The 219,184-nt window shown below is 44.6% G+C and overlaps 3 protein-coding genes across 7 annotated transcripts; all 3 read left to right on the top strand.

The window, feature by feature from the left end:
* The first annotated feature begins 2,673 nt into the window (after window positions 1–2,673).
* On the top strand, window positions 2,674–93,427 carry lsm14ab (LSM14A mRNA processing body assembly factor b). Of its 2 annotated transcripts, XM_078544690.1 has the most exons (10): window positions 2,674–2,916; window positions 48,683–48,846; window positions 58,896–59,028; window positions 68,269–68,391; window positions 71,529–71,696; window positions 72,660–72,740; window positions 75,756–75,926; window positions 85,979–86,156; window positions 87,091–87,337; window positions 91,426–93,427. In XM_078544690.1, the coding sequence occupies exons 1-10, from the start codon at window positions 2,796–2,798 to the stop codon at window positions 91,447–91,449; spliced, it is 1,410 nt and encodes a 469-aa protein (XP_078400816.1). In that variant the 5' UTR covers window positions 2,674–2,795; the 3' UTR covers window positions 91,450–93,427. The 2 variants fall into 2 exon arrangements, with proteins under 2 accessions (XP_078400816.1, XP_078400817.1); XM_078544691.1 differs by lacking the exon at window positions 75,756–75,926 and having other exon boundaries at window positions 2,684–2,916.
* A 12,230-nt stretch (window positions 93,428–105,657) lies between these two features.
* Window positions 105,658–151,503, top strand: ss18l2 (ss18, like 2). Of its 4 annotated transcripts, none has more exons than XM_078544688.1 (9): window positions 105,658–105,836; window positions 110,726–110,802; window positions 130,237–130,321; window positions 136,164–136,281; window positions 137,395–137,607; window positions 140,505–140,606; window positions 142,262–142,381; window positions 145,116–145,243; window positions 149,969–151,503. In XM_078544688.1, exons 1-9 carry the CDS (start codon window positions 105,768–105,770, stop codon window positions 149,993–149,995), a joined length of 939 nt encoding a protein of 312 aa, XP_078400814.1. In that variant the 5' UTR covers window positions 105,658–105,767; the 3' UTR covers window positions 149,996–151,503. The 4 variants fall into 4 exon arrangements, with proteins under 4 accessions (XP_078400814.1, XP_078400815.1, XP_078400813.1 ...); XM_078544689.1 differs by having other exon boundaries at window positions 105,701–105,836; window positions 142,265–142,381; XM_078544687.1 differs by having other exon boundaries at window positions 105,701–105,836; window positions 137,395–137,637; window positions 142,265–142,381.
* A 3,854-nt stretch (window positions 151,504–155,357) lies between these two features.
* uba2 (ubiquitin-like modifier activating enzyme 2) lies at window positions 155,358–202,301 on the top strand. Its single transcript, XM_078544685.1, has 17 exons — window positions 155,358–155,562; window positions 158,488–158,571; window positions 160,916–160,986; window positions 162,631–162,695; window positions 165,015–165,115; window positions 165,896–166,017; window positions 168,368–168,435; window positions 171,066–171,187; window positions 175,342–175,441; window positions 179,276–179,439; window positions 184,548–184,641; window positions 193,176–193,288; window positions 194,646–194,801; window positions 196,415–196,511; window positions 196,941–197,046; window positions 197,558–197,694; window positions 201,083–202,301. The coding sequence occupies exons 1-17, from the start codon at window positions 155,425–155,427 to the stop codon at window positions 201,268–201,270; spliced, it is 1,926 nt and encodes a 641-aa protein (XP_078400811.1). The 5' UTR covers window positions 155,358–155,424; the 3' UTR covers window positions 201,271–202,301.
* The last annotated feature ends 16,883 nt before the right edge of the window (window positions 202,302–219,184 follow it).

Below are 219,184 nucleotides of genomic sequence, written 5' to 3'. Positions count from 1 at the left end.
TAGATGGGAACACCACCACCTGGAAGTTCCCCTCCAAGTCACTCACCATCCTGACTTGGAAATATATCGCCGTTCCTTCACTGTCGCTGGGTCAAAACCCTGGAACTCCCTCCCAAACAGCACTGTGGGTGTACCTATACCACATGGACTGCAGCTGTTGAAGAAGGCAGCTCACCACCTTCTCAAGGGCAATTAGAGATGGGCAATAAGTGATGGCCCAGCCAGTGAAACCCACATCCTGTGGATGAATAAAAAAAAAAATCAGTTAAGGAATCAAGGGTTATGGGAAAAGGGAGGAAAGTGGCGTTGAGGATTATCAGATCAGCCATAGTGTCATTGAATGGCAGAGCAGACTCGATGGGCTGAATGGCCTACTTCTGCTCCTCTGCCTATAGCACTTTTCAAGATGTTAGGATGTCCCATCGTGCTTTGCAGCCAACTTTTCAAACATAGTCACTGGTGTAATATGGGCAAGTATGTCAGCCAATTTGTGCATAGCAAGCTCCCACAACCAGCCATGAGATAATAACCAGGTGATCTATAGTGGCATAAATTGGGGGATAGATATTGGTCTGGAAAGATGGACACCCCTGTCCCTATGTCCCCACCCACCACCTTCCCTCCCCCACCAAAACTGTTCACCAGGCTCTCCTTTGATGGTGCCATGAGCTGTTTTACTCCCAGTTGAGAGGGTATATAGGGCCTTATTTTAATGCTTCATCTGAGAAGTGGCTTTCCCAACAGTGCAACGCTCCCTCAATATGTCACTGAAATGTCAGCCCAGATTTTGTGCTTAATCTCACTTAAGGCCATTTTTTTCATTTACGTGTAAAGGCTAAAGTGGCAGAAATTCGGCCGGGAAACATCATCCTGCCTCTTTCAATGACATCATAGCAGAAGGAGAGGGGGATGGGGGTGAACTGCATTTCCAGTGCAGGACAACAAGCAAGGACCAGAAACACTGCAAGCCACAAAAGCAATGGCACAGCAAAATGAGCATTCAACGAACAACTCTCCCTGCGTTGCCAGAAGCCTAGGAGACCAATTGCTCATCCTTGGAACTCCTGGATGACTCTGGTAGAATTTCCTGTTACTCATTCAAAAATTACTTTTCACCAATTTGCGCTTATGTCCACTCACGCAACTTAATTAATGATATGCCCTTAATTAACTCTGTGGACGCAGTACAGCGAAGGTTCACTAAATTGGTCCCTGGGATGAGGGGGTTGTCCTATGATGAGAGGCTAAGTAAATTGGGTTTATGTTCTCTCGAGTTTAGAAGAATGAGAGGTGATCTCATCAAAACCTATAAAATTCTGAAGGGTTTTGATCGGGTGGACGCTGAGAGATAGTTTCCATTGGCCGGGGAATCGAAAACACAGGGTCACAGTCTCAGGAAAAGGGGCCAATCATTTAGGACTGAGATGAGGAGAAATTTCTTCACCTAAAGGTTTGTGAATCTTTGGAATTCTCCACCCCAGAGGGTTGTGGATGCATCATTGAATATACTTAAGGCTGGGATCGACAGATTTTTGGTCTCTCAGGGAATTAAGGGTTCAGGGAGTGGGCAGGAAAATTGAGATGAAGCCCAAGATCAGCCATGATCATGTTTAGTGGCAGAGCAGGCTTGATGGCCTGTGAGGTCTACTCCTGCTTCTATGTTCTTTTAACCATCTGATAGCATTCTCAATCTCCTTATTTTCAGGAATTTAAAAAGTCAGATAATTCAGTGAAAAAGGGAGACAAAGCTCTACCGCAATGGCTCCAAACTCATTTTCACGCAACACCTCACTTTAACTCCTTGCTTCTATCTTCCCAACAAGCTTGAGTCAAGCATGATTACCTGGAAAAACTCAGCAGGTCTGGCAGCATCGGCGGAGAATTTCTTCTCCGCCGATGCTGCCAGACCTGCTGAGTTTTTCCAGGTAATTCTGTTTTTGTTTTGGATTTCCAGCATCCGCAGTAGCTTTTAGCTTTTTGTTTTTATCTTTGAGTCAAGCATGTGTGTTTCTATGTGTTTGGTCTATTCTAAGTTGGGTATTTTACATCTAAATGAATTTCCAAATGCATTTTGGAAATCCAACTTTTAGTTGTGCAAAAATTCAATTATGGTTGAATAGACCCTAATGAAAATTTTCAAATTGTTCGCAATAAATGATTGTTTTAATTGGGGGAAAAAAAAACAAGGTTTCTCAAGTTGCTCTGGGGGAAAAAAAAAGTCAAAAATAAAACGTGCAGATAAAAGGACAATCCTCCAAAATAAATTGTAAAATAACTTTTCGCACCGACGTTTATCCGGTCTTTCCTCGGGCACGCAAACATCAGAATTTTTTTTGATTCAAGGTTCTTGAGTAATGTTTTTTGAGTTGATGTTGGAGAATTCAGTGGTAGAACTTTCCCAAAAGCTTGGAAAAACAGAGTTTTTTTTCCAGGTATTTCTGTTTCTGTTTTTTGTTTTGGATTTCCAGCATCCGCAGTTTTTTTTGTTTTTATTTTTGTGTTTATTGCCCAAAAAGCTTGTTGTGTGTTTGTTTTATTGTCTACAGTGGTGTTGGTGCTGCTGCCTGTTGTGAGTGAGTGAGTGGGTGAGTGAGTGGGTGGGGGAAGGGCCTGCTCACTGGAATATGAAGGCCGCCATGTTAACTGCTGCCTGAGCTAACGTCACGGGATAGGGGGAGAGAGAGAGAGAGAGAGAGAAAGGCCGCAGCGGGACGGGCAAGAGACGCCGACTCAATCCGCGTCCATCCGCCGCCTCAGCGGGCTCGCAGAGTGCTGGGCACCGTCCGGCTGGCATCATGAGCGGGGGTACTCCTTACATCGGCAGTAAAATCAGCCTTATTTCCAAGGCGGAGATCCGGTACGAGGGGATTTTGTACACCATCGACACCGAGAACTCCACCGTCGCTTTAGCCAAAGGTAAATGGCGCAGAGCGGCAGGAGGGCGCCGGGCCTAGGCACAACGGACCCGGCGCCTGCCCTGAATAAACCCCACTTTAAAATAACCCTCGGCCTTTCGGTAGTCTTGCCGCAGAAAGGCTTTAGCTCTGTTATTTCAGCCTCGGGTGCTTTATCCCATTTAAAAACGATTTAAAATGGCGGGGTTTGTCAACAAGAGCTTCTGCTCTCTCAAGTGGATTTAATTGTATTTCGGTCTGATTTTTAAAAAAAAATGTGATTGTTTCCTCACTTTTTTTTATTTGAAACAAATGTGAAATTTGCCAAATTGAAGAGAAAGTGGATGTTCTGATTTGGATATGTCAAGAAGTTGGGTGGTGGGTGGAGGGGTTTTTGGTGGCTTTAGAGACAACCTGCTATCCACATCATCACAAATAAAAAAAAAACAATTGGTTTCGCTTTACTCTTTCTTCATCTAACTATCAGTTTTAAGTTTCAGTTTCTGAACCAACCCGTTTTGTCTGTAAAAATCCGAATGCACCGTTACTCTCTGCAGTTCATTGTCCCAAGGGGTCCTCTCTACTTTGATGTTTTCATCCGTTATTTATTTTTTTTTGCCACATAAACATTGCTGACTCCCCTTCAAAACAAAATTGTATGCGGAGATTTCTGTGCGTAAAGTTCTGTGAAGTGTTAATTTACAGTAACTTTGTTTTATCTGGTGACAATGCAGCTACGTCCCAGGGACTATTTAAGAGTTGGTTGTCTCTGGATTACTTTGAAGTTGTAATCTACATGTAGAAGGGATTTTTATGTTTCAAGTTATTTCTGTCTCGTTATTGGCAAGTCTCTCTCTTTCTCCACTTTTCCCCCTGTTTTCACATAAAGAATAATACCTCAAACAATTACACTTGAACTTAATCTGTGCACATGTTAAATTGTGAAGGCAGTTTCTTGAGCAGTGTTTTAGTTTGGGGGAAAAAAAATAGCTTCAACTATGATAATGGATTGATGCAATTAGAGTGCACTATTTGCTTACTTGGGTTAAATAGCCATCTGTTTTTATGTTGAGGATTTAGTCCAATATTGACAAGCTTCCAATATACTAACTAGGGAAGCAATAATATGTTTAGGATGGGCAATAAATGTTGGCCTAGCCAGTGATGCCCACCTCCCTTGAACAAATATAACACACAGTTTTCATACTGGGACTCCTAAAATGGTGTCTTTTTAACTGCTTTCTCAACCAAATTACATAAAATTGACAATGCAGAAATAGACCCATTTGTCCCAACGAGTTTCATGTTGGCCAGAATTGAAATCCCACATCAATCTCCTCCCACTCTACTTCATCTTGCCCTGTCAGCATATCCTTCTATTATTCCTCTCTCCCTCGTGTACTTATCTAGCTTCCCCTTAAATACATATTGAGGAAAGATATATTGCCTCGAAGGTGGTACAGCAAAGGTTCACTAGATTGGTTCTTGGGATGAAGTGGTTGTCCTATGATGAGTAAATTAGACCTATATTCTCTGGTGTTTAGAAGAATGAAAGGTGTTTTCATTTAAACGGAAAAGATTGAGCAGGGGCTTCAAAGAGCAGACACTTAGAGGTTGTTTCCCCACTCTGTGGAACCGAGAACATGAGGGAATTGCCTCAGGATGCGAGGTTCAAACATTTAGGACTGAGATGAGTAATTTCATCACTCAAAGGGATGTGAACCTTTGGACTTGTCTGACCAGAGGTTTGTGGATGCATAATCACTGAATATATTTAAGACTGAGATCGGTAGATTTTTAATCCCTCAAGGAATGAACGGATGTGGGAGTAGACGGGAAAGTGGAGTTAATGCAGAAGATCAGCCATGATCTTGTTTAATTTATGGAACAGGCTCGAGGGACCACCGAGTCTACTGCTATTTCTTGTGTTCTTATTCACCACATCTACACCTTGTGGTATTGAGTTCCAAATTCTCACCACTCTGGGTAAAGAAGTTTCTCCTGTATTCACTATTGGATTTATTAGTGACAATCTTATATTTATGGCCCCTAGTTTTGGACTCCCCAAAAGGTGAGAACATCTCATGTTTAACTTGTCAAACCTCATCGTAATGTTAAATCAAGTCACCCCATGGTCACTTTTTAAAAATCTAGACTTGCTAAGATTGACACTCTTGAGGTGCACCTTGTCCCAAAACCTGAAAGACAGTGTTGGCTACCCCAGCAGCAAACAGTGCTGTCGTCACCAGAAAATTTTTATTAAATAAATCATATGAGAGAAATAATATATTTGGCTATCAAACACATCCTGACCATCTGCGTGCAGTGTGAGCAGATATAAACAGACAGAGGTCTGAACTTGCAGCCCACTTGTGAAGGCCACTGGTAAACTCAGTTTTGAAAACTTGCCCACAATTGTTGGATGAAAACTACCTTAGTGATTTACTTAAAATAGCTTGTCTGACAACTTTCTGTTGATTTTTGTAGTTCATAAATCTTTACAATAAGTTAAGCCCTTGGACTTGGAGTGTTGGTATGATAGTTTTTGACCTCTTGTTTTTGATGCTGGGAAGGCAAAGGGAAACTTCCCACCTGATGATTTTACTCAGATAGCCTTGGCTGAGATCAGGAAGCTGCATTTCCTCTGTCTGCCTTTTGACTATTGAGCAGCCAGTCAGCAGCAAATGCTCGGTGTGTGGGCTGAATTTTTGATTTGGGGTAAGTACTAGTCTTTCTGGTATTTGTGGTGTATTACAAAATAATTCCCACTAATGAATTACACATAAAGAGCTTTGAGAATACACCTGATTTTTTTTTTTTGTGTATAGTTTTGGTCTCCTTGCTTAAGAAAGGATATACTTGGCTTCAGGGAGCTGCAGCCCAGGTCACCATGGGGACATAACATAAATAGAGGCAGGAAGAGGCCATTTGGTCCCTCGAGCCTGCTCCGCCATTCAATAAGATCATGGTTGATGTGATTGTGGCTTTAATTGCACTTTCCTGTCTATCTCCAATAATCTTTGACTTCCTTGTTGATTAGAAATCTGTCTAACTCAGCCTTGAATATATTCAATGACCCAGCCTCCAGTGCTCTCTCAGGAGTGAATTCCAAAGATTAATGGCCCTCTGAAAAGACATTTCTCCTTAACTTTGTCTTAAATGGGAGACCCCTTATTTTTAAACTGTGCCCCCTAATCTAGATTCTGCCATGAGGGGAAACATCCTCTCAACATCGATCCTATCAAGTCCTCTCAGGATCTGTTATGTTTCAATAAGATCGCCTCTCATTATTCTAAACCCCAATGAGTATGGGTCCATCCTGTTCAATGTTTCCTCATAAGACAACCCCTTCATCCCAGAAATCAACATACTGAACCTTCTCTGAGCTGCTTCCAATGCAAGTCTATCCCTCCTTAAATTAGGTGACCAAAACTGTTCACTGTATTCTTAATGTTTGGTCTCAGCAATGACCTGTATGGCTGTAACAAGACTTCCCTACTTGTATTCTCCATCTCCCTTGCAATGAAGTCCAATGTTCCATGTGACTTCCTAACTACTTGCTGTATTTGCATGTTTTCATGTACAAAGTTACCCAGATCCCTTTGTGCTACTGCATTCTGCAGTCTCTCCATTTAAATACAGTAAACTCGTGCCATTCACAGGGTTACGTTCCCACGAATTCTCGCAAAGGGCAAAATTGCGAATGGCTAGCATATTTTATAATCGGAGTTCCAGCCATCCCAAAATATGAATGTGAATTGGGTTTTTTCTGAGATTTTTCTGTAAGGAAGGCACCAGTGATCCTTTTGCCGTTATAAGTTGTTCACGGTCTGATCCAGTTCTCCACTCCCCTTCTTATTTATTTTCTTGTTTGTTTTTTCATGGCAGAAAGTCGAAAGCAAAAAGCATGGTCTGAGCCAATTCCTTTCACTCCACCAAGTTATTGACAACATCACATTATTGTCCAGTATGGAGACAGCTCACCGCCTGTAATCCCGGCATGTAAGCCCCTTACTGCTCCTCTCACCAATATTTAACTATGACCAAGTGCTGGGCTCCTGTCCGTCCAGCGATCCTTTTAAAGATGCACTCTCACTCGCTCCCCCATTGGGTGCTTTGTTAACGCCACATTGAGCCAGGGTGAGAGAAGTTGTATGTTTAAAATGTCGCTGCTTGTTGTTCTGTTGCTGATTGTTATGCACGTGACAATCAGGAGGATTGAAAGAGAAGCTCCTGCTGCTGTACTCCCCCTCTGTCATGTTTGGACGAGGGCGAGAAGCTGCCACTGCAATAGGGACCCTCATTGGTTGCCAGGCCTGAGCATGAGCCAAGAGCAGCCAAAGAGACGGACTCTAACAACTAGGACCAACATACACTGTCTAACCTCTCACTTATAAAAACATCACAACATAAATGTGTGCGCATGGACAGCTAACCTGCATCTTTTGTTTCCCCCCTGTCGGTGTGTGTGTCTGTGTCTCTCTCTCACTCACTGACCGACCGACCGCCAATCTTCTATCCATGATAGCATATCACCCCCAACACCATGAGCTCTTGTGCAATTCATAGAATCAAAACGCAGTATCAGCCATTGAGTCTGCACCTGCTGTTTTGAAGAACAACCCAGTTTGTTCCATTCCTTGGCTCTATCTCTATATCCCTGCAGTTTCTTCTCCTTAAAATATTTATCCAATTCCCCTTTAGTAATCTTTTTGACAGTTTATCGAATGTCTTTTGGAAATCCAAATATACCACATCTACTGGCTCCCCTTTATCCACTGTACTTGTTATACCCCCAAAGAGCTCCGATAAATTTGTCAAACACGATTTCCCTTTCATACAATCGAGCAAAGTCAGCATGGTTTTAACATATTCTAAATGTCCTGCTTCTTCTTGTGTTCTCTGCCTGAGAGCAGGTCAGACCCCTAGCGCCATGACCTCCACCACGGGTAGGGCAAAGGGGCAGATCCTGAATCCAATCTGATCCATACTGGCCATCCAGCCAACTGCCCCACCCCCACCCAAGACTTCCAAGTTACTGTGCAACATGTACTTGTACATGAATGTTGCAGCCTGGAGTTAGGGATAGTGATGGTGGAGGCTCCAAAGTTCTTGTCGTCACATGGCTGACCAGGAATCTGTCCCCCTCTTATCACCCGCCATTGGCATATATTGGAAGGATTTACAAGTTGATACTTGTGTGGTTGCTTTATGAACGCTCCTTCCTTGGCCATCAAGTCCAGGGGTGGGACTTGAACCCAGAGCTCCTGGCTCAGGGTCAGGGATGTGACCCACTGGGCCATGTTGGCTAACTCCCAAGCCTGGATGTGAAGGATACAAGAAACTCAGATGTTTAGGTAGAGAATGTTTATTGCCCAGTACAGAGCTAACTTCTCCCATCTCACACACCAGAGAGCCAGGGCGCTCATTTGATTAAACTAATTAAACTAAATTAGGAAAAACAAGGGACAAAACAAGATGCAGCCCCTTAAAGGGACACTGCAAACAAAAAGTCAAATATTAAAGGAAACATATCAAACCAGTGCTGGCTGTCTCTTCCTTGTATACAATTGAGTATAATTAACAAATCAACATCCAGCACCTGTTCAGCTTATTACCTTCAAGCACAGGGTATTTAACATTCATTAAACAAAACCTATTAGATGCTAACATACCACATGACAGCCTCGTCCTGGGTGATTTGTATTTTCCCAGTAACAGATGTTAGGCTAACATTCCTATAGTTTCCTGCTTTCTACCTCCTTCCTTTCTTGAATAGAAGTGTGATATTTGTCGTTTTCCGATCTGCCAGACCTTTCCAGAGTCAACGGAATTTTGGAAGATTGCAACCAAGCGTCTACTATCTCTGCAGACACTTCTTTTAGGAACAGAGGAGCAGGAGCTGGCCATTTGGCCCATTGAACCATTTAATTTGATCATGGCTGATCATCGACCTCGATGCCACTTTCCCAAGCTATTCCCATATCCCCTGATGTCATTAGCATCCAGAAATTTATTGATTTCTGCCATGAACATGCTCAGTGATTGAACTTCCACAGCACTCTACGGTAGAGAATTCCAAATATTCACCACCCTCTGAGTGAAGAAAACGCCCTAGGCTGCAGGTGGTCAGGTCTATGGGACTTGTCAGCGCTGAGACCCATAAGTTACGGAGTACGTTTTCTCTAGTCATCATAATTGTTTTAAGTTCTTCCTTCCCTTTTGCCCTCTGATTTTCTGCTATTCTTGGGATGCTTTTTGTGTTTTCCAATGTGAAGGCAGATACAGAATATTATTTTCAAGTCTCTGCCATTTCCTTGTGTCCCGTTATTAATTCCTCAGTCTCATCCTCAAAAGGTTCAACATTTATTTTAGCTACTTTCTTCTTACAATGTCTGTTTTTTATTTTATTATTATTCATGGGATGTGGGCATTGCTGGCTAGGCCAGCATTTATTGCCCATCCCTAATTGCCCTTGAGAAGGAAGTGGTGAGCTGCCGCCTTGAACTGCTGTAGTCCATGTGTTGTAGGAACACCCACAGTGCTGTAAGGGAGGGAGTTTCAGGATTTTGACCCAATGATAGTCAAGGTATGGCAATTATAGTTCCAAATCAGGATGGTGTGTGACTTGAAGGGGAATTTCCTGATGGTGGGGGTCCCATGCATTGGCTGCCATTGTTCTTCTAGGTGGTAGAGGTCGTGGGTTTGGAAGGTGTTATCTAATGAACCTTGGTGAGTTGCTGCAGTGCATCTTGTAGATGGGACACACTGCTGCTGCTGTGAGTTGGTAGTGGAGGGAGTGAATGTTTATTGTGGTGCATGGGGTGCCAATCAAGCAGGCTGCTCTGTCCTGGTTGGTGTTGAGCTTCTTGAGTGTTGTTGAAGCTCGACTCATCCAGGCGAGTGGAGAGTATTCTGTCACACTCCTGCTTTGTAGAGGTGGACAGGTTTTGGGGAGTCTGGAGGTGAGTTACTATCTGCAGAATTCCCAGCCTCTGACTGGCTCTTGCAGCCACAGTATTGACATGGCTAGTCCAGTTCAGTTTCTGGTCAATGGTAACCCCCAGAATGTTGATAGTTGGGGATTTCAGTGCTGGTAATGCCATTGAATGTTAAAGGGAGATAGTTAGTTTCTGACTTGTTGGAGGTGGTCATTGCCTGGCATTTGTGTGGCATGACTGTTACTTGCCACTTATCAGCCCAAGTCTGAATATTGTCCAGCTCTTGCTGTTAAAGGACACTGACTATTTCAGTATCTGAGGAGTCACGAATGATGCTGAACATTGTGCAATCATCAGCGAACATTCCCACTTCTGATCTTATGATGGAAGGAAGGTCATTGATGAAGCAGCTCGAGATGGTTGGGCCTAGGACACTACCCTGAGGAATTTTTGCAGTTATGTTCTGGAACTGAGATGATTGAACTCCAACAGCCACACCTGACTTCTGTTGTGCTGGGTATGACCCCAACCAGTGGAGAGTTTTCCCCCTGATTCCCATTGACTCCAGTTTTGCTAGGGCTCCTTAGATGTCACACTCAGTCAAATGCTGCCTTGATGTCAAGGGCAATCATTCTCACTTCACCTTGGGAGTTCTGCTTTTTTGTCCATGTTTGAACCAAGGTTGTAATGAGGTCAGGAGCTGAGTGACCCTGGCAGAACCCAAACTGGGCGCCAGTGAGTAGGTTATTCCTAAGCAAGTGTCCCTTGATAGCACTGTTGATGACCCCTTCCATCACTTTAGTGATGATCGAGAGTAGACTGAAGGGGCAGTAATTGGCCGGGTTGGATTTATCCTGCTTTTTGTGTACAGGACATACCTGGGCAATTTTCCACATAGCTGGGTAGATGCCAGTGTTGTTACTGTACTAGGATATCTTGGTTAGGGGGCATGGCTAGTTCTGGAGCACAAGTTTTCAGTACTATTGCCAGAACATTGTCAGGACCATAGCCTTTGCAGTATTCATTGATATCACAGGAAATTAATTGAATTGGCTGAAGATTGGCATCTGTGATGCTGGGATCCTCTGGAGGATGCCAAGATGGCTCAGTCACTCGGCACTTGCATATGAATCAGGAGGAGGCCACTCGGCCCCTCCAGCCTGTTCTGCCATTCAATAAGATCATATCTGATCTGATTGTAACCTCAACTCCACGTTCCTGCCTGCCCCTGATAATATATCACCCCATTGCTTATCAAGAATCTATCTACCTTTGCCTTAAAAATCCCCTCAGGATCTTATGTTTCAATCAATTCACCTCTTAACGTTCAGGCTGAAGCTGGCTGCAAATGCTTCAACCTTGCCTTTTGCACTGATGTGCTGGGCTTGCCCATCATAGATCCATAAAAAAGTTACAGTGCTTAAAGAGGCCACTCAGCCCATCATGTCCATGCTGGTCAAAAAAAAGAATAAAAAACAAACTAGCCATTCAATTTAATCCCACTTTCCATCACCTGGTCCGTAGCCTTGCAGGTTATAGCACTTCAGGTGCAGATCCAGGTACCTTTTCAATGAGTTGAGCATTTCAGCCTCAATCACCAATTTAGGCAGTGAATTCCAGATGCCCACCACCCTTTGGGTGAGAAGGTTTCTCTTCATGTCCCCTCTAATCCTTCTACCAATCACATCAAACCTATGCCCCATGGTAATTAACCTCTAAACTAGGTCTTTTCTGTCTACCCTATCTAGGCCCCTCATAATTTTGTACACCTCAATTCAATCACCCCTTGGCCTCCTCTTTTCTAAAGAAAACAACCCTAGCCTATCCAAACTTTCCTCATAACTGCAATTTTCAAGCCCTGGCAACATTCTTGTAAATCTTCTCTGTGTGCTCTCCAAAGCAATTATTTTCTTCCTGTAATGTGACCAGAACTGTACACTAAATTCCAGCTGTGGCCTAACCAGTGTTTTATATAGTTCCATTATTACATCCCTTCTTTTGTATTCTATACCTTGTCCAATGGAGGAAAGCATTACTTCGCACTCTTCCACATTGAATTCTATTTGCCACTTTTCTGCCCACTCCAACAAACCATTAATACAATTCTGGAAACAACAGCTATGCTCTTCACGATCAATTACATGGCCAATTTTTGTGTCATCTGCAAAGTTCCTGATCATACCTCCCACATTTAAGTCCAGATCGTCATGCATAACAACAGCAAGGGCCCAAACACTCAGCCCTGTGGAATGCCACTGGAAACGCGTTCCATTCACAAAAATATCCATCGACAATTACCCTTTGTTTCCTGTTGCTAAGCCAATTTTGGATCCAACTCATGACTTTCCCCTGGGATCTCACCTTTTCTGACCAGTCTGCCATGTGGGACCTTGTCAAATGCCTTACTGAAATCCACATAAATGCACTACCTTCATCAATCCTCCTTGTTACTTCCTCAAAAAATTCTACCAAGTTATTAAGACATGATCTTCCCCTAACAAAACCATGCTGACTGTCCCTGATTAACCTGTGCCTTTCTCAGTGACAATTTATCCTGTGTCTCAGAATTGACTCCAATAATTTGCCCACCACCTAAGTCAGACCGACCAGCCAAAATTTTCTGACCTATCTCCTGCACCCTCTTTAAATAATGGTACAACGTTCCCAGACTTCTAATCCTCTGGCACCTCGCCTGTATCTAGTGAGGATTGGAAAATGATCCTTGGAGCATCTGCTATTTCCTCCCTGGCTTCCTTCAACAGCCTGGGATACAATCCATCCGGCTCTGGTGACTTATCCACCTTCAAGGATGTTGGTCCCTCAAGTGCTTATACTCTTACTATGCTTAATGTATCTAACATTTCACACTCTTTAACTAGAATGTCTGCATCATCTCCCTCCTTGGTGAAGGCTGAGACAATGTACTCATTGAGAACCCTGCCCACACCTTCAGCATCAACGCATAAGTTACCACGTACATCCCTGATGGGCCCTACCCTTTCCTTAGTTATTCTTTTGCTCTTAATGTACTGGCAAAACATCTTTGTGTTTTCTTGATTTTACCTACCCTCTCTTTGCTTTCCTAATTTCCATTTTTACTTCACCCCTTGGCTTTCTACAGTATTAATCTTTTTGTGACTGTCATAAGCTTTATTTTTCTGCTTTATCTTGGCCTGTATGCTTCTGGAAAACCAGGGGGCTCTAGATTTGGCAGTACCGCCCTTTTTCTTTATGGGGACGTGTCTACACCGTGCCTGTAGAATCTTACTTTTGAATGCCTCCCACTGATTTGACACTGCTTTCCTTGTATGATCTGTATCCAGTCCACTTTTGCCAGTACACCTCTCAGCTTTGTAAAATTTGTCTTCCCCTAATTGAGAACTTTTACTCGTATTCTATCTTTGTCCTTTTCCATATTGATGCTAAATCTCACTATCTCCAAAATGGTCCCCCACAGCTACTTCATCCACTTGCCCAGCTTCATTTTCGAAGACTAAATCTAGAATTGCGCCCCCTCTCGTTGAACTTGTCATGTGCTGACTAAACAAGTTCTCTTGAATGCAGTTCAAGAATTTCTTGCCCTTCACACTGTATCCCAATTGATATTAGGGTATTTGAAATTGCCAACTATTACTGGATGGGGATATTTTTGGAGCTTCCTCATCCAGTTGTTTAATTGTTCACCACCATTCATGACTGGATGTGGCAAGACGGTACAGCTTAGGTCTGACCTGTTGGTTGTGGGATTGCTTAGCTCCATCCATCGCATGCTGGTTATACTGTTTGGCATGCAAGTAGTCCTGTGTTGTAGCTTCACCAGGTTGACTTCTCATTTTTAGGTATGCTTGATGCTGCTCCTGGTATGCCCTCCTGAACTCTTCATTGAACCAGGATCGATCCCTGGCTTGATGGTAATGGTTGAGTGGGAGGTATGTTGGGCCATGAGGTTAGACATTGTGGTTGTATACAATTCTGCTGCTGTTGGCGCACAATGCCTCATGGATGCCTGGTTCTGAGTTGCTAGATCTGGTCGAAATCTATTCCATTTAGCACGGCGGTCGTACCACACAACATTATGAAAGGTGGCCTCAATGTGAAGATGAGATTTCATCTCCACAATGACTCTGTGGGCGTCACTCCTACCGATACTGTCATGGACAGATGCATCTGCGACAGGTAGATTGGTGAGGATGAGGTCAGGTATGTTTTTCTCTCTTGTTGGTTCCCTCACCACCTGCCGCAGACCCAGTCTAGTAACTGTGTCCTTTGGGGCTCGGCCAACTCGGCCAGTAGTGGTGCTACCGAGCCACTCTTGGTGATGGACATTGAAGTCCCCCACCCAGAGTACATTCTGTGCCCTTGCCTCCCTCAGTGTTTCCTCCCAAGTGGTGTTCAACATGGAGGAGCACTGATTGGTAACGAGCAAGAGGTTTCTTTGCCCATGTTTGACCTGTTGCCATGAGGCTTCATGGGGTCTGGAGTTGATGTTGAGGACTCCCAGGGCCACTCCCTCCCAACTATACACCACTGTGCTGCCACCTCTGCTGGGTCTGTCCTGCCGGTGGGAGCGGATGGCGTCGTCTGGGACATGGTGTGTAAGGTGAGGTGTAAAATGGGCCTATGTTCTTCTAAACCTGAGAGAATGAGTGGTGATCTCCTTGAAATGTAAATTTCTTCGGGAACTTGATAAGGTAGATGTTGAAGGTTGTTTAGAACTAGGGGTCACAGTCTGAATAAAGGGACTGTCATTTAGAACTGATATGAGGAGAAATTTCTTCACTCAAAGGGTTGTGAACCTTTTGGAATGTTTTTTATTCCTTCATGGGATGTGGGCATCACTGGCCAGGCCAGCATTTATTGTCCATTCCTAATTGCCCTTGAAGGTGGCGGTGAGCTGCCTTCTTGAACCGCTGCAGTCCATGTGTTGTAGGTACACCCACAGTGCTGTTAGGGAGGGAGTTCCAGGATTTTGACCCAGCGACAGTGAAGGAACGGTGATATATTTCCAAGTCAGGATGGTGAGTGGCTTGGAGGGGAACTTCCAGGTGGTGGTGTTCCCATCTATCTGCTGCCCTTGTCCTTCTAGATGGTAGCAGTCATGGGTTTGGAAGGTGTTGTCGAAGGAGCTTTGGTGAGTTTCTGCAGTGCATCTTGTCGAAGGTACACTGCTGCTGTGTGTGGTGGTGGAGGGAGTGAATGTTTAAGGTGCTGGATGGGATGCCAATCAAGTGGGCTGCTTTGTCCTGGATGGTGTCAAGCTTCTTGAGTGTTGTGGGAGCTGCACTCAACCAGCCAAGTGGGGAGTATTCCATCACACTCCTCACATGTACCTTGTGGATGGTGGACAGGCTTTGGGGAGTCAGGAGGTGAGTTACTCGCCACAAGGTTCCTAACCTCTGACCTGCTCTTGTAGCCACAGTGTTTATATGGCTGGTCCAGTTCAGTTTCTGGTCAATGGTAACCCCCAGGATGTTGTTAGTGGGGGATTCAGTGATGGTAATGCCATTGAATGTCAAGGGGCATTCTACCCCAGAGGGTTTTGGATGCTTCATTGTTTAAAATGTTCAAGACAGAGACTGATGTATTTTTGGCACAAAGGGAATTGAGGGATATCGAGTTCGAGCAGGAAAGCCTTGATCTTATTGAATGGCAGAGCAGGCTTGTGTGACCATATAGCCTTTCTCTCTCTTCAGATAGCAAGACCTAAGAGACATTGGCGACCATGGAGTTCCATGGTTATGCTTGGCAAGGTACTTCAGTGGTTTGACATTGTCTTCTGCAGGTTCTAGCTGACCAGGAGATTCTCCTGCTCTTACTACCTGCAGGATTTGCAGGTTGGTAATCAACCTGTTTGGCCATGTTATGAACACCTTCTGTGGCCATCAAGTCCTGGAGTAGGACCTGGAGCTTCTGGCTCAGAGGGAGCTTCTTCCTCTTGTTTGCTGTGTTCTTGCACCTTGCCCTGTGTGTTGTATGTCTGTTCGAAGCTGGGTATTGTTTTTTTTATATCACTTGCTAAATTTGTTTCCTGTTTTTGGAGGTGAAGGGCCTGATCCCCCTGTTGCCTCACAGCTGCAGTTGGTGGACCATGACGCATCCAGGAGCCCTGCACTGGGTTTGATTGTTAGGTGATTTGTTGGAGAGGAGGAGTTGGTGAGAGAAAAAGAGTCGTGAATTCTGGTTAATCAATTTTGAGGGATGGCTGCAAAATTGAAACTCTCTCTCTCTCTCTCTCTCTCTCTCTCTCTCTCTCTCTCTCTCTCTCTCTCTCTTCCCCCCCCCCCCCCCCCCCCCCCCCCCCCACCCCCCCACCCCCCAATTCCCTGTCCTCTCCTGATAATTCTTGTGGAGGTGAAAATTTTGCATTTTTATTGCTGTATTTCTTGAACTTAACGATGCTTCACATATATTTAGTTACTTGGTTCTTATTATGCATATCATACAGTAACACAGGTGTTCTGTGATCAGCAAGGTCCCACAAATGAGGAGATGTGCTAGTTGTTCAGTAGTGTTGGTTGAGAGGGAAATGTTAATCTCGACACTGGAGGAGCACCTCCTTGCGAAGACTACCCTGGAATCTTTAACATTCCTTAAAGCAGGCTTAACATTTCCTCCTGAAGGATAATGCCTCGAACAGTTGAGTACTATTCCAGAATTACAAATCATGGCAACCAGATGATGTGCACCATTTTTGGATACTAGGCCAATTAGTATGTTATCAGTTGAGTCAAGTTGATGTTCAAGTTACAATCAGTGACAATGTTGTACTGGTATCTTTCATGGGCTGAGGAAAATCTGTCAGTGGTTTCACTATAGAGTGCCTCGAGTGCTCAACCTACTGACAATCAAAAGCCTTGGCTGCGACAAGTTGTGTATCAATTACCTACTTTAGTCTATGTCTTCTCAGATGGTACAATTATCAATTTGTTTTGGCTTGCTGTCTGCATATTGAGTTCTCTGAACCTCTTTTAGTTGCAGTTCTATTAGGTAAAGTCAATGATGACCTGGGCCATTATATCTGATCATGATGGCACTTGGGATTTTTGAGTCTGTACCCTCCAATGCACCTGGTTTGCCCCTGAAAAAGTAAGTCCTGGGGAGGGATCTTAAAATTTTAACTGTCATCGACGACACAAAATTTCATTTGCTTTTGATTGTTCCGTAACTTTTTTTATATAACTGCCCTGCCACCTTCTCCCAGCCCTGAACAGGCTTCAAGTGTGCAATGTCATTCCTTGGTCTTGAGGGCTAAATCACAACTTGGTCCCATGCCTTGGTACTCCTGTTCTTCAACTTTGTCAACATAGCCTTCTGCGTGAGGCACTGGTCAACCTTATCTCAATATATTTCCCATCCAAGTGGCACCATTTACAAATTGGAAGCTTGCAGTCAACTCCCAACTTGACTCTTTCTGGTCTACCTCTTTCTTCTGCCCAGGGCAGTGGATGTTCTGGACACTAGTTCAGTTGGCAGTGGCAACATGTGGCATAAGTGGCTAGTGGAAATTTTGAAGCCCAGACAATGAGTGTTGGCATGATATTTGGCCATTGTAGCTGGTATGCCCTTGTTACCATCTGACATCAGCCCTAACTTGACACGAGCACGTCCCAAGGTCAGAAATGTAATTGTTACCTTTTTTGTTCATTCATTCTTGGGTGTGGGTATTATGGGTAGGCTAGCATTTATTGCCTGAGAAGGGGTTGGTAGGCTGCCTTTTTGAAAAACTTCAATGACATTTTATTCATTTTATTGGTTTTGATATAACTAGGCCCTTTACAGGAAAGTTGACGAGTCATGATTGGACTGGGTAGGAATAGCAGGTTTCCTTCCTTCAAGTACCTGAGTGAACCAGTTAGGCTTTTGAGAGAATCTGACAGCTACATTGATTCCAGATTTTTATTTTCAAATTGTTTTAAAAGTAAATTCAAATTATCAGTGTGGCCTGGTGGGAATTGAACTTGCAGTGTCCAGATTATTAGTCAAGAAACAGAGCCGCAACACTGGAACCCTTGGATGTAGAGAGAGGTCAGTTACTGCACCTCTACTGTCACACCCACTTTGCTTTATGTGAGAGTCGAAGTTTAGACCTTTATCATTTAGTGTTAAATCAGTTAGTGCTTTTGCCCGCAGGGTCACCCCAGAACATGACCACCTTATCGTTATGTAACCTGTGGCATTTGGACAATTAAAGTAAAAATACAAGTGCTCTCAAACTTATTAAATCCTGTATGCCTTTGGTGATCTTGATAACTGCACTTTTTGCCAGAAAGCTGTGGTAATAGTATCAAGACTGGGGGTGACCAATGGTGAGATTAGGAGACAAAAGGACAAGATCAGAATCTAATTTGGGGTCTGCCTTCAGTTTTTATTTTTGAACAAGTTATATCTTTGGTGACTTTCAGTACTGTGGAGGGGTACTGAGAGCAGTAGCACACTTGCTTGCAGGAGAAGCAGGTTCCCTATCCTGCCCCACTCTATTGCTCTTCTAGCATTTCCTGCATAATTGTAGACCCTGGTTGTGTCGAAAGAGTCCTTTTTTGGACTCTGTGACATGAGAGTAAAACCTGGTTGTTATAAGTGTGCCACTGATAAATTAAGCATGTCACACAAACTTGAAATTTATTGGTTTGAGTATTACTTTTTTGCTGATTAGTCTATTACTAGTAGTGGTGGCAAGAAAACGGATATGAATTTGAGACTGCATTTGGAATGTCCCTCTTCCAGTGTAGGCTTATGGTGCAAAATGCAAGAAAGGCAAAACTTGGATTGATAAAATGTCTGTTGGACACCCCAAGTGCTTCACAATCAATAGATTACTTCTGATCTGTAGTGGCCTGTGTAATATAATCCAGTGTGATGGGTAAGTTTTGCACAGCAAAGTCTCTCAGGAAATTTATTGCAGTTCTTTTTGATTGTGTTGCATGGTGGGGGTGGGGGATGAAATCTCAGAGCAGAGTCATCAGGGTTAGTACCATTGGATTTTACCTGAGCAGATGAAACCAACCGTGGTTTAGCATCTCATCTGTAGGAACCATATATAGCTTTGAGCTTAATTTTTATTTTGTTTTCGGGTGTTGAGAAAGGTGAAACCTGGTTTTAGTTTCTTATAGGTTTCTGTGAGCTGTGTGCCTGGAGGCCTAGGACCCTGTTTGTGTACATGCATTTTTCATGAGGTTTTACGACTCTCTTGAAATGAAGAAATGGGCTACCAAGGGGTAGGTTAGTGTGTGTATACCAGAGTGCAGGCAGAAGGTCTAATCTGTCCAATAAGAAGTCCTGAAAGCCTGCTGGGGAGCTGAGTTTAGGGAGCTTGTGTTAGCTCTGAAGTTCAAGTAATCCGCGAGTTTCGTTTGTGGTTTTTCGGTGTCTCAGGGAGGGATACTGGTTGAAGAAAAGCATCTAATGAATGCTCAACAGTCTGCTGGGAGAAAACTATTTGAAACTAAGCTAACCCAAGCAAGAAACCTTGGAGTTGAGACGGTGGTAAACCTTCACTGGGGTTTTGTGTCTGTAAGGGTTGCTGGGATAAAAGGAAGAGTGTGAGCTTGAATCATTTTCTGGTATCTGTATTGAAATCTTTCCATCCTTTTTGACTGTGTAATATAGTTCATTTTTCCTTGTTTTAATAAGCATTTTATTCCTTGTTTTAGCACTATACTGGCAGATTCTTGTGAATGTGTTCAGTAACTGACCACCATGGTTTCTTAAAAACAGCTAGGATCTACCAAGCCAGGTTTCACTTTGGATTCTGACTTATTAAAAATTAATTTATGGGACATGGGCATTGCTGGCTAGGCCAGCATTTATTGCCCACCCCTAATTGCTCCTGAGAAGGTGGTGGTGAGCTGCTCTAGTCCCTGTGTTGTAGGTACACCCACAGTGTGGTTAGGGAGGGAGTTCCAGGATTTTGACCCAGCTACAGTATTAACATCAGCTGGGACCATAGCAGTGAAATGTTAGTTTGGATTGTGTTCAAATTGGCAGTGGTGCTTGAGCTCGCAGCCTTCTGCATGATGCTGTAAATTGACTAAAATACTATTACAGCCTGAGGAGGGAAACACTTGCGATGATTTATATTGAATTATGGTGAAAAAAATAAATCTCAATGTAAAATTTTTGGATTCTCATTAAAATCAAAATCGGGCAAATGTGCTTTAATCATCTTCTGTCAGACTTAAATTTCTGTAAATGTCAGCAATCTCTCACTCTTGTGCTTTCTTGGTATGAACTTTAGTGCTTTGTTTAAAAAAAATACAAATACCTGGAAATTGTTCTTTGGAGCTTCAGCTCAAAAATTTCCAAAGTTCAGTCTAGATTATAGGCTGATATTTGTAGCCCACAGTCTTCTGACCCAGGAATGTGTATTGAGGCAACATAATGGGTTTTTAAAATTCATTCACAGGTTGTTGGCTTCGCTGGCTGGGCCAGCATTTTATTGCGCATCCCTAGTTGCCCTTGAGAAGGTGGTGGTGAGCTGCCTTCTTGAACCGCTCCAGTCCATGTGGTGCAGGTGCACCCACAGTGCTGTTAGGAGGGTAGTTCCATGATTTTGACCCAGTCATCTTGTAGATGATACACACAGCTGCTCCTGTGCTTCGTTGGTGGAGGAAGTGAATGTTTGTGGATGTGGTGCCAATCAAGCGGGCTGGTTTGTCCTGGATGGTGTCAAGCTTCTTGAGTCCAGGCAAGTGGAGAGTATTCCATCACACTCCTGACTTGTGCCTTGTAGGTGTTGGACAGCCTTTGCGGAGTCAGGAGGTGAGTTACTCGTTGCAGGATTCCTAGCCTCTGACCTGCTCTTGTAGCCACAGTGTTTATATGGCTAGTCCAGTTCAGTTTCTGGTCAATGGTAATCCCCAGGATGTTAATAGTGGGGGATTCAGTGATGGTAATGCCATTGAATGTCAAGGTGCAATGGTTAGAACCTCTCTTGTTGGAGATGGTCATTGCCTGGCACTTGTGTGACATGAATGTTACTTGCTAGTTGTCAGCTGCATTTGGACACGGACTGCTTCAGTATCTGAGGAGTCGTGAATGTTGCTGAACACTCTGTAATCATCAGCGAATTGGTGAAGCAACTGAAGATGGTTGGGCCGAGGACATAACGGAGCTAAAAGTAAAAGTAGCTTGCAAAGAAATTACTTTTGCTCATTGAAGGAAGATATGTTGTGAATGTTTATCCTTTGGCTTTAAGTATGTCTTTTTGAAAAGAGCTGGATAAACTCCTGTTAAGTGAAATAGTTAATTATTAAAGTGTGGAACTCTGAGGTTTGAAAGAGGAGCCCAGGTGGACAAGTCAACTGTTAGTAGGTAATTTATTAAGAATTTATGATTACAAGAATATTGTCAACAGATGGTACAGTTCAGTTTGATTATTCTATAATTGTTCCTTTTCTTCCATCATTAATGAGAGTGCTGTTATTTTTAAGGGGCTATTCCAGGCCGCCTGTGCCTGCAGACAGCAAAACTTAGTTAACATTCAGGCTTGGCTGATAAGTGGCACGTAACAATTGTGCCAGGTAATGGCATCTCCATCCAGTCAGTGGCATTGCTGTCGCTGATTATCTCACCATCTGCATCCTGACCAGGAACTGAACTGGACCAGCCATATAAATATTGCGGCTACAAGAACAGGTCAGAACTTTGGAATTCTGCAGTGAGTAATCCACTTCTTGACTCCCAAAGCCTGCTCACAAGTCAAGAGTGTGATGGAATACTCTCCACTCGCATGGATGAGTGCAGCTCCAACAACATTCAAAGCTTCACACCATCTAAGACGAAGTAGCCCGCTTAACTGGTAACCTGTCCAGCACCATAAAAATTCATTCCCTCCACCACTGATACACAGTGGCAGCAGTCTACAAGATGTAGTGTAGTATCTTGCCAAGGTGCCTTTGATGGCACCTTCCAAACCTGCAGCCTCTACTGCTTAGAACAAGGGCACCAGACACATGGGAACACTGCCACCTGCAAGTCCCCTTCCAAGCTATTCACCATCTTGCCTGGAAACTGCATTGCTGTTTCTTCACTGTCACTGGGTCAAAATCCTGGAACTCACTAACAGCACTGTGGGTGTACCTAAACCACATGGATGGCATTGGTTAAACATGACGGCTCACCACCACCTTCTCGAGCATTTAAGGATGGACATTAAATACTGGCTGTGATAGCAATGCCCACACCCTTTGAATGAATTGTTTAAAAAAAACTCGGCATGTCATCAGAGTTAGCTTTGTCTTCAGATCTACCAGTCAACAGATTGGTTCTGCTCCACAGCTGCCCATCTATAGAAGTGGAGCAATTCAAAGAACTTCTGCGATGGTAGTCGAAGTGTTTTATGCTGAGGGGGCTTGAAAGAAAATTAAATCACTCTTAAAGTGGCTATTGCTGCAATTTGCAGCTTTTAAGTGCTTAAACTGCAAAATGGTTCCCTGTCGGCTGCCACTATACAGTAAGAGGTTGAGCCCATAGAGTTTGCACGAGTTTGTCTTGATGCTGAGATTATCTGAACTCTGCTGTTCTGTTGTTCTCATTTGCTGGAAGGAGTTAGAACTGGATGGGCCGTCACCTTAAGTTGTTTGAATCGGTCATGGTGCCCTGTTCCATTAACAGTGACTTTAACAGGTCTTTCACCATTGGCTGTATATAGTATCTTTCATGGTCTTGGGTTCTCCCAAAGTATTTTACAGCCAATTAAGTAGTTTTGAACTGGAGCCACTGATGTAATTTAGGGAAACATGGTAGTCACTTTGTGCCCAGCAAGATCTGCAAACAGCTGTTTCTTGGTTAGCTGAGGAATAAGTATTGGCTTTTATGTGTTAGGCATTATATTTTGAAGATTCTTTGGTGACAAGACTCTGCATTTGTATTTTAAGTAAAAATAAGTTGGTTTAGTTCACTAAACACACAGTGAAGGGTTTCTAGGATGACTGTGATTCAACATGTGGTTTGTAGCAGGTCACAAAATACTAAAGGATGAGGAAGGGCATTCAGCCATCTTCATTTATCCATCCAACACTACTATTTTCTACCCCACCCCAATTGCTGAATCTAATTGCTTGTTAAATGTGAGATATCAGGGTTTCCTCCTTTTAATGATCTTTCTCGAGATGCATTCCACATAATGTGCAAAGAATTCCCTTGTACTCAAGTTTAACTGGAAGCAATGTTTCAGGTTGAACCATCACCCCTCAAGTGCCTCCTGGCCAAGCAGAAAACCCAAAATTTTTATCCAGTCTTTGCTCACAATTTAAGACGTTTCTACTCAGGATCAGCCTCTAGGCTCTCCTGCACTGTTCCCAACACCTGAATGTTCTCTTTGTGCCCGCATAATTTGTTGTAGTTGTAGTCATGTACTTGAGGTGTAGTCTGACCATAGCCAGGTACAGGTGGTTGATTTCTTCATCTAACTTATTTAATCAGTTTATTGATTACTCCTTGCTGTTGGAAGATGTCACCATCACCATGCAGCAATTCCTATCTGTCTGCTCTATATGCTCTTGAAAGGGACAATTTGTTTTCTTCTTATGTGTTGATTTCCCATGTGTGTATCGTCCCTCACTGCATGCTCCAGGCCCTCCATTAAGTTGGGAATACTTAACTGGAATGGAGAAACAAATTCAAGTAATGGGATTCATTCTTGTTTTGGAATGAAATGTTTGTCCACTGTCTTGCCCTTCTCTAAATGTTTGTTGATTTTAAACATTGAGGTTTATAAACATCCTGTGTAATTACAGATTTTGAGTGTCCAAATACTAATGTAGCCTTCTGCTTAAATGTGTGTTGCACAAATTGCAAGTTCCATAATCTGACTGTTCAGTATAACTGTAAAATGAGGTCCCTGTGGATTTTACTCACTGTTATTGTCCAGATTTGTTTTTGTTGTAAACTTGCTTTTGGGCTTCAGCCAGTACTGCTTTTTGCTGGGACAATGGATGGTCAGCAGCCTCTCTCTGAGCGGGGTGTAGCAGCTGCACCTGTGAAGTGGGTGAGCACTGTATGTTATACTCCTCGCCACGTGCTGGTGCTTCAGCACATTGTACTTGTTCTTCGAACAAAAATTGTTGCCTCTTGTGGTTTTCACAACACCTGAATGTTCTCCTTGTGCTTGCATAAGTTGTAGTAGTAGCAGTAGTAGTAGAGCAATCCAGTCACTGGAAAGTGTGTTTACAAGCAGCTTTTTCTTATTTTTACTCCCTTTCTCCAAACTAAACTATGACCTTCTTTCAGTTATAGGGTGAGATTATCCCCTTCCCCACCCCCCTCAATTAACTAGAAGTTTTCAGTACAGCATGGCTACCAATGTATTTCCACCATCAGAGGCAAGCATAGATGTTTGTTCTGATACATTCCCACCTAGTTTTGTAAGCTGAGGAGGATGCAAGGAGGTTTTAAGGGACTTGGACAGGCCAAGTGAATGGGCCAGTGCATGGCAGATGGAATCTTATTTGAAGAAGTGTGAAGTTATCCACTTTGGCAGAAATAGAACAGAAAAACAGAGTATTTCTTAAATGGTGAGAGTTGGGAAGTGTTCATGTCCGTAGGGACCTGGGTGTCCTTGTTCATGAGTCACTGAAAGCTAACATGCAGGTGTAGCGAGCAATTACAAAGGCAAATGATTTGTTGGCCTTCATCGCAAGGGAATTTGAGTACAGGAATAAAGATGTCTTTATGCACTTGTCTCGAGCCTTGGTGAGACTGCACCTGGAATAATGTGTACAGTTTTGGTCCCCTGATCTAAGGAAGGATTATTTGCCATAGAAGGAGTGCAACGGAGGTTCACCAGACTAATCCCTGGGGCACTGAGTTTGTCTTATGAGGATAGATTGAGGAGACTGCGCCTGTATTCCCTAGAGTTTTGAAGAATGAGAGGTGATCTCATTGAAACGTACAAAATTCTTACAGGGTGTGACAGGGTGGATGTGGATAAGAGGTTTTCCTTGGCTGATGAGTCTAGAACCAGGGGACACAGTCTCAGGATAAGGGTTAGGCCATTTAAGATTGAGATGAGGAATTTCTTCACTCAGGTGGTGAATCTTAGGAATTCTCTATCCCAGAGGGCTGTGGAATCTCCATCATTGAGCACGTTCAAGACAGAGAGTGATAGATTTTTTGGATCCTAATGACATCAAGGGATATGGGGATAGTGGGGGAAAGTGGCATTGAGGTAGATGATCGGCCATGATCTAATTGAATGTGGAGCATGCTCAAGGGGCTGAATGGTCTATTTCTTTTCCTGTGTTCCAATCTTGTTTCAAGATTGGCAGTGCACTGATAGGAAGGTGTGAACTGGATGGGTGAAATCCAGTCTGGTACAAAGGAGCCGGTGGGGTGGGAGGTTCGGGTAGAATCCATCCAGTCTGTAGAGAATTCTGCATTGTCAGAGTTCTTGTCCTAAGGCAAATAGCAAATCCTGTCAGTTACCATGATTCAGCTGGAGCAAACTGTTCAGCCATTTTAGTTCTCTTGATATTTTACTGTGCAGAGTTGCTGCTAGGTTTTCAGAAATAAAACCCTGCAACTCATTGTTTCCATTTGTGAAATGCTTTGATATATTGCTCAGTTTTCTACATATTGGAAGTAAAGCTTTTAATTTACTCTGATTTATTTTGACTCTATCTTTCTCATTTTATCTAATGATGTTTATATTATGATGTGCATTCAATATCCTGTATAGTGCCTGTCACACTGCAGATATGTGAGCTGCTTCAGTCGCTTCCCACACTTCATCCACCCATGCTTGGTGTCAGTGTTGCCTACTCTTCGAGTGGACAGGCTGGTATAAAGTTATATCCTTGTTGTATGTATTGGAGCTGCATGATGATTATTCATGTCAGCAGAGGCATAAAATTGTGGGGTTTTTTAAAAAATGCCTCAAATTTTTATTGAGGCATATATTAAGGGATGAGGAAGTACTTGGAAACAAAACAAGTTTTTCTGGACTTTGCCTCATTCAAGAGAGATCAGATTTAGTTCTTGCAGTTTGCATCATAGAGTCATAACAGCACAGAAGCAGGCCATTTGGCCCATTAAGTCCATGCTGACTCACCGTAGAGCAATCCAGTCAGTTCTTTTTCCTGCTCTGTCCTCGTAGCCCTACAAGTTCATTTACCTCGTGCCCAACTAATTTCCTTTTCAAAATCATTGACCCATCTCTGCCTCCACTACCCTCGTGGGCAGTGAGTCCCAGGTTGATCCCCTGGCTTGATGGTGGGTGTTATAGAGTCAGAGGTCGACAGCACAGAAAAAGGCCCTTCGGCCCATTGAGTCTGCGCCGGCCAAACAAGTACCTATTTGAATCCCATTTTCCAGCACTAGGCCCATAGCCTTGTATGCCATGGCATCGCAAGTGCACATCCTAATATTTCTTAAATGTTATGAAGGTTTCTGCCTCTATCACCCTGGCAGTGAGTTCCAGATTCCCACCACCCTCTGGGTGAAAGCATTCTTCCTCACATCCCCTCTAAACTCCTGCCCCATAACTTTAAAACTCTGCCCCCTGGTTATTGATCCCTCCACCAAGGGGAAAAGTTCCTTCCTGTCTACCTTATCTAAGCCCCTCATAATTTTATACACCTCAATCATGTCCCCCCTCAATCTCCTCTGCTCCAAGGAAAATATCCCCAATCTATCCAACCTCTCCTCATAACTAAAACTCTCCAGCCCAGGCAACACCCTAGTAAATCTCCTCTGCACTCTCTCTAGTGCAATCACATCCTTCCTATAATGCAGATTCCAGAACTGCACGCAATACTCTAGCTGTGGCCTAACCAGCGTTGTATACAGTTCTAGCATAACCTCCCTGCTCTTATATTTGGTGCATTGGCTAATAAAGGCAAGTATCCCACATGCGTTCTTAACCACCTTATCTACCTGTCCCGCTACCTTAAGGGACCGGTGGACGTACCCACCAAGGCCCCCTCTGATCCTCGATACTTCCCAGGGTCCTACCATTCATCGTGTATTCCCGTGCCTTGTTTGTCCTGCCCAAATGCATCACCTCACCCCATTAATCAACCCATCTGACCAGTCCGTCTATATCCTCCTGTAATCTAAGGCTATCCTCCTCACTATTTACCACCCCACCAATTTTCGCAAGGGACCCAACACCGATTCCTGTGGAACCCCACTGGACACAGGCATCCAGTCACAAAAACAACCCATGACCATCACCCTCCGCTTCCTGCCACTCAACCAATTCTGGATCCAATTTGCCAAATTGCCTTGGATCCCATGGGCTTTTACCTGCGTTATCAGTCTCCCATGCGGGACCTTATCAAAAGCCTTGCTGAAGTCCAAGTAGACTATGTCAAATGCATTGCCCTCATCTACACACCTGGTCACCTTTGAAAAGTTCAATCAAATTGGTCAGACATGACCTCCCCTTAACAAAACCATGCTGACTGTCCTTGATTAATCACTGCCTCTCCAAGTGTAGATTAATTCTGTCCCTTAGAATTGCTTCCAATAGTTTCCCCACCACCGAGGTTAGACTGACTGGCCTGTAGTTCCCTGGTTTATCCCTTCCTCCCTTCGTGAATAAAGGTACCACATTGGGTGTCCTCCAGTCCTCTGGCACCTCTCCTGTGGCCAGAGAGGTATTGAAAATTATTGCCAGCGCCCCTGCTATCTCCTCCCTTGCCTCACTCAACAGCCTGGGATACATTTCATCCGGGCCTGGAGATTTATCTACTTTTAAGCCTGCCAGACCAATTAGAATCTCCTCCCTTTCTATGCTAATTTATTTAATTATATCACAGTCCTTCTGCCTGATTTCCATATCCACGTTGTCCCTCTCACTTGTGAACACCGACGCAAAGTAATCATTTAGAACCTTACCTACGTCTTCCGACTCCACACACACATTACCACTATGGGCCCTTAATGGGCCCTACTCTTTCCCTAGTTATCCTCTTACTCTTAATGTACTTGTAAAATAACTTTGGCAGGTAAAATAAAGGAAAATCCAATGTTTTTTCATGCCCCCTTTTTGCTCTCCTAATTTCCTTTTTAAGTCCCCCGTCTCCTCCACCCCCACACACACACACATTCTCTACTCCTCTAGGGCTTCTGCTGTTTTGAGTCCTCGGCATCTGTCATGAGCCTCCCTTTTTCTCTTTATCCAATGCTGTATACCCCTCAACATCAAGGGTTCCCTGGATTTGTTGGTCCCACCCTTTGTCTTTACTGGAATATGTTGGCCCTGTACTCTCCCTATTTCCTCCTTGAGTGAGTCCCACTGCTTTGATGCAGATTTACCTAAAAGTAGCTGCTCCCAATCCACTCTGGCCAAATCATATCTGATCTTATTAAAATCAGCCTTCCCCCCAATTTAGAACTCTGATTTCTGGCCCATCCTTATCATTTTCCATAACTTGTGACTTCATGGCAAGGTTGTTATGGTTGAGTACAATTCTGCTGCTGCTGATGGCCCACAGCACCTCATGGTTGCCCAGTCTTGCTGCGAGGTCTGTTTGAAATCTATCCCACTTAGCACGGTGGTAGTGCCGCACAACACGACGGTGGGTATCCTCAATGTGAAGATGGGATTTCCTCTCCACAAGCACTGTGCAGTGGTCACTCTTGATGTTAGGGAATAGAGAGAGTTTAAGTAAGTTGTATGTGTGTTTGGGTGTTAAGAATAAGGTACATCTTTAAGTTCAATTTATATTTTTTCTATTTGTGGCTTAAAAGGTGAAACCTGGGATCTAGTTTCATTTTTGAGTGGAGACAACAGGTTTAAAGCTCCAAAACAAAAACAGAATTACCTGGAAATTACCTGGTTTAAACCAGCTTATATTTCACCCCTCTCCTAATATTACTCAGTTCTGTTGAAGGGTCATTTTCTTCTCCACCGATGCTGCCAGACCTGCTGAGTTTTTCCAGGTAATTCTGTTTTTGTTTTGGATTTCCAGCATCCGCAGTAGTTTTTTGTTTTTATCTCAGGTTTAAAGCTCTTTGTATACCCGCGTTTAATGAGATCTTTACAACTGTTGGAGAGTTAAAGCCAACAGAGTGGTGAAAAAAAAAATCGTGCTGTTGCCTAGCAACAGGGGTCCAGAGAGGGAGGCCCCACCCACACGCACACAAAGGAAACTAAAGAAAAGCATTGAGTTCAGTTGGAGGCAGTCGCAGCACAGGAGGGATAGATAGCAAGTCCCAAACCAAAGCTCAGCTGAAGCCAGGATTCCAGAGAGACTGGACAACAGACGACAGATAGCAAGTCCCAAACTAAAGTTAAGGCCAGCTGCAAAGAGAGGCTGGACATGAGAGGAAACTGCAGAAGCAGGCTCCAGAACCTAAAGAAGAAAATCCCCAAATACATTGGAGTGGAACAGGAAAGGTCTAAAGAAGATAGTCGAGTCAAAGGACAAAGACAGGAATCTGATAAAGGTCCTGTTCTGTGAAAGTGAGGAACAGAGCGTAAGGTCCAAGGAGTCAGCTAATGGCTTGTAACTCCTTACTATGGACATATGAAGCAGTTGTGTCCTGTTGACATGCCTGAGTCGGTGAGAGAGTGTGTGGAAGGAAGTTTGAATGCACGTGGTGATCCAGGGGAGAGGAACATCGGAAGGTGAGTTCAAAACCCTGGAGGTGGACGCTTGTGGAAGGCATCTGAGAGAAAGCGTCGGTTTGGGAGAAGATTCCAAAGCGAGTTTTTCGAGCGTGAAGATTGGGAACCCTCATACGAAAGATGGAGTTCAGTGAGCCCGGTTGGTTCACAGTATGATAAGTGTCTGGGGGTAGTAAAGGAGAGATCCGTAGCATCTGTCTGGGGTAGCATTTGTCACTTGGTTTCAGAGTGTGGTGTGTCTGACCACAGGTCACCTATTGGTTTACGTGGACTGTGAACGCGGGAGTTTAAGATAGCTTTTGTAACTTGTGTTATCCTTCCAAATCTGTATATATCTGAGAGGTAAAGTTGTGGGTGAAGGAATATTGTAATACAGTTCATCTTTGTTCAATAAATGTTTTATTCTTTTGTTAAAAGTTCATCAGCTGACTCCTGACTCTGTCCAGTAGCGCCACTCCATGTATCTAAAACAAAAAAATAAAAGTTAGGACCTATCAAGCCGGGTTCCACCCTGGGGTCAGGCTTGCCCAGTCGTAACATCAGCTGGGATCATAATTCTGACCAATATCATCATGGACAGACACATCTGCAGCAGGCAAGTTGGTGAGGATGAGGTGAAGTACATTTTTCCCTGTTGTTGGTTTTCTCACCACCTGTGTGGACCCAGTCTAGCAGCGATGTCCTTTTTGGACTGGGTCAGGTCAGCTCAGTCAGTAGTGGTACAACTGAGCCACTTTTGGTGATGTACATTTGAAGTCCCCCACCCAGACTCCCCTAGTCCTTGTACCATTGGCTTTTGCAAACAACTTTTCTTTGTCTGCTTTGCTTACCTTATCCAAACCAGTCAGAATCTTGTACCCCTCGATCAGATATCCTGTTCACTTCCTTTGCTTCAAAGAGAACAATGCAGCTTTTCTGACCTTACCTTAAATAAGAAGGTAAAATCCCTCATGCCTAGAACCATTCTGATAAACCTCCCCTGCACCTTCTCAACGATCCTTACATCTTTCCTAAAATGTGGTAACCAGAACTACATGCAGCTGTGGCCTAACAAGAACTTTATAAAGGGTCAACATAACTTTCCTACTTTTGTACTCAATACCTCTATGAATCCCAAGATTCCGTATGCTTTGCACTCTTATCAGCCACCTTCAGACATCTTGCACAGGATCCCCCAGGTCCCTCTGTCCTTCCACATTCTTTACAACTCTTTAGTTTATATTGTCCCTTCCTATTCCTTCTGCCAAAATGATCACCTCAAACTTCTCTTTTGTATATTCCATTTGCCACTTGTCTGCCCATTTTGCTAACTATCTATGTCCCTTTGCAGTTGTTTGTCATCATTCTTACTATCTGCCACACCTCCAAGTTTGGAAACACTAGCAAACTTTGAAATATTATTCTGTACATCCAGTAACCATAGGTGAAGATATTAGCTTAATAATTAATGAAGGCAGTGTGTGGATTTCCAGTGAGGACAGCATCAGGCCTGCAAGAGTTTGAATAGCTTGTTCGTAGCATAATAGCCCATACTGACCATTTGGGCCAAAGGTTTTAAATGTGGAACTCGGAAGCTATTAGGCGCACAGTATACAGAGATCCTTTTAAAGATATACTGGAACATCATCTTGGGGAATTATTATTTAACAGCAAGTTTTCATATATGTTTAGCCTAATTTTTCTGCAATTTCTGCCACTCCTGTTCCTGTGCAGTACACTTGATATTATGTGCTCCTGCCCTGCCCCATATGTGAAGAATGGCCACTTGGAAGCAGCATCAGTGGAAGTTCAAACCCAGCAAAAGTCATGGGAAGTCATTTTAATCTAACTTGCTGAGTTGGAATCTGACTGCATCTGATCAAACGCCCGTTTAACACTTGGCCCACTGGGTGAAGTCAGATCGGGCAAAAGCAGGTGGCTGATCCAATCCTAGCTGTTTCCTGCCAGGCAGGTTTCATTAAAATTCCCTCCATGATCAGTGGGGAAGCATGGGAAGAGCCATAAATGATCTGAAAAGAAGAAATTGGGTCTGTTCTGTCAGCTTTGCTTTTGGGCTGTCATTTATTTCCAAAACCCTTAATTTTTAAAGAAATTGTCTGAAGATGACTCTTGAGTTACTTATTGAGTTTAGTGGCAGGGCATCAAGCTTAAGATGGTTAAAATTATTTTAAAGAAAGGCAGCCATTTCACAGCACCTGTAAACCCTGCTCACCAAGATAGGAACCAACTTTCTATTGACCTAAAAATAGTCTTATTTTCAATTAGTTTGGTGTGGGCAGTATAGTCTGTTGGGGTAAAAGCAAAATAATCCAGATGCTGGAAATCTGAAACAAAAACAGAAAATGCTGGAAAATCTCAGGTCTGACAGCATCTGTGCAGAGACAAAAAATCAAAGTTACCGTTTCGAGTCCATATGATCCTTCTTCAGAATATGTTGGGAGTGCCTTGTTCAGGCTGTGGCCTATGTGATGGCATCTGCTTGTGATGCACCGCTCAAGTTGACCATCATTTAGCTTGTGAAAAGCAGTTTGCTGTCGTCCTTGTGAGATACTTTTTCTATTTCCAGTGTCCCCAATTTATAAAAGCGTTTGAAACACTTGCACCGGAGTGAAGCCAGTACATTAGTGAAGGGTAAAAGCAAAGAACTGCGGATGCTGGAAATCCAAAACAAAAACAAAAATACCTGGAAAAACTCAGCACGTCTGGCAGCATCTGCGGAGAGGGACACAGTTTACGTTTCGAGTCCGAATGACCCTTCGACAGGTCATTCGGACTCGAAACGTAAACTGTGTCCCTCTCCGCAGATGTTGCCAGACCTGCTGAGTTTTTCCAGGTATTTTTGTTTTACATTAGTGAAGGGTCTCTGTCCTGGAAGAAGTGGTTAGGTAAAGTAGTAAATGCAGTCACTTGCTGACAATCTTGTCAAATGTGCAGAAAGGTTCATTGCATGCAGAGTATCTGCAGCTTGCAACGCACGTCAGTGTATAAAATAATAGACCGAGTACGTGTTCTCATTGTCTTATGATTTAACTGCTGGAGAACGGAATGCTTTTTATTTTGGGTATCTGGTGTTGGCACTCATAGAATTATGCAGCACAGAAAGAGGCTGTATCTATTTGGCCCATTTCACCCTTGGAAAGTGCCATACAATTAGTCCCAATCTCTCTGCTCTTTCCCCATAGTCCTGTATATGATCTTTTTCAAATATTTATTCCATTCCCTTTCAAAAGTTACTGTTGAGTCTGCCACCACAACTTTCAGACAGTGCATTCCAGATCACAAGTCAAGTGTGCATTTAAAAAAAAATCTTCTGATCTTCCCTCATGGATTAAATTGGTTCCCTGTATTCTACTGTAACTCTGCTTCTGTCCCAACCACAGAAGAATGCACTTTCTGTATCCTCAACACCAGCAGTCGATCTCTGACTAGGACAAACTAGATTGAAAACGGCCCAAATTCTTTTAATTCATCATAGGATGTGGGTGTTGCTGGGAAGGCTAGTGTTTATTGCCTGTTCCTAATCACCTTTGAGGAGAATGGGATGGTGAGCTGCCATTTTGAACCACTGCAGTTCATCTGCTTTATGTCCATCCACAGTGCTTTTGAGGGGGTGGGGCGTTCCAGGATTTTTACAACTCTTTCAGTCAGTGGAGGAGCAGTCGAATTTCTGGGTTGAATTTGAGTCCACGTACCAGAGATGAATGTCTAGGGTCCAGTCTCGATGTTTTAGCAAGTTCCTAGTTCAGGAACTTCAGTTCGCAATTATGCCAAAAGAGAGACAAACCTTGATGTGGTGCTATGTGTTAAGATAAAATGCAACAATTGCAAACAGAAGTTGGACTGTTGAGGATCTTCTGGATGCAGTTATTGGTAGCAGGTGATATCTTGGATGTGAGTTTAAAGGATTTGGCATCTATGAAGCTTTTAGATGCATTTCTGTTTGAAGCTAAATCCAACATTTTTAAACCAGATTCAGATTTTTGTCCATTGAAGGTTGGGCAATTACTTGGAAATTATCCCACTGTATAATCTTTTTACGGGAATTTGTGGAACCTCAGTCCCATGGTTGACAGTGTGTGGTAGAGGAAGCATCTAGTTCCTGTTGTCCTGTTATTCAAATATTCAGAATCTTGAAAATATTTGCTTGGCTTTTCTTAACTCGAATTTGTAACCAACATTGCTTATTTCACAATGGGCTAATGAAGGTGTGGTTCAGTTTATTATCTTCAAGGAATTTTTTGGCCATTCCTGGACAAGTTGTGAATAAGTGAAACTGCTATTCGCATTGTAAACTGGCATCAACATGTTACCAACTAAATGGGCTTTGACATGTTGATGAAAGTTAGATTTCGTATAGAACATTACAGCAGTATTTATCAATCTGTCAGATGTCTTCAGTGTTGCACAAATTATGCATTATTTCGAAGTCCAATACTTTGTATACGGCAAAATCATCTGTGTGGAGATGAATAAACGGTTCATCTGTTTGCTTTAGTTGTGTTTGTGGAGGGTGGAACTGCTTATTGCAGGGGCTGTGCCATGGCATTTTGAATATCAGCCTGAGCCAATGGGAGATGAGGCCTTGCAATTCATTTTTCTGAAATGTTAGTGTCACCTTAGGTTTGCAAAGCTTGTGACCCAGAGGTTTTTTAAGTTCTTAAGATCATAAAATAGTCTAGTTGTGTATTTGCATTTGGATAAATGGCACCATGGGAGCAGTTTTAAAACATTTTGTGACCTTTTTTTCTGTGCTTGAGGAATGTGGAGGAAGGAAAATAATCTGTCATTTTGGGCTAATGGAGGCTGTTGAGGTGGTCTGACTCCTTTTTGTTGTATCAGGCTTAAATTTGAGGAGTGCAAGTTCAGGCTTGATGTTTGTGCACTTTTTGACATGTCTTGAATGGCAGGTGTGATTTGTGGCACTTGTGATCAAGGCCACAGGAGCTTGCCTCAGCCGCTTGTTTATTATCAGAGACAGCTGTTGAACGTTAACTTGGAAATGAAAGTTATCCGGCTCCTTCAAGTCCTGCACCTGTAACTATTAACTTGGTTTGTCAGTGCTGAAGTGTAAATTAAGTCCTGCCATTATTTTCACTTCACTGGTTTAAAACTGACAATCTGTGTGTCAGATTTGTTTCATGTTTCTTGTAACATTTAAAACTGAGACTCTTGGGAGGAGCATAAGACGGGTACAGAGAGGGCTAGATGGAAAGTAAAGCTCCATCAACCAACAACTTCTACGTGCACTTATATAGTACCTTTTTAACTACTTCAAGAAGCAGACCCAGGTAAGGTACAGTATGTGTCGGGTACTAGTCAACCCAATAGTCAGCCTGGCTCGACCTGAGTGTGGATTTAAGCCTCATTCCAGGACTTTAAATGTGTAACCTTAGCAGATACTCCACTGCAGTACTGAGGGGCTGCTGTATTGTTGAACATGTTGTCCTTCAAATCAACTGTTCAAACTGAAAAGGCAAATGGGATAGTTTGACATGAGATCCTGTGGTTCTGTGAAAATTTTCATTTGTGTCCTGTCCAACATTCCTCCCTTATCCAAAACTACAAAAAACAGTAGCTGGTTAATTACCTCATTGCAGTTTGCTGAATCTTGCTGTGTACAATGGCTCAGATATGCCAATGTACTTCTAATTCATTTTATGTGATCAGTTTTAATATATAAATGCAACGTCTTTTTGCGTTTATACTATTGCAACAATTTCCTATTTCCTTGAGTATTGGAGTCATTTTGTGCAATAGAAGATGAGCTTGGGAAGAAAAATGACATCCTCTGAATTAAACATCGCTGGAACGAGAGAAGGGTACAGATGGATGTTGGACTGTTGGCCATATGACAGTGGCAGTGTCTGAGAACCTGGGAAACGGTGAAGTTACGAAATCACTACCTTGTGTCAGAGATACTTGAGTTGAGGGGAATGAAGGAAGAGCAGAGCAGCGAAAGGTGACACTTCAGTCAAGTATTACTTGGAAAATTATCTAAATGGGTTAAAGGAGCAAAGGAATCTGGAAGTACAAATGCTGCTATGCAATTCACTGAGTTGCAACACAGGTCAATAAGGCCATAACACACAAACCAAGCAGCAAGGTTTATTTCTAGAGGGATAGATTTGAAATGTAACAAGTTATGCTAAACTAACAATGAACCTTGGTTAAGCCATCAGTATTTCATTAAGCTGTGTGCATGTGCGGCCTTGCAGCTGCCTGGAAAGTATCATGCAAACCCTGTTCAGTGTTAAACACTGGGCGTGCCATGAACAATATTGAAGGGTACCGTGCAATGAATAAACTGACCACGCGTGGCAATGCAGGTTTACAGGGAACATTGGACCCGGGTTGGCAATTTTTTAACCTGTAGAGTCTTTTTTAATAACTTAGCAAAGCATCACTTTTTCTACTTGGAATAAAACATCAGTAACAAATTTACTTATAAAAATGCTTTATAATGAATGTGATCATTTGTATTCTTTTCAAATTTATTAGTGAAGTCACCTTAACAGGATTATTGCTCAATGTTCAGATCAAGGACAATTTTCCAGCCCTTAGATTCTCATGATACAAAAATTGCTTATAATAGCATTCAGAAGAATTTGTTTTCAGTTATAATGGAGACATTAATATCAAAACTATAAACCCTGATCCTTGAACCCAAGGATGTGTTTATAACCAGCGGGTAGACATATAGCCCAAACAGTTCAAACGTGATCCTGTTTTCTGTGAAGAGATAATTTGAAACCATGAAATGTGTCTTTAATAATTTTCATGTGAAAATCTAAGATTGTGTTAGCTTTTAGTTCTTTGAATTGACAGTCTTTCAATATTTGTGTTTTTTCATGAAACTGAGAACAGGCTGATAAAGATTATAAAACAAAAATAAAAATACCTGGAAAAACTCAGCAGGTCTGGCAGCATCTGCAGAGAGGAACATAGTTAACGTTTTGAGTCCGTATGACTCTTAAACAGAACTAAATAAAATTAGAAAAGAGGTGAAATATAAGCTGGTTTAAGGGGGGAGGGGTGAGACAGGTAGAGCTGGATAGAGGGCCAGTGATAGGTGGAGATAGCCAAAAGATGTCACAGGCAAAAGAACAAAGAGGTGTTGAAGGTGGTGATATTATCTAAGGAATGTGCTAATAGGTGACATTAAGGGTAGAAAGCAGGACAAGCAAGGTACAGATAGTCCTCGTGGGGGTGGGGTGGGGTGAAGGGAAGGGATCGAAATAGTCCAAAAGGTGGAGATAAAACAATGGATGGAGATACATTTAAAAATAATGGAAATAGATGGGAAAAGAAAAATCTTTATAATTATTGGGGGGAAAAAAGGGGGATCGTAAAGGGGGTGGGAATGGAGGAGAGAGTTCATGATCTAAAATTGTTGAACTCAATATTCAGTCTGGAATGCTGTAAAGTGCATAGTCGGAAGATGAGGTGGTGTACCTCCAGTTTGCGTTGAGCTTCACTGGAACAATGCAGCAAGCCAAGGACGGACATGTGGACATGAGAGCAGGGTGGAGTGTTGAAATGGCAAACGACAGGGAGGTCTGGGTAATGCTTGCGGACAGGCCGAAGGTGTTCTGCAAAGCGGTCACCCAGTCTGTGTTTGGTGTCTCCAATGTAGAGGAAACCGCATTGGGAGCAACGAATGCAGTAGACTAAGTTGAGGGAAGTGCAAGTGAAATGCTGCTTCACTTGAAAGGAGTGTTTGGGTCCTTGGACGGTGAGGAGAGAGGAAGTAAAGGGGCAGGTGTTGCACCTTCTGCGATTGCATGGAAAGGTGCTGTGGGAGGGGGTTGAGGTGTAGGGGGTGATGGAGGAGTGGACCAGGGTGTCCCGGAGGGAACGATCCCTGCGGAATGCCGCCGGGGGGAGGGGGGAGAAGTGTTTGGTGGTGGCATCATGCTGGAGTTGGCGGAAATGGAGGAGGATGATCCTTTGAATGCGGAGGCTGGTGGGCTGATAAGTGAGGACAAGGGGTACCCTATCATGGTTCTGGGAGGGAGAGGAAGGTGTGAGGGCGGATTCGCGGGAGATGGGCCGGACACGGTTGAGGGCCCTGTCAACCACCGTGGGTGGAAAACCTGAGTTAAGGAAGAAGGAAGGCATGTCAGGGGAACTGTTTTTGAAAGTGGCATCATCAGAACAGATGCAACGGAGGCGAAGGGACTGAGAGAATGGGATTGAGTCTTTACAGGAAGCGTGTTGTGAGGAGCTGTAGTCGAGGTAGCTGTGGGAGTCAGTAGGCTTGTAATTTATATGGTGGATAGTCTGTCACCAGAAATTGAGACAGAGAGGTCAAGGAAGGGAAGGGAAGTGTCAGAGATGGACCATGTGAAAATGATGGAGGGGTGGAAAATGGAAGCAAAATTAATAAATTTTTCCAGGTCCAGACGAGAGCATGAAGCAGAGCCGAAGCAATCATTGATGTACCGGAGAAAGAGTTGTGGGAGGGAGCCTGAGTAGGACTGGAACAAGGAATGTTCCACATACCCCATAAAGAGACGGGCATAGCTGGGGCCCATGTGGGCACCCATAGCCACACCTTTTATTTGGAGGAAGTGAGAGGAGTTTAGAGAGAAATTGTTCAGTGTGAGAACAAGTTCAGCCAGACGGAGGAGAGTAGTGGTGGATTGGGATTGTTCGAGGAAGAAGTGGAGAGCTTTCAGACCATCCTGGTGGGGGATGGAGGTGTAGAGGCATTGGACGTCCATGGTGAAGAGGAGGCGGTTGGGGCCAGGGAACTGGAAATTGTTGATATGATGTAGGGTGTCAGAGGAATCATGGATGTAGGTGAGAAGGGACTGGACAAGGGGAGAGAGAATGGAGTCAAAATAGCAAGAAATGAGTTCCGTGCGGCAGGAACAGGCTGACACGATCGGTCTTCCGGGCCAGTCCTGTTTGTGGATTTTGGGTAGGAGGTAGAAGCGGGCCGTCCGAGGTTGGGAGTCTATCAGGTTGGAAGCTGTGGAAGGAAGATCTCCAGAGGAGATGAGGTCAGTAACAGTCCTGGAAACAATGGCTTGATGTTCAAGTGGTGGGGTCATGGTCCAGGAGGAGGTAGGAGGAAGTGTCTGCGAGTTGACGCTCAGCCTCTGCGAGGTAGAGGTCAGTGCACCAGACAACAACAGCACCACCCTTGTCAGCATGATGCCACCACCAAACACATCCCCCCCCGGCAGGGATCGTTCCATCCAGGACACCCTGGTCCACTCCTCCATCACCCCCTACACCTCAACCCCCTCCCACGGCACCTTCCCATGCAACCGCAGAAGGTGCAACACCTGCCCCTTTACTTCCCCTCTCCTCACTGTCCAAGGACCCAAACACTTCTTTCAAGTGAAGCAGCATTTCACTTGCACTTCCCCCAATTTAGTCTACTGCATTCGTTGCTCCCAATGCGGTTTCTTCTACATTGGAGAGACCAAACCAGACTGGATGACTGCTTTGCAGAATACCTTCGGTCTGTCCGCAAGCATTACCCAGACCTCCCTGTCGTTTGCCATTTCAACACTCCACCCTGCTCTCATGCCCACATGTCCTTCCTTGGCTTGCTGCATTGTTCCAGTGAAGCTCAACGCAAACTGGAGGAACAGCACCTCATCTTCCGACTATGCACTTTACAGCCTTCCGGACTAAATATTGAGTTCAACAATTTTAGATCTTGAACACTCTCCTCCATTCCCACCCCCTTTCCGATTTTCCCCCTCCTTTTTGTTTTTTCCAATAATTTATATAGATTTTTCTTTTCCCACCTATTTCCATTATTTTTAAATGTATTTCCATCCATTGCTTTATCTCTACCTTTTAGCCTATTTCGATCCCTTCCCCCCCCCCCCACCCACCCCTACTAGGGCTATCTGTACCTTGCTCGTCCTGCTTTCTACCCTTAATTAGCACATTTCTTAGCTCATATCACCACCTTCAACACCTCTTTGTCCTTTTGTCTTTGACATCTTTTGGCTATCTCCACCTATCACTGGCCCTCTATCCAGCTCCACCTGTCCCACCTCCCCCCACCCTCCCCCAAACCAGCTTATATTTCAGCTCTTTTCTAGTTTTACTTAGTTCTATTGAAGAGTCATATGGACTCGAAACATTAACTGTGTTCCTCTCCGCAGATGCTGCCAGACCTGCTGAGTTTTTCCAGGTATTTTTATTTTTGTTTTGGATTTCCAGCGCAGTTTTTTGCTTTTATCTTAGTGATGAAGGTTATAGTTGCAAATGAGGCGTCAAGAAGCCTAATGTGGCTCCGAAGCAGCCAGTTACTGACCCCTTTTGTAGACTGCACTGGGAGTACTATTTAGAGTTCTGGTTGCCTTTATAAGAAGGATATAGAGGCACTCGGGAAGATGCAAGAAAGATTTACCCCTCATGATTTTGAACACTTCTATCAAATCTCTGTCTTCTCTCAGGAAAAGAACCCCAGCTCCTCCAGTCTGTCCAATTAAATGGTTCCAGTGCTGAGGAATTTAATTCTTGTAAAACTTTTCTGCACCCTCTCTAAAGCCTTCACCTCATTCCTAAAGTGTGGTGCCCAGAATTGGATACACCTACTCCAGTTGAGGCTGAGCCAGTATTTTATAAAGGTTCATCCTAACTTATTAGTTTTGTTCACCATGCCTCTAATTATAAAACCCAGAACCCTGTTTAATTTTTTAACCACTTTCTCAGCCTGTTCTGTTCTCACCAACAATTTGTGCACGTAGACCCCCAGGTCTTAATTGAGAAGTTTAAAATTGATGTGTTGCTAGACCAGGATCCTAAGTAGGTCAACGAGCACTGGAGTAATGGGATGAATGGGACTTACTGCAAGTTAGGACATGGGTATCATAGTTTTGGATGACTTCAAGCTTGCAGAGGGTAGAATGTGGGAACTAGAAGGAAAATGTTGGAATAATCAAGTCTAGAGGCAGCCAGCTAGCAACCAGCTCTTCACGGACTGGGAATCGAATCTGAAATCCTCCTCCTTTGAGGCTCCGATGCACATTGACTGAACTGGCCTTTTGGTCCCTATAATTGCATATTTTCTTGCCAAATGAAAATGACTTCAGCAAATATCTACCCAGCATCATCTCTGCTGTGGCTTGCAACCAAGATTGTGGTTATCTGTTCACTTGAATCAGTCAATGCAATGTGGGAGAGTGCTCAAAGTCGGGCAGCTATCAATGGTACATTTGCCAAATTAAGAAATTGAAGTGCCAGAAATCCAGCATTGATGTGAAGGCTTGGGTGAACAAGAAGTAGGACGTTGAATAAACCTGGTGAAGGCTAAACAGGCACTTGCACACCCAGCCATATAATAGTCCTCTTGATGTTCAATGACATAACTTGACAGCAATGCTGGTTCTCAAATTGTTGCTTGATAGTACAGAACTTGTGTACTGCTGAAAAAAAGAGTAATGCAGTCGAAACCTTTTGTCTTGAACTCAGGAGAGGCACAAGAATGCCAAATCTCAAAGGGAACAACAATTTATACTGCATGAGAAAAGGGTTGTTGGTTGGTTGCCATGGCGAATGCACCAGGGAACAGTTGTCCCCCAAGCTTTTGTTTGATTGAAAAAGGTGCAATGCCTGGACGTGTTCTTTTTGTTTGCAGAGGATAGGGCCCTGCGTATGAATATATGCAGCTCCTAGAAAGCGTAAATGAACCACATTGTGATCCTGACAACCTTAAATTTGTTATTAGTGGAATTCTTAGCACATTCTGTATTATTCAGTTGGTGTCGTCCAATTGTGGTATTGCATTCAACTTTGGACACTCTCTTCTGCGTTTTGCAAACGCAGGCTGGTTGAGTGTGGTTAGTAGTTTGCCTGTTGCAAACAGCTGATTCCGTGGTTGGACAGTGCTTTCAGGCTTGGGCTGATGTGTGACACAAATGTTACTTGCCAGTTAAGTGCCAGGCAATTACCATCTCCAACAAGATCGAATCTAACCAACTCCCCATGACATTCAATGGCATTACCATCACTGAATCCCCCACTATCAACATCCTGGGAGTCACCATTGACCAGAAACAGAACTGGCCGGGCCAGATAAACACTGGCTGCAAGAGCAAGCCAGAAGCTGGGAATTCTGTGGTGAGTAACTTACCACTTGGCTCCTCAAAGTCTGTTCACCATCTACAAGGCACAAGTCAGGAGTGTGATGGAATACTGTTCGCTTGTCTGGATGAGTGCAGCTCCAACAGCACTCAAGAAGCTTGACACCTCCAGGACAAAGCAGCCCACTTGATTTGGCACCCCATCCACTACCTTCAACATTCACTCCCTCAAACTGATGCACAGTGGCAGCAGTGTGTGTACCATCGACAAGATGCACTGCAGCAACTCACCAAGGCTCCTTCGGCAGCACCTTCTAAACCTGTGACCCCTACCACCTAGAAGGACAAGGGCAGCACTACCACCTTGAAGTTACCATTGAAGCCACAGTATTCTGACTTGGAACTCTATCACTGTTCCTTCACTGTAGCTGGGTCAAAATCCTAGAGCTCCCTTCCTAACAGCACTGTGGGTGTACCTACACCACATGGACTGCAGCGGTTCAAGAAGGCAGCTCACCACCACCTTCTCGAGGGCAATTAGGGATGGGCATTAAGTGCTGACCCAGCCAGCGAGGCCCACGTCCTGTTGAAGAATGGAAAAAACATCATGACTGTATCTGTTACTCAGAATCAACAATAAGTCAAATTATATTAACCTTGCACTGCTTAGCAGCCGTGGAATATTGTAATGGCTACTGCAAAAATGGCTTGGGCCGTGGGTCATTTTGGTTCAACTTATAACCTGTACGGGGCCTAGTTCCAAGTGACTAAGTGTTGATTCCCATCCTTAGGTGCAATGTGGACCACTATTTAAGTGTCTCTTAAGGTTTCAGTTATGGCTCGCTGAATAATAAGGTCCTGCTCCACAGACTTGAGTGCAAAACCTAGGCTGTTTAGGAAAAACTTGGTTTGGTTCCAAACAGCAACCTTGGCTGACTGACACTGGAGTGCGGTACTGAGGGAATGTGGCATTTTCGGAACTGAGGCAATGTCTGTGTGTGTGTCCCCCCCCCCCCGCCTCGGGCGATGGATGGAGAATGTTTCATGACACTATTCTAAGAGGAGGAGGGGACTTCTCACTGGCCTCTGGATTCAGCCCTCAACCAAATTAAAACAGTTTAAGTGATTATTTATTTCATTGTTGTTTGGAACCTTGCTGTGCACAAATTAAGTACCTTTTTTTACTTTTTTACCATATTACAAATGTCTACAAATCATTAACTGGCTATGTAGTGCTTTGGGGTATCTTGAGGTTGTGATAAGCACAATATAAATGCAATTTTTCTTTATAATTGACATTCGTATGGAGTAGTTCTGAACTATGAACCTCTTCACAATGTGTTGCTGATCTGATGAAGATCAACATTAGATCCATACTTGCGTTTTGATATATCTTTGGCAATACAGCAACTTTGGCCACATATTATTCAAAGAGTTGAAGTTAATGAGAGTGAGAACCAGGCACAAAGTAAATATGTGTAAATCTTTGTTTAATTTATAAACAGCGCCACCTGCTGCCTGCCTTTTAAACAGGAAATGGTTTAATCAGAGATCTCGCAGAAAGGTACTTTTGGATTTTTTTACATTTCATGGAATGTTAGCATTGCTGACATGGCCAGCATAGAAGGTTGTGGTGAGCCACCTTCTTGAACTGCTGTAGTCCATGTGCACATCTGCAGTGCTGTTTCGAAGGGAGTTTCAGGATTTTGACTCAGTGACACGAGAGGAACTATGATCTATTTCTAAGTCAGAATGGTGTGTGACTTGGAGGGGAGCTTGCAGTGGTGATGATTACCCCATTCATCTGCTGCCTTTGTCCTAAGTGATAGAGGTGGCAGGTTCCTTCACCATTGCTTGGCCAAAATCCTGGAACTCCCTTCCTCGCAGCACTGAGGTGTACCTGCACCAAATGGACTGCAGTGGTTCAAGAAGTCAGCTCACCACCACCTTCTCGAGGGCAATTGAGGATGGATGATGACACCTACATCCCGTGAATGAATTTTTAAAAAAAATAATTTGAGAAATGCTGTCGAATTAGTCTTAGTGAGCTATTGCAGTGCATCTTGTACACACTGCTGCCATTGTGCGTCAATGGTGGAGGGAGTGAATGTTTGTGGATGGGGTGCCAATCAAGCGGGCTGCTTTGCCCTGGACGGTGTCAAGCTTCTTGAGTGTTGTGGGAGCTGTACTCACCCAGGCAAACGGAGAGTATTCCATCACACTCCTGACTTGTGTCTTGTAGATTGTGGACAGGCTTTGGGGAGTCAGGAGATAAGTTACTTGCTGCTGGATTCCTAGCCTCTGATCTGCTCTTGTAGCCACAGTATTTATTTGGCTGGTCCAGTTCAGCTTCTGGTCAATGGTAATGCCCAGGATGTTAATAGTGGGGGACTCAGTGATGGTAATGCCATTGAACCTCAAGGGGAGATGGTTGGATTCTCTCTTGATGGAGATGGTCATTGCCTGTCACGTGTGGTGCAAATGTTACTTGCCACTTGTAGCTCAAGCCGAGATATTGTTAGGTCTTGCTTCAGTATCTGAGGAGCTGTGAATAGAACTTAACACTGTGTAGTCATCAGTGAACATCCCCACTTCTGATCTTATGATGGAAGGAAGGTCATTGATGGAGCAGCTGAAGGTGATTGGGCCGAGGACACAACCCTGAGGAACCCCTGCAGTGATGTCCTGGGACTGAGACGATTGACCTTCAACAACCACAACCATCTTCCTTTGTGCTAGGTATGACTCCAACCAGTGGAGCATTCTCCCCTGAATCCCATTGACCTCAGTTTTGCTCGGGCTCCTTAATGTCAAGGGCAGTCACACTTGCCTCACCTTTTGGAGTTCAACTCTTCTGCCCTGGACCAAGGCTGTAATGAGTTCAGGAGGCATATGACCTTGGCAGAACCCAAACTGACCATCAGTGAGCAGGTTATTGCTGAGTAAGTGTTGGGATCCATAGTCAATGTTGAGGACTCCCATGGCAATTCCCTTCTGACTGTATACCACTGTATTGTCACGTCTGGGTGTGTCTGTCCTGCTGGTTGAACAGGACATGTCCAAGGAAGCTGCCTAGGACTTTGACTGTAAGGTATGATTCTGGGAGTATCAGTATGGCAGGCTATTGCTTTAATAGTCTTTGGGAAGGCTCTCCTAATTTGTGCGCAGATGTTCGTAAGGAATACTTTACAGGATTGACCTGGAAAGCTATGCATTGTCGTTTCTGGTGTCTGGGTAGAGGTCAAATGGCTTGTCAGGTTTTATTCTTTTTCAACTTTTCAGCCATGGTTTGGTACAACTCAATGGCTTGCCATTTAAGAGTCAATCATGTTGCTGTCACATGTAAGCCAGATTGTGTAAGGACAGCAAATTTCTTTTTCTAAAGGACATTAGTGAACCAGATGGATTTTTATGACAATTGGATAGTTTCATGGTCACCATTGCTAATGGGATGAGTTGATTGTGACTGCCTTGATATCAAGGCAGCCCAAGTGTGACATCAATTAAAACTGGAGTCAATGAGAATCAAGGGGGGAAAACTCACTGCTGATTGGAGTCATACCTAGGGAGATGGTTGTGGATGTTGGAGGTCAGTCATCTCAGTTCCAGGACATCACTGCAGCAGTTCCTCGGCCCAACCATCTTCAGCTGCTTCATCCATGACCTTTCCTCCTGAACCCTCCACTATCATTATGTTGGGGGTTAGCAAGGCTAGCCATATAAAGACTGTGGCAACAAGGGCAGCTGAGGCTAGAAATCCTGCAGTGAGTAACTCCGCTCTTGACTCCCCAAAGCCTGTCCACCATCTACAAGGCACAAATTAGGAGTGTGATAGAATGCTCTCCACTTGCCTGGATGAGTGCAGCTTCCACAACACTCAAGAAGCTGGACACCATCCAGGACAAAGCAGCCCACTTGATTGGCACCACATCCACAAACATTCACTCCCTCCACCATCGACCCACAATGGCAGCAGTGGGTACCATCTACAAGATGCGCTATCAAGACTCCTCAGATGGCACATTCCAAACCCATGACAACTACCAGCTAGATGGACAAGGGAAGCTGACACATGGGAACACCACCACAGGGAACTTCCCCTCCAAGCCACTCACCATCCTGACTTTAAACTGTATCGCCATCATTCAGTGTCGCTGTGTCAAAATCCTGGGATTCTCTCCCAACCAGCAATGTGGGTGTACCTACACCACATGGACTGCAGCGGTTCAAGAAGGCAGCTCACCACCACCTTCTCAGGGGTAATTAAGGATGGGCAATAAATGCCGGCCTAGCCAGCGACACCCACTTCCCATGAATTAATTTTGTTTTAAAACTTGCCTTTTAATTTCAAATTTATTAGTTAGTTGAGTTTAAATTCTGTCAGCTGCCATAGTGAGGTTTGAACTTGTGCCCGGGCCATTCACCTGGGCCTGGATTACCAGTCGAGGGACATTACCACTACAACACTGTTCCCTTATAGAATCATAGAATGGTTAACAGCACAGAAGGCGGCCATTCAGCCCATTGAGTCTGAAAAAGCCATTTGTCCTGTCCCAATCCAAGGCCCTCTAGCCCTGCAATTTTAGTTTCTTGTCAGATGTTTATCCAATTCCCTTTTGAAAGCCATGAATGAATCTGCCTCCACCAGCCTCTCAAGCAGAGCATTCCAGATCCTAACCACCCACTTGAAAAGAAGAATTTCCCTCATGTCCTTGTTGGTTGTTTTGCCGGTCACTTTAAACTGTGTGCTCTGGTTCTCGAACCTTCTACCAGGAGCATTTTCTCTGTCCAGACCCCTCATGAATTTGAACGTCACGATGAAATCTCCTCTTAACCTTGATACAAGCGAACGAGTTCATTATAACGAAAGGTCATAAACTTGAAACGCTAACTCTGTTTCCCTCTCCCACAGAAGCTGCAAAACCTGTTAAGTATTTCCGGCATTTTCTCTCTTTACTCCCCTCATTCTTTTCCAAGGAATACAACCCCAACTTCTCCAATCTAGCCATATAAATTAAGTCCTCAACCCTTTATTTTATTTTAAATTGCCATTATTTATTCTTCCTAACAAAATGTATCACTTCACAGTTTGCTGCATTAAGTTTCTTCTTGTGCACCTGGCCCACCCATTCCACTGCCCTGTCTGTGTCCTCCTTGAAGTCTGTCACTATCCTCAGTTCACAATGTTTTGTCATCTCATTTTTAATAGATTTTTGTATCTCACACTTGCACCCTCCACCCAGACAGACATTTCACCAGATGCTGGGTAAAACTTAGCAACTCCATCGGGATCACTTGCAACTGAGGTCTTTTGCTGATTTTTAACATGGATTGAATGCAAGATTAATTCTCTCGAAACCGAGTGGTTTGCTGAAGTCACGTATCAACTCACACTGAGTAAAAGCAGCAGCTATCCTCCTCTGAAGGAAATTAGAGAAGCAGCTGGATTTTAGACCAATCTACAGCTTCATTGTTTGATGAAATCTAGATTTTTTTTGTCAATGTGTGTTTTGTGTGGAGCCATGGTAATTTCGCACCTATGGGGTGACCTCTGGTTGACTGGAGATTGTAACGTTTAAGGCACAGAACGTACCCAGCCTGGATATATCAAATTCTGATAGGGACAGGGGGGAAACCCTGTTGAGAGATATTAATATATCTCAATCAGTTCAAGGGTCAGTCAGTTGAGATCGGGTGAAGAGGAAGGTCGGCTCTGCGCAGCTCAAGTGCTGCTGTTAGCCCTGAGCTCCTGAGGAGGGCTGTGGCTCAGAGAAGCCCGGGAGGCGTTGGTAGCTTGATGCTGCTGAGCGTTGGGCTCAGGGAGGCCCGGGGCAGTGGTGCTTTGCCCTGAGCTGCTGATGTGCTATGACCGTGTTGGTGATTCGTTGATAGCCCTGTGAAGTTGGCTGTTGGGGCATAGACGAGCCTGTCAGTTGCTTGTATCTGTAAGCAGTGATATCTGCCAGAGAGGTAGCATCGTGATGGTGATTAGATACTAGAGTGCAGCCTTACAAATCCAACGGGACACAGTCTCTGGAGAAGAGATTGAGCAACTGGGAGGTGAGCAGTCATTGGGGGCAGTCTGAGTTGGAGTTGCTGTTGAGGGAAATCACTGGCTAGATCCTTGAAAAATAGGAGTTGTATTCCCTCATGAGGAAGCCCGAGTTTTAAAACATTTTTGTGTGACACAGTAATAACTGACTTCTGGGTGGGTAGCTGAGAAAATTTGTGGGGTCTGTCATTTTGTATGCAGTTTGTGAGGTGTTTGACCACAGTTTTCCTGTCAATTCAAGTTTACCTCATGTTCAATCTGTATGCTAGAGTATAAGATAGTATGGACTGTTTGCTTTGTTGACTCGAATGGAAAAAATTCTCTTGGAATCTTGTGGCTTTATCCTCTTAGTAACTGGGATATCAAATCTTGACCACTTCAACAAAGAAAAGTGTACAAGTCCCTAATCGGATTGTAATGAAATTTGGGAGCCTTGTCCAGGATCATATCAAAATTTGAATGCCTGGCCTGGGATTTTAACAGTGGTCACTTTTACTGACACCAATACAAATTTATTTCTAGATTTTTCAAACCTCGTGCTCTGTGTTATTGGTTTAATAGCTTAACCAACACATGATGTAACCATTACATCAAAACACCTTTTGAAATTGGAGATTTTGGGTTCCCTTCCTTTCCTGCAAGTACTGGGGCACATTTCATGAACTCTGTTCGAGTAGCTATTGGTCATGCAAGAGCCTCTTGGCAGAGTGTTTAACTCTGAGGCATCACAGTCATGCTGATAGCACACTGTCCTCTTCCTGGGGTCCAAGTATGCCTTTCCAGCAGTGATTAAAATTAAAAGTGAGCACACGCTGTCTTGAACCACTAGGTGCACCGAAGATCACATGCACAGCCTTGAGTGTCGTTGCAACATAATTTTGACAAAATTTGTCTGAACACTGGGAACGAAGCATAACGTGTGGATGAGAAACAGAGTTAACATTTCAGGTGGATAACCTTTCATCAGAATTGAGTTCTCAGAGCTCAAATACACATGCTGTGTATTTCCACGATTTTCTGTTTTTTATTTTAGATTTCCAGTCTAAACACTTTTGCTTTTGTGTTATCAGGAAACTAAGCAGATTTATTCAAGAGTTAATTTGATTTGTGCACTGTAAATGGTGCGAGCAGCTTTGCTGTAATGGAGGTGCCATTGTCTTGTCTTGCAGTTCGTTCTTTTGGTACTGAGGATAGGCCTACAGATAGACCAATACCACCGCGTGATGAAGTGTTTGAGTACATCATATTCCGGGGCAGTGATATCAAAGACCTCACAGTGTGTGAGCCGCCAAAGCCTCAGTGTTCTCTGCCCCAGGATCCTGCTATTGTTCAGGTGAGTGAAGTGACTTGTTGGGGCGATGCAGCTGCTGTGTTCCAGACTGAGATCAATGACTTCTGGTGGGTGGTTACTGTTTTCTTGGGTTCCTGTTCCCACTGGCTGTGTACTTGCTCCCACTAAAACGTGAGAGCCAGCAGCTGAGGACTAAATTGGGCAAATAAACCCACTAACACCCACATGAAAATGGTCCTGTTGGGAGAGAAATTCTCACGGTCTACCCCAGCAAGGAGCCAGTGGCTTTAGGATTAGTAGGCAGTACCAGCCCTCTTTGTTCTTGAGGTGAGTCTGTGCAGTGAGTGCTGGCAGGCTCTTTCGTCAGATGGTGCATTATAGGCAAGTCCATCCCTTTACCGCTTTACAGTCACTGCAGGAGCATTAACTTGCCCCATCACATAGAGCAAGCAACCAGCTTTCACCAGTTCCTACACCATGCTTTAGATTGGAATCCAAGTGAAGTCTGGAGCATTTTTTTAGGCAGTGTGGAAACTGCACTGGTGTGCTTCTGGTAGATGTCACTGGACAGTGAGAAGTAGGTTACTCTGTTCTCCTCTACTCCTTCCCCCTCCATCCCACTTCTCTCAGCCAACTGAGGCTATTTATCAGAGTTTAAAATGTTAGGAAAGCCTTGTTGAGATATTTCAGGCTGTCGGTCATGATTGTGTCCATGATGACAGCTATATGCCATTTAGTAATATGAAGAAACTTTTTTTGGTGCAAGGACCAAATGTAGTTTGAGATCCACCACTTAAAATACTGCATTCCAATACAAGCCCACAAGTATATGAGGTCAGTACTCGTTATATTTGGGGTAATGGTTGTTTAGTTTGTGGGATGCATAAGTTTTTTTAAAAGTGTATGGTAATCCATGAGTGGAGGCAGTAAAAATACATATGGCAAAAGTCATCACAAACTGGCCTGGCATACTTGAGGCCAGATATACCATCTACTGTACCACCCTGGCTCGAGTCAGCAAAAGTAGTAATGGGTTTGAGATTGAATTTTGGTCCTTCCTCGCCTCTGTAGCTCAGTTTCACAGTGGGGATTATATTACTCTGATTTTTAACTTCCACATCTCTGTGAAATGTTGGTTATACAGATCAGCAACTGCATCAGTGCCATCTTGAGGCATCACTGGATGCAGCATCAATGCAGGAGCCAAATTCAGGGACAAATATCTTTGTTTTTGTTGCTTTAAATTTAGTGAATTTGATATATCTAATGGAAACCCATTAAATTTGTGCCTTTCATATTTATTCCTTAATTGATGTTGAATGCAGTGGAAGAAACAAAATGTGGAAACACACTAGATCTCAAGTTATTTCAGCAGAGTACTTTTATAGATTTGTCCCCCTCTAACTTAGCTCATCTGTGAATTTTTAAGTGGTGAGTTTTCTGTTTCGTTTGAGACTGATACGGGGTTGGAGGGGTGCTGTGCCTTCATTATAACTTAAATAACTCTGTTGAATCTCACCTTCGTGTTGGGTCATGATTGCATTAAGGGTTCTCAGCCTGAAGTTAGAACTGGTCCAGACTAAAGGGATGACTGGTGGTTTCTCGGAGGGTCACTGATTTAAGATTTGCATGAAAAAAAGGTTCCAATTCTAGACAATGATTTCCAAAAAAACTGGTTAGAAAAGTCCTAGAATCTCATCGGAACACATTAGAGTTTTTGATATATTCACTTACATTAGCACAGTGGCCCTATTCAGAGTTTGTGAAAATGGGAGATTTGGGTTAAAACGTGGCTTTCTTTCCTCTTCATCTCCCATTCATTCTCTTTCGCCCTCTCACTCTAACAGAACAACTTCTCTGCAATATAGTTTGATAGACATCAGTCGGCATCCAGTAGCTCTTCGTAGGAGCCATTCATAGAATTATGTAGAATACGCAGCAACAGGTCACTCAACCCAGCAGGTCCATTATCCACACAAGTATCCTCCCATCCCACCCTGCCCCCTCATCTCAACCCATCAACTTAACCTATTCCATTCTCCCTCGTGCGTTTACTTAGCTTCCCCTTAAACGCTTCTTTGCCTCAACCACGCCAAATGGCAACACACAAGTTTCACTTTCTGGATTAAGAAATTTTATCTTGAGTTCCTTAACTGATTTAATAGTGACTTATATTAATAATCCCTAGTTTTGGTTTCTCCCATAGGGTAGATGTATCAAATCACATCATAATCTTAAAAATCTGTTATTTCACTCCTCAGTCTTTTTTCCTAGACAAGCATTGTGCTTCAGATTTTTTTGCTGTACCTCCTGGGTGTTCAATAATTTTAGTTAAGATTTGTGTGGTGACTGACCTCAGCTAGGGTTGTGGCAAGTATGCTAACATAGAAACAGAAAATTTGTGGCACAGAAGGAGGCCAATTGGCCCATTATCAATATAGTAACCAAAAAAATCCAACAGTAAATTCAGAAGAAACTTCTTCAACCAGAGTGGTAAGAATGTGGGACTCATTAAACAGGCAGTGCTTGAAGACCATAATACATAGGAGCGGAAGTAGGCCATTTGGCCCATTGATCTGCTCTGCCATTCGAAGAGATCATGGCTGATCTGATAACCCTCAAACTGACTTCCCTGCCTTTTTCCCCATAGCCCTTGATTCCCTTACTAATTAAAAACCTGTCTATCTCAGCCTTGAATATGCCTAACAACCCAGCCTCTATAGCCCTCTGCGGTAAAGAATTCCACAGATTCGCTACTCTCAGGAGAAGAAATTCCTCCTCATCTCTGTTTTAAATGGGTGCCCCCTTACTCTGAGATTATGCCCTCTGGTCCTGGACTCTCCCACAAGGGGAAGCAACCTCTCAGCATCTACCCTGTCAAGCCCCCTAACAATCTTATATGTTTCAATAAGCTCATTCTTCTAAACTCCAGTGAGTACAGGCCCAACCTAAACGACCTCTCCTCATAAGAAAATCCTTCCATACCCAGGATCAACCTAGTGAACCTTCTCTGGATTGCCCCCAATGCTGGTATATCTTTCCTTAGATAGGGGGACCAAAACTGTTCACAGTATTCTAGGTGTGGTCTAACTAGTGCCTTGTATAGCTTTAGCAAGACTTCCCTATTTTTATACTCCATTCCCTTTGAAATAAAGGCCAACATTCCATTTGCCTTCCCTATTACCTGCTGAACTTGTATGCTAGCTTTTTGGGATTCATGCATGAGGACTCCTAAATCCCTTTGTGCTGCAGCTTTCTGCAGTCTTTCTCCATTTAAATAATATTCAGCTCCTCTATTCTTCCTGCCAAAGTGCATAACCTCACGTTTTTCCCACATTTTATTCCATCTGCCAAGCTTTTGCCCACTCACTTAACTTGTCTATATCCTTCTGTAAACTCTGTGTCATCCTCACCACTTGCCTTTCCACCTATTTTTGTGTCATGTGTAAACTTGGCGATAGTACATTCATTTCCCTCATCCAAGTCATTAATATATATTGTAAATAATTGTGGCCCAGCACTGATCTCTGTGGCACTCACTACTTACAGGTTGCCATCCTGAAAATGTCCCCCTTATCCCGACTCTGTCTTCTATTAGTTATCCAATCCTGTATCCATGTTAATATACTACCCCCAACACCATGGGCTCTTGTCTATTGTGCGGTACCTTATTGAATGCTTTTTGGAAATCCAAATACATTACATCTACTGGTTCCCCTTTATCTATCCTACTCGTTACCTCCTCAAAGAATTCTAATAAATTTGTTTGGCATAAATTCCCCTTCATGAAGCCATGTTGACTCTGCTTGATTATATTATGTATATCTAAATGCTCTGCTATTACACCCTTTTATATTAGAATAGTATAGGTACATTTAAGGGGAAACGAGACAAGCTTATGAGGGAGAAGGAAATAAATGGCTACAAAGGTAGATTTAGATGAGAAATGATTGGGAGGAAGCTCGAATGTAGCATAAACAACCAGCACAAATTGGTTAAGCTGTCTCTGTGCCGTATATCCCGTGTAATCCTATGCGTGGCTGATAAAGAACTATCCAGCCCTATCCCACTTTCAAGTCTTGCTCCATGGCTATGTGGGTTATTGTATATCCAAGTATTTTTTACTTCTGTAAATGAAGGTGTGTAGAGATGATGTTTTTGTTCCTGTTACACTGTTTGTCTGTAAACAGCAGCCCATAACTTCTGGGCTCCCCACTATCGGATTTGGGGGGTATCCCAACGATGCGATCCCTCTGGCAAGTTCCCAGGTAAGGGCTTGCATGGCAATTGCCCCGAAGTGCAAACTTCCTCTGGACAGTTGCGCTGGGAACCATCTAAAAATGCAATTTAAATCACAAACTTCGGATGATTCCGCTGGGGTTATACCAATAGTTACCCAGAAAAAGTTAGAAGAATTAAAACCTCTTCTAACTTCTGGGTAACTATTGTAAAGGTCCAGGCTGACCCACGGGACTCCCACACACCCATGGGAGTCCCCCCTCCCCACCACCGACCCTGGACCCACCCCTGGCTTTGGGAAAACCCACCCCAACCCGCCGGATTTCAATTAAACTTGGTGCTCAGAGTATAACCCAAGGAAAAACTGATTAGTTTTTGGATCCAGGAACTTTTTTGAAGGATCTGTTAACATTGGTTTTAGGGTGAATTGCCTTTTTTTTTAGAATGTTGCTAGTTGCTTGATTTTGAATGTTATGGATTGTCTCAGCTGCTGTGGTGGAATTTTTCACAGCTGTCAAAATGTGAGCAGGGTTTTCGGAGCAGGTTGTTGGACATGGATTGGCTTGAAGCCGCCTCCATGAGATGGAGGCTCTTATTGGAAAGATTTCTTTTTTCAGATTTGTAGGTAACAGAGTACCAATCAGACAGGGTAAAGCCTGAAGGAAGAGCTACATAATTGTAGTAATGAGTTAACACAGCATGGCAGAGGTATATGCCCCACTGCATGCCCTCTTCTCTTATTTTAAATGCAATGAGGGTTTTGGCCTCTACCATCCTTTTTCAGGTGGTGAGCTCCAGGCCCCCCCCACCCCTTATGGGCGTAAAAGTTTCCCCTGAGCTCACCTTTAATCCTTCTCAAAATTACTTAAAAACTATGCCCCCTGATTATTGACTGTTAAACTTCTGACAGCTGGTAGGTGAAGGCGGAGACCAAAAGTCAATTTATACTCAATTTTAGATTTATTCATAAAGTGAAACATAACAAATGTATAGCTCCTAACTCTCCAGCCCACCATCTGAACATACTCTTTGAGTACAACAGTTAAACAAATAAACTAATGAACCACCCCTTAAAGGGACACAAATAAAAATACAGAACCTTTCAGGGAAACTTGACAAATTAAATTAGAGTAACGTTTTGGGGGCGCAGGCAATGCATCCCAGCCCCTGCAGCACCCCAAGGTTGTGGAAGGCTTCAAGCATTCCAGTGGACACTGCAAGTTCCCTCTCCAAGGACACCCAAGCACAGAGGTAGCCACGAAAGAGACCCTGACGACCCTTTCAACTGCCCGCTGCCTGGACTTATTAATGGCCACCAAGGCCAGGCGCAGGAGCAGGCTAGCTAGGAGGTCTTCTGATCTGCTCATCCCTCTCTGCACCAAGTGGCCAAGATAAGGAGCGTGGAGCTGAAGTGCAAACAAAACTTGAGGAGCAGCCCCCTTAGATGATGAAATGGGGGCTGCAACCTTGCATATCTTTTGAAAATATGGAACACTGACTCCTCCAGGCTGCAGAAATTACAGGTGACCTGGGAGTCCATAAACCATCTTCATCTCGTGATGCACGGGACTGCTGCATGCAATGCCCTCCATGCCAAATCCCCAGAGGACTTGCATGTAGAGATCTTCCCACTGGGGTTCCTAGCCACCTCTGGATGGCAAGACTGCCACAGTGTGTTCAGGTGATTGACGAAGGCAAGGAAGTGGAGGATGTACAGCAGCAGCCCATACAGGAAGCTGCACTGGGCAGAATGGAATGGTACACAGGGAATTTCCGCGAGATGGCTCAAATTGTCAGGCTGGGGTTCTCGAGTGACGTTTCGGGACCTGGGGCCAATGTGAAATTCCCGTTTCGACGACACAAGTGCAGTTGGAGCGGAGTACCACGTTTTTAAGGTTGTGGATGGCTTTGACTGTGAGCTGGATGTTTATAGACGCATGACACAAATTCTTATGGTAGCACTAAAATAACAAACAGAAACTGCTGCATCTTCTCAATTTTGGCAGCATCTGTGGAGAGCAAAACAGATTTAATATTTCAATGTCCAAAGGTGTTTATGCAGAATAAAGGGCAGTTTAGTTGGAAAGCAAAAACGAGATACGGACCGGCACATGGCAATAAAAAAATCAAAATGGAGGACAGAATTCCTGGTCTGAATTTGTTGAACTCAATGTTGAGTCCAGAAGGCTGTCAGGTACCTAATTGGTAGATGAGGTGCTGTTCCTCCAGCTTGCATTGTGCTTCACTGGAATATTGCAGCAGGCCAAGGACAGAAAGGTGAACGTGAGAGCAAGATGGTGAATTGAAATTGAAAGCAACCAGAAGGTCAGGGTCATGCTTGTAGACTGATCGGAGGTGTTCCGTGAGGCAGTCACCCAGTCTGCATTTGGTCTCCGCAATATAGAGAAGACTGCGTTGTGAGCAGTGAACACAGTGGACCAAATTGAGAAGTACAAGTAAATTGGTGCTTCACCTGGCAGGAGTGTTTTGAGACCTAGACAGTGAGGAGAGAGATGGTAAAGAGGGATGAGGTGTTGGGCGTGATGGAGGAGTGGACCATGGTGTCAGAGAGGGAACGGCCCCTTCGAAATGCTGAATGGCGAGGGGACGGGAGTTTGTGTTTGGTGGTGGTGTCATGCAGGTGGTGGTGGAAAAGGCAGAGGATGATCCTTTGAATACGGAGGTTGTTGGGGTGGAAAGTGAGGATAATAGGAACCTTGTTGTGGTTCTGGGAGGGGAAGGGGTGCGGGCATAAGTACGGGAAATGGGTTGGACACGGTTGAGGCCCCTGTCAACCACACAATAAAAGCCAAATACTGCGGATACTGGAGATCTGAAATAAAAATGAGAACTGTCAGCATTACATTGGCTGTCTGAATTTCTCTGCTCCCCTCATCCATTCTAACCTGCCTCCCTCTAAACTTGCTGCACTCCATTCTCTCTGGTCTAACCCTGACTTTATCAAATCTGCTGACAAGGATGGTGCTGTTGTTGCCATACCAACCTCTACCTTGCAGTGACTGAGTGCCAACTCTCAGAAACTACTACTTGTCTCTCCATGACCCCACCACTGAGCATCAAGCTGTTGCTTCCAGGATTGTCACTGACCTCATCCCCTTCTGGAGATCTTCCATCCTCAGCCTCCAAGCTGATAGTCCCCCAAACGCTGCACAGCCTGCTTCTACCTCCTTCCCAAAATCCACTAACAGGACAGCCTGTTGCTGCCCCACTGAATTTATTTCTTTCTATGGGGGCCTCACTCACAGATCTTCCAGTACATTGATGACTTAATTGGTGCCACTTTCTGCTCTTGTACAGAACTGGAAAAAAGCATTAGTTTTGCTTCCAATCTCCACCCTTCCCTCTCAATCTCGTGGTCCAGCTCCAACACTTCCCTTCCTTGACTCCATTTCTGAGGATAGACTGTCCGCTAATATTTGTTACAAGCCCACTGACTCCCACAGCTATCTTGACGATTCCCTGCTTCCTGTAAGGGCTCCATTTCCATTCTCCCAGTTTCTCGGTCTCATCTGTTCTAATGATGCTGCTTTCTACAACAGCGCTTCTGTATGTCTTCCTTTTCCTTAACTGAGGATCTCTCCCTCCACCCCCCCCAACCCCATTATGGTTCACAGACTCCTCAACTGTGCCTGACTCATTTCCTGTGCTGTTGCCCTCACCTCTCCCCTCCCTCCCCGAACCATAATAGGGTTCCCCTTATCCTCACTTTACACCCCACCAGTCTCCGTTTTCAAAGGATCATCCTTCACCATAACTGCCAGCTTCAGCATGATGCCGCCACCTTGCACATCTTTCCCTCCCCTCCCCTATCAGTATCCTGAAGGGACCGTTCCCTCCATGATGCCTGGTCCACTTCTCTATCACCTTCCAATACCTCATCCCCTTCCTATGGCACCTTCCCTGACAATCGCAGGAGGTGTAATACCTCCCCTGTCCTCACTGTCCAGGTCCAGCGTAAAACCATCACGTGTCTACGACTCTCCACTTCGGAAATAGTCACATTGGACTTTAAACATTAACTCTGTTTCTCTCTCCACAGGGACCACCAGTACTTATGGGTATCCTTATGGCAGCATCCAGCCTGCTCCTCCGCCATCCAGCTCATCCCTGACTCTGATCACCCCAGCAGCCTGATCCCCCTCTTTCATCAGCCACATGAACCTGTACTGATGGAGGTGTGCGGATTCCTGAGCAGCATCTCTCTGACGATAGCCGCTACTCCTGACAGGAGAGAGCTCTCCTGGGAGGCACCCTTGTTCCAGACTTTGATCAGCTCCTGTTAAAAGACAGGAAACTCCTGCAAGGAAGCACGGAGATATCCCAGGTCTATATGTAGGAGTTACAGGTCATAATTGAGGCTGTTACCTGGCAGGAGAAATATGTTGCCAGCGCACGCCATCTGGGAGTGGGCTCGATGTAAAGATATCACTGCAGGATCTGAAGGCACAAAGTCACCACCTGCATGCAAAGGCACACCCATGCCTGACTGCCCTCCCGAGCCAGGAGACTCAGCCCCTCAGCAGCAACCCAGTGCAAACTTATGTCCCAGAAGAAGTGGATGAACAACTTCTTCTGCACCTTCATGACAAGCTCCCAGGGAGGGATCAAAGTGACCAACCAGTATCTCAACATTATGGCCGTGAGTTGGTTACATGTTATTATCCAATGAGTGCCCAACTTGTATAAATTTAACATGAATTTATACAATTAACATTGACCCCTTTGCTAAGTGAAATAGGTCCATCCTATCTGCTTTATCTAGGTGTCTCAATTTTATACACCTCAATTAAATCTCCCCTCAGTTTCCCCTGTTCTATAGAAAGCAATCCAAGTGACATAGTTCCAGGGATGGATATTTTGGTTAAGTCTCCTCCGGATCCTTTCCTTCCTGTAATGTGGTGACCAGAACTGCACACAGTACTGTAGCTGAGGTGTGACTTTTGTGTTTTTTATAGTTCCAGCATAACCTCCTTTTTCCTATACTCTAGGCCTCAGCTAATAAAGGAGGGAATCCTGTATGTCACCCTCACTACCTTGTCTACTTTTGCTAATTTCAGGGATTGTGAACAGGCAATTCAAGGCTACTCTGTTCCTCTGCACTGCTCAGATTCATACCATTTATTATGTATTCCCTTGCTTTGTTTGCCTTCCCAATTGAATTCAGATTGAATTATGTTTGTTTCTTTTCTGCCCACCTGACCAGCCCATTAATTATCTTCCTGCAGTTTACAGTTTTCTTTCTCACTATCAATCACACACTAATTTTTGTATTGTTTGCAAACTTCTTGATCACATCCCCTATCTATGTCTAAATCATTGATATATGCCACAATCAGCATAGGGCCTAGTATTGAAACTTGGGGACCCCCACTAGAAACAACCTTGCAGTTACATAAACACCCTTTGTCCATTACCCTTTGCTTCCTACCACTGAACCAGTTTTGGATCCACTTTGCCTCCCATGAGCTTTTCTGACCAGTTTGCCATGTGGGGCCTTGTCAAAAGCCTTGCTAAAATCCATGTGGACTACATTAAATGCAGTACCCTCATCAAGCCTCTTTGTTATCGCCTCCAAAGATTCAGTTATTCAGACACAACTGCTCCCTAACAACTTGATGCCAACTGTCCTTGATTAATCAGTGCCTTTTTTAAATGACAGTTGGTGCTGTTCTTCAGAACTTTATCCAATAATTTTCCCACCAAGGTAACTACTTGACTGTGAAATTATTGAATGTCAAGGAAGAGGAGAGTGGAGCTTGCAAGCTGCAGATTGATTCTTTGGCACTCTATGGCTGGATCATCAACATTTTTTTTCTTTTTTCCCTCCACAGTCTTCACTTGGCTCGTCCTCGAGCTCTTCTTTCCAATCGGTGGGTTCCTATCCACCATTCAGCAGAATGCCAGCATACAGCCAGTTTGGGCCAAGCCCGCTAGTGACGCAACAGTACAATGCCGTGGGTGTCGGTGAGTTTTTGATTATTTTTTGTATCAAGTTAGTAAAATGAAAAAATTGTCCACATTAGAAGTGATTCTGCCCACTGCTGCTGCTTCCTTCAGTGTGGCACAAAGGAAATGCTGCACTGTCAAAGCCATCATTCTTCATTACATTATTAAACCTGAGCAGTATGTCTGCTCAGGTGGATCTGCAGGATCCCATGGCAGGATTTGAAGAGCTGAGGTGTTCTTCTGATGTTATACCTTGGTCAACACCACCAAAAATGGATTTACTAATCACGTATTTCATTATTGTTAGACAATCTGCACACACGATCCCACTGAAATAGGCATGACCACACTTGGACAAATAATTAATTGGCTGTGGAACATTTGAATACACCCCAGGATATGAAAGTTGCTTTATAAATGCCAGCTCAGATGGGTTTTTTTGCAGAAAGCATTGTGACTGCAAATGTACAGATCCCAGATTATGTCTGGTGAAATTTTGCTTTGGTTTTGCTTATCTCACTACGTTGAAGGAATGGTTCTATTTAAATTGTGGAGCGAGTTGAGATGGGATATATTGGGAGTTGTTGAGGGTGGGGTTTGGTTGAGTGAGATTGATTGGTTTCTGTGTCAGTCTTTGAAAATTTGTTGTGTTCCGTTCGGTTTGGAAAGCAAACCTTTTGTTTAAGAAGACTAGATTAGTATGTAGACTGTGTATTCATTCATTCTTTATCATTGTTTCATGTGATGTGGCTAAGGCCAGCATTTGTTGCACATCCTTAACTGCCATTGAATTGAGTGGCTTGCTCGGCCATTTCAGAGGGCAATTAAGAGTCAAGTGCTTTGTCCCCAGTGCACTAGATTCGGCCTCTGGATTACTAAACCACTACACCACCGTCTCCCTCTAAATTAATTTGCAACCTAAACAAAGCAATTTGATTTAAGATCAGGTATCTAAGCGGAAGAATGAATGTATTTTTACATCATAGTGCCACTTCTGTAACACATACGAAATAGGCCCATCCAATATGTGCTTATTACCTTCAGGATATCCAGAGAGGAGCCCCAGGCTTCAATGTTTATGGGTGCTCCATTTTTGAAGTACTGTAAGAATAGCCTCACTGTCCCTTGTTATTGGTACTATTCAGGCCACTTCAGCCCTTTGACTCTGTTGAAGACTTTGTTAGAAGAATGCTCCGAGTTTGCTGAAGTAGTGTTGACTGAGATGTTGTTCTTGTTCATCTGGCACTATATTGGTTGTTGTTGCAATAGTTGTAATATGAGACTACAACACCAAATGCTCAGCAGCTTCCTCAAGTGTCTTTCAGTATTTTTCTCATTGCAAATAATCTTGACCCTTGAGTGGGATTTGAGATTAAGTAAATGGATGCCAGGTGAAAACCCAATGGAGTTTGACTGTGACGCCTCCACTTGAATAGCCTGCTTGCTTTCACCATTCCAGCTCGCACTTAAACATTTAAAGTTAAGTATTCAAGTATTGAAACAAAGAGCAAAGTGTTCTCTTGTGCTGCAGCCATCTCTCACCTTGGTGGCAGCTCTCCAATGATACTCAGTATGGGTCTTGCATTTCGAAGGCATGTCATAGCTGTAGTGTCATTATGGCACAGAAGGAGGCCATTCAGCCTATTGGGTCCATGCCATTGGCTCCATACTCACTTTGCAGAAAAATCCAGTCAGTCCCATTCCCCGGCTCTATTCTCATAGCACTTCAAGTGCCTATCTAGTTTCCTTTTGGAATTATTCATTGTCTCTGTTTCCACCCAGACCATTACCACTTGCTGTATAAAAAGAAAAAAGTTCTTCCTGCTATTCCCCTGCATCTCTTGCTCAAGACCTTATATCTGTGTCCCCTAGCGCTTGTATCATCAGCTAACAGGAACAGTTTTTTTCTTTGCCTGCCTTGTCTGCCATATCCAAAACTGTCATAATCTTGTGCATCTCCATCAAATCTCCCCTCAATCTCCTTTGCTCCAAGGAGAACAACCCCAGTTTCTCCGACCTAACCTTGTAGCTAAAATCCCTCATCCCTGGAACCATTCTGGTAAATCTCTTCTGCCCCCTCTCAAGGACCCTCACATCCTTCCTAAAGTGTGGTGACTAGAACTGGATGAAATACTCGAGTTGTGGCCTAACCAGAGCTTTCTAAAGGTTCAGCATAACTTCCCTGCTTTTGTGCTCAATGCCTCTATTGATGAAGCCCAAGATCCCAAATGCTTTGCTAACCACTCTCTCAATATATACTGTCACCTTCAAAGATCGATGCATATGAACCCCTCGGTCCCTGCACACTCTTGGAATTGTGGCATTAGGTGTGCATTGCCTCTACCTGTCCCTACTGCCAAAATGTACCACCTCTCACTTCCCCGCAGTAAATTCCATCTGCCACTTGTTTGCTGTTCTGCTAGCCTGTTTGTTTCCTATTGAAGTCTATTGGTATCATCCTCACTGTTTGCTACACCTCCAGGTTTGGTATCATTGGCAAATTTTAAAATTTTACTCTGTTCAAATATCCATATGAGATATATATTTGATATATATTTAGATATCAATAAAATGAACAGACTGGAATTGAAGCAAGGTCAATGTACATTGAGCTTGGTTTAAAGCCGAGATTTAGGAGTTGGTAGAATCTTACAAAGACAGTGCAAGTTACTCATGCTTTATACGGTTGCTGCTTGGAGTTACTCAAGAACAGACACAATCAACTCTGCCATTCTTTTGCAAGATTGCTGCTAAACCCCATGCTTCGAGATAGATCTAAAGCAGCTATCAGCTACGAAACTCAGAACACCGAAATGAATTAAGATATAAAACAACAAGATTTAATAATCCAATACCGTATCTCATCCACACAATCAATAAACTCTAACTGAAAAGCAGAATGCTGCACATGCTGGAAATCTGAAATGAAAACAGAAAACGCTGGAAATCCTCAGCAGATCATAGCAACACCTGTGGAGAGAAACTCCAATGATGGTTAAACTTTGGATCCTTTAATGTATAGACCCTACCAAATCTAATCGGTACCAGTATGCTATTTTACTCTAAGATAAAAGCAAAATACTGCGGATGCTGGAAATCTAGAACAAAAACAAAAATACCTGGAAAAATTCAGCAGGTCTGACAGCATCTGCAGAGAGGAACACAGTTAACGTTTCCAGTCTGAATGACTCTTCATCAGAATTAAGGAAAAATAGAAAAGAGGTGAAATATAAGCTGGTTTAAGGGGGGAGGGGTGGGACAGCTAGAGCTGGATAGAGGGCCAGTGATAGGTGGAGTTAGCCAAAAGATGTCATAGGCAAAAGGACAAAGGTGTTGAAAGTGGTGATATCATCTAAGGAATGTGCTAATGGGGACATTAAGAGTGGAAAGCAGGACGAGCAAGGGACAGATAGCCCTGGTGGGGGTGGGGTGGGGGGAAATTGAAATAGGCTAAAAGGTAAAGATAAAACAATGCATGGAAATACACTTAAAAATAATGGAAATATGTGGGAAAAGAAAAATATATATAAATTATTGGGAACAGGGGGATCTGAAAGGGGGTGGGGATGGAGGAATGATCTAAAGTTGAACTCTCTCCTCCTTCCCCATCCCTTGAGAAGCTCACCCACCTGGTCATTGTTTGTATTGAAACCAGGGTAGTGAATGGTTACTTGATCTTTCAGGGCATCACAGCCAAACCCATTCCAGTTAGAGGTTTCAGTCTATATTATGGGCATTCTAGAATCACCTGGTTGAGCTATTTCTTCCTCTCCTTCCGCAAGCTACCAGGCACATATTGCTGCTCTGGATGAAATTGACTAACTTTGGAACAGAAACTGTGATGCTATGGTCTGTGTGACTTGTTGCCTCACTTGTGCAGATTAATGAGGCTATCAGAATTGTAGGTTTGAGCTAATCCACAGATGTCAACCATAGCAATCGTCCACCATCTCTTAAACATAATAAGAAATAGGAGCAGGAGTAGGCCATTCTGCCCCTCAAGCCTGCCCTGCCATACAATAAGATCATGGCTGACCTGTCCCAGGCCTTAACTCTTCTTTTGTGCCAGCTCCTCATAGCTCTCAACTCCCCGAAATTTCTAAAATCTATCTACCTGCTCTTTAAATACTTTGTGATCTAGCCTCCAAAACTCTCTGGGGTAGAGAATTTCAGACATTCACTACCTTCTGAGAGAAGAAATTCCTTCACATCTCAGTTTTAAATGAGCGCCCCCTTATTCTATAACTACATCCCCCTAATTTGAGATTCCCCCCACTAGTGGAAACATCTTCTCAACATCTATCTTGTCAAGCCCCCTCAGAATCTTGTATGTTTCAATAAGATCACCCTTCATTCTTCTAAGCTCTAATAAATAAAGGCCCAATCTGTTTAGCTGTTCTTGATAAGTTAACCCCTTCATCCCAGGAATCAGCCTAGTGAATTTCTTTTGAACTGCCTCCAATGCTAGTATTTTCTTTCTTAAATACGGGGACCAACACTGTACACGGTACCCCAGGTGCAGCCTCACCAACACCCTGTACAGTTGTAACAAGACTTCCCTATTTTTAAACTCCAACCCTCTAGCAATACAGGCCAAAATTCCATTTGTCACTTAATTATTGCTGCACCTGCATGCTAACTTTTTGTGTTTCTTGCACAAGAACACCCAGGTCCCTCTGTGCTGCACTTTTTTGGAGTCTCTCTCTATTTAAATAATAGTCTGCCTTTTGATTCTTCCTACCAAAGTGCATGACCTCACACTTTCCTACATTAAACTCCATTTGCCAAGTTTTTGTCCACTCATTCAACCTGTCTAAATCTCCTTGCAGATTCCTTATGTCCTCATCACAACATGCCCTCCCACCTATTTTTGTATTGTTAGCGCTCTGCCCCGTCCTTCAAGTCATTAATATAGATAGTAAATAATTGAGGCCCTAGGAGTGAACCTTGTGGCACTCCACTAGTTACGTCTTTCCAACCTGAAAAAGACCCATTAATCCCGACTGTCTTCTGTGTGTTAACCAATCTTCAATGCATACTAATACATTAACCCCAATACCTTGAGCTCCTATCTTGTTCAATAGCCTTTTATCTGGCATCTTATCAAATGCCTTCTGGAAATCCAAATACACTACATTTACTGGTTCCTCTTTATCAACTCTACTTGTTATATCCTCAAAGAGCTGGACATAACTTGAAATTTGTCAAACGTGATCTCCCTTTCACAAAACTGTGTTGACTCTGTTTGATTGAGTTAAGTTTTTCTACTGCTGCTGCTGCTTTAATGATGGATCTAGAATTTTCCCAATGACAGATGTTAGGCTGACTGGCCTATAGTTTCCTGCTTTTTGTCTCCCCCCCTTCTTGAACAGGGGTGTCACATTAGCGGTTTTCCAATCTGCTGGGACCCTCCTGGAATCCAGTGAGTTCTGGGATATTTCGAACAATGCCTCCCTATCTCTGCAGCCACTTCGTTGAAAACCCTTGGATGCAGGCCATCAGATCCTGGCGACTTGTCTGCCTTTAGTCCTATGAGTTTGTCAAATACTTTGTCCCTTGTGATAGAGACTGTTACAAGATCTTTCCTTCCATTAGCTCCTTGCTTATCTGATATCTTTGGGATGTTTATAGTGTCCTCCACCCTGAAGACCAGTGCAAAATATTGGTTTAAATAACCTGCCATTTCCCTGTTCCCCGTTATCAATTCTCCAGTCACATCCTTCAAGGGTCCCACGCTCACTTTAGCCCCTCTCTTTTCATGTACCAGTAGAAGCTCTTCCTGTTTGTTTTTATATTTCTTGCCAATTTACTTTCATAATCAATTTTCTCCCTCTTCATCAGCTTTTTAGTCATCCACTGCTGGTTCCTAAAAAAATTTCCAATCCTCTGGCCTACCACTAGTTTTTTGCCACTTGTATGCCTTAGTTTTTGATTGGATACTCTCCTTGACCATGTTTGTTAACCACGGGTAGTTCACCTTTTTCATCGAGTCCTTTTTGACCGGGATAAATTTTTGCTGAGTGCTATGACATATCTGTTTAAATGTCTGCCACTGCTCAACCATTGACCTTCCCCTTGGTCAATTTTCCCAGCCCGCTTTAGACAACTCTTTCTTCATACCCCTGTAATTGCCCTTAGTTAAGTTGGGGACACTGGTTTGAGACCCGAATTGCTCACCCTCAAAACTGAATTTGAAATTCTACCATGTTGTGATCGTACTCCCTAGAGGATCCTTAACTACGATATCTCTTATTAACCCCACCTCATTACACATTACTGGACTTGAAATAGCCTGTTCCCAGGTAGGTTCTACAACGTATTGCCCTAAGAAACCATCCCTGATGCACTCTACAAATTTGTTTTCCATGTTACCCCTGCCAATCTGATTTGTCCAGTCAATATGCAGATTAAAATCACCCATGACAATTGCATGCCTCCATTATTTCCCGATTTATACTTTGTCCTACAGTGAGGCAACTCTTTGGGGGCCTATAGACGACTCCCACCTGTGACGATTTCCCCTTGCTATTCCTTATTTCCAACCAAACTGATCACGATCTATCGCACCTATATCACTACTCACCACCGCACTGATGCCTTTATTAACAAAGCTACCCCACCTCCTTTTCCCTTTTTGCCTATTTTCGGAACGTCGAATACCCTTAAATATTGAGTTCCCAGTCTTGGTCACCCTGCAACCAGGTCTCTGTAATAACTATCAAGTCATATTCATTTATTTCGATTTGTGTGGTCAACTCATCTACCTTGTTACAAATACTGCATGCATTCAGACAAAGAGCCTTAAGCTTTGACTTTTTACCATTATTACTCATTCTGGTTCTGATTTCTGCCCTACTCATCTTATATTTTCTGCCCCTTCCTGTCACACTTTGATCATCAGTCGCCTCTTCACTACCCTGCACCTCTGCTCTCTTGTTTCTTTTTGATTTTTTAAACTTTCCTTTAATTGAACCCCCCCAATTAGTTAAAAATCCTACCTACAACCCAAGTTATATGATTTGCCAGGACACTGGTCCCAGCATGGTTCAAATTAAGTCTGTCCCAATGGAACAGCTCTCTTCTTCCAAAGTGCTGGTGTCAGTGCCCCATGAATCGGAACCCGTTTCTCCCACACCAATCTTTGAGCCACACATTTACCCCTCTAATCTTATTTACTCTACGCCAATTTGCATGTGGCTCAGGTAGTAATCGGAGATTATTACCTTTGTGGCTCTGCTCAATTTAGCCCTGAGCTGTTCGTAGTCCCTCAGCAGAACCTCTTCCCTAGTCCTCCCTATATTGTTGGTACCTACGTGGACCATGACTGGATCCTTCCCCTCCCGCTCCAAGTTCCTCTCCAGCTCTGAAGAGATGTCCTTAACCTTGGCACCAGATAGGCAACACAGCCTTCGGGACTCTCTGCCTTTGCTGCAGAGAACAGTATCTATTCCCCTAACTATGCTATCCCCTATTACTACAACATTTCTCTTTTTTTCCCTGACTTGAATGGTGCTCTGTACCATGGTGCTGGGGTCAGATCTCTCATCCTCCCTGCAATTTGTGCCCTCGTCCACACCAGGAGCAAGAACCTTGTACCTGTTGGACAAGGGCACTGGCTGAGGCTGCTCCAGATTTGGACCCCCATACCTGCCTCACTCACAGTTGCACCCTCCTGTCCCTGACCACGGTCCAAATTTGAAATAATTAATCTCAGGGGTGGGACTGTCTCCTGAAACAGTGTCCAGGCAACTCTTCCCCCTCCCTGATGTGTCGCAGTGCCTGTAGCTCGGACTCCAGCTCATCAACTCTGAGCCAAAGTTCCTCGAACAGCTAACACTTGCTGCAGATGTGGTCACCGTGGATCGCACCTGTGTCCACCATCCCCCGCATATTCCAGCTGCAACACATCGCCTGCCCAGCCATCTCTTTTCTATTTAATTAATGTTGATGTTAAAAAGTGAATTTCTTAATTCTAATCTTCAGCTGTAACAACGTCTCCTGATTTAAACCACTTGGCCAATCAAAAGAGAAGTGGAAGAGATACCCACCAAGCATCTACCTGTTTTCCTTTGACGCCACACTTTGGCTGTGATGGGTAGAAACAGGTGGTCCTCTCACTCTCCTCTAGGTGCTGCTGACTGCCTGTCCCAGGGTCCTCCTCTCGCACTTCCCTCTTTGAGCAGTGATTTCTTTGTGAACAAGGCTATTTGACATGCCTTCATACCTTCGTTGCGCATGGATGGAGCTGTCTTTGACCTCCAGTTCCTACTGGGCTATATTTGAAGATTAACTCCACAGAAGTTGGCATTTTCTCTTTGGAAATGACGAGTGGAATGGATTCTTTGAGCAGGGACGAAATGATTTGCATGTGTTTTAGATTCTGCAGCTTTCTCCAAGGCCATCTATCAAGAAGGGCGATCTGAAAAGCCTCTTAAGTAAATCTTACGGTAAACAGGATTTACTTTTTGGTGTTTAAAAAGAACCAGAAAATGCTGGAAAAATTCAGCAGGTCTGGTAGCATCAGAGCTGTTCTGTATCACTCTTCTTCAGAGCCCTGATGCTGCCAGACTGCTGATTTTTCCAGCATTTTCTGTTCTTATTTGTTTTCCAGCATCCGAAGTATTTTGCTTTCTATTTTTTGATGCACCTCTTCTGAATTCAAGTGTTCCTTCTGAATTTCCATATTATTCGGGGACTTGTTATCGAAGAAATCGAGACACCCGACTTAGAGCATCATCTTTTACAATTTAAGCAGCCTCAGCATGCCACATATTTGGCCCAGCTGACCTCTGGCCTTTTTGGAGAAGTCTGTTACATGTAGATTTGATGTCGAAGTGTGTAATAGATTGTTTGAAGAATTTTTATTTGGTTTTATGATGTTGAGGGAGGAATAGAATTTGATCTGTGATAACGCGACAATCATCAAATCTCATAATCAGGTCGTGGTTGTGATTCTCCCCAAAGTAACCTGACTACTACCTGCATATTGTGTGGGGGATATTTCAAAGGTTCCAAACATTATTGATGCATATCTGACAGTTGAGGGTTAGTTAATATCCCTTGAATCTGGATGTGACCTTTGCAAGCAGCTTTTTTACAGTTTCACAAGTAATTTGCAAGAAAGCTTGGGGAAGGGGTGTGTTTTGCTTTGTACTGTCTGTATTGATAGATTCTTATGTGCCAGTGATGGCAAGATCATTGTAACCTTTCATCCTTCTTTTTTGAATTCTTCCCGGTTTTGGTACTGAACACGAACAGGAGGTCCCTCGTCATCTTTCAACAGCAACAAAACCAGCTTCGCATCACTTACACAGACCAGCTCACTGGGTTCGACCGTCAAACCCGATATGGGCTCACTGAAATTGCAGTTAGCTTTTCAGGGTAAAGTCTTTAACGTATTAAAATTTTTTTTAAATGTGAACTTATGCAATTAAAAGTTTCCATTTAAGAGTTGAGAGAGAGGGCACTTATGAAAGTTTGCTGTATATTTTCAGTTGTGTACAGTCTCCCTTGCACTGTCTGAATTGAGCATTATGAAAATGCATCAGGGCCCTCTAAAGATCTGTGCCACTCTAAAGTGAACAGTATCTTTCAACCACTTAACTTACTCATAGCCTTTTTCTAGCTGGGGTTTCAAGGGCTAAGCATTCTTGACTGTCCTACCCAATTGTTTGTTTGTTCTCGTGCATGACAAAGCACTGAGTGTCATCAGGCACTTCACTCCAGAGGGACGTTGGAGCCGAGCCTGATTTTGTCCTCATCCTGTGTCCTGACTTTTATTACTGGGATCAATAGATTTAAATTGGGAATGAGAATCCTGCTTTGACTTGTTTTCCACTCTTACCTAACCTCTCAACCTGAAGGCCAACTGCAAAGTCCGACTGAAATTAATTAATTAACTCAGTACAGACACAAGAACAAACCTGGGAGCTTCTAGGTTTGTAAAACCAGAGTAATGCTCGAACCAGTGCACTTAACCAACTGACCCATTCCAGGAAGCATCTGTATCCTTTTTTTAGTAAAGAGCAAGGTTAGTTTATTGCAGGTGTTGAAGATGGCTTGTCCCTTGACTAAGATTCCAAATCGAACTGAGTCTCTGTAACAGTAACTAACTGTGTAATTGTTTTATTATTGATGAGAGTTACACTTCATTAACTTCCGATTTGGGCGGTTAGCTGAGAAGATCAACTGGACAATGGAACTTGGAAATTGAAACAAAATTTGAGCCTTTTGTAATGTTCCAAAATGTGTATATATAAATATAGATATACACAACAGGACTTCTGTGCAGAGTGTAACTCTCATATCAGTGCAGCCCTGAAGGGGTGTAGGGGATGGGTCTCATGGAAGAGACTGGATTAAGGACTGAGGTAAGGGAGGTAGGAAGATATTTGGCTGGGGAGGAAAATGGCAACTTCCTGGAAGTAGTGTATGATGTTCGATTGAGACAGTGCTCCAGGCATCACACTTGCTATCCTGTGGCTTTCACCTAAGTGAAAAATGCCATTCCTTATCTTTATTTTCTTTTCTTTGGCTTTAAAGGAGTCATTAATTAGGATGATACTTTTGTAAAGAATTAAGAGAAATTATTCTTATGTCCATCCTTCACCTTTCAAATCTGCCTCCTTCACCCATTCTTCAAAGAAACTCACCTTTGACCCATCTGTTCTTTCAATTTAGCGCCCCATCTCCAACTTTCCTTTCCTCTCAAGTCCTCAAATGTGTTGTGCTCTCCTGTATCCATGCTCATTTTTCCTGCAACTCTCATGTCTGAACTTCTCCACTCTGGGTCCTGTCCCTGCCACAGCATTTAAACAGTGCTTATTAAAGCCACAAACGATATCCTTTGTGACTGTGATTCTAATAAACAATCCCTCCTCTTCTCTGCCTATCTGCAACCTTTGACATAGTTGGCCACACCACCTTCCTTCAACACCACTCCTCATAGACTCAGACATCTACAGAACAGGAGGAGGCCATTCGGCCCATTGCGTGCACGCTGGTCAACAAAGATTGGATTACACTAATCCCATTTTCCAGCGCTTGCCCATAGCCCTGGAGGCTGTGGCAGTGCAAGTGAATATCGAAATACTTAAATGTTACGAGAGTTTCTGACTCAGGCACCATTTCAGGCAGTGAGGTCCAGACTCCCACCACTCTCTGGGTGAAAAAATTTCTCCTCACTCCACTCTTCGCCTTCTACCTCTCAACTTAAATCTATGCCCCCTGGTTATTGACCCCTCTACTAATGGAAAAAGTGCCTTCCTATCCACCCTTTCTATGCCCCTCCTAATCTTATACACCTCTATCAGGTCCCCTCTCAACCTTCGCTGCTCCAAGGAAAACAATCCCAGCCTATCCAATCTTTCCTCATAGCTCAGACCCTCCAGCCCAGGCAGCATCCTGGTAAATCCCCTCAGCACCCTCTCCAGTGCAATCACATCCTTCCTATAATGTGGTGACCAGAACTGCACACAGTAATCCAGCCTAACCTGGGTTTTATACAGTTCCAGCATAACCTCCCTACTCTTGTATTCTATGCCTCGGCTAATAAAGGCAAGTATCCCATATGCCTTCATGATCACCTTATCAACCTGTCCTGCTACCTTCAGGGATCTGTGGACACGCATACAAAGGTCCCTCTGATGTTCAGTACTTTCCAGGGTCCTACCATTCAAAGTGTAATCCCTTGCCTTGTTAGCCCTCGCCAAGTGCATTACCTCACACTTTTCCGGGTTGAATTCCATTTGCCAGTGCTCTGCCCACCTGACCAGTCCATTGATATCCTCCTGCAATTTACGGCTATCCTCCTCACTATTTACAACCTACCAGTTTTCATGTGATCTGCGAACTTCTTGATCATACTCCCTACATTTATGTCCAAATCATTTATGTGCACCACAAACAGCAAGGGCCCCAGCACTGAGCCATGTGGAACCCCACTGGAAACAGACTTCCAGACACAGAAACATCCCTCTGCCATCACCCTCTGCTTCCTGCCTCTCAGCCAAGATCTCCTCCAGATTCCACATCTACTTCTAAAAGTGCAAACAACTGAGTCAAGAGAACACTGTAACTTTGCAGTTGATAAGTATCTTTGAATTGTTCCTCTAGGTTGTCTTGATCTTCCCCTTACTATTCCCTTCAATTAACTATGCTAAAAATAGTAGTTTATAGTAGTTACACAATATAAGCAGAGGGAAAGGTTGGATAGGGATTCTTGGGGAGAGGGAGTGAGAATCTTCACGATGCGCTTTGGACAATTGATACATTTGCTACTCACTGGTTAGGGACATTGGCAGCAGCTTGAGAAGCTTTCTGCCCACCTCAGGTCAGTGAGCAAGGGGAGAAGCCATGAAGGCGGATGAAACTGTGTGTTATAGTTTTGGAAGTCATTGTCATTCTGAAACCTTGCATATTAAGCTCTGGTTAGCCAACATCTATTTTAGCTACAGGTGTTTACAATATACAGCCCATATGAGTGACCAATTGAATGCAGTTGGTGCATTCTTTTTCAGGCCGATCAAGCCCAAAGCTGGACTCCATGAGGAAAAGTCCGACAATGGAACAGGCGGTGCAGACCAATACTTCTCAGGCCCCTGTAGGCAGGAGGAGTCCTGTCCCACCCAGACCTCTGCCATCAGTTCACCACCACAAACCAGCAGATTCTCATGACGCAAGAAAAGGTAAGAATCGAGTTCATGTCCAATTCAGAGTTGCGCTTGGAATCAAACAAGCTTATCCCAATTCTCGCTTGTGCTCGAGTGTATGCTGGTGTTGTTTGTCTGTTCGGAAATGCGTGTAAACATTGTACCCTAGTGCTGTAATACAGGTTATGTGAGGGTTCAACTGCTGTGAGGTGCATCGCATTAACCGAGCAGTGCAAATTCACTGTTCGATAGCAGTGTACGATTAACAGATGGACTGGTTTCTGTGCCTGTTCGAGGGTTTCAAGCCGGTGCTTTTGTTTCTGGCCAATGATAGATCTTCAACAGTGACTAGGGAGGGTTTGTGCAAATGTGTTTTGAATTTTTTCTATGCAATATGTACTAACACACAGTTTAGATTAGACAATTTAAGAAGCATTAAAGGATATATGAGAGAAATTGTGACCCAGTTTAGAGATGGCATGTCTAAGTTACTGATGCTTGAGGGAGCATATGTTTAGAACTGGTGAAAGGCTACCTTGGCTTCTATAGATTAGAAAATGAGAACTTCTACATTCCAGTGACAATGGCAAAGGACACATGAGGATCACATGGTATCTCAGCTGTCTAGGAACCTATTAATTCTATATTTACTTCCCAGGATAAAAGTTTGCAGTTGATGAGTATACTACTTGTGAATATAAAGACCTCGTTATTTCTGTCTAGTAATTAACCAGCAAGTTAATTTATCTCTGGCATCCAAAGCCATATAAATTGGATTGATCCTATTTAACATTGATCTGAATCTGTTTCCAATGTTGTCTGTTCTACCAGTTTTGAGGTTTTTTTCTCCAGTTCTATTGCTGTAACCCTCTTGAATTGTATTTTGAAATATCAATACTTAGTTGCTTCAGTATTGAAATATTGGTCCCAAGAAAGACTTTGAAAAATAACGCTGGCCTGTTGTTTATTATTACTGTTGCATTTTTTTTATTTAATTAGTTTTTGAATCACAGAAAGGCCTTCGGCCAGAGAATGATCACTTTAAGAATGAAAATCGGGAACCAAACAGGAGGCCATCGGGTACGTGACTTGCTTACCATCCAAATATGACCGTTTCTTTGTTCGTTGCACCTAAGTCACTGCTGGGAAAATTTATCGAAGTGAGATGATTAGTCTGGCTACAATGGGGAGCTGTGCAGTAAATGGAGAAGCAGTGGTACCAGGCTCAACTTCCTAGGGTTGTGGGGGTGCATGGGGAGGTGGTTTGCCCTTTAGTTTGGGGAGGGTGGTATTAGTATAATGTAACAGCTAAGATATTGAATCAGTGCTGCACTGCACATTGTACATCCTGGCATTCCAGCCCAGTTACCAATCTCTGTCACCCATGAAATGTTAATGTGTCCCAGAATGTTAATGTGTCCCATTGAGATTTGAATCTAGCGTCAGCTTGTTTTTAAATAACACAACTTAATGTTTTTTTTTTGCAATACGGGATTACAAGTATGGATATCAGGAAACATAAACTTAGCCAAGAAAGGAGAGTTCAGGAGGGATAATGACCTTCACTAAAGAGATGGATTTTGAGGAAGTTTTTTTGGGAGGTTTTCTAGCTGAAGGATTCTCACTCCAGCTATTCCAGTTGGAAGCTTCACAAGTAGCTCACTTTATATATGGTACGAAACCATTTCTCAATAATGTCGGTAAAATGTCAGTGGTTACGCAGGGATCAGCATTTTGATGCTAACTGACTGGCAGAAGAGCTAGTGCCATTAATCCTACTCTGAGTTGTGCTAGTTACAATCATTCCCACATGTTGATGTCCAAAAGGAATTCCACTTTTCCTTTAGTCTCCATGATCTGTTTCTCTTCCATCGCAGTCAGAACCTGTAGTGACTAATGACTTGTCTCGAAAATCTACTTTTGAGCCCAGAACAATGTAAGCGTTGTTTTTGTTAAATGTGTTTTTTCAAGACTTTTTTTTGCATAAAAATTTGTTGCATAAATGTAATTGACACTTAAAAGTTGACTGGAAATCGGTCTTTTCAAGAAGATACTATTAGGAATGAGGAACTAGCTGATGGGATAAGTAAGAAGTGAGGTGCCAAGAACAGAAAGCTAAAGCAAGCAATGACTGAAGTTAGGGAAAATACCAACTGATTGAGATTACTCATAAGCTGGCAAAAGAGTTTTCCAGTCAGAGTAACCTTGGAACTGCAGGATTGTTTATAGCTGTTGTTGGCCTCATGGCCTCTTGATCAGTTATCCAAATGTAGCATTTGGTTGCTTGCGCAGGAAAGGAGTGGTTTTAATTTTAGTAAAAACCACTGGTGCTTGATGTGTTTTCCCTGTTTAATTTTCATAAGCTGCCTAAAAGTAACTTTGGAGGGGGGGAGAAGGGGGTGGGGGAAGTTTCACCATTGTGCCCTGAGTTTAAATGCTAACTTCATGGATGAGGTATTTTACAAACCTCGGAATCATTTTTGTTGTCTTAGGCCTTATTTAAGTTAGTTGTTTTAGTTGTTGCTGAAAGTATTTTTTTGTGACTTTTCAAAATATGAACAACTTTATTTTAAGCATCTCCTTTCTATTCCTGGATATCTAATGGGATATTGAGTATTCAGGTGCTGCTGGTGTATGATTTATGTCATGTGTTGTCGTGGCTTACTGCTAAGTCCCATTCTGACCTCATCCCATATTGACAAGTGAATATTTGTAGCAGGAGCCACTGTGCTGTCATAAGGAGTCTGGCATTTTTAAAAAATTTAACTTCCAGTGGTCACCCTCCACATAAACTTCCCTTAGCCAGTCAGTGACAGAGACATCAGCTTGTGTGCCCTTGAGTGGTTGCATGTTTTGACATCAAGTTTAACTAATTAGTTGTGTTTGGGTTGAATGCATTGTACAGCTGCTGTTCACCTGTCCCTTTTGAAACCTGCAGCTGTTCCATCATCGCATTATAAAACTTGGCTCCTTTATGAAGCTGAGAGATCACTGCCTCAAAATTGTACAACCCTTTGTTGTATAAACTGTAAACTCATCTTTCTCATGTCTTCTTGTCTTGCTGATAACAGATCTCACTTGGTACAAGTACGTAAAGTTGCACCTCTGCAGTTGTAAGAAGTAGTATTCATGTTGCTTAAACCCTGAGAATGTATTTGAGTACAGTAAAAAATTCCTCTTCACTACAGTTAGCAGCGACAGTCTGTCCAGACAGTCCTGATTTGACCAATATACAGTTCGCTTGTTTGTGAACAAAGTGAGCCTTGGGGATGATCTGGGATGTTATCTCCAATAATTGCATATAAGGGATGAATGAGTCTGAAGCTGGTCCTTTACCTCAAGCAGGTTTATTCTTCAGCCAGCTCAACAGAGTGACAGACTCCCAGTTCCTTTTCTCACTGGAGTGTTAGAGCTGTACCCGTTTATGGGTGAGCCAATGCTCATCACCTGTCTTAACAATGCAATTGTCTTAACAATGTCATTGCTATACAATATAATTGCCAGTCAAGAGGTGTCAGCTGTGGCTCAGTTCATAGCACCCTCGCCTTTGAATCAGAGGGTTGTGGGTTCATGTCCCACTCCCGGAAACCAAGAACTGTGATTGTACTCGAAAGAGTTGCAATCTGTGACTGTTGGTAACTCGAAAGAGTTTCCTTGCAAATTTCTATAATTGCCAGTCAACAAGATGATTGTTATTGAACCTTGACAATGTGGTTGCTGATACATTGGCTTGGGAATCAAGGATGCAGTTTAATCTTAGTAATAGTTTCAGTTTGCTGCTGCGGTTGATTTCAGGCTGCCTGAAGGGGTTGTGTGAGGCGGTGTAATGGATAAGGAAAGTTTTCCTCTTGATTAGCATGTCCATCCACTGGTACATGTTGGCTTTGTTTATTTATTGCTTTATTTGTAGTTGGAATGCCCTATAGTTGAGGTAGCGGGATGTTGCAAGTATCTCCCAAAGAAGACCATGCCTTTGTTGCAATCTTCAGTGCTGTAACTGTGGGTGCCACAGATTGTAATGCTGACCATCTTGCTGCTGTTCCCTGTTCTGAATTGGCTTCTTGGTGCACTAACATTCTCTCTACTTGTCATCAGGGGGCCAGGCTGTCAGGCGAGGACGTGGTGGGAGCCGAGGAAGGGGAAGATTTGCTGTAAGAAGAGACGGCCCAATGAAATTTGAGAAAGACTTTGACTTTGAGAGTGCGAATGCACAGTTTAACAAAGAGGAGATAGATAGAGAGTTCCAGAATAAGCTGAAATTGAAAGGTAACATTGTTTTCCTGACTCTTGCTCTTTGAGGCCACAGTTTCCATGCAGTAACATTCACAGCTGAGGGCATGGGAGCATCTCCTGATACTTGCATTTACTGCATGTACATGTTGCCATTAATTATCCTATGATGTAGTTTGGAAAGAGCAACTCTGGTGCTTTTCCTTCTGGACCTGCTATTATTACTTTTGTTGCACTCTGTCCTAATTTCATGATCTCTTTATCTTCTTAAACAATGACTAGAAAACTGCAATCGTGATGAACCTTCAAATTAGTCCTGTGCGACTTAACTGATTTTGAGTGTTTAAGGCACGACCTGGAAGGACATTGGGGTGCACTGCTTGAAAGGGTGGTGGAAATGGGTTCACTAATTATTTTCAATCAGAAACTCAATATAGACTTGAAAGTGAGAAGTTTTCAAAACTGTGGGGAAGTGCAGGGTAATGAGACTAATCGAATGGCTCTCAGAGTTGGCACAGGTATGATGGGCCTTTGCTGTACAAACCTATAATTTAACCCATGGAGCAGAACAAATGAAGCCCTTGATATAAGAGGCTGTGTGAGAGCTGACAAAATTCTTCTAACTGCAGTAAGGGAGTGGAGTTTGCTTGGCTTAGTTAGGAGCATTTCTGATGTGGAATCAAAATGCAGTTGGTTCAAGGCGAATGCCAGGACCCGAGCATATATCATGCATTAACACCGAGAGCAGTACCGAAGGAGAATTCCATTGCAGTCCTTCAGATGTAATGTTAAAATGAAGCTGACTCCTGCATGTTGTGGTAATTCAGGTAAACATTAAAGGTGCTTAGAATAAGTAGGTTCCTACTATAAAGAAAAATTCTAAAGGGAGGACCCCCTTCCATGGTTAACTAAAGAAGTAGGCAAAGCATCAAACTTAAGGAAAATGCATATAACTGCGCAAAGGTGAGTAGCAGGTCAGACGATTGGTCAGAATATAAACAACCGAGAATGACTAAAAGGCTAATCAGGAGTAAGAAATTAAACTATGAGAGGACGCTAGCTATAAATGTAAAAGCGAATAGCAAGAGTTTTTACAGGTATTTAAAAAGGAAAAGAGAGTGAAGTGATTGGTCATCTGGAGAGTGAGAATGGTGTGTTAATTGTAGATAATGACACGGCAGAAGAAATGAACAAATATTTTGCCATCTGCCTTCACTATATGGAGAATATAAAAAAACATTTCAGCAATAGATGTAAGTCAGGAGGTGGAGGGAAGAGGGGAACGTGGTGAAATTACAATCATTAGCAAACTGATGGAGCTGTGGGCTGACAAGCCTCCGGTCCAAATGGACTTCACCCTAGGGCCTTAAAAGAGGTAGCTAATGAGGTAGTAGGCATGTTGGTGTTAATTTACCAAATTCGCTAGATTCTGGAAAGGTTCCATCAGATTGGAGAGTAGCAATTATAACCCCTCTATTCAAGAGGGGAGGGAGGCAGGAAACAGGAAAGTATAGGCCAGCTAGTTTGACATCTGTCATGAGGAAGTGTTAGAGTCATTCATTAAACATGTTATAGCTGGGCACTTCGAAAAACCAAGGTTATTGGCAAGAGTTTGTGAAAAGGAAATCATGTTTGACCAATTTATTGGAGTTCTTTAAAGGAGTAACGTGCTGTGGATAAAGGGGAGCCTGAAGATGTACGGTACTTAATTTCCAGAAAGCATTTGATAAGGTGCCACATGAAAGATTATTATGTAAGATAAAAGCTCATAGTATAGGGAGAGGGTAATTTGTTAGCCTAGATGGAGGATTAGCTGGCTGGCAGAAAACAATATGCATAAATGGGTAAAAGCAAAATACTGCGGGTGTTGGAAATCTGAAATAAAAACAGAAAATGCTGGAAAAACTCCGGTCTGACAATCTGTGGAGAGAGAAACAGAGTTAACGTTTCGAGTTTGTACGACTCTTCAGAGCTGAATGCATAAGTCTTTGTCTGATTGGCAGGATGTGATGAGTGGAGTCCTGTGTCTGTACTGGGGCCCCAACTTTTTATAATTTATATCAATGATTTAGATGAGGAGAGCGAAGGCGATGAGGAGCGATGACACAAAGATAGCTAGGAAAATATGTTGTGAAGAGGACAATAATGTGTTTGCAGACAGATATAGATAAGTTGAGTGAGTGGGCAAAAATCTGTCAGATGGGAAATAATGTGGGAAAATGTGAAGTTGTTCACTTTGGCAGGAAGAATAAAAAAGATTATTACATAAACGGAGAACAACTGCAGAATTCTGAGGTGCAGAGGGATCTAGGAGTTCTATTGCATGAGTCAGAAAAAGTTAGTATGCAGGTACAGCAAGCAATTAAGAAGGCAAATGGAATGCTATCCTTAATTCGAGAGGAATTAAATGTAAAAGTAAGGATGTTATGCTTCAGTTATACAGGGCGTTGGTGAGACCACACCTTGAATACTGTATGCACGTTTGGCTGCCTTAAGCAAGGATGTAAATGTGTTAGAGGCGGTTCAGAGGAGGTATACTAGAATGATACCTGGAATGAGCAGGTTGTCTTATGAGGATAGGTTAGACAGGTGGGTTTGTTTCTGCTTGAATTTAGAAGAGTGAGGGGTCACTTGATTGAAGTATATAAGATCCTGAACGGCCTTGACAAGGTGGATGTGGAAAGGATGTTTCCTCTTGTGGGTTAGTCCAGAACTAGGGGACACGGTCCTAAAAGGGCCACCCCTAATTTAAAACAGAGATAATGAGAATTTTTTTCTGAGGGTTGTGCGACTCTGGAACTCTCTGCCTCAGAAGGTGGTGGAAGCAGGGTCACTGAATATTTTTAAGGCAGAGGTAGATAGATTTGTGTTTGGCAAGGGAACCAAAGGCTATTGGGGCTAGATGGGAATGTGGAACTCGAACCACAAACAGACCAGCCATGATCTTATTGAATGGCAGAGCAGGCCTCTGGGGCCGAATGGCCTACTTCTGCTCCTATTTTGTACGTTCGTATGCCTTGAGATTCCTCTCTTAATCCACACCATGTAAAAGACATTCACTGCATGTTTGTCTCTGCTCTTTGTAGTGTGGTAACTTTGTATAACTAACAGATTTTGCACACAGTAAGAATCGACATAGTAATTCATGTATAAAGTGTTTCAAGATGTCTGAGGTATAAAGCACTGGTACAAAAGTATCTCATTCCTCCCCTTTCACCACTTGCTGGTTCAAACCTGTTCATTCAATAGAAGACAATGCCCTTGTACAGTTGGGAGCGATGTAAACAAGACAGAGAGACTTGGAAAAGAAACAAACGAAAAATTCCAGCCAGAGGACACTGAAATGTATAAAAATACAGAAAATGCACAGGACAAGTCAGCCTCTGGAGAGAAGAAAGGACTTCCATTTCTACAACACATTCCATGAATGCAGACAGCCCAAAGCATTTTACAACCAATAAAATACTTTTTGAAGTATAGTAATTGTTGCATAGTAAGTGTAGGAAATGTGACAACCAATATGTACTCAGCAAGATCCAACAAACTCCAATGTAACACATTTAATGTATTGAAATGTCCCAAGGTGCTTTAGAGCAGCATAATAAAACAGACTATGACACTGAGCCACATAAGATATTATTTCAGATGACCAAAAGCTTGGTCAAAGAGAGAGGTTTTAGGGAGTGTTTTAAACAAGGAAAGCATGGCAGAGGGGTGTCAGGAAGGCATTCCAGAGCTTGGGGCCCAGGCAACTGAAGGCATGGCCACCAGTGGTGGAGCAATTAAAATTGGGGTGCACCAGAAGCTAGAATTAGAGGAGTGCAGATATCTTGGAGGGTTATGGGGCTGGAGGAGACTACAGTCGTAGTGGGGCGGGTAAGGCCATGGAGGGATTTGCAAACAAGGATGAGAATTTTGACATTAAGATGTTGCTTGACTGGGAACCAATAAAGTTCAGGGAGCACAGGGATGATAGAGGAATGTGACTTGCTGTGAGTTTAGACGAGGAGAGTTGTGGATGATCTCCAGTTTACTGTGGGTAGAATGTGGGAGACCAGCCAAATGTGCTTTGGAATAATCGAGTCCAGAGGCATGGATGAGGATTCAGCAGCTGATGAGCTGAGACAGGGGCAAATTCACGGGGGTGGAAATAGACAGTCTAAGTGATGGCATGCATATGAGGTCTGAAACTCATCTCGCCTTCAAATGTGATACCAAGGTTGTAAACATACTGGCTTAATCTCAGACAGTTTCCAGGGAGAGGGATAGAGTTGGCAGATTAGGGAATGGAGTTTGGAGCGGGGATCGAAAACAATGGCTTTAGTCTTCCCAGTATTTAATTGGAGGAAATTTCTGCTCGCCCATTACTGGATGTCAGATATGCAGTCTGATAATTTAACAGGAGTGGAGAGAGGTGGTGGTGAGGTTGAGCTGGCTGTTATCTGCGTACATGTGAAAACTAAGACCATGTTTTCGGATGATGTCACAGAGGGGCAGCAAGTAGATGAGAAATAGGGTACTAAGAATAGATCCTTGGGAGATGTCAGAAGTAGAACTGTGGGATCAGGAAGAGAAGCCAATGCAGGTGATTCTCTTAACTACTATTAGATAGAGAAGAAAGGAACCAGGTGAGAGTAGTCTCACCCAGCCAGATGACAGTGGGGAGGTGTTGGAGGAGGGATGGTATGGTCAAAGTTTCAGGTATTTCAAGAAAGGCACAAAGGGAAAGTTTCCCACGTCGCAGCGTTACAGGATGTCATTTGTGATCTTGATAGAAGCTGCTTTGGTAATTGACCAGATAATCTGTTCTTGTGATGTTTGTTGAGGGCTAGATATTGACTAGGACGTCTGGGAGAAGCCCTCTGCTCTTCACTTAACAGTGCCCGCCCAGAAGGGCAGACAGGGTCTTGGTTTAAAGTATCATCTCGAAGATGGCACCTCTGACGGTGCAGCACTCCTCCCTCAGAAATGCACTGGTGTCTCCGCCTAGATTTTGTGCTCAGGTCTCTGGAGTGGAACCGATAACCCGACTCTGAGGCAAAATTGCTACCCACTGAGGGTGTGGCTTGTAGCATTGAATATTCTGGGTGTAAACCATCTGTGTGATCAGGACTGGACAAGTTGCCTTTGGGAATTGATTAGGGGGTCGTGAGTAATTTGGTGCAGTGCACAATCCTGTGATTTTCTACATTTACCAAGTGTGTGATTTGCTGTGAGGACCTCAATCTTAGAATATGACCTCTGGAACCAGTGAAAATGCTGATACCAAAGCAATAACAAACCACTTGGAATCATAGAGCGTTCCAGCACACAAACTAGCCATTTGATCCATCAGGTCAGCGACATTGTTCATTCCGCTTTGATCCACCCAATCCCTTTAACATTGCACTCAGTCTAATCTCCCACCCCTGCTTACTCCTGATACCTTTTAACATTTTTCTTTTACAAGCAGTTAGTCCTAGACTCAGACGTCTGCAGCACAGAAGGAGGCCTTTCGGCCCATTGCGTCTGTGCCGGTCAGCAAACATCTTGCTACACTAATCCCACTTTCCAGCGTTTGGCCCATAGCCCTGGAGGCTATGGCAACACAAGTGAATATCTAAATACTTCTTAAAAGTTACGATAGTTTCTGACTCAACCACCCTTTCAGGCAGTGAGTTCCAGACTCCCACCACCCTCTGGGTGAAAGGATTTCTCAAATCCCCTCTTGGCCTTCTACCTCTTACCTCCAATCCATGCCTCCTGGTTATTGACCCCTTTACTAATGGAAAAAGTGCCTTCCTATCCACCCTTTCTATGCCCCTCATAATCTTACACATCATGTCCCCTCTCAACCTTTGTTGCTCCAAGGAAAACAACTCCAGCCTATCCGATCTTTCCTCGTTGCTCAGACCCTCCAGCCCAGGCAGCATCCTGGTAAATCTCTGCATCCTCTCCAGTGCAATCACAGCCTTCCTATAATGTGGTGACCAGAACTGCAGGCAGTAGTCCAGTTGTGGCCTAACCAGCGTTTTATACAGTTCCATAACCTCCCTGCTTTTGCCTTTATTAGTCGAGGCATAGAATACAAGTATCCCATATGCCTTTTTAACCACCTTATCTACCTGCTCTGCTACCTTCAGGGATGTGTGGATATGCACACCAAGGTCCGGCTGATCTTCAGTACTTTCCAGGGTCGTACCACTCATAGTGTAATCCCTTGCCTTGTTAGCCCTCCCCAACTGCATTTCCTCACACTTCTCCGTGTTGAATTACATTTGCTGCTGCTCCGCCCCCCTGACCAGTCCACTGGCATCCTCCTGCAGTTTACAGCTATCCTGCTCACTATTTACCACCCTACCAATTTTTGTGTCATCTGTGTACTTGATCATACCCCCTATATTTAAGCCCAAATCATTTATGTACACCACAAACAGCAAGCGCCCCAGCATCAAGCCCTGCGAAACCCCACTGGAAAATGACTTCCAGTCACACAAGCATCTCTCTACTATCACCCTCTGCTTCCTGCCCCTCAAACAGTTTTGGATCCAATCTGCCACTTGCCTTAGATCCCATGGACTCTTGCTTTCTTGACCAGTCTGCCATGAGGGACCTTATCAAAAGCCTTGCTAAAGTCCATGTAGACCACATCAAATGCATTACCCTCATCAACACTCCTGGTTACCGCCTCAAAAAATTCGATCAAATTTGTCAAACACGACCTTCCCTTAATAAACCCATACTGACTATCCCTGATTAATCCATGTCTCTCCAAGTGCAGATATATTCTGTCCCTCAGAATTCTGTCTAGTAACCTCCCACCACTGAGGTTAGACTGACTGGCCTGTAATTTCCTGGCCTATCCCTTCCCTTTTTTAAGAATGGGACAACGTTAGCACTCCTCTGGCATCTCCCCTGTGGACAGGGAGGATTTGAAAATTACTGCCAGGGCCCTTGATATCTCTTCCCTTGCCTCCCTTAACAGCCTGGGCTACATCTCATCCAGGCCTGCGGATTTATCCACTTTTAAGGCCGCTAAACCTGCTAGTACCTCCTCTCTCTCTTAATTTCTTCTAATATTTCGTCGTCCTCCGCACTGATGTTTATATCTGCGTTATACTTTTCCATTGTGAAGACCAACGCAAAGTATTCATTGAGGATTGCATTCACATCTTCCGGGTCCACACACAGACGACCTCTCTAATCCCTAATTAGCTCTACTCTTTCCCTAGTTATTCTCTTGCTCTTTATTCTACCCACAAATGCTTTCTCATGCACTCTCTTAGCTTTCCTAATTTCCTTTTTATTTTCCCCTCTGCACTTTTTATACTCCTCTAAGGACTCTGCCATATTGAGACCTTGGTATCTGCCATAAGCTTCTCTTTTTTCTTGATCCTAATCTTCATGTCCCTTGACATCCAGGGTTCTCCAGACTTGGTTCCCCCCCCCCTTTCTCTTTACGGGAACATATTTGCCCTGTACTCTTGCTATTTCCTTCTTGAATGCCTCCCACTGCTCTGACACAGTTTTATCTGCAAGTAGCTGCTCCCAGTCCAATTGGACCAAATTGCATCTCATTTTAGTAAAATAGCCTTTCCCCAGTTTAGAACTTTTATTCCCAGCCCAACCTTTGTCCTTTTCCATAACTATGCTAAATCTGAGTTATGGTCACTATCTCCAAATGCTCCCCTGCTGATATGCCTTCCACCTGCACGAGCTCATTTCCAAATATTAGATTCAGAACTGCCCCCTCCCTTGTTGGGCTTTCTATGTACTGGCTAAAAAGTTCTCCTTTGCTCTCTCCCTACCTTGCACACTAAAGCTATCCCAGTTAATATTTGGGTAGTTAAAATCCCCTACTATTACTGCCTTCTTATTCTTACACTTCTTTGAAATTTGATTACATATTTGATCCTCTATCTCTCCCTGAATGTTTGGGGCCTATAGTACACACCCAACAGTGTGTTTGCCTCTTTTGTGTTCTTTACTTCTACCCATATGGCTTCATTTGATAATCCTTCCAAGTTATCATCCCATCTCACTGCTATAATTGATTTCTTGATATTGCAAGCCCCCCTTCTCTTCTATCCCCCTCTCTATCTCATCTGAATATCCTATAACCAGGAATGTTGAGCTGCCAATCCTGCTCTTTTAGCCAAGTCTCGGTCATAGCTATGATGTCATACTCCCATGTGCCTATCTGTGCCCTCAGCTTGTTGTCTTATTCCTCAGTCTCCTTGCATTAAAATGTATTCCATTTAGCCTTGCTACACTCTCACTTCTTTCTTATCTAGCCTATGTTTGCCCTGCTAGTGTTTTAACTTCTAATTCCATCTCAGCTTCTCTCCCCTCTGAACTACTTTTCAGGATCCCATCCCCCTGCCAATTTTTTTTAAATCTGCCCCAGCAGCATTAGCAAACCTCCCCACGAGGATGTTGGTCCCGTTCCTGTTCAGATGTAACCCGTCCAACTTGTACAGGTCCCACCTCCCCCAGAAACTGTCTCAATGCCCCAGAAATCTAAAGCCCTCCCTCCTGCACCATCTCTTCACCCACACATTCATCTGCTCTATCCTTCAGTTCCTATACTCACTACTGCGTGGCACCGGGAGTAATCTAGAGATTACTACCTTTTGAAATCCAGCTTTTCAATTTCCTACCTAACTCCCTAAAGTCTGCTTGCAGGACCTCATTTCTCTTTCTTCCTATGTCATTGGTCCCAACATGGACCACGACCTCTGGCTGTTCACCCTTCCCCTTCAGAATGTCCTGCAGCTGCTCCATAACATCCTTGAACCTGGCATCCTGGAGGCAACATACCATCCTGGAGTCACGTGTACGGCCACAGTAGCGCCTGTCTACTCCTGTCACTAACGAATCCCCTACCACTATTGCCCTTCCACACTACTACTTCCCGTCCTGAGCAGCTGGACCACCCACAGTGCCATGGCCTTTGCTCTGGTTGGCCACCACAGAGGAACCGTCACTCTCACTGTTTTCCAAGGCCGCAAAACGATTTGCGGTCGAGATGCACTCTGGAGATTCCTTCACTCCCTGCCTGGTCCCCTTCTTCTGTCTGGTGGTCACCCATTCCCTCTCTGCTTGCACTTAGTTCAGCTGTGGGATGACCACATCCTGAAACGTGCTATCCACGAACCTCTCAACCTCATGAATGCACTGTAGTGCCCCCAGCTGCCGCTCAAGTTCCAAAACCCAGAGCTCAAGTTGCTCCAGTTGGAGGCACCTCCTGCACACACACGGGTCATCCAGACTGCCAGGAGTGTCTAGGATTTCCCACATAGCGCAGGATGTGCAAATCACAGGACTGAGCTCCCCAGATATTTTAATTAAATATAATATGGACCCTTGCTGTTAGTTTACCCTTACTCCTACTTGAATGGAGACTTGACAGTAGATCCTTCTCTTGCACTCTCCCAGATGCTGCTGACAGCCTGTCCCAGGGTCCTCCTCTGGCACACTCCTGTGTTTAAAGCATTTATGGGCTCTGCTTCAACAGTTGTTTGTGTCAGAGAAATCCAAATTCTGTCACTTGCTCCACTGATGTGTTGATGTGTTTCCTATAGCCTTGTATTTAGTCAAACAAACCTGGTTCAACAAGTGATGTCTCCTTCTGTGTTTTAATTACTACTTTCAAGAGACAGAATACCACAGATACAAGTATGATCATTGCATTTGGGAAACCTCATCAGTTGAAATGTTACATTTGGGTCCTGTTTGTTCTGTCAGCTGGATAGAAAAGATCCTATGGAACTATTTTGAAGAGCAGGGGAGCTAAACCCGATGCCCTGACAAATATTTATCTCTCAACCAACATCAGTAAAACAGATTATCTGGTCGTTATCACATTGCCATTTGTGGGAGCTTGCTGTGTGCGAATTGGCTGCCATGTTTCCTACGTTGGAGGAATAACTACACGAGAAAGCACCTCATTGGCTTGAAAGCACTTGGAAATCCTGAGGTTGTGAAAGATCTACAGAAATGCTTATTCATCACTTGATTTGCAAATATGTATTTTTTATAGAATTTAATGATTTACACTTCTCTTAATTTATCAATAAACCTTGGGTGTTCTTTTTGTTTCTTGGCAGATGACAAGCAGCCTGATAAAACAGAGAAAACTGTAAATGGTGAAGATAAAGGTGACTCAGGGATTGAAACGCAAAACAGTGAAGGAAACGCAGATGAGGAGGACACTTCAGGACCGAAATGTTATTACGACAAAACCAAATCCTTTTTTGACAACATTTCCTGTGATAATGAAACCAGGTATTTATTATCTGCCAAAAATGGTAGCTTTACACAACTATCAACACAGCATTTAGATAATTTTTTAACGGAAGGTGGAATTTTCTGTCCCATAAATGTAAATTGCAAATGCAGTTTGAAAGATGTTTTAGTGTGGAGCGTTTTGGAACAATGCCGCTTGTTGGACAGACTTGTCGGAGACCCGCAGTTTGCTCCTGCTCCCAAAAGCGTGCAGTGGTGTGGTTAATAATGCCCTTCTGCTATAATTATCCATCTGCTGGACTGCAGAATAGTACAGATGGTGCCCTGGATTAACTTGCAATGCAAGCTGTGAGTCTTTGTTGGAGATGAGAAGGCTTTAAAGGAGGAATGGTTTGCGCAGACTCAGCGTCAACTTTTCATGGGCAATAAGGGTGGCCCTTACCAGTGACACCCATATCAGGAGTGATTTTTTTTTTAAAAATTGTAATTTGCATTTGAACAAAAGACAGTCATTTTCTGCTGAACTGAAACATAGTTATGGTTATCTTTGGAGACAAAATGCTGTCTCTGTCCTGGCTGTTTACCAGCACTGATAGGATTGACGTCCCATTGACTTGAGATGTGCACCCCATGCTGACCACCTCCCCATTGTGTCACATGGGTCAAATATTTTGGGTTCTTGTGACTGCACTCTTAAATGGCCTAACTTTAATGTTAAATTGTGGAACAGTTTTCACGCAGAGGGTTGTGGATGCTCGGGGGCTCAGTTGGAGCTTTCAAGACTAAGGAAAATGTTGTAAGGGAAGGGTCTCGGAGGGGATATGGTTCCAAGGCAGGTAAATAGAGTTGAGGGACAGACATGATCTAATTGAAAGGCATAGCAGTCTCAAGGGGCTGTATTGCCTCCATCTGTTACTAATGTTATGCAGTTGGTTTACATTTGATGAGCCATGCAATATAACTCTCTCGTCAGCTATTTCTCTTCTAGGGACCGGAGACCCACCTGGGCCGAGGAGAGGCGGATAAATGCAGAAACGTTTGGAATACCACTACGTCCAATGCGTGGCCGCGGGGGCTACAGAGGACGAGGAGGTTATGGATATCGGGGCGGGCGGGGTCGTGGAGGGAGAGGGAACTATGGGCCTCCCCGTGGTGGTTATCGTGGAGGATTCAGAGGAGGCCGTGGAGGAGGCAGAGAGTTCTCAGACTTCGAATACAGGGTAGCTCTATCCTTCATAATTTGTTTTCATATAAAATTGCTCAAGTTTAGAAAACTGAACTGTGCAAATGAGAGATATGGTGTGACAGTCTTACACACTTTGCTGAACTCCTAATTTTTGCCCTTGGTGTTTTACTTAGTTTTGGACTCCTCCATTTTTCTTCTAAGGGCCACAGATAATAAATTCGGGAAAACTTCTTTACCCAGAGTAATTCTTTTTCACAAGGACTGTTGAGGGGAAATAGCATTGGTTCATTTAAGGGGAAGGGGAATTATATTCTGGAGAAAGGAAGAGGAGGATATGTTGATAGGATGCGATGAATTAAGGTGGGAGGAGGTTTGTATGGAGCATAGTAACTAGCATGGACCTGTGGGGCTAAGGTTCTGCGCAAACTATCCAAATTCTCTCTTGATTGAGGTCTGACTACCCATTTCTTTAACTTAGTATTTTTGGAATCTGGTCCAGCCAAGGTTCCAAACTTGTTGGTTTATTCCCTTCCTGTGTTCTCCCCTTTATTCCTTCTCTCCTGAAGGCACTGACTCCTTGCTTAAGATATGGATGTACAAGCAATGGGCATCCACCAGGAACTCACCCCAGCTGCAGTTCCATTCTAAGCCTCGGTGGTGAGTGTTAGCACAATTCGAACAGGGAGATATTGCCAAACCCAATCCTGATGTACTTACAGATGGAGTTACTGGATGGTAATTGAAATCCCTGATAACCAATTTCTTTCCATCTCCATTTCCCCACCCAATTCCCACCTTTCCCCAAGTCAAGAATTTTAAGGACAATTGTCATGTTCCCACTACTGTCCTTGAATTCTTCACAGACCTGGGATTGAACTTCACAGACCTGGGATTGAACTTTAAACCCTCCTGATCTCAATGGCTCAAACACAAAACAAGGGCTTCAGTAATGACCAACTAAACCATCAGGGCAGCCCCACATTTCCTTGTGTCGAATTGGAGGCCTGTTCTAGTGCCCGAAACATTTCTACCTGGAACCTTCTGATCTGCTTGGGTTTGTGGTACACTGGCTGGGTCCTTTACCCATAAGAAGCTGTACTGAACCTTAAGAGATACCAATGGGCTGCTTCTAAGGGGACGAAGCCCTTCATTTCATAGCATGTATGTATACTTCAGAAGGAAGCCACTTGACCTGTCCAGTCTGCTCTTTCCATTAGTATCCAACCTTGCTCTTTTCCCAAATCTTTGCAGTTGTTTTCCCCTTCAAGTATTTGTCCAATTTCTTTTTGAAAGCCACTATTGAACCTATGTGCACCACTCTGACAGTGAATTCTGCACCCTAGCCGCTTGTTGCAAAAAATAAAATCCTCATGTCACCTCTGGTTCCTTTGCTAATTACCCCAAATCTGTGCCCACTTGCTATTGACCCTTTAACCATGAATAATAGTTCCTCATTATTTACTCTATCTAAACCTTTCATGATTTAAAATACCTCTAATAAATGTCCTCTTGGCTTCACTGCTCTAACGACAATAACCCCAACTTCACAAAATGTGTCTCTTCCCAGCAAATTAAGGTTCAGTTTCTCTCTAACTAGTCTGTCTGGACCCCCTCATGATTTTGAACACCTCTATCAAATCTCCTCTAAACCTACTATTTTCAAAGAACAACCACCCCAGATTCTCCAGTCTACCTGCATAACTGAGTCCAACATTCCTGGAACCATTCTCCTAAATCTTTTCTGCATCCTCTCTAAAGCCTAGTGTCCTAGACCAAACAATATTCAGCTGCTTCATCAATGACCTTCCTTCCATCATAAGGTCAGAAGTGGGGATGTTGGCTGATGATTGCACAATGTTCAGCACCATTCATAACTTCTCAGATACTGAAGCAGTCCATGTCCAAACACAGCAGGACCTGGACAATATCCGGGCTTGGGCTGACAAGTGGCAAGTAACGTTCGCACCACACAAATGCCAGGCAATGACCATCTCCAACAGGAGAGAATCTAACCATTGCGCCTTGACATTCAATGGCATTACCATCACTGAATCCCCCACTATCAACATCCTTGAGGGTTACTATTGACCAGAAACTGGACTAGCCATATAAATACCGAACTACAAGAGCAGGTCAGAGGCTAGGAATCCTGTGGCGAGTAACTCACCACCTGACTCCCCAAAGCCTGTCCACCATCTACAAGGCACAAGTCAGGAGTGTGATAGACTACTGTGTATTTGCATGGATGAGTGGAGCTCTAACAACACTCGAAAGCTTGACACCATCCAGGACCAAGAAGTCCGCTTGCTTGGTACCCCTTCCACAAACATTCATTCCTTCCACCACCAACGAACAGTAGCAGCAGTGTGTACCATCTACAAGATGCACTGCAGAAACTCACCAATGCTCCTTAGGCAGCACCTTCCAAACACATGACTGCTATCATTTAGAAGGACAAGGGCAGCAGATACATGGGAACAGCACCACCTGCAAGTTCCCCTCCAAGCTACTCACCATCCTGACTTGGAAATATATCGCCGTTCCTTCAATGTCACTGGGTCAAAAACCTGGGACTCCCTCCCTAACAGCACTGTGGGTGTACCACATGGACTGCAGCGGTTCAAGAAGGCAGCTCACCACCAGCTTCTCAAGGGCAACTAGGGATGGGCAATAAATGCTGGCCTAGCCAGTGATGTCCACGTCCCGCCAATGAATTAAAAAAAACCTTCTTCCTATAGTGTGTTGCCCGGAATTGGGGACACAGTTGAGGATAAACCAGTATTTTATGAAGGTTCATCAGAATTTCCTTGCTTTTACATTCTGTGCCTCAGATCATAAAACCTAGGATCCCATGTGACTTTTAATCACTTACTCAGCCAGCCCTGCACCTTCAGTGATTTTGTGCACATGTACCACAGGTTTCTGCTCCTGCAACCCCTTTAGAATTGTATATTGCCTATCCTCGTTCTTGCAACCCAAATGTATCACTTTACATACCTCTGCATTAAATTTAAATTTGACACCTGTCTGCCCATTCAACCAGCCTCTGTGTCCTCTTGAAGTTTATCACTATCCTCCCCACAGTTCATAATTTCCGAGTTTTGTCTCGTATGCAAATTTTGAAACTGTGCCCTGTGCACCCTTGTCTAGGTGTATATATCAAGAGATGCATTTTTTTTTAAGTCCTTGCATAAAATTTACTCCGGTTTCATTTTACTTCCCAACAGCTTAAGTCATATTTCAGTTTTTCTTTTCACTTAAATTTTAGTTTTAAATTTTTGTTTTTTTTTACGTATTGGCCATGGCCCAGTGAATTGCATTCTCGTCCGATTCAGCAGATCAAGGGTTCAAGTCCCACTCCAGGTACTTGAGCACTTAATCAAGTCTGACTCCCAGTGCAGTACTGAAGGAATGCTGCACTGTCGGAGGTATCATCTTTTGAATGAAACGTCACACTCAGATGGTGCAAAATATCCCGTTGCATGATGCCTAGAAGAGCAGGCGAGTTCTCTATGGTGCCTTGACCATTTATTTATCCCTCATTCACATCGCTAAAACAGATTATTTGTTCATTTAATTTCTGTTTGTAAGTCTCCGCTTTACACAAGTTGGTTGGCATGTTACCCTACATTGCAACAGTGATTACTTCTCAGAAGTACAAAAACAAAATACTGTGGATGCTGGAAATCTGAAATAAAAATTGGAAATGCTCAGTAGGTCTGGCAGCATCTATAAGAGAGAAATATAGTTAACATGTCAGGTCTGATGAAAGATCACAAACCTGAAACATTAACTCTGTTTCTCTCTCCACAGATGCTGCCAGACCTTCTGAGTATTTCCAGAATTTCTGTTTTTACTTCTCGGAAGTAATTCATTGGGAGATCCGGAAGTTGTGAACAATGCTATTGAAATCCAAGATTGTTTCAGAAATGTTTCATAAGTCATTTCAAATAACGTCTTTGTTGTTATTTTAATTTGCTTGATGGCATATCAATTTAGTCAATTGTTAAAAACTTATAACACTGGAAATACAGAAGTCAGTTAACATTTGTGAAGAGGGAAGACAGATTTTAGCCCTGACACACAACATTTATTGATGTGCTTCAATTTTTCTTTTCACAGAAGGACAATAAAGTTGCTGCATAGTACACAAAGCTGGATTTCGCAGAAAAAGGACTTTAGATCTACCCAGTCCAGAGAATTTGTTTAGTTTCAAACTTATTTTTTAACGGCAAATGTGAAGAAATTAATTTGCTGTACATCTGTCACCAGCACTGGTATTTACGTGCTTGACTTCAAAGGGGGAACACGCAATATCTTGTTGTGCAGAAGGTCCGTCTTTACCATGTTGAGCATTAAATATTTGTCTTTGAAATAGCAGGAGGAAAATTTGTAAATGTATAGATATGACTAGTATGTTGGAGCTTTCCAGTATTTTTGCATTGATAACGAGAGTGATTTCTTATTACTGAAAATGTTTGATAAAAGTGCTGTCAGTTGCAAGAAATACTGTATGCAGCTGGCCATCTACTGTGATTGCAGTCTGACTCTGATACTTTACAGGAAACTACATTGAAAGCTATTAAGATTTATTTTTTCCAAATGACGAAACTTAGCTTTAATCTGCGTAGGACAAAAACATACGTAACGCGTGGCTGGAATCTTTTTAAAAGAGAGAAACATGGGATCAGAACATCTTTCATGACTTAAGACCCCGGAGATACCTCTCCTACCCTTCTGGGTTGGAGTTGAGTTACAAAACTTTCTGGTGTCTCCCAACTATTCTTCATTGTTTTTATGGAGCTGATAGATTTTTCATTTCGAACAAAAAATATTAAATTTGTAGCTTTTTTAAATTGTGGGTAAATTTAGCTCTGAGATATACAAAGCAAAAAGGGATCCAAAGAGGAACAATTTTTGAATTTATATAGCCATGTGAAACCGATTTTGAACTCCACTATTGACATGTAATATATAGTGTATAGTTAATGCCCTGATAATGTCTTACCCATAAATTTGAACTTGATGATACAAGAGATGTATTTTCTCTGTCACTGTCATTATTCATCTTTCACCAAGCTCTTTGCTATGCTCATCAAATAACAAAAGTAACTATACACTAAATATTATTGAGCAGCTAACTGTCAGTCAGTGAGTTTGAGGAAGTAATTCAGTCACTTGGGACTTTGCTGTTGTGTTTCATGATACCCAAGCTGCTTGATTTGAATTAGATTTCTTGGTACTTGCTGCAGATCCAATCTGTTATCTATTTATTTGAATGAATTACAGACTGAGGGGGTGGGGTGGGGGATGGATGGGATGAACTGATATCCATTTGGAATCCCAGGTAAACACAGGAAAATTAGCTCCAGGGTTACCTTGTGATGAAACCACCCTCTCGGGCAAGAATAATGCTTTGGAATAGTGTCTGAAGGAGCTGTGATTTGCAGGAAGTGGGGAAGGAGGGAATGTGTTTTCTGATAGGCTGAGGTGGGTAGGAATCCCCTTTCACTTTACAGGCCACTGACTCCCACCAGAAAAAAATTAGGCCCAAATATAACCCACCTAAGACTGCACCATAACCGTTTTGCACATGGTGGGACACAGCCATGATCAGCAGGTGTCATTGACATCTCATCAGAGTTACACACACACACACACACACACACTTGCAACAAGAAAACCCAATGAATTGCATTCTGTGCCAGCTCTTTAATGAGTGCATTTTCCCATTATAACTAGCTTTTCTTTAAAAAAAATAAGAATGAGTCCCAATTACAATTTTAAAATTTGATGCAAGCTACTTCAACCAGTGAACTCCACTGAGTGCTTGGGACGATGTCATGAAAATCCAGACAGAAGTAGCAGGTTGGTGATTATGTATAGCAGCTGTGGCAATACCTTGTACAGTGGTTACTTGAATTGTCTCTTGCTGCACTCCAGTTACTCTAAATGCTACATGTGCTGTGAGGGTATAATTTTTTTCCCTCCCCTTAGCTTTGCATATTAATATTCTGGTGTTTACTTGACCCAGAGATTTACGCATAGTGTGTATTCTGTTTCCCTCGCTGACTCGACATGAGATTTTTATTCAATAATGAGAAATAAACCATTGTTCAGAAAATTCAGCTGCTTGATGATGTATTTCAAAGGACTCCATTTATTTGTAGGCAACATTAAACAAAGGCTTGGGCAGTTCAGTGGGGTTGAGGGAATATTTGAGGTACTTAATTTCCTCTGCAGCTAGAGGGCATGGTTCGGCAACAGTTCCCTGAGGATAAGGAAAGGAAAGTCAAATTGTTTAGTTATCGTCGCTGTCTTGAGTCACTCATGAAGATTGCCACTGGGTGAGGTACTGGAAAGCTCCTGATTGATTACCCATTGCACCAGTTACTGTCCATTTGGGCAAGGGGTGTAACTTAAAACACCACAGCATCTACATGAGTAATGGACCATTGAGCTGTTTCTGATCAACTGGAAGAAGGTTGTTCCAGTCATGGAGAATTGTTATTGTTTCTGCAGTGCTTCTGGGACACCTGATGGGTTGAGTAATATTATGGTCAATTTGGAGACATTTTTTCTTTCATGAAGTCGGAGTGGGAGTTGGGTTACTTGATTTTGGTGGTGGGGGAGCAAAAGGACTTGGCTGCAAATTGTAACTCTCTCTTCTGATTGCATGAATGTTCCCAAAAAAAGAGGAACTAGTATATAAAACTTTTGCAAGTGCATACAACCTAGTGCAAGCCAATCAGTGTTCATTGATTTGGCATGTATTAGGAGACACTGGTATCAATCCAATGTGAACACATTTTGGGAGGATTGGGTGGTCCAGTGAGTTTCGACATTGTTCTTATCACCTCCTAAGGTCTGGATACAAAGTCAGATCCCCAGACTGATGGGATGACAGTCTCTGCTATTCAGAAATAATGTGAATGAAAATGAGTTTAGGAGATCTCGTTCTTGGTGGTCACGCTCCCACAGCGTAGGTTGCCACTAAAGCAATAATCTCATGTGAAATGCCTGGTGTGAAAATGAATAAAGAGGACACTGATTTACAGGTGACCAACGTAGGACTTGGGATAACGTAGAGGGAGCATTTACTTGGCATTGGATCCATGCTACACATGACTTTTAGGAGTGCTCGAAATATCAAATTCAGTACAAAAACAGGTTGGATTTTCACAGGGTTAAAACAAACTTCAGCTGATGGTTTTACTGTAATCGTAATGTAACCTAATCATTCATTTTTGATTGAGTTTTTAACTTGGGTTCTGATTTTCTTTCGCTCGATCTGTTCCCCCTGAGTTTCCAAAGCTTGAACTACCTGTAGTTATGACATTTTTGAATTTTATTTTTGGCAGAGACACTCTTTGCTCCTAGCATTTTAATTTTTGATTTCCTTAGTTTTGTGATTGTCCATAGTTCAGCTTCTGGGCTGCAAACACAAGGAAGTAGGTTTGCAACGTACTTAATCTGGGATCAGACTTGGCATTATCAGGGATCCATGTGGTGCATTACACATGTCTTCAATTAGATTGTGACACATGTTGACATAAAAATAATATTTCGTGTTTTTTGTTGAGTTTTAAAAACTGGAAGCTTTTAACCAAATGTCAAAACAGAACAATCACATTCCTGTACACTTTTGAAGGTTTGGATCTTGTGAGGATTCATTCCTGAAAACAAGATTTAGATTTTTGCCTTTTTTTAAGGGATTTTTAAATCACCGAATTGGATCAATTTATTCAGCTCTGGGTGCTGTCTACGACAGACTGTATAGGCTTGAGAAATTGATTCCGAGAAGGCACCGAAAAGTTGGATGTAAATTTCTGAATTTTTGGATATTTCTTGACTTTTAGGAGCTACTACGAAGCATTTTAATATTCACATAATTGCTGTTTGGAATCCTGTAGAGGTACAATATCCCTGCTCCTTTTCCTCTGATGTAATTACTTTGAGGTATTTTTGTCTCATGTCCAAATCCAATTTTAAGGATAACTTCTTAAAGGCTTTTACAGTACAAGAAATATTAATTATTCATACACTGGCTGGAATCTGCAGGATTGGCAATGTAGATTTTTAGGTTTAGATTGGAAGTTAGGCTAAAAAGTGTCGAATTATTTTTTTAAAAAAAACCTTTTGTAATACAAATCTCGTTAAAGGTGAGTGCCTGTCATTATTGTTAAGTGTTGCATTTCATTGTCATTGACAAGTGGATTCCAATGGGACATGCTGCAACACTCTTTGCTCAAGGAAAACTGAACTTGAAGTCACTCACCCCCACCCACCTCTCTCCACCTTGAGTGGCAGACACACACAACATGCTCTTGGTTAAAATGTATGAATCCTGAATCAATTAACTTTTAAAAAGGGAACTGGATAATCACTGCTAACAGGATTAAAGACTGCACAGCGGGGATAGGCTGATAAATCAAATGTCCCCTGGAATATGGTTCCAGCCCTGTCAAGATGGGGCATAATGGGCAGGGGGAGTTGCCTGTGATGCAAAGGGGGGCCACGATTGAACACTGGAGTTCTGGCCTGTTTGAAAATGCAGGGAGAGGGTCATTGAGCTTGCCTTTTTTTTAATGGAGGTTTTTACATCTGGTTTTATTGCATTTAAATCTAGTTTTATTGCACTAACTTTGAACAAAATGGGAGCATTGAGTTTGCATTGAAATATTGAGCACTATTCAGGTGAAGAACCTCCACTCAAATGTGTGCTTTTTCCAATGTTTGATGTTGATGGGTTAAAAATGCAGAAGTGCTGAATCAGTGTCAAAATTCCGTGCTTTGAAATGTATCCATGGTGACTGTCACTGCACCAATGACAAAATAGCATTGAATATATGAATGGAAAATGTGAAGATAGTTACACCCATTAGTTGTCTAATTTTTATGGTGCTCTTTTTCCTGGAATGGTTCCCCACAAGCCTTGCTTTTCTTGAGATGGAAAAACATGTTGATCTTTTCCACAATGGGTATCTCAATCTGTATGCAACGGCCTCTTTTCATAATTGTTGACTTGCAGTTAGAATCAAGTAAATGAACCTAAGAAAGTTCAAATGGAAAGTTGAGTTGGGTGGAAATTAGTAAACAGACCTACTTTAATTTTTTTTGAAAAAGGGCTTCAATTCAAGGCTCTGAAGAAAAGTCAGATTGGACTCAAAACATTAACTCCGTTTCTCTGTCTAAAGATGCTGCCAGACCTGCTGAGTTTTTCCAGCGCTTTATTTTCATTGTCTATTCAAGGTTGTTGGGGTTTTGAATTGTTGAATGATGAGGCATTTTAGTACTATTGATGGAAAGGAATACTATATCAATGGTCTGGATTTTACAATATCTCCATAACAGTACGATAAGCTTCCTTCCTGTTGACTGCTTTTGTTATAATTTGCCTATACGTTTTTGGGAGGCAAGTGAGGAACGAGAACATATGAGCACATTCTCATTTATTGGTCCATCACTCTTTCATGGCTGGTACTCATGTTGGGTATGGGAGTTCCACCGAATGAGATGACAAATATGTTTGAAGTTGAGAGTTTATAAACTGTTAACCCAGTGGATTTCATGTCATAAAATGGGGCTTCTAGCTACACCTGGAACTGTACTGGAACAGGTAGTGGATTTGTATGCCAAGACCTACCACATTGCGATCGTATGCTGTGTGATCGAATGCTGTGCTTTCACTGGCCCTTAGGAGGAAGAGGCCATTGGGGAAATGGAAACTAGATACTGGAATATTTTTGGGAGGCAGGAAGAGAAGAAATATTGGTACATCTGGAGATGTTTGAAAATTTCGGGCAGGGATTAGAGAGAAGGTGCCGAACCAATTTTTTAAAAAAAAATTATGTACAAGTTCAAATCTAAGGCATGATCAAGTAGCAATAATAGACTTCATATACTGTTCTGCCACAGCAGAGGTCACAGTGCTGTGTTTTGGTAGCAAGGTTGCAGGTTCTTGTGTACTTTTGAAATATGTCTCATCTTATTCGCCCTGCCCTACCCCCTGATAACCAGGTGTGGTAGAAATAAATTAAGACACTTGGACTTTTCAATTTTTTTTTAGAAATGGGAATTAATGAACTGATTTTGACCTGAAAGCATAACACATTCTAATGAGCTTTCTTGATGAATTGTACCTGTGTGTCTATGTATGTATTTCAAACATCTTAATAATAAAAAGGAAATGCATAAGAAGTTAAATGTGTGGATTTTCTGGCAGAATTCCTTATCCAGAATGCCCAGTTGGAAAGCGAATTGTGATCAAGTTAATCTGATCACATTTCCTGTATTTAAACATGTTCTTGATCTCACTTATGGAAACTGAAAGGAGACTATGACCCATTGTGCCTGTGCCAGCTGTCCCATTAACTCTTTCCCGATTGCCCTGCAGGTATTTCCTTTTCAAGTAATTTATCCAGTTCCCTTTTGAAAGTAGTGATGGTATCTGCATCCCCCAGCTTTCAATCAGTACATTCCAAATCATAACTTGCAGCAAAGAATTTCTCCTCATCTCCACCTGTTTTTTTTTCTCCCAATTACCCTAAGTCTCTTTTCCTGGAGCAGTTTTTGGGAACTATTTACAGCGTTTTCCAATTGTTAGGTCATCAAGTTCTTTCTCAGTGAATCATTTTGTTATTTCTTTGGGTACTAATGTCAGACTCCCAACCTGAACCTGATGCTAGTTTTCTTCATGGAAGGGATTGCTGTACAAGCCAATTTAAAATTTTCTAAAGGCACTCAGAGCCCAAGAATAACAGGCATTTAGATTGCACCTCCTCATAATTCTTCTCTCGCTGCCATGAGTGTTGGTGAACACAGCAGCTGCAATTTTGCTCAGCAAGATTCCACAAACTGCTAATGAGAGGAGTAACCAGACACTCTGCGTTCACCTCACCGTAAAAATTCACAAAACCCCATCAACAACTTTGGAAGAGTTGCACAATCTCTCAAAATGTAATTGAACCGAGCAAGCCCTGAGCTGTAAGAACAGGCAGTCACACATTGTTCAGTAAGCAGTCAGTATAGGTTTGGAGTAAACAGTTGAAGGGAAAAAAATGTTAAGAGCTCAAACTGATGGTGGGGTTCTCCATTGCCTCTCTATCTTTGGAACCACTTTCAGGTCTCCACGCCTCCAGTTTAGGCCTCTTATGCATCTTTCATATCCCTCAGCCTACCATTTGTAGCTGTGCCTTCAGCTGCTTTAGTCTTCATCTTTGGAATTGTCTCCCTAAATCAATCTTTCCAAGGTTTTCCTTAAAAGCTACCTATTTGACTGAGCTCTTTTAGTCAGTGTCAAATTTTGGTTGATAATTTTCCTGAGGAAACATCTTGGAAGTATTACTACATTTAACTAGAAACATAACTAAGCCAGCAACATAAATACTGTGGCTACAAGAGTAGTTCAGAAGCTGGAGTTCTGTGGTGGATAACTCACATCCTGACTCAAAGCCTTTCTGCCATCTAAAGGGACCTGTCAGAAGTTTGATGGAACCCTCCCTGTTTTCATGGAAGTGTGCAACGCCAACAACACTCAAGCTTGACACTTGCTTGGCATCCCGTCCACCACCATAAACATTCATTTCCTTCACTGCTGATGTACTGCATCTGCAGTGTGCATCCTCTGCAAGCTGCACTGCAATTCACCAAGACTTCTCTGACAGTGATTTCGAAACCCACACACCACTACCGAGAAGAATAAAAGGGCAGCAAACATATGACGAGTTTCCTTTCAAGTCTCACACCTTAGAAATATATCTCCATTCCTTCACTGTTGGGTCAAAAACCTGCAAATGCCTCCCTAACAACACGATGTATCTGCACTACACAGAGTGCAACAGCTCACCATGCACTTATGGATGGACAATAAATGTCACCTTGTCAGTGACACCCATGTCCCACAAATGCATTTTAAATTGAATAATGTTATATAAGGTGAATAATGTTGCAAAGAACAGTAGCAAGTCTGAGGATTGGGAGTATCTTAGGCAAAGGACCACCATAAAGTCGATTAAAAAGGGGAAAAAATAGAATGAGAATGAATGAGCCAGAAATACAAAAACAGATTCTAAGAGCTTTTATAAGTGTATAAAAAGGAAAAGAGTATCTGAAGTAAATGTTGGGCCCTTGGAAGCAAAGACAGTAGAAACTTTCATGGGAATGAGGAAATGGCAGAGATTTTGAACAAATATTTTGTCTCAAAACAAAAAAATACCTGGAAAAACTCAGCAGGTCTGGCAGCATCTGTGGAGAGGAACACAGTTAACGTTTCGAGTCCATATGACTCTTCAACAGAACTAAGTAAATAGAAGAGAGGTGAAATATAAGTTAGTTTAAAGGGGGATGGGGGAGGGGGTTGGTGGGGAGGGGGTTGGTGGGGGGGGGAGGTGGGGGGTGGCGGTAGGACAAGTATAGCTGGATAGAGGGCCAGTGATAGGTGGAGATAACCAAAAGATGTCACAGACAAAAGGACAAAAAGGTGTTGAGGGTGGTGATATTATCTGAGGAATATTTTGTGTCTCTACACAGTAGAAAATACAACTTGCATACCAGAAATAAAGGGCAAGCCTGGGGCTAAAAAGATAATTATAATAATTAATGACAGCAGTGAAAAAATATTGGAGAAACTAAGGGACTAAAATCAGAAAAATCCCTGGGACTTGATGGCCTATACCCTAGGGTTCTAAAAGAGATAGCAAGAGAGCTTTAATCACAGAATTTGATAGTACAGAAGGAAGTCATTCTTTCCATTGTGTCTGCACTGGCTTTCCGAATGAGTAATTCACTGAGTGCCATTCTCCCACCATCTCCCCATAACCCTGCACATTCTTCGTTTTCAGATAACAATCTCATTCCCTTTTGCATCACTTGATTGAACCTGCTTCCAACACACTTAAGGGAAGTACATGCCAGACCTTAACCACTCATTGCGTGTTTTTGCTAATTGTTTTTGCTTCTTTTGCCAATCCCTTCAAATCTGTGCCCTCCTGCTCTTGATCCTTTCACAAGTGGGAACAGTTTCTCCCTATCTGCTCCGTCCCGACCCCTCATGATTTTGAATACCTTGATCAAATCTCCTCAGCCTTCTCCAAGGAAAACAGCCCTATCTTCTCCGATCTATCTTCATAACTTAAGTTCCTCATCCCTGGAACCATTCTTGTGAATCGTTTCTGCACTCCCTCCGATGCTTTCTCCCCCTTTCTAAAGTGTGGTGCCAAGAACTGGACACAATACTCCAGCTGAGGCCAAATTAGTGTCTTATACAAGTTCAACATAACTTCCTTGCTCTTGTACTCTATGCCCCTATTAATAAAGCCTAGGATACTGTATGCTTTATTAACCACTCTTTCAACCTGTCTTGCCACGTTTAATGACTTATGCACATAAACACCTAGGTCCCTCTGCTTTTGCACCCCTTTGGAGATGTACCCTTTATTTTGTATTGTCACTCCATATTCTTCCTCCCTAAATGATTCACTTTTCATTTGTCTGCATTGAACTTCATCTGCCACCTGTCTGCCCTTTCCACCAACTTGTCTGTTCTTTTGAATTCTACACTATCCTTCTTGCAGTTCACAATGCTGCCAAGTTTTGTATTAGCCACAAATTTTGAAATTGTACACTGTACACCATGGTCTACGTCATTAATATATATCAGGAAAAGCAAGGGTCCCAACATTGACACCTGGGGAACACCGCTACAAGCCTTCCTCCAGCACAAAAAGCACCTATTAACCACTACTCTGTTTCCTGTAACTCAGCCAATTTCATATCCATGTTGCTACTGTCCCTTTTATTCCATGAGCTATAACTTTGCTCACAAGACTGTTGAATGGCACTTTATCACTGGCCTTTTGGAAGATGGTGAATGTGCTAGCTATGATTTTCCAAAATTCCTTAGATTCAGGAATAGTCCTATCAGATTGGAAGTTGGCAAGTGTAATACTGCTTTTCAAGAAAGGAGGGAGAAAGAAAACAGAACTACAGGGTAGTAATAGAGGTCTACAGCACAGAAAAAGGCCATTCGGCCCATCGAGTCTGCACCGGTCAAACAAGTACCTAACTATTCTAATCCCATTTTCCAGCACTAGGCCCAGGGCATCACAAGTGCACATCCAAATACTTAAATGTTATGAAGGTTTCTGTCTCTACCACCCTTTCAGGCAGTGAGTTCCAGATTCCCACCGCCCTCTGGGTGAAAAAATTCTTCCTCACGTCCCCTCTAAACCTCCTACCCCTTACCTTAAATCTATGCCAAATTTATTGATCCCTCCAACAAGGGGAAAAGTTCCTTCCTGTCTACCCTATCTATGCCCCTCTTAATTTTATACACCTCAATCATACCCCTCCTCAATCTCCTTTGCTCCAAGGAAAATAACCCCAGTCTATCCAATCTCTCCTCATAACTAAAACTCTCCAGCCCAGGCAACATCCTGGTAAATCTCCTCTGCACTCTCTCTAGTGCAATCACATCCTTCCTATAATGTGAATTCCAGAACTGCACGCAATACTCTAGCTGTGGCCTAACCAGTGTTTTATACAGTTCCAGCATAACCTCCCTGCTCTTATATTCTATGCCTCAGCTAATAAAGGCAAATGTCTCATATGCCTTTTTATAGTTAGCTTAACATCAGGCGGGAAAATGCTGGAATCTAGTTTTAAGGACGTCTTAACAATGCACTTAGAAAAGTATAGTATGATTAGAACAAGTCAACACGGTTTTACAAAAGGGAACTCCTGTGTGACAAATTTATTATTTCCAAAAGACATTGAATATGGTGCCACACAAAAGGCTAATAGCAAGACAAGGGCTCATGGAGCGGGGGGTAATATATTTGCATTGATCGAGGATTGGTGAATAGATAAGAGGCAAAGAGTGGGTGTTAACAGGGCATTTTCAAGTTAGCAGGCTGTGACTCTGGGTGCAGCAAAGATCGGTGCTGAGGCCTTAGCTATTTTCATCTAAGCCATTAGCATAGATTGTTGAGACAGAGTAATTATCTAAGTTTGCTGATACAAAGCTAGGTGGAAAGGTAAGCTGTGGAGAGGACAGAGAGGTTGCAAAGGGGCATGGCCAGCTTAAATAAGCGGCCAACAGGATGGCAGATGGAATATAGTGTGGGATTGTAAGAATCGAAAAGCAGAATATTCTTTAAAAGTGTGAAACTTGTAAATGTTGATGTTCAGAGTGAATTGAGTGTGCTCGTACAAGGAATACAGAAAACTAGCATGTAAGAAAAGCAAACAGTCACGGAGGGAAATGGCATGTTAGCCTTTTGCAAGGGAATTGGAGTACAGGACTAAAGAAGTCTTGCTACAATTGTATAGGGTTTTGGTGAGACCACATCTGGAATACTGTGTGCAGTTTTGGTCTCCACACCACATTGGAGGTATACAGCAAAGGTTCAGTGAATTGGTCCCTGGGATGAGGGGATTGTCCTTTGATGAGAGGATGTGTAAATTGAGCCTATAATCTCCAGAATTTAGGGGAGTGAGAGGTGATCTCAGTGAAACCTACAAGATTCTGATTTGCTTGATGGGGTGGATGCTGAGAGATTGTTTCCGCTGGTCAGTGAATCAGTGGGGGCACAGTCTCAGGATAAGGGGCCGATCATTTAGGACTGAGATGTGGAGAAATGACTTCATTCAAAAGGTTGTGAAGCTTTGGAATTCTCTACCCTAGAGGGTTGTGGATGCTCTGGCATCATTGAATAGATTTAAGGCTGAGAGATTTTTTTGCCGTCTCAGGGAATCAAGGGACAAGGGGAGTGGATGGGAACGTGTTCCTCTTTTGGAGTCAAACAATTAAACTAAATTAACAAAACAAGGGATAAATTAAACGCAGCCCCTAAGTTACGGTCACTGCAAAACCAAAGACAAAATTTAAAGGAAACTTACAACATCAAACCAAAATGTGATTAACAGGGTCGATAAAGCACCCCAGCCCCCGCGATGCCCACCGGGCACGCAAGGCCTCGACAGTGCTGGCAGACACCGCGTTCCCCCTCTCCAGGGACACCCGGCTGCGAACGTAGCCGCGGAAGTGGGGCAAACAGTCGGGTCAGATGACCCCCTCGATCGCCCACTGCCTGGACCTGTTGATGGCTAACTTGGCCAGGCCCAGGAGCAGGTTCACGAGGAGGTCCTCCTCCCTCTCGGTCCCTCCTCCGCAACGGGTGGATGGGAACGTGTTGTTAAAGCCTAAGATGAACCATGGCTGTATTGGCTTGATGGGCAATTTGGTTTCCCGTTGCTCCTGTTTCTTGGGTGATCCTGACCTGCTGCATATGCCTCCCAGTCTGCTTCCCAGTGCTCCCGACTTGGTTCATGCCCTTCCTGGTCTGCGGCTCAGTGATCCCCCTGTACACTCCCTGTTTAGTTCACAGTGAGCCCGACTTGTTTTACACTGTAACAAAAACAGAATTACCTGGAAAAACTCAGCAGGTCTGGCAGCATCGGCGGAGAAGAAAAGAGTTGACGTTTCGAGTCCTCATGACCCTTCAACAGAACTGAGTAATATTAAGAGAGGGGTGAAATATAAGCTGGTTTAAGGTGGGGGGGAGAGAAGGCGGGGTGGTTGTAGGGACAAGCAAGCAGTGATGGGAGCAGATAATCAAAAATGTCACAGACAAAGGAACAAAGAGGTGTTGAAGGTGGTGATGAACCTTGGTTAAGGAAGAAGGAGGACATGTCAGAGGAACTGTTTTTGAAGGTAGCGTCATCGGAACAGATGCGACGGAGGCGAAGGAACTGAGAGAATGGGATGGAGTCCTTACAGGAAGCGGGGTGTGAGGAGCTGTAGTCGAGGTAGCTGTGGGAGTCGGTAGGCTTGTAATGGATATTGGTGGACAGTCTATCATCAGAAATTGAGACAGAGAGGTCAAGGAAGGGAAGGGAAGTGTCAGAGATGGACCGTGTGAAAATGATGGAGGGGTGGAGATTGGAAGCAAAATTAATAAATTTTTCCAGGTCCCGACAAGAGCATAAAGCAGCACCGAAGTAATCATCGATGTACCGGAGAAAGACTTGAAAACAGTGTTTTACACTGTTCCCCCCTCTACTCCATGATGATCCTGGCCTGCTGCACCCTCCTTGTCTGGTTGATAGTGACCCCGAGCTGCTGGACATTCCACCCGCTCTTTTTATACCTTTTCCCACAGTAGTTGCGTCCTAAGCCTGGTATTTGTTTGTATAGCTGGTTAAAACGTGACTTTCCTCTCGCACTGTCGCTGAAGCAGATTCGTACTTTATTTTTAAAGGGAGTTAGATGCCTTAAACCAAACTGCGATTACTGGCAGCCCCCGAGTGCAGTGTTTGGTGGGGGCAGTGAGCTGTTTGGTGCTGGGGGTTTGGGATCCCCGATCCCTGCGGACAGTTTCCCCACCCCCTGCAGTTTGTGCTCGAGAACTCGGGGAGGCGCTGGAGAGCAGCCCGGCTGGAAGTGAGAGAGAGACAAACACAGAGGGAGAAGGAGAGAAAAACACAGAGAGAGAAACACAGAGGGAGAGGCTGCGTCTGTGTAAGTGAGGCAGTGAGTGAGTGAGGCAGTGAGTGAGTGAGGGAGGCAGTGAGTGAGGGAGGCAGAGAGTCGGAGTGAGGGAGGGAGGCAGAGAGTCGGACGGAGGGAGGGAGGGAGGCAGAGAGTCGGAGTGAGGGAGGGAGGGAGGGAGGGAGGGAGGGAGGCAGTGAGGGAGGGAGGCAGAGAGTCGGAGTGAGTGAGTGAGGCAGGGAGTGAGGCAGAGTGAGGGAGGCAGAGTGAGGGAGTGAGGCAGGCAGAGAGTCTGAGTGAGTGAGGCAGTGAGTGAGTGAGGCAGTGAGTGAGTGAGGCAGTGAGTGAGGCAGTGAGTGAGGCAGTGAGTGAGGGAGTGAGGCAGTGAGTGAGGCAGTGAGGCAGTGAGTGAGGGAGTGAGGCAGTGAGTGAGGCAGTGAGTGAGGGAGTGAGGCAGTGAGTGAGGAGGAGGGAGTGAGGGAGGCAGAGAGTCGGAGTGAGGGAGGGAGTGAGTGAGGGAGGGAGGGAGGCAGTGAGTGAGGAGGAGGGAGTCAGAGAGTCGGAGTGAGTGAGGGAGGGAGTGAGTGAGTGAGGGAGGGAGTCAGTGAGGGAGGGAGGGAGTCAGTGAGGGAGGGAGGGAGGGAGGCAGTGAGGGAGGGAGGGAGGGAGGCAGTGAGGGAGGGAGTGAGGGAGGGAGGGAGGGAGGGAGGCAGTGAGGGAGGGAGGGAGGGAGGCAGTGAGGGAGGGAGGGAGGGAGGCAGTGAGGGAGGGAGGGAGGGAGGCAGTGAGTGAGGGAGGGAGGGAGGGAGGGAGGCAGTGAGTGAGGAGGAGGGATTGAGGGAGGCAGAGAGTCGGAGTGAGGGAGGGAGTGAGGGAGGGAGTGAGGCAGGAGGAGGGGGAGCAGTTGACGGGGACCTCGATCGGGAGGGATCCGGGATCGAGTCGGAGCAGCTGCGCCGGCTCCTCCCGCGGGATGTCGGTTGTCTTCGTCCCTCAGAGACTGCGGGGGAAATGCGAAATTAACCAGGCGACAATCCAGAAGGTGAGCGGGGCCCGGGGTGTGGGGGCCGGGGGTGTGGGGGCCGGGGGTGTGGGGGCCGGGGGTGTGGGGGCCGGGGGTGTGGGGCCCGGGGGAGCGGGGCCCGGGGTGTGGGGGCCGGGGGAGCGGGGCCCGGGGTGTGGGGGCCGGGGGAGCGGGGCCCGGGGTGTGGGGGCCGGGGGAGCGGGGCCCGGGGTGTGGGGGGCCGGGGGAGCGGGGCCGGGGGAGCGGGGCCCGGGGTGTGGGGGCCCGGGGTGTGGGGGGCCGGGGGAGCGGGGCCCGGGGTGTGGGGGCCGGGGGTGTGGGGGCCGGGGGTGTGGGGTCTCTCCGGGAGCCGGCGGGGCGCGGGGGCGCCGGGTGAGCGGGGCCCGGGCTGGGGCGCCGGGTGAGCGGGGGCCGGTGTGGGGTCTCCGGGAGGCGGCGTTCACTCTCTCCCGGCCCCCGGTTCTCGGGCCTGGTCTCGGTTCCCAACTCCAGTCGCTGTGGAGATTCGGGTTTCCCGGCACTTCACCAACCCCGGGCCCGGGAGGGAGGGAGGCCGGAGCCCGGGGCCCCGCGGAGGGAGAGAGGCCGGAGCCCGGGGCCCCGCGGAAGGAGAGAGGCCGGAGCCCGGGGCCCCGCGGAGGGAGAGAGGCCGGAGCCCGGGGCCCCGCGGATGGAGAGAGGCCGGAGCCCGGGGCCCCGCGGAGGGAGAGAGGCCGGAGCCCGGGGCCCCGCGGAGGGAGAGAGGCCGGAGCCCGGGGCCCCGCGGAGGGAGAGAGGCCGGAGCCCGGGGCCCCGCGGAGGGAGAGAGGCCGGAGCCCGGGGCCCCGCGGAGGGAGAGAGGCCGGAGCCCGGGGCCCCGCGGAGGGAGAGAGGCCGGAGCCCGGGGCCCCGCGGAGGGAGAGAGGCCGGAGCCCGGGGCCCCGCGGAGGGAGAGAGACCCGAGCCCGGGGCCCCGCGGAGGGAGAGAGGCCGGAGCCCGGGGCCCCGCGGAGGGAGAGAGGCCGGAGCCCGGGCCCGGGGGGGAGAGAGACCGGAGCCCGGGGCCCCGCGGAGGGAGAGAGGCCGGAGCCCGGGCCCGGGGGGGAGAGAGACCGGAGCCCGGGGCCCCGCGGAGGGAGAGAGGCCGGAGCCCGGGCCCGGGGGGGAGAGAGACCGGAGCCCGGGGCCCCGCGGAGGGAGAGAGGCCGGAGCCCGGGCCCGGGGGGGAGAGAGACCGGAGCCCGGGGCCGTGCGGCGGTTTTATTACTAATTTTAATTTTATATTTTGATTTTTTTTTGCGGCGGATTTGACTGCCGTCCGCCCGCCCGCCCGCACTCTGCCCCGCTCCGCCGGCTGTGAAACAGAAGATTTATTCGTTTCAAACGCCCGACCGCACGGATTTAACGGGATAGTCCCAGGCCCCCACATTAGGTTTATAAACATTGGCAGTGCTGAGTTCCTCCCGCTTTCTGGGGGGAAAACCTCGAGGGAAGGCATCAGGCTGAATGCTTAATTTTGACGTCTGGACTTTCAGACAAGGGGTGGGGTATGGATCAAAAGCTGGTCAAAGAGGGTAAAGGTACGGATCATGATCTAATTGAATGGTAGAACAGAATGGAGGGGCAGAATGGTCTCCTCATGCTCTGTTCCTGTACACCATTCTCTGCAAGATGGGGCTGGCTGAGAAGATTGGGCTTGGCTGTGACGCCACATGTAGTTGAATAGTATGTCAAAACGAGCTGTTGAGAATTGTTTGGAGTGGGTCAGGTGCAATAAATAACTTTAATTCAGACAAGAATGTGACTAAGGTGCTAATACAAATGCAAGTAAGTGCTGTATAACAATTTTTTTCTCACCAGTTCTATTCAGCAGCTTTATTTAGTTTAAGCGCTTTAGTCACCTATTTGGTCTCTGCTGTCTGGGTTCTGCTGCTACCTATTGATTTCTACTGGAAAGTACAAACCTCTCGGGACTGAAAACTGGAAAACTGAAAAATTTCCAGCTGCTTCTCGAGCTAATTGAAACTTGGGGCAGTGTAAAATCCAACCTACTCCACCAGGCTTCACCTAGGAAATGCTGTTTAATTAATCAGCTCCAATCACACACACACATCTGGTTGATTCTTACCTATCCTATAAATTGTCTTAAGCCACTCAGTCGTATAAAAACTGTTACTCCCCACAGCAGCTCACCACCACCTGCTCATAAGGCCTAGGAGCAGGGGAAAGCCATACGGCCCCTCAAGCCTGTTCTGTCATTGAATATGTTCGTGGCTGATTGATATCTACTCCGCTTTCCCATGCTATCCCATACCCCATGACTTCCTTAGTGGCCACAAATCTATCATCTCAGCCAAGAATATGCTCATTAACTGAGAATCCACAGTTTTCTGGGTCAGAGGATTCCAAAGAATCACAACCCTCTGAGTGAAGAAGTTTCTTCTCATTTTCAGTCTTAAATCCTTTAACTAGAGACTGTGACCCCTAGTTCTGGACAGCCAGGGAAAGCAGCCTTTCAACATCTGCCCTGTCAAACCTCCTCAGAGTTTTGTGTTTCAGTGAGATTCTTGGGGCAACCAGGGAATGAGCAATAAATACCAGCCTCGCTGGCAGCAACACTCGCATCCTGCGAATGAATGAAAAAACAGTGAGAGCAGAATGGGGAAGAGGGGGTGAAATCTGACAGCTGACAAGTTAAGGATGGATACAGTGAGCAGCCTGATTAAATTGTGCCCCAACTATACAGCACGGAAGAGGCCAATCAGCCCTTGGTGTTTGTGTGACCCAACTCTCCTGTCTGTTGTCTTTTCCAGAATATCTTTTATCTTTCATGGGGTGTGGGTGTCACTGGCTGGGCCAGCATTTATTGCCCGTCCCCAATTCCCTTGAGAAAGTGTTGGTGAGCTGCCTTTAACTGCTACAGTCCATGTGGTGCAGATACACCCGCAGTGCTATTAGGAAGGGAGTTCCAGGTTTGTGACAGAGCGACAGTGAAGGAACGGTGATATATTTCAAAGTCAGGATGGTGAGTGGCTTGGAGAGAACTTGCAGCTGGTGGTGTTCTCATGTGTCTGCCGCCCTTGTCCTTCTAGGTGGTAGTGGTTGAGGGTTTGAAAGTTGCTGTTGAAGGACCTTTGGTGAGTTGCTGCAGTGCATCTTGTAGATGGCACACACTGCTGCTACTGTGCATCGGTGGTAAAGGGAGTGGATGTTTGTGGATGTGGTGCCAATCAAGTGGGCTGCTTTGTCCTGGATGGTGTCGAGCTTCTTGAGTGTTGTGGGAGCTGCACTCATCCAGGCAAGTGAGGAATATTCCACCACAATCCTCACATGTGCCTTGTAGATGGTGGACAGGCTTTGCGGAGTCAGGAGGTGAGTTACTCTCTACAGAATTCCCAGCCTCTGACCTGCTCTTGCAGCCAAAGTATTTATATGGCTGGTCCAGTTCAGTTTCTGGTCAATGGTAACTCCCAGGATGTTGATAGTGGGGGACTCAGTGATGGTAATGCCATTGAACGTCAAGGGGTGATGGTTAGATTCTCTCTTGTGGGAGATGGCCATTGCCTGGCGCTTGTGTGGCATGAATGTTACTTGCCACTTGACAGCCCAAGCCTGGACATTGTCCAGGTCTTGCTGCATTTGGATATGGATTGCTTCAGTATCTGAGGAACCGCGAATGATGCTGAACATTGTGCAATCATCAGCGAACATCCCCACTTCTGACCTCATGATTGGGGGGAAGGTCATTGATGAAGCAGCGACAATGAAAGTTGAGCCCATAATCCAGGCAGACACTCCTGTTGCAATATTGAGGGAGTGCTGCACTGTCAGAGGCACTGTCTTTCAGATCAGATGTAAAACCAAAGCCTTGTCTATCCTCTTGGGTGGATGTAAAAGATCCCATGGCTACTATTTAGAAGAAGAGCAGGTTGAATCCCTAGTTCCTGCTACATCACTGGGAAAAGGCCTTTCAGCCCAACTAAGGGTGTTTAGCTCTTCAGAAGGAGGTAGAAGATTCCATGATCAGCAATCCTTCTGAAGCTGGCACCAAAATGCACATTAACTGGTCAGTTATCTCTCTGCTGTCTGTGGGGTCTTGCTGTGTCCATATTGGCTGTCGCGTTTCCCCACAAAGCAACAGTGGCTACAATTTCAAAGGAATTCATTGTAAATTCTTCATATACAAAAAAACAACAATGATGAAAAGGAGGTGGATTCAGGGAATCAGCTGATCCGACTGTGTGAAGCATCTTAACGCTCTCTCTCAGCTTCCTGTATAGCAGTTTGGAAGGGGACACCTGGCTGATTTGTCTCTTTCATTTTTTTCATGGAATGTGAGCATCTGGAAAGTCCAGCATTTGTTGCTCATCCCTAATTGCCCTTAAATTGAGTGACTTGCTAGGTCATTTCAGAGGGCAGTCAAGAGTCAACCACATTACTGTGGGTCTGGAATCACATGGAGGCTGGACCAGATAAGGACGGCAGATTTCCTCTGCTAAAGGACATTAGTGTACTAGATGGGTTTTTACAACAATTGATGATAGTTGTTGCGGTCACCATCACTGAGACTAGCTTTATATTCCAGATTTATTAATTAAGTTTAAACTCCTCCAGCTGCTGTGGTGGGATTTGAGCCCATGTCCCCAAAACATTAGCCTGGGCTTCTGGATGACAAGTCCAGCGGCATTACCGCTACATCACTATTCCCTTCCACATTCACTAGATCAGGGATGCTGAGACCAATTATAAAATTTTTATTGTTGTTTGTGACTGACTGTGGCTAAACCAGACTGGAGACCTTCTGGTCTAGCTGTACAGCTATACGTCAGCACTGGGTTGTGTGGACTACTTGTGGCTCCTTGGTTCTGTGCCATGTGAGAATTTGATTACCCTGAATCTGTGACTAAAAGTGTAATGTCTGATTTCAGTTACTTGATGAAAACAACCAGTTAATTCAGTGCATTGTGGAGTATCAGAACAATGGAAAGGCTGCAGAGTGCACTCAGTAAGTGTCATTTATTTTCTGATTTAATAGTGATGGAGGCAGAGGAAATTGGGTAGGGATACTGAAGAGGTATATGTGTCTTACTGAGGTGGGGGTGCAGGGTTAAACTGGAATTTCCAAATTTAAGTCTGATATATTTATTGGCAATTAATGTAAAGCGCAAATGGTAAAATTGAATGTTCAAATATAAAAATGCAAGTGGGTAGGAGTTTTTTGTGGATGGAATATAAAAGTTGCAGTGGGTTCTCTGAACAAAACCCTGGTCTCTAACTCCTTGGCTTTGGCTCATTGTGTGACATCCCTTGGTCAGGGAGTGAGAAGGAGATTTTGTTGTGGCCTGTTTCAGATTCCAGTATTTACCCTTTTAGGTTCCAACGTGCACAACTTCAGCTAATTTCTTTTGAGCAGTAGTTCTCCTTGCACACCTCCCACATGTAACAAAAGAAGTGTGTGTATGAATTGGTGTCTAGGTGCATTTTTGATTTGCATCTGTGACCAATTCAAGCAATAGAACTATTTATTATTATTCATCAAATGAACCAAGCAGTTAATTAAGTCACAGAAACACATTGATCTTCTAGAATCCTAACAGTTTAGAAGTGAAGAGGGGGTCCTTTGGCACATTGTACCTGTGCCAACCTTTTCAATTAGTCCCACTCCCCTGCTCTTTTCCCCCTCCTGCACATTTTTCCTTACAAAGTATTTACCCCATTCCCCTTTGAAAGTTACTACCAAATCAGCTTCTGCTACCTTTTCAGGTATTGAAATCCAGATCACCACAATTTGGTGTAGTTAAAAAAGTCTCCTCATCCTCCCTCTGGTTCTTTTGCCAATTATCTTAAATCTGTGTCCTCTGGTTACCAACCCTCCTGTCACTGGTAATAGCTTCTCCTTATTTACTCTATCAAAACCTATCATACTTTTTGAACAGCTCTATTAAATCTCCGCTTAACCTCCTCTGTTCTGAGCAAATCCAGCTATTCCAAACTCTCCCTGTAGCCCGAGTCCCTCATCACTTGTACCATTCTAGTAAATCTCCTCTGCATCCTCCAAGGCCTTGCCATCAAAGGATATATCATTTGATCAAAGGATAGAGTTTGATCTTTTAATGAGACAATTCAAACCCAAATCATAGCATCTTTAAAATGCAGATAAAGTTGGATAATTTACAAGCCTTTGTCACAGATCCACTATTCATTCAGCAAACTACAAACAATCACAGTTCTTATGCCTCGCGGATCCAGAGTAAGAATGCACTTTAAACTAAAGGGATTCATGTCTTTTTTTGCTTAAGGATTGGCATAAAATTAATGTGGCCTGACTGAACACAGCAGAAAACCACCATGGTTTACTAAACTGGCAGATTGAGAAAGGCACAGAATGGTGGGTCAATCGGGGATGGTGTTCCAAAGTTGGGTGGAGGCATGTTACTGGGATGGTTGATGGGAATTTTACCTCAAATCTCACCGTTCCAGAACAGAAATGCCTCTTAATTCTAATTGATACCGACTCTCCACCCATACCTCCAGCACCAAATGTGAATAGCATTGGCTTTAAGGCTGAAAGAAAGTAAGACTTGCATTTATATAGCACCTTGCACAATCTCAAGATGTTTCAAAGAGCTTTACAGCTAATGAAGCCCTTTTGAAGCGTAGTTGTAATGTTGGAAACACAGCAGCCAATTTGTGCACAGCAAACTCCCACAAACAGCAATGCATTAATGACCGGATAATCTGTTTTAGTGATGTTGGTTGAGGGATAAGATTGACCAAGACACTAGGGAGAACCCCATAGATGCTATTTGAAATAGTGGTCGTGGAACCTTTTACGTTCACCTGAGAGGACTGATGGGCCTCAGTTTAACATCTAGTCTAAAAGACAGCACCTCCAACAGTGCTGGACTCCCTCAGTGCTGTATTGGAATGTCAGCCTAGATTATGTGCTCAAGTCTCTGTAGTGCGGTTTGAAACTACAACCTTCTTCCTCAGAGATGAGAATGCAACCCACTGAACCGTTCTGATACTAATCTCCTCTTCCTTGTTGTCTCTCACCTCCCACCTCACCCTAACTGTGAGCTCCCATCACTTTACAATTTTTCTCCTCCTGTCCTGTTCTGGTAGAACACACCACTTCAATGAGATGCACTTCCTGTTTTAATATTCCTCCCAGCTTGATACTTTCCATCCCTGTCATCACCTCTGTATGCCCTCCTCCAGAGCCCATTTGATCTGTTTAATGATGGCCTTGCTTATTAACCTTCATTTGTTCTCTAAGGCTCCCTTGCTCCCTTGGGTTCCTGTTTCCCAGTCAATGCCCACATGAGCCAAATGTCCCTCTTTCAAACTCTTAACTTTCCTTCTGCTCATGAAGACCACCCTGGCTAAAGGCAGGAATGATATCCTCTGTCAGTGTGAATCTGGTGTGTCATCCTTAAGCTCTCCTCTCTGCAGCCACCCTCTCCAGTCTGGGAGAGCCAGTATCACACGGACTGTGCTAAGAAAATAGGAATGGAGATATAGGGTAACTCTAGCAACAGCTTCTCTCTCTGTCCCAGCATTATCGCTTCCAAAGGTACCCAAATAATGTCACTTTGTCCACATCTATATGCTGCTCCTTGCTAATGTCATTGGCAGTTATGGCTTAGTGCGATCATTGGTACAGCTGAAGCTTTACTTTGTACCGAGCCTTGTGCTGTGCCTTTTGCTTTATTAGTTCACGGGATGTTAGCTTCACTGGCTGGGCCGGCATTTATTGCCCTCCCTAGTTTCCTTTGAGAAGGTGGTGGTGAGCTGCCTTCTTGAACTGCTGCAGTCCATGTGGTGTAGGTACACCCACAGTGCTGTTAGGAAGGGAGTTCCAGGATTTTGACCCAGCGACAGTGAAGGAACGGCGATATATTTCCAAGTCAGGATGGTGGGTGACTTGGAGGGGAATTTCCAGCTGGTGGAGTTCCCATCTGTCTGCTGCCCTTGTCCTTCTAGATGGTAGTAGTCGTGGGTTTGGAAGGCGCTGTCGAAGGAGCCTTGGTGAATTGCTGCAGTGCATCTTGTAGATGGTACACACTGCTGCTACTGTGCGTCAGTGGTGGAGGGAGTGAATGTTTGTGGATGTGGTGCCAATCAAGCGGGCTGCTTTGTCCTGGATGGTGTCAAGCTTCACAAGTGTTGTGGGAGCTGCACTCATCCAGGCAAGTGGGAGGTATTCCATCACACTCCTGACTTGTGCCTTGTAGATGGTGGACAGGCTTTGGGGACTCAGGAGGTGAGTTGCTCGTTGCAGGATTCCTAACCTCTGACCTGCTCTTGTAACCATAGTGTCTATATGGCTAGTCCAGTTCAGTTTCTGGTCAATGGTAACCCCCAGGATATTGACCCCCTTGCCCTGGGAGAATTTGATGGGGACGGTGTCGAGAGAGTTTTACTCTGTTGTACTTGTCCTAGGAGTGTTTGATGGGGACAGTGTAGAGGGAGCTTTACTCTGTATCTAACCCCGTGCTGTACCTGTCCTGCGAGTGTTTGATGGGGACAGTGTAGAGGGAGCTTTACTCTGTATCTAACCCCGTGCTGTACCTGTCCTGGGAGTGTTTGATGGGGACAGTGTAGAGGGAGCTTTACTCTGTATCTAACCCTGTGCTGTACCTGCCCTGGGAGTGTTTGATGGGGACAGTGTAGAGGGAGCTTTACTCTGTATCTAACCCTGTTCTGCACCTGTCCTGGGAGTGTTTGATGGGGACAGTGTAGAGGGAGCTTTACTCTGTATCTAACCCCGTGCTGTACCTGTCCTGGGAGTGTTTGATGGGGACAGTGTAGAGGGAGCTTTACTCTGTATCTAACCAAAATTTAACAGTGGTTTGAATTTTCAGATTAAATGATTGTGGGACATGGTGAATGTGGGAGCTTGCACAGTGTTCCCAAGTAAGGCTAATATCTGACGCTGACAGTAAGAGCTTTGTTCTGGATGTGTCTGGACTCAACTGTAACATGATCCCAGAACACGAGTTTGATGTTGCACAATGAATTCACTCCTCATTCCAGTCTGGCAGGTTTATTAAATCAATTTCCCTCCAATATCCTTCCTGCTCATGGTGCTGGTGCCTGGGTTCTGCAGCCTCGTATTTCCTTCCTGTACCTCACCCCCTCACCAGCGCTCCATGCATAACACTTGGTGGTGAATATCACCTGGTCAGTGGTCTGTGAAAAGGTGAGAAGAGAGGGAGAGATGGTGAGAGAGAGATATGGACTGACCTGTATAGGTTGTGCAGGTGGGCAGGAGAGAGTGCACCATATCATTCTTTTAGACCCATCGTGCTGCCCCCAACTGTTTACAGACTCAAATTCCTGGTTCCATGTCTCATGTCCCGATCACTGCTATTTGCAGCAGATTTGGGATTCAAACCCTGGGGACATAATCCAATCCCAGAACCACAAGGGTGCCATTCTTCAACATCTGTCTGAACAAGCAGAACGTGGCCTCAATCTAACATCTGACTGAGAACATGACGCTGCCCAACAACAGCTTGCATTTACATCGCACTTTTAAGATGGTAAAACTTCCCAATGTGCTGCACAAGGACATTATCAAATCAAATTTTACACCTAGCTGTATTAAGGCAAGCTGGTCAAATGGTAAGTTTCAAGCAATGCCCTAAAGAAGGAGAGAGAAGCAGACAGGTTTCTGGAAAGGATTCCAGTGCTTAGAGCCTAAGGAACTGAAGACATGGCTGCCATTGGTGGAGTGTTTAAAGTCAGAGTTGCGTGAGATGCCAGAATTGGAGGAGCGCAGAAACCTTGGAGGATTGTAGGGCTGGAGAAAACAAAGGTATGGAGGAATTCCCATGTTGAGCTCCAGTCTCTGTTGGCCTAGTTGTTCTCTATTAGTATTCCAGGGTTTGGCCAGGGTGATGGTGGGTGGAAGAAAGAGCGGGTGGGGGTCTGTGGGGGGGCTGATATCAACCCAGCTCCTGCTTACCAATCAGCAACTACCATTAAGGTTGCCAGCTCTGAGTGGATATAATCCTGGTGGGCTGGAATTGTTTGCTTCCGTTGGCAGTGGGTGTGTTTGACGGCCAGAGCGGACAATAAGACGAGAAGGCCAAAAATCAGCTTTACCCACCTCGTGAAATCTGTTTGCAGTCGTCCGCTCCGCCCATAAATGGTGGGCTGTGTTCTCCACTGTCCAACATGGGGAACTTCATTTTATTGTATTTGCATCTCATCATTGTGTCTGCATGCCAGAATCCTCCCCCCACGTCAAATTCACCGCCCACGTCAGCCTGACTTCAGAATGGCGGCTTCACCACTGCCTTTAAAAGGCATGTACCTGGCGACCTGAACTTTGAGGGGAATTCGGAGGTGAGTGTACGCAACCTTGCTCAGCACTCGTGAGGATCGCCCGTCGGACATTAAGGATGAAGCTGCGCACATTCGAGGGGGCGGGGGGCACAGGCAAGTTGCTTTTTCCCAGCTAGTTTTCAGTGTGGTGCTGGGGCAAGGCAGCAAAAACTGATGTAAGTGCACAAGCACATGCTGGGGGTTGGGGGGGGAAGAGTGAGAGAAGTGGGCATGTGCTTGGAAAAGCCTGTCTAAAGTGGGTGTTCTTCCACAGCTGAGACCGTTCAGCAGCAGCTCCATTGACACTGACTTGGAGTTGGGTCTCTGAAGCATTTCTGTCACTCAAGCAATGCAAAAGCACGATAGCCACCCAAATGCTCCAGAACCTTTCACCCCTCAGGCACAGACTGCAATTTAATGTGTGTTTTAAGGGGCTGCAGAACAATTGGCCGATTGGGCAAGTTGTAGAATCCCCTTGCAAAAGGTGGCCATGGTGCAGTCACTGGTGGAGGTGCTCACAGCCCTTTGCAATGTCTTTATTCAGTTTTGGATCAGTGTCCCTCATGGTTCAAGCTAACAGTGCAGACTTGCAATGTGAGTTAGGGAAATAACTGTGTCTTGAGCTGACAGAACAGCATGCAGGCCAGTGGCCAAAGCTACCGCCAATTGGTCAAGTGGAGTGGGCCGGAGGTGGGTGTGGTTTTGGACAGCCATGATGCCATCAAGTGGTGGCCAGCACTTTCCGGCGTGCGTGAAGGGGCCTGGAGATGCAGCCGGAGGCAGAAACTTGACCAAGGGAGGTCCTTAGGAGACGTGCTAACCCACGAGTGTCTCTCTTTGAAATAAAAACAGAAAATGCTGGAAAAACTCAGCAGGTCTGACAGCATCTGTGGAGAGAGAAACAGAATTGACGTTTTGAGTCCGTATGACTCTTCTTCAGAGCTAAAGAGAAGTAGAAATGTGATGAAATTTATACTGTTTAAGGGGGAGGGGTGGAGCAGGTGAAGCTGGATAGGCCAGAAATGGCTGGGGGGTAAAGGCGAGGTTAACGAAGATGTCACGAACAAAAGGACAAAGGGAGTGTTAATGGTAGTGGGAAGGGCTAAAAAAAGGTGCTGATAGTGGCAAAGGTAAAAAAGCAGAACGTGATAATAGCAGAACGAGGGTCAGCACTCTGGAAAGAATAACATGAACAAGTAAGAGATGGCCCTTTTGGGAGTGGGGCAGGGGGAGGGGGTGATGGTGGGGAAGAAAAGATCGAAAATGGGATAAAAAGGGGATGAAACAATGAATAAATGAATAAAAATAAATAAATAAAATCATAGCTACAGTTCTTCATCCCTGGAATCATTCTTGTGAATCTCCTCTGTACTCTCTCCAATGCCTTCACATCCTTCCTCAAGTATGGTGTCCTGAACTGGATGCAGTGATCCAGATCAGGCCTGACTAGTGTCTTATACAAGTTCAACATGACCTCCTAACTCTTGTACTCAATGCTCCTATTAATATAGCCTAAGATTAATATGTAATTATTATATATTAATATTAATAATGTGCTTTATTAACCGCCCACTCAACATGCTCTGCCATCTTCAATAACCTATATACATATACACCAAGGTCCCTCTGATCCTGCACCCCCTTTAGAGTTTCTCCCTTTATTTTATCTGTGCCTCCATATTTTTCCTGCCAAAATGAATCACCTTGCGCTTCTCTGCATTGAACTTCACCTGCCACTTGTGCTCAATCCACTAACATATCTATGTCCTTTTGAAGTTCAAGACTACCCTCATCACAGTTGACAACGTTTCCAATCTGCAAATTTTGAAATCATGCCCTAAATACCACAGTCCAGATCATTAATATATATCAGGAAGAGCAAGGGCCCCAACACTGACCCCCTGGGGAACTCCACTATAAATCTTCTCCCAATCTGAAAAACAACCATTTATCACTACTCTCTGTCACTCAGCCAATTGCTTATCCAAGTGCCTACTTTCCCTTTTATTCCATGAGCTAGAATTTTGCTCACAAGTCTGTTGTGTGGCACTGTATCAAATGCCTTTTGAAAATCCATATACACCACATTTACAGCATTACCCTTCTCTGTTACCTCCTCAAAAAACTCCCAAGTTAATTAAACATAATTTTCCCTTAATTAATCCATGCTGGCTTTCCTTAATTACTTTGCACTTGTCTAAGTGACTATTGATTTTGTCCCGAAATATAGTTTCCAGATGTTTCCCTACCACTGAGGTCAAACTGACTGGCCTGTAGTTGTCGGCTTTATCCTTGCACCCCTTTTTGAACAAGGGTGTAACATTTACAGTTCTCCAGTCCTCTGGCACCTCCCCTGTGTCTAAGGAAGACTGAAAGATTATCACTTGCGCCTCTCTAATTTCCACACTCACTTTCTGCAGCACCTTTGGATGCATCTCATCCGGTCCTGGTACCTTATCCATTTTAAGTAAAGATAGCCTTTCCAACACCACCACCATCTCAGTTGTAAATTTTTCTGGTGTACCAGTTATCTTCTCTCTTGCATCAGCCTGGGTAGCATCCTCTTCCTCTGTAAAGACAGATGCAAAGTACTCGTTTAATATCTCTGCTATTTCTCCTACCTCCACATGCAGGTCCTCTTTTTTTTATCCCTAATCGGCCCTACTCTTTACCAGCTTTATATTAGTTATATGTTTATAGAAGACCTTGGGATTCCGTTTTATGTTATTTGCCAATTTTTTTTCATGCTATCTTCTTGCTTTTCTTTTAGGTTTTTCACTCCCCACCGCCGCCCCTCTCTCTCTCTCTCCCCCCCGGTCCTTCTATATTCAGCCTGATTCTCCATTGTATTTTCTACCTGACATCTGTTGTACATACACTTCTTCCTTTTCGTCTTCATCTCTATTTCTTTCGTCATCCAGGGTGCTCTGGATTTATTTGTCCTAACTTTCCCCTTCAAGGGAATATACTTTGACATTTCCTGCAATACTTTTTCTTTGAAGGTGGCCCTTTGTTCAGCCTGTGTCTTTTCTGCCAACATTTGATTCCAACTGTACACCAGCACCTTCCAAACCCACAACCTCTACCATCTAGAAGGACAAGGGCAGCAGACGCATGGGAACACCACCACCTGGAAGTTCCCCTGTGAGTCACTCCCCATCCTGACTTGGAAATATATCGCCGTTCCTTCACTGTCGCTGGGTCAAAATCCTGGAACTCCCTCCCTAACAGCACTGTGGGTGTACCTACACCACATGGACTGCAGCGGTTCAAGAAGGCAGCTCACCACCACCTTCTCAAGGGCAACTAGGGATGGGCAATAAATGCTGGCCCAGCCAGCGAGGCCCACATCCCGTGAATGAATTAAAAAATAAACTCTCTCAATTCTCATTCCATAGAAGTTGGCTTTCCCCCAATTAATTCTCCCTGCTCTGGGTCGTTCCTTGTCCTTCTCCATGGCCAAACCTAAACCTTATGATACAATGGTCACTGTTCACTGTCCCCTAAATGCTCCCCCACTGATATTTGATCCACTTGGGTCAACTCATTCCCCAGAACCTGGCCCAACAGTGCCTGACCTCTTGTTGGACCAGAAACATACTGCAGCAGAAAATTATCCTGAACACATTCCAGGAACTCTCGTCCCTCTTGTCCCTTTGCACTATTCCTATCCCAGTCTATGTTTGGATAATTGAAGTTCCCCATTATGATTACTCTATAATTCTTGCACTTCTCTGTAATTTCTTTGCAAATTTGTTTCTCCGCATCCCCTCCACTAGCTGGTGGTCTGTATACTATACCGACCAATGTTATTGCACCTTTTTCATTCCTTACCTTTAGCCAGAGATTTCGCCCTTGTCCCCTCTGGAACATCCTCTCTCTCCAGTACTGTGATGCCATCTTTAATTAACACTGCCACCCTTTTCTTCCTTTCCTGTCTCTCCTAAACACCTTGTACCCATGAATATTTAACACCATGTCCTGCCCTTCTTTGAGCCAGGTCTCTGTTATAACAATAATATCATTATTCCACTTGTCAACCTGTGCCTATAGTTCACCAATCTTATTAACCACAATCCATGCATTCACATACATGCGCATTAACGCTGATTTAGGCTTTTTCACTTTCCCCCTTTTTTTGACCCCATGTCATGACTTGCTATTGCCTACTCTAATTCTATCAATCTCTCCAAGTATTCTGTTTACCTTGTTGCTACTCTGAGATATATCCTCCTTATCAGTTAATACTTCTCTACTTCCCACTGCCAGTTTTTCTCCTCCGCTCTGAATTTCCCCTCAGGACCCCACCCCCCTGCCAATCCAGTTTAAATCCTCCCCAACAGTACTAGCAAACCTCCCTGCGAGGATATTAGTTAAGGTGTAACCCATCCAACTTGTACAGGTTCCCCCTGCTCCAGAACCGGTCTCAATGTCTCAGGTACCTAAAGCCCTCCCTCCTCCTACATTTCTCCAGCCACGTGTTGCATTTGATAGAAGTTTACAAAATTATGAGTGGCATGGACAGAGTAGATAGTCAGAAGCTTTTTCTCAGGGTGGAAGAGTCAATTACTAGACATAGATTTACAGTGAGAGGAGAAAACTATAGAGGAAATGTGCGGGACAAGTTTTTTACGCAGAGGGTAGTGAGTGTCTGGAATTCGCTACCAGAGGAGGTGGTGGAAGCAGGTACGATAGTGATGTTTAAGAGGCAGCTTGACAAATACATGAATAGGATGGGAATAGAAGGATATGGACCCCGGAAGTGCAAAATGTTTTAGTTTTAGGGCAATATGATCGGCGCAGGCTTGGAGGGCCGAAGGACCTGTTCCTGTGCTGTACTTTTCTTTGTTCTTTGAACTGCTCAATCTTTCTGTACTTATTCTCACCAGCATGTGGCACTGGGATAAATCCTGAAATAACTGCTCTTGAGGTCCTGCTTTTTAATTCCCTTCCTCACGCCCTAAAATCTGCTTACAGGACCTCATCCCTTTTCCTACCTATGTCACTGGTCCCAATGTGGATCGTGACCTCTGGCTGTTCACCCTCCCCCAAAAGAATGTCCTGCAGCCGAGGTCTGACATCCTTGACCCTGGCACCAGGGAGGGAACACACCATCCTGGAGTCACATCTACGGCTGCAGTAATGCCTGCCTGCTCCCCTAACTATGGAACCCCCTACCATTGTAGCACTTCTACTTTTTGTCCTACCCTCCTGTGCAGCTGAGTCACTCGTGGTGCCACAAACTTGGCTCTTGCTACAGTGCCCTGAGGAACCATCTCACCCACCAGCATGCAAAATGGAAAAGTGGCTCGAGAGCGAGAGCACCTCAGAGGATTCCTGCACTGCCTGCCTGTTTCTCTTAGATACTCTGGCATCACCCATTCCCTCTCTGCCTGTGTACTTCTTAGCTGCAGTGTGACCACCTTTCTAAACATGCCATCCATGTCATCCCCAGCCTTGCGGATGTACCACAGTGACTCCAACCACCACTCGTGTTCCAAAACCTGGAGCTCAAGTTTTTGTAGCAGGTGATACTTCCTGCAGATGATGTCATTGAGGGCACTTTGTGCCTGCGCGATGTTTCACCTGGCAGAGCTGCACTGATTTTAAATGAAGTGTTTCCTACAGCATGGTATAATATAACTCACCTGTCACTTCACCAATTGTCTCCTCTGTGCCGAGTCCTGAAAAGCCTATACTTGCCAACCAATCAACTTACGGCACTCCTGCGATGTCACTTTTAGATTTTTTCCTGTAAACTCTCAGCTCTCTCTCTCCGCTGCTTTATTGGCTCCTATGGCATTCATTCAGCTTTTTCCCTTGTAGCAAAGTAAGAGCCAGCTACTGGAGGCTGAGGAAAGGTAGAAAAATAAAAAAAAATCTCCTTTCCCATTTAACCAAACTCCCTTACTCACCAGACTCCAACGTAAGCACACTAAAACACCCAAACATGTTACACTTGTTACAGCTAGTTGGTGAAGGAAAAGGCCAGAAGTCAATCCTTACTCAGTTTTAAATTTATTCACAAAGTGAGACTTTACAAATGTACAGCTAAGTGTTGCTAAATGAAGAGTTCTTTTTGTTGAAGCTTTCCATCATGCACTCGTCAGGACAATTCGCAGGACATTGCAAGAAAATATAAATGTCGGGGAAACAACATATTTATACTGTGTGAGAAGAGAGTGCTCATTGGTTGGAAAGTGAACTCTGATTGGTTGGAAAGTGAACTCTGATTGGTAGAGGTGTTGCCATGGAAATGTACCAGTTGATGGTGACTGACAGTTAACTGCCAAGCATTGTTTGAAATTTAAAATGGACGGATTGACTCTGGTCAAGGCGTTGCCCTGGGGAATGAGTCAGCTAACGGCTGTCACTTATTTTGTTTAGCTGAAACAGGTGCAATGTGTGTACATGTTCTTTCTGCCTGCAAAGAACAGGGCCCCGTGTATTAATATATGTAGCTTCCAATACATGTAAATGCGCCACATTACAAGCCCAACTGACAATCTTAAATTAGTTGTCAACGTAATTCTTAGTACACCGAGGATTATTTAGTAAATGTTGTCCAATCGTGGAATCACATCTAATGTTGGACACTCTGTTTTGAGTTTTGTAAGGATGGGCTGGTTGGATATGGTCTGTACCCTGCCCATTACAAACAGTCGCTGGGACATGCTGTTTGATCTGATCCGCCAGTCAGTGGGACGTACGGCCTACATACCCAGCAGCATCACACTGGCACTGAAATTCATATACCACATCACTCATTTGTGTGATAGGCAGAATGTCTTTTTGGCTTAACAGCAGCATCCTGTTAGTGGTGAATACCACTCGTGTTGCTACTGCACAGTAGCATCATGAAGCAGCTAGCTTCACCTGTTGCTCAAATTTTTGAGATCGCTTGTCCTTCCAGGGTAATCTGAGGTAGACTGGACACTTTTCAGGGCTGAATATGATGGTTTTGGGCCGGCTCACGAGTTTGTACAATGTACACCTTGAAACAATCTGATCAGGGCAGGATCCCTTTGATGTGCCTATTTCAGCATCAAGCTTGCATGGTGAGCAAATGGCTCAGGGCCCTGTGTAAGAGTTTGCTGATAAGGCCAATCTTATAGCCTGTGGAACTGTAAGTGTGTATTGACCAGTGAAGCTAGGCTTGCTGTAGACCGTGGTGAAGACCCCCAGCAAATTTTTTTTTTATAGAGTCACAGAGTTATACAGCACAGAAACAGGCCCTTCGGCCCATCGTGTCCGTGCCAGCCATCTAGCACCTATCTATTCTAATCCCATTTTCCAGCACTTGGCCTGTAGCCCTGTATGCTATGGTGCTTCAAGTGCTCATCTAAATACTTCTTAAATGTTGTGAGGGTTCCTGCCTCTACCACCCCCTCAGGCAGTGTGTGTTCCAGATTCCAACCACCCTCTGGGTGAAAAAATATTTCCTCAAATCCCCTCTAAACCTCCTGCCTCTGACCTTAAACCTATGCCCCATCTTTATTGACACCTCTGCTAAGGGGAAAAGTTTCTTCCTATCTACCCTATCTATGCCCCTCATAATTTTGTATACCTCTATCAGGTCCCCCCTCAGCCTTCTCTGCTCTTAAGGAAAACAACCCTAGCCTATCCAGTCTCTCTTCATAGCCGAAACGCTCCAGCCCAGGCCACATCCTGGTGAATCTCCTCTGCACCCTCTCCAGTGCAATCACATCCTTCCTATAGTGTGGTGACCAGAATTGCACACAGCACTCCAGCTGTGGCCTAACCAGAGTTTTATACAGCTCCAACATAACCTCCCTACTCTTATATTCTATGCCTTGGCTAATAAAGGCAAGTGTCCCGTATGCCTTCTTAACCACCTTATCTACCTGTGCTGCTGCCTTCAGGGATCTATGGACATGTACACCAAAGCCCCTCTGATCCTCTGTACTTCTCAGCTAGTATGTCAAGAAAAGGGAGTTAATTGGACTGCTCCATTTCAAAGGTGAATCTGAGTGAAGGATGGAGCCCATTAAGACCTGCAAGGAAATTATTACATGCAGCTGTGGATTTAAATATAACAAGCGTATCATCCACATATTGGAAATATATGAGGGGTGAGAGGCTGGGTGTTATTCCATGAAAGACACGTTTCTCATGGAACCCAACAAAGATGTTTGCGAGAGCTGGGCCTAGAGGGGATCCCATGGAACACCATGTACTTGGGCACACATGGTGCCATTAAAACTGAACTCAACTGCACGAGTTGCCAAGTTGAAAAGCTCAATCATGCAATGGTGGCGGGTCTAGATCATCATGATGTAAGGCTGCAGCGCAAATATCAATGGCTTCCTTAAGTGGAACATTGGTGAGTAGGCTAGCAATGTCAAATGAGCACATGGACACAGCATTACTGTCGATAAGGTGTAAAGAGACATCACTTTTGTGTGTCTTGGGCAGTCTATACATACGCAGACACAGCAAGCCGTGAGGACGAACCCTGTCATATATATCACGTGGCAGCTTTTCACTCCTACACAAGTCTAGCAAGCGTCCTTTTAGTTTACTTTCGAACAAGGCTGTCCGTTCATGTTGAGCAGCAGGTCCAATGGATATGAACTTGGACCTGTCATTAAGAATGGTGTGCATTTTGTTGATATAGTCGCACTTGTTAAGGATACCTATTCCCATCCCTTTGTCAGGTTTACTGATGTGTATGTCCGGGTTGGTCTTATTTCATTACAATGCTGTAAGACATTTGCGTTGCATGTCAAAGTCAGGTCATTTGGAATCGTACAATATGCATGTGCTAGATCAGCTAGGCACGTTTTCAAGGACTCAGCATCTTCAGTGGATGCTGGTTTGTGGCGGGATAGTTGGGAGTAGACGAGTTTGAACTCAGCAAATACCTCTTCCCGCTTGATTTGGGATGGATGCACACCAAAGTTGAAACCATGCGCAAGAGCAGACGCTTCGCTTTCTAAGAGTACATGGTCAGAGAGGTTTGTTATGTGTTTAGTGGGATCATTAATTGCATTGACAAACCACTTCCACTTAAGTGAGTTTACAGTGTGGATGTGTTACAAATGAGTGTTTATGGTACGATCACCAGTTGAAGCAAGTGCTCCGATTTTCTATTTCTATGTTTCTATAGCAGCATAAATGGATCAAATTGGAAAATGAAAGAAATTTGTGTACCTCAGACCAAGTGTAGGACATGGTGTAAATTAGTAATCCTGTTATCAATCTGTTCAATCTCGTTTCACATAAATGTTCGCTCAATTGTGGGACGATGTCTCACTGTAGCATTATCAATACATTTGGAAATGAAAACTGGTACAACCTTGGGTTTAATACACTCTTGGAGAAATTCACTAAATTGCTTTCCTGTTCTTAACTTACCTGTAAGTCGAACTATGTTGATGATATCCCAAATTTGGCCTTTATTTGTATACCTGAGACAGAGGTACAATAGTTGTTTGATGTGCAGAATTGAGTATTGCTGAAAAAAGATAATATTTAGTCAAAGCTTTTTGGCTGCAACTCATCAGGACAATTCCCAAGAATACCAAATGTAAAGGGACCGACAGTTTATTCTGCATGTCAAGAGCATGCTGATTGGTTGGTAAGTGGACACTGGTAGAGGCATTGCCATGGAGAATGCACCAGTTGGTGACTGACAGTTAACTGCAAAGCATTGTTTGATGTTTAAGCCAGACAGCATGACTCTGGTCAAGACATTGCTCTGGGGAATGAACCAGCGAATGGAAAGCGAGGAGTTTGTTCTTGCGTATGGCTTCAATTTTGGTGTGCTTTCATCCCAAATCAAATGGGAAGAGGTATTTGCTGAGTTCAAACTCCTCTATCTCAACTATCCTACCGCAAACCACTGCCCATTGAAGACGCTGAATCCTTGAAAGTGTGCCGAGCTGACCCAGAGCACGTGTAATGCGCGATTCCAATTGACCTGTCTGACTTCCACATGCAACGCAAATGTCTTACAGCATTGCGAGGCCTTAAGACCAACCTGGACATACACATCAGCAGTAAACCTGACAAAGGGACAGGAATAGTCATTCTTAACAAGTGTGACTATATCAACAAAATGCACACCATTCTTAATGACGGGTCCAAACTCATATTCATTGGACCTGCCGCTCAATATGACCGGGACAGCCTTTCTCAAACGTAAGCTAAAAAAATGTTTGCTGGACTTGTGTAAGAGTGATGAGCTGCCGTGTGATATATATGACAGGGTTTGTCTTCGAGGCTCGCTGCGTCCACTTATGTATGGGCTGCCCAAGACACACAAAAGTGATGTCCCTTTATGCCCTATCTTATCTATGACCGGTTCTGCACAGCATCAATTGACCAAATGGTTGGGCGAATTGTTACAACCAGGTTTGAGCAAATTTTCCCGATACACAGTGAAGGATTCTTTCACATTTGCGAAGACCATGCTGGAGTTGTATATTGATAGCAATGCTGTGTCCATGTCCTCATTTGACATTGCTAGCCTATTCACCAATGTTCCACATAAAGAAGCCATAGATATTTGCACTGCGGCATGGCACTGCATGGCGATCTGGACCCACCACCATTGCATGACTCAGTATTCATTAAGCTTACGCATTCAACAACTGAGTTCAGCTTTAATGACACCATGTGTGCCCAAATAGATGGTGTTGCCATGTGATCCCCTCCAAGCAAACATCTTTGTTAGGTTCCATGAGAAACATGTCTTTGATGGAATGACACCTAACCTCCTACCCCTCATATATTTCCAATATGTGGATGATACGTTTGTTATATTTAAATCCACAGCTGCATGTAATAATTTCCTTGCGTGTCTTAATGGACTCCATCCTGTGCTCAAATTCACCTTTGAAATGGAGCAGTCAAATTAACTCTCCTTCCTTGACATCCTAGTTGAGAAATCTGCCAGGGGTTTCTCTGCCACAGTCTGCTACCAGCCTAGCTTTACTAGTCAATGCACACATTGGGGACTCTTACACGTGCTATACGATTGGCCTTATAGGCAACCTTGTAAATAGGGCCTGAGCCATTTGCTCACCTTACAAGCTTGATGCTGAAATAGGGGCATCAAAGACATCCTGCAGGATAATGGCTACCCTGATGGGATCATTTCCCGCTGTATATGGCACAAACTCATGAGCGGGCCTAAGGCTGTCACTTTCGGCCCTGAAAAGTGCCCAGTCTACCTCAGATTACCCTGGAGGGGCAAGGTATCTCAAACATTCGAGCAGCAGGTGAAGCTAGCTGTTTCACGCTGCTACTATGCAGAAACAGCACAAGTGGTATTCGCCACTAACAGGATGCTGCCATCAAGCCAAGAAGACGTTCTGCCCATCACACAAATGAGTAATGTGGTATATGAATTTCAGTGCAGTGTGATGCCAAGTATGTAGGCAGTGCACCCCAAAACTGGCAGATCATATCAAACAGCATGTCCCAGCCACTAAGATAAAAGCAAAAAACTGCGGATGCTGGAAATCCAAAACAAAAATAAAAATACCTGGAAAAACTCAGCAGGTCTGACAGCATCTGCGGAGAGGAACACAGTTAACGTTTCGAGTCCGTATGATTCTTCAACAGAACAGTTCTGTTGAAGAGTCATACAGATTCGAAACGTTAACTGTGTTCCTCTCCGCAGATGCTGTCAGACCTGCTGAGTTTTTCCAGGTATTTTTATTTTTGTCTCAGCCACTGTTCGCACTGGCAAGGTACAGACTGTACTCAACCAGCCCGCGCTTGTAAAACTCAAAACGCAGTGTCCAACATTACATGCGATTCTGCGATTGGACACCATTTGCTAAATAATTTTCAGTGTGCTAAGATTTGAGCTGACGACCAATTTAAGATTGTCAGTTGGGCTCGTAGTGTGACACATTTGTGTCCTGGAAACTACATATATTAATACATAGGGCGCTGTTCTTTGCAAACAGAAAGAACATGTACACACATTGTGCCTGTTTCAGCTAAACAAAATAGGTGACAGCCATTCGCTGGTTCATTCCTCAGGGCAATGGCTTGACCAATCAGAGTCAAGTTGCTTAGTTTAAATTTCAAACAATGCTTGGCAGTTAACTGTCAATCACCGTCAACTGGTGCATTCTCTATGGCAACGCCTCTACCAATCAGCACTCTCTTCTCTCACAGTATAAATATGTTGTTTTCCCTGACATTGGTATTTTCTTGCGAATTGTCCTGATGAGTGCAGGACGAAAAGCTTCAACAAAACAAGTTAATTTTTTTCAGCAATACTGAAGTTCTGTTCTGCCAAACGACTATTTGCACGGCTCCAAACTCTACAACCTACCATCAGTGTCAATATTTCTCTTACATGTGCACAAGTCATTATCCAATTATTGTCCCACATCTGTAGACTCTTAACCTTAATTTATACAATTAACAGTTGAAGGTGGCAGGGGCAGTTTAGAGGTGTCAGCTGTGGCTCAGTCCATAGCACCCTCGCCTTTGAATCAGAAGGTTGTGGGTTCATGTCCCACTCCCGGAAAACCAAGAACTGTGATTGTACTTGAACGAAGTTGCAATCTGTGACTGTTGATAACTCGAAAGAGTTTGAAAAAGTGGTGAAAAGGGCTTACAGCACCGGGGCTTGATAAATCGAGATGGAACATACGAAAGCAAGGAAGTTATTATTAACCTTTATAAAATACTGGTTGGCTTCAGCTGGAGTATCGTCTCCGTTTCTGGGCACTGCACCTTAGGGAAGATGTGAAGGGCATTAGAGAGGGCGCAGAAAGATTTATGAGAATGGTTTTAGGGATGAGGGACTTCAGTTACATGGATAGATTGGAGAAGCTGGGACTGTTCTTCTTAAAAAAAAGAGAAGGTTGAGAGGAGATTGTGTTCAAAATCGTGAGGGGCCTGGACAGAATAGATAAAGAGAAACTGTTTTCTTTGGCGCAAGGGTTGAGAATCAGAGATACAGATATATACAGATACAGATATAAGATATGGATATCAGAGATACATATATAAGGTAAATGGCAAAAGAACCTAAGGTGACGTGGAAAAGCTTTATGCAATGGGATCTGGAATGTTCTGCCTGAGAGTGTGGTGGAGGCAGATTCAATTGTCGCTTCCCAAAGGGAATTGGATAAGCTCCTGATGATAAAAAATTGAATGGCTACAGGGAAATGACTGGGGAGTGGGACTAGCTGAGCAGTTCTTACAGAGAGATGGTGTTGACATGATGGGCTGAATGGCCTCCTTTGCTGCAACCATTCTATGATTCTTATCTATGATCTATTCTGCTGCCATTGGTTGCTTCACCTGTCTCTGGAGTTTAGAAGAATGAGAAGTGATCGAATTGAAACAGATAGGATTCTGAGGGGGTTTGAGAGGCTGGATGCTGAGAGATTGTTTGCCCTGGCTGGGGAATCTAGAAGATGGGGGCACAGACTCAGGATAAGGGGCTAATCATTTAGGACTGAGATGAGGAGAAATTTCTTCACTCAAAGGGTTGCGAATCTTTGGAATTCCCTACCCCAGAGGATTGTGGATGCTCTATTGTTGAATACATCTAAGGCTGGGATAGACAGATTTTTGGTGTCTCAGGGAATGGAGGGATATGAGCAGCAGGCAGGAAAGTGGAGTTGAGGCAGATGATGAGCCATGATCGTATTGAATGGTGGCTGTATAGTCTGCTCCTGCTATCTCGTTTTCAATCTGCTTGGTGTCTCTCCTTCTGAAGGCCAATTATAAAGTGAACAGACTGATACTGTTTTGGATGATCTTTACTGCCAATCAAACAGATTTTATTCCCTATCTCCAGATTGAATTAATAATTATTTTTTAATGTCCCGATGATTTATTTCCTGGGATTTTACTCACAGCAATGCCCAGGAGATTAATCTTGAACTCCTGGAGGGTTGGAAACCTCTAACCCATGCTGGAACCTGAGGGCAGATTGGAGATAACTCAGGAGTGATGCCCCCCCCATCCCTGCTAAGTACATGTGAGAAATAGACGATTGGGCTACCAATGCTCATGGAACTCTTCCCCAGAATGAATTGGTGTCTTCAGGAGAGAAAATGGTGGTTGAGAAATCAATAATCTTTTCTCATTGATTATCTTTCAGATATCAGCAGATCCTGCACAGAAACCTCATCTACCTGGCCACGATAGCAGACTCCAGCCAGAATGTGCCCAGTGCCCAACCTGTGGTAAGTGGCAGTGAATAGCTCAGTATTCGAGGGAAATGAACTGTACACTGCTGGCCTGGGAAATGGGTGTAGGCAACCCTTCTCAGGCTTTTATGTTATCCCACATGTGCAACCTGGCCAAGCTTGCATGTTATCCCCTATGTGACCTGGCCAGCCCTGCATGTTATCCCGTGTGCGATTTGGCCAAGCTTGCATGTTATCCCCTATGTGACCTGGCCAGCCCTGCATGTTATCCCGTGTGCGATTTGGCCAAGCCTGGGTTTTAATTTTTTTAAATTTCATTCATGGGATGTGGGCATCACTGGCTAGGCCAGCATTTATTGCCCATCCCTAATTGCCCTTGTTCAGAGGGCATTTAAGAGTCAACCACATTGCTGTGGGCCTAGAGTCAGATGTAGGCCAGACCAGGTAAGGACGGCAGATTTCCTTCCCTAAAGGACATCAGTTAACGAGATGGGTTTTTCCAACAATCGACAATGGTTTCATGGTTTCATCAGACTTTTAATTCCAGATTTTTATTGAATTCAAATCCCACCATCTGCCATAGTGGGATTCGAATCTGGGTCCCCAGAGCATTACCCTGGGTATCTGGAAAACCAGTCTAGTGACAATACCACTGCCTCCCCCATATGCATGTGCAACCTGGCTAGGCCTACATAGTGTTCCGTGTGCAATCTGACCAGGACTGCGTGTTATTCCCTGTGCAACCTGGCTAAGCCTCAGTGTGATCATTTGTGTGACCTGGCCAGGCCTGCATGTTATCATGCACACCTTGGCCATTGTCACAAAGCTATTAATGTATATAACGTTATTGACTTTTTTTAAAAGTAGAGGTTTAGTCTGTGGGTATGTCTTAATATTTTTTTTAAAATAGATGTTTAATCTGTGGGTATGCCTTGATTGGATTAATGCCAGCTAGTCTGGGTGCTTTAATGTGTACTAGTTTTGAGATGTAAGAGAGGCAGAGTGCATTTGTATTTTGTTGAATAGAGCATTCAAGAAGGCGAGTGAAATCTGGCACCTAGCTAGCAGAGACCAAGCAATGTTTATATTATCAATAACATTGGTACTATGAAAGGGGTTTTGCTGTTAGAAGAGGTGGAGTTCAAAGAGGCTGGTGATACAATGAGAATTTACATTCAATGAGATGTACTAGGTATATCAGGGCAGTTTTGTGTGAGCAGAGCAGGGGCAATGTAAGATCAAAGCCTGTAAGCCTACAACTGTCTGCAAAGAAACCAAATGGAAAGGAACCTCATTTTAAATTTGTAAGGTGAAAATGCCTGGTTTCTGGTTAAGTCCATGGGTTGCTGTTGCCTTAATGGAGTTTAGTCTGGGAATTTATTAAAAGTTATGATAGTAGCAATTTGTAGCCATGTGTATGTGTGTAATGTGTTGTAACTTAATAAAAATTTTAATTTAGTTTAATGTAAAACCTCTGGAGAATTGATGGTCTGATTCCTGAATTTAGAGCTGCATCTCAAACATACCACTTAAAATATAGGTTATGACATCGTTTAAAGTTTTCTCTCTGGGATTTTTAATTAACTCAGCTTTACTAACTGCTGAGTCATAACAGCTGTGTACACACTACCTCACTCACGTGGTTAAATTCTGTATAAACACTCCCCAATCCTAAATGGTAATTGAGCAAAACTTGAGAATATTTACCCATCCTCAGATCTCCACTATTCAGCCTTGGCATGCTGCATTCTGCAAGCAACATTCTGACTGACTGTGCCTCAGTCAGCAGGGGGGTAGAAGATGAAGTAGATTCTGTTGTATGACGTGTGTGCCTGCATGCCATTTGTATTGTAAAGGTGCTAACATAAGACTGGAGAATAGCACTGCCCATTATATGATGTATAGAGTCACATGATAGCAGACTAGGAGAACTGTCTAGAAAGAAGACTGTGGAACCAGCCTGCATGGAGGTAACAGCACCATGCATGACAATAACAATAAATATACATGTTTCAAGATCTCATCATTGAGACACCTGAAGAACCCATATTACAACATGGTGGCAGCAGTGGGTTAGCAGCGCTATCAGCCTGGTACAACATGGTGGCAGCAGTGGGTTAGCAGCGCTATCAGCCTGGTACAACATGGTGGCAGCAGTGGGTTAGCAGCACTATCAGCCTGGTACAACATGATTGGCAGCAGTGATCGCTTTTACAAGATATCACAACAGAGAGAGTACCATAATCTGGCATGGCGATCGCGGTGATATGAAAGGTGGCAGCTAAATGCATGAACCCAGATGGCATCCCAAGGTATGAAACGCTAAAAGGAACTGAAGCTGAACTAGAGAGATACGCACTTAAGAAGAAAACTTCAACAAAAAAGTTTAAGAAGCTTCACTACAGACTTGGAAGTGAGGAATCCACCAGAGTGAGTGGAAGTCCATTACAGAATTTTATGAGACCCTGAATGACACAATTCACGAGATGGTGAGCAAAATTACAAAAAAAAGTAGCTGTACTCACGTTTTATAATAGGTGGCGATCCCAAGGGCTCAGGATCCACAGGGCAGCTGAAAGAAAGCTGCTAGTAAAAAAAAACAACGGTTTAAAAAAAAACCTGTGAAAATCAGTTGGCAGAGTCAAGATTTCAAGCAAAACCTGCAGAGTTTAAAAAAAAGACCTGCAGATTTTAATAGCAAAGTGCTGTGGCTTTGAGTTTAAAAAAGACAGAACCCGCTCAGACCATGTGCCTCGCCAAAGCTCCCACAGTGTGGGACGCTCAAAAAAGCCATTCATGAATTTTAATAAAGCTGCCCAGAAAAGAAATGCTTTTACCTTAAAAAGGCCCATGATTGCTGGGGAGCCCGCCAAAATCGGAAAAAGCACGGGAAACATAGATAGAGAAACCAACAGCTGCAGAAACACCTAAGAGAAAAAAAACGTTTACTGCACTGACAGCTCTTCAAGTGGTAATGACGTTTAAAGCGGTAACTACAAAAGGAAAAACCAGCCATGGACAGAAAATTAGAAGAGCCAGACGCATTTGTGCTATAGAAAGGGCTAAAGCAGACCGAAGAGTGGGAGTCTTGGAGAAGACGATTTTTAGTTTGCAGATGAACTATAACAAGAAATCAGAAGAAGTACAAATTCATCAGTTTTTATTCGTCTTTGGCTCATTTGCTGGTGATGTACTTGACCACATTTGTTGAGATATTTAAAGGCTTTGACAGATATTTTAAACTCCCAAGTTGTAGCGGGTGCAAACTCCAGAAGAAAGTCTAGCACGCTCCCAAATAGTGCCGAGAGCAACAGAAGACCTGAGAGGGAGCGAAAAGACCCCAGAGAGAAGGAGACAGATAGCAGTGTGGAGTGAGCAGCTTGATAGAGCATGGGTGAGACTAGATAATAGTACTGCCCACTGTACGATGTATAGAGTCACATGGTAATAGACTGGGAGGATGGTGTAGAAAGAACACTGTGGAACCTGCCTACATAGAGGGAACAGCATGATGCATGACAGTAACCTGGGATCTGTAAATAGTTAAAGGTTAACAATAAAGGGTCCATGTTTAAATGTACAAGTCTCAAGATCTCATCATTGAGACATTTAAAGAGCCCATATTACGCCAGAGCCCATGATGAGCTAAAGTGTACATGGCTGTGGAAACAGATTAAAAAGGCACGCAGAGTACTGCAGGTAGGTTGGGGAGGAGGATAATGGGTGGGTAGAGTCCGTGGTAGGGTTGGATAATACATGGACTGTGGACAAAGCAGTCTTTCTGGATTGAATGTAAAACTTTTTCCACTTTCTGGAGTCAGATCAGGAGCATGTCAGGACTTGGTATTGATTTATTTACAGACTGCACATTTGGAATGTGCCAGCAATTTGCTTATACCTGATTTCCATGCCTTTATGAGCCTGTAGGTGTAAAACTGAGTTTTACTGAATGCTGAAAACAGTTGTGTTCAACCTGACATAGCAGCAAAAGTATGTGAGGCTTCTTGTGTATTGTTAGGGGTGGGTTGCAGGCAAAGGGAGAGAGAGGTTGTTCACCAGCAGCATCTATTGCTGGTGTCAAGAAGATATGTTATTGGAATTTAGTGGTATCTGTGTCTATGTGTATATGTGTGAGGGAGAGACTTAATTGGATTAAAGACAGCTGGTCTGAAGGCTTTGATGTATTAGAAGATAAGCTCGGTTTGAAATGTTACGTGGGTAAAATGGGGTAAGTTTAGAATGTGAAGTGTAAAAGGACATTTGCATTTTAAAATAAACTAGACTAGCTTGAATTCAAAGAGAGGGAGTGAAAAATTACACCTAGCCAGGGGAAGTTAAGAAACAATGTGCTTATTTTTCCCAAAGGTTACTGGTAAACTTGGTACAATGAGAGATTTTTATTATTGGGAAGGTAAAGTCCAAGGACATTGTGAAACAATGTGAATTTGCATTCAAAGGGGAAATATGTATAAAGGAGAGAAGGCTGTGTGTAAAGGCAGGCATTTTAAGACCTAACAAGTGTGAAAAGCTTTTGGCATCTAAGCCTCAAGGTGCTATCTATAAAGAACTGAAATTCAGGAAACTCACTTTGAATTCGATTGTTTCTTTGCCTGGGTCTTTTAAAATCTGTGTGTCTTACTGGTGCCTTAAGTGTAACTGGGAGTTAGATTAGTTAGGGGATTTAGAAGTTATTAAAGTAGTAATTTGTAGACATATATATGTGCTTAAAATCATTTCCCTTATTAATAAATGTTTATTCTAGTTTTGTAAAGACCTTTAAGGCTTGATGGTCTTATTACTACTGAATTCAAAGCCCGCATCTCGAAACATACAAATTGAAAAAATAGTTGTGGCAGTTGTCTCAAGTTTCCCTCTGGGATTTGAACAACTAAGCATTTGCCAACGGCTGTGCCATAACAGCAGAACATTGACACTGCAAGTGTCAAAAAAGCATGTTAGGAACAGAATCATAGAACTCATGTCTGTGCCCACTCTTTGAAAGAGCTATTTGACTGCTCCCACTCCTCCCCTGTTATTTCCTCGTGGGCCTGAATATTTTTTTCTTTTCAAGCGTTTATTCACTTTCCTTTTGAGAAATGCTATTGAATCTGCTTCCACTGCCATTTTGAGCAGCACATTCCAGATCCCCCTCACTGCAGGAAGAAAATTCTCCTCCAGCTCCTTTTGCCAATTATCTGCAGGACATCCATCAGAAAAGGGCTTGTTTAATGTTCTGGGTGGCACCATTCACCTAACAAAACATGATTCTGTGTTTCCCCCCCTTCCAAAGACGAGTATATTTCATTCTCTTTCCAGCAATCTCATTCTTTTTGAATATTGATGATGCTGATGTGGGGGTTGTACAGTTTTGTCTATTGGGATTTTCCCAGCAGCTGCTGGATAGGTCCCATCCACATAACATATCATAGGGACATCGAGTGGAGAGTTGGTGAAATGGCAGCAGAAGCTTTACTGGTAATTCCCAATCGCCACCAGTTGTTATTGGGTGGAACCTTGATACTTTGGAATAGAGATTTTATTTTTAATGCAATTTTGAAAAAACATGTTAAGCTGGGTCTAAAGTGTGTCCACAACTTCCAATGCCAAACATCTGATTATTCCCTGCTGTTAAGTCCTTACGTCAGCTCATGTTTGCCGACTGGGCTGTAGCCTGGGGGAGAGCCAGATTCAATGGTCACTGATAAATGCAGGGGTGGGAAGCCATTTGACCTGTCTAATTCTAGGAATCAACTGTCCATCATCATCATAACAACAGTCTACCTCCAGAATTTCTTCTTCTGGGAACTGATCACTCTGTGGTTGAAGTCACTGCCCTGATTTTGTTTTTTTAATATCTCAGTTATTTTCTCTCCTTCAGACACTCAATCAGCCGATGGCAATGGGGCCAGGGGGGATGGAGCCTGTGGGGAGAGCTGTAGACTCCATGGGAAGTGGAACCCCTCCCCCTGGATCAGGGAATGCTTATCAGATGGCAGGTAAGTGGCAAACGGCTGTGATCTCCGATGGAGCTGTTGGATTTGAGTTTGAATACAGTCTGTTTAGTTAATAGATTTGAGTTGGGAATTGGGCGGTAGCGGGATGAAGAATCCTTGTACTGCGCTGCTCACGCCTGTCCCTGTTGGGTGTACCTGGCATTAGCAGTTTTTGTGTTATTCATTCTCGGGATATGGATATCACTGGCAAAATTTGTATTTATTGCACATCCCCTAGAACCATAGAACACTACAGCACAGAAAACAGGCCATTCAGCCCTTCTAGCCTGTGCCGAAATATTATTCCGCTAGTCCCATTGACCTGCACCTAGTCCATAACCTTCCAGACCTCTCCCATCCATGTATCCCTAGTTGCTTTGTTTTGGTAGTTACCATGTTGATGTGGGACTGGAGTCACACATAGGCCAGACTGGAGAAGCCAAGCAGTTTTCCTTCCCAAATTGGCTGCTGCATTTCCTACATTACAACAGTGACTTCATCTCAAGAGCACTTTGTTGGCTGTGAAGCACTTGGGGATGTCCTGAGGTTGTGAAAGGTGCTATAGAAATGCAAGCCTGTCAAATATACATGAGTGAAACAGTTGGGTTTTTATGACAATCCAACAGCTACATGGTCACTTCCAGATTTTTCTTCCCATCATATTCTAAAATTGTTAGAAGTTAAATTTGTAATCCCTGGATTACTAATCCAGGAGCAGAATCACACCATGACTGCAACTAACTAGACCAAGCTGCCTGCCGCAGTGGGTTTAAGGGCGGTGTAACTGGGTAAGCTGCCTCCTTTCCTTGTGTTTTATTCCAGAATGTTCCCTTTCTGGTTAAACCGCTCCCCCCCTCCCCGCCACCCCACCCCGCCCAGTACCCTCTTTCCAGGGCAGTGGTAGGGTTCAGGTAGCTCTATACCACCCCCAATGTAACCTTTTAACCAGAAGGTAGATGGAAGATTTTAATCTCAATCCTTGGCTTGTTGTGCTGAGGGTTCATGAGAGATGTGGGTTCAGGCAGTGGCTGATGAAATCACCAGCCCCATGAGAAACGCGATGGAAAAACACTATTGTTTGTCTTTTATAAACTTCTCTTTCCCTCCCCACAACAGGTGTCGGAGCAGCTTTTCCCCAGGGGCAGCCTCACTGCCAACTGGTTACATCAAACCCCTCAATAGGCCTACCCATCAGTAGCCATGGCAACGTGGGAAATTTCAATCCATCGGTGGCTCCCCCACAGAGTCTGACAGCCCAGGAGCAGATGGGAGTCAATCTGGGGCAGGCCCTGGGGACTCACTTGCAGCCTGTCGCCCAGCAGAACCCAGGTACAGTACAGATGGAGTACAGCAGCACAGGTAAAACAACCTGCCTGTCACAGCACAATACAGCTTATTGATGCTCCCTCCTGCCCTGACACACTGGCTGACACAGTCCATTGTCTGTCTCTCTCTCTCTTTCTCTACTGTTCCACACCATCTGATCTTGCATTGGAGTCCCCTCCCTGTCACATCTGTTACAGTTTTATCAGAAGTGCAATCATTTTTTTTATATATGTTCGTTCTCAGGCTGTGGGTGTCATTGGCAAAGTTGGCATTTGTTATCCATTTCTTAATTGCACTTGAGGGAATGGTGATGCAATTGAGTATCTTAGTCGTCCACTTCAGGAGCCAGTTAAGACTTAGTGTAGGACTGGAGTCATCGTGGTAAGGATGGCAGGTTTCCTTCCCTAAAGGACATTCGTGAACTGGTTGGGTTTTCATGACAACCCTACAGCCTCATGGTCACTTGTACCCAGACCAGATTTTTATTTTCAGATTTAAAAATAGATAGAGTTCAAATTTTCAGACTACCATGGTTGAACTGAACTCTCATTCTATGGAAATCCAGAAATGCTTCACGACATTTGTTCGTTTGCTCTTTCATCCTTTAAAAAGTACCTGGATGAGCACTTGGCACGTCACAACATTCAAGGCTATGGGCCAAGTGCTGGTAAATGGGATTAGGTAGGTAGGTCAGGTGTTTCTCACGTGTCGGTGCAGACTCGATGGGCCGAAGGGCCTCTTCTGCACTGTGATTCTGTGTGAGAGCTTGGACACTGAGTTCCTTTTTGACCAGGATGGGACAGTTTGACTCCATTTGCCCACCTTTGTCCAGATCCCTTGATACCATTACCCAACAGAAATCTCTCTTCCAGTTAACCCCAAGCATCTACACCCTTTTTGGGGAGCGAGTTCCAGATTTTGTGACACAGTGCTTCTGATTTCACTCCTGGGATAGTCTGACTTGAATTTGAAGATCTTCCCTCCTCGCTCTGGATTTGACCACCAGAGGAAATATTTTTCTCCATCTACCCTATCAAATCCTTTTAACATTTTAAACACCTCAATTATATCACCCCTCAATCTCCCAACTCAAGGGAACACAACAAGTCTATGCAACCTGACCTTATAATTTAATCCTCAATATTTTAAATAGTAATTTGGCAAGTACAGAACTTGAGTATTGCTCAAAAAAAAGAGGTTACAGCTTTTTGTCTTGCACTCATCAGGACACTTTGCAAGGATACCAATATAAGGGGAAAAACAACAATTTATACTGTATGTGAAGAGAGTGCTGATTGGTTGGCAAGTGGACTCTGATTGGTAGAGGCGATGCCATGAGGATGCACCAGTGATGGTGACTGACAGTTAACTACCAAGCATTGTATTTTGGTGAATCTACATTGCACCCCCTCCAAGGTTAATACCTCTTCCCTGAGGTGAGGTGCTCGGAACTAACCAAGGTTACTCCAGATGGGCTCAGGTCAAGGCTCTGTACAGCTGAGCATCACTTCCTCCCCTTTGTCTTTCTGCACCTTTGGCATAAAGTGAGGAGGTTCCAATAGCCAGGGGACTGCACCGTCACGAGAGTCAGTGCCCCCAGGAGAACATGGTGTGGAATTGATTTATTAAAAATCAGTAAAAATTGGGGCGGGGAAGAGGATTTTTTTAAAAAAGTGATCAGGTTTGCAGTTCTGCTACATTTATTTCTGGTGTTTGTGCTGAGCAGACCAATAAGCAGCTCAGCTCCACCATCTGCAGTAACATAATTGTACTGCATCTGTATGTGTAACAAGGAAATAATTATCCTTATTTGTACCTTTGAAATGACAATTACAGAAATAGAGTCAAGGATAAATTTAAATCACTATTAAAGTGCTGCAGTTTCATAGGGCCTTCAGTACCTCCCCAACTGAGAGCTCTGTCAAAGACCAGACACAGGCACGATTAGCTGAGCGGCCTACCTCATTCTACAAAGCGCCCCTCTTAAATATGTGAGCCTCATAGTGAATACTGGCTGCTTATTACATAGTATCTGGAGCACATTCAGCTCAATTGGTCCAGTCCACGTGAGCCTCACCCCAACCTGACCCTCGATCTCTTTGTTCCTTTCTTCATGTATACATCCAGCCTCCCTTTAGCTCTGCTTCACCCATTCCAAGTGCTAAGGAGTTCCACATTCTCACCTCTCTGTGTGTAAAGAAATTCGTCCCTAATACCTTTGATCTGTTAGTAGTTTTCTGATTTTCGTGGCTTTCTCGTTCTGGATTCATCCACAAGTGAAAACAGTTTCTTAACCCATCAGACCCCTTCATAATTTTAAAGATCTTTCTCGGGTCTCTGCTTCTCCAGAGAGAAGGTACAACCGCTGAAGACCCACTAGGGTAATGTATGACTCTGACTGTAACTTGTCCTTCTGGGTCCACCCGGCAGGAGTTACTGGACAGTGAGCAGGAATGTGGGTTTCTCCAGCTCCACATAGTTTTCGATGTCCCTCACCTGATATCCAGACTGTTAGATTGGCTGAAAACAGCTGATCATCACAGGCCAATGATCAAACTTGGGACAGTACAGCACTACAACTCACCAAATATTGTTATTTGTTTTGTGATTGAATACTCAGAACATAAAACTAGAAGGAGCCCCGTTGAAACTGATCTGCATCTCTATTCATCCAACTAATCCATATACCTTACAATCCTTACCCAACAAAAGCCTTTCGAGTGTCTTGAAACATTGACCATGACATCCACAGTCTTTTTGGAGGAGAAAGTTCTAGATTTACACCGCCCTGTGTGTGAAAAGTGCTTCCTGATCACACTCCTGGAGGGTCTGGCTTTACTTTTCATGATGATGAGGAATGAGCATTTTATTGATGTGTCTGTCTGTCTGTTATCAAACAGTTCCTGCACAGCCGCAATCATCCCAGGGAGAATTTTTCAACAACCAGTTTAACCAGGCACAGGGTCCACCAGAGGGAATGAACCTACAACTTTATACAGAAGGTAAAGGACACTGAATTTCCATATCAAGGAACCTTACTCAGAACCAGAGTTCGGGAGAGAGATAGTTAGACATGTCAAGTTAGGGTTTTAAAGAGCTGCAGATTGTAGGAGAACAACTGAAGATGTTGGGCATGTTTCCACTGGAGCAGAGAAGGTTAAGAGGAGATTTAATCATGTTTTTTTTTTTAAACTGTAAAGGGTCTTAATAGAGTAAATGAGGAAAGACAATTTCCCCTGGTTAGGGAGTCAGTAATGAGGGGTCATTAATTTAAAAGTAAAAACAGAGACTGAGGAGAGGTTAGGAGAAATTTATTTGCACAGAGCGTCGAGTGTTTAGCGTTAAAGAATGGTTGAGGCAGAGATCACTGCATCTTTTAACAAAACCTTGAATTTATATAATATCTTTACAGGAAAATCAGATAAACAGTTGCAGCAGAAGGTGATTTTCCCAGTCAGCAGTTGCAACACTGTCAAAGTCACAGTATCAGCAGAGAAACTGACACCCAACAATGAAATTGTTAGACTGTAGTGTGTTCATTGCAGCGAAGGATATCAGTTTTAGGGAATAGAACACTTTACCATTTCAGGCACCCCATGTCAGTATTATACACTCCCAGGACAGGTACATCACAGGGTTAGATACAGAGTAAAGCTCCCTCTACACTGTCCCCATCAAACACTCCCAGGACAGGTACAGCACGGGGTTAGATACAGAGTAAAGCTCCCTCTACACTGTCCCTATCAAACACTCCCAGGACAGGTACAGCATGGGGTTAGATAGAGTAAAGCTCCCTCTACACTGTCCTCATCAAACACTCCCAGGACAGGTACATCACGGGGTTAGATACAGAGTAAAGTTCCCTCTACACTGTCCCCATCAAACACTCCCAGGACAGGTACAACACGGGGTTAGATACAGAGTAAAGCTCCCTCTACACTGTCCCCATCAAACACTCCCAGGGCAGGTACAGCACCGGGTTAGATACAGAATAAGGATGAGTGTTATGGCAGCGATGGGGTTAAGGTAAGAGAAGGGAGTTCCATGTTGCCAAGATGGTTTTGGTGACATACAGGGTGATGTCAGATCCCCAGGGTTCCACACTGTCTCGTGAAGAGGGTCTGGAGGATGAGGGAGAGGGGAGGAGAGAATGGTGCTGTTGGCCTTCGTATTGCCAGGATTCAGTGGGGGCAATTGTTCTCTGTCCATGTGATGACAGGAGAGGTCCAGGGAAGTGGTGGAGCTGGAGGTCATTGCCACGCTTGGAGAAATTGACCCCATAAGTGCTGATGACATCACTAAGGAGCAGTATATAGATGTGGACAAGGTGACATTATAAGGGTAGTCTGGGGGGTGATGGTGTGGGCGCAGAGAGAGAATCTCTCACTGGAGATGCTTTGTTCCATTCAAATCTCAACCTGCCCTAGCAGGGTTTGAACCCAGGTTCTCTGAATTATGAGCCCAGTAACAGATCTAACACAGCACGGTATATGCAGAGTCATCAAGTAGCTGAAGTCAAGAGGGTGACCATCACCCTTTGACCTGTACCCCAGCAAGAATCAATATCCTTAGTCACTGAACAAGGGAGTTAAACCTAATGTTAAACTGAGATAAATTTGTGGGTTACAGTAAACTTTTGGGGTTTATTTTCTTGTAGCAGGTACTTGGTATGGACCACAGCAGGGGCAATACCAGCAGAACCCTGGTTCCCACCAGCAGAACTTCTACCAGCAATACTCCACACAGCAGCCACTGACCAGCACGCCTCAGGAATTCAGTGAGTTCCAGATGTTTCTATTGGAGGAATACTCTTTGTTTCTTACTGTACAGACTGTGTCCAGGGTATATCATCTGGATAGAGCATTTAGGTTACTTTCAGTCCTGGGACAGTGATTGAAGGGGAAGAAGGTGATGAAGCATGAAACACCTGCAGGGCAGATACAGCACAGGGTTAGATACAGAATAAAGCTGGTGCTTTAATACTGGCAAAGCTGCACAGTACAACGACCAGGGAAAGCAAAATTCAACTGGGTACAACCAAACCTTTTTAACCTCATTGTCTTACCGCATCCCTCAGCCATAATCTTTCTTTAACTATTCTTTTAATTTTTATTTACTTATTAAAGCCCTTTCATATTATCTGCTAATTGTGTTCCATTCCCTTTTACCAGTTCTAACCTCCTTGCTCCCTCTACTAGTACTTCCTATATTCTTCATTATCTGTTATACTGTTTACCCTCGTTTTATAAAATGCCTTCCTTTTAAGTTTCAGTTTAATTATAATCTGTTTATCTATGGAATTCTAATGTTTGAATCACCCTGTCTTTGCATTATAAGAATATATTTACTGTTGACCCTTTTGCTGTTAATTTGACACTGACCCCATCTCTTCTCACTGCTCTCCCAGTCCACAATCCTTATTTTTGATTCTCTATTATCTTTCTTTATTCTTGCATTGAACTTAATTATGCTGTGGTTTGTTTTCCAATTCTCCAACTCTCACCAGTTTTTGTCCCACTTAATTTCTCCGAATTAAATCAAGCAATTCTTCTTTCCTTGAATCATTATGGAGGCTGTTCCCATCTGCCAGTCCTTTCAAAGACTAATCCAGTTCATGCCGCTCTAAACCCATGCCCCTGCAGTTTTTTTTCTCCTTCAAGCGTTTATCCAATTACCTTTTGTAGGTTACTGTTGAATCTGCCTCTACCGCACTCTCAGGCAGTGCACTCCAAATCCTTACCATTCTTTGCGTAAAAAAAACTTCTTCCTTATATTGCCTCTGGTTCTTTTGCCAATCACCTTCAATCTGTGTCCTCTGGCTATTGACTCTTCAGCTGTTGGAATCAGTTTTTCTTTATTTACTTTATCTAACCCATCACAATTTTAAACACCTCCATGAAATCACCTCTCCGCTTTCCCTGACTCAAAACAAAATGATCGAGGAAGCAATCTGAGATCCATTTTAAAAAGCATTGTGCACTTTGATCCCACACATTACCCTTATCCCGTTCTTTCTTGGGATAGTTATCATCAATCAGTGTTAATCGTCCTGTTGTTCTTGCATGGCTTCCTGAATTGTCTTCAGATCTCTCCTGTTTGAGGACCAGTGATACTCTTTGAAGAATGTACCATTTACCGTTTTATTTTGTGGTAGAATTTCTCGTGTATTTGGGGCATGAGGCAAATAACCAACGTAGAAGACCGAGAAAATGCGAACAGAAATATGTTATGGTTCTGCTTCAGTCGTGCAGGGCATTGATGAAACCACATGTGGAGTACTGTGTACGGTACTGGTCTCCTTGTTTAAAGAAAGATGTAAATATGTTAGCAGTTCAGAGAAGGTTTACTAGACTAATACTAGGAATGGGTAGGTTATGAGGAAAGGTTGGACAGACTAGGGCTTGTACCTGCTGGAAGAGTAAGAAGTGACTGGATTGAAACATATAAGATCCTGAGGGGTCTTGACCTGGTGGATGTGGAGAGGATGTTTCCTCTTGTGGGAGAATCTAGAACTAGGGGTCACTGTTTAAAAATAAGGGGTCGCTCACTTAAAACAGAGATGAGGAGAAATTTTTCTCTGAGGGTCGTGAATCTTTGGAACTCTCTTCCAGAAAAGGTGGTGTAAGCAGACTGTTTGAATATTTCTAAGGCAGAGGTGGATAGATTCTTAATAAATATGCAGGTGAAGGGTTTATTGGGGGCAGGAAGTTACAATCAGATCAGTCATGATCTTATTGAATGGTGGAGCGAGCTTGAAGGGTCAAGTGGCTGTCTCCTGCTCCATGTTCCTATACCTGTAACTGCACTACCACCAACCTCCTTGCTCTTTTAATACCTGTTCCGAAACACATCTCATTATAATCGGCCTGGCCCCAGGCTAAAGTGCAGCAAGTTTCCTGCATTGGTTAACAACCGGTGTCAAATTACATCCAGAATTCTAGGCGCAGCAGGGAATAACACAAGCAGCCCAAGATCGGCCATGATCGTATTGTATGGAGAGCAGACTCGAAGGGATGAATGGTCTACTCCTGCTCTGGTTTCTTGTGTTCTTGTAAGCCTTGAGACTAGGAAAGTCCCAAGCGGTCCATGGTGAGCTAGCTGACCTTGCTGGAGAGGGCGTGTGTAGGATGGGGGTGGTGGTGCCTGGTGTTGGGGCTCCGCGTCACCTTATTTTCCTTTCAATAAGGAATTAGAAACACTCGCCACTCCTGCTTCTGCTGGCTATCCGCTGACTCCAGCCGGAAAGTGCGGTTGTTTGGAAGAAAGATGTAGACCAGATCCGATTCTGTGATGCACCCTGCAGTCAAATAGCCTGCCAACATCCACTATCATGAATTATGACCACTTGAGACATTGTACCAATGGATGTCTAGTGGCCACAGAAATCTTTACAGCAAATATTAGGGAGAAAAGGGAAGAAAGCAATTGCCTTTGCAGGATATCCATTTAGCTGCAGTGGTTAATACAATGTGATTTTGTCATTTCATTATCTCTCACTTTTTTTTTTGCAGATTCTGCACAAAATCCTCAAGGACAGTTCAGAAACTTCCAGCAGGACCCAGGGCAACAATATGTGGCTTTTCGGCCTCAGCAACCTGCTCCCAACCCCGCTCAGCAACAGGCATTCCAGTATGGTCAGGTACAGCAAGAAGCAATGCTGAAGTTTATACAATGCTCTTATCCACAGTCAGAAATGAGGGATAGTATCCGACAAAACTAAACTCTGCTGCTTGACACGTGACTCTCACCAAGTCTTCTTCACCCAGTGCTCACTGATGTACATTAGCTTGCTAGCAAGCATTGACTCAGCTTTGAATTACTGACTATCCCATATGTATGGCCCCTAGTTCTAATTTCGCCCACAAGTTTTTATTTATTCATTCATGGGATCTGGGCGTCGCTGGCTGGGCCAGCATTCATTGCCCATCCCTAGTTGCCCTTGAGAAGGTGGTGGTGGTGAGCTGCCTTCTTGAACCGCTGCAGTCCATGTGGTGTAGGTACACCCAGGGTGCTGTTAGGGAGGGAGTTCCAGGATTTTGACCCAGCGACAGTGAAGGAACGGCGATATATTTCCAAGTCAGGGTGGTGAGTGGTTTGGAGGGAAACTTCCAGGTGGTGGTGTTCCCATCTATCTGCTCCCCTTGTCCTTCTAGATGATAGCAGCCATGGGTTTGGAAGGTGCTGCCTAAGGAGTCTTGGTGAATTCCTGCAGTGCATCTTGTAGATGGTGCACACTGCTGCTACTGTGCATCAGTGGTGGAGGGAGTGAATGTTTGTGGATGGGGTGCCGATCAAGCAGAATGCTTTGTCCTGGATGGTGTTGAGCTTCTTGAGTGTTGTTGGAGCTGCACTCATCCAGGCAAGTGGAGAGTATTCCATCACACTCCTGACTTGTGAAAACATCTCTATGTCTACCCTATCAAGCCCTTTTGTAATGTGTTTCGGTCACCCCTCAGCCTTCTCTTTTCTAGATAAAAGAAAGCCAGCCTATTCAATTTTTCCTGACAGGCATAACCTCTCAATTCTGGTATTATTAGTAAATCTTTTTTGTACCTTCCCCAGTGCCTTTGTATCCTCCCAAGTTTAATCTAATCACAGTTCTACACAAGTTAACATAATTTCTCTGCTTTTCTTTTCTGTCCTTCTAGAAATTAATTTTGGTGATTTGTTTGCTTTTCAGCTTATTAACCTGTCACCATTTTTAAATTTGTGTATCTGTACTCCTAGGTCTTTCTGAAGTCTGTTTTAACCTAACAACTCCAGATCAATGTATTTCTACATATTATCAGCTCATTTATTTTATTTAATATTCTTGCCTGTTGTGAAAGGCACTATGTAAATCCCAAGTCTTTCTAGCTTCTGTTACTGCCTCTAAATCCCTCTGTCTATTAAACAACTTCTCCAGACCTTCCTTTCTTAACCTACATTTACTCAGCTCTGGATGATAGTGTAAGGGCTCTGGTCCTGGATGAGCAATCCAGGGGTTAGGAGTTCAAATCCCACTTCAGTGCATTGTGAAATAGAGTTATACAGCACAGAAACAGGCCCTTCAGCCCATCGTGTCCATGTTGGCCCTCAAGCATCTATCCATTCTAATCCCATTTTCCAGCACTTGGCCCATAGCCCTGTATGCGATGGCATTTCAAGTGCTCATCTAAATACTACTTAAATGTTGTGAGAATTCCTGCCTCTACCACCCCCTCAGGCAGTGTGTTCCAGATTCCAACCACCCTCTGGGTGAAAAAGCTTTTCCTTAAATCCCCTCTAAACCTCCTGCTCCTTATCTTAAATCTGTGCCCCTGATTATTGACACCTCCACTAAGGGGAAAAGTTTCTTCCTATCTACCTTATCTATGTCCCTCATAATTTTGTATACCTCTATCAGGTCCCCTCTCAGCCTTCTCTGCTCTAAGGAAAACAACCCGAGCCTATTCAGTCTCTCTTTATAGCTGAAACGCTCCAGCCCAGGCAACATCCTGGTGAATCTCCTCTGCACCCTCTCCAGTGCAATCACATCCTTCCTATAGTGTGGCGACCAGAACTGAACACAGTACTCCAGCTGTGGCCTAACTAGCGTTTCATACAGTTCCAGTATAACCTCCCTGCTCTTATATTCTATGCCTCGGCTAATAAAGGCAAGTATCCCATATGCCTCCTTAACCACCTTATCTACCTGTGCTGCCCCCAGCAGGTATCTATGGACATGTACACCAAGGCCCCTCTGATCCTCTGTACTTCCTAGGGTCCTACCATTCATTGTGTATTCTCTTGCCGTGTTAGTCCTCCCAAAATGCATCACCTCACACTTCTCAGGATTAAATTCCATTTACCACTGCTCTGCCCATCTTACCAGCCCATAAATAATATCGTCCTGTAATCTAAGGCTTTCCTCCTCACTATTTACGACACCAATTTTCATGTCATCTGTAAACTTACTGATCATACCTCCTATATTCACGTCTAAATCATTAATGTACACTACAAACAGCAAGGATCCCAGCACCGATCCCTGCGGTACACCACTCATCACAGGCTTCCAATCGCAAAAACAACCTTCGACCATCACCCTCTGGATACAAAATTAGCTTAGTGGCAGGAAGCAAATTGCCCTGGATCCCATGGGCTCTTAACCACCTTGACCAGTCTCCCATGTGGGACCTTGTCAGAAGCCTTACTGAAGTCCATGTAGACTACATCAACTGCACTGCCCTCACCGACACAACTAATCACCTCCTCAAAAAATTTAATCAAATTTGTTAGACAAAATTCAAAAGGTTAACCTTCCCATTTCAAACACAAAAGTACATTTTTAAAAAAAAATGCATCTGAAAATACATGATTTGCACCTAGAAGCAGTTTAGAGAATGAAGGTCCCTCAATGGCTTCGTAGTTAATGACAATATCCTGTGTAACATTGAATGCTACAGACATAAAGTCCTACTTCTGTGCTAAGTCAGTTCCCCCAACTGGCCCTGAGCTAGGAAGGTGAAAAAGGTGAGTTGGTGTTTGCACCTCCTGATTGCCAATGATCACCACATGAAAACCGTGCGCTCGATGAGGATAAATTGTGTTTGGCTCAGTTCCATGCTTAAACAGCCTGCCAACAGTAAGTAAGCAAGCTCACATAAAGAATGGCCACTTCAATGAACTCATACCACAGCAGCAGCTAGCATCTAAATAGCATAAAACAACAGGAAAAAGAGCATTTAGACAATATTATATATTCCACTGAAGACTTAGCAATTTTTAACATGTAAGAATATTTTAACTACACTTTTCTCATTACACTATCTTGAAAACAGTTTGCAAATACAATTAAAATAGCACATAAGCCTCAAAAAGAAATATTGAGAATGCATTCCTTCACTCAGCAGACAAATGCTGACAACAGAAATCAAACAAAACTATTCCGCAGTGCTCTCGTGGACTGAAGCAAGAGGTGGTACTTTTGCCATCTGAACACAGGATGGTCAAATTAATGTGGAAGTTTCAGTTTGAACTGAAACACACTTTTGTTTGGTATTTTAATCTTGACAGGATTCTTGTGGACTGGTTAAAAATACTGTCCAACAACTAGCCTGACTAGATCAAAAAATAACATCTTTGGACACGCACCTCATAAACTTGTTCAGTTAAAACTATTCACTCATTAAACATTCTTTTGTCCATGACCAAGATGAGCAGAGTCTTCATAGAGTGATCTGAGGGCAGAGAAGAAGTGAAATGTTGACCTTAACAACCTTTCACAGCACTTTCCTGGTTTTAGCAGCTGACATATAACTCTCGAAAGCAACTTTGGCAGGTAGGGTTTTGGATGAAAGCACCAGGAGATGGATTCACACTGTACCTATCCCAGGGATTTCAGATACACCATTGTCTCCATAAATCACTTCAGGAACCGACGTTTATGCGAAACAGTTTGTGGTCCTCCATCTGGCATAGGTCACCTCAGCCAAACACCACAATATGGTGCCATGTTGGTACAGCTGTCTGAAAACACATCCTGCCATTTAGCCACACAACACCCACAGCAAAATGAATCATGGTCATCACCCAGCAAAACTCTGAAAGTGGTTCACTGCACCTGCCAAAGAAAAACATCTCCCCATTCGCCAAAAGGAAAGACATCAGACCTCTGATGGTCAGGACTGCACAACTGTAGTGTCGCATCATCTGTGGCGATTTGTGGAATGGCATCAGATAAAATGAGCATGGCAGTTGCTGGATTGTTAACAACACTCCTGGTTCACCAATGTCCTTAAAGGAAGGGAAACTGCAGCCCCTACCTGCTCTGGCCTACTTTAGTCCCACACCTTGTGGTTAACTCTTGATGCCTCTCTGAAGCTCAGCTGGTGATGAGTTCTGAAGCTCTCTGAACCAGCAAGCTGGTTGTCCTTTTTAACACCTTGCTGGTTGTCTGCTCGATGTGACTGACTTGGATCACCCATGAACATGGCCACCATTGCTGACCCAACTCCCTTCATTTCTCACAAAGACCTTGATTGCCAGCTTGGGCCAAGTTACATGGTCTTGTCCCCAGAAGTTGATGGGGTGCTCCAAGTGTTCTCAACAACCCTGGGCCATAGAGGAGGGATAGGGTCAGTCAAAGTCCAATCCTGCACACGGATATGTGTGTGAAGATTGAGCTTGATATGATGCTGCTCATAGTTGAATGACCCATTGACCCTCACTGTTTAGACTTACACATCAACATTGGCCATTTGAGGACGGCACCAGATGGTCCTATAGGATGGTTACCCAATGAGAAAAGTATTGTAGCGGCAATGTATTTATTCATGCCCCCAGCTCTCCATGTTTTAATTTACTGTATAACGTAAGTGTCTCTCTCTCTCTTCTCTTCCAGGGAGCTCAATATGGGGGTTTTCAGTGACTCTCCAAGACCTCATGATGTGAAAGGTTAAACTGCCAATGGACTGCTTCGTACTGTGGACACTGTTGTATTCTGATAATGAAAGTTTCAATTGTGTTTCTCATTGTTGAAAACAAAGTTTACGTTGTTATTTTCCTGAATTGTTTTGAAAATATTTCTACCTGGAGCACAAGGAAGGGTCAGTAAACCCTGGCCAAACAATGAATGCTAATTTTCTTCCAATTTCCACCAATACTGCCCCGTATTTGATGGGGAGTTTATTGTATACTCCCAAATCTCTCTTCACCTCTCTCCTGAAGGCCCTGCCGCTTACTGGGACTTTGTTCCATTTGCCCCTCCCTCTTCTCTCTCTTTGTCCTTTCTCTCCCTCCCTCTGAGGAGAGGTTGAGGAAGTCCCACGTTTATATTTGGTTTTACTTCTCCCCTGATGGCACCAGCAGCAATCTGCTCTTGTCCCAAGTGACTGCTTTTTCAGTTGCTGAAACTTGGAGACTGCGATGCTGTAGGGAGCTGCAGGCCTAGACTCCTGATCTCACCATTGCCACTTGGAGCCCCAGCGATCATTCAGCACAGAAGGAGACCTTTCTACTCATCATACCTGTGCTGACCCATTAGTCCCACTCCACTGCTCTTTCCCCATTGCCCTGCAAATATTTCCCCCTCAAATATTTATCCTATTCCCTGTTAAAAGTTACTATTAAATCTACTTCCACCAGCATTTGAGGCAGCACATTCTAGATCACAACAACTCGCAGTGTTTTTAAAAAAAAAAAATTCCCCATCTCTCCTGATTGTTGAACACCTCCATCAAATCTCCCCTCGCGAAGGAGAACAAACCCAGCTTTCTCCAGTCTCTCTAAGTAAATGTGCGGAGGGGGGGGACATTGGAGGGATTGCCTCATGGAGCCAGGCGGGCTAAACATCAGCCCAGAGCTTTTAACAAACATCTGCAAAGCACACCATCTCCTGTCCACTCGGTGTCCAGGACGTTGGAGTAGTAAACACTGGGGAGACGCCTGGTTTAAGGTGAGAATGCAGCTGTACGCTTGGCACTACAAGCGATGAGTAACTAACACTGGCGAGAGCCAGGTACACAGGGCAACTACAGTTCATTTGAGCTTCTTTGGTTCCCCCTCTGATTGGAAAGGCAGTGATTGGACCGCTTGTGTTGATCCGGACACAGCTCTGTCACATTCATCATGGCTGTGGTGAACTAGTCCAAAAGTGGGACTTACTCAACCTCTCCTCAGAGGGAGAGAGAGAAAGAGGGAGGGGCAAGTGGAACCAAGTAAACTTAACAGTTTAATAGCGAAACACTTTTCCTTTGCAAACCGGTTTTGGGTACTTGTGGGGCTTTTAACATGACATGATTTGGGTAAAATGATTGTGTACATTGAAGGAGGTGGATTGGAAGTTGGATTTATATGTATGGGAATCATTTGGAACAGAAAAGAGTGATCAATTTATTGTCTGTTCAGCTTTCTGATAATTAAAGTGTTTTCTATGTTGATGTGTGTGAAAATTCTACTTGCAACAACAACCATCGAACCGTAGAAAGGTTACGGTGCAGAAAGAGGCCATTCAGCCCATCATGTCTGCACCGACCAAAAAGAGAAAAAAGAAACTAGCCGCTCATTTTAATCCCACTTCCCAGCCCCTGGTCCGTAGCCTTGCAGGTTACAGCACTTCAGATGCAGATCCAGGTACCTTTTCAATGAGTTGAGTGTTTCAGCCTCAACCACCAACTTAGACAGTGACAGATGTCTACTACCCTCTGGGTGAAAAAGATTTTCCTCATGTCCCTGGTAATTGACCCCTCAGCTAGGGGAAACAAGTCTTGACCATTTTTGTAGTGCCTTCAATGTAATAAAACGTCCCAAGGCCCCTCATAGGGTCATAACCAGACAAAAATTGACATTGAGCCAAGTAAGGAGATATTGAAAATAAAAACAGAAAATGCTGGAAAAACTCCAGGTCTGGCAGCATCTGTGGAGAGAGAAACAGCGTTAATGTTTCAAGTCCATATGACACTTCTTCAGAGCTAAAGCATATTTTGCTTTTTATTAAAGGCGATATTAGCACAGGTACCCAAAACCTTGGTCAAAGGGATCGGTTTTAAGGAGCATTTTAAAAAGGATGGAGAGGCAGAGAGGTTCAGGGAGGGAATTCCAGAGCCTGGGGCCCAGGCAGTTGAAGGCATGGCTGACAATGGTAGAATGGTTGAAATCAGGAGTATGCAAGAGGCCAGAATTGGAGGATTGCAGAGATCTCAGAGGGATGTCAGACTGAAGGAAATTACAGAGACAGGGAGGAGCCAAACTATGCAGGAATTTGAAGGCAACGAGGCCTTAATATTGAGGCATTGCCAGACTTGGAATCAATATAGGTCAGTGATTTCAGGGGTGTTGGATGAATGGGACTGAAGATATGAGCAGCAGAGTTTTGGATGAGGTAATGGAGGGTGCAAAGTGACAGGGACCCTGTCTCTCTGTTAACAGAGGACACTAAAGATTTTGTGGCACTCTATACTACCACACATTTACTGGTAAATCTTCTGAGCTTCCTTTGTGTCACTGGCCCAAGCCCTTTGCTAGTGTTGTTCTGGCCTCTGAATAACCTCTGTGTAACCAAGACCAGTGAGTTCCCAGTGCAGTCTCACAGGGACTTCAAATGATTGTTAGGTCAACGTAGCACCTAGTCTGGTACTGAGCCTTGTTGATCAGGAGTTGATCAGGAATGGTTCACCTGGTCCACATACTGAATTTGCTGTTCTCAGCTGCAACAGGAGATGGGGATGTTATAGTTCACCAGCCCTGGCTTGGATAAGCAAGAAATGATCAGCCAGGCTTCTTGCTCCTTGTTCACTTGTTAGTGTTAGGATGAAGGATGAGAGGTGATCCTATTGCAACATCTAAGGTCCTGAGAGGGCTTGACAGGGTGGATGCTGAAAGGATGTTACCCCTTCTGGGAGAGACCAGAACTAGGGGGGGATAGTTTAAAAATAGGGTGCCTCCATTTAAGACCAAGATGAGAATTTTTTTCTCTGAGGGCCGTAAGCCTGTGGCATTCTCTTCCCCACATATTTTAAAGGCAGGGGTAGATAGATCCTTGACTAACAAGGGAATCAAAGGTTGTTAGGGATAGGCAGGATTGTGGTGTTGAGGCCACAGATTGAATGGCGGAGCAGGCTTGAGGGTTGTTGATAGGTAGTGACCCTCCCTGGAATGTACTTGTGTTGGGCTCACAATTGGTCTCAGTTGTGATATTTCATCCCCCTCTCCCAGAACATTTTTGTTATTTGTTCATAGGATGTGGGTGTTGTTGGCTCAGGTGGCATTCATTGCCCATCCCTAATTGACCTTGTTCAGAGGGCATTTAAGAGTCAACCACATTGCTGTGGGTCTGGAGTCACATGTAAGCCAGACCAGGTAAGGATGGCAGATTTAGTGAACCAGATGGGGTTTTTATGGTTTTATGGTCGTTATCATACTTTTAATTCCAGATTTTTATTGGATTCAAATTTCACCAATAATAGTGGGATTGGAACCCGGGCCCCCAGAGCATTACCCTGGGTCTCTGGATAAATAGCCCATTGACAATACCAGGATACCACCGCCTCCCCCATACTGACAGGGTGAGATACAGTTGTCTGGGGGAGGTTACTGTCCTGGCTAACACACTGCAGACACGGGTTCAAAACAAAAACAGAATTACCTGGAAAAACTCAGCAGGTCTGGCAGCATCGGTGGAGAAGAAAAGAGTCAACGTTTCGAGTCCTCATGACCCTTCAGCAGAACTGAGTATAGTTAGGAGAGGGTGAAATATAAGCTGGTTTAAGGTGGGGGGTGGGGGGAGAGAGAAGTTGAGGGTGGGGGGGGGGTGGTTGTAGGGACAAGCAAGCAGTGATAGGAGCAGATAATCAAAACACGTCACAGACAAAGGAACAAAGAGGTGTTGAAGGTGGTGATATTATCTAAGAGAATGTGCTAATTAAGAATGGATGGCAGGACACTCAAGGTACAGCTCTAGTGGGGGTGGGGTGGAAAGACTGACAGGGCATTACAGGTATAGATTTAAAAATAATGGAAATAGGTGGGAAAAGAAAAATCTATATAAATTATTGAAAAAAACAAAAGGGAGGGGGAAGAAACCCCAAATCCCACCATTTAATTATATTAATTAGAACTGGAATTGAAAGCTAGTCACGTGACTACCAGTTATTGTCGTAAAAACCCCTCTGCTTCACACAGGGAAGAAAATCAGCCGTGAGCGCGAGAGCAGCCGGGAGCTGGAGAGAAGCTGGGAGAGCAGGAGAGAGTCCGGTACCGGTGGGGGGCGCTGTGTTGGGATGACCGGATGCCAGTACCGGTGGGTGGCGCTGTCTGTGGAGGACCCGGTGGGTGGCGCTGCCTGTGGAGGACCCGGTGCCAGTGGGTGGCGCTGCGTGTGGAGGACCCGGTGCCAGTACCGGTGGGTGGCGCTGACTGTGGAGGACCCAGTGCCAGTACCGGTGGGTGGCGCTGCCTGCGGAGGACCCGGTGGGTGGCGCTGCCTGTGGAGGACCCGGTGCCGGTGGGTGGCGCTGCCTGTGGAGGACCCGGTGCCAGTGACGGTGGGTGGCGCTGCCTGTGGAGGACCAGGTGCCGGTGGGTGGCGCTGCCTGTGGAGGACCCGATGCCGGTACCGGTGGGTGGCGCTGCCTGTGGAGTACGCGGTGCTAGTACCGGTGGGTGGCGCTGCCTGCGGAGGACCCGGTGCCGGTGGGCGCTGCCTGTGGAGGACCCGGTGCCGGTGGGTGGCGCTGCCTGCAGAGGACCCGGTGCCGGTACCGGTGGGTGGCGCTGCCTGTGGAGGACCCAGTGCCGGTACCGGTGGGTGGCGCTGCAATGTAGAGGACCCGGTGCCGGTGGGTGGAGCTGCCTGTTGAGGATCCGGTGCCGGTGCCGGTGGGTGGCGCTACCTGTGAAGAACCCGGTCCGGTGCCGGTACAGGTGGGTGGCGCTGCCTGTGCAGGACCCGGTGCCAGTACCTATGGGTGGCGCTGTCTGTGGAGGACCCAGTGCCGGTGGGTTGCGCTGCAATGTAGAGGACCCGGTGCCGGTGGGTGGCGCTGCCTGTGGAGGACTCAGTGCCGGTACTGGTGGGTGGCGCTGCCTGTGGTGGACCCGGTGCCGGTACCGGTGGGTGGCGCTGCCTGTGGAGGACCCAGTGCCGGTGCCGGTGGGTGGCGCTGCCTGTGGAGGACCCAGCGCCGGTACCGGTGGGTGGCGCTGCCTGCGGAGGACCCAGCGCCGGTACCGGTGGGTGGCGCTGCCTGTGGAGGAGTCGCTGCCGGTGCCGGTGGGTGGCGCTGCCTGTGGAGGCCGCGGTCAAGCCCTCGGCTTTTCTCGGCGAGCGCTGCCCGGCTCTGGGCCCTTTGGCTGAGCAAGATGGCGCTGGTCGGCCCGCTCTCCCGCGCTCTGTCGGAGCGGTTGTCCCGGTGCCGGTTGCTGGTGGTGGGCGCCGGCGGCATCGGCTGCGAGCTCCTCAAAAACCTGGTGCTGGCCGGATTCAGGGACATCGAGGTGGTAAGGATGGAAACCCTGAGGCGGCGGGAGGCCAGGCCAGGCCGGGCCGGGGAGGCCAGGCCCGGGCGCGGGAACCCGGGAGCTGGCGGGAGGAGAGATACTCGGACCCGGGCATCGCTGCGGGTTGCAAACCCGGACTTTAGCGCCCAGCGGCGGAGCCCCCTCCCCCCGGGGGGCCCTGGGCACTGGGGGTGATCTGCCCCCATTCTCTCGGGATTGGGGGCTGTCAACCTCCTCGGGGCTGTGGAGGGAGAGAGAGAGGGGGGGGGGGGGGGCTATCTCACCCCATCTCACCCTCACCCCATCTCACCCTCACCCCCACCTCACCCCCACCCCACACCCCACCTCACCCCCACTCTCACTCTCATCCCACCCCCTCCCCCACCCTCACCCCCTTTCCACACCCTCACCCCCTCCCCCCTTTCCACACTTGAGTTTGTGGGGCGAGGGGGTGGGCTGCAGGGGTTGGGTTGTGGGGGCAAGGGGGTGGGCTGCGGGGCGAGGGGGTGGGCTGCGGGGCGAGGGGGTGGGCTGCGGGTTGCGGTGCGAGGGTGGGCTGCGGGGGTTGGGCTGTGGTGGTGAGGGTGTGGGCTGTGGGCTGTGGGCATCCATCTGGTTTGTCAGGGCAGGGGATGCAGTCCAGCTCCTGGGCTGTGGGCGGGTGAGGCGAGATGGCTGTCCCGGCCTGAGTGAGGGGGTGAGGGTGAGGTCTGCCCTGGGATGTGGTGGGTGGGGAGAGCTGCCCCTGGCTGAGGTTAAGGGGGAGGTGATTATATCCAGATGGGGAGGAGAGGGTTGATTTTGCAGGAGCTCAGGCTGGCAATTTCTCCAGCATCTGGATCAAGAGAACATTCATTCATCCACTGGGGATTTTCCCTGAACCTCGGGCTGAAGCATTTGGGCGTTGAGAAGGTTTGAGCTGTCAACACTCCCACTGGAGGGTTTTAATGAGGCCCTCCCTGTCTGTTCAGCTAGACGTAAAAAATTCTGTGGTACTATTTGAAGAACTGGGGGAATTCTCTTGAAGTTTTGGCAAATATTTATTCCTAAACCAGCGTTATTATAGTCAGTCAAACCTTCTGTAAAATGATCCCAGTCATCTGTTCTCTTTGGAATGACCTGTCCTGTATCACAAGTCAAAATGGGACTGCAAGAACATTGTCTCATGAACATGACTGACCCATGTGAATAAAAAAACTGTCCACCACGTGTTGTTGCTGTGGCAGTTCACATGGCCTGTGTTGAAAGCAGTTGGTGCAAAGCCTGCACAGTAAAGAAAGAATTGCATTTATATAGCACCTTTCAGGAGGTCCTAAATCACTTCACGGTCAGTGAGGTACCTTTGAGGTGTAGTCATTGTTATTGTTTAATGTGGGTAACACAGCAAGATGCCAGAAACAGTAATGTGATAAATGACTAGATAATGTGTTTTTGTGATGTTGATTGAGGGATAAATATTGGCCAGGACACCAGGGGAGAGCCCTTCTTTTATTTGAAACGGTGCTATGGAATCTTTTATTTTTGCCCAGCTGAGAGGCCAGCCGGCCTTCGTTTAATGTCTCACCTGAAAACCGGTAACTGACAGAGCAGCACTCCCTCAGTGCTGCACTGGGAGCGTCAGCCTAGATTTGAGCTCAACTCTTTGGAATGGGTCTTGAAGCAACAATGACCTGACTCGGGGATGTGAGTGCTACCCACTGAACTGAAGCTGGCATCTCTGGATGAGCTTGCAGTGACTTTCACTTCTGTTGCCTTCAGCCTAGCAAAGTGGCTTTAGATTAGATTAGATTAGTTCTATTCTGACAAACTACCAATTTAGAAGATTTGATTTGAATGGTGACAGAGGGAATGTTCAGTAACAACAGCAAAAGGAGCTGGAATAAGCATTAAAAAGCGCTGCATCGAATAGTGGAGTTACTTCAGATAGACTTTACTAATTGCACTCTTTTTGTGTGTGAAACATTTTGAGGCAGTGATGATGTGATAAGGCTCTATATGATAAACCTTTCCTGTTGATTCTATTTTGACCATTGAACCAACGCTGGCTGTCTGAAAGATTGATTTCTCCCCTTCATCCCACCCCCACCTTCTCCCCATTACCCTTTTGAGAGCTATTTTGGATTTTGCTAGTCCACTGTTTCCTTACCAACTTTCTGTATAAAAACATTTTTTGTTCCTTTATGAACACCTTTCTGTTCTCTGGTTACTAATTCACCAACGAGTGGAAATGGTTTTTTCTCAATTAAATTTGTCAAAACCCCACCTCATTTTCAACACCTCTACCAGATTTCCTCTTAATCTTACAGCCTCTCAACTATGGCATCACAATGAATCACTTCACCCTCTCCAGGGCTTTGCCACACTCCTATGGTATGCTGAAAACTGGACGCACTACATGTTGCTCTTTAAGGTTGCTTCGTTCAAATCATCTGTTAATTTGAATTGAAATATTGCAAAAAATCTTTTATTAAATTGCTTGATTTGAAATTTTGAGCGAATAAACAGCTTTAAATTAAAAACAGATTATATACTGTAACTTAACCAATGATTTGTACAGGATTAATGTTTAACTTCATTGCTTCTGAATTCTGATCTCAGTTTATAAAACCTCACGTTTCGATGAATAGATTTACTAACTTGTTTATCATCCTGTCCTCTCCGTGCTGCACATTGTTTGGTTGTGAACTCTCCCAGACATTGATTCCCTGATTCAGGGTAATATTGGAGGAGATCTTCCGGCTTCAGATCAGGCACTTTTGCCCTTCAGATTTCTTTTTCAACATCCCCTCAATTCTTGTGGACAAATGCCTGAATTGAGATTGGGAAGATGCTGAGAGCTGGTTCCGATCCTGTGGATCTATTTCACTGTTGTGCCATCTCTGGAAGGGATTGAATTTTGTAACATCCGCCTTCGCTTGTTTCTAGATGGATTTGGATACGATTGACGTCAGCAACCTCAACCGGCAATTCCTCTTTCAGAAGAAGCATGTCGGAAAGTCAAAAGCTCAGGTATGAGTCCTGTACCATCGAAAGACTGGCTTGACCTTTCCTTGCTTCTGTAAGGTATTTTGTGACGTTTTTCTGCATTAATAGTTTTGTTGTGTTGTCAGTTTTTAAAAAAAGAAAATCAACATTATAAAGCTGGACCTTTCCTGTCTGGGTTTTCTTCTGAGCAGCGACCCTGTAAATGGAAAGGATTCGCACTCGGGATGAAATTTTTACTGTTTTCTCCTCCAGGCAGTTTTCCCTGAAATGATTTGCTTCCCCTGGGTTGGGTGATTAGGCTGAAGAGGCTGTAAGAATTATACACAGTCTGTTGGAATTGCTGTTCTTCATTCTGTCTTTTTCTTTAAGCATCTTCCAGCAAGAAAGAAAATCTTGCATTCAGTGAAAATCTTGCCTTTAATGACACTTTTCAGAACCTGTCTTTTTTGCTTCCACCCTCTCTCCCTCCTAATGTATCAATGATGTGGTGCTTCAGTTATGCAGAGAGACTGGAGAAAGTAGAATTGTCCTCCCTCGAGTAGAGAAGGTTAAGGGGAGATTAAGTTGAGGCCTTCAAAATCATGAATGGTTTTGATAAATAAGAAACTCTTTCACTGGTAGAAAGGTGGCTAACCAAAGGACACAGGTTTAAAGTAAGTGACAAAACAACCAGAGGGGATTTCTTAAAGACAAATTGTGTTTGACTAACTTGCTTGAGTTCTTTGAAGTAACAGAGAGGGTTGAAGAGAGTAGCACAGTTCATGTGTATATGAATTTTCAAAAGGTGTTTGAAAGGTACCACATAATAGACTTAGCAAAATTAAAGCCCATGGACTGGCAGCATGGGTACAAAATTGGCCGAGAGACTGAAAGCAGAGAGTGTGGTGAGCGTGGTTGTTTTTTAGATTGAAGGGAAGTATGCAGTGGTGTTCCCCCAGGGCCTGTATTAGGACCACCGCTCTTTGTAACATATATTAATGACCTGGACTTGAGTATACAGGCCACAAGTTTAAAGTTTGCAAAGAAATGCAAGTCGGAAAGTGAACAGTGAGGAGGACAGTAACAGACTTCAGAAGGACATAGACTGGTAAAATGGTTAGATATGTGGCAGATGAAGCTTAACACCGAGAAGTGTGAAGTGATGCACTTTGGTAGAAAGCACGAGGAGAGGCAATAGAAACCACGTGGTGTAATTTTAAAACTGGTGCAGAAGTAGAGTATAGGAATCCATGATGGTGACGGGAGCAGGTGAGAAGTTGTTAAAAAGAAGAGTATGTGATCCTTGGATTTAATAATAGAGGCACAGAGTAGGAAAGAAAGTAAGTTATGCTAAATGTTTGAAAAACGCTGGTTAAGCCTCAGCTTGGAGTATTGTGTTAATTCTGGGCACCACACTTTAAGAAAGATGTCAAGGCCTTGGAGAGAGTGCGGAGGAGATTTACCAGAATGGTATCAGGGATGAGGAACTATGTGTAAGGGGCTAGAGACATTGTCGTGTTTCTCTTTAGAGCAGAGAAGCTGAGCAGGAGGTTGATAGAAGCATTCAAAATCATGAATGGTTTTGATAGATAAATAAGGAGAAACCAGTTTTCACAGGAAGGAGGTTTGGTAACCAGAAGGCACAGATTTAAAGTGATCAGTCAGATACCCAGAGGTGAAATAAGTGAACATTTTTTACATGTTTGAGCTGTTATGGTCTGGAATTCACAGGTTAAAGGGCAGTGGAAGCAGATTCAATGGTAACATTCAAAAGAGGGATTGGATAAATACTTGGAGGGAGAGCATTTACTGAGCTGTAGGGAGAGAGTTGGAGTAATTGGATAACCCCACCAAAGAACTGGTACAGGTGCATTAGACCGAATTGCTTCCTTCTGTGCTGCATCATTCTATGATTATATGAGGATGAAACCAGAGCTGAGAGATTACAAGCATCAGGAAAGATTGAGCAAATTAAGACTTTTTAAAATTGTGATGGTGTTAGTGGGGTATGTGTGGAGAGAATGTTTATACATTTGAAAAACTTCAAAACTGGAGACCATAACTACAAGATGGTCCAGTTGAGAAATATGGGAATGTTTCTTTACTTAGTAGTGAGAATGTGGCGCACTGTCTAGCACAGGAAGCTGTTGAATCTCACAACTTTGATGCATTCTAAAGGAAACTAGACAATTACATGAGAGAGAAGGAAACAGAAAGATGCTGAAAGGCTGAGATGAAGTAGATAGAGCGGGAGGAGATTCATATGACGTATAAACCAGTTGGGCCGATTGGCCTGCTCCTGTGCTGTATATTCTATGCAGCATCTCTTATTGACTTGGATGGGTTTGGACTAAATTTTATTAGACCTTCTGTTTCATTTTGTTTGCAGGTGGCCAAGGAGAGTGCCTTAAAGTTCTGCCCTGAGGCCAGGATTGCAGCGCATCATGACAGCATCATGAAGTACGTTTTACCTTTAGTTGGCCTTTGTTGTGGATCACAGAGGCTGTGTCTGCAGAGCAATGTACTTTATTTTTAAAGTGGTGATTGAGACAGCTTCTATGCTACCTGAAGAATAGAGGACTAAGTGAATCTGAAGAGCAGGGATACACTTCGAGCTGTGGTAGTCCAATGTCACTCTTCTGGTCAGGCAGTGCCTGCTTCTGGTAAAGAAAGAACTAACATTTATCCATACGAATTAGGAGCAGGAGTAGGCCACTCGGCCCCTCGAGCCTGCTCCGCCATTCAATAAGATCGTGGTTGATCTGATTATAACCTTCTGCCTATCCCCCATAACCTTTCACCCCCTTGTTTGTCAAGAATCTATCTAGCTCTGCCTTAAAAATATTCAAAGACCCTGCTCCACTGCCTTTTGAGGAAGAGAGTTCCAAAAACTCGTGATCCTCTGAGAGAAAAAAATTGCGCCTTTAATGACCTTTAGGGTATCTCAAAATGTTTTCATTTATTCCTGCTGATTTCAACATATGCTTCATCTGGTCATAGTACATTGGTATTTGTATTGTCGGTTACTTCTTTAAAAATCCTATTCATCCAGTAGATTCAAATATTTTTTGACACGACTGATTGATTTGCTAGGGGCCGTTTTAAAGAGCAGTTATAGTCACCATGTTGGTTGGGGCTGGAGTAACATATAGGCTCAAATTAGGCAAGGATGGCAGGATTGCTTCTAGTTGAACGAGCTGGGAGTTTGATGATTATCCGACAAGTTTTGTGTCCACTTCTATTGATACAGTTTTTTTTTTCCAAATCCTGAAACCCCCCCCCTTACTCAACTGTGGAAGCACCTTTGCCGCACAGAGTGCAGCAATTTAAGAAGTTAGCCCACCTCCACCCTCTAAGGAATAACTAGAGATGAGCAGGAAATGTTGGCTTTGCCATCAATGCCCACATCCTTAGAATGAATATAAGTTATAAAAATTTAATGAGACAGATTAACACTGCAAACCCAGAAAAAAATCTTTTAATTTCTTTGCTTAAAAAAAATTCTAAGTGTACACAGCCCACAGATCTGCCACCAAAGTCTAGGAGGCTTCCAGAGTTTATTCATTCAAATGGGGAGAGCAGAAATGAATTTAAAAATGGGCCATGACCTTTGTAAAAGCAAGTTAATCCAGTCTTATCTCAAGCTTCTGTTATGGAACCAAGATCTGGATTTAGTCCTATAAGCCTCAGCTTTATTGGATTAAATGCCTTTTTCCAATTCTTGACTGTCGTAGCATCAAGGTAAATTTTTGTTACTTGTCTAACTGACCAATGAGTTGCCTCCTGATGGCTCAGTTGCTGCAGATGCTGCCCAGTTTGGGACTGAGCCTCTAGAGGTAGCTGAAACTCATGCCCTGCCATGCATGTGACCTGTGAGCAGCACCTTACTTTCCCTCCTCGCCAAGCTCCCAGCCTCTGATTTTCCCTATTAGACATGCTGACCTATTGAGATGACAACCAAGAGGGTGGGAATTATCGTGCAGAGTTACAAGAGGATGTAATGTTTTGAAAGGGCTATTGCGACAACAGTGTGTAGTCTTACTTCTTTTTTGGTCTTGTTTGTGGTAACCAGTTTAAGAGTGCTTTCACTTATGTTTCCCACAGCCCGGGTTATAACGTGGAATTCTTCAGGCAGTTTACGCTTGTGATGAATGCTCTGGATAACAGGGGTAAGGATTTCTGGGGCTTTAGGACTCTTGCTGGTTTCAAGCAAGAGTAATGGATGGTTAGTGAACACAAGCAAGGGTAATAGATACACATGGCTGGAAGCATCGGATATTTACTCCCTCAACTGTGACCTAGCCACACACATGATAAAGTTATTAATGCATTATATCCGCATAGCGACAGGAGGAGCCTAGAGTCCCTAGAGCTTGGCTTACTGTTCAGTTAGATCATGACTGATCTGTACCCAAGCTCCATTTACCCACTTGTGATCCGTATTCCTTGATAACCTTATCTAATAAAAAATCTATTCATTTCAATATGGGAATTTCTATTGATCCACGGATTTTCACTGCCCTCTCTATGGAAAAAATAATTCTGAATGTCACTCATAAAATGGCCCAGTTCTAATTTTAAGATTGTGGCCCCTTGTTTTTGATTCCCCCACCATTGTTTCTCTGTATATCTGCTTTATCAAATCATAGAGTCAAACAGCACAGGAGGAGATACCCATCGTGCCTTTACCAATTCTTTGAAAGAGCTATTCAATTAGCTCCACTGCCACAGGACCTTAAACCAGGCACCAAGTTCATGGCCTATAACGCAGTACTGATACCCACCCTCATATGGCTCAGGGATGTGGACTATGTACAGCAGGCACCTCAAAACTCTGGAGAAGTACCACCAGCGCTGCCTCTGCAAGATCCTGCAAATCTATTGGCAGGATACGCGCACCAACGTCAGTGTTCTCACTCAGGCCAACATCCCCAGCATTGAAGCATTGACCAGGCTCGATCAGCTCCGCTGGGCGGGCCACATCGTCCACATGCCTGACACGAATCTCCCGAAACAAGTGCTCTACTTGGAGCTTTGACACAGCAAGTGAGCCCCAGGAGGGCAGAGGAGACCCTGGCCCAAGGCTGCCCGAAGTGGAGGGAAAGCACCCAGGAAGGAGATGAACACCTGGAGTCTCAGCGCCAGGGGCTGGCTGAAGTCAAGCGCCAACAGCGAAAGGAGACTGTAGGTCGCACATTGGACCCTTCAGTCACCTGAGAACTCACTTTTAGCGTGGAAGCAAGTCACCCTCAACCCGGAGGGGCAGCCTAAGAAGAAGAAGACTGCCACATGCTTTCATAACATAAGAAATAAGAGCAGGAGTAAACCATATGCCCCCTTCAGCCTGCTCTGCCATTCAGTGAGTTCATGGCTGACCTTTAACATCAACTCCACTTTCCTGTCTGATCCCTGTATTTCTTCATTCCCTTAGAGCAGAAAAACCTATCGATCTCAGCCTTGGATATACTCAATGGCCAAGCATCCACAACTCTACAGGATAGAAAATCCCAAAGATTCACACCTCTCAAAGTGAAGACCCCATATCCTGAGATTATGACCCCTACTCTCGACTCTCCAACTGTGTAAACAGTGCTTCCCCATAGCCCTGCAAATTTTTCCCTTCATCATATTTTATATGCCTCGATCAGATTCCCCCACCCCTTGCTCCATTCTGAGCACAAAGGGCTACAAGCCAAGTTTATGCAACCCCTCCATGTGAAAAAAGGAAAATGTTACTTGCCATCTCCGTAATCCAGGCACTGAGGGCACTCCTGCTACTGGTCCCGAGTGAGGCCAACTGAGCAGGAACCTGGATCAAACTTGGGACCTTCCAGATCGCCCAGGCTCAGTGAGTTACTGCTTTATCCAATGAGCCATCGGAGAAGTAAACGTTAGTGGTCATTGGGATCAGAAAATGCCAGAATCGAGCTGCTATTCAGAGCGGTTATGTTGTAAGTGGCATGTTGGGAATGGTGAGATCAGTGCAGCAGCTCTCTGTTATGCTTTCGGGCAGTGTAACAATTCCTCCCTTGAGTCAAAAGTTCCATACGTGACTGATCTGCAAGGTCACCAGCTGGATTTCAGCAGAGAGCAAGGATTTTCAAAACTCAGGCTCGTTGCGTTTAAAGGAGCAGGTAATGAGGGGGAGAAAAAAGTTGTAGTGTAAATGTAGAATGGACAATAACCTCCTGCTGTGTGCACTGGCACAAAATGGCACAGCTGTCCCTCCACTGTGCGAAAAGCACTTTGTGTCGAACAGTTCAGCATTCTACCTCCTTTAACTCAGGATAGTGGTCCTCTCCCAGTCTGTACTGGCAGAATGCTCTCACATTACAAACATTATGGACTTGGTACTCTTTGAAAGGGTAAGTTTTGTTTAGATTACGTGCATGTCCAGTTGCTTGAATGAGCAGCAATTGCTGCTTCATGGTCGATCGAGTTCACAGATTCCTAACGTTGCTTCTATTCGATCTATTGTATTTCTTCAGCTGCCCGTAACCATGTGAATAGAATGTGTTTAGCTGCTGACATCCCTCTTATAGAGAGTGGGACTGCAGGATATCTTGGTCAAGTCACTGTCATCAAAAAGGTATTGAATATTATTTATTCTGCAATGACAGGTTTTTGGTTTCATTAAAAACAACCCCAATATTCTCTCCCAATTTTCTGTACTCCTGTCCTGAAGGTGCTGATTCTTGCATGGGCACGGGTACCATGGCCACCAGCTGCCCTCTGTGCCCTGCTCTGGGTGAACATTGTTCTCATAAGCTTCAGCTGAGTGTTGGAACGTGGTGGTTGAAACTGCTGAGTCTGACACTGTCTTCACATTGCACCCGTGTACACCTGCTGGATAGTGATTGGTGTGGGGACCCTGCATGAAATGTAATTTATAGCCTCGCTCTAGGAACATAGGAGCAGGAGGAGGCCATTTGGCCCTTGGAGGCTGTCCCGCCATTCAATAAGTTGTGGTCTCAGCTCCACTTTCCTGTCTGCCCAAGGCTGGGCCAGTTTTTGTTCCCTAATTATTCTACTCTTTGAGATCAGTGTGCAGATGGTAGTAAAATGGCTGTGGCACTGGGCTAGCATTCCCGAAGGCCTATTCTCCGGTAAATCCCTACATTGACCTCATCGCTGAGTGTTCATCTGAAAAAGCACAGCATCTTTGAATGTAAAAAACCTGCCAAGCCGTGACTACCCTCATAGCCCATACTGCCCTCTCTAAGGATCACAGAAACCTTCCTTTCTTGAGTGCCGTCACGTCTCATGTTATTGCATGTTGATTTTCTCACACATGACACAGTGGAGGCAGTTTCAGCGAGAGACTGGGACCTGTCCTGATGTTGCTGAAAGTAGAATTGTCTTTTTGCAGGGAATAACGGAATGCTACGAGTGTCAGCCTAAACCAACACAGAAAACATTTCCAGGTTGCACAATCCGAAACACTCCTTCAGAACCAATCCACTGTATCGTATGGGCAAAATACCTCTTCAAGTAAGGAACAGCAGCAGTTCTGATGAAAGGCCATTGACCTAAAACATCGACTCAGTTCTTCTCTGCAGATGCTGCCTGACCTGAGTATTTTCAGAGTTTTGTTTTTATTGCAGAGAAGCGTGTGCCTGTCTATGCTTGTGTATGACATACCTAAGTGTCTCTGACCTTCCGTGTCTTAACAAGTAATGTACCTCCACTGACGACACCCAGCTCTACCTCTACCCCACCTCACCTCCACTGCTCTTGATTCCTCCACTGTCACTGGATTATTAGTCTGCTTTTCCAGCATCCACCACTGGATGAGCAGAAATTCCTCCAATTAAATATTGGGAAGACCAAAGTCATTGTTTTCGGTCCCCACTCCAAACTCTGTTTGTTGGCTGCTGATTCCGTTCAACTCCATGAGTTAAGTTTGAACCAGACTTCGCAACCTTGGTGCCATATTTGACTCCCAAGGTGAGCTTCTGACCACATCTCTGCACCATCACTAAGAATGCCAATTTCCACTTTGTAACATGGCCTGACTCCGCTACTGTCTCAGCTCATCTGCTGCTGAAACTCTCATCCATGCCTTTGCAATCTCCAGACTTGACTATTGTAACGCATTCCTGATTGGCTTCCCACATTCTACCCTCCATAAATTTGAGATTATCCAAAACTCTGCAGCCTGCTTCCTTACTCTCTCAGAATCCCATTCGTCCCTCATCCCTGTGCTTGCTGACCTACGTTGGCAGCCAGTCCACCAAAGCCTCAGTTTTAGAACTCTCATCCTTGTTTTCAGATCCCTCCAAGGTCACTCCCCCTCCCTACCTCTGTAGTCTCCTCCAGCCCCACAACTGTCCAAGATATCAGTGCTCCTCTAATCCTGGCCTTGAAAATACCTGATTTTAATCGCTCCGCCATTGGTGGGTAAGCCTTCAGCAACTAAGACCCTAAGCTCTGGAATCCCCTCCCTAAACCGCTCCGTTTTTCCACGTCTCTTTCCTCCATTATGATGCTCCTTAATACCCGAGTCTTTGACCAAACTATGAGCGTATAAACATAAGAATTAGGAGCAGGAGTAGGCCATTCGGCCCCTCGAGCCTGCTCCGTCATTTGATAAGATCGTGGCTGATCTGATTGTAGCCTCAACTCCCCATTTCGCCTACCCCCAATAACCTTTGACTCCTTTGTTAATCAAGAATCTTATCTAACTCTGCCTTAAAAACATTCAATGGCCCTGCCTCCACCACTCTCCGGGGAAGAGTGTTCCAAAGACTCTCGGACCTCTGTTAATCATCTCCGTCATCGCCTTTTGTGGCTCAGTATCAAATTTTAATCTATAACGCCCCTGTGAGGTGTCTTGGGGCATTTCATTACTTTAAAGGCACTGTATACACGTTGATGTTGTTGAAATGGTTGCGGATGTGTGTGCATGTCGGGCTTCTTTTGAGCAAGGTTAGTGGATGGGACCCCCTGCAGTGCTGTGAGGATAGAGTGGGCAAGTGGCACTTGCTAGATTGCTCTACATGGGCACAATGGGGCAAGTGACTTTCTGTTGTTGTAATGATCCTATGCTTTTCCCAATGCCGTAATGAATTTTTTCATTTGAGGCGTCATGGCAGGTAGAGGCACTTTGAACCCGAACTCACACCTTGCATGTGGTGGCCTAGTGACTACGGCCTTGCACTAGCAATGCAGAGGTTGAGAGTTCAAATCTCCTCATGGCAAGTTGGCAAATTGAGTTCAGTAACTTCTGGGCTGGCACCAGATAAAATGAGAACGAAGCTGGTTGAATTGTTGTAGAAATCCAACTAATTCACTAATGTCTTTCAAAAAGGGGAACCTGGGTCCTCACCGGAACTGGCCTGCACGTGACTTCAGTCCACACATAACATGGTTGACTCTCAATGATCTCAGGACCATGAGAATTGAGCAATGAATGGGGCCTTGCCAGCTGCATCATATCCCAAGAACAAATACTTCTTTAAAAACATATTCACATTACGTTTCAGTGTGGCCTTAAAAGATGAATCAGCCATTGGACCTTTACTATAAGAAGGAACTTGACCTAATGGGATTTCATTCATTGAGTGCATTTGGTTCATTAAGAAACCCACTTGTGCCTATGTTAATCCCCCCACCCCCCCAACACACACACCCCCTCCTCCCCACACCTACCAAGCTGTCGTCCCATTTCCTTGCTGTTTTTTTTCTCTAGTCTTGAAGTTGCTTTTAAATGTTCTGCTTGGCAATGATGATGGGAAATGGTTTGGGGTTATGTACAGCAGGGACAAGGATTGGCCTATCAGAATGCATCTGTTAGGGCAGTAACCATCCAGAGTATTTATGTTTTCTGTTCTCTCTGTAGCCAGTTGTTTGGAGAGGAGGATGCTGATCAGGAAGTATCGCCTGACACGGCTGACCCAGAGGCTGCCTGTAAGTACATGACTGAACCTCCGGCATGTTCCCTTGAATTCGACCCGCGATAAACCAGCCTGAAGGGATGATAGCCTGACCAACAGCAAGTCACTCAACTGAGTGGTAGAATTGCACCATGATCTCATTACAAAGTTGTAAACATTTTGTCAGAACATAGTTATAGCAGGGACCTGACCCCTGGCATAACTGGTCAACACCAGTCACAAGTAATTAAATACACTTCACTGTCCCTTTTCAAAGTTACTTTAAAAAGAATATCTATATGTAATATGTATAGCTGCTTGTTTTTCTCCTTCCTACTTATCAGGAAAGGCTGAGGAAGCTGGGCTCTTTTCTGTAGAAAGAGAAGGCTGAGGGGTGGCCAAATATATGTCTTTAAAAGTGGCTTAATGGAGCAGAGCTAGAGAAAATGTTTCCATTTGTGGTGGAGTTGAAAACTAGGATTCATAAATATGTGGTAGTTATTAATAAATCCAATTCAGGCAGAACTTCACCCAGAGAGTGGTGAGAATGTGGAGCTTGCTACCTCATGGGGTGGTTGAGGTGACTAATATAAATGTTTTTAATGAGAAGCAAGTGAAATGCACGAGGGAGAGAGAAATAGATGGATATGTCGATAGTGAGTTGAAACAGGGTGGGAGGAGCTCGTGGAGAGCATAAACACCAGCATGGACCAGTTAGACCACTTGGCTTGTTCCTGTGAATTCAGTCTCTCCTGAAGTTATTGGCTTGTTGCTAGATTTCTGCAGTTTACTATTTTTTGTAATTGGACCAGTTGGTGGATTGTTTATTCAAAAATGAAGGCTTCTACTCTGCAGACCTTCCTGCTTTAGTGTTCCCTTGTTGAGGCACATATATTGTTCCATGGGTGCCCAGTATGTGACCAGGTGATTGTTAAGCAGGTTTGAGCCGAGCTTGTTGGCTCTTCTTCCATCAGAGCCATCACAGCCAAGACAGAACCTGTCCTCACCTGTGCACTCTCACACACCCGCGCAGCCATGAACATTCTCTCGTGCATGCACACAGTTTCCAGTGGGGTCACCGGATGGAGATCGACGACTGGAGCCCTGAATGATTTTTCCACTACCCAGTCTCCACCCCTCCCTCAATCCCTCATCCAACGATGCTCAATGTGATTATTTCACCTCAACCACTGGGATCAAATAAATTTCAGAGTCTGGGTTGGGAACCTGTGATCTGTAAATCTGTGTGACTTGCTGGGTGAACTCCAGAGCATCATGATTCTGTGTGGGTGTTAATTCTTGCCCTTTTTATTTGTTGCCTGAATGAGATGTGTAATTCAGAGGAACTGTCATGCAGTACACTGGATCTCCTGTAGACATGCACCTCCTCGCATGCAACTATACCAACAGTTTTACTATGCAAAGAGGTGCCGAAATAAAAAGTGTTAAAAAGATTAATATTCAGAAACATGGCAGCAGGGATGAAAGACTTCAGTTATATGGATAGACTGGAGAGTGGAGAATCTGGAATTGGCTCCTTAGAGCAGAGAAGGTTGAAGGGAGGTTTATTAGAAGTGAGTTGTTATGATCTAGAATGCACTGCCTGAAAGAGCGTTGGAAGCAGATTGAATAGGATATGAATGGGACTAATTGATTAGCTCTTTCACAGAGCCGGCACAGGCATGAGGGCCAAAAGCCTTCTCTGTGCTGTTTTGATTCAATGACTATTCCCTTCTCTATCCAGCTGCAGATAGTCTGTATTGCATTAGGGACCTGAGGCAGCATTGTTATTCATCAGCATTGGGGGTGGGTTTTTTTTGGGTAGATTAATTACACTGAGCCTGTATCCTCTGACTTTTAGAGTGGGGGTGCCTCATTGAATCATGTAGAATTCGGGTCGACGGTTTGATAGGGTTGATGCTGGGGAGTCTACATCTAGAAGTCTCGGATTTTAAGGGGTCGGCCAATTGGGACTGAAATGAGAAATTTCTTCACTCAAAGGGTGCTGAACCTTTGGAACTCTCTACCCAGAAGGTTGTGGATACTTAGACATGGAATATATTCAAGACTGAGATCGATAGATTTTTAGTGACGAATGGAATCAAGGGATATAGGGACAGGGTGGGAAAATGGAGCTGGAGTAGAAGCTTAGACATGATCTTATAGGAGGAGATGTTATATAGGGACACAGTAACATAGTGATCCAGAGACATGAGTTAAAATCCCACCTCAGCGGCTGGGGCATTTAAATTCCATTAATTAAAGTAAATCTGGAAAATAAAGCTAATGTTAGCACTGGTAACCACGAAACTACCAAATTGTAAAAGCCCACCAGGTTCACTGATGCTCTTTAGGGAAGGAAATCTGCCATTCTTACCCAGTGTGACATGTGACTCAGATGCACAGCAATGTAGTCAACTCTTAATTGCCCTCTGAAATGGCTGAGCAAGCCACTCAGTTATATTCAAGAGCGAGGCTAACTACCACCTTCTCAAGGACAGTTGGGATGGGCAATAAATGCTGGTTTTGCCAGTGATATCTGCATCCCATGAATGAATTTTTTAAAAAAAGAATGGTGGAACAGGTTTGAGGGGCTGTGTAGTCTACTCCTATTTCTTATGTTCTTATGGTGTCTAAGTGTATTTCCAAATTGCTTGTTGGTAGGGGAGCTGTCGGACGCAGCAGCAAGGGCAGGAGCTTCCAATGAAGACGGTGGCATCAAACGAGTATCCACGAAGGACTGGGCCAGGTCCACTGGGTATGACCCAGTTAAAATATTCAACAAGGTATATGCAATACTTTTGCAGCCCTACATGCAGCGAGACTTTTGCAGCCCATTGTTAGCCGGTGAACAGTCAGGAGCAGACGTAGAGGATGCAATGTGTTTGAATGCCAGTGGTAACGTTTTAGTCTGCGACAGTGGACTTTGTGCCTCAGAACCCGTTATAGCCTCAAACACAGTATTCTAAACGTGGGAATTGCTAGCTGTTACAAGGCCAGGTTTGCCTACCACTGTCCAGTCGATTTACTCATTGGAGCCCCCAGGGACCCCATTCCTGCTCAGCACCCTGTACCGCTCTTCTGTTCAGCATGTAATGTGGATTCAGCTGGACCAAGAGGCTAGTGGCCTGATGGAGGTGCTCAGATGAGAAGGAGCTTTGATTCTGTAAATTTGGGGAAACTGTTTCTATCGGTCCACGAGTCTGTAACTACACGTACATTTATGATTATCAGAAGAATAAGGTTTTCTGGATGGAAAAAGACTGAGGTCCATCTAGTTTGCCTTCTACCACCCTGGTAGTTGCATGATACAACAATAATAGAGCAATCAGTCTCTATCAATAGTCCAGTGGGGGTTTGTAGAGACTTTCCATGGGGTCTGCAGGATAACATGAAAGTGGGGGCGAGGAGTGGACTGTGGCCACCAGATGTTCAACAAGAGTGGGCTGGCCACTTCATAGAATCATAGAAAAGTTATAGTGCGGAAAGAGGCCATTCAGCCCATCGTGTCTACGCTCGCCAAGAAAGAGTAAAAAAAGAAATTAGCCGCTCATTTTTAATCCCACTTTCCAGCACCCAGCTCATAGCTTTGCAGGTTACAGCACTTCAGGTGTGGATCCAGGTACCTTTTAAATGAGTTGAGTGTTCCAGCCTCAACCACCAATTTAGGCAGTTACAGATGTACACTACCCTCTGGGTGAAAAAGATTTTCCTCATGTCACCTCTAATCCTTCCACCAATCACCTTAAATCTATTGCCCCTGGTAATTGACCCCTCAGCTAGGGGAAACAAGTCTTTCCTGTCTACCCTATCTAGGCCCCTCATAATTTTGTGCACCTCAATTAGGTCACCCCTCAGTCTCCTCTGTTCTAAGGAAAACAGCCCCACCCTATCCAATCTTTCCTCATAGCTGCAATTTTCCAGCCCTAGCAACATTCCTGTAAATCTCCTCTATACTGTCTCTAGAGCAATTATGTCCTTCCTGTAATGTGGTGTCCAGAACTGTACACAAAATTCCAGCTGTGGCCTAACCAGCGTTTTATACAGTTCCAGCATTACATCCCTGCTTTTGTATTCACTTCCTCGTCCAATAAAGGAAAGTATTCCATATGCTTTCTTTCCCACCTTATCCACATCTCCCGCCACCTTCATGGATCTGTGGACATGCACTCCAAGGTCTCTCACTTCCTCAACTCCTCTCAATATTATTGTGTATTCCCTTGCTTTGTTTGGCCTCCCCAAATGCATTATCTGTCGCTTTTCTGTATTGAATTCCATTTGCCAATCTTCCACCCACACAACCAAACCATTGATATCATTCTGGAAACAACAGCTATCCTCTTCACTATCAACTACATGGCCAATTTTTGTCTCACCTGCAAATTTCCCAATCATACCTTCCACATTTATGTCCAAGTCTTTAATATATACAACAAACAGCAAGGGCCCCAACACTGAGCCCTGTGGAACACCGCTGGAAACTGCTTTCCATTCACCAAACGTCCATCGACCATTACCCTTTGTTTCCTGTCGCTGAGCCAATTTTGGATCCAACTCACCACCTTCCCCTGTATCCCATGAGATCTCACTTATTTGACCAGCCTGGCATCTGGAACCTTGTCAAATGCCTTTCTAAAACCCATGTAGACAACATCCACTGCACTACATCAATCCTTGTTACACCGGGCAGGGTGAAGTGTTCATGGAGGAGTGTTGAGAGCAGCACAGATGCAAACACTTGTTTTCTTGAAAGCATAATTGAAGCACTTACTTCGTGCAACTCTTTATTATTCTAAACATTATCTGGTGTTATAATTTAGATGGTGGAGTGGGGGGTGGTATGGTTCCATGGTTACTAATTCATTTGAAAAGGAGTCCTTCAACCAAAAATGTTTGAGAACCACTGAATTTGTTTGCAACAGACCCACATGAGGTGAGGAAAACCCCCAGTGGTGGAAAGATGTGCAAACTATAGGCCCAAAGTCACCTGTCCCTCCCAAGCATGCTTAGTTTTCCATTTTTAAAAATAAAATGGCCAATGTCTTGATGACTGGACAGTCTTAGGGTCACTCCACGGATTGGGAGATCCATTGTGGAGAAGCAGGATTGTTAAATCTAAACAGTGACAAATGTTCATGTTTCTGCTGGTGAAATTTCTCTAGCTGTTGTGACCATGTTATCCCAATCTCATTGTATGCCAAAGGTTGTTGGTAATTGCTTCATCCTGCCACTGTGAATCAGTGAGTAAATGCATTGACCTGTGTCATACTGAGCCTCACTAAGCAGCAGGACACATATTCAATACTTGATTTGTGCTATGTTAGCTGATCTCTGTGATCAGGTCACAGGACCCCTGAGATGAGGAATGGAAGAATCAGCCTGCTCCCAATGTCTGCATGTCTATGGGTATCACAAAGTCAAATTGCCTGCCTAGACTCTCTCAGCCATTCGGGTACGAGAAAAAAAGACTTCCATTTCTACGGCACCTTTCACAACATCAGGACATCCCAAAGCACTTCATAATGTGCAGTCACTATCGTAATGTAGGAAACTCAACAGCCAATTTGTGCACAGCAAGGTCCCACAAACAGAAGGTAACCTTGTTTTAGGTTTTCATTAAGAGATATATGTTGGTCAGGATACTGGAGAGAACTCCCCATATCATCATCGAATAGCATCATTGTGTTACTTATATTCACCTGGGAAGGCAAACAGGGCATCCATTTAACGTCTTATTCAAAAGGCCGCACCTCTGACATTGCAACACTCCATCAGCACTAACACCAGGAGTGTTGACCATTTATTTTTATTCATTCATGGGATGTGGGTCTCGCTGGCTAGGCCAGCATTTGTTGCCCATTCCTAATTGCCCTTGAGAAGGTGGTGGTGAGCTGCCTTCTTGAACTGCTGCAGTCCCTGTGGTGTAGGTATGTCCACTATGCAGTTAGGGAGGGAGTTCCAGGATTTTGACCCAGTGACAGTGTAGGAACAGCGATATATTTCCAAGTCAGGATGGTGAGTGGCTTGGAGGCGAACCTCCAGGTGGTGGTGTTCCCCATGTGTCTGCTGCCCTTGTCCTTCTCAATGGTAGTGGTGGTGGGTTTGGAAGGTGCTGTCTAAGGAGCCTTGGTGAGTTCCTGCAGTCCATCTTGTAGATGTACACACTGCTGCCACTGTGCGTCGGTGGTGGAGGGAATGAATGTTTGTGGAAGGGGTGCCAATCAAGTGGGCTGCTTTGTCCTGGATGGTGCCAAGCTTTTTGAGTGTTGTTGCAGCTGCACTCGTCCAGGCAAGTGGGGAGTATTCCATCACACTCCTGACTTGTGCCTTGTAGATGGTGGACAGGCTTTGGGGAGTCAGGAGGTGAGTTACTCGCCGCAGGATTCCCAGCCTCTGACCTGCTCTTGTAGCCACAGTATTTATATGGCTATCCAGTTCAGTTTCTGGTCAATGGTAACTCCCAGGATGTTGATAGTGGGAGATACAGTGATGGTAATGCCATTGAATGTCAATGTTGCAGTGGTTAGATTCTTCTCTCAAGTGGCATATTACTTGCCACTTGTCAGCACAAGCCAGGATGTTGTCCAGGTCTTGCTGCATTTGGACATGGACTGCTTCAGCATGGACTACCCAGCCGGGATTATATGCTCAAGTCTCGAGTGTAGTGAGTGTGCTGCCCACTGAACCACGGCTGACACGAACAGTCAGTGGGCACGGAGACCAGTTGCAGTGCCCCACTGCTGCTAAATGCTGAGGTCAATGAACTCGGAAGTGACCTGGGATTGATGCTAAACCATTATGGTCTGTGTGTTTCAGCACTACATTGGCATTAAGTCATCAATGAAATGAAATGTCACTGTTTAAGGGAAAGTTGATGACAGTGGTTGCTTCGATAGGTTAATATTTTCTAATTGTAAGATTTTTACACCTGTTTTCTTAGCTTTTCAGGGATGATATAAAGTACTTGCTCACAATGGACCAACTGTGGCGCAAAAGGAAAGCACCAGTCCCGTTAGACTGGGCTGAAGTTGAAACATTTGGTAAGTGTACTATTGGATCAGGGTTTGCCTTTTAATTGTGCTTTTCCTCTCGTCACCTCTTCCCACCTCTAATGCACTGACTCTGTATTGGATTATGGTTCCATGGGTGCTAAATGCTCTTTTATACCTTTCCCTCATGTGTAAGGCCTGGCAGTAAGTGCTAATCCACCATGGGCAACTGTACAGCTTGAGAGGATTTCTACACATGCGCACACTGAGCAGGATTACATAGAAAATATATATCATAGAAAGAGGCCTTTCGGCCTATCGTGCCTGCTAGCCATACAAGAGCTATCCTGCCTAACCCCACCTCCAGCTCTTGCTCCATAGCTCTGTAGGTTACGGCACTTCAGGTGCATTTCCAACTATTTTTTAAATGAAATGTGGGTTTGTGCTTCTAACACCCTCTCAGGCATTGAGTTCCAGATCCCTGCCACACTGAGTGAAAAATTTTCTCTTCAACCTCCCCCTCTGATCCTTCTACCAGTTACTTTAAATCTATGCATCCTGGTTATTGGCGTGTCTGCCAAGGGAAAAGGGACCTTCCTATGCATGCTATCTCGGCCCCTCATAATTTTATACACCTCAATTAAATCTCCCCTCTGCCTCCTCTATTCCAAAGAAAATAACCTCAGCCTATCCAATCTCTCTTTATTGCTAAAATTTTCCATCTCATAAATCTCCCTACCCCCTCTAGTGTGATCACATCTTTTGCGGTGACAAGAACTGTACACAGTACTCTAGCTGTGGCCTAACTAGTGTTTTATAAGATCTAGCATAACCTCCCTACTCTAAACTCCAGGCCTAGGAAAGGATCTCATATGCCTCTGAACCACCTTATTTACCTGTACTGCTACCTTCAGGGATCTGTATATATGCACGTCAAGGCCCCTCTTCCTCTACACTTCTCACTAGCTTAATGTTTGTTATTGGATATGTTTCTGGGGTGGGATTGCTGCTTCTTGTTTCCAAATAACCCCCTTCTTTCTCAAATCCTAAAATACTGTGGAAATTGTAGTGAACTTACTGCTATTCTGAATAAATCAACATCAACAATCTGACCTGTATGACTTGGATATTCACTGGGTAAACTCTCACATCCCTGCTTACAATGGTCTGAAGTTAAAAGGGGATAAGTTTTTGATTGAGGCGTGTGACAAAGGCTGGGTGTGACCAACTCGTTTATTTTGGGCAGTCCTGGGTTTTATCCCTAAATGCTGGGATAACTAATCTTGGGGCAGAAGCTGTAGTTCTAGAAATAACCCCTGGTGCCTGTGGACCAGAGAATGGGAGAGCAGCTTTCACACACAAGTTAGTCTATTGATACTGAATGTTTAGGTTTCAACATAAAGATTGGCCACTTGTATGGGGCACCGGTGGGAGTTCAACATCCCCAGCAAGAGGTCACGGATCCAATAGGTGGAGAGGAACATGAAAGCAAAAACAAATAAAATTAGGATCGTGGAACTTGTTTAATATTAAATGCTTTTCAACATCTTGGTTAAAGGCATATGGCAAAGTTTAATGTTTATGGGAAAGTTTCAGTCATTATTAACATGTATACAATTGCAGAAATAGTTGATTGGATAGGTTAGATCAACCAAATTGAATCTAAATTGGTTAGGTTTAGATGCTACAGAAAAAATCAACTTGTTGGTTTTATTAATATCGATAGAAAGTGCTTACTAGGAGGATGGCCATTGGATCTGCTAACTAGACAATTCAGGTGGGTTCTTGTGCAGTATACCAAAGGATTACTGAAAGGAAGCCCATTTATATACCTAGATGGACAAGTCAAATGCTCAGCCATTTGATCTTTGTGTCCTCTAAAACAATTCCAATCACTAGGGAAAGGGCACTGAGAAAGTTACTAGAACTAAAAGCTGACAAGTTCGCAGGTCCTGATGGACTTCATCCTAGGGTCTTAAAAGAAGTGGGTACTGAGATAGATGCATTGGTTGTAATTTTCCAAAATTCCCTAGATTCTGCAAAGGCCGCATCAGAATGGAAAATAGTGGATGTAACATTTCTATTCAAGAAAGGAGGGAGACAAGAAGCAAGAAACTACAGGCAGTTAGCTTAACATCTGTCACAGGGTAAATGCTGGAATCTATTATTAAGCAGTTTATAGCGGGGCACTTAGAAAATCTCAATGTAGCCAGGCAGAGTCAACATGGTTTTGTGAACGGGAAATCGTGTTTACTAATTTATTAGAATTCTTTGAGGAAGTAACAAGCAACATGGATAAAGGGGAACCTGTAGATGCGCTGTGCTTAGAGTTCCAGAATTAATTTGACAAGGTGCCACATCAAATATTACTATACAAAATAAAAGCTCATAATGTAGGGGGTAACATATGAGCATGGATAGAGGATTAATTAACTAACAGGAAACCAGGATTAGGCATAAATGGGTCATTTTCGATTGACAAGATGTAATGAGTGGAGTGCCACAGGGATCAGTGCTGGAGGCCACAGCTATTTACAATCTATATCAATGACTTGGATGACAGGACTGAATGCATGGTTGTAAAATGTGCGTATGGCACAAAGATAGGTAGGAAAGTAACTTGTGAAGAGGACATAAGGAGTTTGTAAAGGAATATAGTTAGGTTAAGTGAGTGGGTGATAATTTGGCAGATGGAGTATAATGTAGGAAAATGTGAATTTGCCTACTTTGGCAGGAAGAACAGAAAAGCAGCATATTATTTAAATAGAGATTGAAGAACTCTGAGGTACAGAGGGATCTGGATGTCCTGGTGCATGAATCACAAAAAGTTAGTATTGCAAGTGCAGCAAGTAGTTAGGAAGGCAAATGGACTGTTGTTGTTTATTGCAAGGGGAGTGGAATATAAAAGTATGTACATGGCATTGGTGAGATCACATCTGGAGTATTGTGTACAGTTTTGGTCTCCTTATTTAAGAAAAGACATCATTGTATTAGAAACAGATCAGAGAAGGTTCAGTTGACTGATTCCTGGGATGGAGGGGTTGTCTTGTGAGGAAAGGTTGGACAGGTTGGGCCTGTATCCATTGGAGTTTAGAAGAATCAGAGGTGATCTTATTGAAACATATAAGGACTCTGAGGGGACTTGACAAGGTTGAAAGTATGTTTCCCCTTGTGGGAGAGACTAGAACTAGAGGCCATGGTTTAAAAATAAGACATCTCCCATTTAAGACAGAGTTGAGGAGAATTTGTTTTCTGAGGGTTGAGAGTCTGTGGAATTCTCTTCCCCAGAAAGTGATAGAGGTATATTTTTTAAGGCAGAGGTAGATAGATTCTTGACTAACAAGGGAGTCAAAGGGTATTGGGGATAGGCAGGATAGTGGAGTTGAGGCCACAATCAGATCAGCCATTGATCTGGCGTGGGTTAATGGGGTTGAATGGCCTACACCTGCTCCTAATTTGTATGTTCATATAGCACACTGTCTCCATTCTCACTGAAATGTGGATTTCGTTTATGCCAAGTTAACAGCTTTGCCTGGTTTGAAGCATCACACCTTAACAGAATGATGACAGATGAAACCTCAATGTACTGACTCCAAACTAACTTTAATTCTTACACAGATCCTTTGGTGCTTCTTAAATCATATAAACCTGAAACCTGCTTGCTGAATATTTCCCTGCAGAATCCTAATAGCCCAGTCTGAGCCAAATGTTGGCACTGTCATCCCAAATACCTTTACAAATTACACATTACTACTGCCTGTTGCATTATTAAGCTATTTATTCTATAATTTTATCCATTATCCTGCACTGTAACCTAAAGACTAAATGGGCAATGCTTTTACTCTACCCTGCAGCCGTTGTGAATGTGTTGTTCTTGTTGTTTAGAGACCTGTTCGTCACTGCAACAAACGGGGACCTCTCAGACCGGCCTAAAGGACCAGCAGGTCTTGGATGTGAAGAGTTACGCGTACTTATTTGCACGAAGTGTTGATCACCTCAAATCCCGTCTTGCTGAGAAGGGGGATGGAGGAGAGCTGGTCTGGGACAAGGTCAGGCTGAGCACCTCTAGCATTGCTTACTTTTTAATTTTTAAGAAGGTCAATATTATTTCAACTACACTCAGGAATCGGCATTAATTAGAAGGAGCAGTGAATCAGAATGCTGATTTCACCATTTACCATTTATATGGCACATTTCACCACCTCAGGACCTCCCAAATCGCTTTACAGTCAAATAAGTGCTTTTGTAATGTAGTCAGTGTTATAATGCAAGAAATGTAGCAGCATATTTGTGTACAGTAAATGCACACAAGCAGCAATGTGATAACTAGATATCTGTTTGGTGATGTTGATAGAGGGATAAATGTTTGCAAGGACACCAGGGAGAACTCTGCTGTTCATGGGGTACAAGCTTTCTCTAGCTGTAAGGGTGCTTTATGATGCAAGTTGAGGGGCATTTAAATATCCCACAATGTCTCTGGTGAACTTGCTGCTGTACGATTGGATGGGGTACATGGGCTAATGCAATCGGCCTTGTGGCTCCCTGTGCCTACAGGTCATTGATCATTCAGAAGCCCTCAGGTGGTCCAGAGATATTTTGAAACCACACTGAGAAGAGGGGGGTCCTTTGCAGCTTTATTCATTGACAACACATTACACTGTTTATAATTTATTCCCTGCATGTGAGTGGCATTAGGTCATGGTAGTGGGGCTACCTTTGAGAGTGAATATCATTAAGAATCAGCCACATAGAGTGGGGCTGGAACCTGCTGGAAGGGGTGAGGACGATAGTGTGGCCTTCATTCCCAGCCTGCCATGTTGAGAATGCCAACCTCAGGAATTGTGGTAAGAAACGTCATTTTTTGAAGGAAAGGAGGACACCAGTTTGTCACCGAGCAACTTGTAGGGAGAGTTGGCTGTCATGGTCGGTTTTGAAGACATAACTTCAGGCATTAGTCCAGGTCACTGGGTTACTAATCCAATAACATAACCACCATGCGAATGTATCTCTTTTCTACCCACACTTATTTAATACCTGAAGCATCAGGTGCTTCACCACTGGGACTAAAGAACCAGAGGCCGAGTAAGGAAGGACATGATTGGGAAGGGTGACTGCAGGTTCAGTCCAGGTGGTGAAGTTTAAGAGGAACGTCAGTGGAGTGAGAGGCAGAGCCAAGGACAGATGCTGAAGGCTGTGCCAGTAATGGTGGGGTGCAGGCACAGGTGCACAAGGGACTGAAGTGAGAGAACACAACCACTGGGGAGGTTGTAAGGCAGAACTTCAGAAATTATTTTCCAATGTGACCCTATCTTAACACTTGAAAATCAGATGCCAGCAAAATCAAAGCAGCAATAAAACAGCAAATTAACATTCAGTATATGTTTATTAAAGTTTGCTGTATTGTAGATCAACATAAAATGCATCCTATAAATATGAAAAGTTGTCTTTTTAAAGTACTTTGTGAAAATGTTATTTTGTGCTCAGAGGGGTTTCAGCCAAGCTCTCCATAATCTCTGGTGACAGAAGCCTCAGTGAAGCCCCTCTGCCCTCCACCCCCCACACACATTCTAATCACCCCTCTCACAAACACAGACATACATGTTCCCCACCCCACCCAATACACACACACACACCGTCTCAACCCACTCCCCAGCTACACACACCAGCCCCTCTTTCTAACACACCTTCACCCACTCCCTCGCTCAGCAGCCCCTCTTCCCAACCCCCTTTCCCACACTCTACTCGCTGACTCAGCTCCACCTCCACCAGAGTTACCAGCCTGGGGTAAGGAGGTTGTACAGCAGGCAGACGGGAGCAGGAAAATATCAAAGCTTGAAGCTGCACCTCACTGTCCCAGCTTTTACCACACTCTGGACACTGTCAGTATCTGCTGGTCTCTGCCTCTGCCCAATTGGCACACACACACACCTCAGGCCTGCTTGAAGTGTTTTCTGAAGTTAAAGAGCATTTTGAGCTCACCATATGGCGCATGCTGTTTGGAATTGCTCCAGTGGACCAAGGGCTGTCCTGTCCGTGCCTTTGGACTGGGTCATCTCCTCTCCACAGTTGCCATTGCTGCTCGGAGGAGGTGGAGCTGGTGTGGCTGTTGTTGGGGGCGTGGCCGTGGGGAGGATGGTGAGGGGTGTGTGGCTGCGGGGTGGGGGGTGTGGCCCCGGGGGGTGGTCATGGGAGGATGGTGTGGGGGTGTGGCTGCGGGGAGGTGGGGGGGGGGGGGGGGGGGAGGCGTGGCCACGGAGTGTGTGGCCATGGGGTGGGGGGTGTGGCCACGGTGGAGGGCGGCCACGGTGGAGGGCTGGGGGGTGCAGTTGGCGTGGCTGCAGAATAAATTGCAGGTTTTCAAATTGTTAGGTTGGAGCTGGCTGTGCACCACTTGAAAAGTCTTCATGGCCTGAACGCAGTGCTGTTGATGGAGAATCTAGGGATGCTGTGTGTCTGAGAGGGGGAAAGAGCAATTTGCAGGTAGCTCTAAGAAAGTGCTTCACAGAAGAGCGAGAAATCAGGAGCCAGGGAGACTGTTGCACGGTTGAAAGTGATAGAACCCTAAAATACTTGTGACAGCAATTTACATTTACCTAACAGGTTTCACCTAGAAAAATATCTCGACACTTCAGGAGCGTAATTAAACAAAATTTGATACCAAGGTACATAATCAGTTAGTAGAACAGGGAGCCAAGAGCTTGGTCAAATAATTTTGTTTTTCAGAGCATCTTAGAGGAGGAGAGAGGTGGAGAGGTTTAGGGGAAGAATTTCAGAACCTATTAAACTAAGAGCCTGGGCAGCTGAAGGCATGGTCACTAGTGGTTCAGCTGAGAGATTCGGGGATACTTGGGCCAGAATTGGAGGAGCTGAGACATGAGGATTGTGGGGCTGGAGGAGATTATAGGAATAGGAAGGGACGAGGCCATGGAGGGATTTGAATGCATGGATGTGAAGTTTAAAATTGAGGCAGTGCCGGCCTTGGAGTTAACATCATGGAGTCATTTACAGCACAGGAGGAGGCCAATTGGCCCATCAAGTCCATGCTGGCTCTCTGTACAGCAATCCAGCCAGTCCCACCCCTGCTCTATCCCCATATCCATGCAAGTTTACTTCCTTCAAGTGTCCATCAACTTCCTTTTGAAATCAGTGATTGTCTCCCTTTGTGCCACCCTTGTGGGCAGTGAGTCATTACCACTCGCTGCGTAAAAAGTAGTTCCTCCTCACACCCTCCTGCATCTCTTGCCCAAAATCTTAAATGTGTGTCCTCCTAGTCTTTGTATCATAAGCTATTGGGGACAGTTTTCTTTTGTCTACCTTATCTAAACCCGCCATAATCTTGTAAACCTCGATCAAATCTGTCAATCCCCTTTGCTCCAAGGAGAATAACCCCAGCTTTTCCAACCTAACCTTGTAACTAAAATCCCCCCCATCCCTGGAACCATTCTGGTAAATCTCCTCTGCTCCCTCTCAAGGGCCCTCACATCCTTCCTAAAGTGTGGTGACCAGAACTGGATGAAATACTCTAGTTGTGGCCTAACCAGAGCTTTATAAAGGTTCAGCATAACTTCCCTGTTTTTGTGCTCAATGCCTCTATTGATGAAGCCCAAGATCCCAAATGCTCTGCTAACCACTCTCTCAATATATACTGTCACCTTCAAAGATCGATGCATATGCACCCCCAGGTCCCTCTGTCCCTACACTCTCTTGGAATTGTGGCATTAAGACTGTATTGCTTCTATCTCACTCTTCACCAAAATACATCAACTCACACTTCTCAGAATTGATTTCCATCTACCCCTGGTTCTTCTCGTCTAGCTATGTCCTGTTGCAGTCAATTAATATCACCCTCACTGTTTGTCACTCCTCCAAGTTTGTTATCATTGGCAAATTTTGAAATTTATTCTGTATTCCAATATCCAAGTCACTAATACACATCAAAAAAAACCAGTGGTCCCAGCACTGACCGTTGGGAAACACCACTCTCTACCACCCTACTGACCCTTGGGAATCACCACTCTCTACCACCCTACAGACCCTTGGGAAACACCACTCTCTACCACCCTACTGACCCTTGGGAATCACCACTCTCTACCACCCTACAGACCCTTGGGAAACACCACTCTCTACCACCCTACAGACCCTTGGGAAACACCACTCTCTACCATCCTACAGACCCTTGGGAAACACCACTCTCTACCATCCTACAGACCCTTGGGAAACACCACTCTCTACCACCCTACAGACCCTTGGGAAACACCACTCTCTACCACCCTACAGACCCTTGGGAAACACCACTCTCTACCACCCTACTGACCCTTGGGAAACACCACTCTCTACCACCCTACAGACCCTTGGGAATCACCACTCTCTACCACCCTACAGACCCTTGGGAAACACCACTCTCTACCACCCTACTGACCCTTGGGAAACACCACTCTCTACCACCCTACAGACCCTTGGGAATCACCACTCTCTACCACCCTACAGACCCTTGGGAAACACCACTCTCTACCACCCTACTGACCCTTGGGAAACACCACTCTCTACCACCCTACAGACCCTTGGGAATCACCACTCTCTACCACCCTACAGACCCTTGGGAATCACCACTCTCTACCACCCTACAATCTGAAAAAGAGGCATTATCACAACTCACTGTTTTCTGTCCTCGAGCAATTTTTTAAAATCTAAGTTTACACTGACTTTCCATGAGCCACAGATTGTTAATCGGCCAGTTATGTGGTACTTTGTTAAATGCATTTATTTATATAGACAATATCCATTGCAATCCTTTCATCATCCTTCACTGTTACTTCAACAAAAAGTTCAAGCAGATTAGTCAAGCACAGTCTTGTTGATTTAATTTTACCTGATTATTGTTTCTAAAACCTTACCCACCACTGCAAGCACAGGGGTGGAGAGTGAGCAGGACTTGGTGTGATTTAGAATACGGGCAGTAGAGTTTTGGATGAGCTCGGGTTTATGGACAGTGTAAGGTGTGCGAGTGGCTCGGGGACCATTGGAATAGCGGAGTGCAAAGGTAAAAGAAGGCATGGACGAGGGACGGTGTATGTATGTTTTATTTCACGTGTGCATGTGCAGATTACTTCAGATGATGTGCAATTTAATCTATCTCCCTCATTGATTGTGTTCGCAGGATGACGCTCCTGCCATGAATTTTGTGACAGCAGCTGCCAACTTGCGGATGCACATCTTCAGCATGAACATGAAGAGCAAGTTCGATGTGAAATGTAAGGTTTGCATGTTTAAGTTTTATTGAAGAGATACCCCAGGCAAGATCCATTGAATCATACCCAGTATTGCTGATATGCTTTTGACCTCCAGAAGTCGCTGGCCAGCTTATCAGCAGCAGGACCTCTGGCTGGCATTTCTGTCCCTTGCTGAATTGCTGAAGTCTATTGTTGCGGCTAATTACCCTGTTCTCAAGCTATCCCGTCACAGGAGCCCTGGTTGTGAGCAACACATTCAGCGCAGACCTTCATGGTCTCGGGTGCATCAATACCACACCTGTGACACTGGGAAATTTGTTTTAATCTTTATTCCTTTGGGTCTGACCCATGTTTAGTCATTCTGCAGCTCCCTACCCATTCCCATACCGGAAAGTCTGTGTGGGACATGGGATTTGAGGAGCGAGTGGAGCGCAAGTAAAGTGGCATTGGAAGGAAAAACAGAAAATGCTGGAAAAACTCAGGCCTGACAGCATCTGCGGAGAGAGACAGAGTTGACGTTTCAAGTCGGTATGACCCTTCAGAGCTACAGAGAAGTAGAAATGTGATTAAATTTATACTGTTTAAAGGGGGATGGAGCAGGTGAAGTTGGATAGAAGACCAGCGTTTCTGAAGAAGGGTCATATGGACTCGAAACGTCAACTGTTTCTCTCTCCACAGATGCTGTCAGACCTGCTGAGTTTTCCAGCATTTTCTGTTTTTCTTTCAGATTTCCAGCATCCGCAGGGTTTTACTTTTTTATTAAAGTGGCATTAGTATGGATAGCCCTTCCAGCAGATACTCCTGAAGAATTAACTCACGTTTATATAAATACAAAAGCAAAATATCACGGATGCTGGAAATCTGAAATAAGAACCGATAATGTTGGAAATACTCAGCAGGCCTGACATTCTCTGTGGAGAGAGAAGCAGAGTTAACGTTTCAGGTCAAGGACCTATCATTGGAAATCATTTATATCATGCTTTTCATGTCCTTCAGATATCCCAAAGTGCTTTACAGCCAGTTAATTATGTTGGAAATGTTGTCACGATTTAGAAGCAAACACTGTGAATTATTTTTATTCATGACAAATGTCCAATTCATCTATTTTAATGATAATGTTAGTTTGGAGATAAGTGTTTGTCAGGCTCAATTAATTGATACTTAGCTGAGTTAGCAGTAAGCGGCATTGGACCTTGGAATCTTACAGCACAATGATGTTGTGCTTGTTCTGGCTCTTTGGGAGGACCATCAAATTAGTCCCCAGTTGAAATCTGGGTTTAGTAGCCTGAGTTAGTTGGTCCTGCCTCCCCCTCCTCCCTGTTCGGTCACCCCTGCACGGTAATGGGCTTTGAGTGAGGACAGGTTTGGACTCGGCCATGCTCATTACATGTCTCACTGCTTCAGTCACGTTCAAACTGGGTAATGCTTGCCTGAATCGGAAGATGTAGGTTCAAGTCTCACTCCAGAGACTTCGGCACAAACTTCAGGCTGACCGTCTAAGTGAAGTACAGAGGAACTGTACTGTCGGCAGTGAGGATGAGGCCCCCTCAGCAAACATAAAATATCCCATGGCAATATTCAAAGGAGAGCCAGGCCACTGAAGTTTTCTTCAGTAGTTGGATATTTATCTCGTGACTAACATCTGAAGCAGAGTAATTGGTTTTTATCACATTGCTTATTGTGATCCAATATTGTCTGTTGCACCTTCCTCCATCACAACAGTGAACAAGCTTCAAAAGCTTCATTTCATGGACTGTAAACCATTTTGGGATCTCCTGCTGGTTATGAAAGTTGCTATAGAAATGCAAGTTTGTCATCTTACATTCACACATGAAAAATAGCTGCTTGGTTAATTGTTGTAGTCCAGCAAGGAGTACACCTTGGGACAAAGAGGGGGAGAAAGTACAAATACCTCATAATACCACTGAGTGTCAGCAGGTGGCAGTGTTAGGTGTGATAAGCAAATCACTCTTCGCTGAAATATTACCCAGAGGTCGGCAGTGTGGGAACACAGACTAGTGGCGTTGTTGTCCTTATCACGGTAGATTTTGTAATCTTTGACCCACTGACTGGCTGCTGTGGCTCCCATTGCTGTTGGCAGCTGCAGCATGGCATTGGTGGAAGCTTTGATCAAGAAACATAGAAAATAGGAGCAGGAGTAGGCCATTCGGCCCTTCAAGCCTGCTTCTCCATTCAACATGATCATGGCTGATCCTCTATCTCAACACCACACTCCTGCGCTCTCCCCATACCCTTGACGCCTTTAGAGTCCAGAAATCTATTTTCTTCTTAAATATATTCAGTGACTTGGCCTCCCCAGCCTTCTGTGGTAGAGAATTCCACAGGCTCACCACACTCTGAGTGAAGATGTTTCTCCTCAGCTCAGTCCTAAATGGTCTACCCTGTATCCTGAGACTGTGACCCCTTGTTCTGGACCCCCCCCCCTCCACCCCCCCCCAACTACCCCAGACAGAGGAAATATCATCCCTGCATTCAGTCTGTCCATCCCTGTCAGAATTTTATATGTTCCAATGAAATCTCGGCTCATTCTTCTAAACTCCAGTGAATACCGGCCTAGTTGGCCCAGTCTCTCCTCATATGACAATCCTGCCATCCCAGGAATCAGTCTGGTGAACCTTCGCTGCACTCCCTCCATGGCAAGTATATCCTTTCTTAGGTAAGGAGACAAAAACTGCACACAATACTCCAAGTGTGGTCTCACCAAGGCCCTGTACAGCTGCAATAAGACATCCTTGCTCCTGTGCTCAAGTCCTCTCACAATGAAGGCCAACATAAATTTGCCGCCTTAACTGCTTGCTGCACCTGCATGTTTGGCTTTAGTGATTGGTGCGCAAGGACACCCAGGTTCCTTTGTACATCAAGTATCAAGGAATGAAATCGGACAGACCACCGGAAACGACAACAGCAATCGCCCTGTCCACCCTGCAAAGTCCTCCTTGTTAACATCTGGGGTCTAGTACCAAAATTGGGAGAGCTGTCTCTCAGACTAGTCAAGCCACAGCCTGACATAGTCATCCTCATGGAATCATACCTCACAGATAATGTCCCAGACTCCGCCAATACCATCCCTTGATATGTCCTGTCCCACTGGCAGGACAGACCCAGCAGAGGTGGTGGCACAGTGGTGTACAGTTGGGAGGGAGTTGCTCTGGGAGTCCTCAACATCGACTCCAGACCCCATGAAGTCTCATGGCATCAAGTCAAACATGGGCAAGGAAACCTCCTGCTGATTACCACATACCGCTCTCCCTTAGCTGATGAATCAGTGCTTCCTCCATGTTGAACATCACTTGGAGGAAGCACTGAGGGTGGCGAGGGCACAGAATATACCCTGGGTGGGGGACTTCAATGTCCATCACCAAGAGTGGCTCGGTAGCACCACTACTGACCAAGCTGGCCGAGTCCTAAAGGACATAGCTGCTACACTGGGTCTGCGGCAGGTAGTGAGGGAACCAACAAGAGGGAAGAACATACTTGACCTCATCCTCACCAACCTGCCTGCCACAGATGCACCTGTCCATGACAGTATCGGTAGGAGTGACCACCGCACAGTACTTGTGGAGACGAAGTCCCGCCTTCACATTTAGGATACCCTCCATTGTGTTGCATGCCAAACAGCATAAGCAGCAAGTGATAGACAGAGCTAAGCGATCCCACAACCAACGGATCAGATCTGCCCTGCCACGTCCAGCCGTGAATGGTGGAGGCTCCATAAATATCCCCAACCTCAATGATGGGGGAACCCAGCACATCAGTGCAAAAGATAAGGCTGAAGCATTCGCAACAATCTTCAGCCAGAAGTGCCGAGTGGATGATCCATCTCGGCCTCCTCCGGAGGTCCCCAGCATCACAGATGCCAGTCTCCAGCCAATTCGATTCACTCCACGTGATATCAACAAACGGTTGAAGGCACTGGATGCTGCAAAAGCTTTGGGCCCCGACAATATTCCAGCAATAGTACTGAAGACTTGTGCTCCAGAACTTGCAACGCCCCTAACCAAGCTGTTCCAGTACAGCTACAACACTGGCATCTACCTGGCTATGTGGAAAATTGCCCAGGTATGTCCTGTACACAAAAAGCAGGACAAATCCAACCCGGCCAATTACCGCCCATCAGTCTACTCTCCATCATCAGTAAAGTAATGGAAGGGGTCCAGTGCTATCAAGCAGCACTTGCTTAGCAATAACCTGCTCGCTGACACCCAGCTTGGGTTCTGCCAGGGCCACTCAGCTCCTGACCTCATTACAGCCTTGGTTCAAACATGGACGAAAGAGCTGAACTCTCGAGGCGAGGTGAGAGTGACTGCCCTTGATATTAAGGCAGCATTTGACCGAGTGTGGCATCAAGGAGCCCTAGCAAAACTGGAATCAATGGGAATCGGGGGAAAATTATCCGCTGGTTGGAGTCATACCTAGCACAAAGGAAGATGGTTGTGGTTGTTGGGGGTCAGTCATCTGAGTTCCAGGACATCACTGCAGGAGTTCCTCAGGGTAGTATCCTTGGCCCAACCATCTTCAGCTGCTTCATCAATGAGCTTCCTTCCATCATAAGGTCAGAAGTGGGGATGTTCGCTGATGATTGCACAATGTTCAGCACCATTCGCGACTCCTCAAATACTGAAGCAGTCCATGTCCAAATGCAGCAAGACCTGGACAATATCCAGGCCTGGGCTGACAAGTGGCAAGTAACATTTGCACCACACAAGTGTCAGGCAATGACCATCTCCAACAAGAGACAATCCAACTATCGCCCCTTGATGTTCAATGGCATTACCATCACTGAATCCCCCACTATCAACATCCTGGGGGTTACCATTGACCAGAAACTGAACTGGACTAACCATATAAATACTGTGGCTGCAAGAGCAGGTCAGAGGCTAGGAATCGTGTGAAGAGTAACTTACCTGACTCCCCCAAAGCCTGTCCACTATCTACAAGGCATAAGTCAGGAGTGTGATGGAATACTCTCCACTTGCCTGGATGAGTGCAGCTCCCACAACACTCAAGAAGCTTGACACCATCCAGGACAAAGCTTGACTGGCACCACATCTAGAAACATTCACTCCCTCCACCACCGACACACAGTAGCAGCAGTGTGTACCATCTACAAGATGCACTGCAGGAATTTACTAAAGCTCCTTAGACAGCACCTTCCAAACCCATGACCACTACCACCTAGAAGGACAAGGGCAGCAGATCGATGGGAACACCACCACCTGGAGGTTCCCTTCCAAGTCACTCACTTGGAAATATATCGCCGTTCCTTCACTATCACTGGGTCAAAATCCTAGAACTCACTTCCTAACAGCACTGTGGGTGTACCTACACCACATGGACTGCAGTCGTTCAAGAAGGCAGCTCACCACCAAGGGCATCTCAAGGGCAACTCGCGAAGCCCACATCCCATGAATGAATAAAAAAAATTTCCCCATCTATCACCATTTAAATAATACTCTGCCTTTCCTACCGAGGTGGATAACTTCACATTTATCTATGTTATACTGCATCTGCCATGTATTTGCCCACTTACTCAACCTGTCTAAATCGTCTTGAAGCCTCTTAACACCCTCCTCATCACTCACATTCCCAACAAGTTTCGTGTCGTCAGCAAACTGGGAAATATTACTTTTGGTTCCCTCATCCAAATCATTGATATATATAGTGAATAGCTGAGGCCCAAGCACTGATCCCTGCGGTACCCCACTGGTCACCACCTGCCATTCCAAAACAGACCCGTTTATTCCTGCTCTCTGTTTCCTATCTGCTAACCAATTCTCAATCCATGCCAGTATATCATCCTCAGTCCCATAGAATCACAGAATCTCACAGTGCAGAAGAGGCCCTTCGGCCCACTGAATCTGCACCGACACGAGAGAAACACCTGACCTACCTACCTAATCCCATTTACCAGCACTTAGCCCATAGCCTTGAATGTTATGATGTGCCAAGTGCTCATCCAGGTACTTTTTAAAGGATGTGAGGCAACCCACCTCCACCACCTTCCCAGGCAGTGCATTCCAGACCGTCACCACCCTCTGGGTAAAAAAGATTTTCCTCACATCCCCCCTAAACCTCCTGCCCCTCACCTTGAACTTATGCCCCCTTATGACTGACCCTTCAACTAAGGGGAACAGCTGCTCCCTATCCACCCTGTCCATGCCCCTCATAATCTTGTACACCTCGATCAGGTCGCCCCTCAGTCTTCTCTGCTCCAACGAAAACAACCCAAGTCTATCCAACCTCTCTTCATAACTTAAATGTTTCATCCCAGGCAACGTCCTGGTGAATCTCCTCTGCACCCCCTCCAGTGCAATCACATCCTTCCTATAATGTGGCAACCAGAACTGCACACAGTACTCCAGCTGTGGCCTCACCAAAGTTCTACACAACACCAACATGACCTCCCTACCTTTGTAATCTATGCCTCGATTGATAAAGACAAGTGTCCCATATGCCTTTTTCACCACCCCACTAACATGCCCCTCTGCCTTCAGAGATCTATGGACACACACGCCAAGGTCCCTTTGTTCCTCAGAACTTCCTAGCGTCATGCCGGTCATTGAATACTTCCTTGTCAAATTACTGCTTCCAAAGTGTATCACCTCACACTTTTCAGGGTTAAATTCCATCTGCCACTTATCTGCCCATTTGACCATCCCGTTTATATCTTCCTGTAGCCCAAGACACTCAACCTCACTGTTAACCACCCGGCCAATCTTTGTGTCATCGGCAAACTTACTAATCCTACCCCCGACATAGTCATCTATGTCGTTTATATAAATGACAAATAATAAGGGTCCCAGCACAGATCCCTGTGGTATGCCACTGGACACTGGCTTCCAGTCACTAAAGCATCCTTCTGTCATCACCCTCTGTCTCCTACAAGTAAGCCAATTTTGAATCCACCTTATCAAATTACCCTGTATCCCATGTGCATTTGCCTTCTTTATAAGTCTCCCATGTGGGACCTTGTCAAAGGCTTTGCTGAAATCCATATAAACTACATCAACTGCACTACCCTCATCTGCACACCTGGTCACCACCTCAAAAAATTCAATCAAATTTGTTAGGCATGACCTCCCTCTGACAAAGCCATGCTGACTATCCCTGATCAAACCTTGCCTCTCCAAGTGGAGAGAGATTCTCTCCTTCAGAATTTTCTCCAATAGCTTCCCTACCACTGACGTGAGACTCACTGGCCACGTGCTTTAATTTTACACACTAACCTCTTATGTGGAACTTTATCACAAGCTTTCTGAAAATCCAAACACACCACATTCACTGGTTCTCCCTTATTTATTCTGCTAGTTACATCCTCAAAGAACTCCAGTAGGTTTGTCAAATATGATTTCCCTTTCATAAATCCATGTTAACTTTGTCTAATCTCTGATATTTTCTAAGTATCCTGTTATCACATCCTTCATAATAGACTCTAGCATTTTCCCTACTACTGCTGTTAGACTAACCGGTAGGCGATTCAATGTTTTCTCCCTCCTTCCTTTTTAAAATAGTGGAATTACATTTGCCACCCTCCAATCTGCCGGGACTGTTCCAGAATCTACAGAATTTTGGACGATGACAACCAGCGCATCCACTATTGACATGGCCGCCTCCTTTTGCACCCTGGGATGTAGATAGGGCCCTGGGGATTTATTGGCTTTCAGTTCCATTAATTTCTCCAGCACTATTGTTTTAGTAATACTAATTTCCTTCAATTCCTCCTTCTCACTAGACCCTTGGTCCCTAGTATTTCTGGGAAGTTATTTGTGTCTTCCTCCGTGAAGACAGAACTAAAGTAGTTGATTAATTGCTCTGCCATTTCCTTGTTCCCTATTATAAATTCTCCATTTCGGACTGTAAGGGACCTACATTTGTCTTCATCAATCTTTTCCTTTTTATGTACTTATAGAAGCTTTTACAGTCCGCTTTTATGTTCCTTGCAAGTTTACTCTCGTACTCTATTTTTCCTCTCTTAATCAATCTCTTGGTCCTCCTTTGCTGAATTGTAAACTGCTCCCAATCCTCAGGCTTGTTACTTTTTCTAGCAACTTTACATGACTCATCTTTGGATCTAATACTGTCCTTAATTTCTTTTGTTATCCATAGTTAGGCCGCTTTTCCAGTTGTGTTTATGCGCCAGAAAGGAATGTATAACTGTTGCAATGCATACATTTGTTCCTTAAATATTAGTCATTGCCTATCCACCGTCATGCCTTTTAATGAAGTTGCCCAATCTATCTTAGCCAACTCACGCCTCATACCTTTGTAGTTTCCTTAGTTAAGATTTAGGGGCCTCGTTTCAGATTGGACTACTTCACTTTCCATCCTAATGAAGAATTCTATCATGTTATGGTCACTGTTCCTTAAAGGACCCCACTCGGTGTAGAGAGAGAATGCATAACGGGACCCTCAGCTTTAAGCAATCCAGTGTGTTGCATTGATGCATTGACTGAACTTTTTGTCTTCAAGGGCTGTTGGGACGCATACCAAGTTTGAAGTCAGCATTCCCATTAATTTGTATATCTTGTCCGCAGCTATGGCAGGGAACATCATTCCAGCGATTGCCACCACAAATGCAGTGATTGCCGGCTTGATTGTGTTGGAGGGGCTGAAGATTCTCTCCGGGAATCTGGAACAGTGCAGGACAGTAAGTCTTTGGAACAAATCATGAACTGCAGGATGGGGAGAAAGCCTGCCTAATAGCTTAAGTCAGCCAGGGCAGTGCCCTGTGAATGTGGGGTCCCAGGATGGTGAACCTTACCCTCTGCCTGAGGTAAATGGCACGTGAGAGAGGCTGATGTCGCTACATAGACAATTGAGCACATTGCTCACAATTGTCTGCTTGAGCCTGTCCACTGCTGTTAAATTTATTGGCTCAATGGTGGGGAATGTTTCTCAATCAGAAGGCTGGATTCAAGCCCCATTACAGGACCTAGATTGGCACTCCAGTGCAGTGCCGGAGGGAGTATTGCATTGATGACGTTAAACCAAGCCTCCAGCTACCTGTCTAGTAGTTCACTAGAGCCTTCAATATGCCATGACACTATTTGAAGAGTTCTCCATACCTCAGTCAGCACACATTTCCAAAGCACAGTTAAACAGTCATGTGCCTCATGGTAGAATCTCATGGCTTTTGTGGTTGCTATGCTAGCCTTTGTTAAAATTAATTCCCAGGATGTGGGTGTTGCTGGCACGGCCAGCATTTATTCCCCACCCCTCGTTGTGCAGAGTTTGATGCAGTTGAGTGTCTTGCTGGGCCTCTAGTGAGGACAGTTAAGAGTCAGCCATTATTACTGCACTTTTTCATAAATCTAGGTAAAGTGTTCTGAGGTGTTTGAGAGACCAGGTGTAGTATGACTTGAAAAACTTGATGTTCTACTGCAGTTGGTTATAAACAGGAACAAATTGCACCGATCTTTTTGGTGTGGGGCACATCAACCCATCAGATAGCCCCATGTCCCCTTACAGTAAAATCTGGATTGAGAAGGGGAGATATTCGCAAAAAATCCAGTAAGAAATTCTTTAGCCAGAGAGTCATCAGACTGTTGCTGCCACAGGGAGTGGTTGAGGTGAATAGTATAGACGCATTTAAGGAGAAGTTAGATAAACACATGAGGAAGAAAGGAATAGAAGGATAAATTGATGGGATGAAATGAAGTAGAGTGAGAGGAGACTTAACGTGGAGCGTAAACACTGACGTGAACCTAATGATCCGAATGATGTGTTTCTGTGCTGTAAATACTATGTAATGTGGGTTCCCCCAATATCCTTGTGGTAGAAATCGTATCAATCAGTGTATAGGTGAACCCCACAGAGCAGGAGGGAGCCCTGATTCATCAGCCTTGTATCACTGAGCAATGTTGGGCAAGGAAATAAATATTTACAGATGGAAATTAATTTGAATCTGCAGAAAATGGCTTATGAATTTTCCAGTTTAGTGTAATACAGAAAGAAGGCTCATTCCATATGAGCATGTTTTAACCTTTGACTTTTTGTGTGTTTAGATCTTTTTGAATAAGCAGCCCAATCCTCGGAAAAAGTTGTTGGTTCCGTGTACCCTGGACCCCCCAAATCCCAGCTGCTATGTGTGCTCCATCAAGCCTGAAGTCACAGTCAAACTCAACACTCAGAAAGTCTCCATCCAAGTGTTGCAGGACCGGGTAAAGCAATGTGTTTTATGAAAGTTCGAAGGACACCTAGCACTCCCATGACCTTTTCAGCTTGTAAACAGAGTATTGTGACATTTCCACCCCTCTACCTATCATTGCCACCCCAGTCCGCTTGTTGTACTCCGTTCCTGTGTTCTCCCCTCTCCTCCCTCCCCCCCGTGTTCTCCCCTCTCCTCCCCCTCCCCCTCGTGTTCTCTTCCCCCTCCCCCTCGTGTTCTCTTCCCCCTCCCCCTCCCCCTCGTGTTCTCTTCTCCCTCCCCTTCGTGTTCTCTTCCCCCTCCCCCCGTGTTCTCTTCCCCCTCCCCCCGTGTTCTCTTCCCCCTCCCCCCCGTGTTCTCTTCCCCCTCCCCCCCGTGTTCTCTTCCCCCTCCCCCCCGTGTTCTCTTCCCCCTCCCCCCGTGTTCTCTTCCCCCTCCCCCCCGTGTTCTCTTCCCCTCCCCCCCGTGTTCTCTTCCCCCTCCCCCCCGTGTTCTCTTCCCCTCCCCCCCGTGTTCTCTTCCCCCTCCCCCCCGTGTTCTCTTCCCCCTCCCCCCCGTGTTCTCTTCCCCCTCCCCCCCGTGTTCTCTTCCCCCTCCCCCGTGTTCTCTTCCCCCTCCCCCTCCCCCGTGTTCTCTTCCCCCTCCCCCTCCCCCGTGTTCTCTTCCCCCTCCCCCTCCCCCGTGTTCTCTTCCCCCTCCCCCTCCCCCGTGTTCTCTTCCCCCTCCCCCTCCCCCGTGTTCTCTTCCCCCTCCCCCTCCCCCGTGTTCTCTTCCCCCTCCCCCCCCCCCCGTGTTCTCTTCCCCCTCCCCCCGTGTTCTCTTCCCCCTCCCCCCGTGTTCTCTTCCCCCTCCCCCTCCCCCCGTGTTCTCTTCCCCCTCCCCCTCCCCCCGTGTTCTCTTCCCCCTCCCCCTCCCCCCATGTTCTCTTCCCCCTCCCCCTCCCCCCGTGTTCTCTTCCCCCTCTTCTCACCCTCCCACCTGGTTAGATTATGAGGAGAGGTTGTGCAAGCTAGGTTTTATTCCCTGGGATACGGAAAATTAAGGAGTGATTTGACTGAGGCTTTTAGATACTTGAAAGGAACAGAAGTAGATAGAAAGTTGCTGGGGTGTCTGGGACATGGGGACATAATTGTAAAGGACATAATTGTAAAATCAGAGGCAGTCAGTAAGGGTTGTAGAAGTGTGGGACATTCTCTCACAGTGGATGCTAGCTCAATTAATAATTTTAGATCAATAGATTTTTGCTCGCCAAGCATATTAAGATTTCTGGAATGTAACTGGGTGAATTGAGTTGAATACAGATCTGCCTTGATTTAAGTGAATGACAGAATTGGCCCGAGGGGCTGAATGGTCTCCTCCCATTCTCCTCCTTCATTCACCTTGGGGATGAAGTCCCTGAGCCCATTGTGGAGGGCCTTATTTTAAAAAGGGAGCCTCACAGTCATTGCTCCTTTAAATGAAATGGCCTTGTCTATTGGCATATAACTTGTTCATTCTGTGCCCTTCAGTAGTCAGTGCTAGTTCATCTCGCTCAAATACATCCACATTGTCTGACTTATTTGGTGTAGAGCTGCAAGTTCTGTGATAATTTCTACACTCGGGCTCAGTCTTCTGTTTTTGCTCCAGATTTTGAAGGATAAATTTGGAATGGTGGCTCCGGATGTGCAGATAGAAGATGGCAAGGGAACAATCCTAATCTCCTCGGAAGAGGGAGAAACAGAAGGTACAGAGTAGCTTCGTTTTGTTTTATTTTCAGCCCCCATCCTGCACTTTTTGTGCACCTGGCTGAGTAGCCCTGTGAGCTGCTCTCTCCCCTCTGAGCCAGAACACTGGGGAGAACACCCCTAGACTTCAGACTCATGCATTGGGATCTTTTACATTCACCTTTCACCTGAAAGTCCCCCAATGGTGCAGCACTTACTTGGTACTGTACAGGGAGTGTGAGCCTGGATCATGTACTCAGGCCACTGGAGTGGGACTTCAACCCATAACCTTGTGACTCACATGAGAGTGTCACCAACAGAACCACTCATGGCTTGATGGGTCAGTGGTTTGCTGCTGTGCTGTGGCAGCAGATTGTTGGTGGGATATCACATATGAAGCCCAGGGACTGGAGATTTTGTGTTAACCTGTCTTTTATTGCCCCTCCCAGCAAACAACAACAAGAACCTGTCCGAGTTTGGGATCTGCAATGGAAGTCGACTCCAAGTAGATGATTTCTTACAAGACTACACTCTGACTGTAACCCTCCTGCACAGGTGAGAAACCAGCCCTTGCCCTGTCACATCACCTTTGCTGATATAAATGTTGAGATGCTCTACTGCGTGTGTGATCTCTATCACCTACATGCTGTAACAGGTGGCCTCGCCTCAAGCTTTCCCCACTCCCTCCCCTCTCCAGAAGTATTTGCTCTTTTGCTGGAGTAAGGTTGTATGGCTGCTGGGTGTGCTCTGCTACCTTGTTCAGCTGAGCTGAGATTGAGAGTGACAGATTTGACTGCAGCCACCTGTGAGCTGTTGCCTGTCCTCTCCACTGCCTGCACAGCAGCTTTCCAATCAAGGAGTTGAAATCCTGCCTCCCTAGGCTAGGGCCTGGAGAGATTTAGCACAGACCAAGCATTGAACTTGGCCCCTTCCAGGTGTGTATCCCTCACTTACACCCAGGGTAGTGCGTTTGCAAGGGGGCATTGGGGTGTCAGGCATTTATATTTCTCTGTGATGGATCCTGTGGGCTGCTGAGTGGTTTATGTGTTGCGATGGTCAATTGCAGCGAAGACCTGGAGAAGGACATAGAGTTTGAGGTGGTCGGAGACGCCCCCGAGAAAGCTCCTCAAAAGCCGAGTGAGGAAGATGGCAAGGCCATAACCAACGGCAGCGACGATGGAGCACAACCGTCCACATCTAAAGGTAATGGCTTCCCGTGCCTCCCCTCCTCCAATTTCCCCCAGCCCTTTCCCATATCAGCTAATGAAAGGCGCTATATAAATACCAGTCTTTTTCTTGCACTGGCATGAATGGGACCCCATTGCCTGCAATAGGCTTTGTTTTCTATTCATTCTTGGAATGTGAGTGTCACTGGCTAGGCCAGCATTTATTGCCCATCTCTAATTGCCCTTGAGAAGGTGGTGGTAAGCTGCCTCCTTGAACTGCTGCAGTCCCTGTGGTGTAGGTCACCCACAGTTCTTTTAGGAAGGGAATTCCATGATTTTGATCCAGAGACAGTGAAGGAATGATGATATAGTTCCAAACCAGAATGGTGTGTGGCAAATGGAAAGCATTCTATCACATTCTTGACTTGTGCCTTGTAGATGGTCGACGGGCTCTGGGGAGTCAGGAGGTGAGTTACTTGCCACAGAATTCCCAATCTTTGACCTATTCTTGTAGCCACAGTATTTATATGGCTGATTAGTTTGGGTTCTGATCAATTGTAGGATGCTGATGGGGATTCGGAGATGGGATTGCTGTTGAATGTCATGGGGAGATGGTTAGATTCTCTTGTTGGAGATCGCCATTGCCTGGCACATGTGTCACACAAAAGTTACCACTTTTCAGCCCAAGCCTGAATGTTGATCAGTTGTTAATTAATTACATTAGGATGTGCCGTGTCACTGGGACACTCAGGCTGTCGTCATAATCGCAGTAGAGCATAATAAAGACTCATATTTTTCACAAATTTAGAGCATTCCAAAGTGCTTTATGACCAGTGAAATTGTTTGAAGTGTAATCACTGGGAAATGTGGGTAATCAAAATCATGAGGGGTCTGGACAGAGGGAGAAACTGTTCCTGTTGGTGGAAGGATCAAGACCGGAGGGCACAGATTTAAAATTATTGGCAAAAGAAGCAATGACGACACAAGGAGAAACTTTTTCACGCAGTGAGTGGTTAGGATCTGGAATGCATTGCTTGAGTGTGTGGTGGAGGCAGGTTCAGTCGATGCATTCAGGAGGAAATTGGCTTGTTATCTGAAAAGGAAGAATGTGCAGGGCTACAGGGAGAAGAAGGTAGCATAGGTGAATTGTTCCTTCAGAGAGCCAGCACAAACATGACGGTGTGAATGGCCTCCTGGGCTATAACCATTCGGTGATTCTATGAAATATGGCAACCAGCTCCCACAAAATGCATAGGAACATAAAAAAAAAAGGAACAGAAGTTGGCTATTCAGCCACTCACTCCTGCTCTGTCATTCAATAAGATTAAGGCTGATCTAATTGTGACCTCAACTGCACTTCCCTGCCTGTCCCCACAACCCTTGTCGGTGAAATATCTGCCAGTCTCAGCCCTGAATATATTCAACGACCCAGCCTCCACTGTTGCCTGGGGTTAGAGAATTCCAAACAGTAATAACCCGATAAATCATTCCTCCTCATCCCTATCTTAAAGGGGAGATTCCTTATCCTGAAACTGTGCCCCCTAGTTATAGGTTCTCCCATGAGGGGAAACATCCTCTCAGCATCTACCCTGTCAAGCCCCTTTGGAATCTTACATGTTTCAATGAGATCCCATCTCATTCTTCTAAACTTCAATGAATACAGGCCTAGTCGGCCTAACCTCTCCATAAGACGTAGGAGCAGAAGTAGGCTGTTTGACCCATTGAGTCTGTTCTCCTCATATGACAATCCTGCCATCCTAGAAATCAGTCTGGTGAACCTCCGCTGCACTCCCTCTATGGCAAGTATATCCTTTCTTAAGTAAGGAGACCAAAACTGCACACAATACTCCAGGTGTGGTCTCACCAAGGCTCTGTACAGCTGCAGTAAGACATCCTTGCTCCTGTACTCAAGTCCTCTAACCATGAAGGCCGATTATTGCAATGATCTTATTTGCCCAATACCAATTTGCTTGTGGCTCAGGTAATAATGCAGACATTATTACCTTTGTGGTTCTACTTTTTTAATTCAGCCCCCAGCTGCTTATACTCCCTTGGCAGAACCTCCTCCTTAGCTGTGCTTTGCTTGTTGGTATCCATGTGGACCATGACAACTGGATCCTTGCCTTTGGGACTCACGCTCTCGGTTGCCGAGAACCCTTTCTATCCCCCCCTCCCTAACTATACTGTCCCCTACGACTGCTCTATTCCATTTTACTCCAACTTGAATGGCCCCTGTACCACAGCGTTGTGATCAGGTTGTTCATCCTCCCTGCAGTCCCCGCTCTCGTCCATATGGGCTGCAAGATGGTCGAACTTGGACAGGTGCAAGGACTATGGTTCCTCCAGTGCTACCTTCTGGATCCCTAAACCTGCCTCGCTCGTCATGTCCTCCAGCCCCTGACCATGGGGAAAAATCTGAAGTACTTAACCCAAGCGGTGTGACTGCCTCCTGGAACAAAGTGTCCAGGTAACTTTGTCCCTCCCTGATGCATCACAGTGTCCAAAGCTTGAACTCCACCTCAAATGACTCTGAGCCAAAGTTCCTCGAGCTGCAAACTTTTACTGCATGTGTGGTTGATGTGGATCACAGTGCTGTTTACCTGCTCCCATCCGCTATAGCTACAACGCATCACATGCCCTGCCATCTCTATTGTATTTTATTTAACCAATTAGGGTTTCAAGCTTTGAAACATCATTCAACATTTGTAGTTATGGCTTATCGAGTTAACCTACTTAATATCATTTTAATAGTGTTTAAACTACTGCTCTATTTTAGAGGGGAAAAACTGTATAACTCACAAAACAAACGCCTACCTGTTTATCCAAGTCACGCCTGCAAACCTCAGCTCTTGGGTCTTACTGTCTTGCACTCTCTCTCTCTCCCTGTCCTGCAAAAAACCAGAACTATTTCTCTCTCTCTCTCTCTCTCTCCAAATTCCCAAGTTAAGTACTCTGTAGACGCTGTACACTGTTGAGCTTGTTTCCGTGTTGTTTACATGCCATGATGGCTATGGCATATTGGGCCTGTTGCGCTTTGAGAGGTCACAATAATTCCAGGCTGGACAGTAGGTTCCAGCACCTGCTTCTGCTAAACCTCACTGTTCCCTTAGGATGTTTGGACTTAAGATACATTTTCTTACGCAGTCAGTTTTTGTGATCTGGAATGCACTGGTGAAAGGCTGGTGGAAGCAGATTCAATAGTAACTTTCTAAAGGCAATTGAATAAATACTTGAAGGGGGAGCTTTACAGGGCCATGGAGAAAGAGCAGGGGGAGTGGGGCTGATTGAATAGATCTTTCAAAGAGCCAGAATGGGCACAATGGATGAAATGGCCTCCTTTGCTTATCATTCTGTGGTTCTATGACGACTCTCCCTGTACAAGGCATCCCATTCTCCTACTTTTATAACTGTGTCCTGTTCTTCAGCCTCCGAGCAGGACGATGTACTGATCGTTGACTCAGATGAAGAGATGCCCTCGTCTAGCGGAGTGGAGGCTAACATGGATAGCCGGAGCCTGAAGAGGAAGTTGGAGGATGAGACAGAAGGTGTCAGTGTTAAGCGGATTTGCACCGAGCAGGAAGAGGAGGAGGATGATATCATCTCGTTGGATTGAGTGACATGTTGGAGATTCTGGCTGCTCTTTTGTTCTGGCGCCACTCTGTGTTGTCAGACAGACAGTTAAGATTGGGTGGGATGGGGTGGGTAGGGGAAACGATGCCAGCAAAGAACCCAGCAACAAGTCACAGCCTTAAACTCTGATCAAAGTAAAAGAGGCAGGTTGGGGGAGACACCACAAGCACTGAGAGAGTCACACCATCCTAGCAAGTTTGGATAGCAGTGTCAGCCACCTTGCTGGATATAAATTGACAACCAAATCTTTTGGCTCCAGCGTTGTTTCCCCTTCCCCCCTCCTCTCTGGCTCTGATGCTACTTATGGAATTCGCTGTTGATGAAGTATTAAAAATGTTCCTTTGTATAACAACAGCGACATGTTTTGTAAATTGCTGTAAACACTTCATTTTCCTCAAGCCTGTTTGTACTTCCTGATATCAGAGCCTCTTTAATCAGATCCAGGGGCCTTTCCTTGTGTCTTGTTACAGTTTGTAGTTATTTATACGTGACTTTTGTATAACGCAGATATCTTAACTTTTTTTTGTTCATACTTTACATGGATTCCAATGATCATATTCGGAGTCGGTCCAAGTATCCAGATCCCGAGATGGCCCCAGTGGTCAGGTCTGGGGTGGGCTCGGGTCCTAAGGTGGCCCACCTCCAGGCAACCTCCAGAACGTGATTCCCTGGCAGTGTTGGGAGTGAGATTGTCTAGTGGATGGAAACGGGGTGGCATAGGGACATAGCATTATCAGAAGAGGAGTCATCTGCTCTGTAGTTTAGGGAGGGTAGAAGAAATATGTAATTTGCAGTTGGGCTGTTCTGTAGCCGGTTACTGATCCGATCGGCCTGTTCAATGTCGAGAGAGAGAGAGAGAGAGATTGCTAAGGGTGTAGCTAAAAGTATTTTTGTAGCAAATTGACATTGCCGTGTCAGTAGGTTTTTTTTGTATCTGAATCGACTGTAAAATGTACCGAAAAGCTTTGTTACAAATGGCAGTTTTCATGATTAAAACATTCACTGTGTACAGTTCTTGTGTCTTCAGCCAGCAAGTGAACCTCTCAGAACTACTCTGTAGCATCCCCGTAGCATTCATTCACAATCGTGCTTACGTTTCTATTGCCACATTTAGCCTTATGTTTATTGTGTAAATATTGGAAGGAGAGCAACTTTAAAGATTTTTGTTGTGCGTTTCCTTCTCCTTGCCTGCCGGGAGGAGGGATTCCACTGGTGCTCTGCTTGTGGTGAATTTTTGCAACCCATTTGCAGGGCAAATTCACAGGTCCTATCTAATCCTGATCTCACATGGATACTGCCAGCTTGATGGTGAACAGGATGTAGACGGCTAGCTGAAGCCCCTAGCCCGGGGCATGGTTCCAATTGACACTGCCCCTACCATTCTTCACTTGTGCTAAGGAGTTTGGTTTTGAATAGTGATGAATCTTTACATGTTAGCCTTTCACTTAATATTCCAGGCCAAATAATTGGATGCAGGAATCCTGGATGGTTCTGCTGTCAAAATTGGGAATACTTCACCCCATTAGTCTAAACATTCATTCCATCCAGAACCAACAAGCACAGTGGCTGCATTGTGTATAATCTACAAGACCCACTCCACCAACTTTTCTCAGCTCCTTCAATTGCACATCCCAGACCTGTGACCTCTGCCATCAAAAACACAAGTGCAGCAGGTGCATTGGAATTCCACCCCTACAAGTTCCCCTCTTAAGTCGAACGTCATCCTAACCTGGATATTCATGGGCTGTTCCCTCATAATCACTGGGTCAAAATGATGGGACTCCTTGCCTTACAGGAGGGCCCAGAACCACCACCTCAAGGGTCAACTCGTAATAGGCAGCAAATGCCAGTCTTGCCAGTAACACCTACATCTTGAGAATGAATATAAAAACAATTGTCGTGGATTGACTGAGGTTAGCTAACTCAGCATTGCTCTGGATTTTATTTAAGGGCTTTGTCAGTACAATGTACAGTGGTTATGTTACTGCACTAGTAACCTGGAGACCTGGGCTATCGATTTAAAGATGGACTGCAATGTTTAAGAAGGCAGCTCACCCCCATCTTCTCAAGGGCATTAGGGATGGGCAACAAATGCTGACCTTGTCAGTGATGCCCGCATCCCATTAAAGAAAAAAATGAGTTCAAATCTCACCACAGCAGCTGGAGAATTTGAATTCAGTTAATTAAATAAATCTTCAACAAAAAGCTTGTATCATTAATGGTGACCACAAAACTACCGGATTGTCATAAAAACCCATCTGGTTCATTAATGTTCTTTAGGGAAGGAAGGAAATCTGCTGCCCTTACCCAGTCTACGCCCACAGTAATGTGGTTGGCCCTTTACGACCCTCTGAAACGGCTGAGCAAGACACTCCGTTGTACCAAACCGCTAAGCTTGTAGCAGTTCAAGAATGTGACTCATCATCTTTCCGAGGGAAGTTAGGGATGGGCAATAAATGTTGGCTTTGCACTGCCCACATCCCATGAATAAATTTTTAAAAATTCAGTTATTCACTGACCACCTGAACCAGGCTCATGAGAATTCAGCGATCGTTTCCTCTGGTGGGTGAGTCCAGAACAAGGAAGCAGAACTTTAAAATTAGAGTCAGGCCGCTCAGGCATGATGTCAGGAATCACTTCTTTTCACAACGGCTATCTCTAACCACACCCCCCCCTGCCCCTACCAGCCAAAAAAAGCTGGGGTTCAATTAAAAATTTCAAAACTCAGTGGGCAAATTTTAAATTCTCCATTTTTGCAGGAAGAATGAAAAAGAAACTTATCTAAATGGTGAGAGATTGCAGAGCTCTGAGGTGCAGAGGGATCTGGATGTCCTAGTTTAAGAAGGCAGCTCACCCCCATCTTCTCAAGGGCACTAGGGATGTCCTAGTGCATGAATCACAAAAGGTTAGTCTGCAGGTACAGCAGGTAATTAGGAAAACTAATAAAATGTTATCGTGTATTATGAGGAGAATTGAATATAAAAGTAGGGAGGTTATGCTTCAGTTGTACAGGGCACTAGTGAGACCACATCTGGAGTACTGTCTCCTTATTTAAGAAAGGATGGAAATGTGTTAGAAGCAGATCAGAGAAGGCTTACTAGACTAATACCAGGAATGAGCAGGTTGTCTTCTGAGGAAAGGTTGGACAGGTTAGGATTGTGTCCACTGGAGTTTAGAAGAATAAGAAACTTGGTTGAAATGTATAAGATCCTGAGGGGTCTTGACAGGGTGGATGTGGAAAGGATGTTTCCTCTTGTGGGAGAATCTAGAACCTAGGGTCACTGTTTAAAAATAGGGGGCCTCCAATTTAAGACAGGTGAGAATTTATTTTCTCAGAGGGTCATGAGTCTTTGGCATTCTCTTCCTCAAAACGCAGTGGAAACAGAGTCTGAATATACTTAAGGCAGAGGTAGATCGATTCTTGATAGGCAAGGGGGTGGAAGGTTATTAGGGGTGGGCAGTAATGTAGGGTTGAGGTTACAATCAGATCAGCCATGAACTTATTGAATGGCAGAGCAGGGCCAATGGCCTACGTCTCCTAATTCATATGTTCAGAATTGGAGACGTGAAGCTATCTCAGAGGGTGGTGGGGCTGGAGGAGATTACAGACATAGGGAAAGGTGAGGCCATAGAGGGGTTCGAAAACAAGGATGAGAATTTTAAAATTGAGCCATTGTTTGACTGGGAATAATGTAGGTCAATGAGCACAGGTGTGGTTGGACTTGGTGTGAGATAGGACACAGCAGCCAAATTTGCAGAGGGTAGAAGGTGGGAGACCAGCCAGAAATGTATTGGAATAGTTTAGTCTGGAAGTAGCAAAGGCATAGATGGGGGTTTCAGTGGTGGATAAGCTGAGGCAGGGGCGGAGTTAAGTAATGTTGCAGAGGTGAAAATAGGTGATCTTCGTGATGGTGCTGATCTGTGGTTGGAACCTCATCTTGGGATCAAATATGACACCAAGGTTGCGAACAGTCTGGTTCAGCCTCAGACAGTTGCAAGGGAAAAGGATGGAGGCGGTGGCTGGGGAATAGAGTTGGAGTGGGGAGAGAAGACTATGGCTTCAATCTTCCTAATATTTAATTAAAGGAAATTTCAGTTCATCCAGTACATGATGTCAGGTAAGCAATCTGAACATTTAAAAAGTGAGGAGTCGAGAGAGGTGGTGGTGAGGCAGAGCTGGATCTTGTCAGTGTAAGTGTGGAGATTGACTTAATGTTTTCTGATGAGGGGCAGCAGTAGCTGAGAAATAGGATGGGACCAAGTATAGATCCTTGAGGGACACAAGAGGTAATGGTAAGAGTGGGAAGATAAACCAGTGCAGGTGATACTCTGACTACAATTAGATAAGAATGGAGCCAGGTGACAGCAGTCCCTTCTGGCTAGACAATAATGGAGAGGTGTTGGAGGAGGATGGTGTGGTCAACCGTCAGAAAGGACAAGGCGAGAAAGTTTACCTTTGTCACGGTCACACAGGATGTCATTTAGTGGTTCAAGCTGAGACAATGGCTCAGAGATAATCGACCTATCAGGAAGTAAATACTTTGATGAGTTATAGACATTCTTTAAATATACATTGTCTCCATTGCCAAATTTTTCACATTTAAAAGTTTGTATAATTTTGTTTATACTATTTATGAATCATATTTTTGCATCAAGTCCAGTAGAGGCTGGCCTTTACACTGCCCTGGTAAGATTGATATTGTTCCTTGTTGGCCTATTTGGTAATTGCATTTCCCCATATGCACCCTAGACACGAATATCCAACTTCCCCCAACTAAATATTAGGAAGAATGAAGCCACTTGTCTTTGGTTCCTGTCACAAACTGTGCTCCCTAGCCACCGACTCCATCCCTCTCCCTCTCTCGAGTCTGAGGATGAACCAGACTGTTTGCAATCTTGCTGCCATGTTTGACCCTAAGATGAGCTTTCAATCACATATCCACACCATCACTAAGACTGCCTATTCCACCTCTGTAATATCACTCGACTCCGCCCCTGCCTCAGCTAATCTGCTGCTTTAACCCTCAGCCATGCCTCGTGTTATCTCCAGATGCAGCTATTCCAATGCACACCTGGCTGGTCTCTCACATTTTACCCTCTGTAAACTTGATGTTGTGCTAGCTGTCTCTAATTCAATTAAACCCCCACACACACAACCACACAGAGAAACTAGTCGAAACCCCACTATTAACCTACCTTTACAATAAATCACAATATTATTATGAAAATGATTACACTTTCATGACACTTGAGGTCATCCAAATTTCTGTTGTCCGTGTCTTAACTTACACCACATGCCATTCCTCTATCACCCCTGTTCTCGCTGACCCACATTGGCTCCCAGTTAAGCAACATCTGGATTTTAAAATTCTATCCTTGTTTTCAAAAATCTCCATGGCCTCGCCCCTTCCTGTCTCTGTAATCTCCAGCATCATGATCCTGGTGTGTCCTGAGTTAGCGGGTCTGATCTGTGGATAATGCTCGTAGACCTGAGAGTTGTCCTTAGTGCCTCTGGAATGTTGGGGCAAAGCAAGGAGCACAAAAAAAAATCATAAGAAATGCCAACTCCTGCTGAATAGAATGTGTGTGGGCACTGGATGAAGATTTAATAGGACTTATGATGCTCATGGTTGAATAGCTAGCCACCACTCATTGTCTTAAGTTAACTGTTGGTTGATGTTCAGGTCAGCAATCAGTAGCCAGGAAACTTTAACCAGCGGGGGTCATGACCTTGGAAGCATGGGAGGGAAGTGGTCCAGAGTCACCCTCCTTTCCATGATGTTAAAGGGACCCTGTCCTGTGATTTCCCCCACTTTGAGCAGAAGGATTAATCCACTGTTTTTCCATGGATAACCCATGTTGAAAGGATGAGGAAGAGTGAATGAGCATTAGGTAATCTATTATACAGCGGATGAATTAATGAAACTTGTTGGTAAATGTTATAGGTGAACATTCCATTCATGCCTTTACTCTATGACATGTTTATTGTATGTAGTCCCTTTAAAAGTTAAAATTTGGCATTAGCCCTGTGGTTAACACATTGGGTAGGAGCTGATAAATCACTGAAAGGGGACTTGAAATTTGACATTGCTGTGTTTGTCCTGATGAGTGCAAGCCGAGAAGCTTCAGTGACGTGTCTCTCTTTTCAGCGATTTACAAGCTGATAAATCGCTCATGTCTAAGACCATGTCGTTTGTTATGTGGGTTACACTATTGCACCCAGTGCATATACAGCACCAGGCAGTTGGTGATTCACTCTAGTATTGTACATGATAGTATGCACCATATGTAAAGGAATGATTCACTCCTGTCTTATACTGATGTGTGTGTCTCAGTGTCCGGTCCAATTGGCAATCCTTGATATCACACAACTGTCATTGCCATGAAAGGTTTCTCAGGACCAAGATCTAACCCTAGTCATGGAGTTTCTGATTCTATTCCTGATAGTTTGTTAGATATATTGTCCAATGAAACTGCAGCTCCCACAATTGTTTGGCATATTCCCACTGCGCTGAGTGTGATTACAGGAGTTTACTCAACAATAACATTCTCTGATGAGGAAGGGTCAGTAAATTTAAAATTCCTTATGTTCAAATCCCTTCGTATCCTCACATCTCCCTCTCTCTGAACCTCCTCCAGCTCTACCACCCTCTGAACTTTCTGCGTTCCTCCAATTCTGCTCTCCTGAGCATCCCTGATTTCCTTTACTCTATCATTGAAGGCTGTGCCTTGCTCAGTTTGGATCCTAAACTCTGGAATTCCCTCCCTAAATCTCTCTGCGCCTCATCTCTTTTCCTTTAGAATCTCCTCAAAACGGAACTTTTGTCATCTGTCCTAATATCTCCTCACGCGGCTTTGTGTTAATTTTTTGTCTGATAATCACTTCTGGGAAGAATCTTGGGGGATGTCTTACTACGTTAAAGGTGCTACATGAAAGCAAGTTGTTGTTGTATGACCTGACACAAATCAGAAGAGGTGTGTGTTACACCACACATCCATTTGACTGTGTGTTCTCTATCAGCCCACCGTGCTTCTGCACACGCATCATAAAACCTGCACCATGCACAGCAAGGAAGCTGTTCAGCCCATTGTGTATGTACTGAATCTATACAAGAGCAATCCAAAGCTAGTCCCACAGACCCGCTTTTCTCTATAGCCCCACACCTTCCCCCGTTTTAAATATTGATCCAGTTAAATATGCACCAATCTCTGCCTCAACTACACCCTGTGGCAAAGCATTTCATGCTTCAACAACACTTTTAATTAAAATATTTCCCCTAACCTCCCCCCCCAACCAGAGGAAATGGTTCTTCCTGATACAGCCCAACAGAATGTCAAAAACTTTGATTAAGTCTCCTTCACTACTCCAGTAGAAATGGCTCTGTTATGATAAGAAAGAACTTGCATTTGAATAGCACCGTTGACAACCTCAGGAAGTCCCAAAGCGCTCTACAGTCAATGAAGTGTAGTCACTGGTGTAATGGAGGAAACACAGCAGCCAACTTTCACACAGCAAGCTCCCACAGACAGCAACGTGATCATGACTAAATAGTGATTTTGACTGAGGGATAAATGTTGGCCAGGACAGCGACGAGAACTCCCCTGCTCTCCTTTCAGATAGTGGCCATGGGATCTTTTATGACCAGCTGAGAGAGCAGGCAGGTTTATTGATTCATCTGGTAGACAGCACCTCTGACAGTGCAGCACTCCCCCAGTACTGTACTGTACTGGGAATGTCAGTTTGGATTACATACTCTGGAGTGGGACCTGAGCCATGGCTGAAACCCAATCAATATCTCAAGTGTCACCTAATAACAATAGTTTCCAATCCCTGGTGCCCAGTAATCTATGCTGTACACCCTTTACCATGTATTTCAACTAATGTTTCATGTCATTCAAGGTTGTAAGGTCCAGAGCCTTAATGCATGTCTGGATGGTGGTGTTTGCTCATCTAGATGCCCTTGGAGGGAAAAAGAGATGTTGAGTACTTACAACCGTACAAATATAACTGGTAAAGAAAGGACAAGCTGGTCCTTCAGGCCATGATGGCTGAATCATCCTGCATAGACTCTATCCTTCCCCCAACCAACCAACTTCCCCACTGCACAATTCCCTTTCCCACCCCCATTGACAGAGTTGTGGGAAAGGCAAAAACCCAGGGCCATTAAGGGGAGGAGAATCTGGGGAAAATTCTTCAAGCCCTCAGGAGATCACACGGATCGAGTGTTATCTAGAAAGACACTTACCTTCCTGTGATCTCTGTCCCCGTCTGGAATCTGTCCAGCTCTCCCTCAAAGACAGAGAACCCAACACACCAGCCAACAACACACACCAGAGGCTCCCTGCACTCTCTGGGAAATGAAAACCAGCCCAACAGCTGGTCTGTTCCTAATCTCACACAGTTTAAACTCATGTGACTGGTTTTCCCCCAATCTGTTAAACTGGAATATCAATAGGGATGTTACCCAGCCTCATTATCTTATAGACCCCTATTAGCCACCACTCAGGTTGCTCGTAGGTAAATGGGCCCAGCCATTTAAGCCAGTCAGAGTAGTGGAGGTTCTTTAAGCTAGGAATCATTCTCTCCTCAAAACCTTTTCTAAACCCACTTTGTTTCACACAGCTTTGTAAGAGAGAGCCAGAACTGGCTGCAATATTCCAGATGTGCCTGACCAGCTACCTGTACAATGACAGAATGATGTCCATTGATTTATACTGAATAAGAATAAACACAGTTATCCATTTAGGTATTGCATTGTCACTTCATTAACTGTTAGGTATTAACTATTAACTGCAGTAACTATTAGGAACTAGTACATCAGTCTATGTGAATGAGCAGAACTGTCAATTTTAGCAGAAGTGTAAAGCTGATATTAATCACACTGCTAGCTTATTATAAATTCCATCTGAATTTCTTTCCTGTTGTCATCTGTCAGAAGGAGCTTGATCAGGGTGGATGACAGGCTGACAATCCCATTACACCAGCTTTATAACTCCCAGCTGAAGATGAAAGTTTCACCCAATATGTTGATATAAGAAATGGGGCAACTAGTGGAATATATGATTAATATTATTATAGAATCGTAGACTGGTTACAGTAGAGAAGGATGCCATTCAGCCCGTCATGTCAATGCTGGCCCTCTACAGGAGGAATTTAACTAGTGTCATTCCCCTGCCTATTTTCCTTTTCAGATAAGGATCCATAATGATTATTCTGATTCCTATTGCAGCTGCCACTCCCTGTCCCAGATGCAGTGAGACCATGTTTCCCTGCCTGATTATCACACTGAGGGATGTTACCTCAGGCCAGGCTGGACCTTGTTGGACAAGTCATTTCAATTCATCTTCAGGTTTTGGAGATCTGCTCCACCAGCTGTTTAGCTGCCTGATAACACCTGGCTCATCCTCACAGCTGGAGTTTGTGTTCATGTAAAGTGACTGGGGCAGCTTGACAGTGACAGTGGGTCTGGTTGGCTATTTCTTCCACTGTCTTCTGGAGATATTGGATCCTTTCCTGCGTTACAGATGCCCCAGAACTGGTTGTTTGCTGGTACCACGTCCAAATAGTCATTCTTGATATTCATGCAGTGATGAGCTATTCGACTTGGAGGCCTTCACAGCAGAGTCCGATGCTGCCATCACCCAGAGCTGACCGTAGAGAAAGGGGTTCCCCAGGACAGCTTTCAGGGGCTGCAACTGAGGTTGGTGCTTTCACCTCACAAACCTAATGGTACTGAGGCCAATTGAAGCACAGGAAGGGCCAATTCTTTTAATGGAATGTTGGCCTTTATCTCCAAAGGGCTGGAGTAGACAAGAGAAACTTTTTCCTCGGGTTAGGGCTGGTTCAGAACAAGGGGGCCTAATCTGAAAGCGAGAGCCAGGGTTATGTCAGGAAGTACTTCACACAAAGGGGAGTGGAAACTCGGAACTGACACCCCAGGAAGCTGGAGGTCAACTGAAAATTTCAAAACTGAGATTGAAAGATCTTTTTGGTGAGTTGAGGGTAGTAAGGTCATGGAGCCAAACCGGTTAAATGCAGTTAAGATGCAGGTCAGCCATGATCTAATTGAGTGGTGAAACAGGCTGGAGGGGCTGAATGGCCTCCTCCTGTTCCTGTTACGATGTAACTCTGGGACTAACCCAACTGGAGAGGTAATGGCGTAGTGGTATTGTCACTGGACTAGTTTTCCAGAGACCCAGGGTAATGCTCTGGGTTCAAATCTGGCCATGGTAGATGGTGGAATTTGAATTCAATAAGAATCTGGAATTAAAAGTCTTAATGATGATCATGAAACCATTGTCGATTGGTGTAAAAACCCATCTGGTTCACTAATGTCCTTTAGGGAAGGAAATCTGCTGTTTTTACCTGGCCTGGCCTACATGTGACTGCTCTTAGATGCCCTCGGAACAAGGGCAATTAGGGATGGGCAATAAACGCTGGCCCAGCCAGCGATGCCCACATCCCATGAATAAAAAAACATCTGTATGGTTTAGATACTCGCTTAACCATCATTAAATAGATCTTGAAGAGAATGAATTCTGTTCCAGTGATCCAGCTCCACCCATTGGCTGGAGAACCGAGGGGGAGGCCCAGCATGAGTATGTGCCTGTCAGGCATTTCACTGGCCAGCACTGGGCCTCCCATGCAACGAATCCTGCCCGTGAGAGCTGCCGGCCAATCAGAGGGCAGTGCCACCAGGAGCTGCTGTCAGTGATTCCCAGCTACAGGATCGACACCAGATCCCAGGACATAGGTGAGTGAGGGCAGGGTGTGGTCAGCGGGGAGAGGGGGCAGGGTGTGGTCAGTGGGGAGAGGGGGCAGGGTGTGGTCAGTGGGGAAAGGGGGCAGGGTGTGGTCAGTGGGGAGAGGGGGCAGGGTGTGGTCAGTGGGGAGAGGGGGCAGGGTGTGGTCAGTGGGGAGAGGGGGCAGGGCAAGGAGTGGCTCTTAGCAACCCCCCCGATGCCATGTCCCTCGATCAGGCACATCATGCCCGTCAATGCTGCAGGCTGGGCAGCCATCAGGAGATACGGGAAAACTGTGTGACACCCATTAAATCCCTGAGTAACCTTTAACTTCCGGTTGGCTGGGGGGTGATTAGCTTTAAGTGGCTCATTGATTAACCTAATTGCCTTCCCATGACTGTTGGGCAGGATTCCTGCATTGGGTCCTTCCCACACTCAACTTAATTCAGGACAATTTTCCCGACATTGGGAATATGATGCAGGTACTCCCACCCAATTCTCCCGGCCCTCCCCTACCCCCCCCTCCTCCCCTCCCCTCCCCTCCCCCCCATATCATCATTCCCGCTCTGGTGGAGGTCCACTAAATTCAACCCAATGTTCACAGTACAAAACAATCTAATCCCATTTACACAATATCAGCACAGAAACCAACCCATCAAAAGAATAAAGTACCCCATTAGCCTCAACTGTAACCCCTCTTTGCCTAATTCATACATTGTTCATTCTTAATGATATAAACAGAATATCTAGTTGATCTTGTGCAGCAAGGCACATCATCCACTTGTTATTTTGTCCAGCACCTGTGACTTTGTAATTATTTGAGGTAGAAAATACCAGGGATGCTTCAAAATGAGATACCAACCTGGCAAATCTACAACACAGAATTACATACTCTACATGTTCAACAGTATAAGCAGCAATGCTGCAGACAGAGCAAACCGTTCAATGCTATCAAATTGCATCAAGGAGCCCTGGTAAGATTGAAGGCAATGGGAATCATTGAAGTCAATGGGAATCAATGGGACTCCGCTGGCTGGAGCCATACCGAGCACAAAGGAAGATGGTTGTGGTTGTTGGAGGTCAGTCATCTCAGCTCCAGGACATCACCGCAGGAGTTCCTCAGGGTAGTGTCCTCGGCCCAACCATCTTCAGCTGCTTCATCAATGACCTTCCTTCTATCGTTGCCTTCCCAACTACATCCCGTGAATTAATAAAATAAAACGATCAGGTGGATTCTCATAATTACATAGAATTTACAGCACAGAAACAGGCCATTCAGCCCAACTGGTCTGTGCTGCTGTTTATGCTCCACACGAGCCTCCTCCCATCCCTATTTATCTAACCCTTCATTATATCCTTCTACTCCTTTCTCCTTCATGTGTTCCCTTAAAAGTATCTATACTATTCACCTCGGCCACTCCTTGTGGTAGAGAGTTCCACATTCTCACTAGTCTCTGGGTAAAGAAGTTTCTCCTGAAATTGCTATTTGATTTATTAGTCAATATCTTATACTTATGGTCCCTATTTTTGCCCTCCCACCACAAGTGGAAACATCTTCTCTGTGTCTACTCTTTCAAACCCCCTTATAATTTTAAAGACCTCTATCGAGTCACCCCTCAATCTTTTATTTTCGAGAGAAAAGAGACCCAAACTGTCAAATCTTTCCTGAAAGTTATAACCTCCCAGTTCTGGTATCATCCTTGTAAATCTATATTTGTATCTTCTCCGGTGCCTCTTCATCCTTTTTGTCCGCTCAGTTTACATGTTCCTGTTGCACAGTTTTCCAGGAATTGACTCCCAAATCACTACGCAGTGACCCTGCTGGAAAAACCATGGATGACGGTTCAGCACAGGCAAGTGGCTAATGTTGAACAGCCTGCCTGACACCATCATGGTCCATAGTTGGGCGATGATTATTTGGTGAAGTACCAGAGCTTAGCTGGCACTGGAAAATGTCCAGGAAGGTCACTTGGCATATGGGCAAAGTCACAGAGGTTGCCTGACTCTGGCCATGTATTGGAAGTTGGCTGGTCCTTGAAGATGTACTGGTCAGATACCAGAGATCCCCTGACAGCTGCAGAACGCCATTCCTGCCAGAGTCAGTGCTATGAGCAGGGGAAAGGATCGAGAGACAGAGTAATGACTCAAAGGATTAAACTTGCCATGACCAGGGTCAGTGTTGTGATTTGTAACTGTGCAACAAAATCCTGATGAATGCACAATCAGTTTGATCATTAACACTTTTCAGTTACAGCATTCAAACGGCTGCAAGGATATCTTTATTTACTGGGAGAATGAGCTCTTTACAGACAAAAGGAAGGGGAACATGGTAATCCATAGGGAAAGGAGAGAAAGCAATACAGGGAAAAAAAATCAGGAAAAGTCTGATTATAATCCAGGAGAAATGATTTTGTACGAAGGGATCCTTGTATTTAAATAACACCTTATCACACCTCTTAAAAGCGTCTTGAAATGTTTCACACATGATGAATAACTCTGAAGTGTTGGGAGTGTTGGCAAGAAAACAGTGGTCAATTTGCACAGAGCAAGATCCCACAAACAGCAAATGGAAAGCATGATCAGTTGGTGTGTTTTTGGTGCCTTTGGCTGAAAGAGAAACATTGCCCCATGATGCTGGGAAAACTCCCCCGCCCAGTGATGTTACACCTTCCACAACCACCTGAGCTGTTGTCTGAAGGACAAGAGCCCCCAAAATGCAGCACCATACAGCCAACCTGGCTTGGGACCCATTACCCATCTGGATCAAACTTAGTCCTGGACTGTAGTAATGAAACTAGTCAGTTGCATAGAAACCCAGCTGTTTTCCCTGGGCTCAGTACAGATCAAAACCCCACAGGGATTAGATCATGCTGACGTGCTCACTGCCAAAGTCCATCCTGTATTGTACCAGAGAGATGTAGCTGAGCTATCAATGCAGAAAATCCATACCTTTGAAACTCTCTCCCTGACAGGATTGTCCCCAGAGATTCTAAACATGGAAATATTTTCAGTGCCAATTTGTGCTGAGGTACTTTTCTACAGGGGCAAGATGCCATTCTTCACAGGTGAGTCTTAATGTGTTGTATTGACAGGTCGTTTGGCTGAATGGTCTCCTATGCCATAAGATTTGATAGGAAAGAGCAGGGGGATTGAAACTAATTGGATTGCTACTATAAAGAGCTGACACAGGCACGAGAGACCTCTTTCTGTGCTGTCTGATTCTGTGATTTGTCAAGTCCTTTAGCCATCCAATAACTTCCATTATGAAGCCACTGTGTGGTAATTAAGCATTGCAATACTAGCTGATGTTTCCTCCTCCCTAACACAAGGTATTCAGGCCGAAGGCATCAGCACATCTCCTTATTCATCTCAAACCAGGAATTGGCTTGTGATCCTTCAGATCTGACCAACTACACTCTAATTATATACTGTGTTATAAACAGATGTATCTAGACAAGCAAATGAGACAGAAAGGAATAGAGGTTATGCTTTTGGGGTTAGATGAAGTTGGCTGGAATGTAAAAACTGACGTACAGCAGTTGTGCCAAATGGCCTGTAAATTAATAAGAACATAAGAATGTAAGAAATAGAGTCATAGAGAGTCAGGGTCATTTACAGTACACAAGGAGATCCTTCAGTCCCTCAAGTCCATGCCAGCTCCCTGCAATCCAGTCAGTCCCACTCCCCCAACTCTATCCTCATAGCCCTACAGATTTATTTCCTTCAATTGCCCATCTAGTTTCCTTTTGAAATCATTGATTGTCTCTACTTCCACCAATCTTGGCCAGCGAGTTCCAGGTCATTACCACTCGCTGTGTAAAAAAAGTTCTTCCTCTCATCCCCCTGCATCTCTTGCCCAGAACCTTATATCTGTGTCCCCTCAGTCCTTGCACCATCAGCCAATGGGAACAGATTTTCTTTGTCTACCTTACCCAAACCTGTCATCATCTTGTCCACCTCCATCAAATCTCCCCTGAATCTCCTTTGCTCCAAGGAGAACAACCCCAGCTTCTCCAGCCTAACCTTGTAGTTAAAATCCCTCATCCCTGGAACCATTCTGGTAAATCTCCTCTGCCCCCTCTCAAAGACCCTCACATCCTTCCTAAAGCGTGGTGACTAGAACTGGGTGAAATACTCGAGTTGTGGCCTAACCAAGGTTAGTGCTAGGACCACTGATTTTTTTGCTATATATAAATGACTTGGATCTTGGAATACAGAGCAAAATGTTAAAATTAGCCAATAATACCAAACTTGGAGGGCTGGCATACAGTGAGGATGATGCCAGTTGACTGCAATGGACTAATGACCAGCAGATACAAACCTAGTCTGTCCAACCTTTCTTCATAAGACAACCCACCCATTCCAGGTATTAGTCTGATAAACCTTCTCTGAACTGCTTCCACCGCATTTACATCCTTCCTTAAATAAGGTGACCAGTACTGTACACAGTACTCCAGATGTGGTCTCACTGCTGCCCTGCACAACTGAAGCATAACCTCCTTACTTTTGTATTCAATTCCCCTCACAATAAATGATAACATTCTATTAGCTTTCCTAATTACTTGCTGTATTTGCGCACTAGCCTTTTGTGATTCATGCGCTAGGACACCCAGATCCCTCTGCACCTCAGAGCTCTGCAATCTCTTACCATTTAGATAATAAGCTTCTCTTTTATTCTTCCTGCCAAAATTGACAATTTCACATTTCCCCACATTATACTCCAGATGCCAGATTTTTGCCCACTTGCTTAACCTATCCATATCTATTTGTAGCCGTTTATGTGGTACCTTGTCAAACACTTTCTTAAAATCCATATGGACAACATCCACCGCATCAACCTTCTGTTGTCTGTTGGTTAGTCTAGCTTCAGAATGATCACTGAGATGTTGGTATGTTCAAACAACAACTGGTTTAAGGTGTCCATGACTAGGTGTTGCACTGCCATGAACATACTCCCTCTCCTCTCCTAGTCAGGTGTTCTCTTACCTTATCATTATGGGAGGTGCTATTTACACAGTCCCACACATTACCCCTTACACACGCTAATACTACATCTCTCCCCAAGTCTTCATCCATATTTTTTACATTCATATTTACATACTACCCCATCTCCCCCCGTCCACAGTTTCTGACATAACAGATTCAGTCTGTCCGGAGGCTTCACGATGTTTCCTGTCAGACTTGGAAGATCAGTCCTCTCTCCCTGAACTCCTTTCTGTTGACTTGAATGGTTTTCATTAAGAGTTGAAGTATCTGGTTCTTTATTAATTTCTGACTCAATGTCTGTTCCTTCCAATGTATGACTGATGAATAGAAATAAGATTCCTTCAATTTCTACATATAGCACCTTCTGAAGTATGTACTGAATAAGATCTCTGTCGATTGTCATCTCTCTGGATTATTACTCCTTCTTTCCCTTGTTCCGATTTCTGGATCGGGATTTGATTCATATCTTCCTCTCTTTGCTGTTTTACTGCTCTCAATCATGTTTCCCTCTCTCTTTATTTGATTTGTATGCTTATTTCACTCTTTGCGTTTTGCGTGCTCCCTAACCTTGCTTCATGAGTTTGCCCCCTGTCCTTTGTTTATTTCTGTCCTTCCTCACTTCTGGAGCAATGAATGCTGTCTCTCATTCTTGAACAATCCTGGACTTCTAGCCCTGCAAGTAATTCTTTGGGTAGGATAGGAAGCTGTGAGGAACCCACCTGATCAATGCCTCAGTTTCCCTCAAAATCCAGCAGACCTGGTTTTTCAATAGGTCCACTTTCTTCCCATGTAAAAAGATGGACATTGTGTGGCTTGGCTCCATGTCTAGTTTTTGACTTCTTTGACTGCTGGCAACCTTGACGACCACTTTTAATGGATGGATAGGTACTTTCTAGAAGGTCACCACTGGTGGATGAATGTGGTATTTGAACAGAGTATTCCGTCACCAGATTTTCATCTTCCACTTTCGAAGCAATAGCACAGAGCGATGAGTGATCACTCTCACTCTTGTGTTTTTTCTGGTGAAAATTTTCACTGTGCATTCGTTGTGAGCAAGTGGACCTCCCCCCTCCTGGACGTTCTCCTGAGTGGACCACTCACCTCCTGGACATTCTCCTGAGTGGACCTCTCCCCGCCTGGACGTTCTCCTGAGTGGACCTCTCCCCTCCTGGGTGTTCTCCTGAGTGGACCTCTCCCCTCCTGGGTGTTCTCCTGAGTGGACCTCTCCCCTCCTGGGTGTTCTCCTGAGTGGACCTCCCCCCTCCTGGACGTTCTCCTGAGTGGACCTCCCCCCACCTGGACGTTCTCCTGAGTGGACCTTCCCCCCTCCTGGACGTTCTCCTGAGTGGTCCTCTCCCCTCCTGGATGTTCTCCTGAGTGGACCTCCCCCATCCTGGACGTTCTCCTGAGTGGACCTCCCCCCTCCTGGACGTTCTCCTGAGTGGACCTCCCCCATCCTGGACGTTCTCCTGAGTGGACCTCCCCCATCCTGGACGTACTCCTGCAAAACGCCTGGGCCATCAATCCCTGTGAAGAGTGTCAATAAGTCAGTGCTGAAGTCACAATCCAGATCTTCATTGCAGTTGGGATAGTTTCAGGGATTCATTTCTGAAGTCACCCTTGGATTCTTGCTGATTGACTTCTTCCACTTTCCTGATAGGGTTGAGCTCTGTACAAGCTCTTCTACTTAAAACAGAGAATTCCTGAATCTGTAGAAAATACAATGTTTCCAATATCTGCTTTCCCTTGGACTGGAGCGTTGCTTGTGACTTTCTCTTGACTTTTAGTTCGGTCCCTCCTGGGCTGTATAGCTGGGCTTCTGTGGCTGCAGGCCATGCATTGGTAACGTTGGGTTAGTTATCTGATAAAACCGTTACACTTGCTCCAGTAGCTAGTTTAAAGTTGGTGATGTGTCCGCTGATGTGTATATCTGCGTTCCAGAACGCATGATTGGAGTCATTGTTTTCACCCAGGAAATATTTTTGTTCCTCTTCTGGCAGAAATTTTTCAACTTCATTAATAGCCTTATGCGTGAAGACTTTTTCTTTAAGACCTGTGAAGTTAGAGGTTTTATTTCAGCACACCTTCCCGAAATGACCAATTCTTCTGCAGTGTTATGATATGGTCGGTGATATTTGCCAGGCTGACCAAATCCACAAGGGAAACTT

Source organism: Cetorhinus maximus, chromosome 6 (assembly GCF_964194155.1).
Source record: "Cetorhinus maximus chromosome 6, sCetMax3.hap1.1, whole genome shotgun sequence".
NCBI lineage: Eukaryota > Metazoa > Chordata > Chondrichthyes > Lamniformes > Cetorhinidae > Cetorhinus > Cetorhinus maximus.
This window is presented reverse-complemented; position numbering and strand designations above follow the sequence as displayed.

Coding starts and splice junctions, on each gene's coding strand:
- lsm14ab (XM_078544690.1), top strand. CDS start 2,796: ATGAGCGGGGGTACTCCTTACATCGGCAGTAAAATCAGCCTTATTTCC. Junction 59,029..68,268: donor GTACAATGCCGTGGGTGTCG/GTGAGTTTTTGA, acceptor GAACACGAACAG/GAGGTCCCTCGTCATCTTTC. Junction 68,392..71,528: donor ATTGCAGTTAGCTTTTCAGG/GTAAAGTCTTTA, acceptor ATTCTTTTTCAG/GCCGATCAAGCCCAAAGCTG.
- ss18l2 (XM_078544686.1), top strand. CDS start 105,768: ATGTCGGTTGTCTTCGTCCCTCAGAGACTGCGGGGGAAATGCGAAATT. Junction 110,803..130,236: donor AAGGCTGCAGAGTGCACTCA/GTAAGTGTCATT, acceptor ATTATCTTTCAG/ATATCAGCAGATCCTGCACA. Junction 140,607..142,261: donor CCTACAACTTTATACAGAAG/GTAAAGGACACT, acceptor ATTTTCTTGTAG/CAGGTACTTGGTATGGACCA.
- uba2 (XM_078544685.1), top strand. CDS start 155,425: ATGGCGCTGGTCGGCCCGCTCTCCCGCGCTCTGTCGGAGCGGTTGTCC. Junction 165,116..165,895: donor AAGTCACTGTCATCAAAAAG/GTATTGAATATT, acceptor GTCTTTTTGCAG/GGAATAACGGAATGCTACGA. Junction 171,188..175,341: donor CAGTTAAAATATTCAACAAG/GTATATGCAATA, acceptor CTGTTTTCTTAG/CTTTTCAGGGATGATATAAA.